General features: G+C 40.2%; 1 protein-coding gene and 1 long non-coding RNA gene across 12 annotated transcripts; one reads left to right on the top strand and one right to left on the bottom strand.

Moving 5' to 3' along the window:
* Positions 1-29,766: 29,766 nt before the first annotated feature.
* Positions 29,767-246,961, bottom strand: ARID5B (AT-rich interaction domain 5B). Of its 11 annotated transcripts, none has more exons than XR_006209362.1 (13): positions 246,562-246,961; positions 245,868-246,122; positions 215,302-215,527; positions 158,404-158,634; positions 110,783-110,895; positions 104,519-104,723; positions 102,536-102,588; positions 92,531-92,628; positions 76,422-76,620; positions 71,170-73,006; positions 37,815-41,094; positions 32,374-32,495; positions 29,767-30,047 (listed from the first exon to the last, which is right to left on the bottom strand). XR_006209362.1 is itself a non-coding variant. In XM_042961048.1 (11 exons), exons 1-11 carry the CDS (start codon positions 246,580-246,582, stop codon positions 59,747-59,749), a joined length of 3,267 nt encoding a protein of 1,088 aa, XP_042816982.1. In that variant the 5' UTR covers positions 246,583-246,961; the 3' UTR covers positions 58,354-59,746. The 11 variants fall into 11 exon arrangements, 5 of the variants coding, with proteins under 5 accessions (XP_042816982.1, XP_007095849.2, XP_042816981.1 ...); XR_006209364.1 differs by lacking the exon at positions 29,767-30,047 and adding an exon at positions 30,653-30,836; XR_006209363.1 differs by lacking the exon at positions 29,767-30,047 and having other exon boundaries at positions 30,654-32,495; positions 37,815-38,088; positions 40,940-41,094.
* Positions 199,084-201,337, top strand: LOC122232040. Its single transcript, XR_006209368.1, has 2 exons — positions 199,084-200,874; positions 201,064-201,337. It is a non-coding gene; the product is annotated as an uncharacterized LOC122232040 (long non-coding RNA).
* Positions 246,962-261,302: the final 14,341 nt, after the last annotated feature.

Here is a 261,302-nt window from a genome sequence, read left to right as displayed (position 1 = left end):
GTTGCCAGAGGGAAGGGGGCTGGGGGCATGGACAGAATGGGTGAAGGGGAGCAGAAGACACAGGCTTCCAGTTATGGGATGAGTAAGTCACGGGAGTGAAAGGCATGGCCTAGAGAGGACAGTCAGTGATACTGTCATAGCCATGCATGGGGACAGGTGGTGGCTACACCTGTGGTGAGCACAGCATAGCGTATAGGCGTGTCGCATCACTGTGTTGTATACCTGAAACTGACTAACGCCGTGTGTCAGCTATACTCAAAAACATTTTTAATAGATTTTTTGTTGTTGAAAATGGGTACTTTCCTGAGTGTTATATTTTTACGTTTGTTAACTCAAAACAAATTTTCTCTCTGTGTGTGGATATATTTTTGTTGAATTTAGCCATCTTAATAAATGCTTCTTAATTCGTTGTTGGCAATTTTAGTTTTATATTAAAGAGGAGAGAGTGTTAAGAGTTATCCATCCTCTTAGTTCGAGCATTAAAACATGTTCGTTTGTATAAAATGTAAAACTATAGATACATACATATACTGTTAAGTCTTCAATCCAGATATTTTCAATTAGTTTTTGAAGATGCTTTTAAAAGTATGTCCAGTGCTGGCAGAATGGAAGTCCAGACCTCTCCACAGCCGACAGAAAGCGTCCCAGTCTCACTCCAACCTCCCCCACCCTGCTCGGCCCATTCCTCTGCTGCTCTCAGCATGTGGACTTGCCTCAACAAGTTTCTGCTTGCTCATCATTTTCTTGTGCTAGCCCCTCTGCCTAGAATATCTTTCCTCCCTGTCTTCTCCATGAAGTCTTCCCTCAACCCACAGCCAGCAAGTTTCATTCATTCTTCAAAATGGTAGCACCTCTAAATTCCCCAAGACTTCAGGCTTCTTCAGTCTCTCCACCTAGGTAGGTCCACTCCGTTTGTGCTTTATATCTATGTCTGCGGCCTAAGCCCTTGTTCATAGTGTTGTGTCCCCCTGCATAACAAAGTACCATGAACTTATCAATTTAAAACAACATCCATTCATTATCTCACTTTTCCTTAGATCAGAGGTCTAAATGGGCTCCACTGGTTTCTCTGCTTGGGATCCCACAAGGCCGACATCAAGGTGTCCACTGGGCTGGGCTCTAATCTGAAGCGTCTGGGGAAGATCTGCTTCTAGCCTTATTATTCCTGCTGACACCAGAATTGTGTATTGGTCAGGGGTCACTCTCAGCAACTGGAGATCACTCTTCAGTTTTTGCATCTGGCCCCCTCAATCTAACTTCAGCTCATTAAATTTGCTCACAGAGGAGTTGAATCCATTGGATTCAAGTCTGTCTTACTTTTCCATCCACTACCAGCTGGGGAGAACTGCTCTTTACAGGCTTATGTGAGTATATGCAGCCCACCAGGATAATTTCCCTTTTGATAATTCACGGCCCACTGATTAGTAACCTTAAGTACATCTGGAAAAATCTCTTTTGCATTTAATATCGCATAATCATGCGTATGCTATATTCATAGGGCAGGAAGTCTTGGAGTGCCATTTTAGAATTCTGCCTACCATAAATTAGATTTTTCAAGGACAGGAAGCATGTCTTATTGACCTTTTAACCCTGTCATGGTGAAATGATAAGGAAGGAATATTACTGGGTAATTATGTGTAGGGCATTGTGCTAAGTACATGAATTAACTTCCTAGCCCACTAAGCAAATGTCGAAGACTTGCCCTGGGTCACACTGCATGGTAGCTGAGAGTATAGACTCTGGAATTAGACACGGGTTAACTTGAGTCCACATGACCTCGTTGTATGATTTGGGGCTTTTTTTTTTTTTTTATTCAAAAACCTCATCTAAGGTTTTTTTGTTTGTTTGTTTGTTTGTTTTTTATCCTTTAATGTAAAAATAGTTTTTGCCTCATAGGATAGTCATGATTATTAAATTAGATAATACATGTAACACAAAGCCCAGGGCCTGGCATATAAATTCTTACCTTGTTTCTATAGTGTGCCATATAACATTGTAACATACATAAAGAAAGGAATGAGAAGATATAGCTGATATACACACATGCATTCATATATTCTACTTTTTGTTTTTAATGTTTATTTTTTTTTATTTTCGAGGGAGAGAGACAGTGTGAGCAGGGCAGGGGCAGAGAGAGAGGGAGACACAGAATCCAAAGCAGGCTCCAGGCTCTGAGCTGTCAGCACAGAGCCTGATGCGGAGCTTGAATTCACAAACTGTGAGATCATGACCTGAGCCGAAGTCGGATGCTCAACCAAATGAGCCACCCAGGTGCCCCTGCATTCATATATTCTTAAAAGAACTTTAACCCAGCCCCGTGTTTCACTTCATGTGAACATGCTGGACTTACAGTACCCAAAAATGTGTTCAGATACTTGTTGTCCCTGTATTAGAACCCTATGTAAGGCACTATTGGGACTTACAAAATTAAAAAGAATACTTATTCTAGAGAAGTTCATGTTCTAGTTTGTAGGAAAAACCATAAGGTGAATTACTGTTTGAACTTGCATTCCATATCTCTAACATTAATATGTCTGTAGAAAGACCTTTAAAACAATCCCTATCTATCATCAGTGAACTGGAGGAATTAGTTGAAAAGATGATTCATAAAACAAAAATAGGCGATAAAAAGAGAATTCAGTATAACACATCTAATTTTGTTATGAGAGATCAGAGAGGGGTATGAGAACTTCCACAAAGCAATTTTCAACAAGTGTAAAAGCCCTTGTATCTTTACCACTAAACTGAGGTAAGCAGTGCAAAATTATACTCTGAATATCATGGGGCAATGTGAGAGCAAGTCATAATGGGAAGATTGTTCAAATCTAGGAGAAATAAGGAAAATAGGAGTCAGTTTACCCAGTAGGTTCCCGGAGGAGTTCAATTTTACAGTACTCAAAGTTAAAGGGGAGTGTAGTCATGGAAGTTGTGGAAAGGAATGAATCGGGTAAGGCAGTGAGTCTATTTTTAAGGTAAAAATCCACAGAACATGATAAAGAGTAAAAATGGCAATAGGGGAAAGGTAGGATATGTTGGACCACAGGCCATGAACTTGAATGTCAGTTCAAGAAAACAAGACAAACGTAAGAACAGTTGACATCAGGAATAGAGTTGGCAGAGTTAGTGGAAAGAGAATGTGGTTTATAGGTTGGGAGAATTGGATTTTAGTCTTTGGTTTACCATTAACCAGCCATGTTGCCTGGGCAAGCTATTTACTAATCTGCTCAGCTTTCCTATCAGCAAAACCACTGAACTGACTGTTGGTATTTGTCTCATACGAATCTAGAGAGCCCCAGGCTCCTGAGTTGGTACCCCTAGAGGTAGCAACCAGAGAGGGTGATGCCAAGAGAGTGAGCCTCTGGTTCTCCCTTGTCTAATTCAGCTAGAGCAGCTCCAAGTTGATCTGTCTTCTGTTTTAACCCTTCAGGGTGGTATCATAAGAGTCACCATTTTACAAATGAGCAATTTAAGGCACAGAACAATTAAGTAACTTGCCTAAGGTCTTGTTGTGAGTGAGATAGGATTTGAACGTCACCATTCATGATCCAAAGTGAGTGTTCAATATCCTCATTGTACTATCAGCCTCTAACAAATGTGAAATACAAAAAAAAAAAAAAAAAAAGCATTAGGAAGTTTTGTTAGAGTGGCCTCCAAACTTTTTCCCTAGTGATGTGGTCACTTGGTATATCCCTTTGTGTTAAAGCCCCAAATGAAAATCCATTTCATTCACAATAAGATCTGGCCTGTACTATTCTGGACATGATGCTTGGCCCTGGGAGGCCTTCAGGAGGGACCTGGTTTAGGTACATGTGAACCTTGAATCTACTACTAAGCTGTGGAACTCATTTCAATGGACATATGAAGGGTAAGAAAAGATAAATTCCATCTAAGGAAATCAGGGAGAAGAAGTAGTATTTGAGCCAGGCCTTGAACAACAACAACAACAACAACAACAACAACAACAAACTGGGGCAATTTATTGAAAGGCCACTGGAATCTGGAGTGAAGGAAGCCTTAGAAAGATTGGGCAGAACAAGTCAGGGTCTTCAGCAGCATGAAGACTGAAAGAAGAAAGTCATGTTCTTCTAGATTGTTAGAATAGTCTTTTAGAGTAGTGACTACACCAGCATATTAAAACTGTTTAATATTGGGGTTACAGATAAATACAAATAAAAATTCCCCTCCCCTTGAATATGGACTTAGTGATTCACTCCTAACTAACAGAATATGATAGAAGATGATGTCATGTGACTTGTGAGGCTGGGTCATAATAAGGATAGCTTACACCTAAGCACTCTCTCTTGGATAACACACTCTGAGGGAAGCCAGCAGCCACACTCACACGGTCCTGGAAGAGACCCACGTGAAGAGGAACCAAGACTTCCTCCCAACAACAAGCACCACCTTTTGAGTGAGCCACCTCAGTAGCAGATCCTCAAGCCCAGGCATGACCACAGCCTCCTGAGAAATTCCAAGCCGGAACCAGCCAGCGACTCGCTTCCTAAATTCTTGACCCCACAAGCTTACAGTAAGATAATAAATGCTTCTTGTTTTAACCAGTAACTTTTTTTTGGGGGGGGGGGGTCATCTGTTTCCATAGCAATAGATGACCTTAAAAAACATGAAACTATAGGGTATGCCAAGGGCTGGCAATGGTTTAATTGCACATGGTTGGGGATTAGTGAGAAGGAGTCAGATGATCAATGGCCCTGAATGTCAGACAGACGTGCCTTCCATTTAGTTTCTGGAGAAATCTGCCATGTGGGCTTAATACATCCAGATCACATCTGACTTAGTCTCTGTTAGAGCAGTGAGGGCAGGAGTGGCTACAGTTGGTATTGGGGAGCATGCTCACCATGTCTCTAGAAGAAAAGGAACAGTAGCCAGTAGGTGCCTCCACTACATGTTAAGTCCATGGATAGCAGGGACTATTTTTTAGTCATGCTTTGTTAATACAAAGGTGGTGGCAGGATCAAGCATCCCCTGGCTTTACAAAAAAAAATTTTCCTTTGAGAAAAAAACTTCTACCATGTATCCAGGTCACTAATGTGACACCATTGACTTGATTCTTCTTACCTACCAGCCTCCTTTCGAGGAGAAGGTGATACTTTAAATTGCTTCCACCTGTGACATCTTAGCATGACTGAGTTTATCAAATTCTCTTTTCAGTAGGCAAGAGGGAAGGATAAACCTGAAGGGTGTGAAGAGTGACACAGAGAGGTGAACAGATTAAAGGGGGGAAACATTCAGGGGCCCAGGGCAAACCTCATTTACATGTGTCCACACCAAGGGTTCTGAATGGAATCCATGATTCCTACTCCTCTCAGTGGGAAATTCAACTGTACTTTTTTTTTTTTTTTTTGATTTGGGTGGTTTTCTTTTTTTCATGATTTGTATTACCAAAAGTGTTTTTCAAATAGTCAATTATGAGAGCAAAGCTGACATCATTCCCAAATGAGTCACTCAAAGTTTCTTCAGGAAATTATAATAGTGTGCCCAGTATCCTTCAACACCTTTGCTATATCATTCAGCAAGGCATCCCAAGATATTAAACTCAATAAAAATTCAGAGATATGATTTCACTTTAGATTGATTTCAACCCAAATCAATTACTAAAATAAAATGCTTAGAGTGGAGAGCCCAGAAAATGTTGGACTAAATGTACCACAAGCCTTATCAACATCAGTGAAAATACTGTTGTTTAATTTTCTGCCATGAACTTCCTGGGAAGTAGTGGATAGCTAGGACTATTAATGGAATTGGGAAAACACAACATGCATTCAGCCAACACTTTACTAGTCCCCATCCTATGTGGGACTCTGCCAGCTGCCTGGGCATGTGAAGACGAGGATGAAGGCTGTCCTCCCGGAGGATACAGACATTGATATCTGTCCTCCTGGAGATTATAGACTAGTTAGATTGATTCATGGGATTTTCATTGCAGTGTCAGAAAAAGACACAAGTAAGTTTCTGCTACGTAACCAGAATTAAAATGACAAGTATACAATACTATGCTTTTGTTTCAGCAGCAGAACCCCTTTTCCAAACCAAATCTCACATAGGCCTTTTAATACACATAACAGATCACAGCGCAAGTACTCTGGAGTGGAAAGGGAGTGAGGAGCATGTGGCCTCTGCAACCTGCTTCCTACCCATCCCCCTAGCAGTCCCAGAAGCTTCTCTGTAGGACCTGGGGATTTCCCACACCAGTTTGAAAACTGCTGGTCTAAGGCACTCCTGGAGTCCTAGGTGTTGCTAGATAGTCTAATTTAGAAGCTGATGAGCTTTAAATTTTTAAAAAATGTTTATTTTTGAGAGAAAGAGAGAACAAGCAGGAGAGGGGTAGAGAGAGAGGGAGACACAGAATCCAAAGCAGGCTCCAGGCTCTGAGCTGTCAGCACAGAGCCTGAAGTGGGGGTCGAACTCACAGACCATGAGATCATGACCTGAGCTGAAGTTGGACGCTTAACCGACTGAGCCACCCAGGTGCCCAAGTTGATGAGCTTTAGATTAACTCCTCTTTTTCCTTTTTTTCAATTAATTGGCCTTCTAGAAACTTATATTTTGACTGTTCAGTACTAGATTACTCAATAGACAACACTAAGCAAATCTCAGTCCAACAACACATACGAGAGAGAGAGAGAGAGAAAGGGAGAAAGAGAGAGAGTCCAGATTTTTCAATAAGAAAAAAAGAAACTATATTAATTCCAGCATGCATGTTAAGATTTATATTTGATGGGTTGGTATCATACTACCATTTTTAAATTATATAAGGTAGAGGGAAGAGGGCACCAAAATCTCCAGTATCTCCCAAAGGCTTAAATCCTCACCAATTAGCCCTGAACTGATTCCTGGGACTATGAATTGAGGAGAGAACATATCTTATTAACCCATGCATGTTTTTCTCTCACAGGGCTAACAGCCATGTCCCCTATGGTGCCAACTCCCCATTCCAGTTAAGAGACAGAAGAATGCCAACACGTTCACTGTGCTCTTTTCCTCCATGGTCACAAAGTCTCCACACTTGTCCCCTTTAAATCCAGAGAATGTTCCCTCATCAATTCTGTTTCTAGTAAATCGCTCACTTGACTCGTCCTTCTTTGGCAACACTTTACATAGATATGTAGAGAGGAAATCTTTTTGGAACCTCACAATATCTAAATGCATTAAGTAGAAGCTTTAGCTGAAATTTAGACTGTTCCCCTAAGTGAAACAAGACAAGTACAAAACACACACATGTTAAGAGTAGGTGAGAATGAGATCCCCGAGGAAGGGGAGTTAGGCACAGAGAAGAGAAAGGGGAAGGGGCAATGGCCTGGCTCCCTCCCTCAGTCAGTGTTATCTCACAGTCTCCATCCATGAACCTTGGGTTGACTCTCAGTGGTGCTGTCCTCACTGACTGGCCTGAGGCCAGTCAATATAACTCTGCTACGCCCCAGACCCATAGGACCTTCTTCAGAGGGTCATTACAAGGATTTGGTGAGAAACTTCCCATAAAGCTATCTGTAAGGTTCCAAGAAAATAGTAAGTGTCCAATAAGTATTAGGTACTAAGGCTATTATTATTGTCCCACCACCTGAAGTTGTTCTAATCACGAAAAACTTCTGGCGCACTATTTAGGAGAGAGCCCAAAATGGCGTGGCTGCAAGGTGAGGATCCAGTGGTCATATGCATCTGCAACATGAATTCTGATATTAGGTTAACCTGGACTCTTCCTAAAGGAACCAAACCAGGAGCTCCTCCTTTGAGGTCTCCCTGCCATTTGACAATGAGACAATGTCTTTGCCAGGAGCATTTTTTGAATCAGAGTCAGAGGAACTGATGCAATCAAATGCTCACTTGCTTAGTACGCAGCACCCAAGTGCCAGTCAACTTGGAGAGGCTGCCAATCAAAAATGTGAGTTTTTATTTTTACGATGAAGGTCTTATTTAAGAATAATTATAGATGCGAGGGATGGCAAGCTAAATTATAAGATGAAGCAAGAGTCATCTGAAGTTGGCACCAAAATCAGAATCGTGGGTGGAAAGTTAATTAGAACCAGGAGGCAAAAGCAAGAGGAAAGACATTAGCAAGATTTCTGGGAGAGTTGGGGATGCTGGTGGTGACGGATGGCCCTGGGCTGAGCGTTGACCAGTTAGTGGTGTACTGGTTAAATCTGACAGATGTTTGGCCTGTGAATTGTAAGATTGCCAATGAACTTAAGGCATATGAATACCTGGTCAAACCTATACTTTCATTTAACTCTCTTCAGTAATTAACAAAGCCTGTTTGTTTTCTTTAGCTCCATCTCTGGTTTGAGATCATTGTTAAATATAAAATATAAAAATAGAATATTAGCATCTTGGGTGTATTTGATTGTTGAGAAATCTTTCTCTAGAGAAAATATAACTTCACAATTGTACTTCAGGCTCTGAAGGAAGTTCAAAGGAACTCTGAACCACCTTCCAGGGGCAGGAAGGCTTTCACCACCTTCCAGGGACAGAAGGTGCTCCCTGAAGTCCATATCTATGGATATCTAGCCTCCATTTGACATAGGTTTTGTTTGGGTGTTTTAATAAAAAATTTACATTGTTTTTTAGAACCCTCAGTCTGATTTCTTGTAAGCTCTGGTTCTAAGAAAGGTCTTACATATAGAGATGGCTCATCTTTCCTGAGACTCGCAACTTTTTCCACTGACAGCACTTTGTGATTCTGCGTGGTGGTGATTTTCTGGGTTTCTCCTTACCTTTGTGGGACTAAAAGTGATTTTTTCAAAATAATAGTCATCAACTACGTAATTTCCAGAAACGGATATAACCAGTGAGTTCCAAATTCCTCTTCACATCTTCTCCAGCATCTCAGACACTTCATTAAAACAGTTACCCCAAACTTAAAATACAAGGTGGCATTTCTGTGGCAGAGTGTAAGCTTCATGAGGGAAAAGACATGTGTTTTCTTCTTGTATTAGTAGCACCTAATACAGTACCTGACACATAATAATGGCCTTAGAAGAATTCTTAAGAGGCATCGAATGAACGTTTGTTAGAGCTGTCATTGTTTATTATTTTTCATTCAGCGTGTACCAGTAACTTTCTTTTAAAGATGTCTGCTATTTAGACAATCACTTCATTGTTCATTAGTACATGACTTTGGTAAGTATATCTCCTGTGAAGAGAAATAATTTAACAAACTATTATGGCATTCAACACTGATATTTCAGTTACTCAACTAATCCACCCACTGATAGAGTGAACTTTGAATTAAATGCTTTGAAGAATAAAGTCAAGTAAATCTTGATAAAAATCAAAGGCTGCGGAAATCTTGTTTGACAGAAGGCATGAACAAAAATGCTAAAATGAATACTGTTTGGGGAGAAACACTCATTCTACGGCAGGCTAAATGAAGAGTAATAGTTCAAGAGTATCAAAATGCCTGTGTGATCAAAAGGCAGAAACAGCTTCTTTTTACTATGTCTTAATATTCCAAGACTCATAATATCCTGCCTACATGAGCACCTGTCTTTGTGGTAACTCAAAAGTATTTGAACACCTTATCTCATCCAACCTCATATTTCCTGTGAGGTAGGTAAGTGCTGAGAGCTCTTGGTGCTGTTTTCAAGATGAGGCAAGTGAATTAGAGAGGCTGTTTGCACACTCCAAATTTCACAGAGGCCTGAGGAGGAAGTGAAGGTAAGAATTAGCAGTTCATTCACAGTTACAGAAATCAGCATCAGAGCTTGAAAGGATATTGCCAAGACCCTGGTCCAACCAGGGCTTTTCTGATAAGTTCTATTTGTGATGACTTGGTTCATTTCACCAACCACTCAAATTTTATGTAGTTTTCTAGTTACAAAAGTAATATAGGATGTAGTAATACATACATACATATATATAAAACATGGTACCGAAGGGTATTAGATTTAAAAAGAAACAAAAGATGTGTATTACTCTCTCCTTTTATATCCCAGTGCCATTCTTGAAGATTCCCATCACCCTGAGGGAACCACTGTTAACAGTTTTTAATGTGTATTTCCAAAAATTTCCCATGTATCTAAAAGTGTGTGCATGTATACATGTACACACATGTACATGCAATTACAAGTCTCACTTATTAAATAGTTGCACTTGAAAGTTCACTTACCATTCCAAACTTAACATGACCTTCTACTCTTCTCTCCCAATCCTGGTCTTCTCAGTTCATCTGCTGAATGCTGGCTCCATCCTTCCAGTTGCTCAGGTCAAAAATCTTGACATCATCCTTGGCTTCTCTATCTCCTCCTCACTCTGTGTCCAATTCATCAGTGAATCTTGTTGGATTTGTGTTCAAAGTATGTCCAGAATGCAACCACTTACCACCCCTCCACTGCCTCCATCCTAATCCAAGCCACCATCATCTATTGCCTGGATTATTACAATAGACTCCTAACTGGTTTCCCTACTAGTATTTAGTTTCCTATTGTCTATCCTCAGTATAACAGATAGAGGGATCCCATGAAAAGACAATTTAAAATACAACGTGTGTTCTGTTGGTGGGAATGCAAACTGGTGCAGCCACTCTGGAGAACAATATGGAGGTTCCTCAGAAAGTTAAAGGTAGAACTATCTTATGACCCAGAAATTGTACTACCAGGTACTTATCTGAAGGATGCAAAAATGCTGATTCGAAGGGGCACATGTACCCCAATGTTTATAGCAGCACTATTGACAATAGCCAAAGTATGGAAAGAGTCCAAATGTCCATCAACTGATGAATGGATGGAGAAGATGTGGTATATATAATGGATTATTACTTGGTGACCAAAAAGAATGAAATCTTGCCATTTGCAACAACATGGATGGAACCAGAGTGTATTATGCTGAGCAAAATAAGTCAGAGAAAGACAAATACCATATGATTTCATTAATATGTGGAATTTAAGAAACACAACAGATGAACATAGGGGATGGGAAGGAAAAATAAGCTAAAAACAGAGAGGGAGACAAACCATAAGAGACTCTTAGCCACAGAGAACAAACTAAGGGTTGATGGAGGGGAGGTGGGTGGGTGGATGGGCTAAATGGGTGATAAGCATTAAGGAGGGCACTTTTTGGGATGAGCACTGGATGTTATGTGTAAGAGATGAATCACTAAATTCTATTCCTGAAGCCAATACTATACTATATGTTAACTAACTTGAATTTAAATAAAATCTTCAAAATAAAATAAAATAAAATAATAAAATAAAATTAAAATAAAATATGTATTTCTTTTATACTCAGAAACCACCCAAAGGCTTTCTATTTAATTCAGAGTAAAAGCCATTGTTCTTACAATGACCTACAAGACTCTAAAACATCTGCTAACCCTTTACCTCTCTGGTGTTATCTCCTACTATTCTTGAGAGCCTCATTCTCTCAGACATACCAGCCTTTTTGCTGTCTTGAATGTGCCAAGCATATTCCTGCCTTGGGGCCTTCGCACTTGCTGTTTCCTCTGCCTGGAATGTTCATGGCCCCAGTTAGCTCCATTTCCTTCAAGTTTTAATTTAAACGTAACTTTGTCAAGCAGTCTTTCTCTAGCCACTCTATGTAAAATTGCAACTCATACTACACCCTTCCCTACTTTAGTTCTCTTCTTAGGAGTCATTTTCACTGACTTATCTTCATTATCCCTCTCTCTGAGGTGGATTATTTCAAAGGGTGACTACAACATTAGCTGACATCCCTTTTGTTCTTTTCTGAGGTAATACTGCCACTCTCCCATCGAGAAATAGTCTATTTCCCTTCAATTGGATCTGGACTTCTGCCTTTGATCTTTGGAGGGCTTCCTCTTGGAAGCCAACAGACAAGTAAGAAAATCAACTACCCGGAGGCCACCAAGCTAGCCACGTGTTGAGAGGCCTCCTATGGGTAAGTGCCAAGGCTCCAGACATGTAAATAAAGCCTTCTTGAACTTCCTAGCCTGTCATAGCCATCAGCTGAATGGAGTCAAATGAAGGACCTGGCCAACACTGTGTGGAACAGAGCTTCCAAGCTGGCCCCTGGATACCTGACTGAGCATCGTGAAAAAATAAAAAGCTATTGTTTGAAGACACTGAGTTTTGGGATAGCTTATTAAGCAGCAATAGATATACAAAATATTCCTGTACTAGAATGTTAAATTCTGCGAGGACAAGGATTTTTATTGGTTTTGTTGACTGCTGTATCCCCATTGTCTACAGTAGTGCTTGGAACAAGGTAGGTGCTCAGTAAACATCTGTCGAGTGAACAAAGAAATAAATGAAAGGGACAGAGAGCATAATGAAGAGAAAATTACTAGTGGATATGTGTTTCCTTCTAATGCTATGAAAGAATCGGATATGGACCCTAACTAGCAGTGAGAAGAGGCCTTAGTGGCCACTAGCCTGCCTGCAGGGCCAGCCACCCAGGCTGGCCAGGGCACAGAGTGTACTCAGCATGACAAATCAGAAAAACCAGGTTTCAGTCATTGTCTTCAAATGTTTTATTTGAGATATCAAATCAGTCTCTTAATAAACCAAAAAGCCTTTTTAAGATGAAGCTTGTTTTTCTAAATATAAAAGTAACACAGACACGCAGGTCTCTGTTTTATCCCTCTGTTAACAGTTCCTTTCGTAGTTCATCTAGAAAATATCCAGGCACAAGTGGAGCCTTAAGATCCCCCTTATTTTGTTCCTTGCTTTCACTTTCCATGGTATGTTCAAGAGCGTTCCCAGAATGTATCTAAAGCATTTTTTTCCATTTACCGAATACTTACTTTAGCCATGGCCCATTTAATCCTTACAGTAACCTGGTGAGGTAGATATCATCATTATTCCCATTTTATACATGAGGAAACTGAGGCAACATAACTTGTCCAAGTCAAACACTTTGGAAATGGTAAATTCAAACTCTTAACTTCCTTCTGCTGCTGCCTCAGTCACAGATATCGAACTCTTTATCTTTAAGTGCTGCGTTCTTATACTCCATTGTGGTAATCAGGCTAGCAATTTTGAAACCATCTTCTATGCACTCTAGGCTTGAACAAGTGATAAATATACTGAGGATAATGGCATCCAGGCTTCTCACTGTTGGACTACAGGTATGAAAAGGGGAAGAGTAGAATATACCCTGTATTGTTGGATTGGAATTGGAAGTATCACTATTCACTCATTTTTATTACATATCTATATCCTACCTCTATCCACTGGGAAGGCCTTGTATACAATGACATACTGGTATCAGTGAGTATACCTAGTACCCAGATGTTGGTTCTAAACACTCTTCTCCACTCACGGAAACCAGAGTTCTTTGTAGAAATGGCTGATACAATTACTGGGATAGGGATAGCACAAGATGAGTCTGGGACACCTTCTTCCACCAGAAAGTATGGAAGCTGGAACCATGTGAGCAACCAAATAAAGTAGTATTAGATTATAACACAAAGTATAAAATAACCATTCATGAATCCATACCAATATAAATTAATGATTGGATAAATAAATAACAGGAGAAGAATTCCAATATACATTCATTTGTAATTTATGTAGATACTCCCTTCTCCAGTCCTTAGGCTGAGGCTGAACATGGCATGAACTTCCTTCCAAAGAGAACACTATGGAGAGGAGGGAAAAGAGAATAACTTCACAGTGGTGAAACTTGACCAACACTACTTCAGCCATGTGAGCGCTTTCACTTGGCCCTGTATTTCTTCGACATACTCCCAATTACTGTGTTTTTGTTTGAGCACTTCCTTACTTTGTAGTACCACAGAATTCGCCAGGCTCCTCTGTGCATTTCCCACCCCAGTCCTAGAATCAGCCATTTCTTCAAAGAACCCTGGCTTCTTTTATTGGTGATGGTGTTAGAAGCTAAGATCTTGACTCACTGTGCTCACGGTTACTAAGTGTCCGTGCTTCTGGATCTCTCTGTTGACAGAGCAGGAAAATAGGAAGGCATGAATGTATCCATACCTATAAATATTTCTGTGTGTAATCATATATTTATAGTAAGCTAAACATGAGTTTATGTATCTAGCTCGAAACCATTACCACAGAGATCAGTCTAGCCACTTCCCCTTGATAATTTGTAGCCTCCTAGGCAAATAGTGGGAAAGCTGGTTCCCACCTCCACCATCAATTTGCCTAATTGTTCAATTCCAGTGTACACATGTAGTGGTGGCCAGTCTTTTTCATTTTAATCATTTTAATGAGTAGGTAGTAGTATCTTAGTGAGGTTTCAGCTTCCATCTTCTTAATGATTAAAGATGTTGAACATCTTTTCATGTGCTCATTTGCCATCAGTGTATATTCTTTGGTGATGTATCTGTTCAAATCTTCTGCTCTTTTAAAAAAATGAATTGTTTTCTTCTTCTTATGTTTTTAAAGTTCTTTATATACTCTGTATACAAGCCCTTTATCAGATATTTGGTTTGTAAGTATTTTCTCCCAGTCTGTCGTTTATCTGTTCATTCTGTGCACAGTGATTTTAATGTTGATGCAGTTGATTTATCAGTTTTTTATTTCATGAATCGTATTTTTGGTGTCATATCTACAAAGTCTGCCTAACCCAAGATCACTGAAATTTTCTCCTATGTTTTCTTCTGAAAGTTTTACAGGGTGCAGTTTTCACATTTGGTCTGTCGTCCATTTATAGTTTATTTTGTGTATGGTGTGAACTATCAAAGTTCATTATTTCTCTATGTGTATCCAGCACCATTTATTGAAATGACTACTCTTTCTCCACTGAACTGCCTTTGCACATTTGTAGAAAATCAGTTGCCCGTGCATTTAGAAGTCATTTTGGACTTGAACACTCTATTTTGTTCCACTGATCTATTTTTCTGTCTTTACACCAATGCCACACTGTCTTGGTTACTCCAGCTTTGTAATAGTTCTTCAGATCAGATTGTTAGTCCTCCAACTTTTTTCTTTTTCTAAGTTGTTTTGCCTATTAGAGATCCTTTGCATTTCCATATGAATTTTAGAATCAGCTTGCTAATTTCTATAAAATTCCTGCTGGCATTTTGATTGAGATTCTAATGTATAGATTTATTGGAGGCCTCAAACAATGGGTTGGGAAGTATGACATCATTTTCAATTTTCTGGACGAACCTGTATAAAATTTGTATTATTTCTTCTTTCCATGTGTTGTAAAGTTCACCAAAAAAAAAAAAAAATGATCTGGGCTTGGATATTTTTTCTTTGAAAGTTTCTTTGAAAAATTTAATTCCTTTAATCGATACAGGGCTACTCAGGTTATCTATTTCTGCTTGAGAGAGCTTTCATTGTGTCCTTCAAAAAATTTGTGCATGTAATCTATGTTGTTAAATCTGTTGACATGATATTATTTATAATATTCCTTATCTTTTTAATATCTGCAGACTCTAGTGGTATCACCTCTCTCATTCCTAATATTGATTATTTTTTTCTTATTTTTTCCTGATCAGCCTAGTTAGAGATTTATTAATTTTATTGATCTAAAAAAACAGCTTTTATTTTATTGATATTCTTTATTTCTTTGTTTTCAAGACCATTGATTTCCACTTAGTTTTCTGTTATTTTCCCTCTGCTGATTTTGAGTTTCATTTGCCCTTCATTTTCTAGTTTCCTAAGGTGAGAACTGAGGTCACTAATTTGACACTACCCTTCTTTTCTATGATAAGCACTTAGTGCATGAATTCCCCTCGAAGCAATGCTCTTAGCAGCATCTTACAAATGTTGACCTGCTGTGTGTTTTTTTTTATTTCATTCAGTTCAAAATACTTCCTTCACTGATCATAAGTTACTGAAGAAAGTGTTATTTAATTTCTAAACATTTAGAGATTTTCTACAGATCTTTCTGGTGTTGATTTCTAATTAATACCATCATGTCAAGGAAAATACTTTGTATAGCTTGAATACTTTTAAATATATTGAGATTTGCTTTGTGGTCCAGAACGTTGTCACTCTTGATTATTGTTTCACATATGTATACTTGAAAGAACATCTATTCTGCTCTATACATGTCAATTAAGTCCAGTTGATTGATTGTGTTGTTCATGTCTTCTATATACCTGTTATCTACCTTTTATTTACCTGTTTTGTCAATTAGTGAGAGAGGGATATTGAAATCCCTAACAGTGGATTGAAATAATAACTGTGGATTTATTTATTTCTCTTTGTTATCAATTTTTACTCATATATTTTGAAATTCTGTTAATAGATTCACAAAAGTTTAGAATTTTCATATCCTTCTCATGAACTGATCCCTTTATCTTTGTGAAATGTCCTTTTCTCCCTGTTACTAGTTTTGCTCTAAAATCTGCTTCATTGATATTAACATAACCACTCTGACTTTCTATTTTTTGATTAATGTTACATGGCACATCTCTGTTTAGCCTTTTACACCCTTTTACATTTAACCTCATTTGTTCTTTATATTTAAAATGTGCTTTTTTAAAGACATCATATAGTTAAGGTCTTGCTTTTTAATCCAATCTTATAATCTCTGCTTTTTAATTGGGATGTTTATTTAGATACTTATGTTTAATGTGGTTATTGATATGATAAAGTTTAAGTGTATCATCTTTCTGTTTCTTTTCTATTTGTTCCATCAGTTCATTGTTCCCCTCTTCCTTCTTTTTTGACTTATTTTAGATTAACTGATTTTATTATGCTTTTTGATTTTTGAGCTGTAACTTGTGTTTTAATGGTTCTTTTATTTTATTATTATTATTTTTTAATATGAAATTTATTGTCAGATTGGTTTCCATACAACACCCAGTGCTCATCCCAACAGGTGATGTCCTCAATACCCACCCCCCACCCCCCATCAACCCTCAGATTATTGTCAGTTTTTAAGAGTCTCTTATGGTTTGTCTCCTTCCCTCTCTAACTTTTTTTTTCCTTCCCCTCCCCCATGGTCTTTTAGACTGTATAGTAAAGACCATCTTTTTAGATATGGGATTTCTCTGCTATATATTGCTTGCCTACGTCTTTTTTTTTTCTTTTTTAGACAGAGAGTACAAGTAGGGGAGAGGGGCAGAGGGAGACAGAGAGAGGAAGAGAGAGAGAGGGAGAATCTTAAGCAGTTTCATGCTCAGCACAGAGCCAAATGCTGGGCTCAATCCCATGACCCTGGGATCATGACCTGAGCCAAAATCAAGAGTAGGATGCTCAACCCACTGGCATCAATACAGGTGCTCCTATATTGGCTTTCTTAAAAGTTTTATGGAAATAACACTTTTGGATATGTACTATGTGCTATGTACTGTTCAGCACTTTAAATACATTAACTCATGTAATACAATAAAACTGTGAGGTATGGGCTATGTGTAAACAGTCCCATGAGGTTCAGTGACATTTGCTTAAAGTTACCAGCTGGTGAATTAAACCACTCTTTCCTTAGTCCTGAATCTCTGAATCTTAATAATTTCACAGTGGTGATTTCAAATCAATACTATATGTGGTAATGGCCTCATTTGAAAATTTATTTTGTTATGTTTTTATAGTTATCATTTTAACCCACAAACCTGTTTATGGTAGATTAAACATTAAAGATTTCTTCCTTGTGATTTTTAAAATGTTTATTATAATTAAATTGTTATAATGAGTTTTTTTATTTATACAGTGCTTTTATTATCTGTATTTTATTTTCATTACAGTATAGTTAATATACAGTGTTATGTTTGTTTCAGGTGTACAATATGCTGATTCAACAATTCTATATATTACTCAGTGTTCATCAAGATAAGTGTACTCTTAATCCCCTTTACCTATTTCACCCATCCCCCACCCAACTCCCCTCTGGTAACCATCTGTTTGTTCTCTGTAGTTAAAAGTCTGTTTTTTGCTTTATCTTTTCTTTTTACTTTGCTCATTTGTTTTGTTTCTTAAATCTCACATATGAGTGAAATCATATGGTATTTATCGTTCTCCAACTGACATATTTCATGTATTTCATTATACTCTCTAGATCTATTCATGTTGTTGCAAAAGGAAAGATTTCATTTTTTTTTATGGCTGAGTAATATGCCATTGTATATATTACCACTTCTTTATCCATTCATCTATTGGACGTTTGGGCTGCTTCCATAATTTAGCTGTTGTAAATAATGCTGCAATAAACATAGGGGTGCATATATCCTTTTGAATTAGTGTTTTTGTACTCTTTGGTAAATACTGAGTAGTGTGATTACTGAATCATATGGTAGTTCGTTTTTTAACTTTTTCAGGAAACTGCATACTCTTTTCCACAGTGGTTGCATTAGTTTGCACTCCCACCAACAATGCATAAGGGTTCCTTTTGCTCCATATTCTCACCAACACTTGTTTCTTGTGTTTTTTTATCTTAGCCATTCTGACAGGTGTGAAGTTTTAGCTCATTGTGGTTTTGATTTGCGTTTCCCTGATGGTAAGTGATATTGAGCATCTTTTCATGTGTCTGTTAGCCATCTGAATGTCTTCTTTGGAGAAATGTTTATTTATGTCTTCTGCTCATTTTTTGATTGAATTATTTGTTTTTTGGGTGTTTAGTTGTATAAGTTCTTTATATATTTATATATTTTGGATACAAACACTTTATCTGGTATGTCATTTTCTCCTATTCAGTAGATTGTCTTTTAGTTTTGTTGATTGTTTCCTTCCCTATGCAGAAGTCTTTTATTTTGATGAAGTCCCAACAGTTTATTTTTGCTTTTGTTTCCTTTGCTTCAGGAGACATCTCTGGAAAAATATTTCTATGGTCAATGTTAGAGAAATTAATTGTCTGTGCTCTGTTCTAGGACTTTTATGGTTTCAAAAAAGGACTCAAATTTAGGTCTTTAATCCATTTTGAGTTTATGTTTGTGTATGGTGTAATGAAGTGGTCCAGTTTCATTCTTTTCCATGTAACTGTCCAGTTTTCCCAACACCATTTGTTGAAGAGACTTTTTCCCATTGGATATTCTTGCCTCCTTTGTCAAAGATTAATTGACCATATAGTTGTGGGTTTATTTCTGGGCTTTCTATTCTGTTCCCTTGATCTATGTGTCTTTTTTGGTGCCAGTATCACACTCTTTTGATTACTACAGCTTTGTAGTATAACTTGAAATCTGGGGGCGCCTGGGTGGCTCAGTTGTTTAAGCGTCTGACTTTGACTCTCAGGTCATGATCTCTCGGTTCATGGGTTTGAGCCTTGCATCAGACTCTGTGCTGACAGCTCGGAGCCTGGAGCCTCCGGATTCTGTGTCTCCTTCTCTCTCTGCCCCTCGCCTGCTCTCTCTCTCTCTCTCTCTCAACAGTAAATAAACATTAAAAAATGTACCAAAAATGGGGAGTCTGGGTGGCTCAGTCGGTTGAGCGTCCGACTACAGCTCAGGTCATGATCTCATGGTTTGTGACTTTGAGCCCCACATTGGGCTCTGTGCTGACAGCTCAGAGTCTGGAGCCTGTTCCGGATTCTGTCTCCCTTTCTCTCTGCCCCTCCCCTGCTCACACTCTGTCCCTCTCTCTCAAAAACAAATAAACGTTAAGAAAATGTACTAAAAAAAATCTGGAATTGTGACACCTCCAGCTTTGTTCTTCTCTTTCAAGATTGATTTGGCTCTTCAGGGTCTTTTGCGGCTCTGTACAAATTTCAGGATTGTTCTAGTTCTGTGAAAAATGCTGTTGGCATTTTGATAGGGATTGCATTAAATGTATAGATTGCTTTGGATAATACGGACATTTTGACAATATTTGTTCTTCCAACCCATGAGCATGGAATATATTTCCACTTGTTTGTGTCATCTTCCATTTCTTTCATCAGTGTTTTATTGTTTTCAGAACACAGGTCTTTCACTTCCCTGCTTAAGTGTATTCCTAGATATAGTAAAATCTTGGTTTGCAAGCATAATTCATTCCAGAAACATGCTTGTAATTCAAAGCCCTTGTATATAAAAGCAAATTTCTCCATAAGAAATAATGGAAACTCAGATGATTCATTCTACAAACCAAAAATATTCATATAAGAATGATTACAATACTGTAATATAATACAAAATAATAAAGAAAACACAAAATATAAAGAAAAATAAGCAAATTAAGCTGCATTTACCTTTGAAAGCCTTCATGGCTGGTGTGACAAGACAAGAGAGAGTAGGGTTATTGTGTAGGAAGACATTCACTATCACTAATAAAATCACTGCTATCTACTGGCTCAATGGAAACTTTTCCTTTTCGTGCAACTTTAACAAAGAACTTATCCAATGACACTTGCTTTTACCTCCTTTTGAGGATTTTTCAGAACTGTGACATTGCATTGACAATTATCCACAATCCCTCAGTGAGAGAGAGAGAGAGAAGAACCATTGGCTAGTAGTGATCATGTGACATTCAGTGTCACTACTTGTACTGCAAGACATCACTCATTTATCAAGTGAAAATTTATTAGAAATGTTTGCTCATCTTGGAGAACACTTGCAGAATAAGTTATTCACAATCCAAGGTTTTGCTGTATTTTATTATTTTTGGTACAATTATGAATGGGATTGCTTTCTTAATTTCCTTTTCTTCTGTTTCACTATTGGTGTATGGATATGTAGTGGCTTTCTGTACGATGATTTTGTATCCTGCAACTTTGCTGAATTAATTTATTAGTTCTATTAGTTTTTTGGCAGAGTCTTTAGGAGTTTCTATATATAGTATCATGTCATCTGCAAGTAGTGGAAGTTCCACTTCTTCCTTGCCAATGTGGATGCCTTTTATTCCTTTTTCTTGTCTGATTGCTGTGGCTAGAACTTCCAAAACTTCCTTGAATTTTTAATTTTATATGATTTAGGAAATTGTCATATCACAAGGCTCTATGCAAGGCCTTCTCAGTTCCTGCAAAGTAATCCATCAAACCAAACTCACAACATTTGTTGTTTTAAAATTCTTCCACTGGATGTTACGTTGAACTCCATTATTTCTGGGGTTCTTAACCAACCTTATCAGTCTGTGTGTTAAAATTCTCCCCAGAACTGATTACTAAAAAGTTCAATTTGTTTATAATTGTTAAATGTTATGTTCTCCATGCAATATGGATGTCCATGTTCTTGCTTCCAAGAACATACTATACCAAAAGAAAAAGATTCCCTTGCTCAATGATTTCAACTGATTAATATAAGTATATTTAGCAGGTTGGTGTATAGCAGTGGTTATCTAAGTGTGATTCACAGATCCCTGGCTATGGAGGTACTGGGGGTATCTCTGAGACCCTTTCAGCAATATGAGAAAGCAAAATAATTTTCATAATAACACTAAAAAGATATAGGGAAGAATTTGTCTTCATTATATTCTTAGTAATCATTATATTCTTAACTGCCATGTGAAGGGAAAGAGAAGACAGTTTTGTTTAATGCCCTTGATGGATCAGTTAAAAATTATTACTTTTATTAAACATCAACCCTTGATTACACGTATTTTTTGAGTATTCTATCTGATGAAATAGGAAGTATGTAGAAAGCACTGTGTACCAAAGTATGATGGTTGCCTCCAGGAAAAGCATTTGTGTGGTTGCTTGAGTTGTGAGCTCGACTAGCCTCTCCCTCTTTCTCTTTTTAAAGTGGAACATTTTTACTTAAAAGAAAAACTGACAGACAAATTATGGTTATTTAGACTTGGTTATTTGGCAGACATTTTCTCAAAAATGAATGAAGTCAGCCTGTCACCACAGTCATGCAATTGACAGTATTTTTTGCCAATGCTAAAATTTAAGCTTTCAAGTGAAAAGTAGAATTTTAGAAAACTTGTATCTGTCACCATGAATGTGACAGTTTCTTAATACTTAAAACTCTTCTGATGAGATTGGTAGTGATACCTTTCAGCTCACACTGAGCCTGCCTCTCTGATAATTGCCCCTTCCTCTGTCCACGGGGTTTGATTACTTACCTAGGCTATGATCCTTCCCTTCCTTCCCGTCAGTGTACTGGGGGATAGAAGGGGTTGGGAAGTGGAGTGCTGAGTGGATACCTGACCTCAGCAGGCCTATCTTATTCTCTTACAATTCAAGTGGGGCCTAAAATGTGCTCGTGTCTCTCTAATGCCATTATACACGATGTCTGTTGCCATATAGGGTCCAACTTCCCACCGAGGGGGAGAATAGAGCAGGTATTGGTTTGCAGACTAAGAATAACATGAAGCCGATAAACAAAGAGAATAGAGATGAAAGGCAGAGAGAAAATATAAATTTCCAGGGTTTCCCACAGACCTCCTAGTCTTGGTTCCAGTTTATGCCTGAGCACAAGTGTGGGTTCCATGAAAGAGCCCAGTTTCAGAGTAATAAATAATATCTTTTCCTTTAGCTAGCTTGAGTGGGTGTCTCTTACTTGAAATCACATGAATCATTAATAGCTAATAAAGTAGGACATATGTGATCCGTTATCAAACTTTGTAAAGTTTATGATGTGCTCTACATTTTGGAGCATGATTAGGCTAGAAATACAAAGCCAAGGCTTCCTGGAAATGCAGAGATACTACTTCTGTATTGAAGTTAAAAAGAAGCATTACCATAGGCTACGTATGGATTAATTACTATCTTCAAAGAATTAGAACTCTATCAAACATCTTAACCACAAAATTATGCTGAACAAAATTTAATCTTTCTGTGACTGTTCAGAAGAATTTAGGATCTTTTAATGCTCCAGGGACATTACCATTTTATAAATTGCACACACACAAAAAAATTCTCATTATTTCAGCTTTCTGGTAGTTTGGATTCGGAATAAATGGGAGTTTACTGTAATACTCTGAATTATTAAGTTCTGGGGAGCTCAAAGTACTTCAAATATACATGAATTATATCACTTATCTTTCTCAACGGTAGAATGAAATTTACAAATGGAAACAGCAATGGGTGGATTCAGGATACAAAGTCCTGTTTCTTGATGTTCTAGTGAATAGTCCTTCTATTTGGCTATTCTGAACTGATACTGGCTTCCCTTTCTACTTAAAAGTATGATTTTTTTTTTTCAGCCAAAGACCAAATAGGACTAAGGCCAGCAGCAAGGAATGTGGGCTATAATTTTATTTTATTATTAAGTACATAGTGATTTGATTATAGGTTTCAGCTCATACATGTTCAGATGAACCTGGATCCTGCAGTTAATTTTCACAAAAGAGAAGCACTTAAACATAGTGGTAAAAAAAAATTCAAATGCATTTACATATAATCCTGGCATTTGTCAGAACTAAAAATATACTTAAAATGTATGAGGAAATAAATAAAATACTTAATTAAAAAATGTTTGTGCTCTAGTATTTAGACTAGACCTCAGTATATCATTGCTTGAGTTTCTATTTATGGGTTTTCTGTGACCAAATATATTTAAAATAAAAACTACCCTCAGGGCGCCTGGGTGGCTCAGTTGGTTAAGCAACTGACTTTGGCTCAGATCATGATCTCGCAGTCCGTGAGTTCGAGCCCTGTATCGGGCTTTGTGCTGACAGCTCAGAGCCTGGAGCCTGCTTCACATTCTGTGTCTCCTTCTCTTTCTAGCCCCTCCCCTGCTCACACTCTGCCTCTTTCTCTCAAAAATAAGTAAACATTAAAAAAAAAAACTACCCTCTTGCCATCAAACTCCCTTCTGAATATCTTCCTCCCTTAAAATGTAATTAGTTTCTTTCTGCTACTAAAAAATTTAATGCTCTCTGAAGCCAAAGCTTATTTCTGTATCACCTGCTGTTTTGGGGTATCTATACCTTCCCTCCTGCCAGTTAGCATGGATAATCAAAAGTGAACTGTAAGGAGAAATCTTCCATTTAGGAAACATCAATTTGTACTAAGTCTAATCTAAAAGATTAATATGGAGCATGTGGTACATTCAATAGGAAGATAGCATTTAAATATTAATACTAGATAAATACACTCTTGCTGCTATCTTTGATAATTTATAAGTCATACACTTCTAGAAGGAAGTAAATCACTTTTTTTCCTTTATGCTGTTGCTCAGTAACATTATACAGCAACATGTCAAACAAGGCACCATTTTCCTAGTCGGATCTGACAAGGGGAAGTGAAATATTGGGGTCCAATTTCAACCTCATTTCCTTACAGCCTACATTTGTGTCACATGCCCGATCCTAACTGGTGCTTTCCAAATTAAATGTATATTTCTCAAACCAATATCTTAAGTGGTAATGTTCCAACAGTCCAAATGTCGATTACCAAAACAAACATTTGTTTCTCTAGCAAGTGTTTTCACACAAAAGCATTTGATTCACGTACCGCAGCAAACAAACATTTGCTTTAGGCAGTTCAGGCAGCCAAAAGTTCTTGTAGAAATATTTCACAGGCTGGCTGGCATCCCTCCCCGGAGAGGGGCTTGCTGATGTCCGAGAGTGCTGGTGAAGCCAGTTGCTGACCAAGAGAATCCTTTGCAAGACATTGAAGCCGTGAGGAGGCGCGAGCATTTTCAAAACACATCTTTTGAGAAAATGTGCTTCGAATTATGGTGTTTCCATTAGAAAATGTCTTCATGTCTCTTCACAGAGCTTCATTTGTTCATGCAAATTCAGACTTTGATATAATTACAAAAGCAAATTTTTATGAAAGTTCACAAAGGCACTTTTCACATAAAAACATTTGTACAGTTCAGGAATCATTATTTATGCAACAGCCCATGAGAGTTCATTACATAAATAGTCCTATTACTACATTAAAGTCTATTTTCTCTCTGAACAAGATGTAGATTATATGTGTAAATATGTTTTCTTTAAGTGCATGTCTTCTTCACTGTGGAGATGCAGATTTCACATGAAAATCCTCTTGTTTTCTATATTATTTAAATGCTTTTGGAATGAATCAATATTTCTGAGGAAGTCATTTACTTAAATATAAGTTCTTTAAAGCATGGGGAAATTGATTCTTAACTTCTGCTCCAAAGACAGAGTTTCCTAGCAACCAGGCCAAGATTGATTCTTGGCTAGCTCTAAACTGAGAATAGTTACTAGCTCACTTAAAAGCAAACTAAGAGGAGTTCTTCTTGGATAATTGATTGATTGAATGAATGAATAAATGAATAAAAGCACATACACATATGCACACACACAAAGTGTCATTTACAGTGTATTTGATAGAACACATGACAATTTGGACGTCTACCTGATGAACTTGCTAGTGTTTGCTGACTACTTTCCATGGGTTTGATTCTATTTTGGCATCGATGGGAGGGGACAAGTATGCAGAGAGAAGGTAAGCAACCATGATCATCACAATAATTGATTTAGCATGTATTATGGGCTGGTGCATAAAGGTGAAATACCTTGAAACATAGGCAGAAAATAGCAGATCAAGGTCGAACTTAGGTCTGTCTGATATTAGAACACTGTAAACTGTACTGCCTTCACAAGGGAAGCCCAAAGTATTTCTTGCCTTCCAGAAACTTCCAACCTCACTGTAAAGAAAACATACCCAAAAGAATTAGGGTGTCACCTGAGAAAATAGATGCTTGAGGGTTAATAATATTAAAATAACAAAAGCTTGCATTTATTGAGTGTCAGGGGCTGTGCTAAGGACCTGACCTCATGTAGGAGATGGAGCTCAGACTTGGCCTTGAAACAAGTGGGGGTGGATGAAAGCAAGAAAGGAGGGTTCTTGTAGCATAAGCAAAGGCCCAGGGGAGGTGGTGTTATTGGGTACCTGTCAGGCTCTGGATGACAGTTTGGTGTGCGGGAGTGGCACTAAGTGGGTAGGTGGGCCTAGGTAATGGAGGGCCTTGCAAACCAGGCTGAGATGCAGAAACTTGACTCAGGGGGGAAACATGGATTCATTTAATGGATGACCTGATAATTATCCATTATAATAACTGTAATTACTAGAACACAGTGAATATGCATTTTCTGTTGAAATAGCTACTGCCAATATTCTTTCCAAAAGGCTTGCCATTCACACTACTGCCAATATGCCAACAGGGCCTTAGAGTTTTCTATCTGCCATATTTTCAAAACAGTTTAATATTTACTAATATTTTTCTTTAAAATAATATCCCTTTTAAAAGATGTTGTACATCTTTGGCTTCTGAGATGATTGTGCATCTCTTTATAGATTTACTGGCTATTTGCATTTATTTTTCTGTGAATTCATGTTTGTATTTTTCTTTTCTTATTCGTAAGTGTAATTTGAGGGTTTTTTTCTTTGTTGATTTAAAGAGGCTCTTTATATATTATGGTTTCTGTCTCTTTGTTTATCACATATTTATAGTATTTTCTCAGAATATTGTTTTTCTTCCAACTTAGATTATAGTGTGTTATTTTCCATATAGAAGTTTTTATTTACTGTGTATTTAGCTAAAGAATTTTTTTTAATGGATACTGTGCTCCATATGCCTAGAAGGAAATGCCAACATTATAAAAATATTCCAATGTTTTCTCCTAGAACTTAAAATTGCTGATACATTTACATTTCTATGCATTTGATACATTTGATCCATCTGGAATATAATTTGATTTAGATGTGAATTAGAAATTTTTTTTTATTTTTGCTACTGATTTGAGAGGCCTAATCATCATTTGTTAATTTTCTATATGTGGGTCTGTTTCTGATCTGTATTTCCTCATTCTATGATGAAACGGTACCATATTGGTTGAATTGCTATTGTTTTATTTAAAAAGTCCTGATATAGCATAGTAGAGTGGTTAAGAGCATAGATACAGTATAATAGATAAAAGCACAAACTCTGGAGCCAGTCGACACTTAATTGCTTACTAGCACTGAGGCAAGTTGCTTACTTAGTCTGTTTCTCAATTTCCCCCTTTTGGAAATGAGGATAATAACAGGATGATTGTGAGAATTTCATGAATTTCTATATATAAAATACTTGGAGCAGAGTCTGGCATATAGTTAGCATTTATAAAGGTGTTGGTTGTTATTATTTGTCATAACTTTTCCCCCAAATTTTCTTGCTTCCCTATGCATCCTCTGGATGGCTTTTATAACCAGTTCCTAAGAGGGCTAATGAAGAGACTCTCAAAAGACAATTCCCTTCCAGCAGGTAATTCTGAGGTCATTAAGATAATCCATTTTTCTACCTGGCACATAGTAAGCGCTCAATAAACAACAGTCATTATGATAGTTGTAGTTATTATTTTTGTGCAAAGTGAACACATTTTCCTTAGTTGTCTCATTCCCCTCCGCCTGGAGTGGAATCTATGTAGAGAAGGGAAAGAAAGAGAGCTCAGGGGGAGGGATATGGGGAGGCGGCTGTGGAAGGAGCAGTTCCTCTTAAGTTTCTTTGCGGGAATTTGTAAGTCAGTCCCTGTTGCCCATCAGAGCATTCTCCTCTGTGGCCCTGGCCTTTAAAGAGAGCCTTTGCGAGAATTAGAAAAAGCTACCCCTCCTCTGTATGTCAGCCCCTTCCTCCCTGGCAGATATGCCGTTAGTTCCTCAGAGATCTGGGGAGGATAATCCTCTCAGAAACCGCACTTGAGGATTAACACAGGCTTTAGCATAGAGTTGTTCTGCTGTTTGGCCAAAGCAGGAGTCACAGACTGAAATACCCGCCGGTGTCAGCAGGCAGCGCAGATCAGTGGTAGTCGTGAACCTGTCCCCAGATTTTTGGAAAACTGTACCACCTCATCAGAGTTTTAAGTGAACACCTAAAATTTGTAATTGTAGGCTTAATAGTTATTAAAAGGATGGGGTACCTGGGTGGCTCAGTTGGTTGAACATCTGACTCTTGATCTTGGCTCATGTCTTAATCTCAGGGTTGTGAGTTCAAGCCCTGTGTTGGGCTCCAGCCTACTTTAAAAAGAGTGGGGTGGGAGGTAATTAGTGATGTACTATAAATGGTAATAATTTAAAGTAAAAAAATTACATTATTCCAATACAATTTAGACCCCCCCAGCAATTTGATAACCACTATCAACCATAAAAAGAATACACAAACAAGTTCTTATTTGACAAACAGAAATTTTACTTCTTTTTTCTCCTTGAACTTGTATTTAAAATTATTTTTTATTTTTTTTAATTTTAGAGAGAGTGAGTGTGTGAGCAGGGGAGAGGGGCAGAGGGAGAGACAGAATCTTAAGCAGCCTCCAGGCTCACTTAGTGCAGAGCCCAACCTGGGGCTCAGTCCCACGACTCGGATCACTACCTGAGCCAAAATCAAGAATTGGTGCTCAACCGACTGAGCCACCCCAGGTGTTCTTCCTTGAACCTGTATTTTAATTACTCTTCCCCCACAAAATTTTACTCAACCATAATGTGTTTTATTCACCACACTCAACCATAAAGTGTTTTATTCATCACACTTCCCTACTTCTCTGCAACATAAGTAAAAATACAAATTGGAAGTTAATATCCTTTGACCATAAGGCCATAAGTGGAGAAGTATTTTTCTTCTGGAAAAATCGATTAAAATAACCTAAATATACTTGTAAATTTTTAATGAATAATTATTAAACATAAAATTAAAATTTTGTTTAAATCATACCTATATGAGATAGATCGGTTTTATTTTTTTCCAATAAAAATTTTCCAATTTTATTTTTCCAATTTCTCATGTATGCACAGATGAATATTACTGCTAGCATGAGACGGGGCTCAGCACCAAACCTTTTTCTAAGTTTGATGTTTATGGATGCAAATGCTGAGAAAACTGGTTTATATAAATAAGTAAATGGGGATAGGAACCTTTTATAGCAACATCAACATCAATATTTCGAACTGTCCGATTGTTACCCAGAGAGTCCTAACACCTGGAGGCAATTCATGGTAGGAAGACCTGAGATGGTAAAAGGTGTGCATTTTCTTCTACAATAACACGTTGGGTTCTCTGTCACATGCTGAGACACGATGTGGGGAGCGGGATGTTTATGAGGGATCAACACATGTGTAGAGAAGGAAGAGAAAGGAAGCCTGGTCGAGAGGAAATTGGTGAAGACTCCCAGCAGCCAGAGCTGAAGTGAACACTGCCCATTAGACTTGTGTTGGTGACAAGTACCCCACATGCTTCATTGTCAGATGTGGGGCTGTCCTGGAAAGGGTGTGACTTCAGTCAGGGTGGCCCCCTGCAGCTGAGGCCAACCTTGAAGGAGCTCCCCCCAGAGGGGAGTATATTAGTTTTCTAGGTCTGCCATAACCAATTACCACAAACGTGGTGGCTTGAAGTAACAAATTTATTCTCTCACAGTGCTGGAGGCCAGAAGTCCAAAATTAAGATGTCAGCAGGGCTGGTTCCTTTTGGATGCTCTGGGGGAGAATTTGTTCTTTCTGGAGGCTCAGGGGGAGAATTTGTTCCATGCCTCCTGTCTTGAAGCTTCTGCTGGCTCCTGGTGTTCCTTAGTGCCCCTTGGCTTGTAGCATCACTCTTATCTCTGCCTCTGTCTTCACATGGCCTTCCCCTCGGCATCTCTGTGGCTGTTTTCTACTTTTCAGCTTCTTATAAAGACATCTGCCATTGGATTTATAATCTACTGTAATACAGGATGATTTTGTCTCAAGATCTTTACCTTAATTACATCTACAAAAGCTTTTATTCCATATAAGTTAACATTCTGAGGTTCCAGATGGACATATCTTTTAGGGGTCACCATTCAGCCCACTATGGGAAGCAAGTCCTGTGTGGAAGCTATAGCTGGGCAGCATTATTTCCATATTGACCTCATTTTGTGAGGTGGGAGAAGGGTGATCCAAAAGGGGAGCTGAGAGAGAAAGGACAAATGTGACAGCTCAGGAGGCAAGCAGGTTGCAAGCAGATCAGCTATAGAAATGGGAACATATGGAAGTTGAGTGTCTGAAAATTGATACTCCTTGGAAAACCTTTGTGTCTCCCCAGGGTGACAAGTTTGAGGTGACCCAGTTTGATGATTTCGTTCAAGCTGATTAGTCTCTTGCAAGAATACAGGCCTCAGGTTGCTAGATCTCCAGTTACTTAAGAGAAAGAGAAAGTCACACTTTAAGTGATATCTCATGTTTAAATGTTGTCAACTAATTCAAAAGAAATAAACTATGTGGGCCCGAGAAAAAATGTTTGTGGGCTGAATATAGCCACTGAGGTAACGTGTGCTCTATGTTTCTATCCCTACTCTTACCGTAGTAAGTAGAAGAAATATCAGTGCATCTTCCTTTGATGGCCACAAATTGATTGTCTCACCTGGAGAGCTGTATCAGTGTTCCTCAGAGAAAAGAACCAGTAAAATAAACATGTATATATATATATGTGTGTGTGTGTGTGTGTGTGTGTGTGTGTATGCTAAGAGATTTATTTTAAGAAATTGGCTCAGATGATTGTGGGAGCTGGCAAGTCCAAAATCCACAGAACAGTCTGGAAAAACCTAAACTCAGGCAGGGATTAAAGCTGCAGTCTTGAGGCAGAACATTTCTTCTCCAAGAAACCTCAGTTTTGTTCTTAACTTCCAATGGATTGGAAAAGACCCACCCACATTATTGAGCATCATCTCCTTTACTTAAAGTCAACTGACTGTGGATGTCAACTACATCCACAAAATAATCTTCACAATGAAACCTGGATTTACATTTGATTAAATTATTGGGCACTATAGCCTCACCAAGTCTATGCACAGAACTAACCACAACATGGGGCACCTGGATGGCTCAGTTGGTTAAGTGTTCAACTCTTGATTTCAGCTCAGGTCATGATCTCATGTGAAATTGAGTCTTGCATCAGGCTCTGTTGACAGCACAAAGCCTGCTTGGGATTCATTCTCTGCCTCTCTCTCTGCCCTTAACCCTCCCTTCTCTCTCTCTTTGAAAATAAATAAAATTAAAACAAAAACAACCCCCCCCCAAAAAAACAAGTAACTACAACAGAAGCCATTGCTTACCATGTTGAACTGAAGGACCTGAGAAGAGGAATGTGACCTGGGTCACTAGCACCCCATGGTACAGAGGAAAAAAGTGAGGCACAGGAAGCTGAAGTGACTTCTCCAAGGTCACACAGCTGGCTGGGGAAACAACAGCTCAAAGCAATGTTCTGGCCTTCCAGTACAGTACTCTTTCCATTATTTTACCTTCCCAGAACTCAATGTCTCAAGATCAAGTTTGTGGCGTTTAAGAGCACAGAAAGTGCCTCAGAGGTTATACAGGCCATATTATAATGAGGTCCAGAAGCATGAAACCATAAGAATTTTGATTCCTAGTGGAGGGCATTTTCCACTACATTACATAGCCTTTCATACAAGGCAAAGATGATTGTGCTCAAAGTAAACTCATCTATGTTAATTTTTCTCTTTCAAAACATCCTTCCCAACAGGAGCTAGTTTTCTTATCATTGACTTCTCATGAGTGGATAATGGTCAACAAAACAGAACAAACAAAATCTGCACTTGTCCGATTAATTGAGAGTTGAATTTGTTGAATACCAATCAATATTTTTCTGGAAAATTTTGTGGGTATTCACTGGTTATGTTTCTAGAACAGCTACACCAAATATCCATCAGTTCCTTTACGGACAAACCTCTCTGTTGCAGCACTGACTCTCCCAGAAAACTACAAGAATGTCTCCATTCATTAGCTCATAATGAAGTGAATTCCAACTCTAATCAATTTATGTCACATTAAAACCATTGCTCTGCTCAATCAGGTATCAGAAGTCACAGTTCCGAATTACCTTTAAAGGGAATCAGAATATTGCCCCCCCCCCACGTCCCACCTAATATGCCACTTGGGAATAAGGATTATTTTAAGCTGAAGGCTATGGAGAGATGGCAGACACAAGGGGGGCTCTCTGCACTCCACTGATCTGCCTAAGAACAGAGCATAAATTTTTCTTCCTGATGGTTTTCTGCTTCCTGCTCCCATCCCAGGAAGGAGAGCACAGCCCTTATCACTGGAGACAGAGATGGCATTGAGATGCGTCTGCATAAATAAACCTTATTATATAACCTTATGTATCATTAGTTTCCCTTCTCTATATACCTTCCTGTGATTTACCACTCCTAGAAACCCAAACTCCTCTTCCCTAAAACCACAAAATCTCCTCTACCTTGCTGCCTTCTCCACACCCTTAATTTAAAAAAAAAAAAAAAGAAAAGGGAGAAAGAAGAATGAATATAATTTTACAGTAGCATGGAGTTCATTGTCCCTCTAGGAAGCAAGGGATAGAATAAAGTCCGTGGATACAACATGTTCTCTGAAATAACAGTGAAGAAAAAATAATTTAGCAAATTCTATTTATTTTCACAGCCAATTCTCTCCCCACAGAATCGAGGTCTAGAATCCTGATATCAAATTTAGCAATAGCAAAATTCTTTATTTTCCAGGATAAAGAGGTTTGGGAAAGGGCCAGTGGAATTTTCCAGTTCAGTGAGCTACAGGGGGGAGTGTACATTGTTACACAATTGCAATGAAATTTAGTAATGAGTATCACCATGGAAAATTAATAAAAGCTCAGTATAGCCCAGCCCACTCAAGTAATTGTCAATTAAGTCTACAATCAATACCGAGGTAATAGCTCATGAACAAGGATAGTTGGGTACTTACTTCATTAATGTCGCAAATCGATGTTCACCATTTGGGAGTAAGTACAGAGAAATGAGCTCATATATTGGAGGTAATCATATTTGGAGAATTTGCCAGCTAGAAGTTGTCTCAGGGATCAAAGTCTGCAAATAGACAAATGTCAAGGAATGGCCCAATCTGGTTAATAAAGTGTTCTGGTTACTAGAAGGTGGAAACTTCTTTGTACCAACCTTTGATGCTGAGATCCTTTGAAAGGAGCTTAGTCTTTTTCTTACACTTGATCAATTTCCTTTTCACCTTGAGACCACTACAGGTATTTTTGTTCTTCTTATGCTATTAAAAAAATGGCCATAGATATATTTCTTCCACAGTCTTTTGTAGCAACAGAAAACCCTCCCTAAGCTAGGTCTGTTTATTCAACATGCAGACCTTCAAGAGATGTCTGTCTAGAGAAAAAGCTCTTCAGGGCCCTCATTTGTTGGAACTGTGTCTTTGCCCTACACCACCATCTATCCCCCCGCCTCCGCCGACTACAATAGCACTTAAAACAAATACGTACATAATATGAAGTTAAAAATGTATTCGTAAGCCTGAAATACGCCTAATGAAAGAGCCTGATCACATAGGGTATCCCAAACAGTGAATGGTTTTTGACCTTCCTATCTAAGCTAAACTCAGTACAAATCCAGCACAATAATCATGCTGATAAATTCCACCACCCCCTTATTCTCACCCAAAGAATTTATTTTCTTGACCTTGTTGTCTGAGAATTTATGGATGTCTTTCTTGCCTCATATTCCTCACCAGAGTGTGCAGCCTGTGGCATCAGATAGGTCAGATGTGCACATTTCACAAAACCCTTGTAATGTTGTATGGAAAAGAGAGACACAGTGACAGGGCTGGGGTCACACAGTTAGCGACAGGATTGGGTTAGAGGGCCAGGAAGGGATTTTAATGGCAACCTTGTAGATTTGAGGCTTGACGGCCTTCCACACCCCTCACTGCTTTCTGAGGCATTTCATGAAGCACACGTGTTTAGAGCACTTGCACTTGGGACTCATGGAAAAGCAGATATATGAGCCAAGTGAAAATCATAGGTAAGACTTAGCCTTCAATCGAAGAGCATCTCTTTAATAGAAAAGTGGGGAAGAAAAATAGTAAGAGGTGGGGAAATGAATGTTTATTGGGCACCCACTACTAGCGTCAGGCACAGGGCCAGGTGACCCCATAACATCATCTCCTAGCTCTCACCTGAAAGCCAGGAGACAGGATTTAAGGGCCACCTTGTGTGGCCTTGGAGAAGTCCCTTAACCTTCACCAAGCTTCCATTTTCCCATCTACAAGCAATGTCAAGATCCAACAAGACAATATGCACTTGGGAAAAAGGTAAAACTCTCACCTCAAGGGCTTGATATCATCAGAGCGTAGCCCTGGTTATGTCTGCACACACAGATCTGGGTAGAAAATCCAGCCAATTTAAACCGTGTTTACAATCATTCAAGAATACCATTTTAAAAAGAGACATTATTTTCCTGTTTGATTTCGCCATGATTTTTCTTTTCCAAACCAAGTGTCCTCCCCCATGAAGAAACGACTGGGAGTTTATACTTAACCTAACAGCCGTGGAAGCATCCGCCCTTGCTAATTCCGGGGCAGCTGTAAATTGGGGCACACACACGCAGCCAAGGGAAACCATTTCCTTGTCTGTCACCTCGTATGTCAGCCATCAGTCAGGAGCATGTTTTTATGGCCCAGGAAATGGGGGACCCTGGTGGAGCCGCCAGCGGGCCCTGGCCGACCCCACCACAAACTGAACACATATTGTGAGCTTGTCTGCCGGGAGATGCTTTCTTCACAGAGTTGAAATATGAGGTGTTTACTATAACACTTCATGAAGATTCCCCCCTCATCACAAATCCCTCCTCTCTGGAGGCTTCTCTCCCCCTCATTTTGTTCTAGGAGGGTAGACGGTTGCTCCACGGAGGGCGTGAGGGGACAGTGTCCCCTGCATTCTGAGTTACTCTTTCCAGAGGTGTGCAGGATGTATGCACGTGCCCGTCTCCACCAAGCTCGAGCACTGTGGGGTCCCGCCCAGCTCTATGTTCCCTTGCTCCCCAACCTCCCCCATCCCTCTACTGTTCTAAAGTGTCCTCACCAGCACACCGTGGATCAAAATTCCTCCATGGCCCCGTCTCCTTGATGGAGTTTTGTTCAGATATGCCTAGATAATGTTCCTGGGGGGGCGGGGGGGGGGTGTTTCAAGAAACAGCTATTTGAAACTCACAACTGTGTTGTCTTAGGGGCGTGTTATCTACTATCTCACAGAAAACCGCTTTATGAAGATTCATTAAAAAATTTCTTTGCCCCAGTGCTAGAAAGAGCTGGGCCTTTCCTCAGGCCCTGGCTTCTTGTTATTGTTCTAATTCTGTTTCTGTGAAGCTACCAGCTGAACTTTGTGCACTTTTCATTGGCTGCCCAGAAGACTTTGTAATTCACCTCTATTCAAAGCTACTCAGGGGTGTTAACCATTTACTCTAACCCTTATTTTATTTTATTTTCCTTACCTTCACATTCTTTTCCTCTGACTTCCTCATTTTTTTCACGTTTTTTTTCTTAAGTTTCTTTATTTTGAGAGAGACAGAAAAAAGCAGGAGTTGGGGAGGGGCAGAGAGACGGAGACAGAGAATCCCAAGAAGGCTCCGTGCCATCAGTGCAGACAAAGCTTGACACGGGGCTCGAACTCACAAACTGTGAGATCATAACCTGAACTGAAATCAAGAGTCGGGTGCTTACCCTGGTGAGCCACCCGTGGGCACCTTATGTTTCAATAATATATGTAGCTCTGTACGAAATTCAAAACAGCTTTTTAATTGAGTGGAGTATAGACACCTAGAAAGCAGATCCTCAGTTCCAACATTTATTGAGCGCTTACTCGATGCCAGGTACTGTGCTTGGTCCTGAAGCATGTAAAGTAACCCACCGGGCTGCCCATGGGGAGTCCAAGGCCTGGGTTTAGTGTAGTGCCATGTGCTCCTCAGAGGCTGGAAGCTTCCACCAGGCAAACCACGCTTATGTGGAACCCTGAGGATGTGGGAGCCAGAAGCATGACAAAGAAGGTCCACCTCCTCTGGTTCTGTGGCTTCTGGGTCACCGGTTCCTTCCCACACTTCCTCCAATGTGTGGGAATTGGTTTTCGGAGTGCTGGCTATTTGTGTCTTTCTCCAGGATGCTCAATCTCCAGAGCAGTTTGTAGCCATGAACACGGGCCTAGAGAAGGATCTCAAGGAACGTTCACTGACCAGATGGATGGATGCAGGAATGCCGCTTTCCTGCTTAAATCCTCCAGTTTTTAACATCACGCTTAGCGTATACTCCAAACCCCTTGCATTGGCCTGTAATGAACTTCTTCGTCTGGCATCCATCTATGCCCTCCACCTTCTGACCTCCTTGCTCTGCTGACAACCCTCCTCCTGTTACTATTCCCAGTGCTCGGAAGGTTTGCCTCCAGGATATAGTAAGGCCAGATCCTTCTCTTCTTTCAAGTCTCAGCTCACATGTTACCATTTGAGAGGCTTTTTATTCCAATGAAAGTAGCACCACTGCCAGCCCCACCTCCATCACTATGGATTGAATGGCCCTGCTTTCTCTCCTTCATACCACTCATGTTGACTGCCGGTTCCTACACAGACCACTGAAATAGCCTGCTGATTGCACAAAGCCAAATTTATTGCTTAGTGCAGTAAGAGATACCGTTACTTTGATGGAATCATAGAAGCTTCTTGGAAGAGGTCAAGGGTGGAATATTGATAGGGTTTTGAGGGTCTAGTTTAAGGTGGGTCTTTAAATGTGGAGTCCTGATTGGAACTGTGCAAAACATGTGATATAATAGTCTAATAGTCTAGGACTGATCAACACAGTGAAGTGTGGGCTTTGGAGAGGACTTGAAGAATATTCAGCCTAGTTGGGTTGTTCAGAGAAGGGGACGACTACCCTGATGAGGGCTAGTGAAGAGTCTGCTGTTCAGATAAATGGATTTTCAGCAACTTCCTAACACACACAGGAACATTGTTTGCAGCCTCATCTTTTGGGGGTCGGCTTTTGCAGAATATTGCAGTCCTGTTAATGCTGAGTACCAAATCGTTTAATCACATTACCGTGAACATAAGCTGTGTGGTTATAATAGTTTTAGTTCTCATTCATCACTTTATGAAATTATTATGTTTATTTATTTACTCTTTTATTGTCTGTCTCCCCATCACCACCTACACACAAATACAATTTCACAGGAATGTAATTCTTTTATCACATTCATTTCTGTATCCACAGTACCTACAATGGTACCTACTAAAAGGACACTTGCTGTAAAATTTGAAGAAAAATGGGGACTTTGCCAGTGCTCGACACCAGAGACCAGAATGCTGAGTCCTGAGTTGTCGACTACTTGCTCTAAAGTTCAAGCACCTCCTTTTCCATTCAGCAGGAACCTGTGCAATGGCAATGTGGGTGTTGTGTTTGGGCTAGGGTGCTCCTGGGGTCGAAGGAGTTCATTTATTTATTCACTTAATCAGTAAGCATTTCTGGAATCCTTCCTATGGGTCTGGCATGGTTCAGACTGTTGCATATCAAGCATCTGATGGCTAACTACTGTTTGTAAAATAGAAGGGTCTGAGAAGCTCTGTTCTAAATTCTCTGTATAATGGGAATTAACATGAGCACTTTTCAGCCATTAAAAGGCCTGCTAATGGAGAATATTTAAAGACAGGAAAATATATAGTATATCTATATATCTATATATCTATCTATCTATCTATCTATCTATATAGATAGATAGATAGATATATCTAGTGATATTTGAAATAAAGTATTTTATATGCATACACACATATATACACATACATGTAATGTTATATGGAAAAAGCATAATAAAAACCTAATATTTGGATTTTGGTATAATCTAAATTTTATAAATATATGACTGACAATAAATCACACATACAGATGTACATATGGAATAGACCAAAATGTTAGCATGTTGTCATGGGTTAATAAATCTGGGTGGTAAAATTATGACTGGTTTTAATTTGATTTTTTGTATTTCTCTGCATTTTTTAACAGTGAGTGTATGCTTTTTAAAAATGGTGTTTGAAAATGTCACTTTTCTGTTTGAAGGTGGAAAGAATGGGAGAGTTGCCAAATACATGGTGCCCAGTTAGATTTGCATTTCAGACAAACACATTTTTTTTTTTTAGTAGAAGTATGAACCCAATATCACATAGGACACACATATGCTAAGAAGTATTCATTGTTTTTCTGAAAGTTCCATTTAACTGGGTGCCCTGCACTTCTGTTTGTTAAATCTGGCAACCTTAGGGGGCAACCTCCTTGGGAACTTTCACAAACTTGTTACCTGTCCTCCCTGCACACACTCACCCAGCCAGATTCTGATGCGTCTCCTTACCTACCTGTCAACATTCAGAATTTGAAATCTCCCAAGGTTGTCCCAGAAACCGGAGAATGAAAGTGGCATTGTAGAGGGGTGCTGTGACCTGACAAGGCTCTGAAGGTGTTTCAGTCACGTCTCTCCTGTTCTTTCTGGTAGAACTTACTGCATTGCCCACTATGAAGACAATACTTTTGGAAGATGCCTTTATGACTGTGTTCCGACTGGGCTGTTCTCATCACTTTCATGCTCATGAAGGCACTACTGGAGCCACTCTGCAGGAAAGGGTAGGAAGGCTGCAAAGGAAGTTGTTGAGGCTGCTTGAGGCTTCTGGCCCTACAGCTAGTCCCCTGAATCCCTGGATCTTCCAATGACACTGGCATGGGGACAGAAGGAGGGTTGCCCCCTCTTGCCTCCAGAGCACAACTGTCTCGGCAAAGCCACCCATTAAAGGCCAGGAAGCTGACTTAACTGTTCCTCTCCAGGTTTACCACCAAGGCCAAGGAAGAAGTGTCTTTCTTCCAGAGGACAAATGTATCCAGAGAGAACAGCCCTCTCTCAGGAATGAAGTATCTGGGTGCCATGGCTAGGGGTTCATGAATCAGCCTGGCACTTCTGGAGAGCTGTGAGGCATCCATAGCATTACTTTTTTGGGAAACCATTGCAAAAGACCTAAAATAACCCCATGAGGCAACACCTCACAAAATAATACTGGAGATGCAAACAACTAAACATTAGCCAGGATTTGTAAACACAGACTTCAAAAGGGTGATAATTAATAAGGTGTAGGGCAAAGAGCAATAGAAAAGAAACAGCAGGCTTTTAAACAAGGCCCTGAATGCTCCAGGCCTCAGTTTCATCACCTGCAAAATGGATGGGTTGAACAAAGTGATGGGAAAGTGCCTTCTAATTTTGATGTTCTGGAACATTAATTTTGGGAATTAATTGGGGTGGGCAGTTTCTGAACCAGGGAAGCAGAAAAATGACTCAGATAAACCCAACATCATTTACTGAAGCTTTAATTATAGAAGGATTGGAGGGATTAATATTTCTCTGGTATTTATTTGGTATTGACCACTGTACATGTTAGATTGATGCTTTATAACAGCTCGTGAGGGTCAGTATTATTATCTTCATTTTATATCCAGGGGAATGGAGCCATAGGGAGGTTGAGTGACTTTCTTAAGGTCACAGAGCAGGCAAGTGCAAAGCCAGGATCAGAGCCAGGTCTGTCTTCTCCTGAACCCAAGGGCTGCCCACCACACTGTATAGACTATCCCTGGCCACCAGTATGGCTGGGTTGGAGCCAAAGTTACCTGTTCCTGAGCTCTTACCAGCGCCAGGTGAGGTACAGAGATGGAGGCAGAGGGGAGTCCATCCAGTAAGAACTACTCATCTTTCTGCTGTGATTAACTTACAAACTCTAAGAAATTGCCTACAACCAACTTTCACTCACCAGGGACAGATGCAAGGAGGTACGTTCAAGGGCCTCATCCTCTAAATTTCTCCTCATACTTATTGTCTGGTCCCTGGAATATTTTGAATAATATCCAAAGCTTTTTAGTGTGCAAGGAAAGAGTATATTTTAAATACTCTGAATCTCCTCTCCCCAGCCTGTACTAAGAGAATAAAAGTAGCCTGTGAATTTCAGCCACAGACTGGTTTAATCATTTCTCATAAATAGGTTTTGACTGGGCAAGTGGGGGGAGATGTGGGTGGCATTTTTGCCTGAATGAAGTCACTAAAAGAGAAAAAGAGAAGCTGGAAATAGGAGGAGTCAGAAAGTCTAAACTGATTTCAGAGTAAATACTCAAGCAAACTTCTTTGAATATGGTGGTCAATCAAATGAATTATTTAGCTACTGTGGGCCCTGATCTTTGTGGGCCTCTAAGGGCTAGTCACAAGAAAAATATTAAGTAAAAAGATTGGAAACAAGCAATAGCAAATAATTTGGTTGGGCAGGAATAGAAAAGTTCCTTTATTTGTATGAGCAACTGCTATTTAAATATAGTGTCAGTTACTTCACTTGGAGGAAACAGATCATTTTGGAGTAGATCAACCCTTTTGGCTGTGAAAATTTAAGACCAAAAGGCATTCACCATCTTGAGCCCTTTGGATGATGTCTTAAGTTGAGTTCTCCAGGATCAGACTCCAAGATGAGAGCCATGAGGAAGTGGTTGATTAGGGAAATGCTTCCAAAGGGAATGGGTAAGGATGGGGAGGAAGCAGGACAAGGAAAGGAAGGAAATCAAGCAAGGATATGAATTAGCTTCACCCTCATCCCACGGAGGAAACTTGGAGTGTTAATTTCACTTCACCTCCAACCTGAGGTGACGGGCAGGGCAGAACCTTAGTGAAGGGCAATTGGGGGAGGAAGCTGGATATAAATTCCCAGACATTTCTAGCTCTAAGCAAATGCAAGCCACACAGTTCCACCCTCAGGATATTCCTCTGAAGATCTACAGGCGTCTTAACTATACCTCTTTCTATACCTCTTGGAGTACAGAACTAGTCTCTGGATAGCAAGTGGGTGAATCAGATGGATCTAGACCTGAACTCTTCCCTTTTAAAGATCTGATAAACTGAGACTCTATTTCAGCTTATCAGGTCTGAATGAGTCCTACTTAATAGGAAAGGAAGTTCAAGTGAGAGGGAATTCACCATGACAACAAGATAGTATAAGTTTGTAGATGCCCCTATTAAATTATCTACCCTGGTATAGTGGGTTCACTTTGGGACATTGGCTGAATGTGTAAGGGCGGCTGTTACAACCTCAGGAGTCCAAAAGTAGAGTACATGTACACATGCATAACATTGAGATAGACTAAGGTCACCCTCAAAAAAGTACTATAGTCTCAGCTGCAAGTAACATTATAGGATCTGTAGGCAGCATTCGGATGGGAGAGCCACATCTTTTCAATGGTAGCATAGTCATTGCAATGGCATGGGATAAAAAGGGAAATTTGCTAGTGGACTGGTCATATTCTGCAATTTCTCTCTGTAGAATATCTGAAAGGTCCACTAACTAGACTAAGTGCTGATATTCTTGGACCATCCACCCAGGAGTTTCCAAGATAAAGACATACTCTTCCTGCTGATATGAACATATGGTGGCTCAATATGTTAATTTAACTTTCAAAAACATACCTGGTGAACTTCTGATTTCTGGTCCAACAAGTAAAGAGCTTGAAGTCTTCACTCATGTCTTCATGACAAGAAAAAAGCTGAACCAAATGAAAATCAACAACTCTTCTTAGATCCAACAGAGAATTGGGTCATGGGGGAAACTGTTGCCCTGAAAACTGGAGAGACCGATAGGTGAATTCAGAGAACCAGAGCTTACATGGAGCAGAAACCCTTCACTACTGCCAGTATTGGTAGGAATTTTCTAAACTATAATTGGCAAGTTGCTGAAGGTTCAGTGTAATAAGCATGAGAGGTTGAAACTCTGAGAGGGTCCAGTTTTAGGGGGCCCCCTACATTTGTGAGTTTTGTCTCCATGAGTTCTACCAGGTTCTCACTGTGAAGACTGGAGAAAATCCCCTCATGCTTCCAGCAGGGGGAGGGGAAAATAACCATTTTGAAACACACCCAGAGTTCACTCTTCCCCTTAACAAGACCTGCCGCCAAAGGAAACTAACTTATAGTGTCTAATTTACTGTGGTTTTACTGACGACTAACCACCCTGGGGAAAGGGAAAATACCCAACTCAGGTTTACTAAAAACCTGAAATCTAATTATAGGACTATAGATAAGTTCCCCTCCCCCTACACCTTATTACCACATCAATCCAGCTCCTGTATAATAATAGAGGATTACAGCTGAAAGAACTGCAGGCCTCAGACACTATTTAAAATGTCTAGGAAAACCCAAAATAACAAGGGAGACAAAAACAAGGACACTAAAAGATATTTTGGTCTCTGACACCACAGCTACAGCAAACAATAAACACCACCTAACTCCTAGCCAGATAAACATAAAACTTCACACTAAAGGCCTATCTAATTGAGTTCTTTTTGCCCAATACATCATGTCTGGTTTTCAGCAAAAAATTACAAGGTGAGCTAAAAGGCAAAAGAAAAAAAAACCCCTCACAGTCGGAAGTAATAAAGTAAGCATCAGAACCAGACACAGACATGGCAGAGATTTGGGAATTAAAATAACTATGATTGATATGTTAAGGTCTTCAGTGGAAAAGTGGACAATATGCAAGAACAGATGGGCAACGTAAAGAGAGATACTGAAGTTTTAAGAAGCAAAGGGAAATTCTGGGAATCAAAAACTCTGTAAAATAAAGGAAAAATGCCTTTGATGGGGTTATCAGCAGACTGGACATAGCCAAGGAAAAAATCAGTGGGCTTGAAGATATGTCAATACAAACTTCAAAAACTGAAATGCAAGGAGAAAAAAATATATGGAACAGAATGTAACAACTATGGAACTTTTGAAAAAGGTATAACATGCATGTAATGGGAATATTAGAAGGATAAAAATGAGAGAAAAGGACAGAAGAACTATTTGAATGGTAATAATGGCTGAGAACATTCCAAATTAATGACAGTCACCAAACCACAGATCCAGAAAGCTCAGAGAACACTAAGTAGGGTAAATACCAAAAAATATTACACCAGTATATTATATTTAAACTGCAGAAAATCAAAGATCAAGAGAAAATCTTGAAAGGGCCTGAGAAGAAAAAGCAACTTACCAACAGAAGAATAAGGATAAGAATTACAACAGACTTCTTTTCAGAAACCATGCAAGTAAGAAGAGACTGGAGTAAAATATTTTAACTGTTAAAAAAAGAAAGAATCACCAGCCTAGCAATTATCAACCAGTGAAATTATTATTCAAAAGTGGAGAACAAAATAAAGACTTTCTCAGACAAAATTTGAGGAAATTTGTTGCCAGTAGAACTGCCTTGCAAGAAATGTTAAAAGTTCTTCAGAGAGAAGGAAAATGATATAGGTGAGAAAATCAGACCTTCATAAAGAAAAGAAGAACATTAGAAAAGGAATAAATGAAGGTAAGATAAAATATTTTTTCATATTCTTAATTTATCTCACAGATAACAGCTTGTTCAAAATGATAACCTTGTATTTGGAAATTATAGCTTATGGATAGCTGAAATAAATGATCACAATATTAAAAGGGACAGGAGGACATAACTTGGAATATGATGTTTTAAGGTACTTATTCTACCCATGAAACAGTATGGTGTTATTTGAAAGTGGACTTGTCTTCAGTGAAAATCTATACTTCTAACTGTAAGGCAACCACGAAAAAAAAATAGTTAAAAAGAAGTATAATCTATATGTTAGGACAGGAGAGAAAATGGAATCATATAAAATGCTAAATTAAAATCAGAGAAGGCAAGAAAAGAGTGGAAGACAAATAAATAAAGAGAAGGGCAATGAATAGAAAAGTTACAAGTACAGTAGATATTAACCTGACTGTATCGATAACCAGTTTGACTGTTAGTGGGTTTAACAACACCCAAAGAAAAAAACACCCTACTATATGTTGTCAACAGGTAACCCACAGGTACAGATAGATTAAAAATTAAGCAATAAAGATAGACTATGCTAACACGAATCAAAATAAACTTGTATTAGCTATATTTCAGACAAAGCCAACCTCAGAACAAGGATAAGAGGGAAATTGTGTAATTGCAAAGGAGCCAATTCTCTAAAAATATAAAGCAATCTTTAATGTGCATGTGCCTGCTATACACTCATGATGTTGACTACCCAGAGTTAGTGCAGACTTCACATATTAAAACCTCAGTTCTCCAGAAAACCTCCCTCACTTTAGACACCAGTGGCAAGGAACTGCACACCTTTCTAATCAATTGACTACAAATTCAAGGGTTCCCCCTCCCCCTAGGTTTGATATCTTTCTAGAATGACACACAACACTCAGCTAAGTGCTTTACTTTTTTTACTTTGATTATAAAGGATACAATTCAGGACCAGCCAAATGAAGAGGTACATTGGGTAAGGTGAGCTGGGAGGGTCTGACACATGAAGTTTCTTTGTCCTTAGGACACATCACCTACCTATCATATTGATGTATGATTGCCAACCAGGGAAGCTCACCCAAGCCTCAGTGTCTAGGGTTTTTATCAAAGTTTTATTATGTAGGCATGCAAGCTCCAATCATTGGTCACATGACTGAACTCAGATCTCTTACTCCTCTCACTGCCTGGAATATCACTATGAGGTTAGAGTAATTATGATAATAGGATAGTGGCTCAAGTATAGACAAATGAATTGGTAGAACAGAACAGAGAGGCCATAAATAGCCCTATTCCATATACAGTCATTTGATTTATGGAAAACATTCTTCTTTAATTCAGTTGAGAACAGCCTTTCAATAAGTGATACTGAAACCACATCTGTAAAAAAAAAAAGGACCTTAATTATTAGTCACACCATGTGTAAAAATTAATGCAAAGTGGATATAGACCTAAACTTGAAATTTTCAAGAAGAAAAAAATATGAGTGATGTGTGTTCCTGCTAATAATCTTGGTACAGATAAAAGTTTTTATAATAGGACCAAGAAGCACTAATTATAAAAAAGTTAGTAAGTTGGAATTGATTAAAATTAAGAATTTCTGTTTATGAAAAACTTCATCAGAGGCAGGGATTTGAATCCAAAATATATTAAAACTTCCTGCAAATAAATATTACAAAGGCCAACAATTGACAATTAAAACTTAGTAAAAGACTTCAACAAGCAATTCACAAAAGAGGATCCAAATGACTAATAAGCATATGAAAAAGTACGGCGCAGTATTATTCATCTTAAAAATGAAAACTAAAACTACAGTAAAATAGTAGAATGCACCCATTAGAATGACTAAAATTGTACAAACTGGAAATACCCAGTGTTGTTGAGGATATGGAGCAACTGTAACTTGTACACACTGCTTATGGGAATATAAATTATTGTTAACATTTTATAAAACAGTATAGTAGTAATTACTAAATATACACCTGCTCTGTGACCCAGAAATTCCATTCTTAGGTATATACCCAGAAGAACTGAATGAATATACCCACGAACTGTCATATACAAGAATGTAGTGCTTTTACTCATCAAAGCCCAAACTTAGAGACCACCAACTCCTATCCATCAACAGGGGAATGAATAAATCCAGTGTGGTATATTCACATGATGAAATACATCAGCAATGGGAAAAGAGCAACTATGGATACATGCAACAGCATGGATGTATATCAAAAAATTACGTGAATAAAAGAAGACAAATTAGTACATACCCTTTGAGTCTATGAAACTCGACAGCAGGCAAAACTAATCAATGACAGTAAGAGTCAGAATGGTGATTACCTCCAGGTGGGGGAAGATGACTGGCAAAGAACTTCAGGGAAATTTTAGGTGACAGAAACGTTCTACATCTCTTGGTTTGCATTGTGTTTCAAGTGCATAGACATGTAAAAATTCACCAGTCTGTACACTTACAATTGATTAAGTGTGCTATAAATTATACCTCAATTTTAACAAAGAAGAAAAAAATTGAAGCTGAGTATTGTACCTGTAGCTAGAGAAGCTGTTCATGCTAGTTATAAAGTCAAATGTCAGACAATGAATGAAACATTAAAAATAAACTACAATACATCATTGCTGTAGAACATTCTATGCTTTTAAAATTATTATTTAAGAGGGAGAGAGAGAGAGAGAGCACAGGAGAGGGGCAGAGGAAGAGAGAATCTTAAGCACACCCCACACTCAGTGTGGAGCCCAATGTGGGGCTTGATCCCACAACCCTGGGATCATGATCTGAGCAGAAATCAAGAGTCAGACACTCAACCAACTGAGCCACCCAGGTGCCTTGAACATTATTTTCTTTTTAAAAAGATCTTTGAAGAATTTTTAATGACATGGAGAAGAGCTCAGGATATTATATTGAAAGTCAAAAAGATTGGGATACACAACCAAACCAAAAGGTTTCCCCCAAACTTATTTTACTTTATTCTATCTTAATTGTGGTATAATTGACATAAACATTATATATTTTCAGGTGTACAACATAATAATTTGATATTTGTATATATTGCAAAATGATTGCCACAATATGTCTAGTTAATATTTATCACCATATGTAATAACACAATTTTTTTCTTGTGATGAGAATTTTTTTAAACGTGAGTTATATCTATATTTTTTACTTAAATTCAAATTAGTAAACATGTAGTGTAGTACTGGTTTCAGGAGTAGAACTCAGCAATTCATCACTTACATATAATACTCAGTGCTCATCCCAACAAATGCCCTCCTTAATGCCCATTTAGCCCATACCTCTACCCACCTCCCTCCAGCAACCCTTAGTTTGTTCTCTGTATTTAAGTTTCTTATGGTTTTTATCTCTGTTTTTATATTTTTCCTTCTCTTCCCCTATGTACATCTCTTGTGCTTCTTAAATTCAACATGAGTGAAATCATATATTTGTCTTTCTCTGACTTATTTCACTTAGCATAATACTCTCTAGTTCCATCCACATTGTTGTAAATGGCAAGATTTCATTCCTTTTGATCACTGAGTAATATTCCATTGCATACATATGCAATCTTCTTTATCCATTCATCAGTCAATGGACATTTGGGCTCTTTCCATACTTTGGCTATTGTTGATAGCACTGCTATAAACATTGGGGTGCATGTGCCCCTTTGAATCAGAATTTTTGTATCCTTTGGATAAATACTTAGTAGTGCAATTGCTGGGTCATAGGGTAGTACTATTTTTAATTTGATGAGAACTTTTAAGATCTACTCTCTTAGCAACTTTTAAATATGCAACACATTATTATTAACTATAGTATCCATAGTATATATTACATCCCCATGATTTATTTATTTTGTATTGTATCTTATGACCTCCTATATCCATTTTTCCCACCCCCACTCCCTGCCTCTGGAAACCACCAATCTGTTCTTTGTATATATGAGCTTAGGTTTTAGGAGGGTTTGTTTTGTTTTGTTTTTAGATCCACATATAAATGAGGTCATAGAGTATTTGTCTTTCTCTGTCTGACATTTCATTAGCATAATACCCTCAAGTTCCATCCACATTAATGCAAATGGTAAGATTTCGTTCTTTTTTATGGCTGAATGATATTCTAATGTATATTTACACTACATCCTTTTTATCCATTCATCCATCAATGGACGCTAGGGTTGTTTCCATATCTTGGCTATTGTAAATAATGCTGCAATGAACAGGGAGGTACATATATCTTTTTGAGTTAGTGTTTTTATTTTCTTCAGAGAAATACCCAGAAGTAGAACAGCTGGTAGTTCTATTTTTAATAGGGGAAACTTCATACTGTTTTTTCATAGTGGCTGCACCAATTTACATTCCCACCAACGGTGCACGAGGGTTCCCTTTTCTCCACATCCTTGCCACCATCCTTGCCAGTTATTTTGTTATTTCTTGTTCTTTTTTTTTTTTTTGATATTAGCCATTCTAACAGGTGTGAGGTGATATTTCACTGTGGTTTTGATTTGTATTTCCCTGATGGTTAGTTATGTTGAGCCTCTTTTCATGTGTCTGTTGGCCATACAGATATATTCTTTGAAAAAAAATGTCTATTCGGATCTTTTGTCCATTTTTAAAATCAGATTGTTTTTTGCTATTGCATTGTATGATTTCTTTATATATTTTGGATATTAACCCCTTATCAGATATATTTTATTTGCAAACATTTTCTCTCTTTCAGGAGGTTACAGTTTGCCTTTTTATTTTGTTGATGATTTCCTTGGCTGCACAGAAACTTTTTAATTTGATGTAGTGCCACCTGTTTATTTTTGCTTTTGGATTCAGATCCAAAAAAATCATCCTTAAGAGTGATGTCAAAGAGTTTATCACCTACCTATGTTTTTTTTCTAGGGGTTTTATGGTTTTGGGTCTTATGTTCAAATCTTTAATCCATTTTGAGTTAATTTTTGTGTACGGTGTAAAATAGTGGTCCAGTTTCATTCTTTTGCATGTGGCGGTCCAGGTTTTCCAAAATCATTCATTGAAGACCCTGTCTTTTCCTATTGTATATTGTATATTCTTAACTTCTTTGTCGTAAAGTAATTAACTATATATGAGTAGGTTTATTTCTGGGCTTTCTAGTCTCTTCCACTGACCTATGTGGCTGTTTTTATACCAATACCATATTTCTTTTTATTACCATAGCTTTATATATAGATTGAAATCAAGGAGTGTGATACCTCCAGCTTTGTTCCTTCTCAAGATTGCTTTGGCTATTTGGGGTCTTTTGTGATTCCATGCAAATTTTAGTATTGTTCTATTTTTGTGAATAAAACGCCAGTGGAGTTTTGATAATGATTGCATCGAATGTTTAGATTACTTTGAGTAGTAAGGACATTTTAACAGTATTAATTCTTCTCTCAATTTTATTTTATATGTTTGGGGATTTTTAAAAACTGGCAACAAATAAACCAAAATGTTAGTGGCACTTATATTTGGATGGTAGGATTAGAGACAGTGACAAGCTTAAAACATAGTTGCAAATTCTTTGACTTTCTTCATATCAAGAAGTCGTATCTGTGCCCCTTCTCCTTGAATTTGGGTGGGCTTAGAACTACTTTAGCCGAAGTGTATGGTGGAAATGACCCCATGTGACTTCTAATGCTGGTTCATAAAAGGGTTCCCACCATCTGCCTGGGTCTCTGGAACACTCTTGGAGCCCCGACCTGCTAGTTATGAAATCTAGCTACCCTGAGACTACCACGTTGCAAGAAAGACAAAGCCACATGAAGAAGCCATGTACAGGCTCTCCAGTCAACAGGCCCAGCCAAGCCTAACCACGGAGTCATCTCAGCCCAAGCACTATGCATGTGAATGAAGAAGCCTCCACTTGGAGATAATTCTAACTCCCAGACATTCAGTCGTTCTTACCTGAGGTCCCAGATGTTTGGGGACAGAAACAGCCATCCCCAGTGCCCTGCCTGAATTCCAGAGAGTTTGTGAGCATAATAAAAATGGCTGTTTAATGACATTAAAGTCATTAAATGGAGGTAGTTATTTGGCAATAAATAACTGGAATGGAGATGATTTTAATTGTCTTTTTGGACTAATTAATAAACAAAAAGTGAAAAAAAACTAAAACAAAACAAGACAAAAAAAGTATAGAATCTCAGCTGCTTCCCTCAGTAGATCTTTCATTAGATCAGGAAGGAAGAGATTGCTTGTCTTACCTTAAATGGTCTTTCATAGAAAATGTATCTGATACCTCTCACCTGCCATTATCTAAAAGATACCCAAAGATGAAGATTCTTGGGTAGAAAATGATTGTTGTGAAGGGGAACATGATTCCCTGCTCTCTCTTCTGCGGGCTAGCCCAGGATATGAAGAATTTTTCAGTTGGAGGCCTTCAGTTCGAAGGCCTATCAGTTTGTAGTTAACTTCACAATACAATTATTACATTCCACACTGCCCTGTATGGACATAGCTCCCTCTAACACAACCACAGTTAATCAGAATATTTGAAAAAGTTAGTTATACTTAATGAAAACTTATAATCCAGAGTTAAGCCAAAACTCTCTTGATGGAAATATTTCCAATATATTATGGGTTTAATTGTTAGGGGAATGGTAGCTGCTGCCACAAATAATCTAAAACTCTATAGTGGTTTGAATTTAATAGAAATATCAAGGATTCTTGCTCATGTAACAGTAATGGAAGGGTGATTGGGTTGGCAGGAGATCCAGAGACCCATTCGAACAGAGGCTGTGCCATTAACATGTGGCTTCCAAAGTCACCTTGGCAATTTTCTGCATTTCAGCCAATCAGAAGGGAGAAAGAACACACAAAAAAGGGGTTTGTGGCAGGTTTTATGGACAAAGACTAACAATGGAACACATTTTATTCCATTGACTAGCGCTCAGTCACATGGCATCTCTTAAGTGCAAGGAGGCTTGGTAAAGTAGTCTGTGAGCCTAGGAAGAAGAGGCAACACATGCTGGTAAGCATTTAGCTGTTTTGCCATAATCTCTATGTCCAAAGATAGATAAACAAAATGGAGTCTTCTTTAAAGAAAATCTGGCAGTGCCTCTGTGTTCATTCTGAACATTGATGGTCATTGTTCAAGAGCTAAGTGAACAAAGATTAATGTGATTCCATTCCAACTTTACAAGTTTTACCTTTATTCAGTATATTATTGTCATCCACATATTTTTAAATAAAATAAAGACCAAAGGCTTATTAACTAAATTGCATATAGCAAGAAACATTCATATATATCATTTTATTTCATCCTCATGACAATCCTGTGAGATATATGTTTTGATTCTCTCCTTCCCACATTTTGCATATGAAGAAATGAGCCTTAGCAAGTAGAGTGGCTTGTCCAAAGTGGTAAAGCTAAAACTCTAATTCAGGACCTTTTATTTCAGAACCCATGATCCATAGCCATCTGTAGTGAGTTCTGATTAATAGATATAAGCTGTCAGGGCCCTATCTGTATCTCCTTGGGACCTTCAATTTCCATGCAAGTTTGCTGCCCAGCTTCCAATTACAAGCCTCATTCTGCTTGAGGGCTTCCTCTCTTTTTGCAGAGGAGCTGACTTTTACCAAACTTTTCCTTTATTAAACTTGCCTTAACCAAACTTGAGACGGGGTCTTCTGAGGCCTCTTTCTGATGAGGCTTCATTTTGGGGTCTGTCTTTGTCCCATTTAGTCCAGTTTTAGCAAAGTCCTGCTGGATCAGTTTAGTAAATATCCCCCGTCCTCACAAAAAATGCAAAAACACGAATTCGAAGGGATACAGTTACCCCTATGCTTATTGCATTATTTACCGTAGCCAAACTATGGAAGCAACCCAGTGTCCATCGACTGGTGAATAGATAAAGGAGATGTGATGTGTGTGTGTGTACAATGTATATTGTATATATACAATGCATATATACACAATATACATATTCAATGGAATATTACTCAGCCATGAAAAAGAATAAAATCTTGCCATTTGCAACAACATGGATGGGTCTAGAAGGTATTATGGTAAGCAAAATAAGCCAAACTCAAATACCATATGATTTCAATCATATGTGGAATTTAAGAAACAAATGAGCAAAGGAAAAAGGGAGAGAGAGAGGCAAACTAAGAAACAGACTCATAACTATAGAGAACAAACTGATGGTTACCAGAGGGAGAGGATGAGGACATGGGGGAAATAGGGGATGGGGACTAAAGAGAACACTTATCATGATAAAAAAATAAAAATAATGAAATAGAAAAGCAAAGCATAACAAAGCAAAACCAATAAACACAAAATTTTCTTCTTTGACTCTGGCCTGCTTTTGGCAAAAATCCTATCAAAGTGGTTCAGCCAGAATTCTCCTTACCCCATGTTCCCTCCATCTGGTAATCCCCACTCTACTTGTTGGCTATAAATCTCCACTTGTCTATGTGGTACTCAGAGCTGAGCCTGATCTCACCCCGCCCCCCCCCCCCCACTGCTAAGTAGTCCCCCTTGAATACAGTCTGCCTCACCATCTCTAATAAGTGTCATGAATATATTTTTCTTTAACAGAGATTTAAACCTAGTTCTCCTTGACTTCATAGCCAATGTTATGGTCTCTAACCTTTTGACAGAAGATTTGTAAAAAATTCAAACTTGAACTTCCAGTAAAACTATATATAAATATGCTTAGAAACGAATACACAAATTTTATACATTTTTTATGCATTTGTTAAGAAAACTGACTGTGGGATTAGCCTGCTTGGCTCCAAGTCCTGCTCTGCCCCTCATGAGCTGGGAAAGTCACTTAACTCACTGTGCCTTTGCTTCTTCATCTATAAAATGGAAAGAATATCAATACGTACCTTATGGAGTTGTTATGAAGATTCAGTGAATTAATATATATACATAAGCACCTTGAACAATGTCTAAATACATAGAAAGCACTGTCAAATGTTTGCCATTATAATCACGATAATATATCTTTCTTTTTTTCTTCCTCCCTCCCTCTTCTCCCTCCTTCCTTCCTTCCTTCCTTCCTTCCTTTTTCTTTTCTTTTCTTCTTTCTTTCTTTCTTTCTCTCTCTCTCTTCTTTTTCTTTCTTTCTTTCTTTCTTTCTTTCTTTCTTTCTTTCTTTCTTTCAAGCTTCACACCCAACATGGAGCCCAATGTAGGGCTTGAACTCACGACTCTGAGATCGAGACCTAAGCTGAGATCATGAGTCAGACGCTCAACCAACTGAGTCACTCAGGCACCCCATCACAATAATATATCATATTCATTATGAAGAGTATCTCCCCAGAAAAACTGAAAAAGATGAGATAAAAAATAGATAATATAGAAGTGCAGTATTTTCTGTCTGCCTTCCTGAATTGGTTTGCACAGCCATTGGCCTTCTTATCCTCTCCTTCAGACATCACTAGGTTTGCCTCACTCACCTTGATGGTCACTATGGGCCATGAAGACTCACAGTCTGGGCCCGTTAGGATGCCATGATACACTTAAGGCATGCCATCTTGGAAACATGCTCTCAGTGAAGGCAAATGTGCATCCCCAGTCACAGAGCCAGGGTGTGCCTGACTCCTCACTTTGGCTAAACACAAGCTCATATCTCAGAGGGGCCTTCCTGAGCCCACCTCTTCAAGTAGCCCCCTCACTGTGATATTTTGTCCACAGCTCCTATTCCTTTCTGAAGTTATCTAATTTCTTCATTTGTCTGCTCCTTTATTGTCTACCCCCTTCACTAGGATATAGGATGTTGTCTATTTCATTCACCATATTTCCAGTGGTTAACCCATGCCTGGTACAGGGTAGGTGCTCAAAAGATATTTATGGAATAAATGAGTGATGGAATGAACCCTCTGATGCTCCAGGGACCATACAAAACCATAAATAGGAAAATGAACCTGAGATCTTCTCTAAGCAACTCCTCTCCTGTCTTCTTTCTCTTGTCCCAGTTGAAGCTCAGAGAGGTTAGGAGGAGGTCCAAGAACTCATGCAGAGCCAGACAGAAGGCTCCCGACTATTTGACACACAGTGACCACATCATGGTGCTTTGCTCCATTGGGAGGAAATGGAGGAAAGCAGAAATCTTCTTTGTGGTTCAATAGATTAGAAGGTTGAAAAACCAGCTCCATCATCTTCCCACTGTGCATCAGAACAAATCATGTCTGTTCTACATGGTTTTGAAATAGTTTTAACCCTGAAGCAGAGAGAAGAAGGAAGGAAGGAAGCATTCTCCTCAGCCACATCAATTCCATTTGCCCTAAGATTTCGAAGGGAGACTAGATTCCAGGTCCATTTCAAGGGGCAAGATGATTCGCCCACTGCACCATTCTGTTCACATTTCTTGAGGTTTTCCCTTATCTCCTTCTGGATTACATTCCACCTCATCTTGCTCTACTTGTGTTCTAGGTAAACCTCATCTTCTACATGTCCTTCCACATTCCCAACAAAAAAGGTCTCAGCTATTTATTGAGCTGGGACCTATTACATGCAGTGACTTTTGCCCCCTCTTTCTGTGAAGTCCTCAAATTTCTGAATAGCTGTATTAGCCGTATGTAATACTTATGGAGACAGAGACCCAGAAAAATTAAGGATTAATTTATCCCAGTAAACCACAATACTGGGGTTTGAAGCCAAATTCTTCAATTCCAAGGCACATTCCACTAAATCGGAGTTATTTCCTCTTACTACCAGGTATTTCAGTTAATATTGGACTTAACTGAAAATAACAGAATATCCAATTAGTAGCAGCTTAAACAAATGGGAAGCTTTTTTTCCCCAGAGAACAGAAAATCAGGAGGCCAGGAATCAGGGCTGGTGCAGTGGTCCAATGATGCCAGTGGAGACTCAGTTCTTTTTTTGTTACATCCTGCTCTCCTTAACATGTTGGCTTCACCTTCAAGCAGGTTGCCCTTGGTTGTAAGATCATTACTTCACCTACAGCCTCATGGGCACATCCCCAATTAAAGAAAAAGGGGTAAGGGACAAAAGGCCAAAAGAATAATGTTGCCTGGATTTGTCATTTTTACAAATTTTTTCTTTTTTCACTCCAAAGATTTTTGTTTATATCTCTTTGCCTGAAAGGTGTCACAGGGCTGACTTTTGCTGTATGAAGAGAAGATCAGCTGGAGGTTGGGTCAACCAACACATCTCCAACTCAAACTCCTGACTGAAATTCTGTCTTTAGATACCTCCTTTCACATGGCTGCCTAATTGATTTCTGAGGTTCCTCAGAAACATCCAGCGGTTTTTTGAGTGTATAGGCCTTGTTTTACCATCTCTTGCACCCTGCATGGTGCTGCACACAGAACTGATCTCAGTACAGATTGATTGGAAGGATGTGGGAGAAGAAGAGCCTCAGAAACAGGTGATGTAGAGAAGACACAGCGAAGGTCACAGGACACATTCCTGGGGTCCTGGAATCCAGCTGAAGCTTGCTGCATGTTTGGGTCATGGAAGCATGCAGGGCCCAGAAGAAGGTAGAGTGGGTGTGAGCCATCGTAGTCTGCGCAGCTAAGTGGAGGAAAAGAGAAGGCTTGAGTTGAACCTGTATCTGTTTTTGTCATCTAGCTCATTTTTATCTATAGAGAGGAAATGCTTGCACAAATAGTAACGACATTCTTTATAAGCCTGATTTCCTTTTAACTCTGTTAATGCCAAAGCCAAGTTCCCTGAAGGTTATATATGAGGGGGCCATCATTCTTTGAGGCGAGTGGGGAAGTCTGCGAGCTGTTAGAAATTCCCCTCCTCTGAAAATACCTCTTCTGCAGCTCTAGCAGCTGCACAGACCACCATTTGAGGTTCATTCTTTTGGGTCAAGACTTCACCTAGTATCATTTTCTTTAGTGCTGCCTCCCACCACTCAAACTTTGTTTTAAGACCATGGACATTCAAAGAAGAAAAAAAGTCCCTTATCACACTATCCAGGTAATCCATGTTCATATTTTAATAAATGAAAGTAATTAGTCTATATATTTGAAAACTTTCAATAGTAGAGCAAAGTAGAAATCAAACGGTAAAAGCCTGATCCCTCAAGCCTGTGTCTCTGTCCAAAGATAGCCAAGGATAAATTATTTCTGATTGCTTTCAGAAAATTTGTTTATGCCCATACCAGTGTGCATGCATATCTATCTACCTATCATTATCTATTTGTATATACCTCTTCCCATGTCACAAAAGGATGCTTCTGGACACATGGTCCTATAACAGGTTTTTTCCCTGTCTCTGTGCACACAGAACTAGTTCATTCTTTTCCACAGCTGCATAAGAATCCAAAACAAGGGAGTCCATAACCATTCAGTGATTCCTTCTCCCTGCAAGAGGTGTTTAAATAACTAGGAATATATTTCTTGGGTACTTGGGTGGCTCAGTTGGTTAAGTGTCTGGCTTTTGATCTCCACTCAGGTCATGATCTCACCATTTGTGAGTTCAAGCCTCATGTCAGGCTCTGTGCTGACAGCACAGAGCTTGCTTGGGATTCTCTCTCTCTCTCTCTCTGCCTTTCCCCTGCTTGCTCTCTCTCTCTCTCTGTCTCTCTCTCAAAATAAATAAACTTTTAAAAAAGGAACATATTTCTTACACATAGCTCTTGACCAACATCTGTAGGTATATTTCTACAGGTAAATTCCTAGCAGAGTAGTTGCTTAGTTAAATGATACATATATGTTTTAGTCCATTCAGGCTATTATCACACAATGCCATAGATTGGGGTGCTTATAAATAACAGAAATTTATTTCTTACAATTCTGGAAGCTGAGAAGTCCAAAGTTAAGGTGCCAACAGATTCAGCGTCTTGATGAGAACCCCTTCCAGGCTCCTAGAGAGCTGGCATTTCACTGTGTCCTCACATGGTGGGAGGGGTGAGGGAACTCTCTGGGGTCTCTTCTATAGGGGCACTAATCTCATTCATGAGCACTCCACCCTCATTACCTAATCATCCCCAAATCACCCTGCTTCCAAGTACCATCACATTAGGGATTAAGACTGAACATGTGAATGTGAGGAGGACACAAACATTCAGTCTATAGTAGTACCTTTTTTTTTTTAACGTTTATTTATTCATGAGAGGGAGAGTGTGTGTGTGTGTCCGTGTGTGTGCATGCATAACATCAGGGAAAGGGCACAGAAAGAGAGTCCCAAGCACTGTCAGCACAGAGCTGGATGTGGGGCTCGAACCCATGAATGATGAGATCTTGACTTGAGCCAAAATCAAGAGTTGGACACTTAACCAACAGAGCCACCCATGTGCCCATTTAAAATCAGATTGATTTTGTCAAGTTTCCTTCCAGAAATGTACCAGTGCACCACCCCTTGCTGCAGTTCAATGTCTGCCAGTTCTCAACTCTCCATAGCCTTCTCAGAAAAGGGTCTCCTCAGGGCACCTAGGTGGCTCAGTTGGTTAAGTGTCCAACTTCAGCTCAGGTCATGATCTTGGGATTCATGAGTTCGAGCCGTCATGTCAGGCTCTGTGCTGACAGCTCAGAGCCTGGAACTTGCCTCAGATTCTGTGTCTCCCTCTCTCTCTGCCCCTCCCCTGCTCATGCTCTGTCTCTCTCTGTCTCTCTCTCTTAAACAATAAATAAACATTAAAAAAAATAATAATGGTGTCTCCTCACTTTAGCTTCTCACAATCTTGAGTTTAAGAAAATCTCTTGTGGCTGTTTAATTTGCATGTCTTTCCTTATGAGTAATGTTGAGCATATTTTCATATTTACTGTCTACGTTTTATTTCACTTTTTGGTAGTTGACTGCTGATGGGTACTGCTTGTCATTTCTCTATTTTATTTGCATGAGCTTTCTAAAAATGAAAGAAATTAGCCCTTTTCCTATCACATGAGCTAAATATTTTCCCAACTTGTCATTTTTCTTTTCTCTCAGTTTATGGTATACTTTTACTCCAAAAAAATCCATTTTACATTTGAATCTTTGATCTATCTGGAATTGATATTAGTGTTATAAATGAGGAAGAGATATAGCTTTATTTTTCTTTCCAATCAGCCCATTTCTCCAACACCATTTACAGACTAATCACCTTCTTCTTAATATTTTGAAATGTTACCATTTCATACATCAAGATTCCATATGAATTTGGTTTCATTTGTGGACCCTTCATTCTTATTCATTGATCTATTTTTACCTAATAACTTAAAGCTACCTATTGTAGCTTTAAAATAATTTTGGCATCAGACAGAGGCAGTTTTTGTCTGATTTTTGAGAAGTTTTCTGATTGAACATTTGTTTCACACACAAAAAATTTAATATCATTTTGTTAACTTAAAAATTGATATTTTCTGGGGCACCTGGGTGGCTGAGTTGGTGAAGCATCCAACTCTTGATTTCGGCTCAGGTCATGATCTCACGGTTGTGAGATGAAGCCCCGCTTTGGGCTTTGTGCTGGGCCTGGAGCCTGCTTAAGATTCTCTCTCTCTCTCCCTCTCCTTCTGCCCCTCCCCCACTTGTGCACACTCTCTCTCTAAAAAAATAAATGCCATTTAAATTGGAATTCCATTCAATTTATGAATTAATTTAGGAAGAATTGGTATCTTCCCATCAAAGACAATAGTTTGTCTTTCAATGTCTTAAGCCATCTTCCGGTCTGTCAATAGATTATTAAAGTGTTTTTAAATAAAACCTTTGAAAATTACATGTTACATTCATGTCTAAGATTCTTTATGGCTGCTATTTTACATGAGATCTTTTCTTTTACCGCAATTTCTAACAAGTATGGTTTAAGAAATGCTATTGGTTTTATGTATCTACTTTGCAACTCATATCTGAATTCTCTTACTGTTTCGTGTTGTTTTCCAGTGGTTTTCTCAGGTTTTCTGGGCCTGGCATTGTCTTTTAGAATGTAAATTATCCCCGAAGGGGATATTGTCATTTGTTTGACTAATACCTGATGTTCTATCATATGAGAGGTTGTGCTATAGTTGCTGCACACTGAGTCAGTACTTTTTATACCTCCTTATTCAAGCAGGGACCTCAAAAGTCTTGCTTCCTCACCCCAACCACAGACCGTTCTGCTCTTTCTCAGTTCCTAGAACATTCCATGCTGTCTTGTTTGTGAAATTTCATTTATCTTATTTCCCTATTCATCTCTTCCCAGATCTCTGCTTAAAAGTCACTTCCTCCAAGAAACCTTCCCTTAATCCTAATTGAAATTACCATTCCCCTTAGCCTATGCTCTCACAGCTCTTTGTTGTCTCTTGTAATACTCAGCACACTTAGAAATACTGCTTTCACCTCTGTTTTCCTTGCTAAATTTCAAGCTCCAGAAGAAACAGAGAAGGGCTGCCTTAGGCAGTGCTCTAACTGGGAGTTCTTCACTATGCCTGACACATGGGGGCCATGTAGTGAGTGTTGGATTGCAGCTGAAAGCAGCCTGCTGCAAATTTGGTATTTTGGTTTTTTTTTTTTTTTAATGTTTATTTATTTTTGAGAGAGAGAGAGAGAGAGTGGGCAGGGGAGGGGCAGAGAGAGGGGGAGACAGAATCTGAAGCAGGCTCCAGGCTCTGAGCTGTCAGCACAGAGCCCGATGCGGGGCTCGAACTCACAGACTGTGAGATCATGATCTGAACTGAAGTTGGAAGCTTAACCAACTGAGCCACCCAGGTGCCACCAAATTTGGTATTTTTGATGTCTTTGGTTTTCATCTTAGCACTCAGAAGAATTCTACCTTTGATTACATAATATATCTATGTGATTTTCAGCATGAAAATAATGTTGCTTTTTAATGATGGAGTAAATTAGGACAATAAGAGAAGGCCATAATCTTTCCATGCCTTTGTGAACTGCAAGAGATTTAAACTCTCCATCTTTAACTTAAAAGAGTAATAATGATTTAGCTTCCCAATGATGTTATTTTATGGATGAACATTTTTTCTCCCAAAATATTTTCTGTGGGGATCAGCATATCTCAGTTTGAGATGGATGGAGGAACCCTATCCGTTACACCTTTCTGTGGGTTCCTCTATGTAACCCACAAGAGGCAGGACACAGAAGACCAGTTTCTGATGAAAGGTTACTGACGTGTCGGTGGACTACAGGCCAGCAGAGGAAATGGCCCAGTACAAACATGCTGCCGACTGTGTGTGTGACCACAGGCCCTGGATATATAATCAATCAATAAATGAATTTCCCAAACATGTGCTTCCCAAAGTTTGGGTGATAGATCTAAAGAAGTTGGGAAAGAGCAGTCTCCAAGAGACCATACGGAGAGAGCCCAAGGTGCCCGGACGCAGGCCTCACATTTACTCCCATCAAGAGCCTGGCAGCGAAAGTGGAAATCCTGAGGTGAGTTCCTACTGGGTCAGTTCAGGGCAGAGGCTGGGCGCTCAGACACGACAGCCATTCGTCGTGTTCATAGTCACAGTGCTCGCTGTAGGTGGATGACTATGGGCAAATTACTTACCCTTTCTGAGCTCCAGTTTCCTCATCTACAAGGAGTTTTAATGGAAAAATGAAACAAGGTGTATGAAGAACTCAGTGGCTTGTTTGCATTGCAACAAAGGATCAACAGACATTACTCTCACAAGGTCACTAACTCAGAGCATGCAAACAGTCCATTTTTCATTCACCAACATTGACATCCCCAGATCTAAGCTGCTTACTTAAGAAGGTGCTAAACCTGGTGAAGACCATTGCTCCTTGGTTCCCTTATATTCCCCAAATTAATGGAAGCTTGACTTACTTCCTGGATATGACTTGGCTTAAACACACGGATGGAGTGGCCATCTTTCAGGAATCAGACATGTCAAAAGTGAGGGAGCATGGTCGGGACCTCAAGGATTAAAGAAGTCAGTAGGATGTTTTCCTACTATACAGTGAAACATCTTCCCATTCGGGCCTCTATGAAATAGAAGGGATGATGGACTAAGACATGCTCTTAGAAGCCAGAAGGTCTGGGCTTGAATTGCAGCCTTGCCATAAATGCTCTAGATGAACTTAGGCAAGTTGTTTAACTTCTCTCAGCTTTAGTTTCCACATCTGTAAAGAAGAAATAACATAACCCCAGAGGGTTGTTATGAGAAGATTATGTATGTGGGAGCACTTAGCACAGTACCTGGGTTATACAAACACACACACACACACACACACTCACATACATGGAGGAGGAGAGGGGGAGGAAGAATTGTAAATGAATCCTCCTGGCTCATGGAAACTAGTCCCATTACTTTGCAGCCTCAGTTTCCCAGGACAAAGTGTGAACACCCCCACCCATGGGATCCTGACCCTCTTGCTCTGGGCAGGCCTGTTTGCTGTTCCACACAGAGCAGTGTCCCACCCGCACACAGATCAGAAGCCAAAGTTGGAAATCAGTCCCAACATGTTCTTGAAATCTGCAACAAATTTGGTGCTCTCATTCAACCCGCAGGCACCACTGTAATAAGTGCTTGCTGGCCCCACCTGGGTCTGAGGTGGAGGGCTGGCTGTAGGGACCCCAAGAGGAGGAGAAAGGAAGGGAAGGGCTTAGGGACAGAAATATGTGCTCTATGGAAGATCTGAGCTCTACTAAGGAGATTCCAGACCCTCATCCTTCTCTGTATTAGGCAACCAGTAAAAAATCCCACCTTGCCCTGAAGGTAGATGGGGTGGGTAGGAAGAGAGGAAGAAAGAGTGTTAACAACACAAGCGAGTGTCAGGAGGTATCTGTGCGAATACTGAACAGCGACAAGCCTGAGCTGGGAAGGAGCCACCCAGTGATGGAGAGCTCAGGTGCTGGAATGAGCTGGGCCTGGTTCAAACCTTGTGTCTACTACTCACTTCCCCAGGAGCCTTGGGTCACGCATTTAGCCTTTGTATGCCTGTGTCTGTCTCTCCAGGGTGTTATGGGGGTATGTGGGCTAAAAGCATTTGAGGCTCTGGGTGAGGGGCTGACGTGTGGAACCCATATAGAAGAGACTTGATACATCCTGTGAGAATGGACCTTGGAGTCGGATGCACAGCGATCCCACCCGTCAGCATCAGTAGTGATGTTAGCGGCACGGAGCTTCCCTGCTTGTGAAGTGTTTTCATATAGCGACAACACTGATGGGAGACCAGGCTGGACTTATTCATCCCCAGTTTACAGATGAGTTAACTGAGGCTTGGAGGCTGCAAACCCACATGTCTTTACTCCACGTGCAGTGTTATGTGTCAATTATTTTATAAAGTAGGAGTCATTTCAAATACACAAAATGTGTCATAGTACATCCCTACTTTGTTTCCACTTAAATTCAGTGAATGTTAACTTTTTGCCATCTTGCCCCAGATGTCAAAAGAACTAAATTTCACAGGCAGTAAAAGGCCTCCTCCTCCCCCATCAGATTCTCCTCCTGTAAATAATCTGATGTTGATGTGCTGCTGTTTATGTCTTTATACATTCATTAAATATATTCATTACAGTATTACCCTACTTATGTTTTTAATTCTTATACTATGAGAACTTTTTTGTAATTTTTTTTCACTCAACATTAAGTTTTTCATCAATTCTTTACATTGATGCATAGACAGTTAAAATATTCATCGTAGGGGTGCCTGGTTAGGCCTCCGACTTCAGCTCAGGTTATGATCTCATGGCTTGTGAGGTCAAGCCCCATGTTGGGCTCTGCACTGACATCTCAGAGCCTCGAGCCTGTCTCCCTCTCTCTCTGCCCCTTCCCCCCACTTGTGTGCGTGCATGCGCGCTCTCTCTCTCTCTCTCAAAAATAAACATTTAAAAAGTTAAAAAAAATTAATTGTAACTACCGTGTATTATTCCATATACTTATTTACCCTTTCTTCATTAATGGAATTTTATTCTGTTTTGTGTCTCTGTGTCCCTCTGTGTGTGAGGGAAATCAACGTTGCAACACGCCCCTTTTAATACAAGTTGTGAAGGTTCTCTGCATACATCTAGAAGTGTTCTTGCTGAGTTTGTAGTAAGCACATCTACACCTTTACTAGATTCTGCCAAATTGCTTTCCAAGTCATTTTGTTAAATTTACCGTTAGGTAACTTTTGGTTTTATTGCTACTCTGAAAGGAATTTTTTTTTGAGTATCATTTCCATTGTTGCTAGTAGATAAAAATGTTATGGACTGGGGTATTTTCATCTTACATCCAGCAAATGTACTGAGCTCTCTCATTCTTTATAAAAATTTATCTGTAAATTCTCTTGGATTTTTCTGGATAAATAATCATATTGTTATGAAAATTTTCAATTTTATTTCTTTCTCTCTAAACTTTACGCTTTTTTATTGCCTTTCCCTGTCATACCACAGTGCATAGGACCTAGAGTGCTATGTTAAATAAAAGCAATGACGTGATGGTAAATGTCTTTGTGTTCTGAATTTTTAAGAGGGTGAAAAGCAAGTAAAACAAATTTGATGATAGAAATTAGGACAGTGATTACCTCTTGGGTCAGAGTAGGTCAGTTGACTGGAAAGTGTCATGAGAAAACATTCTGCCAAAATAAAGGTATACTATATTTTGTTCTGGGTCATGTTCATATGGCTGTGCACATGCGTCAAAGTTCATTGAACTGTACCCTTAAGATTTGTAAATTTTACTGCCATTTGCCCATTTCCTTCCTGATTTCTAGGAGCTCTTTATATGTTACACAGATTAGCCCTTTTTGATGTGAATTGCAGTATTTATTGGCAATGTAAAATTTGCATTTTGAATTTGCTTATATTTTGCACATAGAAATTCAATTTTTACATAGGTAGTCCTCCTTTATAGTTTCTGAATTTGGAATCATAGTTAGAATGGCTTTCCCCACTCCAGGAGTATAGAACAATTCTCTCACATTTTCTTTGAAATTCATCTGTGTATTGTGTACTGTTCCAGGTTTCCACCACCTTAATCATTTTCCAGATAGCTTTCATATGTTATTGTAGTAATAGGAGTTTTAATGTTTCACCAACTTTATATCTCTAGGATGAACCCTTCTTCGGCACGGTAGAATACTGCTTTTAATACATTTCAAATGCGTACATCCTTTTAGTATATTGTGCATGCACATATGTGTAGAAGACATATTTATGTGTGTGAATACGGATGTACATTTATAAACAGAAATTTTTATATTTTTCTGATATTTTACTTAGGATTGCTGCATCTGGTTTAGAAGTGAGATTGATCTGTATTCTTTTTTTCTTTCACTGTCGCCCTTTCTTGAGTTTAGTTAATGAGGTCAAAATAAACCCACAAAAAGAACTGAGTAGTTTTCCTCTTTTTCAATTCTCTGACGCAGTTTTTAAAACCATCTTGGCCTGGTGCTTTTTTGTGGAGAACTATGCGACACCTGATCAAATCTTCAGTTGTTATTTGAGTTTTATATTTCTTGGGAAATTTTTGTTCATTTCTAGCTTTGTAGAAAATGGCTCCTTTCATCTAACTTTTCCAGTGTATAAGCTTAAAGTTAATGCTGTCCTCTAATAATTAAAAAAAATATGTCCTTTTTTTCCCCTTTCATAATACTATTTCTTGATGTCTTCTCTCTTTTTTGCCTCATTAATTGACAACTTTAGGGTGTTATGTGACATTTTTGGCTGATTGCTTGAATTTCTATGTCAGGGTGGCAGGAAACAGGAGAAGAGTTGCACACAGTAAGAAAAACCTGCCGTTTTGTTGTTTTTCTTAATGTTTTATTTATTTTTGAGAGAGAGAGACAGAGACAGAGCATGAGCAGGAGTGAGAAAGAAGGAGACACAGAATCCGAAGCAGGCTCCAGGCTCTGAGCTGTCAGCACAGAGCTTGGCATGGGGCTCGAACCCACGAACTGTGAGATCATGACCTGAGCTGAAGGATGCTTAACAGACTGAGCCAGCCACGTGCCCCAAAACCTGCCCGTTTTGATTGGTTATGAAAAAGCTCAGTGATGGCTTTATTTCCCTCAACTGAATAGGAATAAATACAGTATCTACCTCATGGGATCCTTGAAGATGGAATGAATGAATACCAAGCAACCAACCAGCCAACAAACAAAACAAAACATTTAAAGCATAAAACATATGGAGTTCTCACTGTACACCATTGGGTGTTTGTTGTTTTCATTATGTGTAAAGGAGAAATAAAGGGACATACCCAGGTCTGAGGTACAAAGACCAGGACACTGAAAATATTTTGTCATGGATTCCTCCACACTTGGTCCCTGGGCCCCTCTCTCTCTTCTTGATAATCTCCCTCATGCTGAATACTCTCCCGGTGTCCAGAGTTAATTTCCAATTCCCAAGGGGTGAAGCAGCATGGCTTGAACACGGCCACACAAACACTGCAGAGACTTTCTGGAAGTTGTGCTCTAGCCTTACACAATCAGATTTAACATAAAAAGCAGGACTGGATTACAAAATGCCGTAATTGCAGACTTCTTTCTTAATGCTCTCTCAATGATTTATTAGTTCATTCAGTTAAGTATTTAAATGCCTGTGATGTGTTAATCCTGAGTGAAAAATAGTGTCAAATCTATAGCCACCCCCAACTGATTAACGAAGTTTTGCCAAGAAGAGACTCAATGTTGACTGCTTTAGTGTTCATGTTAACGATTATATGCAGATATTGACCTATCTGTAACAGAGTCTATCTGTATGTGAACACTAACCAATTAGACCTTCTGGAGCTGTGCTGTTCAACGTAGGAAACACTAGCTACAGGGGGCTATTTAAATTTACATGAATAAAAATGAAATACAATTAAAGAGTCAGTTCCTTCATCACACTAGGCACCTTTCAAGGGCTCAGTAGCCACACTGGTGGGTAGCTACAGTATTGGAAAGCTTTGAATTATAAAATATTTCCATCATCCCAGGAAGTTCCACTGGACAGTTCTAGAAAGAGTTTCAACAATAATTAAAATAGTACTAGTTCTTGTATGGATGCCTCAGGGAACAGATCACCTTGTCCTTCCTCGGTTGGCTGAATGCCTAGGGTTATGGCTAGCATGATTAAAAATAGTTTGTTCTTTTAAGCAGGTTAAACAAATACTTTGGAATGTTTTTTATCCTAGGACTTAGCCTGGAGATTCCAAAATCCAGGAATTCTGAATTGGCAAAGCCTAAATTAACATGATTTACTATACTCCCTAGGCCAAGCTTGAAGACTATGCTTTCTTTCACATTATTCCTGGCCAGAGGTCACCCCTCACCCCACTCCTGCCTCCTGCCACTTATATACTTGTTGTTGTAAATGATCACCCATTTCCTGGTCACTATCAGCCCTCAAACATTTGTCAACTTTGGCCACTTTCCTAGAATAAATCATTGGGCATTTTCATTGCTTTTGCACTATGAGTGACATCTTTAGCAAAAGCACCCTCCTTCCCAACAGTATTTGCCAGCTAGGCCTGGTAAAAATAGATAACTTATCATGATGTTTCCTGTTGTGTATGATTCAAGTATCAGATCTATAAATGCTGAATGTGTCATAGATGGAAGAACATTTTTTTTTTTATGTACTCATAGCAGTTCACATGATATGGTGAAATGCACATGAATCAGAGTGAAGGCAAGGAGACCCTGAGGCTACGGGTCCTGTGTTTGGAGTGTTTGGATTAACAGAGGGATAATAGCAAGAAAAGGGAGTAGCCCAGAACATGTTGCTGTAATTCCTGCTGGTCTGAGAGGGTGAGCAGGGTCCTTTCCATGGCAAGAAAAAGGTTCTAGTGTCTTTTATAAAAATATATGTGTTTCCCCACCCCTAATCCCCCTCAGAGTTGTGGCCACATGCTTGCTAGCAGATTACTCTCTCCTGTCTATTCCAAGTCCATCCTGACCAGATGGTGGGGGTTGTAAAGCAAGACCCTCACCAAAGACTGTCCACCCTCTCCCCTGCCCTAATCTCCATTAAGAAGGGAGCGCATAGGGTACTTTGTGAATGCCTCATTTCAACTAATAAACTGAGCAAAACCAGGGGGAAGCCTGAAGGCAGAGGATTAAGGGGACAAAAGATCAGAAATCGTCCATCATCAGCATAAGTCAGAATACGCTGTTTGCCTAGCTTTTCACTCTTCCCTGAGTATCCATCAATTGTCCCATTTAATCCATTGCTGTCTCTTCACCCTTCTTTCTAACCATCTCTGAATGGTGTCCATGCCACCATCCCACCACCCCAACTGAAATGACTGCCATCTTGGTATTAGATTGCTCAGTCTGCCTTCACACAGCAGCCAGCGACACCAAAAGAAATCTGAACACATTACCTCCCTGCTTAAACCTCTTCTTGCTTAGGAAAAAGACCAAAATGCTCAGCCTGGTCTGTTATGTTCTACCTAACTGGCCCCTGCTATACTCTTTCACCTCACCTCAACCTCAACCTCATGCCCTGGACCTTGTCAATTATGCTTCTGTCACGCAGGCTTTTTTTTTTTTTTTTATACCTATGATAAACCAAATTTGTCCCTGCTGCCGGGCCTTTGCACATGCAGTGCCCTATGTTTGGACTCCTCTTTTCCCAATTCCCTCTCACCTGATCAACTCATGTTCCTTCTTCACATGCCAGTTGAATCACCACTTCCTCTTTATGTATCACTTTGTTACCATACTCCTCTCCCTGGGAACTAGGTCAGGTCAAGGTTTTGTATTTATATGACTACTTGATTAACTGTTTCTCATAAGATTTATAAGTTCCAGGGACAATATTTATCTTTTACTCACCATTGTATTTCCAGCTCCTAACACTAAGCCCGGCAGCTCAGGCATGAGTAAATCTTTGTTGACCAAGTAAATGGTGACTTTTGTTATCTGCCAGGAGAGGAGCGTGGCATACAAAGGAAGTCATAGACTTAAGAGCTCTGGGTTCAAATCCTAACTCAGTTTGTTAGGTGACCTGGGGCAAATTGACTGCCCTCTCTAAGCTTTAGTTTTCTCATCAGTAAAACAGGCGTACCTGTATTCACGTGCGGGTGTGTATGTCACTTGGGCACCCAGCAAATTCTCAACAAAGTAGACACCATCATCACCATTACCAATTATCATCATCATCACCGCTATTATCCAATTTGGCGACAACGGGGTGCAAAAAGTCCTGAGGCCACAGGACTCCTCAGGAAGAAGTAACAGATTGCTCACACCCAAAAGGAAACAGATAGTAACATTTTTTATTAAATATTACAGTGGATCAAAAAGTACAAAATATCTCTTGCCTGCTATGTGATTGGGAAACTATTGGCACGTAATACAGTATCAAAAGCAGTAATAAGTACAATTTGGAAAACATACAAAATTGAGTGTTTATAGTTTTGGCTCAGCATTCTTCTGGTAGTGTTTAAACTAATGCAAAGGTTACTCAATAACCTCTCCATTGGGAAACTATGTAATATCACTGGGCCATGTTGCTATATACAAATAATCACCTTACAGAGCATAGAGGTTACATAGCTGGAATCACCAAAAGTATACAATATTTACAACACAGGAAAGTTTAAAAAAGTATAAACAGCCAAGAGATTATGCTGCTATTTTCAGACATGTTTCAACCATGGGGAGACAAGCAGAATATCAAATACATCAACAGCCAACACTGGAATTTAAGTGCTCAAGATACTCATTGCAATGGTGTGGGTCTCACTGGGGCAAACTTGTTCCCATTTCTCTTTAAATCTGGGACAAGAGTAAAACTGGACCAGATGGGACTTGGCTGACCACCACCAAATGTGACTTTGTGGGACAACAAGTGAAGAGAAAGAAATGGTTCTCTTTGAAGGCACACTACATAAAATATTTTTGTGGGATCACCTCGAAATTTCCATCAGACACACCAACACAGTGAAATACAGTACTTGAGAATTCATGCACCAGGTCAGAAAGTTGTAAAGTCAACATTGAGTTTTAATAAACCCTTCTGTATATGCCCTGATAAACAAGTGAACTTAAGAGCTTCTAGCTAGTAAATAAATAAGTCAGTCCTGTGGCAAATATTACAAGTTCCAATCACTTACTAGAAGAATACTTAATTCTGAATCTCAGTTGGGCTGGGGTGTTGTTGTTGTTGTTGTTGTTTTGTTTTGTTTTGTTTTCTCTCTCTTTTTTTAAGTTGCCAAATGTTAAACCAGAAGTTGCATGGCAAGGTTTCTTTCTTTCTTTTTTTTTTTTTTTTTAATATTATTTAGAATCTCCAAGTGTCCAGTAAATCACGGACTTAGTGCTATTTTGAATTGCAACATTTCTTGGAAGCCACACTCAGTAAATAGATTTATGACTCCATTGCCAATTAGATTCCACAGTTTCCTTTACTAAACTACCAATAACAATGCTTTGATTGCACAAAGAAAGGCTTGGGCAATTCCATTCAATAATAAGGCCCCTTGAACTCAAACAATGCAAACAAAGCCCTATTTAAGACTTTTTAAAATGTAGTTCTCAGTCAATGAAGAATTCAATGGTTTTTTTGAAAGATTTCCAAGATCTCTGTTCGGAGTTTTAAAACAAATAACACACTGCTTCTGTTGGGAATGTATACCCCCATCTCTCTTTATTTGTCCTGATGTTTTGCCGAGGGTATGAGCTTCCTCAGACAGAAACAGTGAGTCTCCTCTCGGAAGAGATGAGGAAAACAAAAGCTGGACTATGTTAACATTGTTTGAAAATGGTGTGATCGAATTCCAACATGATGAAACCAGACTGAAATCATTGTAGCAGGGAGAACAAATGCCCCATATTCCAAACGGATAGGTGAGCTCCACCAGGGACAGACGGCCCCCACTCCTTTGAGAAGAACAGACTCCTAGAGACCATGTGCTAGGGTCTAGCCCATGTTCTGCTGCAGAAACACTGGAGTTTCCTTTTTCTTCCATGGCCTCTGATTCTGTGACCATTCAATCTAGTGCAACTTGCTTATATGTGTCCTGGCTAGCAATTTGCCAGCTGGAATTGAGATTTTTTTCCCCCTCCATCTTGTGCAATAGCAGGATAATCTGCACTCACACATTTATAATCTATATTCTACTAGTCTATCTATGGTATATATATATATATATATATATATGTAAAATTCCACAGGAAGGTAAATAATTAATTGAAGCAAATGGAACTCTTAACACTAGATCTCTACATTCTTTTGTTTCCACCTTTGGATATTAAGTATGTTACATTGAATATTTGGCTTCATGTCATGGAGACGCTTCAATACAAATGTATGGCATGCATGGCTTTAAGAGCCGCAGTGTCCTTGTTTACCAGTTGTGGTTATTTTGCAGTCAAGTTACCTATTTAGAAGTTGAAAATTGTCATCAAAATTTTCATAGAATTAAATATCTCAGAGGTAAAGGACTGGTTAACTGTGGTTCTAATGTCTACTGGTAGTGTTGGGGGAGGGAAAGGTTGGCTGGGGAGTTCACCCAAGCAGTCTTATCAGCAGGGATGGGACTTGGAAAGAAAATCCACTCTGTATTGACTGACTTTTAACACACTTAGAAAATGCATCCACCTCGATGTTACATCCCAGCAGCGCATGGAATAAAGTGGCGAGAATGACCATACACATTCTCCACATCTTTTGACTGCTTGAACAACTTGGCCATTTCTTCCAACAATAAAAGAAATCGTAAAGTGGACTGTCTTGCCAGGTGGTTAAAAACATGACACGACCCACCAGATGTGCGTGCATACTCACAAAACTAACGCCCCATAAACCCAAAGAAGAGGGCTTTCTTTTGAAATGGGTAATCCAGGATGCCAATTATCCCACAGAGATGTGGCCTGGGAGGCTCTTCTTGAGAACAAGAAACCAACTTGATGAAGGCCATGTGACTACCTATTATTACTCAAAAGACCGCGACCCAGGGAAGGTATCAGGTGCCTGGGCCTCCAGCTGCTCCTTTTCTTCCGGATAGTGGGGCTCCTTCTTCTTCCCCAACCCCCTTTCCCACACTGTTTAAAGGGATCGGTGCCAACACCAATGTAAATCATTTTGGCTTCTGTTCTAATTTCTGAAATTCCTAAAATATCTGCGCAGCCCACAAATATGTCCTCTAGACTCTTGTTGTTCAGCAGCTTGCTGCCAGTGAGGTTTTTGTTTTTATGATTCCTCTGGTATGTAGGACAGTTTCACAGCCTAGATAAGGTAAGGACAATGCTCGATATTTTCACATAACCCAATACTTCAAAGCAAAGCATTTGGCCGGGTAAGCAGTGTATAAGCTCTTTCGACTATGCCATTTATGAGGAACAAAATCCTTAAGTTGCGGATCTGCAAAGGAACATTCTTTGCACTATTGTGTGCTCAACTGTTTCTTTTTCATTTGTTCCACTAGAATCAGTTGCTTCAATTTGTAAACAATAACTTTACCACCCAAAGCTGCTCAAAATGGTAAGATGTGGAAAAATTACAAACACACATCAACAACTAGGACAGTCAGTCAGCCTTTAAAAAACAAAACAAAACAAAACAAAATAAAACAAAACAAAAGACCTGCAAACAAAAGCGATACTGTTAAAAAAAAAAAAAAAAAAAAAAAAAAAAGGACAAGAAGGAACCGGGAGAAAATGGAACTACCTGTATATAAATTAGGTGAGCAAACAGTGATACGGGTAGTTTTAAGAAGCAAATATATACAGTCATTTTAACAGTGTTTACTTCTCTGGATTGTTTAATAGTGTCAAAATGAAAGATCTACTGAAGTTTCACTATACATTGCATTGATTGAACCTTGGAGAGTTTTGTGGGAAGAGGGGCATCCCTTGGCAAATGTTTGCCAGTCTTCCTTGCCCCTTCCTTTGAAATGCCTGCCCCTTCCCCCTTTTTTCTTTTCTTTTTTTTGTTTTCTTTTTTTCTTTCTTTTTTTTTTTTTTCCCCCCAAATTGTTCCTGACCATCCTCAAGACGGGGTCCTCTAAATTCTTCCTGGATACACAAAAATCCCTTCACAAGACCCACATGCAAAGGGAACCATCTAGGCGCCAGGGCATCTGGGTTGGAAGGGGCTGGAGACCGACTAGCCAAGGCTGGAGTCGTCCCAGGAAAAATCAGGTATGTTCACCTCCCTTCTCGGCATGTTCAGCCCCTTTGGCTGGGACTGATCTTACCCCCGGATTAGAAGAAATACTGACTTCTAATTCTATAAGCCATCACCCCCAGGGTAAGGAGTGCAGCTCTGGGCTTACAGTTTTGTACTGGGGTGTACGGACGACAGCTGAGAAGACGGAAAGGCAGCTTGAGGATTTATAGCAGCTAGAGGGTAAATGCTGTTGTGCAAAAGGTCCCCGTACGAACTTCCTACAGGTGTGGCCGCAGCCAAGTGTCTGTAAAGCTGCTGAGAATTTGTCGGCGACGTGAAGATTCCTCTCTGCATCACAAGTGAGTGGAAAGCCAGGGGCTGCATGAGTGGAGAAAGCACGGTCTGGTTTTTCAAGTACTGCAGAGAATGGGAATAGCCGGCCGGGAGCCTGGAGTTGAGGCCCGAGCCACACAGGCTCCCGGAATACAAACCTGGGAAGATGGGGGACGAGAGCGGAAGCTTGTGGCCCTCCGATGGGCCCCCCGAGTGCGCGCTGTGTGCCGCCTTGCCGCCTTCGCTCTCCGGCTCGGACGCCTTCTCCTTCGCACAGGCCTCCTTGGATGGGTCCAGGGGCGACACCGCCCGCGCCTTCTTCCCGGCAATCACGAGGTCCAAGTCCTCTAGGCTGCGCTTTATGGGGCGCGCGGCGCCAATGTTCTGGGGGCTCGATTTCCGGTGCAGGACGGGGTGGACCATGCCCTCGATCTTCCTGAAGTTCTCCAATCTCACGTGGTGAGGTTTTCCCGACCTGGAGAGCGATTCGGGGTACTTTTTAGGGGCCGACATGGTCATGGGCGATACCCGGCAGGCTTTGGGGTGGCAGTCTCGCCCGTGGCTGTTGAGGACCTGGAAGTGGGGGGCGCCCTTGCTCTCCTGGGGCCCTGGGGCCGAGTGCGCCAGGCCCAGGACCTTGCCCGTGGGCTTGTGCAGGTTCTTGGGAAGGCTCAGGTCCGTCGGCTGATCATCCGTGGGCGCTTCGGCCGTGGCCGACTTTTTGTCTTGCAGATGTAGCGACGCGAGATAATTCCCGTGGAGCTTGTCTTGGTGTTTGTGGGAAGGGAAAGAGCTGTTTTCTGATTCCCTGTACATGTCCCTGCAAGGGTACTTGGCTGTCTGCTCGTTGTGAAGATGGTGTTCAGTGTGTCTGTAGAGGCTGTGGAGATGAGGAGAGGAGTAGAAGTCAGCCAGGAAGCTAGGCATGTGGGAGTGAGGGAGCGCCCTTTTCTCCAGAAGCTTCTCCTTGCCCTCCTGAATTTCTTGCTTCAGGACGTAGGAGTCAGCAAGGGGGCTAAGGTGATGCTTGGAGAGACTGCAGCGGTAGGGATCTGATCGACCCAGCTTGTCATGCTTAAAGATGTCACTGATGCTCTTTCTGTCCTCCGAGGGCTTGCTTCTGAAACTCTGCACGTGCTGAATCACTGACGGCCGGCTAACAGCCATGTGGTCGGTACTCTGGCCATGGTGGGCCTGGGACAAACCCGAACACAGGTCATCCCTGGCAATGAGTTTCTTTTTGCTGATCAAAGGGGGTGGGGAGCCATAGGGGTAGCTGCCGGAGAGGCTGGCCCCACTGACTTGGGACAAAAGTTTCTTCTTGGCCAGTGGGGACATGATGCCTGGGTTGCCCCTTGAGTAGAGCAGAGGGGTGTAATTGAGCCCGTGGTTCTCATTCATGGGCCCAGTCAGGTCTTTGTCTTTGAACATGTCAAATGACTGAACCACGAGGACCTTCGGGGTCTGCTTTAGAGCATTGTGGATGTCATCGCTGCCCAGCTGGTCCACCTTCACGGTGCAGTTGGCAATGTAATCCGCCATTGCGGGTAGCTTGTCATCCTCTATCTCATTCTGGTTTGCCAGGGGTGGCTGCGTGGTGGGGAAGCCAGGGAAGGGCGCTTCTTGGAGGTCATTTTCAGGGCTCTCTGTAAAACAGCAGGGCTGGGGTTCTTGTTTCGAGTCCACAAGAGCGCTGGGAGAGGTGAGTGGCTGTTTGCCGGCCCCGGGGACAGGGGCTGGACCCCTTTCGGGGGCCGGAGGGGCACTCGGGAGTGGAGGAGGAGGCCCCTTCTCTCCCACCTCTTCCACCACCTTCTCACTGTCAGCACCTTGATCTATGTCATTGTCCTTTTCTGGGTCTGCCCTAGACCCCAGGGGCCTCGCTGCAAAATCCTGGTACCCTTCCATTTTTTTCTTCACATCTGCTGCCGGGAGAGGCTCCGTGATGCTCTTCTGATTTAAAGTCTCTTGTTCCTTCTCTGGCTCTGATGAGACCTGATAAAATATTTCAAAAGACAGTCAGAAGGAAGCCAAATGCGTTGACACATTTTGCTATGAAACAAAATATTACACGCAGCAGTTTTTCTTGAAAACAGGTTTGTCAATCAGCTCAGGGAGTTTCTGTAAAGCTTTATTCTGCCCCCCACCCATCACAGCTCTAAACAAAGAAATCTAAATTACAGAAACATGAGGGTAGATAGGCGCTCTAGTCCCTTGTGAGACACCTATCAAATAGCAAAGTGTATACAATCTTATCATTCCTTGATTCTAATATATAGGTTAATTCTGAGGTGTTTTTTTTTGTCAGATCAGTCAATTATCCAAATGGGTTTTAAATTACATGCTGCGCTTTATGACACTTTGGAGAAAGATTTTTTTTTTTTTGAAAGCATCTCTCTTTCAAAAACCAACCAACCCCATATCAACAACAGGCAACAAACTTCCTAGAACCCCTTGCCTTTCTTTGAGACAGCAAATCTCATCCTAATGTGTTCAGTATGATGCCTAAAATTAGCAATGCTTAAGTGTTAATTTCTACTCGGTGCCATATGACATGCAGATAATGCTAAAATATTAAAAAATTATGCGGATGCAACACCAGCCTGTCTACCTGAGGGACAGAGGACTCAAAGTCCTTCTAGGCTGCAGCAAACTATATTTCTATTAAAGCTGAAAATGAAGTTATCAAAATTCAGGCAGTGAGCACCACCACAAATGCAGCTTTTCTGTTCACTGAAATACATTGTGGTCAATGAGATGGGTGTGCGCTTTATGTGTCCCTATTGACAGAAGTTGTGGGCACAATTTGACCCATTCATTGCATTATGTAGCTGTGCAAAGTTTGACCTTAGAAGGTCATTTTAACTTTCCATCTGTGACCCAGCTGGCTGACAAGCCCTTTCAAGACTGTCACTCTGCCCTGACGTGTCTAAGAGGAGAACAGTCACAAAACAGTTGTATTGAGCTGGTCTTTTTTCCAACCCCTGCCCACCCCCCCCCACCCCCCCCCCCCCATCATCTCATCCCTTGAATGTTGTTCCTCTTTGTTAAGAAAAGAAGTATCAACCACATTAACATCTTCGGGTAAGACTGAGGATGCTGGTGTAGGGGTGCACAGAAAAAATATTTTAAAGAAATCAAACCCTTTCAGAGGTATTTCTCCTTAAATCTACTTGAAGATAACTCTGTCTTTTAGGGACGTGTAAGACCTAATAGCTTTTGCTTCTCTTCTCTTTCTTTCTTTCTTTTTTTTTTTTTTTTGTACTAATAGTTGCCTTTTCCAGTACAAATATCATTACTTGTTCTACATTAACAATCATCATTGGTCCCCTGAGCTTATACATTACATGAAAATACAGAAAAATGAGTACAGCAAGGGAAAGAGGCAAATTGCATTTAAATGTCAGTTTCTGATGGGGCTGTGGTTTGAAGTAAAGCTACAGGGGATACTCAATCTCACTGAAGTTTCTGGGACCTAGGTCTTCGGTTACATGGAGTTTTATGGTTTTGTTTGTAAAACAGGTTTAGAGGGTCTCTGGAAGCTAGGCAGAAAAAAGTAAAGGACCGTTTTTCCTGGGATGGCATTTTATGATCTGCCTTGATGTGTTAAATGGTACCTTCCCACCATGCCATTTGCAATCCAATTACCTGAAGATAGTGGGTCTGACTGGAAGGGCTTTATAAGCCCTCCTGTCTCCATTGAGTTCACTGCTTCATATTGAAAACATCAAGAAAAACAACAATAAAATCCAAACTCCAAACACACAGTCACCGAGGAGAAATATACCTGGCCAAACACATGGGTCTGTGTTGGAGGTGGGCAGCAGTGCTTACTCTAAGGTCAGCCTCGGAGAGGGTATGAGAGTCCAGGTAGTTCAGATGACCTGACCATGATAACCTCTGATACTCCAACATTACAGTGCCTTGAGGCACTGGGGCCTAGGAGAAACAGGGAGCCTGAAGGCCTTAAGAATTTCTGTGATCTGGAGGGAGTCAGGCTCTATGCTTGGCAACAATCATTCCCCAAGCTGAGGGGCTTCAGGGCAGCGGGCTGAGGACTCCGCCCCCACCTCACAAAACAACCATTTCAAACTTCATCCCCAAAGTGGAGCCACTCAAAGGTCAGCTGGCCCCATGGCCTCAGTTTGTCCTCTGGTGCTTTGGCGATGCTGTACATATGGTATCTAATAGAACTCACTGATCCAAAACCCTATAATAAATCACCAGGCCAACGGGATAAAGGAAGAATGGAATGTCAGCCTTAACTTGGAATTTCCTTGCTTTTGGCCATTTATGTTGCAAGCTTGCAGATGTTTAGAAATCTCTGCATCATTCCCCCACCCCCCCCCCCCCATTTTTTTAATTACTAAAGCTTAGAATAATTACGAAACAAAAATAAAAAATAAATCTTTTCTTGGTATTAATAATCTCTTCTTACACAGGAGTCAGTTGGGTAGGTTAATTTCTAGTTAGGAGGTTGGTGTGGTGTGTGTGTGTGTGTGTGTGTTTGTGTGTTTTAAGCCAGTGTTTAATTAGGGAGTCTCTTATGTGTTCATTATAAACCTGATTTTTAGGGGGTGTTTAATATCAGCACCAAAATTCCCTTTGGGGTTGAATCCTAGAACATGCTGTCTCCAAATGTGGCTGCTAATTTTTTTTTTTTTATGGGCAGCAGGGTTTTTTATTATTCATGTTGAAACAGAGCCCAGATCAGCCTCCATGACTGGATGTATGCTGACAGTAATGGCTTCTACCAAAGGGCTGTTGGGGGCTGTGGGTAGCTGGGGCTTGTTTTAAAAGGTTCAGAAACTACCTGTTAACATGAGAGATAATAATGGTTTCAGAGGAACAATTTCAAAATTCTCCTACAAATAGTATATACTTAAGGTGTTTCTAAACTGGTTTCAACCCAAGGCTCATGCACAGAAGTCAATTATGGGAGGCAAACAAATCTCTGAGTTTTTAGGGAAGTCCTGTGGAGACATGGCATATATCATTTCTACATCCCAAATGTGCTAGAACCCACAAAGTGTGCTTTAGAGTCAGACCAACTCCTCAGACTGGCTGTGAAATGACAAAGAAGCCACATCACATAGGAGTCTCTTTGCTTCCCAGAGCTGAAGCCCTGACTCCTTCTATCTCAAAGTCAGCATTTGCTATCAGTTTTATACAGGATGTTCTCATCTTTCTAGATCCTGTTATTGGTCCATCCAGTTAATACCACGCACTGCCTTCCAGCTCCTGGGCAAACCAACAGATCCACTCTATGGGGACCCGTGGAGCTGAGATGATGTGAATTCTTAGTCTAGGGCTGTGGGTATTCAGGGACACGGCTCTGGATGCAGGGTTCCAGAAGACACAGGACAGGATGTGTCTCACAGAGGTATTTCTGTGGAGGACAGCAACTCACCTCTGATGATTCCTGGGGCTTTGGGGCATTCTCTTTTTCTTTCTTGCTCTTAGGGATTTCATGTTTGATGCGTTTGGTTCCTGATACTTTTGTTTTATTCTCATTTTCCTGTGAACTGTTCTCCTGTTTCCGAGGTTTGATTGGAGGCAGGGGTTTATCTTCCTCTCCTTTAATAAACCTTTCATATGGTAGGATTAATCTGGAAGGATATCAGAAGAGATGATCAATCTTGGGAGGCAATTCCAGGTAGCATTGATGCTACTGGGGTTTAGTTTCTTTTCTCAATACAAGCAATTTATTGAAGGACCTCATCTCCAATGACACCTGTGCATTTCTAGAAACTTACTCCACACTTCCGGGGTCTACTTCCTTGGTCAAAACCAGCACCTGGTAACTTACATACTTCCTTGCAAGACATCTTTCTGGTTTTATGAATCTATATACCAAAGATACCAATGGAAGCGTCCAAAGTTAACATCATTATCACAGCTCATGGAACCTGGCTAAGTGCCAAAAATATTATCACAGCAATGAAAGCAAGACTAATGACAGCTGGCATTCATTTATTGCTCTGCCAACTATTATTTATTGAGCACCTACTATGTGCGTAAGTGCTCAAAGCACTGAGATATAGCAGTGGACAAAGCATTCAAAGCCCCTGACTTCTTCATGAACATGATAGTCTAAGTATGCACTAGTATGTGTCAGGTAATGTCCTAAATGCATTATATAGATTATTTCATGTTATCTCCACAATATCTTCCTGGAGTGTTACTGTAATTGTTATTATTATGATATTACTGCTATTACTATGATATTACTACTATTACTAGTACTATGATTACTATTCCTTTTTGAGAGATGAGGCAAGCGAGGCCCCAGAAAGGTTAAATAATTTGCTTAAGCATTACACCATTTGTTAGAGATGGAATTTGCACCTAGTTCTGCCTGTCTCCAAAGTTTATATTTTCATTCATGTTAAAATATAGAGCAGACACTTAAGATAAAGAGGTTAATGGGAGGCAAGCTCAGTGTAGCTGAGAGACAGCTGTCTTCTCCCGAGTTCTGAGGTGGGTGGGTGACTCCCACCCGTTTTGGGGTGCCAAACAAAAGACAGCCCCAGTGAGGAAGGCGGACAGACCACTCAAGCCACAAAAATCAGAGGGCTGAAAAATTCAAGCATTTTAATTATATAACTTTTCAAACAAAGTACATAAAATTGTTCTAAAAAGAGAAACATCAAACAGCTCTAGTTTTAATCTGTTTTCCCTTTGCGACATAGCTCTTGATCTGAAAGGGAAAAATAGCTGATGTAATTAAAAGGGATGGATTGCATTACAATCTCAGTTTCAACTGCAGTGATTAAAGTTTTTATAATGCATTTGGTATGATTAATGACTCACTGTGGGATTAATACAAGACTCAGCCTTAAAAATATGAACTTTAATACGGCAAACATAATTTGTTTTAAATAAGACAAGTTGACTCAATGAAGAAAATGTACTTGGCTTATAAACAACATAAATCTGTTCAAATATTGGGAACTCTAATTATTTTTAAACTAAGACTTCCAGGCAAAAACTTCTTTGGTTTGGATATTTGTTAGCTATCCTACAATCGGCTTCTAACCAGGCAATTTGGATCTCAGCTACTTCAACACACACAACTGTTCAGGTTTGCGAGTACAGACGTGGGGGCTTTTGTGATAATAGTTCGATGTTTAATAAAATACCAAGGAAATTATGGGAAAATGAAATCCCTATTTACAGCATATTAGAAACAAAATTCATTTACTGAGCATGCTCAGACAAGGTATGTGCAAGGAGGCGTGAATAATAGTTTCGAGTCCTCTGTCTGGCAGTGGGCCAGCCATGAAGATCAACACAGCCCGTGGGGAATAGTTATCTTCAGATCCCATTACAAACTGAGTTTAAACATGTTACAGCTGCTAAAACTGGAAACTGTTCTCTCGATGTAGACTTACTAAAATAATATATGGTTGCCAAATACCTGACTCCCACTGTAATATTACAGTTAATGTTTATATAATAAAAAGCATAACTAAGCAGAAGAGAGAAAAAAGCAATCTTGTTCATACTTGAATTTATCCCGTCTCATCTGTAAAGTCCCCAACATTACCCCGATTCCTTTTATCTGCGTGATCCTGCCAGGGACTTGATCCCCCTTTAACATCGGCAGGTTGGGGATTTTTGTCTGGGGAGTGAAATGCATTGAATATTTTAAACGGGGGGAAAAACATTTTAAATAGACTTTAATGAAAACATATTTTTATTGTTGGGATGGATAGGTTTGTTTTACTTTTGTTTGGTTGCCATGGGAACCCAAGTAGCATTGAAGTCTGGGTATTCCAATGGTTGCTGTTTGTTGGGACCCCCTTGCCCTCAGCTTCATTCTGTAATCGCGACGGTGACACGTGGAGGAACCCTCTTCACCGGGAAGCATGACAGTGTTACCTCTGAGTGTAGGGAGAGGGTGACAGAAGGCAGAGAACTGGGTTGGAGGCACACCCAACGTGGACCCCTCCCCTCAGGCTCTCACAGGCCCGGGCCACCCAGGCCCTTTAGCTGGGTGCCTTTAGGAGACTTTAATTTCCTTAGACAATTCTGCAGATTCAAGAAGCAGGGCAACATTTCCATTTCATTTTTTGCTTTCATTTTTTTTTTTCCTTTTCTTTCTTTTTTTTTTTTTTTTTTTCTTCTTCACTCAACTCAGCAGCTGGCTGGCCGACAGCAGTAAAAAATACATTTCACTTTGCTGGTCAAAGGCCTAAAGCCAGAAGCAGGAAATCTGGAATTAAATGTTTCTTGTATCTGGAAAGAGGCATGACTAAGGTAAAACTGAATCCAAACACAAGCTTTGCTTGTTCAAGGCTTCCAGAGGGAGAGAATATGTGAGTGAGTGAGTGTGTGTGTGTGTGTGTGTGTGTGTAAAGGTCAATTGAGTGGTTTTTTTTTCCTTCTAAATCACTGAAAGATAATTATAGTGGCTCAGGGAAAAAAAGGTTCCCAAAATAAAACAAGAAAGGCAGCAGCTAAAAGGAAACAAGTAGAAATATGGCCAGCTAAGCCCCAAAGAACAGGGCACGATCTCACACAGCACACAAACAATCACTGTTCATATAGTGATTTCCGTTTGGTGCGATTTTCACTGAATGTTTTTTCAGTTATCCTGTCATGGTACAACACAATTACCCCACAGGATATGATCTTATCATCTGATTATTAGAAGTTTTTACAGTACAAAAAGACGAAAGCTATTATAGGCTTTGGAACATTTTAAACGTTTAGGGTAAATGCAATACCATTAAAAACAGGTTAGCCAATATTAAGGTCAACGTTACCCAATGCAGGAAGCTGAGTAGGCTTGTTGTGTATAAAGAATCTAGTATAATGCAACATGCCTGTGCCTTGCGGATGATTATTCCTCAAATATTTGTAGTACAACAAAGATTTAATCAGTCTCTAAACTATACAGCTAAAAGCAAAAATGCACCCCAGCCCCTGAGAACTCATTACACAGCCCATCTTCAATGGGCTGCAACTCTAAGAATGTGGGTTGGGTTTTAGGTGGGTGGAAGTAATGGGGAAGAGAAGCAATATATTCATTAGAAAATCCAGAGAGATTTTTACCCCTGATCTACATCTACTCTGGGAATTGAAAGCTTGGCAGATAAATGGGCCTTTATTATTATCCAGATTTCACATTTCAGATTAGCAAAATGCTTATTTACGATGCCATTAATGGATCTGAAATAGGTAAGCCATCATGTATTAAAAAATAACATCTTTCCATAGGCATAAGATTTGTAGCAGCATGAGATTTTATTTTTCCCTAGGAATAATACAAGAATAACATTTTCCACCCCACAGCAGAAACAGTAGGGGAGCCTTTTGCTATCACCAAGATTCTTATTAAATTCAGTCACTGTGAAAGCAAGATTTTTTTTCTCCTTCTCCTTCTTCATCTTTTTTTTTAAAATAAAGACGACTTAAAATCAACCCAAGTTAAAATTAACAAATCAATAGCGTTATAACCTTGATTTATTAGCATCTGAGCCACTAAATTATCATCATACAAGAAATTGCTGGTTTGAAAAGATTTCGGCTTTGTTAAATCTCAAGTTAAATAATGGTGCTCAGTATACTAGGTTTTTAGATCTGCCTCATCTGATATTATGAAAAATTCAATACATTTCCCTACAGCAGAAGTCAGGGGTCAGCAAATCTATTACTGTAATGTAAGTAATCTGGCAACCTGCCAGCTCTTTCTCTCTTTTATTATTTTTTTAAACACCAAGGCAGATAATTTTATATTTACAAATTCTAAAATCCTCCAGGGTCCTGCCTCTCTTTCTTAACAAAAACCAGCAGCCTCACATTCAAGAAATGTATATCGCCACATGTCCGCATCATTTGCATTTCATACAAAAGAAGAAAAGACTTCATCTTTATTAGGCAGCGCTGTCCCCCTCCCTTCCCCATACTCAGACGGAAAATAATGTCAAATCTCTTTTGAACGAGTAACCACTAATAATCTTCTGTATTGATTAATGCTTGCGTGGAATGACTGAACTTTGGGGCCAAAAACATTGAGCAAACAGTGCTTAAGAGGAAAAATGAGAATCCATCTATTTATAGAGCTCTGCAAAATGATAGTATAATACTGTCTAGAACTGACTCAATTTGGAGTGGGGGAAAGAAGTAGGTAATTTATAGGGTTGTAATTGATCCTCAAACTCACCCTCGTCACTTTATAGACACTGTTATGGCATCAAACCTGTGAAAAACTCTAGGCCCAAAGATCTGCTGGTGCCCCTGGAACAGAATACCTTAGGGTCAGAGGGAAATAAAGCTGGTGTGCATGTAAGGGCCAAAATGCTCCTACTATACTTGCAGTATTAGGCTTTTACATGGCGGTAGAAAAGAAATGACATATTGGTTCCGCTGGGGCTTCGGATCTGATCTGATCCCAAATGAAGTCATTATACCTCTAAGTTGATTCCAGGGTTGATAAATTCTAAGGCTTGGCCAGACATTTCCCTTCTCAGCCAGAAATTGAAAATATAACTTCACTGTGAAGTGTGGGAAGCAATCTTTCACCAAATATGGAGCCAATAGAAGGTATATTTTTCTTTTTTGAAGATGATGTATGCACCCTTGTTAAGGTTCCAAGAAGACTAGAAAGTTTCTAATCTCACATACTGTCCACCTCTCAGGGTTCCAGACCACAACCATAAAAATGGCAGAAGGGCGTTTGGGTGATTGGTACCAAAACAAAAGTCAAAGACACAAATGTGCTATGTCAGCGTACACAGAAGTGGGATGTTTCCTCAGTGGGCACAACACTCACTGAGTACAACAGAAACTTTGTTCCTGTTCTCTTAAAAACCAAGCTCCATCTGAGAAAGATGTGGGCCCTGGGTAAAAATCTCCTCTATTTTATGGTGTGTTTCTGGAAAGCAGAAAAAATAGCGTGCCGAGTGTGAGGAGCAAAATGTCAGTAACCAAGAGAGCTGAGAAAGAGGTCTCCAGCACCCTCCTAAAACAGATGAGGAGGTGAACTAAAGGCTTTGAGCATTGAACCATGGAGACAGAGGCCATGCTGACCTGTAGGCCATGGAGAATGGTGAATGGCAGGACTCATGTGAGCTAAGAAAACCACGGGAGAATGCAGCATGGGTTCTATATGGAAGACTTAGCTTGACCGTGAGGTCACCAAGGGTAAACTGAATGGAGTGCTTTAATAAGGAAGTGGGTATAAATAGCATCATTTGTATTCTATGTAAGATACCCAAAAGCCATGTGGCCCATTATATCAACAACAATATATGGCCACTTGTCATCAGAAAAGGTCTTTCTTGGGAAAATTACCTGCCTAACAGGGCTTCATTGCCTACTCTAGAGACAACAGAAGATGAACAAGAAACTTTTTTGAAGGCATTAATACCGTCCATTTGCCCCTGGAAGTGGTGGGAGAGTTGTTTCCTAGGCCCATTAATGACTCTGACACCTTCTTCTGTGGTCCTGGAGTGCCTGTAACCCTAACTAAGTAAAAAAAGAAAAGCAAGGTACATGAAGCCTGGGCCAAGCAAGATGGTGGCTTGACTCCTATAAAGGATTGTCAATGTGAGAGAGGTTGCTCAGGGATGACAGGCCCGCTGAACTGCAGTTACATTGGTCTGTGGGGGCCTGAGGTGGGAGGATGGGGAGAGAAACTTCTGGTTATTCTTATATATTGATTAGGCATTCCAATATTAATAACAGGGACCATGTATTAAATGCCTATTAATAGGAGGTATTTGTATACCTTAAGTTCAACTATTACAAAAAGAAGTATATATAGGTACATTATTTTACCCTCATTTTTATGGATGAGGAAATGGAGGTTCAGAGTGAAATTATTAAATGACTAGTCAAAGGCATGCAGCTATTAAGTGCTAAAATTTGAGTTCAAACACAGATCTGTTTGCCTCTCTGAGCTGCCTTCATATCAGCAGGGTAACTGCACTATTATACCTTGTCTGAGAAGCACTGACACTCAGGAGATACCGAACTGATCACCCCTGGGTTAGGAGAATTCTAAGCACTTAAGGTACTAAAAAAATCAGGGTGACCATTCTCTTTTTCTCAGACGCAACAGACCTATAAAATACACCCATGGCCATTCCACAAGGAGTCAACCCATTAGAACAGCCCTATGGCTTGGGCACTGGGCACAATGCTCCTTTTTCTAAAATACCATGACTCTTGAAAAGGTGGTGACCCTACGTGGATGAGGCCCAGCTTGATGTTGGATGGTAAGAGAAACTCAGGAATCGTATCCCTTCATGAATTCCAGCCTGGGGCACTTAATCTTACCATGTTTGAGGTTCTCATGGCCTCCCCAGTTAGAATGAAAGCTCCTCAGGGGCTTTGCTTCTATGATGCCTCCTTGCCTCTTCTAAGAGGGTCTAGACTGATGTTATCCCCATGTCTTTCACACTAAAGAAAGTTGGAATGGACTTAAGGCTGACTTTATGCCCTGGGATTAAAGTACATTCTCACAACAGAGGGCATAGACCATAAATAGCACCCAGCCCTCCACAATGTCAGCCAGCAAAGATGGAGGCAATCATTCTTCTCAATGAAAAAACAATGACTAACTCAGAATCAAGTTGCATGGATCCATTTCAAGGGCAGATGAACATTATTTCAAGAGTAACAGACAAATATAACTACAGTGTTTTCAACATAATGAGCACCCCACAAATGAAGGCAGACAGTGTCCATTATGTGAAGACAGGCAAACAACTACTGCATTTAGGTCTCATCTACGTGAGACACCATGGGTTCCAGAGCTTCTGAAATGTTCAACAATTCCCCCAAACATTTATAATTTTGATCAAACTTCGTAATAAGTTGTATAAAAACAAAATGTTCTGAGAGGTTTTCAGTGGAAGAGTTAAGGATATATTTTAATGGTAAACAATTACATTCTTCTGTCATCTGATTCTTTTTTTCTTTCTTTTTTGGAAACATGGCTCTCTGAATTTTCAATAGTTCCTTTGTGAAGGCATCTGTTACTCACGTAATTGAAAAGATGTTTGTGCAGTGGCATGCTTGAGAGTACAGTTATTTAATCTTAATGATAAAGCCCCGAGGACAGAAAATCATAAGTAGAAACCTCTTGTTATTTATCAAAAAGAAAAGGGGCTAAGACACCTAATCTATTCTCAAATTTAAATTCATGCTTGATGAAAACTATCAATAAAACATAGGACCTGAAAAGTTTCTTAAATACTGTACCCAGGTTCAAAGGAGTGAGAAAGGGGGGAGGTAGGGTGAAAACAAAAATGAGACAATAAAGGAGACTGACAAAGAAAAACTGCTGTTTGGCAAGCTTTTTTTGGGTCAAACAAAGAACTTGCTGTAGTTTACAGCATGACATACACACTTGATTAGTTTGTGCCTGAGGGTGTTTTTACACTCGATAGTGTAAACTCCAACTTCTATTAATTACAACTCGCATTTAGAGGCAAATTTAAGAATTTTTAAATAGAGATTTTTCAAAGGCTGTTGTTTATTTTTTTTTAAAGCAGAAACCAGTTTTTCTACTCCAGGGCCTGGCGAGAGTTTTGTTTTCCTTTTTAAAAGTTTCTTGAAATATCCAGGCATTGGAAAGTTATCAGAGCATTTTAGGCATGCTGAGTGATACAGAGGAAGGCTCTTGCTTAGGAAATTATCTGACTGTCCTTTGGGGAGGAATTCTATAGGTCCCCCAGAACAAGCTTGGTGGAGTGTAGATGGAAGAGTGGCAGAAATGCCTCAGACTGCCTGAATCTCAGCACCTTAGATTTCCCAGGCTCCTGGCTGTTGATAAGAGCCAGGAGGACTTCTGTGTATTTGAGGAAAAAGGGAGTTGAGAAAGCCTGCGTGGCAGTGTTGGAGAGGTATTAATACCTGTGCCCACTGGCCAGAGCCCACATTACCAACACAGTATTTAGAAAGGAGCTGCAAGTCCAGACATTGGTCAACCCCACCATGGTCACCCATGGGTGAGGATGGGAGTGGTCCAGCCACTGGACCTCAGGGCAAGAGAGTTAACAGACACTGAGAAGATAAACTGCAAGACCTGCCTGTGGTGGATCTGATTTGAAATTGAGCCTTAGTACTCCCCTGACAGCCTCTTCCACCACCTCGTTCCCTACCTCTTTATGCCCATTTTGTAGAAGAAACTGTCCTTTTTGTTTGGATTGAAATCAATTCATTCAACTCCTAATTCCTGAGTTCCCAGATATGTTCATGATGCTGCACTGAGTGCATTGGGGAGACTCAAGGAAAGCAATACCACATGATCCTTGCTCCCAAAAATAGTATCTTTACTGTTCTTGAATTCTTCAGCTGAATATTTTAGCTGTATGTTGATCTCTGTATGTGTGATGTATGATGATCTCTCAAGTTCTAACCTAACTCTTTTAAGATCCAGTTCAAATTCTAGATCCTCCTGGAAGACTTTGGTCATTCCAGCTGAAAATTCTCTCTTCTTTCTTTCATCCCTGTTGAACGTCTTATTTGTATCTATTACTTACTTACCTAAGGTTTTTATAGCCTTAAATATTCAACTCTCTTTCATGTATGTATGAACTAAGAGTCAGATCGTATGATAAGTTAGATAAGCCAAGGATCATAGTACCTCCCAGTTCTATTGAGTTGGTAGCACTGGCCTGGGGGTGCCATACTGAGGAGAATTCTGAAGCTGAGCTTGGCCTCATGGAAAGTAGCATCATGTTCCCTTAGCGATCTCTTCCATAAATGTGGTAGGGTGAGCACCTCCTCATTGTTTGTCAACCCTACTCCAAACTCATTGGTTCATCCATTTTCATTATCCCAGAGAATGCTTTGTACATCATAGGTATTCAAAAAACACCCAATGGCTCTTGAGGACAGCAGCAAAGGAAAAAGGCAGTCAGTCAGTCACTCAAATGGCAAATCACTCCTATCCCAGAAAAAGAAAGTGGCCACTGGGAGGGGGCTTCTTATCAATTTCAAATGTAATCTCAGGCTATGTTGAAAGGCTGATACTGCTACATCCCAAGAAGTACTATATACCACATCTGGAATCGCTTTGGGTATTCTGAGTGACACAAATTGGAGGCATCTACGTAAGAGCAGGCCAACCTCGTGAAAACCCATACATCGTGCTCTGAGGCTTGGTTGAATGGAATAGGAGGCCTTGGAGTGGGAGAGAAGCTTTGCCAAGCATGTGGCGGCCCATCACCAAGGAAATGGCACACAGAGAAAGAGTCAGACCCAGAAGGTGAGGGAGGGCCAGTGGGAAGCCACAGATGGTATCTTGTTCAGCATGTGGAAGAGTGTTTAGATGAAGAGCACCTCCAACGGTGGCCCGCTTCTTTCTTGTTCCCCAACTGCAAGGCGTTGGAGCAGAGACTGGATTAGCCCAGTGCCAAAGGTAGTTCAGTCCCCACAGAACTTGGCAGCTTATAGGGTACATTTTGCCCAGGGGTATGTTTAGTTTAACTGATGTAAAATATTTTCAGAAATATTGGATCCAATATTTGCAAGTCAGGTGACTTCATGTAAAAGTTATCATGAAACCATTCAAGGTCTGACAGTACTGAGGCTGTATCTGTCCAAGACAGTGGTGTTGGCTGATCCTGCTGGGCCTCTCTGGCCTGTCTGTGTGTGCCAGCTTCCTACTTTCCTACCTGGCCACTGCACTCACCTATGCTACCTCCCCCACAAACATCTGAGTCTGTGCCCAGGGGTGTGGAGTAGTGCTTCTTCAGTGGCCTGACATGAAGGACCAGTTTTCTGAGTTTCCTGTCTGTTGCTGACTGACACTGGTGTAAAATTCATAACTCATAAAAATGAATTAGTAGAAAATGAAATTTAAGAAAGGCACATAAAACACAAGGCCCGATTTTTTATTTGTTTCAACAGACATAAAATGATTCTGGCAAATTGCTACGTACGTGTAACAATGCTTATTCATAATTATTCTGTTCACAGAACACAGACAGGCCAGAAAGCCTCACTTGAGAAGCACTGGTCTAGAGGACGACTAAGGGACCTCTCAAATCTAAAATACTCTGTGATCTTGCCTGTGTCTTTCTGAATTGTGTACTGATTAACTTCAAGGGTATCAAAATGACCAAAAACATAGCAAATCATGTCCAGGACATAAACAGAACTGGAACTCACCTTACTTTACTTTCCCTTGGCTTTTTCCTCACAACACGATTAGCTGAGTTCCTTAGGACTTGATATATTTTTGGTCTTTATCTTAAAGCACATATTTATCTTACTCAAAACATGAACCTCTCTTTCTTCAGAGAGGAAAGGCTGAGGTCCAGCCGTCACTAGGGTTCTGCTCAGATGCGTCTGCTTGGGTACCACTGACCACAGGTCACTGCAAAGGAGGCCGCCCCAGCCCTGCAGCAGGACAGTCTTGCCAGGGGAATACTTCCAGGTAAGGCAAAAGGTTAGAATTTGAAATTGGGCACTAGGTATGTAAGAAGATGATGCATAATTGCTCATTTCCTGCATATAAGCACATTTGTTTATGATTTTGATTTTCTTTTTTTAAACATTTTTTAATGTTTATTCATTTTTGAGAGACAGAGAGAGACAGAGCATTAGCAGGGGAGGGGCAGAGAGAGAGGGAGACAGAATCTGAAGCAGGCTCCAGGGTCTGAGCTGTCAGCACACAGCTTGATGTGGGGCTCGAACTCATGAACCATGAGATCATGACCTGAGCTGTAGTCGGTTGCCCAACCAACTGAGCCACCCAGGCACCCCTGATTTTGATTTTCTAAATACTCAGAAAAGCACATCATAAAGCCCTTTTGCCTCAATGCTCCTTTTTCCAACCCTAATAACAACTTCACGTGCTCCTCAGACACAGACCATGCAATGTATTCAAGAAAATTCAAACCAGTGATGTGGTATTCTATGTGAAGATTTTTTTTCTCTCTTGTATGTGCTTAAAAAAAAAAACACAACATTTTTCTAAAAAAGAAAACAAATCTGCATGTGAAAGCAAAGTCTTTAAAGTGAATTACTATTCCAGAAAACTAAGCTAAGAGAATGCCATAAAAAGAACCATTTCCCTTTTTTGCTCCTGTCCTGATAACGGTAACTCAGCACATCTTCAACAGAGAGAGTCAGATCAGGAGGAAAATGTTCTACTTAGTAGGGTCCTGACCAGGAGGAGCTGGGCATTTTTCTTTGCATTATAACTGATAGGAACTTTATCTATAAATCCTGGGCAAGGAATGTCCAGAATAACCACACTTCATGAGCTTTGCTGAGTTTGAGACGTCTACATAGCAACAGTCTCGCGATGGGGAACATTAATGCTTTTTATATTGGTGATCAGCTGTAACATGAGCAATTAAGTACAGTACTAATGGACTATGGCCAGGAGCCTGGTACTAATATTAAAAACTGACAGAGATGAATAGGTTTGGAAGTAAAACCAGGCTGACAAAGACATTTTTATGAAGTGCTTGGACCTATTTGATTTAAACCAATCAGAGGCAAGTTTGGACGAGTCAGGCCTTCAGCAACAATGATGCATTCACAGGCATTGTACCATTTCTGCTGTGCCTTAAATAAAAACACTCATTGATTCTTTTCAACAACCCACACTTTCATTATTACACTCATTAATAAACCAAGAGTGCCCGAGTAACATACAAGTAATATTCACTGAGGAACTGGCTACTTTTTTCTTTTTGGAAAATGAAAACATTTACTGGAAACATGAACCACACCACACGAAAAATAAATCAGTGGATAATGCCTACTAGATCACTCATTTCTTCATCTTCTAGGAAAGCAAAGCTGGTGGTAAGCAAATAGGAAAAAGACTGAGTCTCTATACCGGAGTGAAAAGAGTGAAAAGAGTGTGACTGAATGCACAGGGGGAACTTGATCATTCTGATCTGACGGGGAAGGTTTGACAGATTTCCACGGGCATCTCCGGACTAGATGTTTGCCCACAAGACCCTGATCTTTTTCAACTTCTTGAACCTTCTTGAAAACGGTGGCCTTTCCCCAATCTAGACCTCTCTGTTCTGTGTTAGCATGCCTGTAATTAGCAAGAAGGAATGAAATCTGCCAAGTCCCTAAGCACAGTTGTGGCTGAGAGCTTCAGGCTCTTCTCTGACCCAAGCAGAACTGTTTCTAGTCACTGGACAGATCTCAGTGTCCTCTGCCTTTCTCCCGTAGAACCATTAAAGAGAATAAAGATGTAAGACATCTGGAGCAGTTGCCCCACACCTTTCTGCCCACCACAACACACAGGAGCATGGGTGATTCCTTTCAGGATCATGAAAGTGGAGCCTCTTTTTTTTTTTTTTTTTTCCCAGAAAAAGTCAGTTATCTGAAAATTTTAGTGCTTCACTATTATTAATTACTAATCACTCAAGACACCCTTTTTGTATCTGATCATGACAATGTGAAAGGGGCCTAGATAGTGAAAGGATATCCAAGGAAGGATGCTAACCACCCTGGGATAAGGTTTCAGGCTCTGTGCAGAGATTTCCATGTTGGGGGTCCCACTTGGCAGCTGACTATTGATTGTCTCAGCTCCAAACCTACTCTTCTGTGTTCTGGGACCGGAGTCCCGCCCATTACATGTCTCTTTTGTCAGTTGTCTTCCTTTTGGGGTTCTGCAAATGGGGCCATAGCAGGCCAGGGGAGGGGTGGAAGTCCCTCCTTCTTTCTAATTTGTTCGCTGCTCATTTCAGGGCCAACCCAACAGTGATGTAGCAGCAGCAGTTGGTTCCAGCCTCTAGCTTCTTTCGACAGTCTCAGAACTATCACCCTCCATTTGCTCTGGGGCCCAGCACCAGCTAGGGAGCACTCCCTCCTCAGGTCTGAGCCTAGCTCCGCGATGCTCCACCTCTGAGCTCAACCACCAGCACTGGTTGGGAGCCTCCCCGGGAAGGAGGGATATTAACCCCAGCTCTGTGAGGCATACTCTCTAAACTTGTGGGTGGCAACAGCCTCTCCCCTAGGCCCCAGGGAACCTGTGGTTATTACCTCCATGTTAACATACAGCTTCACAAAAACAGTGGTTTAAGCAAGTCTCTACATCAGTTCTCTTTGTTGAATACCTAGTGTGGTTTTTATTGTCCTTACTAGATCCTGACTGATAAGCACTGACCAAACAAATTCTCGATTTAGAAGAGTGAGTGACCTAGCATCTCAAAAGTATTTAATCCATTGGGACACCAAACCTTCATGAAACATCCCCTTTACTCCCAAGAATGAGGAGGGAAGAGAACTTTTTAAGAATGTTAAATAATGTTGTATAGTTGCTAAAGTGTAAAGTATCTCTCCTAGAATTTTCCAATTTGACTGACTGAAGGCATTTGGGATTTTACTACTGCGGATGAGGTATGTCATGCAACTAAGTACAGATCTTGGTATCTCATTTAAGATTGAGGCTATTTTTATCTACACCAGTACTTGAGTTAATTACACACACACACTCACTGTATTATCAGATCCAATCTTTTTTCCATCAAACCCAATCTGTTTTTTGATCATGTGATGCTTTGTAATACGTTTAATTTTCATCCTTAAAGTGAGTGAAACAGCTGAGATACACTCTTTTTGCCAATTTTAACTGCTGTCTGGTCCTTTACGTTTGATGGTTCAGGTGTTGGGAACATTTGCACATGGAGATATGGGAGGTTCACTATCAGAATAGAAGCCCTTTGAAAATACAGACGGTGTTTCTAATGAAAATGTTCTGATTAAAGCCTTGAATCATAAGTCAAAAATAAGTTGAATATGTTACCTTAAGTGCTCTTAACACAACACTCACCTGAGATATCTATGCTATTTTGTATTAGGGTTTCAGTGGTGTACCTGTTATGTACAGTGAGAATGTAGGCTGTTGTAGTAAATACTGAGAGAAGTAACACTCACACTTAAAAAACTGATGTAGCATACTAAAAAAAAAGGCTAGGAAGAGTAATAATTTGAATTCCTGTTACCATTTTAAAAAATCCTTGTGGACTGTAACAGCACGTAAGGCAATCCCTTAGGAATACTTCATGGGGATTTTTCCATGGGCTACTAAACCCAACCTAGTTTACTAGGTTATACCGACCAAAACATTCTAGGCTTCGTGGAATGGCTATACTAAAAGAGACTCTACGCTGAATGCAACACAGATAAAAATTTAATTGAACTAAAAAAAATATGACTAAGAGTTGACGCTCCAGATGACATTATATGAGGATGCATTTGTATGATCCGAAGGCAGGTGTTGGGCATCTGGGATGAAATTGGAATGGTAACTCACATGTAAAAGGCAACCATCACATTAGGCAGTTATGTTTTACCTTTCAAACTAGCAAGCTAACTGGCCTGTTTGTTCAGCTGTGTCTTGACTTCATTCCAACCATGACTGTTATTAAAACATATGCATTAAAACACACACACACACACACACACACACACCCCTCTACTTGGATCTGAATTTGAAACCAGGTTGCTGAGTCAGTCAACATTTCAGCAGGGAAATGCCAGAGATAGAGAAGTTGGTGTGACTTTAACACATTAAGTATGGACTAGAAGCGCAGAACAAGGATAATGCATGAATTCACTAACAGATCTGCAATGCTGTGGACAACAACAGTCCTAATGCAAAGAGGAAACACTCTTGTGGATACAACCTTCATAGTAGGCTTATTTGGCATTACTTCTTGTTTGCATGATCATCACCTCCTGAGAGAAGCTAAAAGTGTTAGAAAACTGAGCCATGCACGGCTTGGCAAGAAAGGATTTTCTTGGTGAAAAGCATAGCTGTAGAAGAAAAATACCAAGATGGGAAAAAAACAATGGATCTTATCTGGGACCAATTTTCTTATTAAAGAAATGCTTACTTTTCAATATTAACACATTCAACGTTAATACATTTCAATGTTAACACATTTACATGGCAACCTCATAGTAACACTGCAGACTTAGGATTTCCAGAAGTGGAAGGTTCTCACAGTAAATAAACCTACAGAAAACATACTGAGTAGTCTAGGCTTGTGTTGGGGGTGGTGGGGAAGGCATTGTCAAATAGGTGGTCACAGGATAAAACCAAACTAAAAGAACATCTAATTTTAGCCCTGGTAACCAGAGAGAGCCATGTCCCTTAAAAAACCCCAAGGCGGTATGCAAGGTAAATGCCAGGGGATATTTTCTATTTCCAAAAAGTCCTTTAGACTTCTCCTTATCCTTCACCAGAAGCTGCTTCCAATTAACACACTTTTAATTAAGCAAGGGCTTTCTAAGAAAGGGCTTTTTTTTAAGAGTAAAATTCATGGTATGTGAATTATATCTCAACTTTTATTTTTTTAATGTTTATTTTTGAGAGAGAGAGAAAGAGAGAGAGAGCATGCACGAGCGGGGAAGGGCAGAGAGGGAAACACAGAATCCGAAGCAGCTCCAGGCTCCGAGCTGTCAGCGCAGAGCCCGACGCGGGGCTCGAACTCTCAAAGTGCGAGATCATGACCTGAGCCAAAGTCGGGCGCTCAACCGACTGAGCCACCCAGACGCCCCCGAGAAGGGGCTTCTTACCTTTCATAATGTCTGCGGGTGCAAGTGGCAGCGCTGGTGCTGCCAGGATTACCGCCTAATTCATCATAAATATGTTTCCATTGACGCCGGGCTGTTATCTGAAAAAATGGCAATGGGAAATTCAATCTTCATCATAAGAGATTCACAGTTCCAGGATTCAATACATATGCAACAGGCAGAAGAGAACAGCCTGTTCTGGAAACCCAGAAACAGAGAAGTCCACATGAGTATATGGGGAGACTCGGGTTTTACAGTGAGATCTCTCCTTTAGCACTTTTCTTTATAATAAAAACGGAATTCTGCTTTGGGCTCTGTTTTGTCACCCTAAGGCATCTCCCTGGACATTTATGAAGCTAGTTCCCCCCGGGGTCCCAAACTCATACTCTGTTCCTTTATGTCAGTGTGAGGAAGCATACAAATAAAATGAGATTTCAGCTAAAATATCAGTTTAAGAGAACCAGAATTAACACCGGTTGCTTAAGGAGCAGGGAAACGGGTGCCCAAGGACGTAGGAGAAGAGGGAGAGTTTTCACTAAACGTGCTTTTGTATCTTCTGATTTCTGAACTGTGTGATGCGTAGAATACTTCAAAAACTAAATAAAATTACTATGTAAATTAATTAAATTGACCCAATTGGTTGTGGGATTTGCAGTCATCTCAGGCTAAATGGTTATGCCAGCTCCTCCCACCACCCAAACAAAACCCAGATCTCCAACTGTGTATGTTGCGAGCTGTTTGTTTTTACTCACTTAGTTCAGGAAAATGGGATATCCATCAAGTCCTACGAAAACGAGCAAATTCCAAAGCTAAAACGCAAGCTCAGTCTACTGTTGAGTTGGGTGAATAAAACCAAACAGCTTGCAATATACTGATGGCATGCTATGGCCCTATTTCCTTTTTTTCTTTAATTTTATTTTTGTACATAAATTAAGACTTTACAAAATAGCAGATGCATGATCTGGCAAATGATTAATTTGGGGAAACCACGTCATTTACTAACATCCAAGCAAGTCTAGTATTTCCTTGAAACCAGGAGACAGAATGCATTCTGAGGTCCTTGTGGATGTTTCCAAACAGAGTTACAGGAAAACGCTGTTATTGGAACGTGCAGGGGGCAGGGCGCTGCACAGGTGCCAGTGGCACTGGATACAATCAGAGTAGGAGGCTTCTTTTGGAAAATAACCGCAAAGCTGCCAGCGGAGTTCAGTTAGGGGCTGAAGGCAGCAATCCGGGGAAAAAAAAAATCTCAGCTCGCAAACAGGGGCTCGTAATTGTAATGGAAGGAGGAGGGGTGGTTAAATATTATAGGGTAAATGGCACCTTTTCCATCTCAAGTAAAGACCCCTTTATTTCCATAAACCCTGCTTGACAGGCCCGGGTAGGACCTCGAGACCATGGGAGCTTTGCATTGTTCAGCTTCCCACGAAGCATGCTTGAACCAAGTTGTGTCCATAGTCCTCTGTAGACAGAACCACCCTTTACATCTACTAGCAGGTATGGCTAAAAATAAAATCTTCCTTTATTTATAGCTTGCTTTAGATTATAATAAATGGCTTCAAGCCCCTTTCAAAACACTCAGAATATGTGTTTTAGTAATCATTTTACATTTAATTACAATCTCCCCCAATCTTTTTAATAATACCATCTCAGGCTGGTCTGTTTGAGACCTGTTGAGACCTCCCCTCCCATGTGTCCATGTTATTCCTCCAAGCCCTTAAGATACTGAGGCCCCTTGAAACACACCTCCGTATTCCCCCCACCCCCGCCTCAGATGGGGTGGGGAGCCCAGCAAGGCCAGAAGACAGCCTATGTAAGTCCCTGCAATCACTTCAGAGGAAACCATCGCTCTTGTCATCCTTTATCTCTTCTATGCACTCTATTTCATATATTTTTTGAAAATGTATTTATTTATTTTGAGAGAGTGCGTGAGTGCAAGTGGGGGAGGGGCAGAGAGAGGAAGAGAGAAAATCTGATGCAGACTCTGCACTGTCAGCACAGAGACCAACATAGGGCTTGGTCCCACAAACCACGAGATCATGACCTCATGAGCCCAAATCAAGAGTCAGATGCCCAACTAACTTGGGTCACTCAGGCTCCCCTCTACTTCATATTTTATAAAGAGTTTTCACATGCTTGATTATCACTTCATCCTCCCATCAGCCTGTGAGGTAGATTAGAGGAATCTCATCACAGATGAAGGAAGCAAGACACAGAGAGGTTGCATGACTTGGCCAAGGACACACAGCAGTAGAATGGCAATGCCAGAACTCATAGCTTAGGATCCCAAGAGCAGACTTCTTTCTTTTTAAAAATTTTTTTTTCAACATTTTTAATTTATTTTTGGGACAGAGAGAGACAGAGCATGAACGGGGGAGGGGCAGAGAGAGAGGGAGACACAGAATCGGAAACAGGCTCCAGGCTCCGAGCCATCAGCCCAGAGCCTGACGCGGGGCTCGAACTCACGGACCGCGAGATCGTGACCTGGCTGAAGTCGGACGCTTAACCGACTGCGCCACCCAGGCACCCCGAGCAGACTCCTTTCATGACATCAAAACAGTGTCCACATCAGATTGAGCTGGTGAATAGCCCATGTGTGTAGCAAGGTGATAATACAGAACTCTGGGGACCTTTTGCTTCAAGTGAGGCAGAGGACTGTGGAAATCATAGCTTCTGCTACAAGTTGTCAACTATAAGCTGTGGGTCTCTTACTAGGGGGGAGATAGTGCAGCAAAGAGGTCAGCAGGGATCTAAGGGGATGGGTTAGGTTAACAGTGCTCTGAGATTTTACTCTCAGTAAGTAAAACTATGGTTCCTCTGACCCTGCTCACGTGTGTCTCTAGTTAGAACAGAGGTTCTATATGTCCACCACTGAATCACAGATAACTCTCAATTATATTGGAATCCTTCTACTTACTCCCCCAGGCACCAGACATTTCTTGGACATCTCCCATTGGTTGAGTACTGTGCTAGCAGCTGGGACAAAACAATGAAAACCAGACCCAACACCCAACATGACCATATCCTAGTGTCTGTGTGTGTGTGTGGGGGGTGGGGGTGGGGAGGCATAAAAAAAATAAAGAAGGGACGTAATAGATAAGCAAAATAATACAGGTTGTGAAAAATGTAATGAACAGGAGACCACTGGTGATGGGATATTTAATGTGTGGAAAGTGACCATGCCTCCCTCCCACAACCTATCATCTAGACTAGGGAGTAGTACCCTGTTCAACCCTTGCCTATCACAGAAATGACTGACTTCTTTAAGAATAAATAATGAATTATCAAAAGGAAAAAACAATCTTCCTCATACTAGGATTGAAACCGGCAGCAGGAGGCCAGCATCAGGTCCCATTTGGCATTATAAGTATGTGTGGCTGGCCAGGGGTCTGTGTTAGCCCCTGCTGTAGCAGGTGCTGGTGTTTAAATACAGTTTTTACAAGTGAAAGTTCATCTGGAGCAAAGACAAGGGCTGGGCCTTCCAGGAAGTGGTCCCTGTTTACCAAGCTTCCACAGGCCGGCCTGGATGAATCAGACCATTTTGAGATATTTTCTTTCCACAGGAAAGTCATAAAATGTGCTCTTTCCAACTGCTAAATGATTTTATGCTTTTAAGTGCACAGTGCTCCTGGGTACACATCTCCATTTTTTGTGTCCAGATGCGCTTTTAATTCAAATGCTGCCCATGGGCTTTAAAGCAAGAAATGTCTAAACCTTCCCATTGTCTAAACCCACAGTGGGTCCCAACGCCCTATAAGGAGAGAGGAAAGGACACGAGAGCCCCGCCTGGCCCAGCCACCGGGCATCAGGCTCCCACCTGTACAAACCTGCCTCCCGTGAGAGTCTGTGTTCATCATGCCGAAGTGTGCATTCGCTTAGGGTTGTTATTCTGTTGTCCAGAATGTGTGTTAGCTTTAAAACCCCATTTGGGCAAAACCAGTGTCTGCCTAGTAGTCCCCAGCCCCACTCAGCTGGGAAGTTTGATACCGCCATGGGGTGAGCTTGACTAACGCTTTCATTAAGCCGAGGCCTCCTGGTTATGTACACGTTTCAAACTGACCTCATATTATTTTAGGTTTTTAAGGATGCAAAGGACTTCTGGCTCTTTGTTTCCTCAAGAAAATGGTCAAATTTTCTCAAGCAATGATTTCTCTTAGCTTGTGCTTCTCCTGTGATCTCCTTCAAGATCCTCATTTAAATGTTAGGGATTCATGACATCAACCCATCATCTACTGCTTGTCATTTTAGGGCCCTGTGCCAGGTACAGAAAAGCATAGAGGTAGAAGGTAGAAGGTGGAGGGTGGAGGGTGGGGAGATACCATGAAAATAAAGAGAAGTTGCTGCTATCAAGGGTTCATGATTTAGCAGGAAGCATAACCCCATACAATTAACCATAAAGCAAGATGAAAAACCGAACAGACCACACCCAAGTAAAACAAACCAATGTAGGTATCCGAGAGACTTAATCTCACTTTGAAGACACTTGACAGTTACTTCTTTCCCCAGTGTGGGGAAGACCCAAGAAACTATGAAAAGCTCTATACCTATTATGTTCATTAAGTTTCATTGCTTCTAAATATAGTCGTTTTCAAACTGTTCTTTAGAAGCCAAACTATGTTAGAGGTGGCTTGAAACCAGCTTTCTAAATGCTCACCTCTGCCAAGAAAACAGGTCCAGAGAGTGGGAAAGGAATCTTCCCCTTCTCTACTTTCCTGGATGGACATAGGAAAATATCCTGTCACTTCAAAACAAAACAAAACAAAACAACAAAAAAAACGGGGAAACTATTTTAACCCAAGGCACAGTCCTGGGGCTTTGGTTTCTCTAACCTTTGAGGTTGCAGGGATGAAATCATCTTGGAGTTTTTGTGGCTTGGTTAGGAAACAGCAATCAGAAATCTTGCAGGACTCGAGTGTGTCCAGGGCTTAAGAACGTAGGAGATGTGAACTCAAGAGGCACACTGGCCTGCGTGCAGTGTTACCCAGGCAGCTCTGAGAAACAGCCTCTTTCTCGGGACACCTTGAGGGCGGACTGAATTCAAGGAAGATGACTTTTTTTTCCTGGTAGTACTCCAGGAACTGGAGCCTTTCAAAACTACATGACATCATCTTTGGCCTTGAGAATTTTGAATTAAGCAAGAGGCTTTGTCCGTCCAGAGTACTAGGGTTAGATTCAGAGGGTGTCTTGAAATGATGTCAAAGCCGGAATCTGGTGTCAAAGCCTAATCCTTCCAGCAAGAAGACACGTGGCTTCTTCTTCCAGATGAGAAATAATGGTCCTGTCTCACCCGTGGGGAGAGGCGGAGCTGCTGACATTCTTAGAAGGCACCCCTTGCATGGTCTTTTGCATCTAGAATAAGATTTTGTCAAGACCCATTTCCCTACTCTACCTTCTCTCCAAATATTGCCTCTGGTTCACCTTCAAGTGGTTAGCCAAATGAAAATCACTTTAGCAAACTACCCTCAACACACCGCATCCTGGTAATACCCCAAGCTACTCTTCAAGCTTTAATTGCTTCACCAGACACTGAAGTGAAGACCTCTTTAGTTTAGCTCATCAGTGTGGCTCTATTCCGTTCTGCCTCCTCAACTGTAGGTGACCCATATTCTAAAATGTATGGAAGGATGCATGATTGTAAAGGAAAGGATCCTCATTGCCAACCGATCAAAATGCCAGGATATTGTTTTTTAGGGAATCAAATTCATTCATTACATTTATGATCTCGACCTAAGGAGGCACAGACACAAAATCCATTTCCAGCAAAGACAGAGGAGGCCAAGAGAACTGAATATAGCCATTAGTCGAATGCTTATAAAGGCTTAAAATAAAACCTTTGCTCCTCTTTTTTTTTTTTAATTCAATTTGAGGGTTATGAAGGACTGAAATGAAATAATCCATAATCCGCAATTCAAACCAGAAGGTTTGGAATAGTTTATAACCACAAACAAAAACAAGCCAATTAAGATGGCCTCTTTTTATAACCAGAAGGAATTCCAGAGAGATGTCTTTATCCAATCACAAGTTAACAGCAGGAGAGATACATCCACAAGTTTTAAACTTGCAGTTTTTTTACTGTTACCGAATGTTTACATCATGCAGACTTCTTGACCCATCTCCTAAGTTCACACATTTTTCTCAAGACGCAGATAAAATCTCAGCTAATAGTGTGTCCGGTTAGGCTCAGGTTAGTTACAAAGAACTCACTGTAAGATGCTACCAGTGAAGGTAGGTTATTAGATGCTTTTCCCAAAATATCACTGGAAATATGGAGAAAGCATTGTACACATACCTAAGAGACTGCTGAGGATGGAAGATATAAACACTGGTCATTTATATATGAAGGATGGTCTTTCCTTTCAGTGTTGCTATGGAGCTTGAGGCAATTGTGCACAAAATTCTCAGCAAGTCAGAATTTGAAGAAATCCATAATGACCCCATGCAACTCATTTCACCTCTCTGTGCCTCAGTTTCCTCATTTATAAAACGAGGGTGTGGGCTGGAGCAGGGCAAGTATCTTTCTCTGCACAAAGGCCTATTTGCAAAAAATAAAAATGTTCTGACACTAGGCTTTCCTGCATTCAAAATGAAAATGGCTTATCAAGTCCCAATGTAGCTAGATTACCACTTTACCAAATGGAAAAACCTTCGCTGGAAAGTTTGTGCTGCTTGGGAGCCAAAGGGATGTTAATACTCCAGCTTGCTTCTTTAGTAATGGTGTGAAGACAACTTTCTAATCTTTGATACTTGACTTAGATGGGGCCACATTTTGAAGCTGGGAGTCATGAGGGCTATTAGGCTAAGTGGGAATAATCTGTTACCATTAGCTTTGAATTAACATCCCCTGGACAGCTTATAAAAAAGGCTTCTTGGGTTCTTAGGCCCAGGGCCCACCACAGAGTTAATATCTCAGTGTGGAGGTCTAGACAGCTACGTATGCTTTAAAGTTCCCTTTGAAAATTTGAGCCCCAGTCCTTGAATAGCCTTTGGGAACCACAGATCTAGAAGATTCCAAGATCTCCTTTGAGCTCTAATGACAAGTCTACACTTGCATCTGATATCAGATAATCTCACAGATAAATGTCTTTCAGTAACACAGTGATGACAATTTAAGTCCTCAGACTGGATCTTACTCATACGTCTGCTGGACTGATGTCAAAACTGAATCCTCACTGAACATCTCATTTTGTTTATTGGCCCAATTCTACCAATAGAAAAGTGTATTCTGTACTTAGGTTCAAAAGCTTCAATGGAGCAAGGGAGTTGCAAACTTCAGTGCCTACAGGCACAACAAGGTAGCATAAGGCATTAAAAAAATAAAAAGGAAAGGAAGGAAATAAGGAAGGAAGGAGGGAAGGGAGGAAGGACAAATCCTACCAAATTGGCTTCATCCAGTTGATGACCCTGGATGTAGATTTTAGAGTAAGAGGGCTAAGTAGATTCACCGTCTCAGATGTGATGTTAGAGCTGGGGGTGAAGAATGGCAAGGGCCCAACGAACAATGAGAGAGTTGATGGGTAAATAGGGAAGGAGGAAGGGAGCGATTCCAGAAGTTGCCAGTTCCCTCTGTGGCTTGGTGGAAGAGGCTCGAAGCTCATGACCACATGAAAAGCAGATGCCGATCTGGTCTCCCATGTGCTCCCACCCCAGCCTTTCTCTCCTGCACTCCACCTACATAGAGTGAAGGCACAGCACATGGCAAAAGGGAATGCTTAGCTTGTTATAAATCTTCTGTGCATTGCCTTCCATCCCTCCCCTCGCCCCCAGCCTACAGAATCATCCCAGGGCCTACCATCCCAAAGCCTTTTCTCACTGGGCTGCATCCTCTCTGGACTCCCCTTCAGGGTCACTTGTCCCAGCCACCTGGTCACTCTAAGTTATTCAGACTCTCCATGTCCAACATTATTCCACCTCCACACTTTCTTCCCCCGTTTGGCTTTCTCTTCCTGCAAGACCATGATCATTCACGTCTGAATTCTATCTATTCTCCAAAATTCTGCTCGAATGACATGAGAGTCACAAGCCTTCCTTCCCTCATTTCTAAATGAAATAGTACTTTACTTGAACAGGGAATGGACCTTTTTCCACTTGTCTTTTCATTATAATTACTGCCTCTCCTGGATGGTAAACAACTAGAAACACTGGGGTAGATATTTTTGCATCTTCTAGAGTGTGTAGCACAATGCCTCCAATATGTACGACTTAATAAGTATGTGCTCTGGTGATGTGCTGATTGCGTGGCCATTCATTATTTCCCTCATTCAACAAAAGAGAAGATACTGTGTGTTCGATATACTGCAAATGCCCTGAAACTAATCAGAAGTTTCTTTTGTGTATTCTATACCAACTTGCCGTTGCATGGCAAAAAATAGATCCTTGTGAAGATACAGAAGATACAAAAGCAGGAAAAACTGATTCTGTGAAATTTGTTGGCACTCTCCCTATCAGCAGGCAACAACAAATTTCTGGGTTTAAAAAGACATTTCATAATATTGTGCAGTATCATGTAACTTATCTACAGTTCATAAAAATGTGTATTCCTATTCTTAACATCAAGAGTTAGGCTTAAAAATCTAAGCTATGGGGCTGACTCCTGAATTCATGAGACTAAGTTATTTTTTTTTTTCACATGGACAAAAGCTATAATTAGCTTAAGATTTTGCAAAACTGTGAGCCACAGTGGCAAGGAGTCAACCTCTTTGTCCTATCAACAGACCCAACCAAGTGAAAAATTTCATTATTTATTTTGTACAGTGGGTGCTTGATAAAACAAATATTGTAAGGAAATTCATGTCTATGAAATGCACATCTTATATGTGCTTCATATGAGCATTTTCTTTCTTTATAAACTTTATTTCTTTATAAACTGGTACTAGTACCTCCCATGTATTAATATTTTTACACACACACTGACTCACATCTTAAGAGTTTTTAGTCAGAATTCACAGCAGGGATTTCTACAGTAAATACCAGATTATCCGAATCACATCATGCCTGCCATCTTTTCCCGTTCCAACCCCATGACATCAAACCATTATATTAGTTTGTGGAGTAATATGCTCTATCTGGCAAGACACACTAGTTATTATGGTGGGGCTAAAATGAATTTCATTTTCTTGACTTTGTGTCTCTTATTGTCATTTTACTAAGATACAGAGGTATCCCAGGTTACCTCGTGAGGAGAGAAAAAAAAAATAATTTCTTATTCGATTGCAGAAGAAACTGCACAACTTAATCTGATCATTGTGTGGAGGAGACAATATTTCCAATGACGACATCTTCCTATGTCAATTGATTTTATTACAGATATCATCTCTGCGTGCTCTGTTAATACAGCTCTTTCTTCTTTCAAGATTTTAATCTTAGTTTGTTGCTCTCACATTTTATTGGTTCAAAATACAGGCTGTAAAATCCGTGGCCATCAAATTTTCCTGTGGGCTAAAAATAACTCGTTCCTGTCAGTTAGAATTAGCTGATAAAGAGTGTCAGAGCCTGTTCTGAATAAGTTTGATAACTTCCTGTTTATGCGGCACTGACCCTTGTCTAATAAAGCTTCTTTGCCCTAGAATAAGAGGAGATTCTGCTGTCTTCTATTCCTTAATGGCCAATACTGATTACTTTTGAAAGCCTTTAATACATTTCCCATATTAGACATGAACAGATGTCAGGTATGTTGCCAAGGGAAATTTCTTTTATGCAATCTTGGCTTGTTGTACAATAATAGCCCTTTCTCAACATGGGAAAAAATTACAGACCCAACTAATTTCCCTGACAGGGGGAGAGTTACATATGTTTTCCACTTGTAGTTTTTACGACAAGTTTACAATTTTGCCAAACCTGGAACTAATTGGGATCGTTTCCAAAAGCGGCCCAATAAACCCCCAAAAGTGTGGAGCCATTTGAAAAGGCAGTCAATGACGGTTTACTCTTGCATTTTCTCCATTTTGGTCAAAGGAGGGGTGGGGGAGTTAGGTTGCAAAATTATTTCATTTAAGTTGCTTAAACACTTACTGTTTCATATCCTCCCAGTTTTTGAGCAGCTTGAAACATAGTCCAAAGGTTAACTGTTAGAGGGACAATAAGTATTTAGATAAGCATTGCATTAACATATTTCCAAGAAACGTCAATTAAAACATTTTGTTTTGTTCTGATTTCAATGAGAAAGAGAAAAAAAAATACGAGTACCCCAGAGAGCTAAGTTCTTAGGCATCAATTTGCCAAAGGGCATTCAACACCAGGATATATTATTACCACTTAAAATATTTCTTAAGAAACAGTCGCAAATATGGAAACGGTTCTACTTTGAGGATAAAGGACAACACAGTTTTAGTCCTGTGGCCATCAGCCGACCAAGGGAAGCTAGGTTATGGTGTCCTTGGGAAAAGTGTGGCATTTCAAAATTAGGGTTGGTCTCATTCAACCCTTAGAAAGAAGCCATTGATTAAATGGTAATATATAATGCTTCCTTCAGACAAGACCTTTGCATAATGAAGAAATAACAGCCACTTTCATACATGATTATGTTTTCAATAGAATGTCTGAAGGCAGCACTCCATTAAGAACTCATACAGTATTTCACTAATGCGTGGTGCCTTGTAACGAGTAGGAAAACAAATATTTCACCCTAGAAGTAGCAGTGATAGAACACATCCAAGGGAAGGAAGATCCTCATTCACAGAAGAATGGAGTCCTTAGTTCTAGTCCCCTAACTTGTCTGTGTGATGTTACAAATACATACTTTGTTAAAACAGATTTCTCTTTGCAGGTTTGCATACGTTTACGCTGTTAAACGACTGTGCCCAACTGCTGGCAATCCTGTTTGTTTGTCCCAGACACCATGGAATGGGACTGCTATGGATTTGACTCTTTTACAAGAGGGGAAAATTGAATTTCAAGTAATTCCTTGGTAAGGGAAATGGAGAATAAAATTAAAATTAAAAAAAGAAAAGGCTCTTTGACACAACACGTTGGAAAAGCCTCACTGAACCTTGTACTATTTCAAAGCTATCGAGAGCCCTGCTTCGGCCTTGATTTAATCTGAACCAATGCATAATGCAACAAAGCTGTTCATAGTACATTAATTTTACTTCTATTTCAAGCAACCAGTTTTCAGACAAACATTGTAATCATTCGTAGTTATATAAGTTTATAATGGCTGCGAGTGCTCTCTTGCAATCAGTGCCAACTGCTATTAGGTATGTAAATTGTTATGTAAAACATACAGGTTTGACATTCTTCATCAAAATGACACATGGTTTTAATCTAGGAAGATACGTTTGGAGAAAATACGATTTCAAGCCAGGGGCTCATTGCTTTGTGTGCCACAAAATCCAGACAGAGGCAAAATATATATTCAGTTGTGAAATCAGGACCGGATCTGGGTTCCTTCTCTTTTTCTATGGAATTCTGCTCAGCTATGAGTTTCCTTTTCTACTTAAAAATTTATTACGATGCTTAAAATGTGCATGTCAAAGTAGTTCAAAATCGGGCTTTCAGTTCAAATCTGTGTCTTTCATGTTTCCTCTGAAGTCAGGTTTTTGTTATCCCTTAACAAATTTGGGGCTTAGGAAATATGTTTTCTCTTTCTGGTTGTTTTGTCCACCTTTAAATGTCCTCCTCTTAAAAGCTGTCTTTTCACAGGCAACATCTGTGCCCGATAAAGCGACGTCATATTATTATCTCAGAAGAAAGGCGTGACAGACACTCAAGATTGACAAAACAGAAAATGAGAAACTTTCAACATGTCTATTTCCAGTCATAATCAGTGGATTCAAGCCTATAAATATCTCACTGCAACTGCCCCAGAAGGGAACAATGTAGCGGAAAGAGGCAGGGAGAAACATTCCTGGCCTGGATGATTTGTAGATTTAGTATAAACACAGAGAGCATCATCCCCAGATTAGGATTTCGACATAATCCTGAGTCAAAACTGTTTTCCAGTTTAAAGCATACGAGTAGTGTTGATATTTCAGAGATGAAAACAAGCATACTTACTCTGTTTAAAACCTAAATAGGGTATTCGCTCTATTGGCGTCTTCCTTTCTTTCATGTATTTATAAAGTGCCACCAGGAAAGCCTGTTCATCTGCCCTGCACTCTTCACCAATGGCAACCTTTGGTTTTTCTTCATTTGAGACTTTTTTACAGTTATTATGGTTATTCTTCGGCTTGGACAAGGCTGACCTGGCCTCACATTTCACCTGGAAAAGGGGGGGAAAATATGCCACATCAAATCAAGTACAGCCTCGGGATGCTTACAAAGACACAGCTTGCACTGTGTGGGAAGGGTGAACCAGTAAATTATCCTTGTCCTGAAGTAGCTTTTTAAAGGCAACACTGCATATGAATGGTCTCACACCACGGGGTAGTAAATTTCTGTAAAGGGCCAGGTAGTAAATAGTGCAGGCTTTTGGGCCAGAGAGTCTCTGTTGGAACTACTCAACTCTAGCACAAAAACAGTCACGGACATATAAACTAATGGGTATGGCTGTGTTCCAATAAAACTTTATTTATAGAAACATGTGGTAAGGGGGCCGTGGTCTGCCCAACTGTGCCAACCTCTGTTAGAGTCCTTACAAGTATGTTGATACGATTCCAGAAACAGTGTTTGCATCTGGCTGGACCATTCTTTTGCCTCCTTATACACTTTATTTTCTCAAGGGGCATCAGCTGTTAATGTCATTGAACAAAACGTGTCTTTTTAATATATAGTCCCGTATTTTGCACTTTGTATCAACGTGAAGTGTATTACTTCTTCATAGTAAACTTATCTTGTTGCTACTGTTTCCAGCAACCTGAAAAAAACACGTCACCACCAGCGGATGTAGCATCAGGAACACCAGCAAAGTCTCTACTGTCTGTCACCTGAGGGTGATGCCTTACTGATGCACCCTCAGTAGGTAACAAAAGGTCCCACTCTTTAATGAGGGCTTCTTGTTTTTCAGTCAGCTCTGAGAATGCTGAAGATGCTAACTTGGCAAAGGCAAGAGTAGAGGTCAGCTAAAAACCAAAGAAGAGTAAGTGGAAAGAGCCATGATTAGAAAATAAATGGCAGTAAATGTGCCAGATGTTCTTGCTTCCACACTCTAGGGCAAATATGGAACTCGGCAACCTGAGTGGCTAACCTAAGGTCCCCTCCCCACCGCCATGTTCTACAAGAGGCCTCTGATGGGTGTTAAATATAACGCTAAGTTGCTGAGCTATTTTAATTGTAAAAAGGGGAAGTACAAAGGGTCAGACTTTGAGTTCAAATGTGCCCATGGGGAATGTGTACAGTTCGATATTCTTCACATCTCCAGATCTCACATCGGAGAGAAGAGGGCTGGGGAATTGTTATGAACAAAAATGTCCCACATATTTGACATTGTTTTCCATTTCAGATTTTTGAGCCTTCTTTTTCTTCCCCTTCAGAGTCTCCTTCCCAGGCATTAAGAATATAAAAGCCTATGCTCATCTATAAAAGGGGATGGCGTCCTCCTGTGCACAGGGGTTTTCTTCACGTTGTTCTCTTAAGGGAATATGCGAGGTTAATATCTTCAGACTGGTTCTGGAAAAAATAAAACTTCCTGTACAACTCATTCGACTGGGCCCCTAGATAAGATTATAATTTTTAAGGGGCTGGTGGAAATGGGATTAAAATATTTTTCCACGTAGAATTTTTACCGACAGTATTTTCAAACCTTAGTACTTTGCCACATTATATTATGGCGAGCATCCTGTGAAAATTTATGTTGTCATCAGTTTTCACTGCCAAATTTTCGATGCAGTCTACAGTTCTGATGAAATCTATAATTTAATGGCTTTTTGAAATCATAAAATCATTCCAGTTTTTATCTGGATTGCCCCGGGCCTTTTGCGAGTGGGTACTATGTAGCCAGGCTCCATTCTAAGCCCTTTTTAGGTATTATTTCATTTTATGCCCATAATTCTAATGAGGCACGTTGTTATTCTCCTTTTAGAGATGAGGGGACTGAGGTACAGAGGTGATGAGTAACAGGTACAAGATCATGTCCAAGTTAGTAAGTGGTGAGTTTGGGATTGAGCTCTAGGGCCTGTGGTATCAAACACTATGATTTACTGACACTCATAAAAAAAATTAAATCGATAGTCAAAACGCACTTGCAATTAAAAGCATATCTTAATAGTGGGTGTTACAAAACATACAGCTTAGAAATATGATCTAGCAAATGAGGAACAAAAGATGAAACTAGATGGTTTCCAAAGTATGAAACCAAAGGGCTCCGTTCCTTCTATTGTATATCAAGCAAAGGGAAGGAAACTAGTATCCACTGAGCCCTGGCAGTGAGCTGGATACAGTGCTGTGGTCTCACACAGTCTCCTGAATGTTCGTTCGTAACAATCAGAAATAACAATCATAGATTGGCTCCATTTTACAGTTGAGGAAAATGAAGCTCGGTGAGGTTATGTATTTTGTTACTGGGCGCATGGGGGGCAGAACTCTGGGTATGGACTCAGGTCTGCTTCACTCCAAATCCCAGTTTTGCCCAAACAGGAGTAGATACAAGATTTGCATATAAAACAGGCTGAGTCTTAACTGTGAAGCAATAATGGGCCATATATATATATATATATATATATATATATATATATATATATATGTAATTAGATCAGAAGCACCACTATTAAGGGAGTATGAGGTTTCCCTCTGTGTCTAGATGGCCACCACCTAACCTTGTGCCTCAACTGTGCAGAAACACCCAGAAACAGAAGGAAAGCATGGCGGAGGTGCACAACCCAGGCCCAGAGTCATTCAGACTCCCTGCTTTGTAGAAAAGGCTCCTGGGAAAGCCAGGCTGCCACCTCCTGAACTCCATCCTGAACCTCAGTGGGCATCCCAGCAGGTCTCTCCTTGCAGGGGTGGGGGGAGGGGCACACATAGGCTTTGTAAGAAGTGAACAGTGGTTTCCTTTCTCAGACTCGCTCCATACATTTCTTGAGTTAACATAAGAGCCCCTTAGACTATTATCGCATTTCTGGGTAGGACCTGGCCAAGTTACTTTCCACATTTTTCTCACATTTACCCCAAATATTCTCATTTTAACTTAACATTTTAATCTATTGCAGTTCCAATAGGAACTAGTCTTCATGTTGACCTTGAGAATGCCCAATCTTTTGATGGTGACAGTTAATTACTCGATCTGTTTTTCCAACCTGAACACCTTATACTTGTTGAGTTCACTAAGAGCTTTGGGGTTTCTAAAGTGATTGAGGAAGTGCTAATTAAAGAATCCACATTTAATGTTTTCAGTGAACCACCACCTATTTGATATTAACCACATCCTTTCACTGGCCTGAGTTATAACTGATCCAGCCTTCAACTGGGGCAGCAAGATGTGATGAACCAGCAAGAAAGAAGAGCCACAGTCTCATTTGGATTTGTCACTGACTTGGTAGGAGACCCTCATGTTCTTCCTCAGTGACGCAGGAAGGATAATCCCTGGGGGTCCCTGGGGGTTTGAGGACCAAACTGGATGAAAAATATTGAAGATAATGAAAGTATCACCTTTGTGAACTATCAGGATGTTCCTGATTTAAATGTAAGAACATATGGCACACCATGGCTTCCCTTCTTTTGTTCCTTTTAGAGTCTAACCACCTGTTATATACTTCTGGCCTTTCGAAGGGGCTTACAGAATGTGAAGAGTTATTTGCCTCTTATTGGTGGAGGCCTTCCACTAGAGGCCTGGACTGAGAGGGATTTTCTTGCACAGATCACCGTATGAACGGGCTTGGGCCCCCCTCTGCTGCCATAATATGATCCTAGGGAAACAGCAGGATTTGGTTGGACATTTTCAAGACATCCTCAGAGAACCGGTAGCCTCTTCCCGTGTGTCTTTTGCTGTCTTTGGAAAGCCATGAAATTCTCCGTCCCTTAGAAAACAGTCTTGCAAAGCTGGTTTTTATGTTCTCATTGAGAGAGTGCAAATTTTTGATGGCGACAGGCAAATGGCTGCCATTGTTCTTCCAGCCATGCACACAACAGATCCAGGAGGTTCTCCCTCTAGAGAGCTTAGTGGGGTGTAGCTGCACGAAGCTGGGATTTATCCATAGTTAGAAATGGTCTGTTTGAGACATTTTTGTAAAACTCAGTCACATAGGTCTTGGTCATAAAGCCAAACTGTCACTTGAAACACTGCTTCCAGTCCAGCAAGTGATCAGATGGTCACAGGCTGTGGTCTCCATTCCAGTGTTTCATGAGGAAAGACTCCTTGAAGACATAAATGCCTCTCTAGTGGTTGTTCTGGGCCCAGACGTGGCTTGTTCATTCTGTAGAGACTTTACATCTCTCTGTTGGTGCCAAGAGACAAGCCCACCATACTTCATACCTATTCATCTCTTTCTTCTAGTAGAACTGATCTTGCCAGGCCCGTTGAAAGCAGCCAAGGCAAAACTGTAATCCAAGAGTCTGAGGAGAGCTGGGTGTTTAGACCAGTCCACCAGTGGGAGAGTGACCCACCTCCTTGTAAAGATACTGAATGGAAACACTGGTGGGAGGGGGTGGAAAGGGTCACTTAGAAAACCCAGGTTTGACCACTATCCCTCCTAGGAAGTCAGTGAACATCGCATACAGAGCAGGTTTGTGTTCTCTTCGGTTTTGTGGATCCTAGTGTGAGTCTTGAGCTGCTTTCCATGGTGAGAAATATTGGAGGTGCTGTTCTTTCAGATCAGTTTGTAGGAGTTTTGTAAAATTCCCAGGGGCATACTTCTTTAGTAGCTCCAAATGACATGGGAAGGAGCTTCATCCTGCTGGGCTCAGGTACAGAACATACTGGGGTAAACACATGATGTCACCTTGGAGGTATGAGGCAGGGTGCCAACATGAGACACTGGCAGTGCAATGCAAAGATCCTAAAACCTTCTCGCTCCATTCTATGGTATCTTGCAAACCACATCACAGGGAATAAACTGTTCCTGCTGACATTCTTCAAGACTACGGAAGCTGATAGGCAGTTCTAGGGCTGAGATGTCCAAATTACTAGAGAGTGTCATTCTTGGTACCCACATGCACTCATTTGCAGAAGGTTAAATAAGCAGAACAAAAATAACTTTAGGGAAAGACAGATCTGTTTTTAGACAGAAAATACACATTTCTACTGGCTGATCTCTTTTTAACCCTTTGCATTCTTGGAAGCATGAAGAAACCCTAACAGAAAGGTCATCAGAACTTCCTGATATAACAATCACCTGCTAAAAATAAGATTTATAAACTGTGAATGTCTCAGATTTGCTTCCATTACACTGGGAAGAGGCTTGGCACATGTGGCAGAAAAATAGTAGACTGTCAAACCCAGAGCCGAATTCATATTTTTCTACAGCAGCATCTTCCAAATTCACCACTAGCCAAAATGGTCCATTTTCATACACTTAGTCCTTGAATCTGGAAACATAATATCAGTTGAAATCTGGTCTTCAATTCGAGTCCTAAAGGGGTTAATGCTGTCTTTGGCACAGAATCAACACCTAAGTATGAACACCCAGTAAACAGAACCGTGCAAATCTGACCAACCACCCCCACAAAAGTCAAAAGAGTGAGTCTAAAAATATGAAGTGACACTTCACCCCTCATCGTGCTCAGTCCCTCAGGTGTGCACTTTCCAGACTCCACGGAACTCTTTGGCAAAATGGGCCTGCGCCCGGAAAAAGAGTTTAGCATTTGTATTTTCCTTCTGCGTTACTGGAGATCTTTACAAAGACATAAATGTATATATGGCTGCATGTGTATGTGTAACTCTTTTGCTATGTAGGTAAATATCTTCAGTTTTAATCTAAGGTAAATTAGAGGTGACTTTGGAAAAAAAATCACTAAAAAGCTTAATTCTAGACATTTCTAATTTCATCCTCTGTTAATCTCTGAAACATATTTAGATGAACACGTTCAGAAAGAGGATGGTTCAGCTTGGTCTATTTTTGACACAAGCAGAGTAAACTATGTCATTGTGTCACCTACTATGAAATCTCAGCTTCAATGACGTGGGCGCTTAATCATCTGTCCTTTACCCAACCGGCCAGCCTGGGAGGTGGGAAGCCTTTCTGTTGACTAATCAAAATGCCTCCACTCCCCCTTCCCCCAGCCACACAGGGGAGAGGAGGTGGCGGGAACAGACACAGAGGGCTGTGAATACCAAAGTCAGATTCTCCACTAAAAACTGCCATCAAGACACAAGAGCAGAGAGATAAAGAGAAAGAGGAAAAATAAAAAGATGCAGCCAAATGGATACCAGGGAGCAAATGACCCTACCTTGGCAACAGCTTTGCCGTCGGAATTGTTGTTAGAATCTTTAACACCACTGAACGAATCTCTTCTCTGTGGGCATGGCTTCTTTTTGCGTGGTCTGCCTTTAAGGTTTGGCGCTGAAAACAAACGAAGAACAAATTGATGTACATTTTCATGGGCGTGGGCTTCCTTACGAAAGACCATGAGTGCTACTACAGCGGTGCCCTCTAAACTGTTCAGAGAAACGTACGTATCTCATTTTATGCTCCTCTCTCTGACGGGCCGCACCTTGGTAGACTCCACAGTTCTGTACATGCTTCCCCAAGTGAATCTACTGCACTTTAACATGTCTAATCAGTGTAAATAAAATGAAGCTCTCAGCTCTCAAGGACAATGGTAAGGAAAAGGCACTTCCCTACTGTTAGAAAATAAACATGTTGAGCTGAAAGTCCACCCGAAGCCAGGCTCGGAGATTAGTCTTTGTTTTGTTTTGTATCTGTTTTTCAGAAACCTAGGTGAAATGCCAGCCCACTATGGTATCATAGTAATGTGGCGTTTGAAAACCTCTCTCTTCAAAAGTGGAGACATGAGCAGTTTCTTAAATTATGATACAAATAAGTTGATATGATACAAATGAGTAGAGAGAGAGAGCTATAGAAAGAACATTCATAGTTAACAATCCAAAAAATATTCTTACAAGTATTTACTAATAATATTGCGACCAGCATGTTTCAAATCTCAACAAATCTGGCTGATACATTTAAATCAGCATGCTCTCTTTTTCCTTCTCAATGTGGTAAGATATCGAGGGTTATTTAAAATTACTTCCAAAGATCACACTGGGGTTAGCCTGATTCTGTGAAGATTATACTTTTTGAAAGCCACAGACAAGGTGCAAAGCAGAGTTCTATTTCATCCTTGATGTTGAGCCTGAATCCCTTTAAGATCCATACAGAAAGCAGGGGAAAAAAAGGCTGCTGTTTACCTAGTGCTCGGACTGTCCGGCATCAGCTTTCATATTTAGCTTCATCAGTCACGCAAGTCAAGCAAAATTAAAACAAACCGTGAAACAAGCAGCCCTTGAACGGTTCCAAACTAGTGAATTGTATTGTATCCTGAGCAGTTTTTCCCAGCCCTGTCGAGGTACCCGCGCTTTTTTTTTATTGCTTAAAGATAGGATTACGACGGTGCCAATCTGAACCACTCGAACACTCTTAATTGTTGTTAATCTTACTTACATCACACATTTAACCAGTGGTTTTAGGACATTTTACACTCTGCTCCTCAACATGACTCCTGCGCCCTCGCTTTTCTACCGTGGATAACAGTTGTGCTGTTGGTAAAGCCCAGAAGAGCAGAGCTGCCTTTCTAGCCCGGCAAAAGTTTAAAAAGTGGCTGTGGGGCTCTGGCTCCCCCTCCCAAACCCGTTCCCCTCTCTTCTCCCCCCCCACCCCAGACGGGTGTCCAGAAGTCCACCCCCGAAAGCCAGCCTGGAATTATCACAGGTAAACACCCTCGCAGACAAAAATCAAGCAAAGAGAAAGTAGCGATTACCCATTCCAGTCGACAAACATCTGCCTGAGGATGTCTGTGCTCATGAAAGCTACAGCATGTGACTGCTTCCCGGCCACGTCCCTGGAAGTCTTGACTTGGTGTGGATGTCAGCTTCCCTCCCAACGCGAACGCAAGTGCAAGCTGCCAGGCTCAGCGCTGTGCTTACGACTCCCCTCCCCCGGCAGCTCCATTACTCATGTAAACACACAGCAGTGACTAGCACGGAGTGTGTGGGATGAGCTCTGAGGACTTTGCCGAGTTGCCAGACTGGCAGGGAGGGCTCTGCTCTCTCCCCCTCCCTGCACCGCCTTGGTGATTTCATCGGGCCTGTGTTGTGGATCCTGACCTCCTGCTCTCCTGTCACAGCCTAATGCCACCTTCCATGAACTGCCCCGGTCCTCAGCCTGGAGCCAGGGCGTGGACTATTTTGGTGTCGCGCAGAAGTGTTTCCACAACCGACTCAAGTGCTAAGACTTTAATGACCGCGAGGGAATGATGTACTTTCATGTCCCTTATCAAAATAATAGCCTAGCAGAAAGCTGACAGAGAGACAAACAGAACTTAGGGTAGGTCTGAGACATTTCATTAAAAGAAACAAAACAATATCGCCTCCGTTCTCAGATTTGTTAACTATGGTCTCTCCTTCCTAACATTTTGGCAAAAAAAGACCTCCAAAACATTTAAACCTAAAAGCATTTATTTCCAGAAGAGCTTTCAAATCCCAAAGGCCTTTTAGATAGAACTTGTACTGAACAGGCTGTTTTAAATAAAGGCAAAGGTTCCGGGAACCGACAATAAAGTCATCCTCAAATCGGGTCTATTTTCTCCATTCTTTGAGCTGTTTTCAGAACCCAGAAAAGCACATGTGCCCTTCCCCAACAGATTCTGAGAATTGTAAATTTAGAACAGGCTAGCACCTAATATTCTGGTCACACAAACTTAAACTCTCAATGGGATTTGATCAAGAGAAAAAGCCTTTTGTTCCTAATGAGGCAAGTCGCTGACATTTCAGGTAGGCTGGGCAAATCCCACCAATCACTCAAGCCTCAAACTCAAATATCTCTTCTCCTTTCCCCTCTGCCCTCCTTTTTCTAACTTTCTCTTATGGAAGGTATCACTGTATTCTTTGTACTTTAGTTGGGTTTTATGGCTTATTATTATCCTAAATTGGAGAGTCCTTAAGGGCAGGACCATGTCAGACTCATCTCTCACCTGCCCAGCACACACCCAGGAGGCGGCATTACATAATATAAATCTGTTGAATGAATAAGTGACTAATGGAAATAAAGATGCCCACATGTAACTCCTTCAAGCTTCGAGCCGGACCCACACACTTGGCCTTGTGCATACCTGTCATGTTGGGCACCTGTAAACCTCTGCTCGCCTTTACTATTTACACTTGAGCTCTGGGAACATAACCCAGTGACCAGGAAGTTTGCTCTGGGAATTGAGACTGAAAACCTAAGGCCTTTGGTTCCTGATGACTGTTAAGCCTTTGTGTCTGGCATCTTAGATGAGCTGTGATCTTGTACCCAGTGTAACCAGTGCCCTGATGAGCAGATGTTCAAAGTCCCAGGGAGAACAGAGCATGCAGAATTGGATGGGAGCCCCCATAACACAATTTGAAACCTTTTAGATCCGTAAGACCCTGGGCAAAGCTTTGGGACCGAGGAGCTGGCTTTTGGGGGCGGGGGGAGTAAAAATTCTGGTCCCTGGGCTACTTTTGTTTTTCTTACAGAGTCAAGAAAACAAATCATTTGCAAGGGAAGTGAGTGAAAACAAATGCTTTATGGTGTGGTGGTGTTCAGGAGTGCGGGAGGCCAGCAGTACACTTATTGATAGCATAACTGGGTCTAGTTAGATCCGCTACGGAACAAACTAGTGTGAAGCAATAAATGCTCGGTTACTTTTGCATGTGTATATAATCCACGCTCGTTCACAGAATTCAATGTTTTCAATATTACACATGAATAATAACAATAGCTGGTATTTATTGTGCACTTTCTCTGTGCCAGTCAGCACTTTGCATACAATACTCATTTAAAATTCACAGCAAACCAACGGGAAGGCGCCGTTATTATCCCCATTTTCCAGACCAGGAAACTGAGACAGCGATGGAATTAGTTGTTTTAGGTCATGCAACTGGTTACTGGTAACAGGATCCAACCCGGGCAACTGGACTTTATCCAACATCCCTGCTTTAAGTAACTTCTAACAGACACACACACTCAGTCTGTCTCATAATGAGATATTTATATTATTAACTTGGGCTGGCAGTCACCAGGGAGCTTTCCCTAAATGAAAACAGTCAAATACCACGACACGGTACAAGGGAACTAAAAGCCCATCTCAGGCAGCAAACAGCATCCTCCAGACTTGAGGCAGGGCAGGGTCCCCATCAATCCTGACTCAGCAGTAGGTGACAGACTTCCACTAAAGCCGCAGAGTTCCAATAAAACTTCGTGTGCCACGCACATCACCCCTTTGCAGGGGGCCACTGACTATTCTGCCCACTGCAGAAGAACAGTGAAAGATCTCTGTGGTTTAAAAAAAGAAAATCTTTCCTCTCTGACTGCGCATCTGTTCCTCTTACTCAGGGCCATGAAATTAACAAGTATTCACCTTTGTGAAGTCACTGCTATTTCTATAGGCATTAATCCCAGGAGAGTCGGCAACCGGCCACTTTGACATCTCATCCACGTGTTTTGTCTTCTCCTTTTGTAAAACTCATTCAAACATCAATACAATATAACTTTCTTAAAGACAATATAGCAAAACAAGGTTTTTGTTCGTTTGTTTTCTTAAAGCATCTAAAGTTCAGAGTTTCCAGGCATTCATTTATATATTCACTTCTCTATGGGTTTTGCCAAAGTTATGTGTCAGGACAGCACAGGTGTGGGAAACTTTCAGCTCAATCCCAACCCTTGAAATAATAATAATAAAACAAAGGAAATGTAACCAGTTACTGGCAAAGTAAATTGCTTTTGGCTTAAACGTTCCTGTTTTTTTTCTACTGTGTTCTTCCTGTCATGACCGTCTCTCTTTTTTTATAACATTTATGCTCTTGGAAATACCACGAAGATAAACTGCTATAAAAGCTGGATTGACTCATCAGTTAAAAACTCTTTCTTCTCATTTTGCAGAGAGGATTTTGTTGCCAGCGCAGCTCCATATTCTCTCGAGAAATTCTTTGTGAGCTTCCACTTAGAGATAGGACTTGCTTGTTGGTGGGGGGCTGCAATTAGGAGGATGGAAAACCAGGCATCATTTTCTTAAGAGTCTGACCCCCTAGGGTCAATATCTAGAGGAAGTTGGCAGAGCGTTAACTCACTTGATTTGCAAGTTGTGCGTGCGTGTCCGCACTCGGGTGTGTGTGTGTGTGTGTGTGTGTGTGTGTGTGTGTGTGTGTGTGTTTTAAACACCAAACACAAGCCAGAAAACTAAAGTCCACTGACTGATGCATTAGGGACTGAGAAACATTGGTCCATGTATAATGCACATTGCTGATAATACTTTGCATTTCTGTAATGCCTTTCCTCTGAGGATCTCAATTCTCTGCTACATTTTCTTTGTAGACAATAATCTTAAAATACTCTGGCAAGTTTCAGCATGGAGCTTTGCTCTTGCTGGAAAAAAAAATACCCTAATTTAGTTATCATTTACTGTGTTCTATTTTCAATGTTTCCCTTTTGACTATTTAGAAACTTCCTCTTTCACTACAACAAAAATAGGATGAGTGTTTTTAAAGTTATTAATGTATGACTAAAAGATTTAGAAACCAAGAATGGCAGAAAGCTTGATCAGAGCCACTCCTGAAATTTATGGGTGTAATAAAGGAGAGCCATTTCACAGATAATCTCTTATAGAATTTCAGTTTTCAAATACTTGGAAAAAAAGAAAAGAAAAACAGAAGCTCTCAGCCCTCGTTTTGGCTTTAACTTACAGCCAACATTTTTATTTTAAAAATTCATAAATGATACCCTTAAATGTTTGTTTCAAATCCACAGCATTTCCATATACTCACTACCCCGCACCTAATAGAGCGGTGCCAGGAATCTGTGGTTGCTAGTACTTAACGTCTGTTAATTAGCTGAATCTTTCTGTGAATTCACAGGGCGTTAATTACATATAGATTTAAAAATTTTCAAGTTTACTTTTATTCTGTTTTCCTATAAACAATCTTCTAGGCCCAACAGGAATGTTGGAGAAGCAACTGTGTTATAAAAGAAACGAGCACCCGGGACCACAGACCAGCAAAACTCTATCTTGTGTGGTGTTCTAACCCTAAATGATGACTTCAAAGCAATAGGAAGGTAAAACAAAAAAACAAACAAACCAAAACACTGCAAGAATGTCATCACTTTCTGTAACTGTTCTGACAGTTCCCTTTTCAAGAGTAATTTTTTTTTCTTAAATAAAGCCATGAAAAATAATAATTTAGAGTCATGAACTGAGACTAGACCTGGCCGCAGATGCTCTCACTCTCAAATGTCCCCGAGACCACACAGCCCTGAACAGCGAAGGCTGCACCTGCCCCAGAGGGATGATCACACTGCCACTCTGGATGTCATGGCCGCCTTGAGTTTCCAAGTGTGCTTTAGACCTGGTGTGGTTTGGACCACAGTGTCCATAACAACAATTTAGCATTTCCAATGCACTACACTCTCTCAGAACCCAGATCCACTTCTACCTCCTGTGAAGGGTGAGCAGTGACGTTGTTAGAAAGGGGGTGGGGGTGGGGGGAAGACATGAAGCAGACTTTACATGAGGTCCAACCACTTTGGCTCTTGGTCAAAATCACTGAGATCCCCACGAGTCACTAATGAGAGTGGAATGTATTAGTGCGTTTGTCATACCTGGACTGCTTTGGCGGCTTAAGTCCAAAATGGCCATGGACTTCATTGACTGCTCAACAAACCATGTACATAAACACTCTTGTAATCCCTTCCAAAACATGCCCGTCTTACTCACTCTTTGTTTCATACTTGTGAATGCTGCAGCAATTGTTAATGCCCCTGATCAAAGTTTTAGTAATTTCATAGGCATGTGATTTGCATAGCTATTTCCTGATCCGCCTTCTCTCTGCCCTGGAGGTCTTCATTTCTCAGAAACATTTAAAAACACAGATTATTTGACTTATCCCCTTCCCCCACCCTATAAACGGAACTCGATTTGCTAGCTCATCTGTATTGCTAATTGGTTTGAAAGCATGTGACTCCACGCATTCTTGCCATTAAAACACAAGCAAACCTCTTTTTAGTCAGGTTTTACCAGCAGTGACAGGCAGATTTCTATCTTTATTTCCCTCTGTGTCTTGAGGAGGAGAGAAATTTAAATGCCCAAATGTTATCTCTATATTATTCTGAAACAATGTAGTGAGTTCCAAAGGAATGCAGAAATGTTCTAGAAGTATAGAATAGGCTTGTCTACAAGAGCCTTGGGAAAGAAGAAAGGGATTACAGACACTTTTCACTACCACTTGCAGAATGAGAGGAAAATCTGGGAATGAAATCAAGGTGCGGAGTGAAGAGAGATTCTGGGTTTTCAGAAGACGGACTTTCTAAGGAGAGAATTCTGGAAATAGGGATGAAAATGGAAATCCATGCTTGACCTTTCAAACGCTCACCTTCCCTTTGGTTTGTTCTGGCTAGGCCCAGTATCCTTCATGGAAACCATTCTCAGTGAAAGGTCCCCTTCAGGACCTGCTGAAGGGGCAGAGGGGGTGGCTCCCAGGTGTCCCACAAATGTTTGTCTCTGAGGGTATGAGATCTATGTACCATGGCATCAGGAGCCAATGGAAGACTCTTTCGCCTTCAAAGTACGAAATTTACAATTCTGTAAAGAAACATCAGAGCAGGGCTGCCTTGGTGGCTCAGTCAGGTAAGTGTCCAACTCTTGATTTTGGCTCAGGTCATGATCTTGTGGTTTTGTGGGTTTGAGCCCCACATTGAGCTCTGTGCCAACAGCACGGAGCCTGCTTGGGATTCTCTCTCCCCTTTCCTCTGCCCCTGCCCCACTCGTGCTGTGTGTGTCTCTCTCCAGATGAATAAACTTAAAAAAAGAAAAAGGAAAAGAAACATCAGGGCAGAGTGGATGCCTGAGGACTTAGCTTGGTACATGGAGTACAGGTGGTGGTGTGGTCCAGGTGTTACTACTGAGCACAAAAGGTCTGATTTCTTGCCCCCAGCTGCAAGATCTTGTCATGAAGTCAGGTCTCGTCATGAAGTGGCAAACCCAGCAAAACCAAAAAGGGCCTCTAAAAATGCCACAGGGTCTCAAACTTCTACTTTCACATCTACCCAGCAACTCATTTCTCCTGCTATATTCTTCTCCCTGGATGCCTGGTGCCCATGGTCCCTTTTTCAGGCCCTGGGTCCCAGCCTCCTCTCTTAATGGAGAAGACCATGTTGGGTGTTGAGGAAAAACCTGCATGAAAGCTGTTAATAATTAGATGAAGTGCATTGTTTCAATGCTTACTATGTACTTTTTCTTAAGATTTTGAAATAACTTATGTTTCCATTTTTTGAAAACTATTCCATGAACAGATTTAGTTGTTCTTTGTATGATTGTCTGTAAGAATAGAATATTAATTTAAGATACTTGTTTTTTTTTAAGTTTTAGGCTATTTTAAAGATCCAGTCTGAAAATACTTCTTAAGGACATTTTGATTTCTATAATTTATGAAATGTATAAAGATAGGACCTCTTAAACATAGAGACTTTTTGTCTCTCTCTCTCTTTTTTCTTTTTGTTACAACCAATAGACCCACTCATTCTAGTACATGATTGATATGTTCTGTGGTGTTACTATTGAGCATGACAGCACAGAAGTGAAAGTTACATGTTTTGTGTTGAACAGCCTTGCAAGGGGCAGCAAATATCAGAGCAGTTTTTAAACTCTCTATAAACAGAACATTCTTGGTCAGCCATTTCTCCAGGTTTGGAAATGAGATATTCCATTTTCAACATTGAGGATAATTGATTTGCTACATCTCTCAAGAAAACATTCCCTACTTGGAAATAAGTAAAAGAGACATTGTGTGTGTGTGTGTGTGTGTGTGTGTGTGTGTGAGTGCATGTGTGGTTTAGCATGGAGGTATTTAACTTTGGCAGACTTAGACTAATATGTTATGAGAGACATTTCAGGTTTTCAAACACATACACATAAGAAAAAGTAAAAGGTCATCAAGTAATAGGCTTCCAATCCCTTTTTTAAAAGATCCCAAAAGGAATTTGTACTTAAAAGGGATTTTTCACTTTCTTTATGCTTTTCTATCTTTCAGAAAGAATAATTGAAAAAGGATAGTCTCTTACTTAAAAAATAAAAAAAGATGACTACTGTAGTTTGTCTGAGACTTACACATTTTTCTTTCTCACGTTAAGCCTTCCCATCCCTTTTTCCCTTTCCGAGCTACCAGTGGCATCTCTGAGCTTGATTTGTTTGTGGGTACATACAAGCCCCAATACCAGAAAACGACTTCAATCGCTCTCCTGCGATACCAAGGAACTCCTAGACCCACGGCAGAGAACAGTGTGTGTGTTGGAGCAGAGTGGAGTGAGGGTCCAGAATGAGGACAGCAAGGGTCTGGGCTGTGCGTGTAGAGTCAGGGCAAGCTAGAGTGCTCCGTCAGTGGGAGTGGGTGTGTGTCACCTTCTGGAGAAACACGGACAGATAACTACATCAGAAATCCTAATGTACATCTTACGATGAACAAGAAGAATACGCAGAAGAGGTTAGAACTGCTTCTCATTTTTTTTCAGTGTAAGAAAAAAATGTTTCTATAACTGTTTAGAGCTGCTCTATGTAACACAGTCACCTCTAGCCACGTGGGGCTACTGAGCACTGGAAATATGTCCAGTACAAAGCTAAGATTTTCCACGAGCATAAAATACACACTGGATTTCCAGGACAATATATAAAATGTAAAATATCTCATTAATGACATTTTATAGATTACATATCAAAATGATATGTTGAAGATACTGGATTAAATAAAACACATTATTAAAATAATTCTACCTGTTTCTTTGTACCTTTTGAAATGAGGTTACTAGAAAATGTTAAGTTACATGTGGCTTGCATTATCTTTCTTTTGGGGGATGCTGGTTCAGTCAGTTCAATGTCATGATTATAGATACGTCCTTGGAAATGTGTTAAAGAGTAGACAGAACAAGATTAACATCTGAAGCGGGAATAATCAGCAAGAGCGTTGATTCAAAGTTTCAGTGAAATTTAGGGTTTTATTTGCTGTTATATGCAGGAGAGTCATACACAGATGTTAGTATCTGAGAATTTTGCTGAACCTGAGGTGTTTCCTTAGTAAAATTCAAATCTGGTAATCATTGACTCAAGGTTACTCAATGGCCCCAGTGAAGATATTATTTCATTAACTTCCTTAACTAATATGTCAAAGCAAATGTTAAGCCTTGACAGGACACTTGGGGAGAAGAGGGAAGAGACAGAGAAAAAGAGAAGCTGTCTAATTATTAATTTTACTAACTGTTCTCTCCAGCTACCAGTGTGGGTTGGGTGTAATGTAAGCCATTTGCAAACTGAGTAAGAGAAAATAGATCATCAGTGATTTCAGCTAGTTGTTAGGTAGAATCTTCTTAACCACAAATTGTTGAATAAATTCATGGTCTGGCTGTGTTTTTCTTTTTGGAGATTGCATTTGCAAGTAAGAAAAGCGATCAGATATAGTCAGTCCTCAAGTCACCCAAGGGCACGGCCTTCTTGGCTTTCCCAAGATGCTTCAACTCCCATGGTTTTTTTATACAAGAAAAAGTGAGATTATTCATTGAAGACAAGCACTCCAATAAACCCAGAAAAGCTGACAGAACAAAAAGGTCTGAACTCTAGGGGGCAGAGGAGGAGACACATTCTTTCCCCATTCATTTTTAGCACCAGGAGCCTCTGGGGTGTCACTCTAAGAAGACAGCAGCTGCCCAGTGGCCACCTGGCTCCATGTCCCAGCCTCTCAAATAACTGGTCACAGTAGCTGAAATCAAAGCCTATTCACTCCACCCCTCACCTTTGGATTCCTGTTGCAGCAACAACACAGAAACAGAACTAGCAGTTAACAGCTCTCCAAATACAACAGGCCAATCAAAGGGCTACACATCCACCTGTATTCTTTTATGGAACCTTACCCCCCCCCCCTTTAGGGTTCCCATTGTAAAAATAAAAGAACAGCAATGGCAGCAATGGAAATAAGCTTAGGAAATATTTTCTTTTCTTAGAAGGCAAGAGTTGCTATAGCTCTTAAGGCAGTAACATGCAGAGAGATTAAGACCAAATCCCTGCAAAAGCAACAAATTGTGCAGTGAATATCATACATTCTCCTGTGTGGTACCTATAACATTTTTAAAACGAAGTTATCTGGCAGATTCCACCTTCATCCAGTGAAGCAGTCTGCACACCTCTGGTATGTTTCTAATATCTAACTTTAGCAGTATTTGTCTTTGTCCTCCAAACTTTTTTATAGCACATGGTATGCATATTTCAGCATCCAACATTATTAACTCATGACCAACTGTCAGTTGATGGTTATCTAACACATGGGGTCTCCAAAAAAGGATCCTTATTTGGGCAAAAGCTCTTGTCTGCACCAGTCTGTCTATATTTCCCCTCAGAAGAACTTTATTTGGATTATTATTCGTTGTTCGTGGAAACTCAGAGGCTGCATGTGTGGCAATCGGAAGGCGGGGAAATAAATCCTTAGCAAGTTAAAAACACTTAGCTGATATTAAAACCATTTCTAGCTTTGTTAGCTTGAAAGTAAACTCTTGGTTGCCCTCTTGTGGTGAATCTATGTGATGTGGTGGGAAGACCATAAAAACCCAGAAACTAACAGAGTTTAATCAAATACAGGTAAGAACATTCATCCTTGACAGAAACACTCACAAATCACAACCTTATGTTGCTGTATATGTTTTAGAATGTACATTTAGCAGCCCTCCCATGCAGAGGGGATGGAGGTGGGGGACGGGGGTTGGGAGGGGGTGACTCATAATATGGAAATTAGAACTGTCATCCTAGTATACAATGACTTCACTATGTTTACTACCATAACTCTTATATATGTGGCAAATTGATCTTTATGAGATTTAGAAACGTCAAAAAAATCATACCCACATTTTAAAAGTTCCTTCATAACCAAAAATAGACTGATGTTCCAACTGGTTTGGAATTATAGGAACCAAGGAAAGAAGTCTGAATAATTCCCTAATATGGAAGAAAATCACTTTAAAAAAATAAGGAAAAGTTTATTTGTTTTTGACAATAGGCAACATATGGAAACTTGGAATTTACAGAACCAAGTATAGGTACACAGTTCATTCGTATCCTCTAAAGATAAAATTTTATAAAAGTCTGAACTCCAAATTTAATAAATGGTTGGTTACTCAATTTGGTATTTAATTTTAATTTTTAAAAACAGCATTTAAAATTTCTGCTGTATGCTTTTTCGACAATTTCCTGCCTAACAGGCCCATCCCCACAAAGCAAACAAATCTGGTATTAAAACAGACTGAGCAGCTTAAGAAAAAGCTGGGGGCAAAGTACATAAGAACATAAACTATTTTTCATCATATTACTAGCAAATGTACCATTTCCCTTTTTATGTGTCTTCTCTTCAGATAACAGCCGCTCCTCTAACCTGCATTAACAAAAATGCTCTGTATTTCTAATATGAGTTTAGTACGAGTTTAGGGGCAGATTAATCTAACTTGGCTTTTCCACTCACACGTGGAAATTCAGTTTTGCAACAACAGTTGTTTGGGTCTGTCTTTGAATTAGCAAAGTTCTTAAAGTAATTTTACTATAAAATTAAACAGCTGTGAGTTCTTTAGCAAACATGATGATTCTTGTTCTTCTTTGTACTATTGTGCAAGCTCGAATACCCTTTCTTTCATGTCTTTTTATACCAAAATGAATTCCCTAGTTAGCCTTGTTTAGCTTAAAAAAAATAATATTAAAGAAGGGGGAGGGATTTGCTGACCTCTGAAATCCATCAGAATTTAAGCAGAGGGCGTTTACACAAGGTGCACACTCAAAAGGGCTTTTGTTTCATTCCTATTATGGAATGGAAAATTATATTCTGTTCCGATATAAAGCTAATCTGTGTGCACAACGAAGCTGTTTGCCAATATTCCTGTGGAGCAAGGCATCTTATGCCTATTTTGCAGATGAGAAAATCGAAACCTCGAGAAATGGTAAGGAGGCAAGAAATGAAGACATTCATAGAGGCTGGAATTAAATTTAGAATTTGACTCCTAGCCCAGGACTCTAACCACGTGAGGGCTCTGACTCTTTGGAATCAACAGAAGAGCAATTTTAAAACATTCTTTTGACATTATTAACCACAGCCTCAGGGCTCAGGGAAGTGGGGGTGGGGGCGGAGCCTGGAAACAATGCAGAGCTGCTAGGTGACAGCCTCTTGCAACATGACTAATAAAATGGGTTACTTGATCCATACTGCTATATATTCTAGGAATGTTCAGAGGCTTAATGATTCCCTTTGTATCTTGAAAAATTAAAATCTAGATTTGAGGGCTAGTGTAGATGATCTCCTAAAATGCAGAGGCAGAGAATCATTACAAGATATTAATTAAGTATAGGGGCATCTGGGTGGCTCAGTAGGTTGAGCTTCCGACTCTTGATTTCGGCTCAGGTCATGATTTCATGGTTCACGGGATCGAACCCCACATCAGGCTCTGAGCTGATAGTGTGGAGCCTGCTTGAGATTCTCTCTCCGTTTCTCTGCCCCTGCCCTGCTTGCACACACTCTCTCTCTCTCTGTCTCAAAATAAATAAACTTAAAAAAAAAAAAGACATGAAGTATAGAAAGGGGTTCTTGGCTTTTCATATGAAGTTGGAGCCAAAGATCATTGCTAGGAGTTGGTGAATCCACAGATGTTACGACTGCAGAATTCTTCATTCAAGAAACTTATAAAGTGTTGGAATTCCCAAGTTTAAGAAAAACCTCAGCTACCACTAGTCCAAAGTCTTATTTTACACATCAGAAAAGGGAGGCCCAGAGAGTCTGCAATTTTGTCTGAAGTCACACAGCTAGTGGCGGAGCTGTGATAGACAATGGTGTCTGTTGGCTGCGTGGGATCAGCAGCAGTGACTTACCAGCAGATGGCTTTTCAATGGGCCCTGATTACCTCCTCTTGGGTCTCTGCAGGGCGAGCTCTGTCATCCCAGAGCACATTACTAAAACACACTTCCCAAGGAATTGCAATTAATAAAGTCAAATGGGAGCTGACAAGGACATTCCCACTGTGTTCAAATGCCAAAACATACAACTGAGATAGCTCACTTGGAGTGCACAGCCTGTGGGTCCTCCTGGCGAAACTTCTGTGTACCACATAGAAAGTGTGTTCAGACCCAAATGGGAGGGACTAAGAGGCAAGCACGTGGGAAGCCATCGGGGCAATACTCCAGCATTTGGCATCAGTGCCTGCCACCTGCTTGCTTTCGTTGGGCTGTGCTGAAGAACGAAGGGGGCCTCCTTGGTTGAGGAAAGGCCTGGGGAATTCAGGACTTTCAGGGGTCAGGAGAATGGACCACAGCAGACCTTGCTTTGGAGTGACCTCGCCCTATCTTCCAACAATTAACAAATGCCTTAGAGGTTGCAAGCACCTCTCATGGCTTCACCCCTGCGTACCCATGCTCACGGGCTTCCCTCTGATGATACCCTTCCTTCTTCACCCTTGTCCTTCTTGCTCCAACTCTTACTTTTTCTCCTAGACCAGCACTGGGCATCACACCCACTAAAAAGTGTCCTTATTCTCCTCACCTCCAGCTGGAGGAGGAACCATTCGTCAGTAGCTTCGACATCAAGCATGCTTCTACCCTAGCCCCTATCATCCCATATTCAACTTGTAGGTCTCTCTCCCTCACCAGACTCTGTCTTGGTCACTGTAATATCGCTACAGTAGGTGCTCAATAGATGTTCACTGAACAAGTAACTCTCTCTGTACTGTATTCTGAAAGCCCTGTCTGGTACTTGGTAAGAGTCTAATACATGTTTATGAAACTGAACTAACTCCTGATCCCACTGGAGAAAATAAACAACCTCTGAAGAGGGCAAGATGGCTGGGTTATCCCTGGTGGCTCACCTTCCTGTATGTAGCACCTTCCACTGGTCACAATTACAATTAATAAAGAGAAAGCGTGTATGCCCACATTATGTAACTCTGAGACCCAGCTTTGTCAATCACTTAAATGCTTAACAGGCCCTATCTGTGAATCTATAGATCTGACCTGGTTTGCCAAACTCTCCAACCCACAGAGATGCTGGCTCTCCCGGAGAACCCTCAACAGGGAAGAAATCAGTGATACCTAAGAGAAGTTAAGCTCCCTGGGGAAGATAAGATGGCAGCCTGCCTAGTGAGAATTACTTTTTAAGGAACCCCATCCCTGCAAAGCTGCCTAAAAAAATGTGCCTTCAGACAAAAGTCGGGGCAAATCTATAATGTAGAGATTAAATTTAAATTCCTATAAAGATTTTTAACAAAGGGATCAATAGAATAGGAGATTGATCTTCAGTTAAAAGTTCCCAGTAATGGGATAGTCCAGAAATTTCATAAATAATGCTTTTATCTTGATTGCAAAATAATCCCCTGCCACAAAAACAAGGCGAATCAAGGTAGGAAATTGTTCAGCGGGAATTAAAATGTCACACTTTACACAGAATAAAGCATTGCAATCACCAGGAAAACACACATTGCAAATGTGTTAACACAAAATTACATACATCACTTAATTATATAAGCGCATAGCTCCGAGTAACCCATTAGCTAAACATGTCGGGCTGCGGTTGAATATATACATGCAATATTTTTAGCACAGAGGGGATGTAACTATGTCAGGCCTGGCACCATAAAGCCTGAGATGGCAAGTGCTATTAAACTGAGATGCAATCATGTTGAAAAGGAAACATGAACAAACAGCAGACAATTGAGAAGAAAATACAGTGAGCTTGTGTTCTACTACATGTGCTTTCCAAAACCTTATATAACTATTCATTGTCTATTTCGTCTGGCTTGCATCCCGGGGTTGTTCTATGCTATACTAATTTTATAATAATAAACTGCTACACCAGTCTTATGAAATCACGCACGCAGAGAGGTTGCAGATGACATTACATCTGATTATCTTCGCCAGCAAAGGACACTGTTCTGAAATTAAACACAGTCTCATGCAAAATAATCTACTTTGTTTAAAATGTCCCCTAGAGTTTGCTTCTGAAAAAGCGATACAGCGTCTCTCCTTTCATCTCCAAAACACTGGCGAAGTTGGTGAAATTGCTGCTGGACCCAGAAGTTTCACAAGGAGGTAAAGAGGGCCCTTGGAAAGCAGGTAGCTGTGCATTTACTTCACAGACCAGGCAATCATATGACCCTAGGCAAATCATCAGCTCTCTCTGGGGTTGAATACGCTCATTTATCAAAATGGGACTCTATCTTGCAAGGTTAGGAATTGCAGACAAAGACTATAAATGAGATAAAATGAAACAACATGTCTGGCACATTATTCAGGACCTAGAAGACACTAAGAAGTGGTGGATGCCGTTATTATTACTATTACTGCATACATACTATGATGCAGTAATATATGCACAGTATATATGTGCAGTAATGATATGCACAGACACAAGGAAATCGTGCATCACTTCAAGCTTTTGAGAGGCCAGTGGTTCTCCAGTGGGAGAGTTATTGATACTCTGGATACACCTGAACCTTCAGCACAGAGATAAGCACCTTACAGAACCCAAGAATAAGGAATAAATACAATGAAAGCTAGAAGATCATTTGACACAAGCCCTGGGTATACCTCAATGGAGGCTGACTCCTGTCTACTCCGGCAGAGCCTTTCATCATAGAGGCAATAAGTAGGTTGTTAAAAGAGGAGAACATGTTTTGGTAATAATGGATTCTAGGTTTTAGACCACTTTAGATCTCCAAAGAAAAAGTCAAGTCAGGAAATTACCACACAGTAAAGTGTTGCCTAAGTAGAATCAAAAAAACATTGAGATGAAAATAAAAAGGAGACTATGCTAAGTACCTTCATTCTCTGAAATTGTTGAACATTTCTGAGGCCCCCAGGCTCAGCAGGATCCTCTATATCTTGGAATCACCATACAGAGGACTCTGCACATTGTAGGAGCTCGAGAAATAGACACAAAATTGAATGGAATTGAATATGGCAGGCCAAGAAGAAAAGCAATCTATTGTTTATGGCTGTCCCAGTACACACGAATCTATGGAAAGGTTTAAACCCAGGCAAGGTGCAAGGTTTTTCCTCTGGAGTTTCTATAAGAACATTTCCCTGAATCAAATCTTGGTTTAAACAAGGCCATTATGTGGCTAAAGGGAAGAGTAGATTCCATCCATATGAAAGTCATGGAAAGCCACTTAGGGGGAAACAAGAGTCACTTAAGAAGAAGCAGTTGAGGTCCTGATTTCTTACTGACCGAACCAAGTCCTGGTTTTGCTTCTAACATCTACTATTTGTTGACTCAATAAATATTTGTTGCATTGCCAGCATATGCCTGACCTTGTGCTAGTCCAGCTGGGGATAAAACAGAGAAGGTCACACAGTTCTTGGCTTTAAGGAGTTTACATTTTCATTGAATTTGCATAAGTATACTCACTCACCAGGCCTGGTTCCTCATCTATAACACTAGGGGTTTATTAGACAAGACTGGTGCGTGGGCCAAATCTGCCTGGTACCATAATTTACATAGCTTGCACAGTTTTTTGTTTGTTTGTTTCTTTCTTTTTAATCATTGTCATCAATCTAAAGTCATGAGATTTTCACATAGAAATCAGCATGTCTAACTGTTCTTAGAAAGTTGAGAGATCTGACAACACTGGCCTCCTTTCTACAGAGTAGGGATCCACTGCTTCTGATTTCTTACAGACCTCACCTGCCCTTCTTCCTCTGCGCTCCCTGCTGACACCTCTGGAACCTGAGTTTGTGCCCTCTGATCTGGAAGCTCACTTAGATTTTCATTTCAAATAAGGTATGATTGTGAGAGCCAGCCAATGATAGAAATCTAGCCTGCAAAGAAGAGGCAGCTCTTGATTAACCTATGTTCTTTACCTAGTGGTCTCAGGCCAAAGGTTACAGATCCAAAAGTGGGGTTACTAGAGGAGGTATTATTATCCTTCCTCTTAAGAGTTTTCCAAAACTTCATTACCTCCACATGCATTTGGAATTAGGTAGAAAGCAGTCCTGCCTGAAGGCAGAAAAGCGTAGCAAACCTCACTTAAAGGTTTCTCTTATATTTTACATATTCCCCCTTGCATGTGTCCAAGATGAATAGGACATTGCAGTGAGTCTCCAAGGATGCCAGACCAGTTCTCATTACTCTTAAATGAGTATCTGCTGTATTTTCTCTTCATTCATTTTTAGACCCTTTGCGCTCCAAAAATGCTTCTTGATGGTTGCTAGGCAACTATTGTTGAATACATGGAAGAGGCATTAATTGTGTGAACACTTTCAAAAAACAGGGGGAAAATTGTTTAAAACTGAGGATGCTGCCTTACCTAAAATAAAGCATTTCCTCCTTAGTCCTGGCTTCTGTCTGTCAGGGGGTAAGATGATTCACCATAAATTACTCCCCTACTCTCTGTCTCTTCCATCATCCCTCTTCAGCCCCCCACTCAAATATGTAAATCGCCTTCTCTTCAAGTCTCACTCCCAGGATAACCAGGACTTATCTTATTAAATATTCTCTGCTTTCCTGTTGTGTGGTTCTGCACTGACCACATTTTCCCTGACATGTGTATTTCATATTTGAATATCCTCAGGGCAGGACAGCTTGTGGCTCGTCACTTATTACATCTAGCTTTAGAACCCACTAAACTTATCATATAGTGATCGTCTCTTTCTCTGACCCAAATGGAAACAGCAAGAACTCTTCTATTTTCCACATCAAAGACTAAGCTTTCTGCTGATGCCAAATGCTCTGTGCTTCATACCAGTAAACGCAGACTTCATTTTATAGTGTTTTGCCTGCACTTTTTTTTTGACATTCCAAAGTCATGATCAAGCTACAAAGACATAGACTTCCATAAATTGAGTCAAATGTCTAAACTAAACAAAGGTAGAACTTGTGGCAATATGATCTCCCTCTTTCGTTGGATATTAAGTGAAGAAAAATAATTTTCCATCAGAGTCCTAAGGGCAAACTAGGCTAACTGCATACTCTTTCCACTACATGGTTCACACAGGTAACTTAGTGTCATCATCTGTAAAATGGAGAAAATGATTCAGGGCTCAGAATAATGCCTGGCACAGAGTGAATGGCACATAAGCAGCATCAAAATCAGTACCACTACCACCACTATTATGATGATAATTATTTCTGGGTCTTAGATTTGTCTTCCCACCGTTTCTTGGCCCTATATTCTCATCGTGGTTAATTCTAATCAAAGATTGTGTCTTTCCAGGGTGCCTGAGTGGCTCAGTGGGTTGAGCGTCCAACTCCTGGATTTCTCTGGATTTTTGGCTCATGTCATGATCTCACAGTTCATGAGATCGAGTCCCATGTCAGGGTCTGGGCTGGGTCAGCTTGGGATTCTCTCTTTCCCTCTCTCTCTTCCCCTCTCTCTCTTCCCCTCCTCGGCTGGTGCATGCATGGGTGTGCACTCACTCTCTCTCAAAATAAATAAATAAACTTAAAAAAAGATTACATCTTTCCTATGAAATCAATTTTGAAATATATTGAGGATAATAGACTTAAACACAAAGAAAAAAACTGAGGTTGTTATCAGAGATAAAATTATATTAAAGTAAAAAATATGATAGTAAACCTTCAAGTTGACTTTTGGAAAGCCATGAAGAGAGGGCATGGTGAACTGAGAGCAGTCTACACAGTATGTGCGAGCGTTAGGGTGGTGGGAGGGCTGAAGGAGAAAGAAAATAGATGCAAGAACATCATGATTCTGGAATATTCTGGACAGATCAATCCTAGGCCTCTCTGTGTCCCTATTGCCAACTCAGACTGTCCCACAAGCAATTCTGGACAGCAGATCTCCCTTGACTTAGGTGACTCGTGGTACACACTGTCAATCTCTAAGAAGTGTTTCCTGCTCGGCACCGTGCTAAAAGCTTTACTTGCAGCATTTCACTTAATCCTCGTATGATATCCCCTTGAGGCGGTTAATATCATTAACACCAACTGAAGAATTAGATGAGAAAACTGAAGCACAGACAGGTAAAGGAATTGGCCAGGAGCACAAGGGAGGTAGGTAACAGTGAGTGGGGACTGAGACCCAGACCCAGGTGTTGTCAGAATTCAACCTCCTGGCGCCTGTGCTACCTGCCTCTGTACAGCAGCCTGTTCAAAGTGGCCTCTTAGGGAACAGACTCTGGTCTCTTCTACAGGAGGCCCAGGCGCAGAAGCCTCTAAAGCAACTGCAGTGGTGACTGGCGCTCACTTTCCACACGCTTGCTCCCTTAGTACTATAACCTGGCCTTTTTGTGCTTATGTAACTCCTTCAAACTAAGAAAAAACAAGCCCAAGCTCGTTCATTCTCCTCCCTGTCCCACACATCATTAAAGGAAACTCCTCTCATTCCTAGCTAAGGTAAATATAAGACCACAATTAAGAATTGTTTTCAACAAATATTTCTTGAACACCAGTTGGCCTCATGAGGGTCACCAAAGAAACATGAGACCGGATTCTCACTTTCTAGGGAAGTTAGAACTGAGTTTGTTTGCTGGGAGTCATAACTGGCTTATTCCTTCAACATTCACTGATCACCTAGGATATGCAGGATATGTCCTGGGGACATGGGGGTTTCCAAGACTTCCCTTGGCCTTCATCTCACAAAACTGAGGTTGTGGGAAAGTGGATGGGTAGGTGCTCTCAAAAAGCAAAAGTAGGAGTTCTGGGAAAATCAAGGGGTGCTGAACTCCTGGAAACACCAGGGAAGACCTCTCTGAGAAGTGATGCTTAAACTGAGGTCAGCAGGATGGAAGAAGCTAGCCAGTGTGAGGGATGTGAGATGATGATGATGATGATGATGATGATGATGATGGTGGTGTTTCTTTTCTAGGAAAGACATATACTGGGATAGACATATTCCAGGGAGAGGAAAGCAAGTTCAAGGAACTGAGAAAATCCCAGGCTGCTGGCTACAGAGCACAAGGTGGGGACTGCTACCCTCTGACCAGACACGATTGGAAACATGCATAGCTGATAAGGACCTTCTATGCCACAGGCTCTGGGGAGACACACAGAGGGATTCAAGGAGGTGGGTGCAGGACGTGTGGCAGGATGGCCTGATGGATAGGCAGGATTAGGAGAATCGGAGGGGGGACGAGACGAAATACACTCCATTTTGTTCCCTGCTCTTTCATTCTGTATCAGGAACACAGGGGAGACTAACCTGGCTGTCTGCCCTGCCAAGAGCCTTCTCACCCCAGCACCCTGTCTCCATGACACGGCTCTGCATTTGTACATGTCATGCTTGATGATAAAGGACTCACAATTACCCCTTTCACCACCCCCCCCCCAAGTAGCCTGCCTGTGTTCAGCACCTTCTGTAGGCTGAGGATGACTGTTTTAATATGTGATTCTTAATTTATTCATTTTCAGCTAGCAAACAATTTTTAATTAGCCTGCTCTTTATTAAGGACATGGAGTAGATTATTAACTAGGTGCATCTTTGGGTCTTTAAAAAAAGTGCAAAAGGCATAATCAATCTGTGTGTGATGTTTAGGGGTTTAATTGGTATTAGTCAACATCTTTAGAGCAAATCTCATCAAGTTCCATTTTTAAGCCCTGACTCAGCTGACAATCCCACAAGGCGACAGGGTAGAGTGGGATTAATATATTAGTCACTTGTAAAACTTGCCAGTCCCTCAATTACATTAGTTCCAGTAAAATATTCAAGGGAATAATCAAAATTAAAAAAAATAAGTATCTTCTTCTCTGTCTACTGAATCTGAGAAGAATTCACTTAGCTCCGTTACGGTACTTAAATATTGTTTAAATACTTAAATACAGTATGTAAATACTAAGTGTCTGTTTAATTCAAGAGTGCCCCCACTAGCATGTGAGTGCCTCAGAGGTTAGCTCTGTTGTGTCTTAATTGTATTAACCCTGTATCCTCACACAGGGCAACACACAATTACATAGCTGGATGTCAAAGCATGTTGGTTGGACACACAAATTAATGAACAAACTGTTTACACCCCAAGTATCTGCTAGCAAGTAATGTAGGGAAGTGGGGATCAAAACAACCACATGTGCTCCCTGAGAGATGGAAGAGAAGGCCTTTCAGATCCTCCCATTTGGCAGTCCTGCACTGGCCAGTTGTTCTGTATGGTTCGGTTTCTTGCAGCAAAGATTGGGTGTAGTTACTCAGCATGAGAATGACTTCGCTTAGGGAAAAGCCATTTGGGCTCTGAAAGGAGTGAGAAAGAGGTACATGAGTGGCATCACCACCACATTAGAAAGCCAGGCCTTTAGGAGTTACTCAGCAATTTTTTATTACCCATTCTGAGGCACAGGTCACAATGTGCATGACCAGGGGCTTTGGGGTTACTTCCCCAGATGCAAATGTCTCTTGAGCATCCACTGACTGAAACTCATCTTAGACTATACTTATCACAATTTTTTTAGAAGTCTTTACAATTTGCCAAAGTTAAGAACACGAATGTGCTTTTCCTTTGCTTCTAGAAGTTCCACTGGCCCTGGGTTAGCCTGCTTGGAATGACCTGCTTGATTATACACACAGAACCTGAAGGACTGATATTCATATAGGCAGCACGATTTGGTACCAGGTTATTATCCTTATACTTCTCAACACGCAGTGACTTGATCAGGAGGATTTGCATTTCGCATGCTTTTCTAATTATCCCTCTGTTGTCCTGCCTGGAAGCTCTTGCAGAAGCTCTTACAAACACAGGTCATCTAGCTAATTTCAAGGCGACAGATGCCGGTTGTGGATTCAGGAGCAAGACCACCAGCACAAATGCCCACACTTGCTTCAGGGAAATATATAACCAGTAAAGGCAGACAGGCAAATCCAGGTCACCCTTCCCAAAAGCCATTAGAAAATGACTCCCAACCTTCCCCGTACTCCCAAACGGTCTTTAAAGATACCCATGTATGTCTGCTCAAAATAATGTCACTAGATTCTATGACCAAGATAAAGAGGTTCCTTTACTGTGAGCTCCGTTGCAGCAAAAAGTAAGGCACAAATGAATCACAAAGATGTACGATAAGAACTGTGTGGAAAACACTGTGATAGATGACACATCTCATTAAATATAATTTTATGTGATCGGTTACTGTATTGCCCTGTTTAATTGATTTATATACACTTTAGGAAGCTTTTTACTGTTCAGAATGTAATTATATACTTTATAATTGAGTACATAGTTGATTAATTACAATGTTTATGGTCATTTCAATTAGAAGCTGGATATCAGGCCCACAGTCAGAAACCTACCCTCCCCACCTTTAAAACGTTGCTTCTACAAATAATGTTCTATGAAAATGAATTATACTGAACCTATAAGACTTTTGCTCACATCTCTGTCTCTAGGAGGGCATTTATATATAGCAATCAAGGGGATATCTTTTCTTGGGAATAACTGTCTACTCCTAAGTATCTGTGGTACAGGATCATTCTCAATATTTTGAAAGTTCTTTCCAATTTCAGAACCAGGAAAGACTATCAATGCAGACGATAATTTGCATTCAGTGGGAATGCAGTCAGTATCTACCCAAGAAAACTTCTCTAGATTCTCTTCAATTCAACAGTTTGGTAGCTTTTGTACTCTTTTAGAAGAACAATGAGAAGTTAATCTCTCTTCTTAAAGAAAAAAAATCAGAAAACATAATTTTGTCAAATCTCTTTAAAAGGAATTTCTTTTCTAGCTTCTTATCTGTTCAAAGCTGCTTAAGATATGGTAGTCAATATCAATCAGGAAACATTTGACCCAAAGAGATAAAGTCCGGAGGTATGATCGTTTGATGAATGGTCTGTCCTTATCAGCTTGTAATTGCTATTATAAACTCAACAGAAAGGTTCCCGTCCACTCTTCTTTCCAAAATAAGCCTCAAAAAAAAAAAAAAAAGGACTGGTGGTGTCACCATTCAATCTCAGGCACTGAGCATGTGCAGTAGCCACCGGCTGCCACAAAGACAGCAGGTGTTACATTAGTCAAAACTAAAAGTCTCTGAAGGTCTACATTTTATAGCCTATGACGCATTTTTACATACAGTATTTCATTGAACCAAGGCAGCAATCTTTTTAGGTTTGTTGCTCTTATCATGGCCTGTAATTCTGTGTGTGTGCTTGTGTGTGTGTGTATTGTGTATATATATATATATATATATATATATATATATATATATAATAATTTCCTTGCTTGTTATCCCTAGACTCCAGACTTCACCAGGCACTTACATCTCTTTCATTCACTAACGTTGACTCAGGGCCTAATGCAATGTCTGGTACATGATAAGTTCTCCCTAAACATATTTATTGAATAGATGAATGGTGGCCTCAACAGAAAGAATAGCCAGGTGGATGAATAAGGAGCTCTGTGTTAAGGGGATTGTCTTGCTCATTTATTTTATTTATTATTATTTTTTAAAGCTTATTTATTTTTTAGAGAGAGTGAGAATGTGTGCGTGAAGGAGCAGGGGAGCAGCAGAGAAAGAGGGAGACAGGATCTGAAGTGGGCTCTGTGCTGACAGCAGAGAGCCTGACATGGGGCTTGAACTCATGAACCATGAGATGATGACCTCAACTGAAGTCAGATGCTTAACCAACTGAGCTACTCAGGTGCCGCAAAGCTAAGAAGACTGAGGCTTGAATGTGAAGCTGCTTATGACACAAGCACCTAAATCAATGTCCACCATATATTTGGGTGGATGTTGCTATGGATGCTGTCTCTTACCTTTATGGAAGACACAAAATGGGTGAAGCAGCAGAAGGAACCACCAGCTCGATCTCTCTGTGACTTTGATCATAACTACTATTGTTATTGTTTTAAGACTAGCACAGCAGGACCACCGTGCTAAACATTTCTCATATATGATCTTGGCCCATAATTATGGGAACCATGGGAAATGGGCATTGTCATTCTTCTATATGAGATGAGAAAGCTCAGTAAAGTTAACTCAACAATGAAATTACAACAACAGAACAAACAAGAAAGCAGACCAAGCATTATGAAAATTGGGGGGTACACTTCCTAAATACTTATTATCTATTATCCAGAGGTGAGTAGATAATAGTGATGTTGAAGCAATGGCTCCACTTCTCAGGGCCACGGGGAGCCTCTAGCCAGCATCCTATCACTGGAACACGAGAGTATCAACAGTGGCTGAGCTAAGTTTATTCCAGACCCTTCCAGCAACACATTTATGCCATGAGTCCCAATAACACTGTCTCTTCATCTGTGATAAGGGGCTCATATCATTTTCCTCCATCCACTCAAAGGACTCTTGGAGGAAGAATCACATTTATCAGCTAAATGTTACCGTGATGATTTGGAAGGGGGACACTGGTGTGAAAAATTACCCATAAAACCTCCATAATCTCCAACCAAAGGCTGCATCTCCATGGATTATGGCTTTGTGTTCTGTAGGCTCTTTCACCCACAACTTCATCCAACCCAGTAGGTTGCAAAACGAGCTGCTCTGAATGCTATCCTTTAGAGGTGGGACATAAACTCTCATCAGGTTCAAACAGCACAAGTGTGTCAAATACTGTGGACCTTGTCTCAGTTAAAGACCGTTCAGGAAGCTGTTCTGACCACTCTGGCCATCATTGTTAACTTTTTTCAACTGCATATAGTCTTCCTAACACAGCTAGCATCTTATTCTTCTATTCACAATTTGTTTTATGGATCAGTTCAAGAATATCTACTAACTCTCCTAAACAGACTGTGCTCTCCAATGTGCCTAGGGCATTCAAGTTAAAGGCAGAACAGCTACCACTCAAAGATTTGTGGCTTGACTGGCATATCAGAAATATCCCTATTGACTTTGTCCAAAAAACCATTCTTATTAACTTTATAGTCTTCCCTTCACTTGATTACTGTGACATCTCACTATCTGTCTCTATTTATAGAGTCACAGCTATCTTATCCTTCTTATCCTCTCCCTCCCCCCACTTTCTGAATAAGAGTCTGTTGTTTCTGACTTGATTGTCTAGCTTCTACCCCTACAGCAAACTTAAACTGACCAATCCCTTCAGCACTTCAGTATTTCATTCTTTTGGTATAAGAATATGCCTCAAAATGTGGCAATGACCTGCCCAGATGTGTATAAATAAGCCATCTGGTCAAGTCGGTATGAGTAGACTGGAAAGGACTGTCTGTTATGTATACATGGAACTCTGAAGGCAGCAATACTCATTTCAGGGCGGTCAACTGTATAATGTGAATGATGGTGAAGGAGGCACTGGGGGAAGAGGTCCCTCACTGAAATTTAAGGAGCGAACCCATAAACAGTCTGAACTGATGAATATTCTAATAAGTATCTTGTTACTTTCAAACATTTGACCATCTACTAGCAAAGCATGTCCAATGAACAAAGTGTGTTCACTTTAATGAACAGATAAGTGTTATCCACAGCAAGGGACTAAAATCTTCAAAAGTCTTCTCTGAATCATCCAAGACCACATGGTTCTGCCACACCTACTAGGTGCTGGGGAAGGACTTGGTGACTTGCCCCAGTGTATTGAAAGTCCAGGCAGAAGAAAGAGGTAAACACAGAGGCATGTCTTTCTGGCTTATTCCCAGGATTTCCTTGATCTAGAGACCTCATCTAAACTCTTAAGAGAATAGATGGTTTGTTCTTGACAGTGGCTCAATGAGTTTTCCTGCTCTGGTCAATGAACAAATTTAACCTTGTACTCCAGTTACAGGAGATCTCTGTGGATTGTTCACACTGAGGGGTTTTGTTTGTTTATTTTTAGTTTAAATTTTTAGTCAATTTCCTTGCCAGAAAGTGCGCTCCCAGTTCCTTTCTGTCATTTTAGTTCTTTAGAAGACCCAGGGAATTGTTGTCCTGGGAAAACACACTGATTTTAATATTCCTTTGATGATGGCCCTCAAATCTTCTCAAGTCCAGAGCCAAAGCCACAAATGAGGGATTGTATTAGCTGACAGGCACAGGGAAAACAGGGAGGTTTTCGAAGGACCTCAGGCCCTCATGGGTTAAAATAAAGTGAGAGTGCCCCTTAGCTGGAGACCCCTATGCTGCCTAGAGAATCTCATCCACAGAATGGGTTTTAGAAACCCAGGAAAGTGGTGTTTGGAGGAGGTTGGGGCTCATCTAGTGCAGTCCACTGGACAATACCAACAAAATTATATAAGTTCTGCTCATATCACAAAGAATGAATTCCATTTCAGGAAAAAAAAAAAAAAAAAAAAAGAGGAGGATTAAAGAGCCCGGGGCAGAGGGAATTGCCCTGGGGCTTCAGAGCTACCAGAATGGTTACAGAATGTGAACTTTACAAGAATTGAACAGAGCTCTGCGATATTGGGTCTAATTTCTACTTTTCCCAAAAGGAGAAAATTACAAATCATTAATAACTTCCCTTCCTGATTCCTCCCTATGTTGTGTCATCTTCCAATTACTGTGATTGTGCTGATGGTGCCAGTTTCTTAAAGGCCCAGCCATAAAATATATGGACTAATTGTCGAACAAAACCAGGGAGCTATTAACACCCCAGCGGTGCAGCCCTTCTGGTCGGACTCTATTACATCTACACCACTGGGTCTGTGAAGCTCCAACGCGGGCCTTGAAGTGCTGAAATAAATTAACTCCTTTATTTAGACATAAACATCACATCACACCCCAGAAGGAGCCAGAATGGACATTTCTGGTTCACACATTAGTCCAGGGCAAAGAGAGCTACTTCCCTGTAAATATCGCTAACCATAATCTGAATTTTCTAATTTCAGAAACCCATTCCTCCAACAGAGTAATATTTATAGAAAATGAAATTTGGGTTTTCAGTTATGCCAACTTTCTCTTTCATATTCAAATGCTACATATATTCCAGAACATGTTTACAGAATTCTCCCATATTTCTAAATAAATACACAAAAGAAGTTCTGAAATATACACATTTTAAAGATGACTTTGCACACAGCAGCTTATTCCCAGATGTTTTACATTCTGAATTTCTCAATAAATGAATAACATGCTAGGAAAGCAAACACGGGCTGACAGTATTTAGTCTAAGTTTTTTAAATGGGATAACATATGTAGCTAAAAACAATTTTCAATAACGATATTTCACCATGAAATGGTTATTAAAGAATTCAAAATGAGCATTTGTAGGGTTCAGCACTGGAGTTCTGATAAAGGCAGTTTCGAGGATGATTTTAATTGTTTTGAGTTTCTCACAACCACACGGCAGCAACAATTCTTGTCTTCTATCTTCTGAGTTATATATATGTGTGTATATATATTCATGTGACAAGCCCATGATCCCAGTTCACTGCCACAAGTGCTCATTAACAAGCCTCACAGCCCACAGTCAGTTCTGCGAGCTTTGAACCAGTTCCAGAACGAGGGCTACAGCAAATGGCAGCCTGGCCCTTTCACTTCTTCCATTTTTTGTATTTAAAAAAAAAAAAAAACAACGCAGAAAACTCCCAATAACTGCTCCTTTCACACCTTTTATCTCCTTTATAAATTTATAATATTCACTCATTAAATCTCAAACTTTGCTACATTCTTATGTAATGCTTAATTCCCTTCTTCTCTGGGGTTGGCTGGTGAAATGTCTTTAATTAAAAAAGCTAAAAGCACTCTAAATCTGGATGGCAGACTCATTTCCAGGGCATTCAGGCATGTTGTCTAATTTTAAAACTCTGACAGGATACATGTAAATTTATGCAAGTTTCATAAAAGTCACAATTTCCTCCTTGAATTCAAGCTAAAGAAAATGCCCCCGAGCTCTTTTCAAAGCTGTTTGTTTTACTGGAAAGCTCATTTTGCCCATTGTGTTGGAGGTGATTATTCTAAAGAATATCCAAATGTCAGAATCCCATCAATCCCTAAGAATTAAGGAGTTAAGTTTCCCTACTATTGATCAAACAGGCTCTTTGATCACTATTTTATGGCTCTTTAAACACAGATGGGGGTGGGGAGGGGAAAATATTATCATGCAAATTATTTTGTTTGACAGTAATTAAGAAATTATATGTTAAGAAAATCAGTAATTGTTCACATGAGTCACTAATGTGTTTTCATTCTTTGTAAAACTTTCTGGCACGCCCTTCCTTTCTTGCTTTAAATAAGCAAGGACTGGAAAATATGCACAGTATTTGGAACCCAGGGGAGTGACATACTAATTCAAAGTTTGCTTGGAAGTGTAGCTTTGTGGAAACTCAACCCTGTTCCCATCCTTTTTGCTTCTACCAGACTTTACCCAAGACTTATTTCCAGAATGTTGGGGTAGCCCCTTTGCACGTGTGAGGTAGGGCCTCCTATGGGCTGGGACTCTCCCCTTTTCTTCAGAAGGCCATAGCTAGATGACCCAGTGCTTATGAAATCTATAAGAATAACCACAAAACAGGGGAATCAAAACCAGCTCAGCCATGGGCAATTAACTAGTCCTTGCTAATTCTGTTGCTCCCCAGAAGCAAATCTTCACTCCGAATTAAACATTTGCCAAAGTTTGTTTTGGACAGGCCTTAAATCCACAGGAAAGCGACTAACAGGGTAGGATGGAAGGCTGAGACAGGCCCCCTCCCGAATGGTTGGGACACCTTCAAATGAACTCAGGTTAGCTTACAAATCACTGATCCCTAAAAGAGCACAAACTAAAATTACATTTGTTTTTATTGAAAGACAGTCTCAAGTGCTGACATGTAGTGTAAGACATGTGATACATAATAATACTCTTAAACCAGTTCTGACATAATATCTCCGGCGGCCTAATAACCACAAATGATTGCTTTAGTTAAGAACTAGCCAGAAGCAAAATAGATCCATGTAAAAGTAGCTTGAACCATAAATACCTCAACAATATTTTATGTCACTTTGTAAAAGTTAAAGGAGTCCTATAATAATTAACAACAAAAACGCCATGTTCTTTACTATTGTGTGTTGGTTGTGAAAGGTTATTTCATAGTCCCCCAGGCTGCCAGTGCTGTAAATTATGCAGGCACCAAGAAGCATTAAGGAGAAATAATAGCAATTTAAACGAAGGCTGACGTAATTCATGATAAACAGTCATTGGAAAATATTACAATGTTGTCTTTTTTGAGTGGGTTTAATCAGAAGAATGTGACCATATTCTAACATAAACCACTTCTCTTTTCCATTGTGCTAGCACTTGGAATGTTGGCACTCACCCTGGCTGCAAGGTTCTTATTCACAATAATTGCTGGATCCAGGGCTCTAACACCTCTGGGGAACCTAACAATGTAAATTTGGTATTCTGATTGATGGAAGGAGCTTCCAAGACAAAGCTCAAAAGCTCTGGGCTGCATGGTGGTCCAAAAGAGCGACTGAAATTTGAGATGCACGTAGCCAGGATAACTTAAAGAATATATATCAAAAAGATGGCTAAGTAATGCAAACGTTGAAGAATTGCTTTATTGTCACGTCTAATAGAACCTTGAGATGTGGTATAAATCTGGCAGCTGTTATGCTAAAAGCAAACCTTTGTCACACATTGTTCTGGGTGAACTGTAAATACAGCAACACATTAAGAGGCAAATATGATGAGAAACACCAAACCCGCCAACTTTCATTAATGCAAAGTATCGCCAGGTCAGTATCATGGACAGGATCACAGGATATGGCGGCCAAGCAGATGCGTATATCTGAACACACACAAATAATTGTTTAGATTTAATACGGGGACAGGGGAAGCAGAATTCTGTGCATAAAAACTGACTGGGAGAAGGTGGGGTTTTGTTTTTATTTTTGTTTTGTTTTGTTTTTTACCAAAAAAAGAAGAAAAACAAAGGCAGCAAGCTCAGAAACATGCCAACATGCAGACTGGGCAATATTTACCTCTCTGGAATTCACCCAGTCTTTGGGAGCGTAAAGGGAATAATATTGCTATTATAACTGCAAAGCCTTCCAAGGTACAGTTCATTTAAAAGTCTTTAAGCCAACTATTGATTATTCGTGTCAACGAAGGAAGGCAAGGATAAAAGAAAACACTGAAAATCCAATAGCTTATTTTTCCCACTAGTTTCTATTTCATTCATGATCCATTCTTTCCAAAGGCCATTAAGAGCAGAACAAGTGATTTCATTTTTTCTTCTTCCCCTTTTCTCTGCCAGCCTTCGGGTGGAGGTGCTAATGAGCTGGAATAAACTCAAATGAAGGCAGAGGAGGCAGAGGAGGCCTGCCCAGGGAGTCGGGGGGCTTGGATCATCTACATAGTGGGGCCCCTGTCCCTGATAATCAAAAGTTAATTGCCACCTTCCAAAGATCACTTATAATATCCATTATATAGCAAAACAGACTATTTTTGACTCAGGATCTCTTTTTCCAACTGAATCTATTTAAATAGTCCCAGAGGTCAAATATCTGGCCACTCCTTTAAAAATATTCTTTCAAAATATGATAAATGGCTTTCTTTGGCATTTATACTAATAAAAGCGTATTTTATCTCCTCTTACCACACAAACCTTACTCTCTCTAAATAGCCCATTGCGAACATTATCAGTGAATTTTGCTCAGTGTACAAATATTTTATGTATTACAATGAGTAGCAGAACGCAAAACTTGCAAATATTTATTTTTAGACATATGGGAAAAAAAGCAATTAGAGCTAAAAATGTGAAGAATGAAGAGCTCACTTAGAAGCAATTACATTGGACATGCAAACTGTTCTGCCATCAAACTTTTATTCAGATGCCATAGAGCATGTTAAGAAATATCACTTGCACACAAAAAAAGAAAATATTACTTCACAACTGAAAATATCCAATCACTATAAACAACATCTGGGGGTCATTAATAACTTACTCCGCAGTTGAAATTAGCCAAAGAATAAGTGGCCTGACTCAGAATTCCTAAATTTCTATTTTTGAAGGAAAAACAAAACATAAAACCATGACTTACATTTGCAAATATGGATGCTCTCTGGTCAGTTTACACGAATACGCAAATGTGTGTAACACACAATGATCAGTTTGTGTACACACAGCGGGCACGTACTGTTAATGCATTAATCGCCATCTCACCTTAAGTGGTGTCTTGTTTTTGCTTTGAAGAAGTTTAAAATTGTAATATTGAGTTCACTCTTCGCTCAGAGCCCTGTATGTAATTAGCATATTTTTCAGACTGGTAAGAATCTGACCATAAGCAGCATCTAAGAAGCTTCCCATTCCAAACTACTACAAAGCCTTTTGTACGCAGCCTAACACATTTTAAGAGCAAGCATACTGTTCAAATATTCCAGCCCTAAGATAAAAGAACTAACAATTTTACTGCCACACAAGCCACTGTGCTGCAACACCCTAAATATTTATACTAACAGGAGTTGAAAATAGTATCAGAGAACAATGCCAAAATATTTCTTCTACTCATTAATAGCAACAGTCTTTGGCAAGACAGATGCCAAAAAGCCAGCACTTTTCTAATTCACTGGGTCCCATCACATGGTCTGTTATTATAGGTTTCACAGGGAGTCAACACGTGGTTGATTTAATGGGAAAGGGAAAATAGTCTTTATGACAATCCATATTTACATTTTTAAAAAATGTCTCTAAAATATCTCTCTGAAAAGTACCAAATTTCAAGTGTAAGGCACACAGTTCTTATCACATTTCAATGTCTCCAGAATCGGTGGCCTCCCAAATGGACAGCATCTTACAGTGATAATGCTTTTTATTTCTTGGCAGTATGTATGAAAATGATGTGTATTACAAATGATGTTTAGATTGGATGAAATATAGTACCTAGTTGTTTGGTCTGTATCAGGGATCGGCAAATTTTTCTGTAAAGGGTAGGAGTGTAAATATTTTCAGCCTTGTAGGGCATACTCTACTCGACTTGTCTGTTGTAGCACAAAAACAGTCATGGACGAGACAGAGACACATGAGTGTGGTGTGGCAGCGCTCAGCAAAACATTCTATAAGACATCAGGCACCTGGGTGGCTCTGTTGGTTAAGCATCTGACTCTTGGTTTTGGCTCAGGTCATGATCTCAAGAGTTCATGAGATCAAGCCCCGCATTGGGCTCTGTGTTGACTGTGCAGAGTCTACTTGGGATTCTCTCTCTCCCTCTCTCTCTGCCTCTCCCCCATTTGTGCTCGCTCTCTTTCTCTCTCTCTCTTAAAAAAATTAAACAAACAAGCAACTCTGTAAGACAGCAATGGGCCAGATAGGGCCCATGGGCCATAAATCTGCCCTATTTAGCACACTGTGAGAATGGAGCCAGTGTTGCACGCTGAGGGAACACTGGGCCTGATGCAGTGCCCCTGATGGCACACACCGGATGTCTCACTCCCCGGTCTTGCCAGTGTAACACCTCGCCTTCAGCAGGTGCCCAGTATATGTCAGGTGAGGCTAAGGCGAGCTATCGTGCTTAGGCTCACATGCCTCATTAAATGGATATTGCTGGGGGTTGGAAACAAAGACTGTGCAACTGAATGTGAAGAACTTCTGTGGGGACATTTTAGCATCCCTTCTGTCAAAAATTTTGAGCACACTTTGGATTCTTGCAATCATTCTTCACGCGAATCAGAGTAGTTACCCGTTTACCATGGACAGCAATGCAGCACACCCCACAGGAGCACTAGCTGGAGAGTACCAAGCTGGGTTTGAATCCCAGCTCCACCACTTGCTGGTGGATGGCTTCCTCTTAAATAGCTCTGAACCTCAATTTTTTCATCTGCAAAACAGGACACTACCTACCTCAAAGTATTGTGAGAATTTAAGGAGGTGATGTATATATTAAGTGCTCAATACACATTGAACCTTAAACCTTCACTAAACCTTCCACTAAAGTGATTAATCATATAAAATATATGTGATCCATTAAATAGATATCATTTTGGGACACAGACTCTATTTAGACACCTAATACAGTGCCTGACACATAGTACACTCTCAATAAAAGGTATGAGTTATTGTTATTTTTTTAATTACCCAGAATTCTCAGGAAATGAGCTGCCCTAGGTAGTGAAATGTAACATTGACAGAGAATCGTTACAAATCATGATCTGTTTCACAGATAGAATGCAAGTATGTGAGGACAGAAAGAGATCTGGAAGATCACCTGGTCTAGGGGTTCATAACCTAAGGTTTCACATAAGTGGACAAATCCTGAAAAATATATGCAGATTTCCTATATTTGCTTGATAGGTTAATTTTTGCTAACATTGTTCAAAACCATGATGGTAATGATGATGATGATGTTTGCACGCACACTTTCATGAGAAGAAGACTCATAGCTTCCTTCAGATCCTCCAATGGGGCGGAAATCCAAAAAAGCTCAAAAATCCAGTCCAACCCTCCATTTCAGAGGTAAGACTGGAAATCTGGAATTAACTGAGTTGGTGAAGCTCCATATTTGGTGAGAGGGCCAGATTCTAAACTCAGTTCTCTTGACTCCCAGTCAAGGGCCCTTTCTGGTACATTGCACTTTTTCCTATTTCTGGGTAATTCATAGCACTAGAGTGTATCCCTCCAAAATCATGCACTTTTCCTTAAGGAAAGCCCTTTACGGGAGCCCGTGACTGCCCGGGGAACATACCCTACCTTCTGCTGCCATTTGTCATCTCAGTCTAGCACGTCAGTGCAATTGCAGCTCAAGGGTTCTGCCATCACACCTGGATGGAAGCAATTAAGGAAGGAAGAGCTGGCAGTAATCATTACCCTGTCGACTTCCACTCGTCAGCATCATGGCCACCACTACAACTTTGGGCATTCCTGCAACACTGAGTCTCAGTCTTAAGTGTGCATAAAGTAAGATTAAAATGTTGGTGACAGGACATTGCCCATTCAAATTCAGGAGGTCTGAGACTAAAAATCACAATTTTAGTGAGTTCTTCGGGAGACCAAAGATCTTTGTCCGAGCTCACTTTCTTGCCTAAGTCCCCCAGTATTCACTGAAGAAATTTTTTCCTCTTGTGCCTTAGAGTCACACAGAAACTGTGGATCTTCATTCTGAACACTGGGTTCTCAGTGTTGTCAACCATAGCCATAGAAGGTTCAGTAGATAGGGCTGATTGTAACCAAGCACGGGGCTGGCTCTGATTATCTGATATCTCTGCTATTGCTGAGAAGGAAAATAATTTTGGCAATAAGAGATTCTTGGAATTTATCTGAAAGAAACCATCAAAATGCTGATGCTTTTATAAACAAAGATGTTCATTACAGTGTTAATTATACATTACCCATTGAAGCAACAAAGCTAAACAAAACCCTGGAAGAAACAAAGCAACTTCTAATAGAAAGGGATTATGTAAACTCTGATAAAGTCATTTGATTCAGTATTATGCAACCATTAAAATGGTGCTAGTGAAACTGTTCATAAGGATATGAGGAAATGTTTATAAGTGCTAAAATTTTAAGGTAAAAAACTGCATGTATAAAATGTTCTCAAGTAAATAAAAATGCTATGGAAAAAGTCTGGAAGGAAATAGATAAACCCTGATGAGATTACCAATGATATTTAGGGAGGCAATATCAAAGAGTGGAGGAGCATACCAGCTTTGAAGCTAGACAGACCTGAACTGGAATCCAGCCTGACCACTTACTAGCCGTGTGACTTTGGGCTGATGTGACCCTTCTTAGCTTCTGCTTCCTCCCATGTGAAGTGATGGCTAATATGGGATTCCTTACAGGGGCCTCTAAAGAGTGAGATTATGTATGTAAAGGAGTTAGCATAAGGCCTGACATATGGTGCATGCTCACAGAAGAGTGGCAATTATTATTATTATTATCCTTGTCCTTTCCATAATGGAAATAATTTCATAATGAGAAAAATATTTTGAAAAACATATGAGCTGTGTTTTACTATTTTTTTCCCCCTCCTTAAAATATTGTACAAAGGGTATTCGGGATGGGGAGCATCTGGTTGACTCAAGATCCTGGTTGACTAGAGTTTGCTGCATAGGATCTCGTGGTGGTGATGCCATGCCCTTCAGGACTGGGCCCCATTTGGGGGGGGGACAGCCCCCAGAAGCGCAGATCGAGAAGCTGATGCCCACATCCCATTGAGGTCTTACCACTACTACACTCATGTTTAACTCCTGAATTTCCCGATCAGTTCTTCAGCTGCCCAAAGGGGTCATGGACACGGGTCCTTGAGGTTATACAAGGTTGTTCAGAGGCAAGATCTTGAAGATGGGGTGAAGGCCACTTGAAAAGTACGATCAACACTCCTCTGTGTGTGAAGGACATTCTTCTCCTGGGTTGTGGATGCCAGTGTGAGGGCGGGATGAGCCTCTGCCCCAGTTGGAAGAGGCCAGGCTATGGTCTCTCTGCTCTCTGAGGCTACCTCCTCACCTCAGCTCCGGCAAGGTCAGCAAGACACTTTAATAGGGCTCCCTGTGGCCCCTTTTGTTCTAGTTCTGACATATTTCAACTCCCTTTCTTGAAGAACAAAGGGACAGAATGCATTCTCTATAGCATAGGGCCTGTCATCTGGACTATGATAAAGAAAAGGAGCAAAAGAATCCACTTTTACCAACATCCTTTCTCTTTCTGAAGGTGTCTGTGCTTGGAATGGGGCAGCGGTCAGCACCCTGACAGAGTATAGTTTCTGGCACTGTGCATGGTCATCTTTGTTAAAATATTTGATCTCCTATTTTATTATTTTAATTATTTATTTTTTGAGTTTATTTATTTGAGACAGAGTGAGTGAGTGGGGGTGGGACAGAGAGAGAAGAGAGAGAATCCCAAGCAGACTCTTCACTGACAGCGCAGAGCCTGATGTGGGGCTCGAACCCACGAACCACGAGATCATGATCTGACTGAAACCAAGAGTTGTACACTTCAGTGACTGAGCCACCCACGTGCCCCTATCTCCTATTTTAAAGACCTAATTTTCGGGGTGCCTGGGTGGCTCAGTTGGTTAGGTGTCCGGCTTCAGTTCAGGTCATGATCTCACGCTTCATGGGTTCAAGCCCCGCGTCCGCCTCTGTGCTGACAGCTCAGAGCCTGGAGCCTGCTTCAGATTCTGTGTCTCCCTCTCTCTCTGCCCCTCCCCTGCTTGTGCTCTGAATCTTTCTCTCTCTCTCTCTCAAAAATAAATAAACATTTAAAAAATTAAAAAGAAAATAAATAAAGACCTAATATTCACGTCTGGAACTGTGAGGAAGAAAGTGTGGCCTGTTAAACCCTGTGTGTTGTGAACTTGCCTCATCCAAAGATGGAGCTCTCCTCACTGAAGCTCTCCTGAGAGATAGAAGGTCTCATCCTCATCCATAAAGAACACGACGCAAGTCAACAATCCACAAAGTATGCTCAGGGTGTAAGTGCCATCCACCAAGTAATCTTCCTAGTAATGAATGTTCAACTGGCTAAGCTTTTTCTTTTCCAACACTTTCTGATCTGATCCCAGTGTGAACTGTGATCTATATTATGTTTCAGATCCAGATAGCCCACATTTAATTGGAACTTGTCAATGTCCTAGATGCTAATGACCCTGCCAGTGTTCCTTGATTTTCACACCGAATTCTGAGATCTGTGGGTTAGAGGCTGGAAAGATCAGTGTGGTGACTTATGGGTACAGGCTACTATTTGCTTTAATTTATGGATGCTCCTTGACTTCCTCAGAGAACACCCTTCTAGGTTGTGCAGACTCCGGGATCTATTAAACATCATAACCAATGAAAACTCGTCAACCAAAGATCTTGACCGATTTATGAAGAACATTCCTCTGGTTTGAAGAGGTGAGTAAATGTTGAGCAAAAAAAACATGTCCTTTGAGCTAGATACTTTCCCTTGAGAATTCAATCAATTGGCAATGAGCTAAAGATTGAGGTTAAGAAATACTTGACTTTAAGGAAGGAGATAAAATGATAATTTGAAGCCTTCTGACATTTGGTAGGATTTTTACTCACTTACACAAACATGTGTTGATACAGAGGTGAGTAACGCATGATTCTTACTCCCCCTAGGAGCTTAGAATCTAGGGAAGAGAAATGCAATAGAATCCATTAACTTTAATACCAAACAGAAGAAAAAAGCAACTTTGAGAAAGTACTGAGGAACACAGAAGGACACGGAGTGAAGTGTTCTAGAAGATTGTTCTGAATCTACAGTTTCAACCTAGAAGCAGCCCCTAAACGTCCAGGAAACCAAGCAGGCACCTCAGTCCTTTACCCCCTGCTGCAAAGTTGATGCATCTCTCCTTCTCCTTCTTATAGGCCCAAGGGGAAATTTCCAATTTAATAAGAGACAAGTTGATTTTTCCTCCAAGAGGCTTCCCCTGGGTCCTAACCACAATGGGGTCTCTGAGAGAAGGACTCAGAAGCACTGGCTCCCTCAGGGGAAGGTGACATCTTCTAGGAAGAAAAAAAGTTTTGCTTGCAGAGGCTGGTATTTTATTTGTTTTGTGTGTGTGTGTGTGTGTGTGTGTGTGTGTGTGTGTGTGTGTGTTTTAACGTCTATGCTGAAAGCTAAAAATGGCAGAGGAAACAATCTCTTTCTTTGAGCTTCAAAGTCTGGAGTATTTTCCATCTCCTCACCTGAAATAACTTCCTTTTTTTTTTTTTTTTTGAATCCCTCAAGGTCCAGTTGAAGATCCACTTCCTTTCAGAGCCTTCTCCTGACATCTGGGCCCTCTTTTACATCTTTTAATTCCAGGGGCACCTACAATTTGGCCTCCTCTGGTTAGCCCTTAGTGGACTGCCTTGCAGTGCCGATTATATGGCAGAGCTTTCCCATTTACAAAGCTTGACAGATATCATCTCCTCTGAACATCAAAATAAGTCCTGAATCTTAGCCCCATGCTTCTGTCACTTTAGGGTGGAAACGTGTACCCCCTGGGGTCAGCAGACTGGGGTGGGGTGCTAACTCCCACTTTGGCAACGTGCTAGATCTGTGACCCCGAAATAACTATGTTATAAGGCTGCTCGTGGTAAGATGAGGAATTTTTAAGATCACAATAATATCTATAGTGGTCCATCACTCTATGTCTTATCTCTGCCAACTCAAGTTTTAAGTGTCTTAGAGCAGAGACCCATGTCCCAACAATGCCTGGACCTCCGCCTTCAACAGAGCCGGTGTTCAATGCATGAATGGAAGCACCCAGAAGTATTAGAACGTACCAGTCTTTTTCTGCCCAAATCCCATCTGTTCTTCAGTCTTCCATGATGGCAACTGGAGAGCCAAAAAGGCCGTTCAGAGAAGAGACTCTCAGGGAGAGAGTTTCTAGGCAACTTCCAGAGGGAGCATAAAGCCCAGATGATGGAGTCGAGGCCCACGCCAGCCAGCGATGAGAAGATTTCCTGAGCAGGCAGTGCCGCCTGCACCTGTGCCAAGAGCTTGGCTAGTCTGCCTCCTTTGAAAACCCATTACCAGATCATGGCAAGCAAAATTTAATTTTAAGAAGGGAAATGATTTATGTGCTACAGGAATAAAGAAGTGACAGAAGCAGGAAAGCTTGCATACATTTCATTTTTTGAAATTAGACCTATAATTTTTTCATTAAGGGAGGATGCCAAGTTGGGAAAGCCAATGCGTTCCTAAGCAGAAAATTACAGAGAGGTGTATAATCAAAGTCCTGTCAGCATCACAACCCCGTGCCTTAAAAAGAGTCCATGGGAACACAGGGCAGTTTACTATCTGCCCCTTTCAACCTCCAGCTCTCACAGGGCTCTCTATTTATACCTGCTTGTGTGATGAGATGGGGAGCACCACTCTGGCTGGTGTGCAGAAGAGACCGCAGGCCAGCGAAGGCTGAATCAGGGAGGCTGGTAGAATACAGACAAGTGAGGACGGTGGCTGGCATCAACGTTTCCTGATCAGATTTTGAATTGTCATGATCATTCCTCTCCTAACCTCTCCAACACACACCAGTCTCTGTAAAGCCTACAGAACCCACTGTATATTCATTATCTAGAGAGCTGGTGACCAGTTATCTGTTTCCAGGCAGCCGGATCTTAGGAAGCTGGAAAGATCTTTCTGAGCCAGGTCCAAGCTGAAAGGCAGTCTAGTGTCATTGTTCAGAGCATGGACGCTGAGCCAGAGTGTCTAGGTTCAAACCCTGGTTCTGCCACTTGATAGGTAACTTTACTGTGCATAAGTGTTCTTACTTCAAAAAATGGGGGAGAGCAATGATATTGACACAGAGTATTTATGCATCCACTCACTCATTTAACCCAATATTTATTACACACCTACTGTGTGTCTAGTATTGTTCTGGTCCCTGGGTGGGTACAGGGTTGTGAACCCGTTTTAAAGTTTACTTATTTATTGAGAGAGAGAGAGAGCGAGCGTGGGAGGGGCAGACAGAGAGAATCCCAAGCAGGGAGGCAGGGCTCGAACTCTCAAACTGTAAGATCATGACCTGAGCCAAAATCAAGAGTCAGACACTTAACTGACTGAGTCACCCAGGTGCCCCACGTGAACCCTCTGTTAAAGAGCTTACATTATAACACAGGTGGGGATGGGGGAGACAGACGATAAACATATAACAAAACAAATATGATAGTTAATCTCAGATAGAGATAAGTTATAGGACGGTAAGTATATGTTGGGTGACGGGGTACAGCGGAACATGTGAAAAGGGGCAAGTCAGAGAAGACTTGTCTGGGGAGCAGACATCTGAGCTGAGGATGCAATGATGAGAAGAAGCCAGACCCATGATATCTGGGGAAACACATTCCATGCAGAAGGACAAACAAGTATTTCTGGAATGAGTGGTTGTTGAATGATCTTTACTAGCAAATGATACCTCATTTCCCCAGTAGTCTGTATAGGTATGAAATAATTCTATAAATGTTTTTTTGAGGAACCACTATGGACTTGGTAGGTGGGTAAGGTTGTGTGGCGTGGTGCAAGAGGTACAAGAAGACTTAGTTAATGATGAGTACTTAAGTGGTACTTGCCATGGACCATCTAAGTGTCCTAATCCTCACAGCTCTTGAGGTATGGTTAATACCCATGGCATGCCTATCCCATATTTTCCCAATCTTCTCCCCACATACCACACTGTAAGATCATTAGGAGTATAAATTGTTTTGTCTTATTTACAACTGTGTGCACAGGGACAAGAACAATACCTGGCACATGGTAGGTGTGTAATAGATATTGGTGCAATGCATAAATGGACAAGAAGGTACTGAGTGTCAGGCACTGTGGTGGGCTCCCAGCATCCCCAGACAGCCTCGCTACAGTCCAAGGAACTTTAATCAATACAATTTCCTTGAGCAGATAGAATGAAGGGGTTTAGGGGGTATCTTTCGCTATCAAGAGGATTTTACAAATCAAGCGAATACAGACTTATTCTGATCCTCATTCTACCATCCCTACCCTAAGTAGCACTTTTGCCTGTGATTTTTCAATGACCTGGTTCTTTCCTGTTGTGTGTGTGTGTGTGTGTGTGTGTGTGTGTGTGTGTTAACTGATAAAAATATCTATTTCACCCTAGAGAGGAATATGTTGATCTTGCTAATGTAATGGGATATAACTTTCTTGCTTTTCTAAATGAAATGCTAGGTGAAATATTAGCCAATATAGACACAAATCCTTTCTTCTGGAGTGAACAAGAGTTTGTTGTACCCGTGAGTCCAAATAGTTTTTAATAATCCATTGAGTCCCCTCGGCTACAAAAGGAGTCCACAGTTATTTTAAAATATCCCTTCAAGTTCCAAAAATAGAAAAGAAATCCATGAATCCTACCCATTCCATATAGCATGACTCTGAAAGTTAACTTGCAGTAACAACATAAAAATTCTGTTTGTTAACCCTCCACAGAGATGGTACCCTAGCTTCCAATGCTCTGCCCCAGGAGGTCTGCTCTCCAGCCCTCTTTGTGTCTTAGCGTCCTGGAAGCCAAGGCCATATGTTAATCATTACATGTACTATTGAGCACATCCGATATACCACTACATTTACTACGTTGTATGATGAACTTAAACATTCCTCTGCCCCTACTTGGGCAGCACATGCAATAAACAGAAAGTACCAAGCATGGTCCTGGGTAGGCCACTATCTAATGGCAAACAGAATCTCTAGAAAATTTCCAAGACAAAACAGTCCTCCAAGAGAGATCTCTGAAGGTTAAGGTCTTCTGCATAAATAGCAATATACAAGAAGCACGGCTCCTTTTCCACTCTGCTTCAATTAAAGAGAAACATCTGCCTTGTTATCATTTGGGAGATCAGTGGGCACTGCAGGCAGGCAGCAAAATCCTGAATGTGGACAGGGGCCAGGAGCAAGGCCATTTGATCATCGAAATCCACTGTGACCATGAAACCTACTTTGGCAAGGAAAAAAAAATGTTTACTCACTTACAAATTCCCATGATCCTTAACAAAACAACTGCCTTTCCTTTCATTTCCAGCAAAACATGTGATGTTTAGAGGGAAGAGGCACAGTCCAGCTCGTCCTCTGCTTCAAAATAATTTTATGCATCCTGAATTTTCTTTCATAAGAAGTCAAAGTTTCATTCCCTCTTCTGTTTTCCTCCCTCCCTTGGCTTTTTCTTCTTTTGTCTAGAATGTCATTATTTCACCCAACAGGAAAACAGAAATGGAAAGTTCAGTGCAGAGTCAGAAAAGATTCTTTAAAACATACTGTAAAAAGTAGGAAAGTTTTCTTTTCCATTATGGTTCTAGAAAGAGTCCCAGGGCCTTAGAGGAACAGTTCCTTTATTATTTACAGAGCAAGATCAGTGTAGATGATTCTAAGTTGTCTAAGTCCTAAGTTCTAATAGAAACAGTAGAGAATCTTCATTCACCACGAGGACTTTTTTTTGGTCAAGCGGATACAGATTTAGTCTGAGTCTGGCGATGAGCTATTACTACCCGGTTTTAAAGATGGGACAAGTGAGGGGACTTACATCTTTTGCCCAGAGGAATAGCAAATCAGACAGGCGAACCTTGATTAATACTGTACCTGTTTGTAAGCCTGGCACTTCTTTCTCCTAAATGGTGCCATGCTCCTTGCGCTTCAGCAAAGGATATGTTTTAATGCTGATGTAGCCACCTTCTCCCTGAGGGTAGGACCTCATGGTTTCCTGCACGTGGACCAAATGCCAAGACGGCAGCCCATCTCATCTCTGCTCTTTTCAGGTGAATTACCACATCCTTCCTTTAACTCCATCCCATTCCTTGGTCAAGGAACACACACACACACAAACACACACACACACCCCGACTCCAAAGAACTTAGGAGAATGTCTTATGTTTCTTTGTAATTCAAAACTCAGACTAAAATAAACCGTATCTTTTGTTATATTTTTAATTAACCATATCTTAATCCATTTAGTTCCACCCATACTTACGGACTGATTTCATCTCATTTATATATACTGGGTCCACCTTACATCTGATAAAGCTGGTACCTTAAAGTTGTCCATGTACCTACTGTACTGTGCACACCTCTGTTTGGAGTTGGCTGTCAAACACTTCACACATGTGAAATCAATCGTGTGATAGTCATGTAAACAGCACACATGACAAACTGGTAGGCATTTTATTGTTCTAACAGGGAAAATAGGCAAAATGGGTGCACGTGTATGTTTTTCCTACCGTCCAGACAATAGCATGATATAAATGATGGTATGCGTTTTACAAAAGAGGAATCAAATTATAAAAAGAGGTAAAAGCAAGGTAGGGGGATGGTTGAAGAATGCCTCGTGCTAGGAGAGTCTAACAGGACAGTGGGGGCAAGAATTATGCACAGGGGAGAGATTTTTATGAGAAAAATTGTCATTCGTAATGTCACTTTCCCTTCATTATTATTATAATCTCATTTCCTAATTGCATGTGCAATACAATCAGTTTTCGCAATGCTTTAATGGGGAGTCCATTGCTTTAGTTTTAAAAATAGTCCATTTTCTTGTGCTGAGAAAACAGCACATTGCCTTTAAGAGCATTGTAACTGACAAGACGGAAGGATTCAGGCAGGATGTCGAGGCTCAAGCTTTTCAATCACCTGCCATTAATATGATTCGATTTATGCTTATGTCATAGGTTTAGATATCGCACAGCGCTGTAAGCAGGGAAGGGACTTGAATAAAATACAGGGACGAAAGCAGATGGTATGCTATCAAAACCCTTCAAGCCTAAAATAACCTTTCCCAAGTAAGGAGGATAGTTAATTAAAACCAGGATATATTTACTCTATTCTGAATATCTCAATGTAAATAAAAATCAAAATGACACCACTGTAATGTGGGACTAAATGATGAAATTTCATCTATTCTATTTTTCTTTAATAGTTTCTAATCAAACTTTTCATTAAACAGCTTCATAAAATTCCACGGAGAATTTATTTATAGGGATTCATTGTAGATTTAAAAGCCTTACTTTTATTGTTCAATTAAACCTGTTATTCAGTGGACAACATTGAAACAGTGGGGAGGGGTGATGATGTCTGAGCAGTTGGAAGAGGCTGTCACACGCACAGAGGATGTGGGTCATCTCTGCCCAAGAAAGCCTAGTTTAGGCTCTAAAGCCACTGCCTGGGTTCGTCCCAGCCCTGGTCCACAGACTCATATTCCTGTCCCCCTGGTAAAGAGAAGGCACCAGTCCATTTATTGGGGGCAAACCAAGTAAGGGAAGGCCAACGGTTCACCCAGGGTGAAGGCAGCCATTCTTAACATGGAGAGTCAGGACATGAATTGTCAGTGATCTAGGTATTTCCAAAACTTTTCTATTAGCCTTTCTCCCTATCCTTTTTTTTTTCTCTTAAGTTTTTATTATTTATTTACTTTTGAGAGAGAAAGCACGAGTGGGAGAGGAGCAGAGAGAGTGGGAGAGACAGAATCCCAAGCAGGCTCTGTGCTGTTGGCGTGGAACCCAATGCGGGGCTCGAACCCACAAGCTGTGAGATCATGACCTGAGTGGAAGTCAGATGCTTAACTGACTGAGCCACCCAGGCGCCCCTCTCCCTGTCCTTTAAAACCAGACCCAGTCTTGCCTTTTTCATGAGGCTTTCCCTGACCCCCCTCCAAGGATCACCCCCCTCCCTGCCCCGGCCAGCCCAGTGCTAAATTCCTCCTGTGCTTGCTTTCTGCAACACTCACCAAATACTTAATCATTGACTTTCTTGTAACATTAGTTAACCTTTCAGGTGTGTCAATCCTGTCTTCCCCAATTAGATTTTTAAATCCTCCAAGCAAGCAAGAACCGTGTTTTATTTATCTTCTGAATGCCCTCTCTCACCCCCACTCCATAATCCCATTTAAGAGGAGAAAGCAGAAAATATATTAGTTAATAAAACAAACATTATTTAATCATAGGAAAGCAGACACTGTCCTTTTGAGAAGGGCCTTGCAGGTACGTTATGGCAATTTATGAATTCCATGTGTCAAAGGTGTAGCTGATAAATGCTATAAACCCTTTGCCATCAGCTCCACCATTCACCCACCTGGTGATATGGCTAATAAAATTTGATTTTTACAGCCTAGGCATACTGTTACCTAAATTACATTTGACCAATTACTGAAGTCACCAAACGTGTGGTACAGAATATATACTGTGTAGAAAATTCATCTGTGGGCCCCCTGGCACTCGCGGTAATCTGACAGAAGTGCTTCAGTCATCTGGCAGTGTTTAATATTAGGAACATTTGTTTAATGCTAATGAAATTTATGTTCTCCTACCAACTGTTAGTTGGTTGGAGAAACCCAACCCCACATTTTAACAAACTCTTTAACCCATGTTGCTTTCAAATACAACCAATTGGAGGTTTAAAAGGGTGTTTTCTGGAAATTTAGATGTGTGACCCAACGTGGAAGGTGGGGGAGGGATGTTGGCGAAGGTATGCAAATCAGGTCAAAATAAGCTCTTTTGCAGGGGGAAAGGGTGTCCACTTAGGAGAATGAAATACTATACGAAGTACAAACTCAACTAATATTAAAGATTAAAGAAAAATCTAATATTCTAATGATTAGGCTAGCCATCTAAAAGCTCTTTAAAGGTACCTTTATTCCAAAAGAAAGCTTCCACTTTAAGAGGCTGGAGAAGAAAAACAGCATTAAAATTAGCTTTACCAGAAGAAAGTTCAGGAAAACATTCAAAAGTCAGATGCTTGTGTTTGTGAGAACATTTAAAACTAATTTAGGAACTCTTAACAACCATTGTGATCACTGTTAAATTGGAACTTCTTTCTATTACCAATTCCAGACACAACAGCTTTCAAGCTCAATGACTAATAACTCTTAAATTAGCCAAAAAGGTTAAAACATTTTTCATCATGTTACATTGTGATGCTCTTTGAATACTCTTAAGTGAGGGAAAGCATTCTTTCAGTTTTATTTTGTGTCAGAAATTTACAGACCTCATCAGTGGCAAGCAGGACAGAGGGGTTTGGACGTCAGGGATATGGGGAAAAAAAACAACCCTCAAAACAGAAGTGTTAAAAAGGGAAGATTTGTAGAGGTTGATCTGAAAAGAGAAGGTATTAAAAAATGTATTGGATACATTCATCTACTTGAATACAAAAGGTTATTCGAGTATTAAACAATTCTTCTTGGAAAAAGGAGAAAATAACTTATAGAAACACTACTATTCTCTTATAGAATGGCAGTCGTTCAGTAAGCCAGAGCTGTGAAAGGCATCCGACAAAAAAGTTTGTAAGGAAAAAAGAAAAAGCCAGGTCCGATGAACCTAGGTGCCCTACTTCTTTCCTCCCTTCCTTGTTGGATTATACATCATCCCCTCATCCTCACCCCTACGTACAACACCCCCCTGAAACAGGTGGAAGGCTGCCTAGGTCATGAATACAGTGGATTTCTCAAACCATGCTGAGGCCTGCAATTGTTTAGCAGAATAATCTGAATCTGAATAACCCACAAACTAGGGATCCTTGGGAAAACATTAGCCGATGGAATCAAGGAGTGTTCCAACTCAAGGGGACCCCATTAGTGCTCCCTCTGGGCCAGTGGTCTCAGACTCTTCTTCACCCCAGGACCCATGAGAGATTCAGCATGGGTCGGTCATCATACTGGTCGCTCCATGGTGGCAATTCCCAAAGAAGGGGTAGGTGGGGGAGTTTCATGCCTCTGTAAGTACAGGAATTTCCAGGGAACATTTATAGCTTGATAAAGCACCCCCAGGGCATTCTGATATCCCTGCCCAGCCTGTTGAGAACCACGATATGAGCCAGTCTCTTCAACAAACAGATGAGAAAATGAAGATGTGAGAGATGTGACCCTGGCTTGCCTCCAGTCATTCACTGCATCATGCAAGGTCTCCCAAATGTATATCTCTTCTCCTCCTTCACTTCTATCTATAGAGACACATGACTGATCAGCTAGGCAGAGATGCAGATAAAGATATGTGTGCATATATCCATCTTTGGTGGGCATGGTGTACAAAAAATATATATAGATATCTGAATATAGATATATAAATAAGTATAAAAATATACACAGATATCTGAATATAGATATATAAATAAATCTCTCTATATTTTTTATACACTGTGCCCACCAAAGATGGATATATATGTGCATACATACATATATATGAAAAAAATTAAGAGGCATGGGGATCTATCATCAGTCTATCCGTTCACCTTTATAGTACTGAAGTAGTCACAACTGGTGCATTTTTATAGTTCCTTATAACACGGAAAAGGGTGTGATCAATTAAAAACAAAAATCAGTATCCAAATAGCCAAAGCCTTCAAAGAAAGAACTAACACGGAAGCTTCTTGTCTGAAAGTCCAATTTCAAGGTCAACCAAGCAACTTTGGACCCTATACTGAACAACAAATTCTAAATAATAACCTTTTACCCTGGTAAACAGAGGCTGCCGAAGAGGCAATGACACTTCATGCCACAATAATTTTGGGGGGAGGGGAGGGGAGGGGTGGCACACAGAGATTGTGAAAATAAGCCTTGTTCCCCATCACCACTCTTTACAAGAACCGAAAACAACTAAACACACACGCGCAAGTTTCAGGTAGGAAAAAAAAAAAAAAAGACTCACCAAACTCATCGCATATACTCTCATTTTCAATGAGAGTTGGGTGGTCAAACGTGTCTCGACAGTACAGGATCTGAGGGTTCTTGCTGACCACCGCAATGCCCCCCAGGGCTAACGCAAACTGGTCCGTTAGAATGGAAGACGGCTTATCCTGGATGCGTTTCAGCATCGATCGGTACCGGCAGTACTGAGGGTAGCTGAGAACGATCACGTTGGTTTCTTCATCGTCCTCCCCTAGACAAACGAGAAAAAGCTCCCATTACTTTCTTCCCTCCAACAAAGAATTGTCCAGGCTATGGCATGATTTCAGTGATCACTCTGGTTTTGTATTAAAATGTGTCTTCAGTGAGACTCTTCTACCAGGTCATGTTTGTCTCTGTCTGGCTGACGTGGGCATTCTCCCAGCCCCACCTCACCAACCCAATTCCACTAAAAAGCCTCGGGTTACTGACAGGGAAAAGAAAAAGTGGGGAAAAGAAAGAGATGGGGTGATCTCATAGACAGATTAAGCAATGTTTGGGTCACCAGAAAGCAGCAGAACCAAAAAACTGTTTTGAAAGAGTCTGATATATATTTTAAGCATTAAAGTCACTCATCATAGGAAAAATCAGCATTTTGTGGAGCTTCTTTATACATATTTCCAGAGTCTGGTATTGCTACATTTTTGGATTATATATTCTTTCAGTGCTGGAAGTCTCTGTAAAGGTCATCTGGCCCCAGAGAGATGTCCATAAGTTCAAATAGCATCATCATCAAATCTGGTGGTGGGTAGTGCCATTCAACAAATATTTCTGGTTCTCTTTATGGTAGTGTGGAAAGACCGTGCTTCCTGGCCCACTGGAGTCAAGTGACCATGTGACTTGTTTTGGCCAATAAAATGTGACAGAAGTGAGTGGCTACTTTAGGGGCCAGTGTTTGACTGACAACACTCTCTTTCCCTTTGTCCTGGGCATCTGTAATGATTCAGATAGTGGCTACTCTGCAAGTCAGGGTCTTGGAGTAAGAATCACATGGAGCAGAGACCCCTCCTTGATCCTAAATGGACACAGAACACAAGCACAAAAGGAACCTTTGTTGTTGTAAGTGAGGCTGTGATTTGGGGGGTTATTTGTTTTTGCAGCATGATCTATCCCAACTTGATTGATACCTCCACCTTCTTTGCCCTCCCCCCTTCTCCTACCCCCTGCCTTCTAATGTTCCTCCAATCCATCTGGTAACTTGGCACATCTCAGAGAACCATGCTGAGAGGACTCCCCAAGCATCCTTGTGACAGCTCCATCAGAACCAACTTAGCTCAGAACATTTCAGCCACTTTAATGAAACTCTCTTTTACAATGATCTTAATGTTTATCTGCACCTCTCTATATTAAGTGATTATTTATAAAAACCAGATTCTGCATGGAGGAATCCTGCCTTCATCTTAAGCCTGAGAAATGGCAAAAACTCCCCTTTGGTAGCCTGCCACCTGCACAATGTCAAGCTGAATTTGGGCTCCATGACCCAGTCTGCCATCACTCTTTATAACCACTCCGTCAGGGCGTTTGTAAGCAATTCCCAGATATGTCACTGGCTTATCCAAAGGGAAAACACTCAATATTTTGAGTCCTTACCATGCTGCAGGGAATTGCACAAGACAGTTGTTAAGGATACCAACATTATCGTGGCCATCTGGTAACCAGTGGGAGACAAATGAGTCAGGACAGAACAAATGATAGAATATAACCAGTACCAGTGGAAGGTGTGCATGTGACCTTTTCAGATAGGAGGCCAATACCCAGATGTATTTCTAATTATGTTCACTTAGTTCCTCAGGCTGGAGGCTTCTTCGAGAATGGAGATGTTTAGCTGCTTTCAAGATGACATCTTTTAACAGTTTACATTTCTTAGACTCCTGCCTGGTTGTGGGTAGTCACTTTGTCAGCTGCCATACTGAATTAAAAGGAAATATGTTTACATTGAAGGCAAGTCCCCAAATGAAGTACAGTTTTTAAGATGCTGAAATATGCCCCAAGGCATTTAAATTTGAGATTTTTATGGCAGACCCAGACCCTAGTTCACACATTGGGTTCAAATCTGTGCTTTCTATAGAGTTCAAGCACAAAGAATTTTATAGGAACTATCCACCAAACATCATCAGAACTCCAGAGCACTGAAGCGGCCCCCAACATGTCAACTGTATTATTATGCTGTATTTGTCCAAGACGTTGTGGATGAGAGAGGGTATAACCACGGACTCTGAGGACTTATTTCAGCATGCTCGTCACCTAATACCATGTCTGTAAAGAGTAAATACTGTGCAAATCTATACACAGCTTCCAAAATTCTATCTTGGTTGTGCTGTTGGCTTTCTGTACAGGGGCAATGGTTGCACTAGTTTCTCCAAGTGGTCTTGAAATGAAATGGAGGGCATCCTGCTTTTCAGGTGGAATGATGGCAGAAGAATGGATGCTTCAGGGTTAGTTTTATAGCAGAAGATGTCACCTGCGTTCTTGGGACCATTTCACTTCCTTCTTATCCCTTCATTCTCTTTCTGTTTTTCTCTGATCATTTTTCATGATAATGCCATCTCTAACCTCTCCCTAATTCTCTGGAATCTGCTCCCTGGCTATCTTTCGTGCTTAGAAATGACCTGGTTTTTGTTGTTGTTGTTGTTTGTTTGTTTGTTTTTGTTTTTTTCTCTTCACCTCATCCTAGCTCCAAACATTTATCCCTCTTTCTTCATGCAGTTCCCAAAACACAAGCCAAGCCATGAATCCTCTTTCTGTTGGAAGAAAAGCTAGCAATTTCCCTCTGGTCCAAGTCATGGAAATATGTCCTATGATATCCATTCATTTTGGAGATATTACTTCTAAGAGTGCTCCCAGGACTGCCCGCATCAGAATCGCATAGAGTAACTGTAAAAAGGCAGGCCCTAGGGGCCTATCGAGAACCACTAACTCAGAATCTTGAAGGTTGGGGCCCAGGAATTTACATTTTTAACAAACTCCCAAGTAGTTCATGCACATTAAACTTTGAAACCACTACCTCAGAGTCTGAATTTAGCTTTTGCACAGATGTGTAATAATTTATTCAGTTTGGGTTTTGATTTCTGTTTCTGTATGTATGTGTAAACACACACACACACACACACACACACACACACACTCCACTTTCAATGGGAATATGTCTCGACAACCCATTATAAGTTGAAAATACCCTAAATTGAAAAGACATTGAATACACCCAATCTACCAAACGCCGTAGCTTAGCCTCACCTACCTTAAATGTGCTCAGAACACTGAGATTGGGCAAAATCATCTAACACAAAGCCTATGTTATAATAAAGTATTGAATATCTCATGTTATTTATTGAGTACTTTACTGAAAGTGAGAAACAGAATAGTTGCGTGGGTACAGAATGGTACCAGTGTGTCAGTTGTTGACCCTCGTGACCGTGTGGTTGACTGGGAGTTGTGGCTGGGGGCTGATGGCAGGCACCAAACAGTATTGTGCCCATATCGCCAGCCTGGGAAAAGATTCACATTCAAACTCAAAGTACAGTTTCTATTGAATGCGTATCGCTTTTACATAATTGTAAAGTCAAAAAATTGTTAAGTTGAAACATCTTAAGTTGGGGTTCCCAAGAATATATATATTTATAACTTGTTTTTAGGTATATGCTTCTATCAAAACCCCCACTGTATCCAGAAAAGAATATAGGACAGAATTCCCTTCTTCTTGCCACTTTCCCAGGATTGTTGTAGGTGTCACAGAAGACCCCAAATGAAAACAAGCGCTCTTAGCCAAAAATACAAGGGACAGAGGGACTATTTGTTTAGAAATACTATGATTTCTAGTACTGATAATAGAACACAAAAATTTACAAGGGTCTTTCACAAAACACATCTCTTCTGTTCCTCACAACAACCCTATTAGTAGGATTTACTGCTTCTGAACATCCCCCAATTCAGAGGTGGGGTAACAAGTTCAGACACCCAAGTGACTAGTTCGGGATCTCAAGGAAGCAAAGTGACAGAGGTGAGATTGCCACCTGGTCTTTTAATTCCAAGTTTGACGGGCTTTTCATTATGACAAAATGTCACAAATACTAATAATAGCAAAATTATTATCATTAAGGTAACACTTTGATTTCTTTTCCTATGTGGCTGTGGTTGAAAGAAAATCTTTGTTTATTTGACATATTATTATTAGAAATTTAAGCAACTTACAATATTAGGGAGGAGGATGATGGCTTTTGGTCATGTAAAATACGAAACCTCTGTTTCATCAAGAACTGTAGAATCCAGCCAGCTACAAGCCAGGTTCTACTCCGGTTCAGTTAGCTTGCTGTTATTTGGGAACATTGCAAGTCACATTGTAATGATCTAGCAGCACTGACACATCTTTCATGTACAGTGGTCTCGCTTTTTGCGGTTTCGCTTTCTGCGGTTTGTGGTCAACGGCGGTCTGGAAGCAGATGATCCGCCTTCTGACATATCATCAGAAGGTCAGTGGTAGCCTAACACCACGTCACAATGCCTACATCATCCACCTCACTTGTTCTCCTCACTCGGGCATCCAATCATCTCACATCATCACAGAACAAGGGTGAGTACAGTATAAGGTGTTTTGAGAGAGACTACTTTCACATAACTTTTCTTACAGTATATCGTTATTAGTGTTCAATTTTATTATTAGTTATTATTATTCATCTCTTACTGTGCCCAGCTGATAAATTCAACTTTTTCACAGGTGTGTATGAATAGGAAAAAACAGCATATATAGGGTTTGGTGCTATCTGCAGTTTCAGGCATCCACCCGGGGTCTTGGAATGTATCCTCCATGGATAAGTGGAGGATTGTGTATATCAGCTTCCTACTTTCTACCCATATAATAGGAACTAAAGCCAACTTCAGGTTGTGCAAGCCCAGAACCCCTGTGCCTCATTAACCTCTTCCATACTAAGAATCTAGAGGTCCAGCTGGGACCTGGTTTAATGTGGCAATGCTACTTACTACTACCAAACCAAAAAATTATGATACTTTTGCTCTTTATGAAAAGAATCATCCATTTGGACCAGAACTTTGGCATTGTTTGGAAAGAGGTAAATTTCCAACCTTACAATTAGACATCATGAAAGGAATTGTCCTTAATAAAAAAAAAAAAAAAAAAAAAAACAAAAACAAAACAAAAAAACAACAGCAACAACAAAAACAGGCAAAGCCATGAGACCCTCAGGACTTCCATGAAAGTTAAGAAAACATTCTGGGTGAGAGTGAAGAGAAGATCCATAGTGAAGGTGTGATCTGAAAGAACCAACCATTCATCTAGGGTAAAATTTCTCCGAGTGAAGATACCTCAGAGAAACTTTACCCTAGAAGAATTTGGTAGACATGCTTAGTCAACTGGAGAAGAATTTTATTCTCCCAAGTACAGTCACCTTCACAGGAAAGTATGTAAAGCAGAGAATAAAATTATGAGTTTGGAAGAGTTTTCCAGATCTAAACTCATGATCCTATAACTTCCCCCTAAGCCTTTGCGTTAAATTAACATCTTCCTCATACAGCTACAAAACTATTAAATTGTTCAACAGCTGTCACATTTTATTTTGCCCTAGTATACTAAGAAACAAATAAAGCCAAACAACCCCTTTCAAGAACTCTTATTTAAATTCCTCAGCTACTACTTTCCTCCTTTTGCATTTCATGTACATATAAACAAACACTCCTATGCAGTTACCCATGAAACGGAGGCTGCCAATAAATGCTGCATAGGATATTTTTCCCTTTCCAATTCATAATAGGTCTAGCAGATAAATCTAAGAATGAATAAAGAATGGATAAATTGCACATTTGTTTAGCGAAAGATAAACAGAGTGTTCCTGGAACAAAGATTTTCTTTCAACCACACCCACATAGGAAAAGAAATCAAAGTATTACCCCAAGGAATCTTATTCTAACACACTCTAGTCAGCTATAGTTGGTTGGATTATGTATGCATTACTTGATTTCTGTTAACAGAAAATGATCAGCAATAAATTGTTGGTACCAAAGACTGAAATTTTAAGCCATATTATGATATTCTATTAAAATGTCATCCCATTTCTCAATTCCCCTCCCCACCAAAAAAGAAAGTGAAATATTTTTAAATGAAATATTCAAAGAGAATAAGAGACCCAAAATTACTAAACCTCATTTCAACTTCAGTGAAAAGAATTTTGCCTATTAAAAGTTAATACCTAAAGTACACTGCTTGTAATGCTCAACCAAAATTACTCTAATCCTGTGCTTATATCATAATTACACGTTTTGTTAACCTCTCTCAATGTCAATTTTTCACTTATTTATATATTTTCAAAGTCCAAAACAGAATTCCACAGAGAAACTGTAATTATAACGTGAGACTCCACCCAAGCTTTTCAAACAGTAACTGTATACCATTGCTTTAATCCTCAGAGTTGGGCTGGGAATGGGGAAGGGGTGGGGGGGGGGGAGAGGGTAAGAGCAGGCATTCATTCTGAATAGCACGTTGCTCAAGTTGTCTTTATACAAAGAGAGATGCATGAAATAGCAAACACAATGAATTAATGGAGCATTGACTTTCAAATATCCATAATGCTATTTTTTTTTTTTTAACAGATAATGGTGGCCAAATGCACAGAAGGCTGAAAACATAAATTCCGGAGGAGAAATTTGCTTTTATCTGTTACACAACATTTAGAAATGTAACTTTCTTTTTCATTCTGGGGGAAGAAGGGGAAGGCTTGTTTCGGAAACATCACACTATTATGCTTACTGAAAACCACTATAATCTACTTCTAACATCAGTAAGCTTAAAAAGAAAAATCTTAAAAAAAAAAAAAATCTTTGCACCAGGATTTTATAGAGCCTGGTGGAAAAAGTATGCATGTTCCTTCCTGCACCTAATTACCTCAACTGAAAAATCTGCCAAGTATTTTGCCCTTTAGTTCTCTAATCGCATTAGGGCAAATGCATTTGGATGCCAATAGAAACAAACATTTAAAGATTTTCACTTAAAAGATTCCAAATATGTATGAAGGCTACGTTTGAGACACAAAGTCCCCAGTCCTTCAAAGACAACATACAGTGTTCTTTTTTTCCCCCCAAGCAAATATGAATTTGCTCCTGTTATAAAACTTGATGTCTAGTTTTGAGACAATTTAAGTAAAATAATGTCAATATGAGAGGCTCTTACAATGATTTATGCTTCTTTCTGTTACTTTATTACATTAGACATTCCTTTCTCAAAGCTTTATACTTTTCACTGTGCTCCTAGCAACCAACCCACGGCAAAGCATCAACTTTATATACCTGGCACTGTTCCAATTCTTACTGCTATTGACAATTATATTGAAGTTTCCATTTAATTGCTGCTCTGCTGTGACACTGAATATTTGTCATAATTAGGCATTTCCTATTTTCTGTCCATTCATTTCTGATTATTACTGAAAATGATTTTTTTTTTTTACTTCAGAAAACCTAAGCATGAAAATTCTACAGATAAGAGTAGCTACAGCTGTTACTATCATTACCAACATTGTAACATGCAGGAAAAAAAAAAAGGAGAGAGAGAATATAATTTCTCGGAAGGTAATTTTCCTTCCAGTCTAAGTGCTCTTATTCATCTTACAGTTACTCAATGATTTCCTGTTCTAATTACAGGACATTATACAGAAAGACATTCGTAAAAGCAAAAGACAGCAGAGCAGGAGACTAAATAGCCTGACTTGGTTGAAAGTGTTTAAAATTCCAAAGTTGTACGTCAACTTTATCAATTCCTGGTTACAACGCCGTGTAAATGTGTAACGTGTCCCACCATATTTCTCAAGCTCTCTCAAGGCAGTAAACTCAGTACCCAGAGTAAGTACACATCAAAGGGGAAAATACATTTGCAGTTAAACTGATGTTGGGGAGGAGCTGGGGTCGGGGGAGGATCGGTTGTTGGTTGCTTTTTTTTTTTTCCCCTCATCAAAGCTGTTAAATTGGAGGCATGCCAAGACAAGGAGTGGAAAATATTAATAATAAAAATAAATTAAATGCCTGATTAGAAGGGAGAGAGAACAAGATTCCATCCGGAATAGAAATGAAAATGCCACAAACTATTTCATAAAAACATACTGTGACGTAAATTACACATCAGTATTGCACTGTTGTGGTTATTTTGAGAAATGGTTTGTACTGTAAGTCAGCTGGTGCTGCCCCACCCTTGATGATTTTGTAATTCTCTACACAGTAAGCAAGTGGGGCAGCCCTGAGGTTGCTAAGACAGAAAACAGACCTAGCCATAGAGAACCGGCAATAAAAAAGATAATGTACTTTTAACATAACAGAACAAGGAGATTGGCTTTATTAACTAAAAAAACTACTTTAAATGGTCCCCAGCTTGCCATTTGTTTTGATAAATGGAAAGACAGATCTTCCCAGGATAGGCCACGAAAACATCACTGGGGAACTTATAAAGAAGAAAATGTGGGAAAATATCTCAGGGCATGGTTGTAAACAGAACAAAGAATATTTCAAATGCAAAATCCAGGGTTTTTAACTAGCTGTTTCCCAAAGCAAGCCCCTTCCAATACATGGGCACACAAATATAAAGCCATGTATTAATACAGTAATATTGGCTTTTGCCCTGACAGTTGCTTCCTCGCTCCAAAAAGAAAACAATACGAGGCTCAACTAAAACCAAACGCTGCCATGACTCTGAGTAACGAACGAACCCCCTGGGAAGCACGCCAGCCCCACCTCCAAGGTTTTCCCAAATGGTGCCTGAATTCTAAGCCACATCCAGGAGCCACTCTAGATTTCACTGTGAGAATTCCGCACCTTCTTTCCACACGGCTCATCTCAGCCGAGTGGCAGTGTCACACATGACCGTGGTTAGGCAATAAGTGCATGTACTGTTGAGACCACGTGGCCAGACTGACACGTAGGTGAAGTGGTGACCGCATTTGGAGTGTGGTTCTAAGGGCCCTGGCCTACCTTCACTTGCCTCCCTTTCACAAACTGTTTAACTATAGTTAGTCATTCTCTTTTAGTATAAACGAATTTCACTATCTGAAGAAGAAAGTATGAAGAACCCATGAGGGCACCAGGGAGCCAGGGCTTAGACACAATTTCTCCTGCTCTAAAAATTGTGCCCAAAGTTTTCTCAGAGATGAACTCACACATTTGTTTATTTACTAGCAGCCCAGGTGAGGCGATTATATTGGCTTTGAACCTAGTTAAACTCAACGTTTTTTTGGTTTACAAGGAACTACACCAAAGATCCAGCCTCTACGGGTACTATGACAAAGTTGTTACAAGAGAAGGAAACCTGACCTCATTAGCCCAACTGGCTTCAAAAATTATAATTATAATTACTTCTGCCATCTTTCCCCTTATAAATCTATATGGCTTTTTATTTCCAAGTTGTGTCTTACACTTGCCAACATTTCAAGAACCACAATGCCATTACTGCAGCAGCTGTATAAACCCTTCACATTTGAGAGACCCTCCTGAACCCCCACACTCATGAATAAACCTAATTAAGGTGTCATCCAGGACAGATCAATAGCAAAATAATTAACTTCCACACATCAGTCTTCTCAGCATGTAAGATCCAAATGTGTGTCTTAACAAAATGACTAATCACTATTTGTCATGACTTTCAAGGACATGATTATTTCACAACTAATCAACACTGATCAGGCTAAATCTCATAAGTCCCAACATTGTTTATATTAGGGGAAAAAACCCATCATGTGTATGGAGAATTAAACACCAACAGTGTAGGATTGACTTATATTGACACGTGTGTGTGTGTGTGTGTGTTTGTGTGTGTGCGTGTGTGTGTGTGTATGTAATGAATGCTATATCTATTTTCATTAAAACTGTGTGTCTATTAAAAGTAACAAAATTAAAAAACTTTCAGGTCATGCAAAGATTCCGTTACATTAAGTAAAAAAAAAAAAAAAGGTATGAAACAATATATTCAAACCTATGTCTCTTGTTTAATAGCATTACTGAGATATGGGCTGCATATCAGACAATTCTCTCATTTAAAGTATACAACCTTTTAGTATATTCTCCGGGTTGTGCATCCATCACTACAATCAAATGTGCAACATTTCCATTCTCCCAAAAGAAACTCTGAACCCTCCTGCACCCACATCTCCCTTCCCCTGGCCAGCCGTAGGCAACTGTTTAATCTACTTTCTGTCTCTACAGATTTGCTTATTCTCAGCATTTAATATAAACAGAACCATACAGTATGTAGTTCTTTGTCACCGGCTTCTTTCACTTGGTAAAATGTTCATTGTAGAGTATATCAGTACCTCTTTTCTTTTTATTACTGAATAATGTTCCATTGTACAGATATGCCACATTTTATTTATCTATTCCATAAATGAGACATTATTGTTGTTTATACTTTTTGGCTATTATGAATAATACTGTTATCACCATTTGTGTAAAAGTTTCTATGTGGACATATATATCTCTTGTGCATTATCTCTTGTGCATATACCCAGTAATGGAATTGCTGGGTCATATGGTAACTCTATGTTTATCCTTTTTGGGAACTGCCAGACTGTTTTCACAAGTGGCTGTGCCATTTTACATTTTCTCCAACAGCGTGTGAGCGTTCTTGTGTCTCCACATCTCCATCATTTGCTATGATTTGTCTTTTGACAGCCATCCTAGAGGATGTGAAGTGGTATCCCATGCTGTTTTGTAAACAAATGCTTAAAACTTGTTAATAATAGATGCTTCTAGGTTGTGAGATTATCTGTGATTATTTTCTCCTTTGTTTGCCTGCATTTTAATTGTGTAATTTTTTAAAAGATGAGAACATCTGGAAAATGTATATGAAATTTCAAGGGATCACAAACAGTCAAAACAATCTTGAAAAAAAAAAGGCGAAGTTGGAGGGCTCACATTTCCTTATTTAAAAACTGCTACAAAGCAATAGTAATCAAAACAGTGTGGTATTGGCATATGGATAAAACGTGATTGAAGAGAATAAAGAAACCAGAAATAAACTTGCAAATATATGGCCAACTGATTTTTGACAAGGGAGCCAAGACCCTTCAATGGAGAAAGGACAGTCTTTCCAACAAATGATGTGCAGAAACTAGATATTCATAGGGAAAGAATGAGCTGGACCTTTATCTCACACCATATGCAAAAATTAACTTAAAATGAATCCTTTTAAAGACTCAAGGCTATGAAACATAGTGGAAAATCTTTATGACTTTGGATTTCACAATGGTACCAAAAACACAGGCAATAAGATTTAAAAAATAGGTAAACTAAATAACATCAAAATTAAAAATTTTTGTGCATCAAAAGACACTGTCAAAAAAGTCAAAAGACAATCCACAGAATGTGAGAAAACATTTCCAAATCATATATCTGATAAGGGATCAAATCCCGAATATATAAAGAGCACCTACAACAAGAGGACAAACAATCCAATTTTAAAATGGGGAAAGGATGTCAACAGATATTTCTCCAAGGAAGTTACACAAATGACACATGGAAAAAAGCCTCAACATTTTTAACCATTAGGGGAATGCAAATCAAAACTACAATGAGATAACTACGTCGCACACACTAGGATGGCTATTACTTAAAAAACAAATGCAAAACCAAAAACTCCCAAGTGTTGGTGAGGATGTGGGGAAATTCAAACATTCATTCATTGCTGATAAGCATGTAAAGTGGGGCAGCTGTCTGTGGCGGAAAACAGTCTGGAAGTTATTTCAATGTTATATATAGAATTACTACATGACCCAATAATTCCACTTTTAGGTATATAGCCCAAAGAATCGAAAACAAGGACTCAAACCGATACTTGCACACCAATGTTGACAGCAGTATTATTCATAATAGTCAGAAAGTGGGAACAACCCAATAGATGAACAGATTAACAAAACGTGGTATGTTCAAATAACAGAATATTATTCAGCCATAAAAAGGAATGTTCTGGGGTGCCTGGGTAGCTCAGTTGGTTAAGCGTCTGACTTCAGCTCAGGTCATGATCTCAGTCCATGAGTTTGAGCCCCGCGTCAGGCTCTGTGCTGACAGGTCAGAGCCTGGAGCCTGCTTCCGATTCTGTGTCTCCCTCTCTCTCTGCTCTTCCCCTGCTCATATTCTGTCTCTGTCTCAAAAATAAATAAAAACATTAATTTTTTTTTAAAAAAGGAATGTTCTGACACACGGCTATAACATGGGTCAACTTTGAAACCATTATGCTAGGTGAAATAAGCCAGACCCCAAAGGACAAATACTGTATGATTCTATTCCTATGCCTTCCAGAACAGGCAAATTCTTACAGAGTAGAATAGAGAGGTTGCCAGGAGCTGGTCGTGGGGGGACAGGACAGGGAATGGGGAGTTGTTGCTTAACCAGTGCAGAGTTTCTGTCTGGGATGATGAAAAAGTTCAGGAAATAGATAGGATGGTTACGTAATATTGTGAGTGTAATTAATGCCCCTGCACATTAAAAAATAATTGAATGATGGGGCGCCTGGGTGTCTCAGTCGGTTGGGCAGCCAACTACAGTTCAGGTCATGATCTTGCGGTTTGTGAGTTCGAGCCCCGCATCGGGCTCTGTGCTGAGAGCTCAGAGCCTGGAGCCTGCTTCTGATTCTGTGTCTCCCTCTCTCTCTGCCCCTTCCCTGCTTGCTCTCTGTCTCTTTCTCTCAAAAATAATAAACATCAAAAAAATTTTAAATAATTGAATGATAAACGTTATGTCTATTTTACATAGTAAAACAAGAGGAGAATGTGGGGCAGGGGTTATATTTTCTGAAGGTGCTCTGAGTTGCTCTTGGGAGGAGAAGAGGCATCTCTCCAGCCAGCAACTATCTATGAACTCCTGGAGGCACAGAACTGGTGTCCTCATTTCTGGTTACCCCCCACCCCAGACCCCGGCAGGTGCGCTCACAAGTGTAGTTGCCTGCAGACGGTGCTGCACTAAGCACCTGAACCTTCCGTCCAGGAGTGAGAGCAGTTGGGCCATTAGTTCACCCAAAGCTCTCACCTGAGGCTCTGGGCCAGCAACTCTTCTGAAAAGGTTGAAAGAATCTAGAGAAAGTTGTTGAGCAAAGTGTGGCAGTCACTGGCTGGCAGGCCTTTTTGGATGAAGGGTCATGAGTTTAGGCGGACATCTCATTTTGGGGACTTATTTTCGGAAAGATCTCACCACTTGAGGAGTGTGTGGACCACCCTAAAAGTGCTGGACCACCTCCAAATTCCTGCACTGACCTCCGAGAGCTCACATTTTGAGGTAAGAAGAGTTGTATAGATTGCATTGTTATCTTTCTTCTTATCATAGGCCTTCTGGAGTGGCTTAACAAGGAAAAGAGGACAAAGGCTTCTATCTTGTATCAGTGGCTCATCTTAAATCAGTAATCTTCAAAGAGGTAAACCCCACCCAATGGGAATAAGAGAACTTTCCTAGGGCAACCTACCTATGTAGCAATGGGACAGATCCTCAAATCTGCATCACTCACTCTTCTATCCATGAGACCGCATTCAATACAGCCAATGTCCTTCTTTACCCATCACCCATCCCTGCTGTTAGGACCACGAAAGAGACCGCTCAAAATACTGGTTCCGAAGAAACTTCCTTTATTGCTGTGTCAAGGCTTTTTAAACCATAGGTTTCTGATCTTTCCCTTCTTCCACATATTTCTGTTAAAGGAGACGCTTGGCAGTAGAAATAGAGTACTTTGGCCTGTGTTAGGATGTTCTGAATTCAGAAAAGCCAGAGCAATAAAGGTTAATGATGCTGATCCCTTTAAAGATAGGTGGAATGCTCTACATGGCTACCAGATCTTTTGAAGTAAATTAGATAAAACCTAAGGATAAACATTTCACGTGATTTATTCAGAACTGTTATACTTTAATAAACTCAGATTTTAAAACTTAAGATTTTATCAAATCATATACGCTCATTTAAATTATAGCCAAGTACCATATACATCATGTTTAACATTTTCTACCTCCTATTAACAAAAAAACTTCAGTCAAACCAATGATAAAATTTAGACGTCCACTGAAAACCGGGTAAAGGCCCAAATACAGTGTTTCAGAAATCGAAAGCAGCGCTATTCATGGAACCATAATGGGAGCCAAATATGTAAATAAAATCTAAAAAGGAAAAAAAAAACCATGAAATAACTTTAATAGCCCATTTATCTATTTTAGCTCTAATTTTTATTATTAAAAGCAAAATTCAATTTTGTCTTGATCCCTCCAGTTCTACTGAAATATAACTGACATATAATACTGTATTAATTTAAGGTACACAACACAATGATTTGATACATATATATAAACTAAGAAAATATTTTGTACTATTTCATACGATAAGTACAGTGTTTCTCTAGGGTATACCCTTTAAAAAAACTATTTTATCTAACCCAATATACCCACAATATTATTATAACACATATGCAATGTAAAAAATTACTAGTGAGATATTTCACATTATTTTCTCTATATTGAGTTTTTGAAATCTGGTACGTGTTTTACATTTACAGCATCTCTTGATTTGGACAGGCCATATTTCAAGGGCTTAATAGCCACATATGGCTGGTGGCTACCATATTGGACGGCACGTTTTTAGGAAATCCACCAGAAAAGAAACTTGAAGACTACTGTGTTGGATAGCCTGGACCTGAAGAGGCAGCCAGGAGGGAGGGGCAGTTCTGAGTATTTGGCATAGTTCCCCTGATGCCTTTCTATCCTGAACTCCAAGACCCTACAATCTTAAGAGGGGTTCAGAAACACAACTGGAAAAAGGGAACAAAACTGGAGGAAAAGCCTTAAGTGGCTATTATTTCACTGTTCTGATAACCAAAACCCCAAGCAAGGATAAAAGGTAGCAAGCCACCCTGTGCCATTATCTCAGCAGAGATCCTTGCTTGCCATCTTGGTTTCTGATGAATGATAAAACAAATAAATTAACTGATTTATTAAACTAAAAAAAAAGCTTCAACTATAAAACCTGGTAAGAGCCCTCTCTCTAGGTTCTATCTACTATCCTGCACTAACTAACTACAAGTTCACCTGGTGCATTCCCACAAACCATCTGCTCTGTTTTCTATCACAATGCCAAGGAGAACATCAGTTGTTTGGAATGAGTATTTTTCTTTCTTTTTTTTTTTTTCTAGTGTGTGCAATATGAAAATTAGTTTAACATCTGAAGGAAAGAGATACTTATAAAACCTACTGGAAACTGAAACCACTATTCAATCTCACGGCAATGCAGTCATATAAAAACTCCAGCACCTTCTAATGTGCTCTCACAGTGCACCGTGGAAGAATATCATTGAAAGCTGATGATACGGATATGCTCTGTCTTACTTCCTTTTGTACAGCGTTAGTAGTGAGTAAGCTGATGCAACATAGGAGGAGGAAGAATCTGGTTTATTCACATTTCCCATAATACCTATCATCTGCTAAAAATCATTTCCACTGCAAAATTCCTCCTTTCCCCAATCTCTAATATCCGCACCTACTTCCCTTTTCTCATGAAAGACACAATAAACAAATTGCTGGTGACTAATATATTAATTCCAGTTACAATTCTGCGGTTTCATATCACGAGTTACCAGTGCTACAGATCCCCATTCTAGATATTTCTGTGAGATGGTTTATGTTAAGCAAGGGTTGGCAAACTCTGGGCCAAATCCAGCCTGAAGCCTGTTTTTATAAAGTTTTATCGCAACACAGCCATGCCCATTCATTGACACTGCTACAGCAGCAGACTCGCACAGTTCCAGAGTTGTGTTGTTGTGACAGAGGCTTTATGGACAGTAAATCTGATCTATTTGGTCCCTGTAGGATGATCCTTGTTCTGGAGAACAGATTATTGCTTCCAGAAATGTTATTTTGGATCGCTGAGATCAATTTAACTCCTAAAATGCAGTTACTCTGTGGTATTTTACTGAATTTACTTGTTCATGTTCAGTCCCCCTTTCTAGACTGTGGGTTCTTTGAAAGCGGGAGCAGGGTCTCTAGCATTCTGAATCTCCAACAGTGTAGATACAAGTGAAGCACATGGTAGACTTTCAACTGATGTTAATTTCAATTAATTTTCAATTAATATTTCAAATTAATATTTTCTGGTTGTTCACTATTTGGTGTCCTCTACTCATTATCTAGCCTGTCTACCTTGCTGTGTGACCCCTGAGGGTTGTATTACTGGGCTTCCTCACACTCTGGCCTTTTCTTAGTTCAGCAAATGGAAGACACCAAGAGGAGATCAGATGGTGGAGAGAAGCTGGGGTATTTCTTCGTTGCTCCCTCTCAGCTTTGGTTCCATAGTTCTGCCTGTGGCTGCACCCCTACACCACTGCCCTTCCTCCAGGGCTCCAGCTTTCACCAGCTAGCAATATTTCCTCCCCTTGCTTCCTGCTATTACTAGACCCTGGGTGCCTCAACCATCCTCTGGATTCTCTTTACCGTAACCACACCTCTATAAGTCTTCCTTCTGTTCACATCTCTTCGGTTGAACCCTCTGAGTGGAAGTCTGTTTTTGCCTCAACTTTGACTGATACTCTGCCAAGGTTCTCATTTGGCAAGTGCTAGCTCGGTAGGATGTCCTCACACTCAGAGCTTAAATGAAAATCAAGAGAGGACATATGTTCTGTGGACCAGTCATAGCAGAACTGCTGAGGGGCTTGTTTAAATAGAGATTCCTGGACCACCTTGCTGCTAGGTTAAATGAGAATGTCTGAGCTGGGTCTCTGGATTAATGCTTGGTAACAAGTATCCCAGGTGTTAAAGCACCTATTGAAACAGATGGTGAAATTCAGGCTTGGGGACAGGATGAAAATAAGAAACAGAAAACCAGTTTGAAGCACTGCATAGTGTTCGAAAGATCCTAGAATGAAAAGGGGGTCAGAGCTCGCTAACAGAAGACCACAGGTGGCGTTGTAGCTAAAAACGGAAATTACTACTCTTTTCTCTTAGTAACACCAATAAACTCTTTAAAGTAGGCTACGCATTTAAAAATCACATACTCCACAATGTTGGCCGCACTAGTCTACCTATTGTCAGCACCAGTATATGGTGAGCATTAAGATCAATTGCTTTGAGAGTTTGGGAGGCATGAGTTCAATCGTTTGCAGGATTCAACAAGGTAGCTTGTATCAAAGAGCAGCAGGGCACGCAACTGGCCAACTGCTAACCATGTGACCCGGGGAATGACAACCTCAGAGCATCAGGATCCTCATCTCTAAAATGGACATAAAAAACAGTGCCTTCCTGGAAGCATCCATGAGTTAAAAGATGAAAAGTACTGAGGTTTGTATCAGGCACAGGCAACAGTAAATAGATAGTCACTATTATTCCTGCTTTGTAGACTGTTTTCCAAAGTATTCCTGTAGGTTGTTTCCCAAAGTATTCCAAGGAAACCAGTTCCTGGGGAGAGAAGGGAGCATATACCCAAGAGTTATGAGGGAAAGGGTACCACAGTACAGAATACACTGCATTTAGCAAAGTTATACAGACAATCTCCCTGCCCTGGAGACTTCAACCTGCTAGCCGGCATTTCAAATCTACAGGAGGGAATAGGCTGCGTTTCCTGAATTTATTTTACCATGGAATCCTCTCTTCCCCTCTTTCCTCTCCCCACTTTTTTTTTTTTTTTTGGTCATTCACAGCTCACCTTAAGAGGTTGTGTTTTCTCATCACATTTTGGGGACTGCTCACCCAAATGTTGATTACAGGACTCCCCAGCTCTCTGCAATTACCCTTTCTGCCTACATACCCTGCTTAACACTGTAAGATTACAAATAAGTTATTATGCATAGTATAATCACTCATCTGTATAACACTTCACAATTTATAAAGCCCTTTCTCATACTTAGATCCATGTAATCTTCCCAGAACCGCCTTTCAAGTCTATTATGAATATCCCCATTTTACACAAGAGGACATAAAAAGCTCAGCAAGGTGAATGACCTACTCAGCGTCACCTAGCTAATGACAGGGACTGGTCATCTGGCACGAAATATCATACTATCCCCATTACACCCTAGCTGCCTTGTGTTTGGCCCCAAACTTCTGAGAGGGGCTCTGGCAGATTCATGAGAATTTGAGAGACTCTCGGAGCCTCCCCAGTGGGCCGGTGGCCTTGAAAATCCTCGTGATTTTATGAACTAAAGAGAAGCAAACTTCTTGTTTCAGGTTGTGCTATTAAAGTATCCCTTCCAATCTCATGTTCAAAACAATCCTTAAAGTGAAACTTGATTTTGCCTTATTTGGAAGACAATCTCAGAAAGAGACTGCCATTGTATAAAACATCCCTCATCCACACACTTCTCCACGTTTAACCCCTCGGGAAGCAAATTTTAGGCTCAGTGAAGCCCATAGTGTTATTTCTCTCTATAACTTCCCCCTCTTTGGATCTCAGGGCAAAGATCCGCAAACCATCCAATTTTCATCAACACGCAGAGTTTACACAATTATACCCTCTGCATCATGAGAAAGATAGCATTTGATGTCAAAATTACCGTCCATTGACTGGTCAAACACCGGTGTCAGGAAGACAAAGATCAAAGAGCCAGTGTCCCCCTCTTCAGGGATGTACAGCCTGGGAGAAGTGGTAGGCATGTACGTGAACAAGTAAATAAGTGTCCTCACAAGAGTCACAGCAGAGGCAGGTCCCCAGTACCAAAACAGCACCAAGAAAGTCTTCAGGAAGACAAAACTTGAGCTGAGTTTCAAAGTATACACAGACACCCCCAAAGCCGATAAAAACACTATCTCTCCCTGAGCCCCTTGTGTGTGTCAATCATGAACACGTCTCTCTTCTTCTCTATAGGGAGTTATTATTCCCATTTTCCAGATGAGGAAACTGACAAATAAAAAAGATTAAGTGACTTGCCACAGTCATGCTGCCAAAGAGGCTTGAAGAATGGACCTGAGCTGCCGTCTCAGAAGGAAAGAGGCACATGTTCAGTCCCTCGGACTCTAACAGGTTTGGACCGATGGAGATGATGGGATTAAAGTGCCTTGGCTGGAGTGCAGGCTTGGTGCTCTGTGAGGAGGCAGAGAACCTCGAGCCATGTGACAGGGTTCAGATTAAATCCTGAAGGCACCGGAAATACTTTCAAGCATGTTACCCCATTCATTCATTCCAGAGCTGAAGATGCGTTCCAGGAGACCAGATCTGAACCCTGCCTTTCATTTTCCTCCTTTCATCACAGGTGACTGAGGGAAATCCCCCATTTGCTCCCATAGCTAGAGCATAGCTCCACTGACCCTGGCTCAGAGGAGACAACATTCAGGTGTCCCAATTGAGTCTCTTTAAAGGAGAAAGAGGCCGTGGTGGCCAGCGTTCAAAGCCAAGATACCAGGAGGGGTATCATATATTTGATCAACCAGACATTCAAGAATAATGCCTTGTGCTTTAGTCATTCATTCAACAAGTGCCTATTTCGTTCCTACTCACAGCCAGACACTGCTCATCAGTTTTCACTTGTGAACATGATAGGCTCACCCCTGGAGCTCCTCGTCTTGTGCTCTGGTGGAGACACCAGGAGGGAGAACCCAGGTGAAGGACGGATGGTGGCTCCAAACAGAACTTCAGAGCCCCAGGGACGAAGAAGTGAAATGCACGCCATAGAGCTCCACACTTTAGGGGTGTTTATGCCCCAGCTCTGGAAGTGATGTTTCTTATGTCACCATGTTCAAGTTTGAAATTTTAAAAGCGGTGGTTGGTGAAATAATTTGAACAAAAGGGGGTTTAAAACATGCAATTCGGATTGTGACCAGGTTCCTGCAGAAGAAAAACGAATATATCAACTACGTCGCCTATAATTTAAATACTTCCTTTTTAATTTTTATTTCTGGCACTTGGCTTACAAATAGCCCACACCTTCAACAGGGCAAGCACTTCACATTCCGTGCAAGTAAGCGGTCGAGATCTCTTTTGTTAATGAAAGATATTATTAATATATTTTGCCTCAACTGAAATTCAAACCCAATTCGATTTTTTTCCTCAGGTGGGATGTGGACAGAGAACATCTAGATAATAGGTGTTATCATTCACAAGGCCAAGACAGAACCAATACTTTGTAGCTAAATGTAATTCAAGAAGCACAATTTAACAGCTCCTTTTAGTGACTCTTCACAATCAAGATGATTTCGAGTCTCTGAATACCAGCCAAGATGCCACCAAAGTACACTTAAATACCAGCAATCATTACATGTTATAAGAACCCCATGTTTGTCTCCTTCGCTGACTTGAGAAAATCACCTCTCTCTCTCATCCTACCTTAAGACAAAGCCATTGCACCTCTTCAGTTCTTAATGGAAGGAGGAGGGGAAGGGCTTGCATGGGGAAACAGTCTGCTCTTGCCTGAAATTAGCATTCATCTTCCACCCACGCTCTTTTTATTGGCTGTTAAGCTTTCAGGTCCTTCAAGTCGAGCGGGACACCCCAAACACCCTTTTCGTGCTCCAGCAACAAATCTTGAAGCTTAGAGGACTTCCAGCACCAGTTATTCTAAGGATTTAGTCAGAGGCACATATGAACAGCATCTGAAGGAGGTCTTAGGCAGCCAAGAGAGACTCCCTAAGACCCATCAGATCCCTCCACCTTCCCCAGCTTTCAAATCAAGCCAATTACTTAAAGTCATCTCTATTCTTTTCATTTAGGATGCCTATTTCTAAATTAAAAAGCAACACAATTTACCACCTCAGGTGGTACTTCTTGTTATAAGTTTGCTCATACTTTGAAATCTAGAATGAGAATTTCATCTTCACATGCACAATAAGGAGAACCAAAGCAAGGGGTTTCCAGCACCACCATTTTCTTTCTGGCTGAATCTCCTCTTACGTTTTGCTAACAGAGCTGGGCTTCAGAGCTGGGACAAATGTTCTTGTGCACAGACTAGTGGAAGAGATTCTTCCAATAAAGTTTCCCATCACATCGTATCTTGAGTTAAAGTGCTCTTCGTAAGTGTCAATCAATGAGTTGCTCCTTCACAGGTAACCATGAGGAGACCGAGAATTTCTTCAGCCAGAAGAAAAGAGATAATTCTTTTATCTTTGCTCATGCATTCTTATTGAGAGAGAGGGGGCGGGGGTAGGGGCAGAGAGAGAAGGAGAGAGAATTCCAAGCAGGCTCCACAGGGACACAATGCAGAACCCAACACGAGGCTCAAACTCACAGACTGTGAGATCAAGAGTCAGATGCTTATCCCAGGCACCCTCAATAAATATATATTTGGGGAGGGGGTGCCTGGGTGGCTCAGTTGGTTAAGCGTCCACCTTTGGCTCAGGTCATGATTTCATGGTTCGTGAGTGGGAGCCCTGCATCGAGCTCTGTGCTGACAGCTCAGAGCCTGGGGCCTGCTTTGGATTCTCTGTCTCCTTCTCTCTCTGCCCCTCCCTCACCTGTGCTCTGTCTCTCTCTGTCTCTCAAAAATAAATAAATGTAAAACTTTCTGAGGGTTTAAAAAAATATTTTTCTTAAATTTCAGAACTAATATATAAATATATTCTTGTAAAAGATAAAGTGAAGACTCTTTTGATTTCACAAACCCTCAAACTTTAAGACCTTATACGTCCATTTCAATAGAGCCTTCTGGAAAACTGGAGAACTGGTCTTCTCAAGATATGAAGGGGGCCTGGAAGAGAAAGGGAAAGGTCTGGCCCAGAGATTCTGCTTGGGTCTGAGGTTTCCCACTCTTTCAAAAATCACAGTGAAATACTAGCCCTCTTAATTCTTCCAGAGTACAATTCACTTAATATAGACACACGCAAAATCCTACTTATATGATACACCGTGATGACTTAGAGCACATGGCATGAACACTAGCCTGTGTCAACACAACCAGCTCAGCCCAACTCTGTAGCTGTGACACTGCTTCTTCCAACCCCTGAGAAGTGAGAATGATTACATTTTGTTCAAAGTGTCTCATTACATTGATTTAAATAAGATTTCTAGACCTGCAAAAAGAAAAAAAAAACATTTAAAAATGCCATGCCATGTGTGTCAAAGAAGAGTCTATACAGACAGTGAAACCCTTCAGACACTCCATTGGCGGTGACTGAAGTCGTCTCTTCTGCCATGCACATCTGACAGGAGGTAATGGAGTTTAGTTACACCCAAGTTGGGTGCTTCTTTCCTGCTGAACACATCCTCCGATGGCCAGCACAAGGTAACAGAAAGGTGTGAAGAGATCTGCGTTGAGAAATATACATCACAGGCTTTAAAAAGATCTTAAACCTGACGAGCTGGCTTCATCTCCGGCACCATTCAAGTACAACTAACTTGGAACCATTTTCTGCAAACATCTCACACACCTGGACAGGTAAGATACAGTCCAGTTTGCAAAATGCCAAGCACGCTTTCTGATGTTTATTCATACTGCTGTCATCACAAAGCTGGATGCTAAACAAAAGAAAAACACAAATAAAAACCTCCGGGCTACCTGTCAGAATGTTCAGTTATCCAACACTGTCCTGCTTGCATACGGCTGCCTTTTATCGAACGTACACTATTGACAGGCAAGCGCTAAGCCCTTAATGTGTATTTAATCACCTCAGCAATCCTGAGGGATATGTTTACTGCTTCCATTTTATAGATGAGGAAATTGAGGCTTAGAAAGATTAAGCATCTTGGTCAAGGTCACTGTGGAACCAAGGTCTGTCTGATTCTGCAGTCCCCAGTCACAACCACCACTCAGGACTTCTGAGAGACGCCTATGCCCAGATAAAGCTATGACACAGCGCTGAGAACAGAGCCGTGAGCCATGTGCCAGGCAAGGGAGATGCCCAGAGGAGTGGACTATTAGCTGAGTGATGATATTTGGGATCCAGGCAGCATATAATCCAGAGGACAGGAGACAGTCCCGGGAAGCCACCATCCTCCCCTTTCCTGTTCATGGTCAGCACAGAACCTGCCACCTCGGAGGAGGCAGGAGGGACCCATTCTGGTTTTGCAATTACAATTCCTTCACTGCCCGCTAAGTGGAGGCAGGTATTTACTGAGTGTGAGACACTTATTATTTTAAGAGAGGCCTTTGGAACCAGGAAGCTCGATGAATTTATGAGATCAGCAGCTATTTTCCTAAGATGGTTATAATACAATTCATTTCATTTGCAGCTGCTTTAACGTGAAACGTGGTTTAAGAGAGACAAACAATTCACATTCGCTGGGCTTCTCTCCTCCCCACCCTCCCAGTTAGTCCACAGGAAATTTTTTTATTGATTAAAGTACAATTACATTACCGTTGGCAAAAACCAGTCCCAGAATGAATAGTTTTAAGAAGAAATCTCCTTGATGTCCTATAAAGAAGCAGCTCCAGAAGGGAGCGGTGCACCGGGCCCTGGCTTTGGATCTTGGGCAAGTCCTGCCCTTCCCTGGGCTTCAAGTGCCTTCCCTGTATGATGATGGGGCCACGCCTTCTAAAGAAGGTAGGACGGGGAGAAGGTAGCACTGCATTATGACTTCCAAAGGCCCCTGGGCACATTTACCTCCTTGGGCCTCTTCCGACATAGGAAAGTATTACTAATTATATTGTAGACATGCATTGGCATAAAGATGAATATAGAAATATTATACATTAAAACGTTTTCCGTGGGGCGCCTGGATGGGTCTGTCGATTGAGCGTCTGACTTTGGCTCCTGTCATGATCTCACAGCTAGTGAGCTGAGACCCGCATAGGGCTCTGTGCTGACATCTCAGAGCCTGGAGCCTGCTTCGGATTCTGTGTCTCCCTCTCTCTTTGCCCCTAACCCACTGGTATTCTGTCTCTGTCTCTCTCAAAAATAAATAAACATTAAAAAAATTTTAAAAAAAGAACAAAAAACATTTTCATTGACCAAAAAGTTGTATTCTCCTCTGGAGACATTTTTGTGGGTGACTAAAAAGGTGCTGTGGGCCTCGGGCGCTGTGCCCCCTGGGCCGACTGGACAAAGGGCAAGCCCCTGTTTTCTGAGGTCCTGGAGACGGGAAAGCAAGTTTGGGGCCGTGGGGTTCAGGCAGTGTCACTCAGTGAAAAACGGTTGAGGTGGGAGAAGGGTGGAGAAGAGACCTCCCATCAGGGGCAGGCAGCTGAGGCAGGGGGAGAGGAGCTGGGTCAGGTGGGAAAGGACGCTGGAGCTGTGACTGGGTGCGGGATATAAGCCAAGCCCTCTGCCACTCCGCCATCCACCCTATGCCATCCTTGGTAAGATCGCCACTGCTCAACCAGGAACACTGAATTCAAAAAATAAAAGCAAAATCAGATTGGATTTCATGATGTCAAAAGTCTCTCTGTTCCCACTCTATTTTTAAAATTCTATCTATCTATCTATCTATCTATCTATCTATCTATCTAAGAGAGCCCGAGTCGGGGAGAGAGGCAAAGGGAAAGAGAGAATCTCAAGCAGCCTCTACACTCAGCACAGAGCCCGCGGTAGGACTCAATCCCACCATCCTGGGATCACGACCTGAACTGAAATCAAGAGTCGGATGCTCAACTGACTGAGCCATCCAGGCACCCCTGTTCCCACTCTAATATTAGCCTTTTCACCACAAGTATTTACATACTGCTTCACAATGCCAAAAGCTGCTTCCTCTCCCAGAGGAAACTCACTAATGTAGGAACCAAGAAAGGACTTTGAGGAACCCAGACCACTTGCAAAGAAGCATTGTGGTCCAGTGCTGCAGAGGTCTGGATGCAGCAACCCCCCATGAGTGGGCCCTGCACACTCTGACTGCACAGGGAGTTCCCCCAGCAATTTTGTGTGTTCCTATCTTCGATGGCTGCATTTCAAACCAATACCTTTGGATATTTCTGTTCCATAGATAAGAATGAATTTTGATAACTCGAAATGAAGATGTGAAGTGCTGTATTTTCTCTGCGGGGCAGGGAGTTCTTTACTTTGTAGTTCAATGTTCATAAATCCTATACTTACGACTGGTGGGTATGGATGCCCCCAAATTGCCTTTACTCACCAGGACAGCCAGACAATCCCCTCTACTTGGCTTGGCTGGGGCTTCTTCCCAGCCAGCACCCTGCTTCAACACCACTCCCACAAAGCTGCTCAGGTTTAGGCCCTGTTTGAGTATTTTGTTCATTCTCCCTGTCTATACATACCGATTCCTATTGCGACAACACACACACTAAAAAGCAGTTCATCCATTTTGTCCAGTGGCATTACCCAAATGCCAACGTTTTGAGTTTTGGCATTGTGTCTCATTAAAAAGAGGAGAAACATGGGTGTTTTTTTGTCTCCAGGTGCTTCCAGAATATTTAGGTTTACTTTCCAAGCTGGCAGTTATACTAACAAACCTTTATTCTGGAGCTGGGCTGTCCAATACAATAACTCCTAGCCACAGTTGGCTAAAGTTGGATGAATTAAAATCAAATAAAATTTAAAATGTTTAATGTCAGTTTTTCAGTCACACTGGTCATATTTCAAGTGGTCACCAGCCACATGTCACTGGCGGTCCCTTATTAGAAGGCACAGATACAGAACAGGTCCCTCAACACAAAAAGTTCAACTGGAAAGTGCTCCCTGAGGCTTGAAGACTTGCAAAGGTAAAGAGTATCTTCGTTTCACCTCTGTGTCCCTGATGCCTACCACAGGCTCTTCCTGACATGGAGTAAAAGCTCTAAGGAACCAGGATTCTTCATCTCTAAACACGGGAACCAAATGTGGTCCCCAAGAAATGTTGGGTTGGAGGAAGAAGTAAAAAAGTACAAGGAAAGGACTATATTGGGAAAATTGTTTCCATAAACAAAAACTCGAATTCCAGTGTTAGCACAAAACTACTATTCCTAGACCTCTCCTTTATGGAAGCAAACAACGAACGAGACTGTTGCTTAAAATTTGTATGCATGAGCCATTCACAACATTAATAGACAGGCAAAGTTACCAAAGCCAACATAATAATAATACGATAGTGATAAAAATAATGATGATGTCGGTGATGACGATACTCGTGAAATACAAGGCATTCTATATTTATAACGCCCTTTCAGAGCTTGCCTCATTTGCATCTTATGACGATTTTGTGAGGTTGAAATTCTTACACCCATTTTACTGGTGGGGAAAAAAGAGGATTGGAGACTCACTGTCTTGCCTAATGACTCCGTTGGTCTATCAGGGTAAGAGAGCTGATTATCAGAAGGCTCAGGCTTTCTAACTCCAGGGCTCTCTGCCTATCCCAGCTGCTATATTTTGCCCAGAAATTACCCACTGGGCTATTCCTGCCTTCTATCTAAGCCATGAAGTGAATTGAGATCCCTTAACAAAGGCAGACCTATATTTCCAGTGCTCCAGAAGGCCAACTAATCGATTGTCCTCCTTAATAATAATTTTTGGCTTCTGCAATATCGAAGGGCTAATCTTTGGTAACCATAGGCTCCAGAAAACATTATTAATTTATCACCCAAGAAACCATTTGTTCTGTGGATTATCAATCTCAAACAGTGGTTCTGAAGCACAAGTATGATATACTGTGCTCTGGGTTACACAGCTGCTTTGCATTTTGAATTCTTTATTTATAGAACAAGTCAAATTAATAACTCAAAAATGTTGTTTCAGGCAAAGTAATGGACACACAATAAAACTATTCATTTCCTAAAAGGTCACTCCAGGAGATGCATACATTGTTTAAAAGCCTACCAACAATGCTATTATTCCTTCGAAATCTGAAAATGTATAATAAGCAGTTAGAGCACATATCTGCCCCCAAGACCCCAGGCTAATTTAAAGTACAATCACAAGGCAATCAATCATACTCCAAAATTACTTCATTTTCCAAACTGTTTACACTTTTTAAGTTACAAATCCACTTTCTGCTATTTCAACTCACGATTTACAACTACAGATTTAGACCGCTTGGCAAGCAGCCAAGCGCTAGTCATGAGGGAACTAATGATATGAACAGATCAGTGTTTTATAAAGGAGAAAAGCGCATGTAAATTTCCAGTGTGTCTGCAAGTAATCAAGGCACTGCTGACTATAAATGAGACCGTCTCAAATTTATTTTAGGAGAAATATCTTAAAGCTGCACTTTTTATCCAGGCCAAAAAAAGCCTTTAGGAGGAACTCTGAGATTACTCAAATTATTGTAAATAAATGGTTATATGAACAATATGGAAAGAATAGTGCAATAAGCGACTTATTTTAACATTCCTGTTCCCTATGCCCTTATCATGATTTCTGGAATGCTAGAGTTAAAGGAAAGAAAGGAAAAGATGTGCCTCTCTCTCTCTTCTCTCTCTCTCTCTCTCTCTCTCTCTCTCTCCCCTCTCCCCCTCTTTTGCTTCCCCCTCCCTTTCTCTCTCTCCCCCTCCCTCCCTGTCTCCTTTAAAATTGCTGTTGTTAACCATAGCAGCAAATCGTGTTTGTTTTAGTAGCCAAAAATGCTCTGGATAAAAAAGAAGACCCTGGGGGATACTGTTTTAAATTAAATATGATCTTTATTGTTTCATTACAACAGCACAGCCAAATAATCACTTTGTGTTATTTGTACAAATAACGTAGGATGCTCATTTTCTTGCGGAAATAATTACTCTAGTCTATCATATTCTGCTCGTCATCAAAACTCCCCCTTTGCTGTCACCAACCATGTGCATTAGACTCAGGAAGCTAAATGTAGCCAAAGTTTCATGTGTTCTTACATGTTAAAGAGTAAAGCCAAGTAAGCATATTCAGATGTGAGGGCGCCTTGAAGAGAGAAGCTCAAAATAGCCTCGCAGTATACACATTGGAAAAGTCCATGCACTGTGATTGATATTTTAGTTAGAGAATCATTACATGACTAAACTCAATTTTATAATTGGATAAAGCCAGATACAATAAACTGGCACTGCATTGTTAAAGCATCTTACATCTTAAAACTATCTGTAATCATAAATCAACCTAATTATTTGAAATACTGTCAAGAAGTGGAAAAGAAAAACAGAAAAGAAAAGAAACTAGCTGCCTGAATATCTCATTTTATTTTCTAAGGACCAAAGCTTTTTATTGGCCCTAAAGCCCAGTCCCACAATAGCTGGTAAACCATACTCTTTAGATAAAACTGTACACACAGAAAATCAATAACAAAGATTAAAAGCTTCCCACCCTCCCCTTTTTACACTGGCATCTGGTGTGTGTGTGTGTGTGTGTGTGTGTGTGTGTGTGTGTGTGTGAGAAAGAGAGTTTTATGCGTGTGTGCCTGTGTGTTAATTTAACTGTACTCAAAATAATGCTTTTCATTAATCTGGAACAACACATATAGCCCTATTTTATTAAAACTTCAATTTATCCTGTTTTTTGTCACACTCAGAAAAGCTAAGAGTGGAATGAATGTTTACAGTTCTGAGTAATTTCATAATAAACTCCCCGGAGCCTCTGATATCACCATTGTGACATCATCAGGATGAATGCTCATTGGCTGTAACAGTCTTTCAAGTTAACCCTTTCACAGATGTCCCAGCCTATCACTGGCTAGTTCATTAACGTGAGCCCCCTAAATACCCCTGTGAATAGGACAGCACAGAGAGAACACTTCCTCAGGAAGAACACTTACTCCCTAAACACACACACACACACACACACACACACACACACACACACACAACATGGAGCTAGAATATTGTAAAAAGCAGGGGGTATGTCTCTTCCACTAGAAAGCTTATTGTAACTATAAGCTCCCAAAGGGACCTTGTAAGAAGTTCTGGTAGGTGGAGAAGGGAATGGTTAAAAACACTCTTATTAGAGTTGGGGTAGTTTTCCTAATCACAGCATGAGAACTAGAGATAGAATTTGGGGTATAGAAACATGTTCTACACATAAAGTACAAATCTGCCCAAGATTGGCTATATCTAAATTTGCCCAACTTCTCTTGAAACCTGGTAACATATTTTTCATTTTACATTGTCTTCAGCAATGCCAAGCACTGAGGGATTTTCAGTATACATGATATCCTAATTCTACTGAAGATGTTCTATTTATAGTTTAACTAATACCTGGCAAAAGTCTCCAAATAATGCTTTGAACTTTGACCTCATAAGCTCCACTTCTAGGAATTTATGCTAAGGAAATAAGAATACAAAGAATGATAAAAATTCAAGGATGTTCCTAAGAGCACTGTTTATAATAGTGAAAAGCTAGGAAAAAACCCCAAAGTCCAACAATAGGAGAATAGACAGATAAATTATGGTACTTCTGTATAATGGAATACAGTGGAGTCAGTTACTAAAAATGATACTGCGGATGAACATTGTTTGTGTATAAAAGATCACATTAAATAAGAAAAGAGATATGAAACTGAAGATACAGTATAAATTAAAAAAAATTAAAACCCACATATAGACAGGGGAAAAAAGATTCAAATGATAGACAACAGATATCCCCAGTAGTTATTTCTGCATGGTGTCATTATGGGTAATTACATTTTTTCTTTCTATTTCTTTATATCATCTTCAGATGATAAGCATACAGTACTTTTATTATAAGAAAGTAAGAACAACTAAAAGAGATGAGGAAAATAAATGTGGGCCTAGAGAGAGATGGTGGCCCCGCATAAACTCTCCAATGTTGGGTGGTCCAAACATTTGCTCAAACCTTTTGGAAATAATATATCCAACTTATGTGTTTGTAACTCTGATAATTTCCCCTTAACATACTTCCCCCTCTTACTAAGGGGGAAGAATAGGATTTTGGTTGGCATACTACTTACATACCACCCCCCTTTTTTTTTGCTGCTAGTATCTTTATGCAAAACATTTTTAAAACATCTTGCATTAGTGTGGTGTATTTGTTAAAACTCATGAACCAATATTGACACATTATCATTAATCACATCCATAGTTTACATTAGGATTCATTCTGTGTATTGTACAAGAGTTTGGCCAAATGCATAATGCCATGACAGTACCACCATGTATCCACCATGACAGTATCATATAGAATATGTTCACTGGCTATCTTTCCTTTTTAAATGAGATTGAAAATTTCCTTCTAATAACATATACTGACTTCGTATTATTAGATAGATGCAAACATGTCAACAACCCTCAGCACAGTCCAAGGTACAAAGACAGCTACACAGTCCCAGTGAAATTAATCATTTTTGGTGCCAGTTTTAAGGGTGGCTGTGAAAAGAGATAAAACTTTGGGATCAGCTAGTCCTTTTCTCTGAAATGGAAGGAGGAGGAGGGGCAGGGGGAGGGGATGAGGGAGGAGGAGGAGGACCCACTTAAATTTTCTTCTTCTCCAGCTCTAAATTCAGAATTACTATTCAATTACAAGACAGAATGTCAAGATATAATAAACTGAACTGAAAAAGGGAAAAGAAAACATGCTCTTTTTTTCTACAAATGAGGTTCAGAGCTTTTGCCCATTAAAGTAAACCAAATATGTTTCTCTCAAAAATTCCAGCCAAAAGGCAGGATGCCAAACACACTTAACAGATAAATCACTGTTCCAGGGTCTCTTTTTTACTCTTTCCCCCTTTCTTCTTTTGTTTTTCTTCTCTCTTTTGCTACACACACACAAACACACACACACACACACACACACACACACACACACACACACAGTTTAAAAGCAAACTGAATACCCCTCCCCCCTTCTCAATCTATTTACAGAAAAATAAACCAAGGGAAACAATTACTTTTGTTGAAGAATGCATTGTTTAGGGGAAAGTCACATTAAAATAAGTTCTACCTTCTTCATCAGAGATGAGCATTTCATATTTTGGGATCAAGCCATTGTCCTGCACACTATGTATAACTTATTGTAGTTAATTTATCACTTAGGTCATTGTAAACTAGGAGGGAATTTGTAAACAAAAATGAATCACAGGTTTCATTCTTGTATCCTTTTCAAACTGGAAGACCTAACTGTTTCCTGTTCCAACATACAAAATAGTATTGCTTCTATCAACCTCCTGAACGCTCTTGCCAGCGGTTTCCATTTAATTAAACTGACAGAAAAACAGGGCCTTTCGCTAATGGGATCCAGACCATTTTTCCTTCAATGTAAATTCTCAGGCATGAAATTACATCTGAAACAGACACAATAATCCCTCTATATCTTCGACATACATTTAATCTATAATAACAATTCCTTTGTCTATATTACAGTGTGTTTTAAATTTCAGTCAACTTGTTTGAACTGGAATTCTCCAGCATTATCCAATTTGCATTTACCTTAGCATTCTTCCAGTGCCCTGGCTATATCTAGCCATAGATTATAGTTAAAGACCAGATGCCAAAGGCTAATGTCCACAGCAGAAAGGAACAATTATAAAATGAATGAATTATGTTTCTCTTTGTATCCTTGTTCTTAAAGTCAATTTATTTAAGTAAGAGCTTTTTCATCAACTGTTGACTCTAAGTAAATAAAAGCTATCACCATTTATAAGTATGTCTGAATTTCATATTACAATTCAGGGTTTCAAGTATTTCAATATGGCTAATCAAGGCAGAATATATTGATGAAGTGCAGCTTGGAGACCTGTTTATATCTATTAACATAATTAGCGGGCTGGCTAACTATTTTTCTTTACTTGGATGTTAGTCACTTTTCTGGTAATGGCATAGGCTTGCCATTACCAGAAAGTGGTAATGGCATTACTAACATATGCTTTAAACTTGACTTTATCCAGTTCTTTAAGTGTAATTGTGAAAAACTCCCCATATTAAATGTATCAGTCAGATAATTTAGCATGGAAATCAAGAACTTTAGGGCAAAAGAAAAAATCTAAAAGAATAGCCTCATGGGCTATTTCTAAACAAAATTGAAGCACTTAGTAAACTGAATATGTCAATCGATTCTGATGTGAGCAAATAGAACATGATGATTCTAGAGTCAAAACCGGTTGGGTCAAGTGTCATTACAAAACTGAGCCTCTTTCACACTCAGGGCAGGTCTAGATATCAGCAATCTAGAGTGTATAAGAATATAAATAACTCGAAAATGCTAAGCCTGAAGGTCAGGAAAGCTGATTGATAAGCTCAACTCAGTCCTTTTGGACAGCCTGATAAAATGGCAGATCCCTTGATATGGTTTGTCCAGCTATCAAGAAAAGGCCTGCCAATGTTAACAAAGGAAAAGGGTTTTGCTGTAGATACTTATTGCCTTGACTCTTCCCCCTCCTAAAGGGATAGTGGTTTGCACACAGATACTACTTTAAGGTTCAGTTCTTGCTCTATATCCAGAGGGCTACTGTCCTGTTTGACCATCCCATAAAACTGGCAACTCTTGGCAGTTAGTGAATCAAAAAAGAGAATCTTATCAGCAACTTCATGAAACAACAAAAAAAACCTGGCAGAAAATAAGCATTTTAGGACCTGCTAAAAATCGTATCTTCCAATATATGAAATAATGCCATTGTTCTCTTAAAAATCCAAAGCAAAGCACTTTATTTGGCTGGGGGGGGGGGGCATGCAGGAAGGGGGGCAGGGGGTGCCTTGCAGAGTAGCAAAGGAACTGTCTTCAGAATATCCTGACAGTCTCTTTGAAAATGAAACATTTCATTTATACAGCAGAAGACAGTTGTGGCAAGATTAGAAATCATTTCAAATCTCCCAGGCAATCAAAATACAGTCTTTTCATGACTATGGAAGGTCTCTTGTTTTACAGAAAATGCTAAATAAACAATTCTATGGACAGAAATGTGAAAGCAATTTATTATTGTTCTATTCACTTTGGTTAAAACTTTAGAAACCACATGAAACCTATAAATAGAAGCTTTTCTTTGTCTTTGGGATGTTGAAAGCAGTTTCTCTTAGGTCCAAGGCAAAGAATCAGGAAATTATTGCTTTTTCCCCACCAAGGAGTCACACACCAATTCAGACAATGCCTAAAAGGTAGATTCTCTAAACACACTGTATATGTGAAGAAGAGTGAACCTACCCATACATTTTGAAAAATCAAGGGCATTGTGTTATAAAAGACTATATGTGGGATTTTCTTTTTATTTTAGACATGGAAAGCTTAATTATTTATGTTACTATTGTATATTAGATTACCAGTAAGAACATAGAACTATGCTAGTAATGATGCCCTAGAAGTTGGATACATTGGAAGCGTTCATTTCTAGACTTTGGAAAGGAAAACACAAGTTCTGTAGGGATGGTTATAGGGTTGGGAGAACCTGAATAATAGTTGGCCAAATTCAGGTCCATGAGCAGGTCAGTTCAGAAATAGTGTCTTAACCAGAAATCAGATGTCGTGGAAAATGATTACCTCTGGGTCAGTGTTATTTAAACTGAGGCTTGCAGCCCATTAGTAGGATTACAAAACCTAGTATGTGGGCTGCAACCATCATTTAAAAAAATGAAATAGAATCTAACACGCAAGAAAATGCTAAAGTGCATCATTCACAATAGTGTTAGGTAGGGTACGGTGAAAATATAGGTTTGAACACGTATACATGTATATACACACACATATACATTTATATAATATAAGTATAATATAACCATTTGTGTGTGTACTGACTTACCATGTTAAATTTATTATTGATATTAGTATTATCAAATATTATTAAATTAGGTATATTTGTATCCATACAAATTCTAACGTAAGTAATTTTTATCAAACCATTCATTCCCAATACTGCCATACAATAAGAAAATTAATATTTTTGAGAATCTTTCCAAAAGACTAAAGTCTAATAGAGCCTGAACACAATAGGCCCTTAAGTGTTTAATGAATAAGTCAATATAAGAATGTACAAACAGATGCTTATCTACATGATTACAACAAGCGTATCCAAACCAGAAGCCTACTCGAACTACTCCATGGGACCGGGATGCTCCCTTTACTACATCAAGCCATACTTCCAACACTTTGTCAAAATACAATGCCAGCATCACTCTTCTGTTGTAAATGGCACCTATATTATTAACAGAGGCATTAACATTCACAGGCCAGAAAGTAGCTGTGGAAGCTGTGTCTACATTCTAGCAAAACATCTGCTTGGAAAAAGAAAAACTTGAGTTAAGTGTTCGGGCAGTTTGTCTACACACACTATAAATCATCTAGCTGAAAGATGAGCCTTAATCTATCAACCAGCTCTGTTTATCATTCTGTAAGAAAACGTATGGATGAAAAAAATGACTCTTTTGTGTGAGGATACATGACACTGTATGAAACATCTCCACCCAGGTCCACCGTATGGCCTCACACCACTTAATTTCCCTTTTGTTCACATGCAAAGAATTGTGGTGGTGGCTGATGGTAAGGTGAGGCAGACACATTGAACAGGCAACAGATTCATCAAAAGTTTATTCTGAACTAGGAGCTATGGAAGATCCAAATATTGACCAGTAAGACAAGTTTCTTCCTGTAAGACATCGGAGTCACGTTAGGAAGATATAACTCAGAAAGAAATTCAGGTAGGAATATGGCCACATCTCAATAATAAGAATGGCTTATGTTTACTTGCAGATGATGCAGTGGGGAGATATGATCCAAATATATGAGACCCAAGGATATGATCCAAATACATATTCAGTTCTTAAAGGGCTGAAAATTGGCTGAAATCAAATAATGCTGAATGTAATAAGGGAGAATGCAATCTTACACTCGGTTTTAAAAAAGAAAAAAAATTACTGTGTAAGAACAGGATGGTGGTGGCCCATCTTAACAACATTTCATATGAAAAAGACCTAATTTTCTTAGCTAAACATAATTTCTGTATGAGTCAAAAGGAAATAGTGCTAGGAAGAAACAATAAAACATGGGCAGAATTCATGGAAATATAGGTCCAGAATAAAGAATGTAATGGTCTTATTATATGCCACATTGGTTAGAAAACATATAGTCTGCAGACACTATTTTTAAATACACACTGATTAACTGAAGCATATCAATAGAAAAGGAGAATAAAAAATTATTCTGGGTTGAAAGGGATGTTCAGCTTAGAAATTAGAAGACCTCAGAAGAACCAGTAGAACTTTAGGAGCTCTTGAAAGCAACGAGACAGCTGCCTTTAAAGTATCTAAAGGACTTTTAGGTAGGAAAATAATTTATACCCTTCTCTTGTGGGGTTTCTTAAGGAAACCAGTCCTAATGGAAAAAATGTGGTGGGACATACCATTTGGTCCAATATAAAAAGAAAGCATTTTCTAATATTCAGAGCATGTTAAAAAAAAAAAAAACACTATGGTTGTATAAGGGAAGTAAAGTCAGTATGACTGGAAGAACAAGGAAGGATTACTGTGTTGGATGTAAAATGAGATTAGATCGAATTGTTGAGGTTCTTTACAATTCTAAGAGTTTCAGACCAGGGTAGGATTCACTGTGATCTGGGAACCCTGGGAGTAATACAACTTCTTGGGGAAAGGAGGGCCAGAGCTGGCCCTTTTATGATCAATTCTAAAATGTACTCCCTGGCCCCCTTCACAAATTACTAATTTTCTGATATCAGTATGTATCTAAAAACTGGAATGAAATTGCTTCTTGTTTCCCAAAAGCTGTCATGAAATCAATGACGCATCTTTACAACCGGTGGCATCTTAGGATCAAGAAATATAGTAAATTGGAATTAAACTGTTAACAGTGGTAGTACCCTCTGGGGAGTGGGACTATGAATGATTTTTATTTTTTCTTCTTGAATATCTTCACTTTCTGCAATAAAAAACATATTACATTTGTAAGAGGGAAAAACATTTTAAAAGGATGATTTAGAATTAGATTAGATTTTTATCTAGAAAAGTCCCACTGGTGAAAAATGAAAGTGGTGCTTAAGTTATGACATTTCAATGTTTCCCAGAGAAAAGACTATACACAGTTTTCATTCAGCCAGAGCACTTACTTTCGTAGACCGTGAAGAACGACCCGTGGCCTCAAATCTAATTTCAACATCAATGACTGAAAAGTTGCCTTTATGTTACTACTCTCCAAATACCCACATGTTAACATTTTAGTGGGCAATATTCTACCGACATTCTTTTATTTACTAAAGTAGTTAATCTGAGTTGTAAAACTAGAGCCCCCAGGGACTCCAAAAAAAGCCATTTTTGTTTTAAATAAGGGAAAAAAAATGCAACCTGTTAACATTTTTATTTCTCTGAACTGGCCTATGTACACAAAAGCTCTTCACGCGGGGCAGGGATAGATCATGATTATACTGCAGCGATCATGGACTAACTCTACCTAACAGAGCCATCTTCCTGCCCTCACTTAATTGTCAGGACCGGTGAAGACTTATTATTATATCCCACTCTGAGGGTTCACAAACTGAATTTTGAAAAGAACTATCGGTTGCTTTTCTTTAATATAATGTTAAAACTAGTGTACATTTAAAATCCTCCTCCCTCTACACCCTACAAATGAATGCAGAGAATAGGTGGTATGATCTTTAAGGAGATGTTCAAAGGAAGTGTCAGTTTGAAATATATAAATCTGAATATACACTGTTCTTTCAATAAAGGCTGGGCAAGGGTCATAAAACTATAAAAAAAAAAATACCCTGCCCCTTTGGACTATAACAGCTAATCATTAGCCATCCATTCGTAATGTTTACTTTTAGTGTGTTATTTTCACATTTTTCTTCATGGGGACTAACCATTAGTATCCCCCTAAGACTAACAAAAGTACATTCATTGCCTGCTGGCAAATGATTTCCGGCCCCAGAGCATTTGCTGGTAGAAAAAGTTAAAGTATATCTAGGCTTATATTTCTATTATTGTTGGGCATTAGCAGCAGCATAAATTTTTCTTCCCAAGACCTTCATTCTGGCTGGTTCACAGATGACAGTAAAGGAGGCACCCCAAATTTACACATATTCTTTACATGCTTGTGAATCAAATTTAGGAAAATACAAAAATGTAAACCTAGTAGATGTCTCAGAATTTTTTACAAAATGGGCAGATTTTTAAATTCATTCTCCAGTCAGCCTTCTCCCCTCACCCCAGAAAGGCTGCCCCGACGTACCATCGCTCCCAAATTAATATTCTTCTGCATTTTAAAAAGGGAGCTTGTTTGCATTTAAACATGGCTATGTAAACAAGGTGTTTGACTGGGATAGATTTTCTTCTCAGAGTATTCAAGAGCTGGAGTGAAGCTATTTAAAGAATGGAGTATTCAATTCCTTAGGCCAGATGCTAGTATAAATATGAAACTATGTTCACACTGCAGATGAAACTATTTTTAGTCGGTGAATTTTGAAGAGCACTATTCAGTTAAGCATTGTAGGGTGGGCTTTCAGCAAGCTACAAACAGAACCTACACGGATTCTTGCCCCCATGTTAACACACTGACACCAGGACCATAGGGAGGGCTGTCCCTCAGTTGGGCTGCACCACTGTGGCCTCACCAGTTCATGAGGCCCGAGGACTTTCTTGCAGGCTAGTAAACAGCCAGTGCCCCCAGCCCCTGTCTCCTCCCCCACATCCCTAGATCCTCCCTTAGGAGATTCAAGACATCCCCCTCAGTCCAGCCACTGTGGATTAACCTTGGCCACACCAGGGGCCCCCGGTTGCAGACTGGTGCCCGCACATGCCCTCTAGTTGTTTATGTGCCAATTTTCACCGGTGACTCTGACTATCCAGTAAGCTGGACTCTGGATTTGATTCCAGACTTCAAAATCAAGAAAGGTGCAAATCTTTTATTTTAGAGAGGGGTGGGGGAGTGGCAGAGGGAGAGAGAGAAAATTCCAAGCAGGCTCCATGCTGAAGAGGCGGACGAGGGGCTCAATTCTACCACCCTGAGACCATGACCTGAGCCAAAACCAAGAGAGTGGGACGTTCAACCACCTGAGCCACACAGGCACCTAAATCTGAAAGGGATTTGAGGACCACAGACATGTGCAAAAATGAAATGCCTCCGGGGCAGATCCAGGCACACCTGTCCCTGGCACACCAGGCATATCTGTCCCTGCATGTAAGCTCCGTTAAGCAAGTATTGCTAATGACACCAACGTAGGTGTGTTGGCTGCACAGGTCATTTCTTTCTCAGTGCCTTGCACGTGCTAGATACAGTTATAGTGAGTGCACACAGGAGGAGCTCAAGAGATGCATAGCCAGGGATGACTGGAATCTCCTGAAATGGGCCAGAGGCACAGAAATGCAGCTATCATGGGGCAAGCAATGGTCTACACCCCCCAGAACTCGGCCTGCACCACTTTCCATGGAGCTTCCTGTGGGACTAATGGACTTTACAAAGAATGGTCTTGCTCCCTTACTCAAAAGATGCTCTGCTGGGCTGGTCCTGCAGGGCAGCAACCCTGGCCTGTAGATCAGATGTTGGGCTGAATCTTACACCAGGCCACTGCGCTCAGGTCACCAGACTTTGTTTCTGGACGTGGCCTAGCTCTCGCCCTCCCACCGACAGGCTGCCTTTCTGCACTATGAGTGAAGCCAGGAAGGCAGGTGTGGGTCGGCACCCCTGTCAGTGTCTCCAGCATTAGCAGGCCGGCAGGGAAAAAGGTAGGGGAACAAAGTCCAGAGCCAGAATGACGAATGCTTTACTTCTTACAATCTGAAATGGGGGATAAACCAGCCAAACTGGGGACGAGGAGCTGAGAGGCCCGGAACTTTCCATTGTTGTCTTTTTTCATTTATATAAAACTCATTCTAAGGAAAGCGTTCTGAAGTGAGGGAAGCAGGAGGGGAATAATTTTATTTTTCTTTAAGTATATATTGTTTATTAAAAACTTCATGCAGAGGCACCTCGGTGGCTCAGTTGGTTGAGCGTGTGACTTCGACTTAGGTCATGATCTCACGGTCCGTGAGTTCGAGCCCCGCGTCGGGCTCTGCGCTGACAGCTCAGCCTGGAGCCTGCTTCAGATTCTGTGTCTCCCCCTCTCTCTCTGCCCCTCCCCTGCTCATGCTTTGTCTCTGTCTCAAAAATAAATAAACATTAAAAATTTTTTTAAAAAATTCATGCATTATTCAAACCAAGGGCCTCTCCTCCACCCAACAGTCTGTACACTCCCACTGCCTCTGATGGAAAAGAAGTGCGCATTTTTGGATCAAACCCCACACTCCCCATAAAAAACCTAACTGTGGCGCTGAGAACATGGATCTAAATATTTCTCAAGGTTCTACTAACATTAGAAACCACTCTAGCTTCTCTCGTGGTTTATTATGATATCACCAAATCCCTGCAATGTATTTATAGCTTGTGAGTCCTAATTACCAGTCATTTACTCTAAGACTATAAATGTTCTTTGGTGACTTAAATGGACAACTAATATTTTGGTTGATGAATTAAGGTACTGCTCATGGATGGTAGAATTTATTCTAGTCCAAACTTCAGGAGTCCATTTGTCAGATATTTTATGCTACCCTTCTTTTAATGATTCATTTACCGTTAGTAATATTTGTATTCAGAACTGTGGTGGTTCTAGCCAACGGCGCTATGCTCGGCTGAATTATCTTTTTCTTTCACAGCATAACAGAGTAGAGCACAGTCAAATTGAGGATGGTCCTCAGTACACTGTTGGAATCAAATTGTCTGGCAAACACATCCAGACCCATTTCTCAAACCACATGCAATGTTTCGACTACCAACGTGCCTGCGGAGTCATTAACAAGCATCCTAAAACGTGCTGTCCATATTTAAATGATTAGGAGGGGTATACAGGCGATGAGCCTGTGGGTCTTCAGCTTTTATCAATTATGCAACACAACACAGATGTGAGCCTTCACCTTTGTTTTTTGTGGGCCACTAAGTACACTCCCTTTTAGAACAGGGTTTATTTTCTTCTGCTTAGCTTGAACCCAACACTTGGGCAAGGGAATTGTTTTAATCTTGACAAGTTGAAGGATTCAGTCTCAGCAAATCACCTTTGTCTAGGCAAATTTCTAAAGAAACTAATTTTACCCAGGATTGTTTTAAAGGTTTCACAATCACTGTTTGAGGCCAGTTGAGGGTAACAACGATTACCCTTTTCCTTATCCACTGGGATCTGTGTTCAGAAACTGCCCAGAGTTGAAATTCTTAAGTTTGCAACCCCAATCAGGGGCTGAGTATTAAACCATTCACAAGAGTCCAGGCATCTCAAAGGAAAGATGCATGTCCTTACTCTACTGTTGCTACAGCATCTGATCTATTGGTGCTCGATTAACGCTGTAACGGACACACGAAAAAGGCAGGTGCGTGGTGGGTTATTTTCAGACTTCACATCTGTGTGGCAGTTACACTTCTGAGCCTATAGATGAATTCAGTGTAACTGGTCCCAACCCCTCCTGGCCTGCTGTTGACATGAGGCTTGCCACAGCCTGAGCAGGTCTCTTTGCTATCAATAAGTGAGGCTGGGCTGTTGCCCAAGAGAAAAGCCTCAAAGGAAATGACTTAAGTGTGGTATACACTAGTGGTACCCAAGTCAATTTTAGGTGGTATGTGGATAAACAATTTTTTTTTATTTTTAAGAATTATGTATTTATCTTCACTGTTATTTATAGCAAGTGATACAGGTTTTCCATTTATAGTAGTGAAATAAAATTTTCTATTAAATCAAGTTAGGTTAAAAAAAAGCAGTTAATTTAAAGAAAAATATTAAGTAAATAATAAAATAGGGAATTTCAAAATGACAAAATTGTGATGTTGTTTATAAACAACTAAAGTCTATGATATCTTAATTGAAAGCCTAAGACTTTAATAATGCTACCATTTAAATTGTCTTAAATATTACTTATTGTTGAGAGAGAGAGAGACACACACACACACACACAGAATCTGAAGCAGGCTCCAAGCTTGGTCAGCACAGACCCCAATGCGAAGCTCAAATCCATGAACCATGAGATCATGACCCGAGCCAAGTTGGATGCTCAACTGACTGAGCCACCCAGGTGCCCCAATAATGCTACCATTTACCAAACACTTTATTGTGCCAGACATTGTCTTAAAAACCTAAAATGGAGTGTATTACTAAATCCTACAATATCCTTATGAGGTAGGAATTATTATAGATTTTTTTTATTGGGGATCCAGGGTTCATGTCCAGCTCTGTAAGACTTCTACCATTACATCATGCTGTCTCCAGATATAAGATCTAAAGCCTGGTCATGCAACCATTTATCCAATATACATTTTGAACACCTACTGCATGCCAGACAATATCTTACATTAAAAGTAGGGTTGGGGGAATGAGGGACCCTCATTCCCTTCCTTATACGTAGTTTAGTCTAGTAAATGGCAGTTAAGGGTTTTGATCAGAGTTAAAAAAAAAAAAAAAAGTTTCTCATTTTGGGCTTCAACTCATATTCCCAGGAAACAGACTAAAATTAGGCTCATAAACAATATTCAGAGCTCCCTAAGTAAAAGACAAAAGTCATTATTTTACAAATATTAAGAATATTGAACATGAGATGGATTCACATAATAAATAAGTTGCTGTTAGAAGTGGCCACTGGGTCGATTTGACAAAAAGCCTTTCAAAAGACTCCTTAGGCCTAATTTTATGAAAATCTGATATATAAAAATTAAGCCATAGGAATTGTATTTACATCACAAAAGGGCGCTCTACTTCATCAAAAGGAGTCTGCAGAGGGTTTCCCAGTGTTGCAAGCTTTTTACAGCACCCTATGGAGGAAGTAACTAATAAAGATATAATGTCCACACAGCATATCCAGATTATCCAGACAGTAGAAAATAAGAATTGCCTATGGTCTATTCTTGCTGTCAAATTTCTAGTTTGAAAATATAGAAGAAAAATATATGAGATGAGAGAGCCACACGTGTGAAAACCGGAAATCCTCATATCTGAAAGTGGATTCTCACCAACATTGTGGGTGGACACACATCATCCTTGTTTTTCTTCCTCATAGGATGACGATTTTGTACTCTTTGAAGGGAATCAACCAGCAGTCTTGATCCAAGAGTTCAAAAAGCAAATTTCAGGACAGAGTCCATGAATGTGCTCAAATGTCATTCCAGTTTTGTGGATGTCAATGTCTTCTGGGTAAGGAGTCCACAGTGTTCTTTAGATTCTCAAAGTCATCTATGGCACCCCCACAAAAGTTAAGCACCATCAGAATAGGAGAATCCAACTACCTTTCCTTCCAGTCACATATGTATGGACTAGCAGGAAAATGCAGTACATAAAATTTGGCCAAAATGCCTGAGTGGTGTTTTTTGGAGAGAGGCATTACTGATAATCAGATATTAAAAAAGTATTTCATAAATTTTTATCATCACAGACTCCTTTCAGAATCAGATTAATGCTCTGAATGGTTTCCAAGAAAATGTGTATTTACATACAGAATTCTGCAGGAAGATTTGGCATTGGTTGTGGGGGCGGTTAGGAATCCTCACAAAATTTTTTCCATTGTTCCTTAATTAAGAACCCATGACTCAGATGATTCTTCAATAGAACATTCAGGCACTTGACTTAAAACCTACCCTAAGTTACAGAGGTTTTTTTTTTGGGGGGGGGGCGCGGGTAGGAGAGAACTGATGATTATCAGTACACTGCCTACCAAACCCTGAACCTGTTATCTGTAGTATAGATCTATACCATGCCTATCTTCACTCCTAGAACGGATTCGACAGAAGTTTTATTCAGTCAGAAAGCTCTGCCCAAGGTAAATTCTTTGATTTTGTGAGATCCACCACTAACACTGCCTTCCGGAGAAACTGTTTTATGTGAATTGATTTGATTAACCACACTAGCCCCATTTGCAACTATGAATAATGTAACCAGACAGAAAGTTGACATTTTCATGGAAAAGTTCTATCATTTGCAAATCTAAAATTGCCAACTTTTTTCTTAGCTTCTAGGTAATACAAGCAGAGAATATGATATGAAAATATTGCTTTGATGAATCAAGGACACTCAATGAGAGGATAAAGACAACATTCTGAGTTTCAACTGATAATCCTTTTATCATCAGAGAATGCATTAGTAGGCATAAAAAGTCTTCGTAGTTATGAGACAAATGGAACTCTATAAACTCAAATAAACCAAGAAGGAGACTTCAGTTTAATTATCTTCCCTTCAACATCTCAGAACATTTTCTGGGTAGAAGTGCTAAAGCTTTGACAAAATATTAGGAATTTCAATGAGGAATATATAATATATATATTTCTTCTGCTAACTAGACAAGCTTGGTATGAACCACAATGTGTTTAACAGAGACAATGAAAGGTCGGCATTTAACATCAAACACACGAATTCTATCTGGAAGGCCAAATTTGAACAAAGTCCAAATTCCCAGTGAGAGGAGTAGGCCGTTCAGAAAGAAGATCTACACCAGAGATGATCGATCATGAGATTCTTCACTTCTAGTAATATCCTGGTAGGACAGAGAAATCACATGGGATGGGAATCTCCTCATTTATTCAACAATCATAATCCCTGCCCTTTAAGCATTTATAAGTTTGCTCACATTGCGAGACATGTAGTGAGGAAACTTCTTCCATGTTTCCAGTGCACTTTGCTTACACTTTTATCCACGCCCTGGCAAACTCTGTCACAACCTAGCCGTGTCTGTCTGCCCCACTACACTATGAGTTCCTGACATTGGGTCACTCTCGTCTTCATCTTCCTTCCACATCAAATCTAGTGTCCTAGCCTTCTTAAGCACTCAGTGCATACAACAGCGATCCTACTTCAAAATAAAAACTTTGGCTAACCATCACAGCTATTCAAATCTCGCTGGATCGACACCGTCCAGTATAAATATAACGTGAGCCACATATATAATTTTAAATTTTCTAGTAGCCATATTAAAAAAAGTTTAAAGGAAAAGGTAAAATCAATTGCAATAATATATTTTATTCAACCTAACACATCAAAAATATTATTTCAACATGTGACTGATATAAAAAATTATTGATGAGATATACTTTTTATGCTAAGTTTTTGAAACCTGGTGAGTATTTTACTTACAGTACATGTAATTTGCATGCTCAGTGTGTAGCAAAGTGATAAGTAGCCTTATCAAAACAATAAAGTTATTTTATGCTTAACCAAAAATATTTTAATTGCTTCAATTTTTAATTTTAAACTGGAATTCATTAAAAATAATTAAAATGACAAACTCCATTTCTCTGTCACAGGAGCCATGTTTCAAGTGTCCCATAGCTGTGCGCAGTTAGTGTCTACTATACTGGACTGCACAGTTGTAGGCTATTTAAGTAGCTGATAAGAGCAAGTTGTCAGACAGTGAGTGTCCACAGTAAGATCTTATTTTTAAAGCAAAACAATTTACACGCTCACACACACAAGATAACTGAAGCAGGAACCACCAAGAGTTAGTCACATGTAAATGTTAAGAGAAGGAGTAAAACTGGAAAGGAGGGGAAGAAGGACTCTTACTTTTGAATTTTTACACGTATTGTATAAATAGTACAATTATGGGGAAAAACGGTTTAAATTTTTACATGTATTATACACAAACAATTAAGGGGTTGCAGTCCCATCTTTTCTTTAAGTAGCGACAAATATAGTTACACTCTGAGAGTGGCAGGGACAGCTGAGACTCCTCTAGATGAGGACTACTAGCGAAGGGAAAGAATTAGAAGCCATGCTACATAAGGAATGTGGGATTGCGGCTGTTGGTGTTGGACCAGTAGAATGAAAAACTGGGGGCAGGGGCAGCTCTTTTCAAATATTGGAAACACTATCAAGGAAAAAGAAAATTTGATTTGTTGTCTGTTTTTACAAGAATACAATTAATAACCACAGTATACCGTTAATATAATAGTGTGTACTATAAGCCATATATTTCAAGCTTAAGTCATCAAAAGTAATAATTTCTAACACAGAGATGATCAAAGATGGACTGGAATTGCCTCATAAGGTCATGAGTTCCCAACCGCTGAAAACAGTAAAAGGTCAACTAATCAAAATCTCAACAGAAGACATTTAAAAACTAGTAAGTTCAGGAAAGATGTCATAAGCAGAATCTTGTAACTAAATTATCAACTCTAAGATTTTATTATTCTCTGAAATTGATCATTATCCCAAGGGCAGGTGTTCTATTACACATGTTTACCCGACATCCAATTTTCCTTTCCTTCCAAGAATGCTGGAGGATTATATATCCTAACCTCCTTAAAGTAAGACATGACCATGAAATTAATCTGAATGAGTAGTGAATTGTGAGTGGAAGTGATGTGTGTTACTTCATGTTACTACTGAGTGTAAACATTTAAACTCTAGCACATAGCTCTCCACCCCTCTGTTCCCCTTCCTATAAGCATGAAGCACCACTGTGGAGCCATCACAAGAGAGAAAATTTGTTTTGTAGAGTCCTGTACACCACAATGAACTGTGTGCTTAAACAAGAAATAAACATTTGTCGCGTTGAGCCACCAAGACTTGGGAGATGTTTGTTACTGTAGCACAACGCAGGCTGTCCTGATGAATACCGAAAATTCTTGCTCATGACCTTCAAGAGGAAACACACACAAAACCACGGCCTTCACAGTGTGGTTTGGTTTCTTTTGGAATAATTAGGTACCTCAAGGACAAACAGATTTCCAGTGTGGACCAGTCCACAAGCACACAAGCATCATACATTTATCTATACAAACCCAATATACCACAAGAACAGCCAGTTCACAGCCAGAGAAGCAGCAGATGAGGCCAGTAACTCACATGTTTCACGTGTGAGATCCCAAAGTACATTTGAATTCCTGGCATCTAATTTTCTAACCAACTAGAATCAGCTGCTCATTATGATCTAAGCGTGATCAGAGGAAATAAAAGCAGATGGTTTGCAGGGCAATACACAGGTAAACACTAACCAAAAGAATTAAATTTCAAAACATCACCTTAAAAGCACTTCGAAATAATCCTCCAGGTTGTTTTGGACCCCTAGGAAACTGGGATCATGACTTACTTAACCCTGAGTCAACTTCTGGGCCTTATAATAGATACTCCAATGTTTAGGAGTCAACCTGAATGAAGTCACATACTACTGTTATCTATTATCTAGGTATTCTTTTATGTTGCAATTGTCTACTTTACTTTCTGGGGGAGAAAACAGCATTTTGTAAGGTTTACTCTTCTAAAGGAAAGAGGAAACTAAACCAGCATTCTTGACCAAATGCTCCCACTGTATGCTTGGTGATTCCTCATATGTGATCTACTCTAATCTTCCCCAGTCCCGTGAGACAAGTATTGTTAACTGTTTCACAGATAAGCAATCAAAGCAGAAGTACAACTTTTAAGGTCATACAGCTTATGGAGCAAAAATTTGAATGTGAATCCAGATCTGTCTTATTTTAAAGTCTGCTCTACAATGGTTTAGTACAGTGGTGAAAAAGAAGCCAACCTAAAGTGGCAGCTTCTGTTTGCTCATTCTAAATCTTGGATTGAAAATATTAATACAAAACAATGTCAACTAAAAAAGCATTCTCAATTTAAAAAAAAAAAAGGAAAGAAAGAAAAAAAAGACACCCATACAGAGGCTGCAAATGTGAGAAGCCTATATTTACACACAACCATCACGTGATGGGTAATTAGCCAGGTAACTATAGGTTTTTCTCTGCTCGAAAAGTATATGTTTCATCATGCTTTGAAATCTGCCTTATTATCAGCACTGCTATGAAAACAATGTTTTATTTCTTATCGAGTGAATAGGCCAGGCATGAAGCATTGTTTTTGTAGGGCCTAATAGAATACTTTCTTTGTGAACCAAAGAAGTCGAATGGGTAGCTGGAAGGTGGAGAATATCCTCCATCATGATTAGCAAGTAACCATTTTAAGGTAGGTGAGGATTAAAACAGTGCAATTGCCCAGAATACAAAATATTAGATGCCATGCTAAAACCATCTCCTTAATAACCTGTCACCTAAAAAAAGACAGATTATGAACAAGCCGATAACAAAAAAAAGATAAGGCAGAGCAAGTCCAGTCTGGATTTGTTTATTTCCCCACACATTTTTGTGACTGCTATAATCCTGAAACATGTAAAATATTCCCTTGAGGAAGAGACGAATTAATAAATGCCAGCATTAATACAAAAAATGTCTACACACAACAAATCCCTACAACCCCACCAAAAATCCTCAGGCCAGCAGCTAGCTTCGAGCATGGTCAAAAGCTCTCTTAATAAGTTTCCTACAATAAGTCTACACATGGCTGACTACAAATTAAGCCAAAATAGTTAAAAGCGATATACCCTTCCCTAGCATATTGCTTCTCCTCCCAGGTACCAATGAGACAGCCCCTCTTCTAGAGGGTGTCATCCTAGGAAGTGCTGGAAAAGAAGTCAACCACTGTATGCACACAGGGATCCCAATTCGACTCGGAACAGAGAACGCCAGAGATTTCAGAGGTTGATCATAAAAGTCGCATGTTTACTCAACCTAGGAGGTATAGCTTTGAAGTTAGAGTGCCTACACGATAGACCTAAGACTGTTACGGGGAAGATAAGAAAAAGATACTGCATTCTATTGCTAGTTACAGAGTAAGGAGCTTAGTAGGTGGTAGAGACACTAAGTGTGATACGAGCTCTGTAAGCAGGGAAAATACTAAGAGCTGAATGGCGTACAAGGGCTTTCGGGGCTTAAACTGAGTCCTAAAGAAGAGAATTTCTATAGGTAGAGAGTCCTGGAAGGGGTATTTCAAGAATGAGTGAAGGCATGAGCCAATCAAAGTGTACTGCAGAGATTGGGGGGCGGGAGGGTAGGTCCATGTTGTTAAAGAGAAAGAAGACCAAGCAGTTAGACAAGTTAGACTGAAGCAGGAGGTTTACATAAAGGAATAGGAGATAAGGGAGAGAGATAGGCTGTCTTAACATTCCAAGTGCACTTTGAGCTGGCAATTCCACCTCTACAAATATATAAGGAGATAGTCATGGGTATGTGCAGAGCAACAAGAATTTCACAGTTTTGGGAAAACAGAAGTAACCAAAATGTCCAACCATAGAAACACCTCTGTGATAAAACATTATGCAGGCAGGAAGAAACAGTGTGGACCCTTTTAGGACATGAAGGCACTGTCGCAACACATCTGTATGAATTTAAATCAGTGAGGCAAACGTTAGATTTTGTTTTTATGGGGAAAAGGTATATGCATATGAATGGTCTCTGCATATATGATATCCACTGGCATATAGATATATCAAAGTGCTAACAGCAGTTAGTTCTGGGTGGGAGGGAAGCAGCTTACATTTTTCTGCTTTTTGTTTGCAATGCCTGCATTTTCAATATGGATAGCATGGGTAATAATAAAAACAACAACAGTGAAAGTTATTTAATAAGAAAGAAAAGCACTGGATGCTTGCCGACAACATTGTACTTTATCCAGCAGGCATGAAGTTTTTGAAGAAAGGAGGGCTACAGGCTGAAAGCCAGTATTTTAAAAGGGTCAGAAGTATAAAAATGTTAAAAATTACTGAAAATTTAGAAAGCAAGTGGAGAGGTCCAAAGGAAGAAAGTTCGCGGCAAGGCATGGCTCTGGGATTTCAGGAAAGAAAGAAGGAAGGCTATTTCATCCCAACATACTAACTGGAAACACACAAGGTGAGGCAATCAGGAAACCCTGAAATGGCAGCACTGTTTGCTCAGCCCCTACTGTGCATGAAGCACTTCGTAAAGGCTTTGAAAACCCATCATTATTCCAGTCTGTCCTAAATAAATATATTTATTAAAACGGGGTAAAAGTCCAAACCTCAGCTTTTCTCTGCAGTGACCTGCACAAACTACAGACTTAAACACATAATGCTGGAGGAGAGAAGGGGAGCGCATCTTTGACATTTAGGAAAATTAATGTTTTGCAATAAAACCTCACATTTCAAGTACTCTAAAAGATAAACGAGCTGTTTGGAAGAATCAGCGTCAACACTAAAGAGAATTAAGTCTAAATGCCCCAATCAAATATCTGCTCACAAAACCCCCTAGAAAAGTCACATCAATTCACATGTAGGATGTATGTGCTTTGTGCTCCAAGGTGAGGCCATCGTGGTAGCAGCTATAATAACAGCCTGCAGTCAGTAACCATGCAGAGGCTCAATAGATGAGAGGTGGAAAGCAAACAGAAACATTTTAGGGTTACAAGAATAGGAGGAAAGCATTATGTATCTCCAGTTGGAAGGGGAACTGTTGAATCTAACCTCATTTTTAAAGCACATTAGAGGCACAGAGTCAATGTTGCACTCCTGTCACCAAATGCAAAAAGATTTATTGCTTCAAGTTCATCAATTCATCTATGATACCAGAAATTAACGAGTTTGCAAGAAGCTAAGGCTCCCTATAAGACTTTCTCCAGTAGCCCCAGATATGTAACCAGCCTAAAGGTGATACATAAATACACACACTCTCTCTCTCTCTCTCTCTATGTGTGTGTATATATATATATATATATATATATATATATATATATATATGGCAAAGGACTCTGTGTCTCTGTGTGTGACCACACCTAAATTTCTTTTATCTTTGGTTATCTATCCTCAGATGGTGACCATCACAGATAGTTCATTGTGAAATTAACATTTCTTATTACTGAAATAATAAATAATGAAATCAATGAAATAATAAAACAAAATTATGGGTTGATTGCTTTCCCCATCATGGTCTTTTTATCACAGACATGACCACAGAGTATCTGATTAAAGACCAAATGCCAGAAGAACAGAAAATGAAAACAAATGAAAAAGCAAAAACAGCTGGAGTCCGGGAGAATGATAATGCATTCAACTAACACATATGATAATTTAGGGAATACTTCTTGGTCTTTATCTTATTTGATTGGAGCAGGTTAAACTAGCTGGACACCAAGCTGGTATTCAACTGTGGACCTTTATTGAGGCAAAACTCAACTGGGGCAAGTGCTACCTTAAATGCTATAGTACACAACTACAGGAACAACAGAAGCTAGAAACGCACAGCACTGGTTTTGAGCCACAGAGACTCCTGCCATCTTAGTTGACAATGATGTTCATTAGATAATAGTCTACACTTAATACTACTACAAAACCAAACTAAACCAAACCAAAACAAACCAACAACAAAAAAAACCCAGGTGACTAAAATTCAGGAATAGTGGCTAAATAACATATTTTCCCTCCTTGCTCTGAGAAGTAGAAGTCCAGACGATACAGCTGGTATTAGAGTCTCATATGTTAGTCAGTGCAGCCTACCAAGCCTGAAGGATGTGTATCAATCTCTGTTCCACTGGAAGCCGCCTCTCATTTTGGTCTAGGTTTCTCAGCACAGATGAGCTCATAAAACATAAATGGGTAAGCAGGTGTAAAAGGACATCCAAAGTGGATCCTAAGATGAGTAACCAGGATGGTGAGAGATTTTAAAACCACGTCTTGGGGAAAAACTGAAAAAAATTGGGATTGTTCAGCCAAATAAACACTAATATTAGAGCATATATATAATAATAATATAATAATAGGGATTGAGAACTATTTCAAGGAAAGGTGAGAAGAAACATCAACGACACCAATGTCCAGCCTAACGACTCTCTGAAGAGCTAGAAAAAAGCATGAGTTTCTTACCTTGTTCATGCATTGTAGCCAAGAGGTGAATACTGGTAACCTGAATACTAAAAATAGCACTGAAATTTCCAATTTCATGTTTTTCCCCCTACTTTTGCCCCAAGATCTCCAATTTTAAAAGAATAAACTCTTAAATTCTACAAATTTCTATTGACTATCCATCTTCAGCCCATTATCAAGAGAAGATAGGAATCTGGAATTCTAAAAAGCATTCATAATTCTAGAAAACACTAGAAGATGCACAAGTCAACAGAAATTCTAAATGAAAGGGTCTTAACTTGGAATGAGCCTTCATGAATGATGGCAACACGAATATCTAGACAGCAATATCCATGACTAGCTGCTGACTGGCTCGCACATGGTTAGATTTTGCAGACTTCCTTTCCAGCAGGAACAGCCAAGATGGCTAAGTGCAGACAAAATACATGACTGTCATTTTTTCAAGACACTTCTTACACACACATTCTACCATTATTGCAGGACAACGTTCAACTATTTGATTACGTAGGCAAGCTGAATTTTAACGTTGAAATGAAATGAAGTAATCTCCCTGATGTCTTCCTAGATCCGTAGAAAATATCCCATCATGAAGTTGTTCTAAAGCTTTGAACATCTTGGATACAGATTCTTGGAAGTATGAACTCACTCCTGTCAAAGGTCCTTTGGGCTGTCACTTTACAGTGGCATGAAGTAACCTTGAGGACACAGCCATGTTGGCCCTTTGACAGCATACTTCTCTAGTGTTAACTGTGCCATGATGAGTTTCTTTAAAGAATGCGTGGTTCACACAACAATACTGTCAGAAGGCCTTGTGAGAAAATCCTTTAGAAAGTACCTTTACAAATTTCTGATAGGCACCATATGTAATTGATTTCTGTTTTGAACTCAAGACTACTATAAAGGCCAGATCTGTTTCAGTGAAGGGGTCCTTCCGTAGGGATTCCTTATGATATTCATGAATAGAATAATTCAACAATATACCATCTAAGAAACTTCACAAGTTTCTATCTTAGGGAAAATAGTACAGCTAACCCAGCAATGGAAGTTAAAACGTAAACAGCAAATACGTACATAAGACTGTTTAATAAATATACGAAGTTTACATCTAGGAACGAAGGAAGGAGGAAGGAAGGAAAGGACTGTCTTAATAATTAGCATGTCTTCAATCCTAGCAAGTTCCTTAGATGTATCAGGTGAAAATTCCTCATTACGGTAAACCATCAGCACCTTACCATGCTTCATAATGCAGACATTTAAACTGTTTTCTTCAATGCAGAATAAGAATCATGACCCAATCCACCCCCTTGGAAGCAGCTTGACACATCAAACTCAAAAGTGATCTGAAATAACCATTTGAAACACAAGGCTTCCAAGATTTCCAAGCAGTATAGTTAATTTCTAACTAAAAGTACTAGAGAAGTCATTTATACTACTGGGCACTTAACGGCCCAGTTTATTTTGACAAAATTTTCAAAAGGAAAAAAGTTATACAACATAAAAAAATCTATATGTAAAGAAACTTACAAATACATACATATATTTTATATTTAATATACACATAATTTATATGTACATATATACATATGTACATGTATACATAATGTATATACATAGTATATATTTATAATATATATATACTTAATATATATTATATATTCAACATATAATATATATACATTATATATACACACATAATTTATATACATTTATACATATACACATAATATATATTTAACATATAATATGTAATATATTTAATATGTAATATATGTGCATATTATATATACACAATATATACACATTATATATAATATATAAATAAATACATATATAATATATATTATATATAATATATTAAAGCAAAGACCAGAAGGATTTTAATAACCGTCTTCTATTGAGGCAGACAGTAATGAGAATAAATCCTGCCCTAAACACTAGACCACATGATTCAGGAAGTTCAAAAGGGACAAATAAACTAATATCATACTACATAGCTCCCTATCATATAGAACCTCCTTCTCACAGTAACATGGTGAAAATACTAGGACTTCAGTACCACAAATGCTGCCATCGACACTAATTATTCCCCAGTTGATCTTCTCAAAAATCCAGGGAGATAAAGCAAGGTACACACTATTACACTGATTTCACATCCAAGGAACCTGAAGGCACAAACACCTGCTGACTGTTCCAGGGAGTGACAGATCTACAGGACAAGTAGAGCCAAGAGTCTCCTGACCTCCTATCCACTGCTCTTTCAACCACCATGCTGTTTATTCCCCAGAGTACAGTAAAATCCAAGGACCAGAAGGGACAGGGGAAGCCACACTTTCTCAATCTAATGGGCCTTTAGAAACAGAAATTGAACCGAGGGAACCCCCATCATTAAATTCAGCTGTACCCACACCCACATCCTTTGGTCTCTCTTCTCAATTTCAGCTCAGATGCTTCTCTTTTCTTTCTTTTTCTAGAGACACATTTGGAGATGAAACCATTTATAACTGCCCATCCACAGACAGTTTGTGGCAGCATAATTGACAATGAGTCTGCTGCAAAAAAATAAAAATGCTGTTTTAATAACCTTGGCCTAAAATACATTCTGTTGTATGCCTCAAAGGGTTTCAATAAAAAGTCAACCTGTAGAGACATATTTTCTTGGCTTAAACAACAATCCAAAGCATATAAATGTAGTCCAACTATAATGACATATTTATAGGCCAATAAAGCTTACTCTGCAGCTTTCATACTTCACTTAAAGGAACTCTGTAAGAAGCAGTGTTATATAAAATAATTTGATTTTTTTTCAAACTATAGCCCAAGGAATAAAAAATGCAAGTTTGCTATGTTTAACTGATAGTGTTTATATTCCTTAGTTGCTAAAAATTTCGTAAAATGAAATAATTCTTCATTTGACTACTTCCAACTGCCATACCAAATATGGGTATCAAGTCCACTTTATTACAAAAGCTAAGTACTGTAATTCTAAAGACAAAAATAAATAACTAGAAGCTTGTGTAGTGAATGATTTAATCAACCCGATTCTTCTGGAAAAACAGGTTCCTGTGTTCGTTATGCTTATGAATAATACATTCCTTAACCCTTCTATTTTAACACAGTTCTTTCTTCTTTTTTTTCTTTTTCTATAAACTTCAGTATGAAACTGACAGAAGGTAAAACATCTCACTGAGTAAAGTCATAATTTGAATTGGTTTCATACTGAACTTTCTTTCTTTGAAAAGGACAAAGAGGAGGGAAGGGGACAAAGGCGCTGCAACACATCTCAGGAGTGTTTTTGAAGATTGTTGTCTTTCCCACTACCTAGATGTGTCATGTTATCACCAGCCATTTAGAATCTTAAACGAAAACTGCAGAGATTTTGTAAAAAGCAAACATGATATCCGCAAATATTGTCCTTAAAGGGGAAGGGGATAAAAAAAAAATAAGAGCTGTGGTTTGAATCAGAGCAGTTATTGGAAGCTGCCATTTGGGGCAGAGTTTCTCTTTGTGGAGTATTAATTTGTTGGCAGACACACATTTGTGAGAACATTCTTGTTTTTTTTACTATTCAGAGAGGGACAGGAAGTGACACAAACTGGGATTAAAGGGAGCTTATTCTACCTAAACGTTGAGCAAGAAGAGTTCCTTAATTAGCTTTTAGATGGTAGAATCCCTTCTTTAAGAGTCAACCTAATTAGTATGTTGTTATTGATGTTTTAACGTGATGAAATACTTCAGTTAAAAAAATAACGTACTGGAGTTTTATTTTAGCCACAGAAAGGTGAGATCTTTCCATTCTTTGCTTACTTCCACCAGAAAAAAAAAGGGGGGGGGGTCTTAAGTAATCTCAGAGTTCATCTTCTTTCTTTGGTAAGAACAATGAGGAGTTGGAAGTGTTCTACAGAAGGAAAAACCTAATAAGTGTGTGAACTTCCATTAACAATGTGGTATTGGAAGTGGTTTCAGTGTGGCCAAGAGAAAGAGAGATAAGAAAACCACTGTGCAGAAAGAAAAGTACAGACAACAAATATTTTGATGTTGCAGACAGAGAAAGGAAGAGGTTGAAGAGAAAGTTGCTGGGACAGGAATGCGTACAGCAAATGACACCCCCTATCTCCCCAATATAAATCCTAACAATGTAGACTTGTAAACCTTAGATCAGGCAGATAATGGAAACTCATTACATTAAGGAAAGTTTTTGTTTCTCTTTCCACATTATTACAACACAGTGTGCATTCCAATTACAAAAGCTATTTGTCTCAAATTCCCCACAGTTCATACCAACTGAGTAGAATTTCAAGGCCCCAAATTCTATCCTTAAAGGGGTATTTTACATTAAAAAACAAAGTAAGGAAAAGTACATGGTGTTTCTTGTTCACCAGAGGAGAGCCTCCCAATCAAATCTCCTGTTGATTATTTTCCCTTCTTCAGCACTAATTGTAGTGCTGTTCCCAAATGAGACCAAAAAAAAAAAAAAAAAAAAAAAATTAGAATCACCTAGAAAGTCTTTTATCAGTACACATTCCTTGGCCTTGTCTCAATCTCACTGAATGAAGAATTTGGGGAAGCTGGACTTAGCAATCAGTATTATTTTCAAAATTCCCCTGGTGAGTCTAATGAACAGCTAGAGTTAAAAAAACACTAAGTAATTTGAATATTCACCATAAATCAATTTCTTCTGAAATCAGTTATTAAAAAAATAGGTCATGGACATTTTTTAGAATTCACTAAGATCAAACCCTCTAAATCTTTTGTTAGAATTAAGAGATTGAGTTTCTTTTCATATTCATTAATAAACTATCAATTTTAAACAGAAAGCAGTTCCACTATAAATACTCTTGTTTATATGTGCAACAAGAAGCTTAACCATCTACACATCCTTTTGTCCCCTGTGGGTTTCCTGTTTAGTTTTTTATTAGTAACAGTATATTCCATAACTAAAAAAAAAAAAAAAATCAAACGAACAAAAGAAACATTTTAATGTTAAGGAAAACATAAGACAATAGCAATGCAACTTAGATCATACATTAGGAAAAGAATACAACAGATGTATTATTATTCAGCATTAGCATAGGTTAGAAGACTGGTCATTTGTGTGTTCATAAAATTGGGACGTGTAACAGAATATATAGGAAGTTTAAGTAAGAAATCAATTTATTGGCTTTAAAATAAAACCACCAGATTAAATAATTTTCTCTAAATGTACACATGACAGGCCGCCATGTCCAAAATATTACCGCCTGACATCTACCAAAAGATGACAGGAAACTGTTGGTCATTGACTCAAACTGCAAGAAAATATTAATATGAGTCCCAAAGCACAGTACAGCTCATCACAAATCAGAATCCCATGAAAGACAGTTACTGTTGTTATGTAGTCTCTTTATGCCAATTAAATAAATCGTCTAGGTTTGTCCTAATAGTTAAATCCTAGGTTAAAAAAAAAAAAAAAACAGGAAGTTGTCACATTAAGGCATAAAATAGGGCTATGAAAATCAGTATTGTGCCAGAATGAAAGAAAAAGATGCCTTAATATGTTAAAAGTGAAGTTCCTCTTTGCCTAAAGAGGAAATAACGAGTCTAAATCAGAGGTCAACAACTTTGGTCTTGAGCAATGTTAGAAGAGTAAGTCACTGAATGCCAGAGGGACGTACAAACAAGAGGGAAACAAAACAAAACAAAACAAAACAAAACACAAGAAAAGGGCACAAAAAGGCACTGGAGAAGAAACTGTTCAGAAAAAGCAATAGAATTAATTATGGAGCCCCTCCTATATACCAGTCATCACGGTGTGAAACCCTTCGTATCTTACATCTCAGTGACCCTATAAAGTTCTCATATTTTTCACATAGGGAAACGGAGGCTAGGAGGTTAAACAAATTGCCCAGAAAACACGGCTAATAAGCAGGAGAGTCAGGATTCGAACACTAATTAGAATAACTACTCCAAATCTCAAGTTCTCCTTTAAACTCATAGTGGAATAAGGGAGGGAAGGAAAGAAAAAAATACGTTCATGGTGATCTCCGAATGCTAAAAGCCCAGGGAAACCTACGCCATGAATCGCCAACCAGTGGCTTCCCCGCATTGACACTGCTCTCCTTCTCCACATGAAGTCACTCGCCTCTCTTCCTCACTTCGTTTTCCACCCAACACGAAAACATGAAATTCTAACATGGTATTAATAGATGTCATACTATCTACTTAGAACAAATATTTAAACTCTTCACTAGTTCTATTTCAGGTGTCCTAGTTAAGTCTCACGCCTTGGCACCACGTGGAAGCTGCCTGAGGTCATGTGTGCTATCCCCCAGGTTCTAGCACAGGGCTCCACGCCAAGAAGGCCCTGCGATCCGGCAGGTAACACCCACCCCTTACACACCCGGACTACGTGCCCATAAGGTGTTCCGAGGACCCTTTGAGGTTAAAGAAATTTTATATGTAAAATTATATATATGGCAGGATTTCCAGAAAAGCCTATGACCAGAAAAAAAAAAAAAAGTAGGTTACTGTATCCGCCCACACGTTAGATTTGGAAGTACAAATTCTATTTACCAAGGTCAGCCTTTTCCTTGAGAACGTCTTTGAAGTTGAGCCCACTGTTGAGGGTTGACTGCCTGTACTTGAGCAGGGCTTCTTTCTGTCCATTCCTTCCCAAGGCCTCGGTTTTCACCGACCCAGCCTGGAGGCCACACCTCCACTTGGAGAAATCGGAATGTACCCACTTGACCAGGTCTTCAAGCTTCACGATTACCTTTTCGGAAACAGCAATGACTTCATCCTACAAGAGGTGGTCAGGGGAGAACAAAACTATTATTGGTGGTTGAGAGGCAAATGATAAATTTTCAACAAAGTCCATCTGAAATACCGTTTGAGTAGTTTAGCCCTACACGAGCAAACAATGTGTTTTTTGGTGACAGAGTATCTTTAATAGCTCGCTTCATTTCAATGGGTTTTCACTGCTAGCTGTCTAGTTGAAAAATAATTTATAAGATATATTTGTTATATGATTAGAGCAGTAATTCTGATAGCTATTTTTAATGCTAGCTGCCAAAGCCCATGCTGCCTATCTGACCACTCAGGTGAAAGCTAATTTTTAGGTGCAGTTAATTGCAAAAGTAAAAAGCGAGAACTAGGTGACTAATGGTTAGCCTGTCTCTATATAAATGGTCTAAGTAAATCTGGGATTCTTGGAACTCTGACTCACCCCCAAATTCCTATGTTTATGGTACATTTTCCCTTGGCTTATACACAAATATTGAATTTAACTTTTGTCCTAAAAATTAAATAAAACTGTGATGTAATCCCAAAAGAAATACTTCATAAATGTTATGTGCTTCCCACTGAAAGAAACTTACACATTCTCATGTTTCTTAAAAACTTTGTAAGTTGAGAAATGAACTGATTTTTTTTCTTTTCATACATATGGGGTAAGAAGAGAGAGGGTGAGTGAGGAGAAAGCCTTTGAATCTAAGAAAAGTAGTTGAAACTTAAGTTTCTCCTATGGATCATAAATTTGAATTTTAAGCATCCCTAATTGCTTCCAGGAAACAACCAACTTTTCTGACTCAGAATTAATCTAGCAAGATATTTAATAGAGATCCATCCATGGAGCAAAGGAAGGCCTCTCCTACCCAAAGATTCCTTGGAAAAAGCTTAAGAAGATCATCTCACTGGGTTTTAAGTTAAATTATTTGAAGCATTTGACATTTCAACTTGAACTGACTTCTTTCATTTCTTTTACTTCACATTTCTGAAGAAAAGCTTAGCTGTGAAAACCCCTAAGCTTACAAAATCTTAGAAATATTTTTGACAAACAACAACAGGAAGATGTCTCTAAGCTATTAAACAAAAGGAATTCACAAGTGATTTTGGCTAATTTTGCTGTTAAACATGACTCTTTCCTCCTTCCCGCCCCCCACCTCCACACACACACACACACACACACACACACACACACACAGAGTACTGCACACGTTACTCCAAAGCAAACAAAAAAGGGTTTATTAAGATAAGCTTCACACAATGAGAAGCCCTGGATTTCATTTTTAAAAATGTTTTAAGGTAGGGTCTAAAATTTCACCTTTCCTCATCCAGTTCCAAGCTGCTTCTGAGAACAAAGTTTGTTAGGCAGCAGCAAAATAAATACTCTATCAAAAATGAAAAGTAAAACTTTCGTAATGGAGTCCTTTCTCTTATCATGATTAAATATGAACTTCCCCTGAATGGGACCCAAAGTGGAAACTGTTTTTATCCTTTGCTCCTGAAAAAAAAAATTCAGTACTTTATAAACAATGGGGCATATTACAAAGTACCATTTCAATAGATGATTTCACTCAGATTCACTACACCATCCTCTTGAAATAAAAGATCTGTAGTTGTCACGCATTTTATAGCTATTACATGGTGATTATTAAATGTCAGAATGAAAATTCAGGCTGGATATTGTTTCAAAGCATATGGGAACAGCTTCTGGACAGGGCACACCAGAAATCAAGTTTAGAATATACTGAAAATAATTAAGTATCATGGTATAGAAGACTCAACATTGGCAAAGATGGAATTTGGCAACAATGTTACCAAATATGGTTCCTTAGAAGAGACAAGTTTGGAGATGAGTGTTATTTTCAAATAGCGCTATGATCAAATGATTATCATGTCAATTACCAGTTGCTTCAGATCTTTTCCAAGAAATGGCATGACTAGCGCTGGCTGGCTTACAACGCCCGCCAAACAAACAGTTTATTAACCAAGAGAAAATACAATCCTTATGATGTCATTGATGAATAAACCCATCTTTCAAGATTCAGTCTATAGATTTTATTCTCCCTCCTTTTCTCTCTCTCAGAAACAGACTTTATGAATATACACACATATATAAAAACAAATGCAGGAATTCACATAAACACACATAAGCCATAAACCCAAGTTTGGATTAATTGTGAAACCACCAGTATGTTTTACTGTGGATTCACAGAGAAACTGGCCCTGCAACATTGTCAAATGCCAGGATTTAGAAGGAAATCTGATAAGCGGAGGAGGGGGAAGCAGCAGACCAGCCCAAAAAACAAAACAGCTAACATATATATAGAAAATGTCTCAGGAAACATTGCTTTGTACACACAATGGCATAAATCACATGTTCGTATTTACTATTCTGAGCAAGCTTTGACTAAAGTTCTTAATACACGCCGTTCTCGGGCAAGCCTCTATGTCTAAGAAAAGAATTTCAATAAGCTCATCTCATGATTACATTAGCTCTTTGCAAACCGAGAATTAGCACTGGATAAATATTGCTGATTTACTCTAATACAACACAAAAGAAACACAAAGAAATACACTTTGTTATTCTATTAATGTACCTTGGCTTTTCAATTAACCCAGTTCCCGATCAATATTTATGTAGGCTGTGTTGAGACGCTATCGGAGCCCATATCCCCTTTCATCATTGTTTTAAACGGCTTGTTTCTGTAATTTGGATTTTGTGTCTACGACTGTATAAAAAACAGCTTTTTGAATCACAGAATCCTCTATGTCAGAGGAAAGGATCTAGTCATGAATTAGCCTGCCTGTGCATTGCCGGCCTCTGCACATCGGAAAACTTTGCACAAGGTATCCAGACGTCCATCTTTTCATAAAATGAAATGAAATAGTAAAATAAAATGATATCTCTGCCAAAACAAACAAACAAAAACGTTCCCCCAAACAGTTGGAAGTGGTTGCTTTCTTTAGATAAGATTCGAGATCTCGAGTTGACCAGTGACCCCGTCACTCCCTGTTGCCTTACCTGCCTGGCCGCCCGGACAGCCAATCAACATTTAAACTTGCACACCCTGATTTATTCCACCTCCTTCATTTTATGACATATCCTCATACCAACTTCCAATAGAACTTAGACAAAAACCCAGGTTTCCTATCTGCCCACAGAGTATTCATCCTGGACTCAGGAGCCTTCGGCCTGGGTTTAAATCCCAGGTCTGCAATTTATTCACCATGGAACACTGAGAAACTTCTTTAACCTCCCCGTGCTTCAAGATTTTGTATGTATGTAGAAAAAAAGGATAATAATACTATTTACCTCTTATGGTAATTTTGAGGATTAAATGGGCTAACATAAATGAGTGGTACGTCAGTATTAACTCCCATTTTCATTGTCCTGAGTCCTTGCAGAGATGAGTTTAGATGGCTCACAGGTAAACTTTACATATACATATATATATACATATACATATATATATACATATACATATATATATACATATATATATACGTATATATATACATATATATATACGTATATATATACACATATATATATATATATACACACACATATATATATATATGTTACTCATTGCTTATTTATTTTTGTGGTTACTTTTCATTTATGGGAAAGTGGTACTGGTTTTCCATTTACAGGAGATTTAGAATGTTTCCTCTTTAAATAAATTTAAGTTAAAAAATAGGTCAATTTGAACAAAACCATTAAGTAAACACAGGACATGTGGGTACAGCCAAAAAAAAAAAAAGTCAAGATGCATGAAAATTACTGAAATTTGGGACAGTGTATTGTGTCAGTGGTTTTCAAACTGTAGTCCAGGAACCCTGGGTAATCCCCCAGACTATTTCAGGTAGTCCATAGAATCAAAACAAAGATCATAATAATACTAAGACATTACTTGCTTTTTGCAGTCTTATTCTCTTTGAAGTGTATAGTGGGGTTTTCCAGAGACTATATGACATACGGTAAGGCAAGAGAGTAAATACAGAAGCAGATATGAGAATCCAGCTGTCTCCGTTAAGCTAGACAGTAAAGAGCTTATAAAAATGTAAAACAATGCCACTGTTTTTTTTTGTTTTTGAAAATATGGTTAATGTCCATAAAAATGTGGCAAATACATATAATGGGTTTATATTGCTGTTCTTATTTTTTAAATTAGCTTACAGTAAAATTTCCTGTTTTGATGTATAGTTCTATGACTTTTACCACATGGCAACCACTGATCTTTCTCGCTATCTTTTTTCTCTTTTCCAAATGTCATATAAATTGAATCATACCATCTGAAATCTTTTGAGATTACTTCTTTCACTCAGGATAATTCCTCTGAGATCCATCCATGTTGCTGTATGTATCAATAGCTTGTTCCTTTTCACTGCTGAGTAGTATCTCATGATATGGATGTGTCCCAAAATTATTCATCCATTCGCCCATTGAGGGACACTGGGTTGTTTTCAACTTTGTAAATTACAAATAGAGCTGCTATAACCAGATGGTTTTGTGTGTGTGTGTGTGTGTGTGTGTGTGTGTGTGTGTGTGAACATGCATTTTCAATTCTCTAGAATAAATACTTGGGAGAGGAACTGCTGGGTAAGTGTATATCTAATTTTGTACAAACCATTTTCCAGAGTGGCTTTACCATTTTGCATTCCCACCAGCAATGGATGAGATTTCCAGTTGCTTCTCATCCTTGCCAGCCCTTGATACTGGGTTTGTTAATTAACTTATTATTGCTATCATAATATAAGTGCAGTGGCTTCTCATCATGTTTTAAATTTTCATTTCCCTAATGACTAATGATGTTGAACATCTTTTCAGGTGTTAATTTTTCATCCGTATATCCTTTTTGGTGAAGTGTGGGTTGAAGTCTTCAGGCTCATTTCTCAAATTGGGCTGTTTATTTTCTGACCATTGAGTTTTGAGAATTCTTGTATCTACTGAATACAGGTCTTTTGTCTGATATGTGTTTTGAAAACATTTTCTCCCATTCTGTAGCTGTCTTTCCATTCTTAGTGTATTCAACAAAAGTTTTAAATTTTGGCTAAGTCCAATCGATCAGCTGTTTTATTTGAATCGTGGCTTTGCTGTTGCACCTATGAACTCTTTGCCTAATCCTGGGTCACAAAGAGCTTCTATGTTTTCTCCCCAAAGTTGTATAGAAGTATGATTCATTTTGACTTAATCTTGAATAAAGTTTGAGATTCAGCTTAACATTCAGGGTTGTTGTTTTTTGGGGGTTTTTTTACATATGGGTGTCATTTTATTTTTAGTTTTCAATAAGTTACCAAGAATTTTTAAGTTATTTCTAGTTTTGACTTACAATGCAGTAAATATCAATAGATATAACCCACATAAACAAAAGCTCTTCGGTGTCCTCAGTAATTTGAGTGCAAAAGGTCTTGAGTCCAAAAACTTTGGGAACCATTGTGTTGTATCGTGAAACCAAGACCTTTTCTTATTCTTTGGTTTCTTTGACCTCTTAGTGGCATTTGATAATGAACAACCCTACCTTTGATGAAACTCATCCTCTTATTAAGAACTGTGAAGAGTCTAAGATTTTACTCTACTTTCAATCTTACAAATTGTCCTGCCACAGTTCCATAGATGCTGGCAGAGGACACAAGGCTCCTGGTCGGAGACAAAGAATGGTTTATTGCTTACAGCAATAGCTGCAGTGAAAGGATCATGTTTGTGTTGCTTCTTCAATACCTAATTCCCAAAATGAGATGCCAAGAGAGCTAGATGATACCTGCACAGGCAGTGGGGTGCATTATAGGAGTAGGACCCTGAGCGGAGGGAACCCAAATCTTTAATACTGGGCAGTGATTATGCCTGCCCTCTGTTCTGGAGAAAGACACTAGCTCTGTCTTCCAAGGCTGTTCATTACATGAGCATCCTTGAAAGGACAGTCCAGAACAGTCAGTGGCTCTGCTCACGAGATGTACAAAAACTCAGTGGATCCAGGAAGAACACCTACCCAGCACCTACCACCTATACATTTCTTTGCTTTGTTCAATTTTTCTTCTTCCTTTTTCCATCTCCCTACTGGGAAAATGTAGGAAACATATATCCTTAGATGCAGTCTGGGTCTAGATCTTTCTCTGCATATTCTCCATGGGAATTCCAATATTTACCTTTAAGCCTATGACTACTTTCCAGTTTGGTTCCAAAAATTCATCTAGATTCCAGCCCCATGTTGTCAATTTAGATGTCTCAGAATGAGCTCAAGCTCAGTGGAACTCCACAGCCCATTTGACTTATTGTAAGAAAAGATCTTAGCTGACTCAAGGGAAATTTAACATCCCCCAACTGTGGCTAGCTTTCCCCCAATATCTATTCCTCCTTCATTCTTTTGTAATGAACTGCTAAATTGCTGGGCACAGAATAAACACATCATTTTCCTGCTTCCCTTATAGCCAGGTGCAGCCATATGACCAAGTTCTGACCAAAAAAAAAAAAAAAATGAGTATTAGTGGTGTGTGCAACTTCCAAGTCATGCCCTTAAAGGGAAACGGATATGCCTTTGGACCATACACATGAGGACAAATCTCTCAGGGGAAAAAGACAGAAAGGAGTTGCCCAGAGTTGGGTCTCTGGACCACCTCATGGAGCACAACCACCACACTAGCCCTGAACCATTTACCTGTAGGCTGTGACATGAGAGAGATTTGAACTCCCAACTTATCTAAGCCACTTATCTAATTCTACGTCTCTCTCACACACAGAGAAACCTCTATCTTTATGAATATATCATTCCTCAGAAGAGAGAAAATGAATGCAACCTTCCCTATAACACCATGAAGTAACCAATAACCAATCACTGCTTAGGAGAACAATATTCAGCTATGTTAATAAAGCTTAAAGGATTATGAACACATAAGTGTAATATAGAGGGGTTGGCAGGGGGAGGATGGAATGAGAACAAGAAAGCACAGCATATTCAACTCAATCTTCCCCAAACATCCTAGATTTTTAAAATATTCATTGTAGCAATTGAAATGCGATAAACGGGAATGCAAGCATACCAACAGGTGATGTTAGCTAAATAAATCGTGAAACCAAAATAATAGTCCAACTGGTTCCCCAAGAGTGGGATATTTTCAACTAGATAGAAGCTAAAAATGAAGAAAAACTGTTAAATGTTAACATTTAGAAAGACCAGTGCAAGCACATCAGCTTGTGCCCTAACCATTGTGCTAGGCCTGTGTGCCCATGGTGTGCAAGGGGCAGAAGGTGCCACCACTGGGCCTGGCTGGGTTGGCCACTCTCATGCTTTCAAGCCCCGCTCAGATAACTGTCATTCTAGGCACCTACTCGTCTGGCCGATCACTCTCCCAGTTAGGCATTAATGTGCTCCATGAACAGGACACCTACAGGGTGAGTAAAAAGGTTTCACTCTACAGGCACGTGGTTGCCAGTCAGAGGTCCGAGAAAGTCAGGCAGGACAGAATGGTACTGTGGGTCGACAAGATGAAGTTTTCACTGGCCAGCCATGAAATGAGAAAAATGAAGACCATGCAGCCAGCGTTTCATGAAGCTCAATTTGCTAGATTTCAAGGACTATCTCTGTACCAGTTAGGGTCCCAGTGGGAAATAGATAGAATACTTGTGTAATGATGATCCAAGGAAGATTTTAGGAAGGGACTAATGACAAAGGTGTTGGTGGGATGTAAAGGAACCTTGAGAGAGATCGTACAGGAACTTGGGCTTAGGGCAGGTCAATTATCATCACGTCTCGGCCAAAGGGTCAAAGTGGGAGTGAATGATTACCAAAATCAGAGCAGATCCTTCTCCTGGTGGCAGTGACTCTTGTTAGAAGGACACCTACAGCCTGGAGGAAGCTCACAGGATAAGAACAGGGAGTAAATACATGTCTCCCCCCCACGCCTGTCCCTGTCCTGGCAGGGAACCTCTAAGGCCGAACCCCAATGGAAGCCACAGGGCCCAGGAGCCCTATTACTGGAGTCACACCAGGAAAAGACACAGGGCAGACAGCAGAGAAAAGGAAGCAGGGGTGATCTAGAGGGGCCCCTGCACACTCTTTCCACTTAATACTATATCCCTCCTCCTTTCATCTGGTGTTAGAATATCCATTTTTCCTCAGAAATGAGGATGACAATAGATGGTAGCAGTTGTTTTTTAATGTCCTGAGTAGACAAAATAAAATGATATCAACACTCAGTTGGTCCCTGAACTGGGAATTACTGTTCTTATTACCTCTGACATAATGTTAAATCTTTATTAGGCACCAGTATTTGATGCTGAATCATGGAATTCTATTCTCTACAGTCAATGCCTGCATCGCAGAAACTTTTTAGTGGCAGGTACCTTTGCTTAATTTCTACTTCTCTTGTACTTCCCAAGGAACCAAGGACTGTGCTGTGCCTAAAGCAGACAAAAAATACGGATTTTAATGGAAACCATCTCTGGATGTTCCATGTTGGGAGAAACTAAGGGATACTTAGAAAGCACAGCCTTCTGAGTCTGGCTGACCCAGATTCAAACGCAGCTGTACTAGGTTGAATGTCCACATTAAGCTTGAGACATGACATCATCTTGCCAAGGTCTCATCTGAAAAACTGGGCGGGGCTCCTGGTTGGCTCAGTCAGTGGAGCATGTGACCCTTGATCTCAGAGTCACGAATTCGAGTCCCACGTTGGTTATACAGATTACATTAAAAACAAAAACAAAAACAAAAAAAAACCTAAAAAGTGGGGGAAAATAAGATTAAAAAAAAAAACCCTCCCCTCACTGGGTCATAAGGATGTTGAAGTTATCACAGTACAATGGTCAACACAGAGTAGGCATTCAAGAAATAATGGCTATTACTATTATTACATCGTGTCACTGTGACTGAAAATGAGGGCGTGAGAGCGAGCAGTATTAAGATGTCACCTGTGTATTCCTCACTCCTCTTAATTCTTTGGGAACAATGATACCCCTGTGGCTACGGCTGGCTACCTCCAAGGGGTAGTTAGGGTAAAAAGCAGTTACTAGTGTCTGGGATTCTAAGTCATTCTCCTCAGTCCTTGAGGAATAGAACACTCTAAAATGCTTTACTTTGTCCAGACACTAATCCATGAATTTAGCAGACATACTCTCTTCTAATCTCTGCAAAGACTATCTGAGGTAGGTGTTCCCAGGCCCATTTTAGAGATGAGAAAACTGATGTGGAACCAGAAACCAGATTTGGCAGCTCCCTTGTCTCCCTGGCAAATTGGTCCCCATAGCCCTTTCAGTAGTAATACTCCATCCATGCTACTCCCACCTGGGACAAGGGCACTCACCCCTAACAGTGTCCTGGGAGGTCAAGGGGGTGGGATTTAAAGTCATTTTGCAACAAAAGGGATTTTAATTTTTGATTTGTATTGTGTTCTTGTCCCCAAAGTAAGATGGCAGAAATTACCATTCATGTGCTATTTAAAAATGCAAAGAATTTTCTGTTGTCTGAGTGATGAAGATATCTTCTCAAGTATGTGCTAAGGTTTCGTTTGACTCCCTGAACATGATGAAATGGATTTGCCATGGAGGCTCATTAGTGTATTGGGTTCCAATTTCCCAAGCCAGCCCCTTCTCTTCCAACCTCCCCCTCCTTCCCACCAGACATTTGGGTGAAGCTTGTGGCTCAGTGAACTTTGGAAAGCCATCCTGGCACAATTAGAGGGAGTAAGCAAACAGAAGACTGCTCTGAGGTGTGATTTGTCAGATGTAATGCGACCATCCTTCATGGTATAGCCAAAGGCATTTGCGTATCAAACAAGTAATTCAAAAATCCTAAATATTTTATGTTCCTAAATACATTTTTAATACACACTAATCTAAAACTTGTTAGGCTGCAGCCTGCTCCCTGACCAGAAGCCCATCTCTAAAGAAAGCACCAGAAACATCATCTCATTAATTCTCAGTTTCACTTCTTTCCTTTTGGATTTACCACATATGTGCTTTTTTTTTTCCTCCCTAAGATTAAAAACCATTTACACGAAAAGCAAGAAGATGCATCCCAGTGTCCTAGATATTTCATCTCTAAACAAGCAAGTATCTGATATCCACTGAAGATGTGTGAAGTCAGGGGTTGAGCCTGCCACCTTTCCTTTGGCCAAATAGATAGGGTGTTTACTCCACAGTCTATTTTTTTAACTACTTTCAGGTTGCCATAATAAAAACTAGCTTGGCACTCATGTTCTTAGCTCTGGCCATTAAAACACAAGCAAAAGGAGATAAATGAGCCCAATTCCAGTGTTAAAGTTCAGGTAAGTTACCTAGAAGAACATTCTATAAAAGCAAAACTAATAGCAATAAACCCAAACCCAACTACCACCCAACACAGGTGATCTAATATGCCAAATGACTCCAGACCATTCCTTTGACATCTCCTGATCTTTTTCCACCTAGTTTTACGGGCACATTGTCTCCTGCCCAGGTACACAGTTCAACAGAGCCTATACTTCAGAAAGACCCTGATAGGAGGAAGAGAAAAAACCCTTTGCCCCTGTTGGTATATGCAAACCACGGTGGAAGCTGTCTGAATTCTTCAGGGTTTTGGTGATCTGGCATTGAGTCTTGATATACTGCTGTCATTAATGAGAAGAGCAGTCTTCACAGAGAAGCACCAAGAGCCTTATGCCTATTTAGAATGCTTTAATGTAGAAACCAAGTAAATCTTCCTGTTTTGTGTAGCCTCTATTTAAACATAAACATATGATTTAGACATGTTCCCTCTTGTTAAACATTTTTTTTGCTCTGTTCACTTAGCACAGTTCACATTATTATCCTTACATGTCCAATGGCAGTGGAATAATTTGAGACCCACAGCTTTATTTAATAATGTAATTATCTTATATTGGATTACTTAAAGGGGCTTTGTATTTTTAAGTTCTAGTTTTTCCTATACTGGTGATATGCTCTGCCGTGGTAAATGATTCAGGCTTCAATCAAAAGCTCTAAACTCAGTTTGGAAAAATATTGAGTGTTTTTGAATAAGCCAGGATTAATGCAAGAGCCAATTTGCAACCACAGTGGGTGACCTTTCTCCTCCTGTTCAAAGCCGGTGGTGTGGAGGCCGGCACAGAGGACAGAGCCAAGCAACTATAACAGCCTGATTCCAACTACTTTGCCACCTCAGGCAGGTTGTATAAACCGGAGAATGAAGCCCGAGTTTTCTTCAAGGTAAGCTTTCTGAAACCTGCATAGTCTTCCATGACTTCTGGTACCCAGCACACTCCTGAGTGCAATGAGGAAGTGAATGAATGCATGAATAAATGAATGAATGAATGAATGAATGAATGAATGAATGAATGCTTTGAGCATTCTGACAAAACAGTTGCAGAAGGGAATACAGAAGGAACCATCCTTGCCGCCTTCACGGGAGTATTCACAAGCTGAGCACACTGGGTTATGGTCAGGAGAAATTTTGTTAGAGCTTTTCCCTAACTCAACTCAATCTGATCCAATTAACCTGTGTTGACTCTGCTCTGTGCCAAGCACTGGGCTGAGTACCAGCCACGGAAAGATGAGGAGGAAGAAGACACTGGTGCTGCCCTTCAGAAACCCACAGTGCCCAGGGCCTCCTGTTCTCACCTAAGAAGTGAAGGTTCTTCCCTTTTTAGTCCTTTGCCAGAGAATCCATGCATTCTTCCATTGTCAGTGTTCTGCGCATCTACGCTGAGCTGTGCTGGGTACTAGAACAGCTGGGGAAGAAGCCCCTGACTCATGGATGCCAGTTTTGGGGGTGGGTAGACAGTAAACAATAGCCCTCAGCTAAACGTGATTTACTTGAGAAACTGTCATAAGTTATTTCATTCATTTTCATTCATTCAACAAATATTTAATGAGCACCAACTATGTGTCAGGCATTGGGGTTATAGTCAGAAATAACACAGAGAAAACCCTACTTTCCTGGAGCCTACAGTGATTAAGTATGGTGTGTAGTGTATGGTGTGTATGGGGTGTGTGTGTGTGTGTGTGTGTGTGTGTGTGTGTGCACGCGCATGCGTGTGTGTGTGTGAGAGAGAGAGGGGTGGGGCAGAAGAGCTAGATAATAAACAAAATAGGAAGTAAAAAACCTAGAAGAGGCAATAATGAAAGACAAGGTGTGGAACCGGGGATGATTTCAAATTGAGTGGTTGGGGAGTTCTCTCTGCTGAGACCCTAAGGAATAGAAGGAGCTAGCAAGGTTAGGAGGTGAGAGGAGGAGGGAGAAGAACCAGGACATTGCATGCAGAAAAAACAGAGGACACACAGGCACTGGGGGGAACATGGTGAAATGTCAAACTAAAGGTTACACACACACACACACACACACACACACACACACACACACAACACAGTTGCATGCTTCTAAATTTGAATCCAGATTCCTTTTCTCCAAGTTTCCAGTAGGTTTAGCATGGAAGCTGCATTATAAATCAATTTCCATTGTTAAAAATTGACCAAAATTTTCTTTATGCCACCTTTTCCTCAAAACTTTAATGCCTACATATGTATGGGTTTTCTTGTTTTTAAAAAATGTTTACTTATTTTCAGAGACAGAGAGTGGGGGAAAGGGCAGAGAGAGAGAGAGAGAGAGAGAGAGAATCCCAAGCAGGCTCTGTGCTGTCAGTGCAGAGCCCAATGTAGGGCTCAATCTCATGCACCGTATGATCATGACTTGAGCAGAAATCAAGAGTCTGATGCTCAACTGACTGAGCCACCCAGGTGTCCCTGTTTTTTTGTTTTTATTTTTGTTTTTTGTTTTTGTTTTTGTTTTTTTTAAGTAGGCTTCACACCCAGTGCAGAGCCCAACACGGGGCTTGAGCTCAGGACCTTGAGATCAAGACCTGAGCTGAGATCAAGAGTTTGATGCTTAACAGACTGAGTCACCCAGGAGCCCCTACATTTGTATGTTTTGAACACTGTGTTGAAAACAAAGTTGCATCCTCCATGAAAGTTTTCCCATGAAATAGCTGATTTCCACAGAATTTACAAGATGCAAGTCTCTGACATATGCACAGGGTTGAAGGGTAGCTAGAACATGTTCATCTCCTGTAGACACACGTTAGAGACACAAACTGGGACAACAATCCCTCTCATTTGGGTGTTTACATGGACATATACCAACCTAATTTAATGCCCCTCCTCAACCACTGTGCATGAAACATACCTATTTTCTTAGGCAGTAAGGAGCCTGTTTAATTATACCAGCTATAGGGGCCTCCTTCCCCTTCCCTCTGCAGACTTATCATCACACCAGACACAATGCCCTTTCCAGCAAAATTCTCCAAATTCACTGATCAAGATGTTAGGTTTAAGAAAGACCCAATATGGCTTGTTGACATGCTCTAAGACTAACAAATCTTTAAAAGATTAAAGCAATCTGCTGTCTACCATGTATGCCTTCTATAATTAAATGCCCAGAAGAGCGAGGAGGTGTTTGGAAGGAGCCACCCGGGAAGAATACGTAATAAGAGCTAGACAGGGTAAGAAGAATATCCTTCAACCCTCATTGACTAGCCTCATGCTAAAATGACTGGTTCCATCGTTGATGGCTAATCTGGCTCCCAATGATGCCCACCTCCCAGATTTATGCCCTTGAGTAATCCTCTTCCCAAGAGTGTGGGCTGCACATCAGCTGACAAACAGAATTAGGCAAAGGTGATGCATATCATTTCTGTGATTAGGTTACAAAAGGACTGTGGCCTCTGTTCCACTTGCCCACTGAGAGGAAAGTCAGCTGCCATGTTGGGAACTGGTCCATGGAGAAGCCCATGTGGCACAGCAAGAACCTGAGGGGGGCCCAGCCAACTGCCAGCAAGGAATGAGGCCCTCAGGCCAACAGCCCTCAAGGCCCTGAGGCCTCAACATGCAAGTGAGTGAGCTCAGAAGTAGGTCTTACCTCAGTGAGCTCTGAGATGAGTATAGCCCAGGCGGGATCTGCAACAGCTTTGAGAACCACCCCCCAAGCCCACCCTCTCCCTCCGCCCCCCACCCCCAGCCAGAGGCACCCAACTGAGCCTCGCCCAGACTCCTGATCTACAGAAATGCTAAATAATAAATATAATAAATGATGTTCGAAGACACAAAATTTGGGGTAACTTATTATACAACAATGGATAACTGGCACACTAATCTTTAATATGGGATACATTCACGCATTTTTGTGTGATCATGAAATACAGTCAGTGAAACAAACTGCTTAAATACCAATTTTCACTATGCCTGAAAATTAAACTAATTTCTGCCAAGAAGTAGTAAAAGGCTTCATGCAACTGCCTAAATCTTGACACAACTGCCCATACGAGAGATCTTTTCTTTTTGGGGGGTACCCACAGAAATTTCTAAGAAAACTACTTAACAATATGAGCATACCTTTCTGGATGGAAGGGGCAAAGCAAAAGATAATCTTACTAAGTAAGTTGCTAACTTTGTTTTATCTCCTCTAAGCAAGTAGAGGGAGAAGGGCCGATATTACTCGTCTTGTTAGCACCCCCACAGAACTGTGGGTATAATAATAAATACTGGGTGAATTGAATCGAATAAAAATTTGCAGTCAAAAGGCCTCTGTTTAAAAATAGAACTGTTTTTCAAGAGCAGTATTGTATTACATCCTTAGCTACCAGAGAAGCCCAAGCCTTGTCTCTCTTTTCCTTCTCCCACCTTTTCTAGATTCATCTTTTAAAGGCCCTTGACACAGCTGACCAGTTAGAATTCTGTCACCTATAAGCACAATCTGCAGGTCCTGTAGACGTACAATCCTCCAATCCTCATGGCCAAGATGTGGCTTCTCTTTGCTTAAAAAGAGAAACAAACAAACAAACAAAAAGGGCAGAAAAAAATTAAGGCCAAAAAAATATTAAGGCAACTGAGAATCTCAATATTCTGACATGCTGAGAATGTTTTCGCTCTGCTGCTTAGAGGGGTCATTTAAGGAATTCGGGGGGTCAGGAATGATTTGAACACCTGCTTGGCTGTCTATTGAATTACTGATCTATAACATCAAAAATGTGGAGTGAGAAACAGGACCTATAACTGTAAAGACAAAAACCCAGAGCCTGTTGATAATTTTAAAAGACACTACCATTTATGTGACTCATACAATTTGCATTAGGAAAAACATCTTCAGCCTTTTTACTCAATCTTTTTTGCCTGCCCAGATAGTTGGGGATGCGTATTTTACAACCCAATGCATTGTTGCTGAACACACATTCAGCTCCCAGGAGCACAAAACACAATTAGACTATTATGGAGAATATTCACAAGAAACAGAATGGAACAGATTATTTCACTTAAGACACACCGAATTCAATTATTTTCTGTATTTATAACCCATGTACACTCGATTTTGGAATAATTTGGTGAGGAGACGGAGTACTACATCAGGGTTTCCATCTGAATTCTAGTAATCTGATATACACTGTGGGATTAACCCAAAGCAAAAGGATTTAATGGCCCAGCAGGCAGTCTCTATTTTGAAGATCCTTCGTCTGAGATCCCCCAGCCATTTTGGCTGGGACCCCCTTCCCTTCCCTTCGCATCCTTTTGCTGATGTGTTTTTGCTTTTTAACAGAACCTTGCCTTGCACATTTTAAAGATGTGTGTGAGAATACACTTGCTATCACCACCACCACAGGAGGAGGAGGGAGAGGAGGCATCTAGGAGGTGAAACACATTTTTAAATTGGGAGGGAGGTGGTTAAGAATGGGAAATAGGAGAGGCTTTTTGTTTTTTTAATGAAGGGAAAGTGAGAGTACTTAAAATAAATTCAAAGTTGTGCACATTCAGTAGATCAACACTAGTCTTCTGGAGGTGGCATTGTGGAGGGGGAGGAACCTGAGAAGCAGCAGGTTTGAACTTCCGTTGGCGTACCAGTATGGAACATCTAGAATGCAGATTTTGTCTCTTGACACCATCACTCTCCCGCCTCATCCTATTTTGTTGTGGCTGATGGAATAGATGTCCCCTCAAGGTCCTTTAAGACCTAAATGGTACAGAACAGAATGGAGATCTGACTGGAAACCTCAAACATGGATCAAAAACTCTGCACCGAAACAGAAAAGTCTCAGGATAGATGGGAATCCAGGAAGTTTAACTCTATGCAAATTGACAGTTTTTTCAATTATCATTTTCATACAATAGTTAGTCATCCAACGGCTCAACCAATAAGTTACCTATTAATAAGCTATTAACAATCTAGCACCATGACAGTCTTCACTGAGACAATAATGTTAGGATTTGGCCCTTGGCCAGCAAGGGTGGGGTCGATAGCTAGCATCTGCAAAAGGCCTAGGAGAAGCCAGGCCATGGTTTGGTGCTCTGTGCCCACATAAATTTCATTTGAGATTCACAGTCCAGCAAGTTGAACCCATTTTACAGATAAAGAAACAGAGACCCAGAGAGATTAACTAAGCGGATGACACCCAGCGCCTAACTGGCAAAGTAAGTATTCACATTTGGTTCTCTCACGCTTCCAGACTATGAGTTTATATTCTAACCAGAAAAATCAAATGCACATGTGAAATTATTAATCAGAACTGCCTTCAGATTCCAGTCAAGTCTGATCTGCTAGACCCCCTGAAGTCTGGCCTCAGTCTACCTTATTTTCCACTAAACCCCTGCCCTCTTGCCCAGCTCAGACCATATCTGATATTGTTATGTCCTCCCTTCCTACCTGCCTACAGCTTTTTCTACCAAGGATGTCCCCTTCTGTCCCCCTCACTCCTCAAAAATCTCTTTCTGTGAAAGCCTTCGTTATTTTCAAGGGCCTGCTCACAAGCTTCCCTTCTCTGGGGTACTTTCAGCATGGCTACTGGTGGCCATGCTCCCAGTCACACACACTTCTTTTCACAGCCAGTGCCTGCACCCTTAGGACTTACTATGGGCGCCAACACAGAGCCCTGGTGTCCTGGCACAACCAGTCCTTCCGTCCCTCCAGACCCTGGAACTCTGGCTAGAGAGATTGGTGAGGACTTGGTCTACTGGCTTTCCCCTCGTCTTTCCTTTGCTGCCCCTTTAGGACCAGTAGGTTCCTTTTGCTTTATTTACAGAAAATGGACCAAATACAAGAAAAGTTTAAAAACTGTAACAATCCAAAGCTTTGCTCTAGAGAGTGCAAGGTGGCAGTCTGGGAAACGGGGGACACGTCTAGACTGAAGACATGTTTTGTTTGGCCCACAGTGTTTTTGAAAGTTGGACCAAACCGCCAACTAAACTTACATGAAAATCTGGATTTCTGACACTTCTCTTGAAAAATGGAGAGATCTGGCAATATGAAATGACATTCCTGCCCAGCAGTGATCGGCAGGATGAGAGAGGCACGATTCAAAGGAGCCACGTGCTCCCTGCTTCCCTCAAGCACGATATTTTCTCCCAGACCTGGCTCATTCCACCTCATCTTACCTGCCTGGCCTGGTGGGCACTTACACAGGTGCATGAGCTCTAGGTCCCTTTCTCCTCTACACAGTGGAAGACATCATGGAGGAGGTAGCTTTTGAACAGGGCCTTGAAAGATGGACTTTTACTTCACTGGGGGATGCCTCAATGAATTCTACACCCTTTTTCTAAGACTGCCTGTGTTACTAGTTTCTAATACAGTTCCTCCACTTGTCAGCAGGATGCCATGCCGTTTTTGCCATCTGTGTTTTGGAATCAAGACACCTCAAGTTCCCATTCTGGGAACTTACCTGATGAAGGAATTTAGAAACCTCCACAAGTCACCTAACCTCTCAGTTTGCCCTTCTGGAAAATGGAGATGACATTACATTCTACCTCATAGCATTATCATCGTAAGAAGTAAATAAAAGGTCACATATGAAACCATAACCATACAGTTTACTATTACCTTTACTAATATCATTTTAGGGGCACTTGAGTGGCCCTGTCAGTTGAGCCTCTGACTTAGGCTCAGGTCATCATCTCGCGGTCGTGAGTTCGAGCCCTATATTGGGTTCGCTGCTGTCAGCACAGAACCTGCTTCAGATCCTCTGTCTCCCTCTCTCCTGTCAGGCAAACATTTTCTGCAAAAGGGCCAGATAGTAAGTATGTTCGGCTCTGTGCATCACATGGTCTCTATCACAACTGCTGAATTCTGTCACTACAATATGAAAGCTGCCAGAGACGATTTGCAAACAACTGGGTGTGGCTGTGTGCCAATAAAACTTTATTCACAAAACAGGGAGCTGACCAGATTGACCTTAGTTTGTTGACCCCTGTTTTCGATACCCCCACAGCCAGCCAGTGTAAATCAGCTCTGAATATGCTAGGTAGGTGTCTCACTGATATCTAGAATAGAAAAATAGGTGCCTCCAGTGGGCATCAGTGGCCATCTCTAATCTGTTTACTGGATTCACCAAGATTAGGCTCAGCCCAGAAATCATCCTGCAGGGACTCTACACATCGTGGCAAGAAACCTCTTCCCAATCTTCATCAGAATCTCTCTAGACCTGAGTTCAAATGTTATTTTTTCCAAAATGCCTTCATACAGCTTCCCAACGAGATCAGCACCCCTGTCACAGGTCCATATATTTTCACTTCATCACACTGACCTTGCCACACAATCACCCATGACTTGTGATTATTTGATTGATTACGTACTCCCCACCTGACAGGAAGCTCTGCGAAGGCAGGATCTGCCTGGTTTCTTTCCCACCTCTGTCCCGCCAGGACCTGTGCTGGCCTGCACGCAGAAGGTACTCTGGAGGGACGGAGCCTGAGTCTCCTCTCCTGTGAAATGTGCAAGAGGCACCACATGCCTGCCTTGGGGGGCATGGGATTTAAGGAGCCCTTTTAAACATTTTATTCCTCGAGTGCACAGTATTATTATGAGTCATCTGTGTATCAGTCAACTGCCAATTTGCACGTTCCTAGAGAGCAGGATAGAAGCTTTCAAGAGTTTTATACTGAACAAATAAATGAAGGACTAAAATAAACAATGTTCATGAAGGCCTAATTGGAGAGTAGGTCAGTATATGATGAAAGTCCCAATATTAGTCCCTCAATATATTCTAAAGTGATAGGGGACACGAAGGTCAGAGTCCTGGTAGAATCGAGGACATCCAGGTTTCAATCCTGGCTCTGAGTCTTAACTGTATGTGACCCTAGGCAAGTCACTTAACCTCCCTGGCCTCAGTTGCCTCATCTATAAAGTATGAAATGCTACAATACAACCAACCTTAGAGAATTTCTTTGAGAATTAAATGAGCATTTAATTTACATACCAAGATATATGCAATGCCTGACACTAATAGCTAGTTGATAAACAGAAAATGTAACTTCATTGAAAACACCATGGGTAAAATTTTTGCAGATGGTTTTGAAAAACAGTAAGTTGGGGCATTTTCTCTGGAATGTGCAGAAGAGAAATATTTAGGAGAAAATGTATGAATAGAGTTTTAAGATGATGGAGATGGGTTTCCTCCATTTCAGAAACCTCAATCAAGTTGCTTTTCCCTCCTTACTATGAAAGAATGAGTAAACTCTATGAGAACAGAAATCTATTTCTCTGGAATGTGCAGAAGAGAAACCTTTATGAGAAAATGTATGAATAGGGTTCTAAGATGATGGAGATGGGTTTCCTCCATTTTGGAAAACTCAGGTTGTTTTCCCCTCCTTACTATGAGAGAATGAGTAAGGTCTATGAGAACAGAAATCTATATCTGTGTATTAGTCAACTCTCATATCCCCATTGTAGAGACACGACACATAGTAGGCATGCAATAAACATTTCTGAATGAAAGAAACCATCCATGAATATCAGATGTAGCAGGAATGCCAATTCCATTTATCACCAAGAGTGCCATCTTGGCAAAGCTTTTCTTAAGCCAGTATAAATGTTACCATCAGAGGGCCCTCCTAAATTCAGGAAAGAATGAGGAAATGAAGGTAAGGTCTAGAGGGCAGTGTGAATATCCAGCCTAGTTTCTGTGTCATCACTGACCCTTGGGTAAGTATCTTGGCGTTAAAGTCCATACTGTCATTAGTGATTTTATGAGTGATATACCACAGAGGCATCATCTCCTGGTATAAGACAGGCCGCTCGAATGACCTGCCCTGAATACACCCATGGGAAACTCTTGCCTACTTTCCTCAGAGTACAACCTTAAGAGAGCAGTCCTTCCTCAAAGCAGGAGACCTGCTGTGCCTGAGGGCGCAGGCTTCTAGTTCTGCTTGTCACTCACGAACTCTGAGCATGTGGCCAAGATTTTCCTGGGCCTTTCTGTGTCCATTGAATAAAGGGGGCTAGACTTGCTCTCTTGAACGTTCTGCAAGTCGATAAGATGTCCATGACAAATCAGACATGAGCCTTTTTCTTAGATGACCATGGAAAGTCTTCCTGATCCTCTTTATCAACAAAGACAAGGGACGTCCAGCCAGTCACGCCTAAAACCAAACATGTCTGTGCAGATGGCAGATCCAGAGAGACCAGCCGCACCTATGGATCTGCCAACGTTCCAGCCAGAAGGACTCTTGAGAATCTGAGAATGTTCTTAGCAACCTTCTCCACCTCTGAACCCTTCACCCCATGTCAGAGGTCTTCATTCTACAATGCAAATTTCCAACCAGAATGTCCCCAAAGCTGGGTGGTCATGGAGGAAAAACATCTAAACCTGAGTCTGTTATTGGGGAAAGTCACCTGGGTCTGTTGTTGGGGAAAGTCAGAGAAGAAGGCAATGAGGAAGAACACTTTTATTCGCTGGCATACTATCTGGATAGTTTGTTTTTGTCCAGTGGTACTCTAAGCTGAGCTCGAACCAGATGATGGTGAGCAAAGCTTGGACTAAAGGGAAAACAGCATTCTGTCAAAATGATTTCCAACTCCATGTTCCACAGGGGGCTTGGGGCAGGCCCAGGGACAAGGAACTGGTGATAACTTGGCCTGTTATCTCTGTAGCATGGAAGACTTCCCATGTGGGGGTAAAAACAAAACAAAAACCACACATCCATATCCGTATGTACATACACACTTCAATGAATATGTATATGTACATGTACATATTTTTAAAACATATTCCTCCCTTAAGAAGAATACACAGAATTAGCAAATTCAAATTATTTGCACTTAGTTCTTTGTCTCCAGTTATACTGTGTTCTTTTGTGCTGGTAAAACAACATGGGCTTTAATTAGCAAATATCTGTAAATAATTTACTTGCTTTTCAAATACAGCAGAACAATGGGGTCAATTTTCACATACATTTACCCAGCATGCATCTTGGGTCTTAAGCCAGACTCTCCCATTGTTCAATAACTATATCAAGCTGTCCAACTCCTGCTGCCTCCCTGGTGGCGGGTGGGGGTAGGGGGCCAGACACCCAAGTTCCAGTAGCAACATCCCATTTTCCAAGACCCCAGAAGGCAAGCACAGAGCGTTGCCCAGCCCAAGCTACAACACACACCTACGATCTCTAACCCTGGGGCCTGCTGCAAGGAACGTGGAGGTGTGCCAAGAGCAAGGGGCATTTCATGGCGGCAGGATGCGGGTGCTCCACAGCCCCGCTGCCTCCGACCCCTGACAGCGTGAGCCCCAAAACGTAAGGCGCAACATCTGAAGCCTATGAATCACAGCCTCGTGTAGGCTCTGCAGGGTTAAAGCTGGGCACCACACATGCAGTGCAAAGAAAGATGTTAAATCAAATGAGAATGACTGCTCCAAGACTGGAGGCACTATTATTTTGAATAAGATTGAAAAGGCCAGAAAAAGCAATTCAAAAACATTTCAATTATGTATTTCCCAGAACTACATCTTTGAGCAACTAATGCAAATGTTACCACCACAATAAAACTTCTTCCCACATAAAAGCATATAAAACAGGTTGAACAGCATATACTTTATATATCATATGCATATTTTTGACTATTAATAAAAAATTCAAAATCTATGTATGCTTTACTCTCCTAAGCAATACAGTAATTATGATTAAGGGACAGGCAGCACAAAAAGAACCAATTTATCTTCTCGTGCTCAGGAATACTATTGTGTAACTAAGCAACTAAAGACAAAATATGGTCTAATTAATTCACTCCTATGCTTATTTAAAAGACACAATTAGAACATTTTTATTTTCCAGCCTGCACAGTAGCTCAACATGCTTGAGGGTGTAGAAAGCAAAGCCTATTATTCTCAAAGACAAGAGTTTAATGTTTAGTGCCACTGATCAGGCTTGGAACTCAATGCTGGGGAGGAGGGGGGGTGTTCCACAGCCTGGGTGTGCTCCGAGTCACGAAAAAGGAAAGGTAAGGTGGGGGGAAAGATGTCCGTGGGGCCACTAGCTTGACTAGTAACACATGGCCTCTCCTCCATTTTCCTCACCCCGTGGGCCAAGAATGGAGACAGGGCTGTGAACTTGATGGTCACGTGGGTAAGGACATACACTACCGTGCACCTATTTATACAGCCACAGAGATTCTATAGAAAATTCATGTAATTAAACCACACGTCCTCGTCTGTGTGATAAATGTCAAATATCCATCTTTGACGCTGCTAACAGTGCATCTGATTTTAAAAGCAGAATTAATTTAGGCATGTGTGCTACAGATTGATGCCATTAGCATGATTCTAAAGCACCCTTTCAGTAATAATCATCATCTGCATGCTTGAAATGTGTTGTGGATACGGATGCTCACAGGCCAGGATGTGATCCGCGCTTCTGAAGGCCAAGGTCCGGGTTCTAATCTCCAGCGGGCCGGCAAAGATCACGGTGTGGCTGGAAAAAGCCATCCGTGCCTGTGCAAGGGCATGGGAGCAAATTTTTCGAGAAATGCAGGAAACCCACAACCACCTCTCTGAGAAGCCAATGAATCCTTCATCCAACAACCGATAAATTTGTTTGAAATTTCTTTAAAAGCCAAACCAAAGGGTAATCACAGGCTACAATATTATTCTGAGTGGAAGATGGCAAACATCCAACTACCCTGGCTATAATAAATGACACGCAAATACATTTGATTTGAGCAATTATATTCTGGATATCGGTTAAAACCAGACTTTGATAAATGGGCTTGCATCATGTATCACTAGATGCCGCTACGAACAATGGTATGCTTGATTCATAATTAATAACCAAGTATTTACATGTATGGACTCGTGTACTTCATAAAAATAACATTTCCTTAGTATGTGCCTGACACTCTAAATGTCAAGGGAGGTTTTAATTGCTTACAATTTTGACTCACCATCAAACACTGGCCTAGTTAAGACCATCAGTCTGAAAAACATGCTGGCTGGAAGTAGCTGCAACCACACTCAGGTGAGGAGGGACTGTTCCCCTCAAGTCCACTCTTTGCTCAGAGTGCCGCCCCACAGCCCTGACTTTTTATGGGCTGAGGGCCGAAGGTTGGAAAAGTATTCAAATGGATAGAGATGCTGGCTCTTAGCCTCATCATCCAGTCCCAAATAGGCACCGATTTCTTTGGTGAGTACGCCTCAAGAAAATCCTGTACGCTGTTTCACATCCTCGGTGCAAGACAACCGTGGATTTTAGAAGAGAAATAAAAAGTGTGAGATGGGGTGCTGCAGCTGGCCTACATGTGAATGGCCGACAGTGGGTCCTCTGCCAGAAGACGCTGGGCCAAGCTTAAAGAAAGCAGGTGGTGGGAAAGGACATTTTAAATGACTTATATCATTCAGTTATTCAATAAATACTTAGTGAATAGCGCTGAATAAGGTGTGGGGACCCAGAGGTGAGTAAGGCCCAACCCTCAGTTCCTGAGAACCACCCTGGGGTGGGGAGGGGGGCGGGAGTGAGAGGCAAAGGGAAAGAACACAGATAAGCATCACAGAACATACACGTGCAAAGTACAGGGGAGGCTCAAACCTACCAAGGCCCCGTAAGAACCCTGAGGGCAGGGATTCTCGCCTATCTTGTTCACGGCTGTATCCCCAAGGGCCTAGAACAGGCTCTGGCACAAAGTAGGTGCTCTATAAATAAGCACTGAGTGAATGAGACTTTGAAGATAAAGACAATACTTTCTAGTTTCCAGAAAGATCATGAAAGGCTCTAAATACTGACTTTAGTTAATCTCCACTTTAACTAAGAAGCACAGAAAGAGTCTCACAGCTTTTCTGTGACCCATGTCTGTCCAAGAGGGTAAACTATGAGCTCTTTCAGGGCTGAGGCCATTCTGCTTCATCTCTGTATCCCGTTGTTCAGCACATAGTAAACTTTCAATCAGCATCTGAGGAACTGAATAAATTCTTGTTCCAAAATCATGCAGATAGCGAGCCTTCCCTTGACCACATGTTGCATTTACTGTCAACACAATTCTCCGGGTTATAGAACGTCTTTTGCTGTTTTTACCTTTTTAAAAACGTGTTGATCTCATCTCTCTACCAAGATTGATAAGCTTCTTGAGAAACAGGGTCACACCACGAACTGTTTGCAACCATCTCTGCACCTAGCAGAGCTCTAAGTACATGGTCAGCATTCAACAAGTAGTTTTTGATTAACTCAAGACCGATGATACCAACATTTGCTGGAGTTAGGATCTTAACCATACGAAATATAACTCAGTATACATTCTACTGATTCTCAACTTTTAACATCATTAGACTCAATGCTAAAACAGAGATTTGTTTATGTAAATATTTTTGACATATTAATGTTAAATTATTTCTTAATATTTACTGGATCTTGCTCCAACCCAAGTAAGAAGGAGAAAAAAGTACACAATCACATTCCCTATTTCAGATCAACTCCACAGGCCAGGGGTCAGCAGACATTTTTGTAAAGGGCCAAATAGTAAATAATTTCCACTGTGCGGGCCATATGGTCACTGTCACAATTACTCGACTCTGCCACTGGAACCTGAGAGCAGCTATAAACAATGCGTAAACAAATGAGTTTGACTATGTTCCAATAAAACTTTATTTACAAAAACAGACAGTGGTTCAGACTTGGCCCTCCAGCCTTAGTTCGCTGATACTTGTCACAGTCCAATAAATTCTTTCCATATAATTCATTAGTTCTCACCCTAGTTCTAAAGGGCCAGCCAGTTAAGTTACTCCTTCTCATAGTTTACAATCATTTCTAAAAATAATAATAACTAATATAACTGCATCTATCCTTTGCTGAGCTCTTGTGTATTAAGTACTATGTTAGTTAGCAGGCCTTTCTCATTATTATTTCTAATTCTCTTGGCAAAGTAGAGATCATTAAGTCCATTTTACAGATGGAGAAACTAAAGCTCGGAAAAGTTAAAGAAATTGTCCAAGGCCAGTGAGGTCACTGAAGAGGTGTCAGAAATTTTTAAAAGCCAGCTCATGGGTACAGACCTGAGACTGAGTAGCCATCCAGCCCCTCCTGGACTTCAGAATGTGTCTGACCAACCTGAGATATGATACAATCAGGCAATCTTTGAAACAAATCCTGCTGATCCAGATGACAGACAGCATACCTCAATACTAACATGTAAATCTTCAAGGAGCTTTTTATCTTGGTGACATAGCTAAACCCATCACATGGATGAAAGCCAACCTGATTTGGGGAGACCTGTATTGGCTATCTGTACTAGTAAACTAACCTACGTGCCGTCTTCTCAGAGAGAAAACCTTTCTTTAGGAAGGTCTATGGTAGTCGTCTCAAACTTCAAGGAGAACAGTAATACGAATGTTAATGATAATAATAATGAGTCACCCATTACTGAAGATTCCATGTGCCAACTGTAAACACTTTATATGTATTAACTCATTTAATCTCTAAAATAATCCTCAGAAATAGGCACTATGTTTCCATTTTATAGATGACAAAATTGAGGAACAGAGAGTTTAAAACTTGCCCAAGATCACACAGCTAAATTTAGCAAGACTGTTCAAAATGCAGGATCCTTGACCCCAATTCCAGAGATTCTAATTGAGTTAATTTCAACAGGCATTTTGGAATATGAAATTTTGACAAGTTTTAATGAGGTAAGCACTTTTAGAAATCCTGACTACATGCTAGCCTCTGTAATGCCCAGATGTGCTAGATCCTGACTTCCTGACAGAATTGGCTTACTCATCCACACTCACAGTTGCAGGTGACCAGTAAAGCTTCTTGTAGAATCTAGCCCATGGTCAGGCTGGAATACAAGCTTGCACATCCACCTATTTTAAGGGGGTATATTGCCAATAGATTAAGCGCTTGGCACTTTGAAAATGAATGTAATCAGAAGTTACCCAGTAACAGAACCAATTACCCGCCTACTTTGCCATTTTCCTCCTCTGAAGAGATACTGGCTGAATGGCAATTGTGGGTAATTACTAAAGACACTTAACTCCTTGTATATGGCCCTGCTATTCACTTTCATGGTAATTTAAGACAGTATCATGATTAGGCCTGGGAACCTCCACACAGACATAAAAGTTATTCTGCTTATCATTTATAAATTAAGAATATCTAGCATAAAGTCCACCATAATCATTACTCTTTTCTATTTATGTAAGGACTACACAGTTAATGAAGTACTTTTGTCCATACATATTCACAACAAGCCATAGACAGTCAGCCTTATTATTGTTCCCATTTCACTGCTAAAGAAACTAAGGCTCAGAGTGTTTATGACGGTTCAAGGTCAAACAAATAATAAGCTGCAGAATCAAGACACAACTCTGGGGTGCCCGGGTGGCTCAGTCGGTTAAGCATCCGACTTCGGCTCAGGTCACGATCTCACGGTTTGTGGGTTCGAGCCCCTTGTTGGGCTCTGTGCTGGCGGCTGAGAGCCTGGAGCCTGCTTCGGATTCTTTGTCTCCCTCTCTCTCTGCTCCTCCCCCACTCATGCTCTTTCTCTCAAAAATAAATAAACATTAAAAAAAAAAAAAAAAGACATGACTCTGGACTGCTCTTCCTCAACACCAGAGGCCAGCTCTGGAAGTATGGGAAGGCAGCAGTGCATGTAAGTATGCAAGTCATTATCATAATCAGTACAACTAACAATAAATTGTCAATGGTGATGAATCATGGTACTAAAATGCAACTATTCTTGTTAGCTACCACTAGCTAGAATTAGCTGAACTTTATAAAATAAGAATGGTTCTTCTACCTAAAATCTAGGGACCTTTGGCAAAACTGATTGACTAGTCATGATTCTAAAATGAACAAGCACCTGCCCACAGTAGTACATACTTCTAGAATATAATATGATGCATTAAGCGGGGTGGGATTCAGTGGGAAGATAAACCAACCCTAAAATTTAGGAAGACCTAGGTCCTACTCTGGTGACCTTTGACAAACCACATAATCTCCCTAAGCCTCTGTCTCCATCTGTAAAATGGCATACAAAGTCCTGCCTTATCCAGCCTCTTCCAGTTATTGCAAGGATCAATAAAATATTCCCCAAAAAGGCCCTCTGCAGATCACAGCAAACCACACAGGGACGCTATTTCTAATCTCGCACAATGATAATTTTCCTGCTTTTAGAACTGACGTCTTTACATTTCAAGAAATCATAAATAGACAGAATGGTTCTCTTAAACCAAAAAAGCATACTGAGTCCTGGCTGTCCTTTTGAAATGGATGCTGATGTCAGCGCAATCAAGAAATTATTAACCTCCATTTGGTTACTTAAAATAAACTGTACTGGCTGATTAAATGTGCTGAACATTTTCTCCAAGTAACCGTGCACATCACCAAGAAACCTTTCTCGTTCGGTCACACTTTACAAATGGCAAATGCATCATTCAACACTATTTAAAATCAATAACAAAAATCATCTCACTGTATATAAACAAGTTAATGGAGTAAGTGAAAACAAAGCAAATTTCTTAATGAGAAGACCCTGTTGCCCCCTCTAGGTGCCTGCAGTAAATGCTGGTTTCTGTAGGCTCTCCTCCAGAGGAGACGGCTGCTGCTATTCAGCTAATGAATGACTAACTTAGGCCAGGGGGGAAATGACATCACCAGGGTGGAAAACCGATCTGCATTGGGAAACTTTCTACCTGCTTTACATTTGTCATAATTATTTTGCACAATGCAGCCTGCATTTGCATAATTTTGAGGCGTGTCATTATCTCAATTGAAAATTGTTTTAATATGGCTGAATAATTCACAATGACATCAGCCAAAGTCCTAATGAAATATACAAGTATAATCATACAGCTAATTACCAGCCGTGTTAGCATTAAAAAACAAATCATGCATAATATTAGACGATGTATATGCAGCTGAGGATTATAAATAGAGCCATCTCCCTCCCCAAACCCCCTAGAGTTTACTTTTAAATGGCAAGATTAATTTTCTTAGGTATGGCTCATATAGCAGTGACGAAATGTACAGATCATTACAACGGCTCACTTTCATTTCCCCTTAATGAACAATTTTTTAAAAATCGTGTGTTTAAAAGTACTGTATATCTATCCATTACCAGCAGTTCTAACAGATGCAAACTTGGGCTGTTATTGTTTTTATTCTTAAATCAGAATTCACCATTTAATTACACCAACAGAAATTAAAACTGGACCAAGTGGGGTCAACTTGGGGTCTTTAAAAGTATTTCAATTTCAATTAAAAAAAGAGAGAGAGAGTGTGTGACCACAAAATATCTCATAAAACACTGAATAATTTCCTTCTGGGTTTAGTCAGAAGTCTATTAGGCACCAGCTCTTTTCTGGATATTTAATCCTTCCCTTTTCCAGATCACAGGCCATGTTGAAGTAATAAATTTGAAAAGCAAATAATAAGAAATCAGGAGGGGGAGGGGAGGAAGACAGCTGCGCAGGAAAGTTGGGTCGGGGGAGGGGGCCGAGCTAGACCTCGGGAGGGGGAAGAGCTCAACCTGTTGGTAGGTTGCAGGATTTTTCACAGTATTTCCAAACAACACCTTTGTAAAATTGCAGGCAGACGTCGGGAAGTAAGAACGTTTAAAACCCAAAGCTGGCGGTGGAAGGCGGAGTGGGGGGGGGGGGGGGGGGGGGGGGGGAGGCGGCATTCGGGGAGGGGGGCGGGGCTTATTTCCGAAGAGGCAGATCCGAGGGCGAAGGTTTTGACGAACTCAGTAATTAACCGGCATAGACCACTGATGGGCAATTCGAGCCTGGGAGAGGGAGTGAACTGGCGATGCCAAAAGTAAAATCAACTCCATCAGACCAAGGGATTCTGGAAGGACTGGCAGGCAGTTCTACGCTCCGGGATGAGTTAAACGCGGAACCATTCATTTAACAAAAAGATCCTACACCTACCTCGAAAGCTCGAGGGCCTGGCACAGAGCTAGCTGCCCTCAAAAGTCTCAGTTTGAGCACCCTGCTCTCGCTTGGGAAACACAAAGCCTTGCCAGGCGGCCGCGCGCCCTCCCTCCCCACCGCACCGAGGGCACTGCCTCCCCAAAATAGTTCCCCCGGTGGGTATCGCGGCGCTGAGGTCGGTCAGCTGACGAGGGGAGCCCGCAGAACTGCGGTCACACATGAAATGACAGAGCCGAAGGGAGGCGGCCGCCCCGGCGCCCGGTGACAGCAGCTCACCTCGGGCGTCCTCCCGGGAGCGCGGCTAGCGCCCCCGCGGCCGCCCAGAAACGTGCCGGCGAAGCTCGGTCCCTCCCCACCCTTCCCGGGAGCGCCGTCTGGGCACGGAGGCCGCGGGACCCGCGGGGCCAGTGGGCGAGCACACACCCCTCTGCCCTTCCCTCCCCCGTCCCGGTCCCACACATCCCAGAAGATCGCGCTGGAAGACGTCCACTTTGCGTGGAGTAATTGAAAACTAGAACATCAAATGGCTTGTCCGAGGGGGAGGGGGGTGGGGGCGAGAGATAGTTGTTAATGCTTAACGTGTTTGTGCCGGTTACACGACCGCTTTGAAATCCGCCCGGGCAGATCTGCAAGTTATTTGAATGTATTATTCCAGTACCTGTCATTTATCACTTTATTCAACACGTCTTTGCCAACTCAATAGCTTTTGATCTCACTCTGCCTCCATTTCGTAATTTCCGCCCTCTTAAACATATCAAATACTTACTTTAAAAAAAAAAAAGTGAACAATATCTAAACCCACCGAAAGAAATCCACCCAGCCCCGACCGAGCCAGACGCGAAGGTAAAATTTTCAAAAGGCAAAAAATATAAAAAAGCATGTGATGTTCAAGCGGCAGTAGCAAGAGAGAGAACGATCACACACACACACACACACACACACACACACACACACACACATCCTTGAACAAAACCCTTCTCGAACAAGTTATTTGATCTTGACTAAAATCAGCAGTTGGATCCTCTTTGTAAAGCTGACAGCCAAACTCTGACAATGGCAAAATACTCGAGCCCCAGCTAGTGGCGCTACCCCTTTAAAAAAGGAGTCGATCCTGCTCGCCTGCAGAAGTGAATACAGTATTTTCAAGCTTGCCCTGTAATAAGCATTACTAGGGGAGGGGGGGGATAATAAAGAAAGAAGAGAGGGAGATATAAGTTTACCACCTCGCCATGGTCGCTATTTCTGCCCTGGGGAGTGTCTTCTGGGAGGAAATAAAGTTTAGAGCTGGATAAAAGTTGCCGGCTGGTCCTCTCTTCCCACAACAGCTGGAGCTCCGCTATGCAAATCGGATCCTTTGGCGTACATCTTACAAAGAAAAAGTCGCCAAGGGACAAAATTCTTGGTTTGCCTTCAAGGTGGAATTGAAAAGCCTTGTAGAAAATGTAAGGTCCGTGCAAGCCACACGGTGAGCCGACCCACTGCAGGGGAAAAAAAGCACCAAATAAATAACGTAGCCATCAGAGCACAAACATCTATTCCCAGACACATTTACACACAGACATCCACACTCTTAATACAGAAGAGCCAACAGATATAAAGCTGGGTGGAAAAATAATAGAGCCCACAAATTTTCTGCCTCCCTTAAAAATAAAAAAAATAAATAAAATAAAAAACTCCGGGCACCCCCACCGCCACCTCTCCCTACTTCTCCATCTGAGGCGGTAAAATTACATTATGTATGTATGATCAGTGCAGGGATTTTTTTAAACAATAAAAATGATTTGGGGGGATGCAGAGGGTAAAAGTTTGGTGAAAAGTTTGTGGGGGGTGTGGGTGGGTGCAGAGGTGTGGGTGAGTTGGGGGGCTGGGGGGTGCCGGGGGGTGCCGGGATCGGAGGAGCGGAGGAGAGCGAAATACCTGGAGTGAGTTGGGCTCCATCTCGACGTTCTGAATTGATTGAACTCAACATTCTCTCCAAACTTGTTGGCTTGAATGGATTGCATCAGGTCCTGGCAGGGAAAAACATTCTCTGCCTTAAGCTGGCGTAATGTCTCAATATAAAACTGAGCTCTTGCCTCCCCTTCGGCACCAAAATGATTGAAAATATGTCCTAATATTTCTCTGACGACTCAATTTTCAGCTCCTGTCAAAACTGTGTAGGTTTCCTTCCAAATGTGGGATGATCAAATTCATAATCGGAAGTAAGGTTCTGTCCGATCTCGGCGGGAAGCGGATGGATCAAGGCAAAAAACATATAGGAAGGTTTGTAAAAATAAAATCCACCCTAAAACTGTGTGAAGATGAGATCTCCCTCTTCCCAATCTCCCTTGTCTAGGGGTGTCGTCTAGTGAGATTTTTGGAGGAGACGAGAGCTCGCGAGCTCCGCTTTGCATCTGACAGGACCTGCTTGTATATGTCTAATATAAAGAACATTTCCTGCAGAGATTCCGGGGCGCTGCTCCTCTTTCTAATGCTCCTTAGCAGATTTGCTGTTATTAGACATGTAGATTTGTTTGATAGTTAAATTACGCTTCCTCACTGCCATGTTTTCGAGAACTAATCTGTTAAATTATCTTTTGATGCCTATTTACATGGAAGGGAAAAGTGGGTTATCGATTATATAAACATATAAATATTAATGCATTTGTTCGCTTCGCAAAAAAAAAAAAAAATACTCAGCGGAAAAAAAAAACCCAGAAAGACAAGTGAGCAATGCACAAACATCTCAGGATTTTGCAAACAATATTGAACGGACAGCGACTGCATTTAGGGACTGGAACAATAAACGATGCATGATAAATCAATAAATGCGAGCAGCGAGTCTGCTCGGAATATGAATTCAGGCTCCCGGTTCTGCGTGTGCATTCTTTAATTTTGAAGTATATACACTAGTACGTGTTTACAATGCTGATGGACGCCAAGGGCGCTCTCAAATGATAATGTGTTTATATAACCCAGCGCTACAGGAATAATATACCGACTCCTACCCCACCCCCATCCCCTCCCCCGCCAAAAAAGGGAGGGGAGCTTCCTCAATAATAGTTTGAAACTGAAAAAATCCATTTGCAAACTAGTTAAATACAACCAGAAATTAAGCTGTTGAAAACCGGGGGCATGAACCGTAAGACAATAAAGGTTTTAAATGTGTATATTTATTGTTCTGGAGCCCTGGAGCATTGCGAGGTTTGCATGCACGGCTATTATGCAAACACAGAGAAACTTAAGAGCGACAGAACAAGGAACAGGCAGAGACTGCAAAGCCCTCGCTCGCTCCGACCCAGCTGCCCGTCCTCCGCCAGGCTAGATTGCATTTTCGCAGTGTTGATGTAAAATGGTGTACTCGCTTCCCCCACGCTCCCCACCCCCTTCCCCGCTCTCCTCCCACTCCTTCCAGTGCCTCCCGCCCCCCCTTCCCCGATTTTATTATATTGGCACCAATCTTTCTAAAGTGGGTCTGGCATGCTAAAAAAGTAAACATGTACTATATGGGGAATAAGGTCTGTATAGTATGACAGTTGAAACTTGATCTGTGATAAAATTACAGGATGTTGAAATTACTAGTAAGCTATTTTTAACGCTTTCGCAACGTTTCACCTCTAGTCACAGCATCTAGTTGAAACAGGATTACTTTAATGAAAATTATATTCACATGGCTGAAGTTAATACACCCGGCAGAACACAAATGCCTCATATTCAGTGACTTGAGGTGGAAAGACCCTCTGTGTGTATTTTTATGCCTTTTCATAACGTCTGCGTCCGCTGCAGTAAGAATTAGGGCACTTAACATTATCTAAACCACATTTTTGATTCAGAACATGGGGAAGTAATAAAAGGCAAGATCTATCTCGTTTCTATACACACAGAGATAAACGAAAGAAAATGGCAGATCCTCCAATTACAATAAGTAATAAAAGCCCATGCCAGAGAGCCGGTATTCTTAAAGATGAAAACTATTTTAATAATTTAAAGTAATATCACAACTCTGCACCATGAAGGAGGACAATGTAACAATTCGCAGTCTCCCATCTTTGCATTAGCCAGATTATGACTTGCACATCACTCTTTAATTATCTTCCTTGAAATTTCATCTGATCTTTCTATTTTATAAACATGGGTTACAAAGAGAAATTACAGCTCTCTAGCGTTTTCTCTCTCTTTTTAACTTTATGATGCATACTGCAGACGTTTGATTAGAATAACCCATTTTGTTCATTTTTTTACATATGAATGGACTTGACTGAAGGGTATTTTACGTATCTTTTTTTTTTTAAATACAGGAGAGATGCCTAAGGCTTCAGTTAGTCGCTGTGCTGTTAGCGTGAATATATACATCCAGTTCAAGACATCCTATATTTAAAAACTTGAATTGCAGTATTTTGACAAGATCATGTTTGAGATCGACTCTGAGTCAGTTTCCTGTATGACCAATGCAGCAGCATTTATGCAGGAAACCTTAACAGAATGCCTGAGGGTATCCCTGGATTGTATATTAAATCTCTCTCTTAAAAAATACACAACTCTTTAGAGCATCTAAGCAACTTCTGCTGGTTTTGGTGCTGTAAGTCTTTAAGTGTCTGTAAGGGACTTCATCTAATTAGAAACGCTGTTTCTATGTCTCTTCAAGGTAGAAGCTGAACTAGGGCTGCATGCTGAGTAATCTCTCTTCTCGTAAACTCCCGATAAGGTTTTTCAGATGTTAACAATTGCAGGGATCTAGGTCTGAATATTTTTGAATATCTGCAGTCTCGTAATCAGATGAATGCTAAATTTCAAAACTGGATCCCAGGGGTATCTTCCCTCTCTTTTTACAGCACCACCCACTACCACCCCCATGAAAATAATAAAATCTAATAAATCAAGCCTCTGGTCCAATCCTGTAAATGGCTTTTAAAATCACAGATCACAGTGGTGTGTGTTTACAAAAAAAAAAAAAAAAAAAAAAAAAAAAGAAAAGAAAAGAAAAAAAAGAAACCAAAACCAAAAAACATCCTCTATTTTACCTCTTTAACATGATGCTGATAGGCACCTGTAAATTATCTGTGTAGCAAATATCCATACAAAGAAAGTTTCAATTAAGATAAGGAGATTGTATTGAAACAGTTCTTTGAAGTAATGTAGTTAATAGCCTGTTTGATTTCTGCTTGTGAGAGAGTAATAACGTGGATTCAAGGCTCCATCAATCACAGAGCAGATGTAAGACTTGAGACACCGACACCCAGGGGAATAGAGGCAAACTCCTGCAGTGCAGGGTCCTTGGGCTAATGTAAAGTAAATACTCATAAACAGATTGAATGTTGTAAGAAGACAATCCATTCAGGACAGTTATAATCATGAAAGCAACTGCTTTATTTATCTATAAAAAGCTTGTAGCTGGGACTCAATGTGTATAAAAGAGGAGTGGGAAAGAAAGCAGTGTATGTTTATATGACCCACTATTTCTGGGCTCTTTCTTACACTGAAACACAGGAACCTGTACCTACACATCTATATTCCTGCTGCTTTGCTAGCCCAAAAATCCAACCCTCTGTTTTATTTGGTTTATTTGAAGGGTAAAAAATAAAAAATCATTCTCACCCCTCAAGGAGGGGGGAGTAAGTAGCCACATTTTTTTTTCAGTGTCTGTGAATCGTTTCATAAAGGATCAGGAGGATTAAGTTAGTTGCAAAAACCAGCAGTGACATAATTAGGCAGCTTGGGCTATAATAAACAGGATCATAAAAAAAAAAAGTACAGTTTGAAGAAACAAGGCAACCATTTCGAAAATTCAAATCTCTCTGCGCACCTCTGGGCCTCCCCCTCCCCCAAATTGTAAAAGACAACTGAAGCATTTTTGACCTTGGCTACAATAATACTTCATGTTTTAGCACTTTAGTCAGCATTTTATCTACTAATTGCTACACACTACCGCATGTGGCTCGAATCTGCCACTGCAGCTTGCTTTCACTGGTGAGCGAATTGCTTGATAAAGACTGGGAATTCAACCTGGCTGTTTCCTTTCTTGCTCCCCCTCGCCTCCCCCCTCTTTTTTTCTTTCCTCTTCCAGCTAGAAGCCGCTAATTTTTGCAGAAAATACCGCATGGATCAGAACAGGGACGGTGAATGGTTCCCTAATCTTCTTCCACAGGCTAAACTCCGGCCACTTTGACGATCGGGAGGCAAAGGGAGGAGATGAAGGGGGGCGGGGAGGAAGGAGTGGGGCGAAGCCGGGGGAGGGTGGATCCTGGCCTGTTGGTGGACCTGATGCTAGGTGATTCTGCACACTGGTCCGCTGGCTAGTCCATCGCTGATTGGAAGTCCGTGGGACTCCGTGCTGCCACCTGGGGACCTCGAGTTAGGGGCTCTCTCCCGTCTTGCTTGGTTAGGAAGTGGGGTTCGAGGGGGTAGCCCCGGAGTCCTCAGACTGATTCGTGGACTGAAAAACTAGCAGTGCTTGAGGGTCAGTCACCGCCTAGTCCCCTCCCCCTCCCAAGCCTGGCGCCGTAGTCAGCGGTGGGGGTGGGTGGCGTTATTAATAAGGCGGCCTCCAGCAGAGCAGGCTCGCCAAGTCTTAGTGCAACAAGTCTATTGGTTTGAAGGAAGATAAACCGGGTTATACGGGTCATTGCTTTCCAGGAGACCTCTAGTGGTCAAAGGTTGAGCTACATCTTAAATATGGGGCTCGTGTTCGTCGCCTGTCTTCTGGGCTGGGTCGCCAGCTCCTGTCAGGCAATAAGGTCGGTAGCTTGGTTCAGATTTGTCGTGCACTTGAGGCCAAAGCCGAGAGAGAAGCAGGGAACTGTGAGAAGATCCCCCAGGGAGGGGTCATGTGGTGCCCTTTGTGGACACAGAGGCCCCAAGTTCCTCTGCCCTTAGTACAGATGGCGACTTCCTATCTTATCTTGATTTTCCTTCCAGGTCTGAGATTGATCAGGTATTCTCAGGGAAGTTGGAATAAATTTGCCCAAGACATTTACAGTTATAGTAACAATATTGAGTCTATTTTTTAACATTTGTTTATAAATGAAAGCCAAGTCCCACTCCTTTCCCCTGATCACAAATATACCCAAACCTCCTTCATTTGAACAATTCGTTTCCTTCAAATGCCTCCATATTTATGCATTATTCAGTTTAGAAGCAAATAAGCTTCATTTCTTCTTCTTTTTAAGGTTGCACACACTGCAGTGGTGCCCATATGACATTTGACTAAATTGTTACCTTGTTCCTCTGTTGGGATGACAGACCATTTCATCTCAAGTGTTGAAGTGCTGGGGGGATGGGTGGTGGTAACATACAGGCTCTTTATTTTTCACACTCATTTGTGATCCACATATTAATAAAGAATTTGATCACATTGCCCCTCAACATGGTATTGCTGGGGACAGCTATCTTAGCTCATTCTAAAAACAGAGGTCCCAGCCATTTGAGGTTATTAAAACATCTTGCCGTAACTGATTCTTTTTAAAAGAAGGCGGGAAAATGGACAGACATGGAGCCTTTGCTCTACTGGGGGACTCATATACTGCCTACTAAAAATTTCTCTGGGCCATTTCAAATGAACGTTAATGATGCCTTGTATTTGGTGATTTATGACTTAAAATTACTTGACAGGCATTAAGTAACTCATTACTTAGAAGCAGAGTGGGTATGGTAGGTAAATCACTACACTGAAAGTCAAGGGGACCATTCTTCACTGATTTTCTGTCTCCCTGTCCATGGCTATAATTATCTGTAGGACTCAAACCCTAATTCTGGCTTTGTCAGGATTTCTCAGATAATTGTGGCAGAATTATCCAGACTGGTCATCTGTGTAGTCGCAGCCCCCTGTGCTAGGCCATCAACCAAACCCATGGAAGCGCCAGCAAGTCCCTTGGCTGCCTCCACCTACATTTTGCCATGCCACAGACTGATAATTTTATGACTTGTTATTACAGGTTGAAATATGTAAATGTAGTAATTCACTAAGGGTGTAAAGAGATCTGAGTACTTCAGAGGAAAAATAATACCAAGAAGAGTAGTGAGATTGTTCCTGTTTTTCTCTTCAGTAAGCTTTGGCCGAAATGAAGTTGCTCAGTCTTTTCACAGAGAAGGTAGGGGCCAGATGAACCTTACTTAGGACGTACACAATTCCATTCTCAAGGTGTGCTAGAACCAACAATTATGGGCTCTCTAGATCTGATTGTTACGTTTTCAGGAATTTTGCAAGCTGGCTATTAAACATATCTATTATTAAACATTAAATTATATAAACTTATAATTAAATATTGTATTAAAAACAAAGGTAGTACATACTCAAAACTCATTGCTTTCTAATTATTTTCCTAGATTTTACTATTATCTATACTCTTCAGGCTATTTTTACCTTTTGTGTTTTTATGGTTGCATAAAACCGTAAGATGGTGTGCTAGTGAGCATCTCTTCTCAGTCCATGGCCATTGGTATGTTGGTAGCTTGAAATTGGTTGTGTTGGGAGTATTTAAACCATGGAAGTCAGCAAACGTTACAAATCAGGACTTGATTTATTGTTTTGTTGATTGTTTAGACTTACGAAAATGATAGAGAAAATGTTAATATTGAAGATTGTGATAGTTCTATTTAGATATCATTCTGGGTCATGGGGTGCTCAGATATCTGCTCAAATGTTATTCCAGATATGTCTGTGAGGATTTTTTGGATGAGATTATCATTTGAACCCGTGGACTAAGTAAAGTGGATTGCCCCCGTCCCACAGTGTGGATGGGCTTCATCCAATAAGTTGAAGGCCTGAATAAAACAAAAAGTCTGAGTAAGAGAAGACTCTTGCCTGGCTTCTGGAGATGGGACATAGTTCTTTTCCAGTCTTTAAACTCCGACTGAAACATTGGCTCTGTGAATCTCAAGCCTGCTGACTTCTGGACTGGAACTTTCATCATTGGCTCTCCTGAGTCTCACATCAGCCCTCCTGGTTCTCCAGCTTGCCAGTTGCAGATCTTGAGACTTCCAAGCCTCCATAAATCATGTGAGTCAATATACATACAGACATCCTATTGGTTCTGCTTCGTTAGAGAACCCTGACTGATACACAAATTAGAAGTGTGTCAAGTCTATACCAATTATATTGTGAATAGTGCAAAAAACAATGAGAAAATACTTGGAAGTTACTATGTGATTCAGCAAAGAAGTTGCTCATGTCATTAATGAAAGAGTGAAGTTCTGAGATACTCTTTGTTTTTTCATTTCTGTCTTACTCCTTAATATAAATGAAAAGATCAACTGACATTCATGTTGGAACTATACTCATTTGTTAATGCAATCATAGGTAAGCAAAATAGTTATACAAGAGTTCAGCAAATAGTTAACAAAATCATTCTATGCAAATAAGTTGGCTATATGGAATTGACAGTGAAAAGTGTTGTATATTTTATTATTATTTGTGTATTTGTGCTACACTTCCTGTATATCAGCAAAATGTATAATGGATTTATATACCCACATATTTGTATATATCCAAATCTAGATATATACATATGTACATATCTAGATCTAGATATAAACAGGCAAACACATACTTTTTTTTTTTTAAGGATGGGAAGCTAGTTAAATATTTAGAAGCACATCTCTGTCTAAAGGTAGCCTTGAGCCTGACATGCAACCCAAACTTCTAGAGCAAGGATTGGCAAATTATAGCCTACCACCTGTTTTGTACATGAGCAAAGAATGTGTTTTACATTTTTAAATGGTTGAAAAAAAATCACTAGAAGAATAATATTTTGTGACATATAAAAATTATATGAAATTCAAATTTCAGCACCCATAAATATATTTTACTGGAACTCAGCCATGCTCATTCATTTATGTATTGTCTATGGCTTTTACCACGCTAAAATAGCAGAGTTGAGTAGTTGTGACAGGGACCGTATGGCCCTTAAAACCTAAAATATTTACTATTGTGCCCTTTGTAGCAGAATTTTGTAGTAGAAGTTGTCCGTTCTAGAATACGTAGGTACATTCCTTGGCTGGGAGTAGTAGACACAACCAAATGACCTTCTGGAGTCTTTCCTTGCCATTGGTCCCGGAAATCCTTCCTCAGTCAACAGAGAAAATGAAACACCCAGCGTTGTGAGAGATTCAAATCATTGACTCAAGGAGAGAGCCAATGCCATCGCAAAAGTAGGACTGAAGTGTGAGATTTCCCACTCCTTGGCTTGTGTTCCAACCACTGGATGACAGTGCCTTTCTTCCTTACTGCTTGTCCTAAAGCACTGTATAATTTTGTTGGGCGCTGTTAAATATTTATTGAATTTTCTCATCCAATGTGGCTCGGTTACTGTGTGTCTGTGTGTGTGATGGGACCCTTCAGGATTAAAGGTGCTATATAAATAGAGGATTATTTTATGACTCGTTATTGCAGGTTGAAATATGTAAATGTGGTAATTCACTAATGCTATATCAGTGCATATATCTGGGAAACAAGAATGCATTATCCTTCCATTTGAGTCTAACATCATTTACATCCTTTTAAAAAAAAATACCCAATCAATTTTTTTAAATGAGGGAACGCAGTGGAGGAAAAAAAAATTCCTTTAATGCAATACTTCAGCTGAAAGTTTAATGACACAAAAGGCAGGCAATTCAAAGTTACAGTTCCCACAGCAACTGTAACTCTGCTATATAGCACATTTAGGCATAGATTTCACAGCATGTACTGCAATACAAAATACTCCACACTGGGCATGCAAGGGGGCAGAGTTATGGTTGCTATGGGTACCATGACTTTGAATTTCCAGATTTTTTGAGAGTTTAAATTCTCAACCAGAACATCACATTAATAGTTCATTTTTTTTTTGCATTGAAAATAATAAAGATTGTATCACTGTTTCCACTGCCAAACCTATCTCCAGCTCAGTCCACCACTTAGTATAAATACCTACCCAAACATATTCACCCTGCTTGCTAAAATTAAACACATGACCTCAGCCCAAGGAGTATTTTAGTTTGCAAATTTATATGCGATGACTTTCACTGGATTAACTAAATCTGCTCCCCCCTCCTTTCCAAAAATCACAATAAATTCAGGTTAACTCTTTCAGCATTCTGGTGTATTTTATCTGTTATTCATGGGCTGAGAGGATATGATAATCAGATTCATTGTGTATGAATGTGTGATGTATATATTTATAATTTATACTCTGTCTACTTCCAAAAAGAACTGGAGGCAGCTAACTGCATGTATTCATTTATTCATTTATTCCTTAGACAGACCATGAAATTTTATGCCCTTATGCTAGTGGTCTCAGGACCCTTTTCACTTTTAAAAATTGTTGAGGACCTCGAAAAGTTTTTGTTTATGGTAGATATATTAAATATAAATATATATATCTTGATATTTATCATATAAATTATAATTGAAATATTAAAAAATTAAATATTAATTTTAAAATAACAATAATAAACTCATTACATACTGGCATGACATGTTTTTTTTTATAAATAATAACTATATTTTCCAAAACAAAGAAGCTTAGTGAAAAGAGAAGCATTGTTTTACATTTACAAATCTCTTTAATGGAAGACAGCTGGATTCTCATAGTTGTTTCCACATTCAATCTGTTGACTATCTCAAGTCATGTAGCTTCTGGAAAATGCCACTATACTTTTTTGAAAGAATGTAAGTGAAAAAAAGCGAATAATATCTTAGCATTATTATGATCATTATTTTAACCCTGTGGATGATCCAGAATGGTCTGCAGGTGTCCCATGGTACTTTGAGAATCAGTGCTCTGTATATTTTCTTATGCTATCTTTCCAAGCATATGCCTCTTCTTTGTCTATAGGAAAACTCCTATTCGTGCTTCAAGGCCCTAGGAAAAATTGTTCCCTTAGCTATAGTCTCATAGCATTTTATACATGTGCCAATCTGAACATCTATTATGTGTCCTTATGTTTGTTTAAGTGTTTGGAGTTTGTTGTTGTTGTTGTTGTTACACTATGTTAGACTATGTTAGACTATGAGTCTACTTGTTAGTCTATGTAGTCCATATGTATGGGATGTAAGAGTTCAACTCAACAAACAAATAATAAAATCATTCCATTCATTGAATCCACAATATATTTTAGGAACTATGTCTCAAATTTAATCCTCATAAAAATGCTATGCAGTTGGTACTATTATTATCAATATTTTTGAGTGAGGAAACTGAGGCTTGTCCAAAACTGAACAGCCATGTGTCACCATGCCAAGAAATGTGGAGGGTAGTAAAAAGCAAGAAACAGTCTCTGCCTTGAAGGCATTTACAATCTACTTTGGGAGACAAGACATAATGCACAAATGAAAGACAAATAACAATATACAAGTAAGCTAAAAACAGGCCTCGAAAACTATAATTAAAGAAAGGCCCACTTACTAGAAATGGCTACTTACCCAATGAATTATTTAGATTCAAACGTTTAGAGGACACACTTCTATCAGGAAGCCTTTGTTTTGGAATGCACACCAGATAAAAGTGTATTTGTTTATAAATTGTATATTTGCCATTACCCTATATGTTACAAATGTAATAAAATATACTAATATAGTCAAAGATTTAAATTATAAAGAAATTTAAAAGAATTAGATAAAATACATATAAAAAGACATTCTAAAATTCCGTTCAGTGTGCTAATGAATTACGCACCTCACTTTGGAGTCAGTTCATCTAGACTAGCAGCAGTCAACTTTGGCTGCACACTAGGGTCATCTGGAGAGTTTACAAGATAAGATGCTGGTGTCTCACCCCCATGTCCATTAAATCAGAGTCTCTGAGGGTAGGTACACAAATCATAGGGATTTTTTACCCTCCTCCCCCAAGCAGGGAATTTTAATGTACAACCAGAGGTGTGAATCCCAGACTGTGATACTAGACAAAAATCAGGGACTGCAGCTTGGGAAAACACCATGGAGAAGATGATATTAAAAGCAGCTTTTGAAATTTTTACTTGGAAGTATTGAAAAGTCCTATTTGTGAAGTTGAGTAAGATGATCTTTAAAATGTCTTCTTTCTTAAGGTTTTTTTTTGGGGGGGGGAGGGGGAGCAATACCCATTTTGAGTGTACTGGCTTGTCATGGTCTAGAATTGAGGAGTCCTGAATTTTATCCTATGCCTGGCTATTAATTTATGCTTACCCCTTGGGCTATTTTTCAATAATAGTAATTTTGAGGGTGGGGATTTTCTGTTGTTATGAAGTATTGTATCTTGGGATAGTCTATTCTTTGAGCTATTATACTGGCCTGTAAATGGAATCATGAAATGTTTGTTATGGAAGGCATTTTAAAACTGAACCCTTGTTTTACATATGAGGGAAACTGAGACCCAGAGATGTTAAGTGGTGTTGGATGACTTCTGTAAGGCAAAACTCTGAAAAGGAAGGTTTAGCACATTGCACAAATAGTTCTCAAATATGTGCTGTTGAATTCCATCTTCATAAAATACCTCAAGCCATTCTGGGATGGGATGTACAAGCAGAAAAGGTATAAGGTAATTGTGGCTCTTCCATGTTTAGCTGATCCTGTTAACATTGGGGTTGGGTTAAAACTTTTTTTTTTTTTTTTTTTGAGGAGGAAGGGAGAACATGCATGGGGGAGAGGCAGAGGAAAAGGGAGAGAGAGAATCTTAAGCAGGCTCCACACCCAGCATGGAGCCCAACACGGGGCTCTATCTTAAGACCCTGGGATCATGACCCAAGCCAAAATCAAGAGTCTGACTATTAACTAACTGAGCCACTGAAGAGCTGGGTTTAAACATTTTTAGACATACATACATACATACATACATAAAATAAAATAAAATAAAAATATACTCTGTGAATCTGTGAATGTAAAAAACCCCAACCCCCCCAAAAAAACCCCAAAAAACCATTTTTAGACAAATTACATAGAACACCCCTAAACTCCAAAAGTTAGAAAGCTGAGCTCTCTGCTCTCCCATTCTTAGGTCTGTTGTGACTATAGGGGTCTAGAACCTTCACTATGAAGGAAAAGGTTGAACCACATGAAGTCTGAAGTTTCTTTTGACCCTTCATGAAATTTTGGTACTGAATTTTTAGGTAGTGTTACCCAAACATGATGACAATATTAGAACACAAAGTTGGGTTCTATGCATCCCCCTTTGTGCTGCACAACAAGGACAAGAGAGATATTCCTGTATAACTTCCATTCTGATATCCAGAGCCTGGGGCCCGTAGAATTCTAAAACAAGAGTAGTCATACTTCACCGCACCTGCTCAACAAGGGTCATTACAGGTAAAAGACAGCACAGAGCTGCTAGACCCAGGAGGACAGTGTCCTCCAAGGAAATTTCATGTTGATGAGCTGTCAAGATTTTTTTTCCATTTGGTTTAAATTGGATTTCATGAAGTAAAAAACAATGCATGAAACCATGTTTGTTTTTCATTCTTTAAATCACATGAAAATATTGGAAAGGTTCAAATGTAGAGCTAGCATGACACTTCATGTTCTTTTATGCGTTGTTTATGCCGTTACTTGTTTGGGATATCCTTCACCTTCTTCAACAGTCCACTGAAAGAAGTCCAACACACCAATGAAAAACAGGCAAACAATGTCCTAACTGCCTGCATGTACTCGGTAAGTACTAGTTGTCTCCACATTTTCTTTTTTTTAAGTTTATTTATTTATTTTTGAGAAAGAGAGCAAACACAAGTGGGGAAGGGGCAGAGAGAGAGAGAGAGAGAGAGAGAGAGAGGGAGAGAGGGAGAGTCACCGAGTCTGAAGCAGGCTCCAGGCTCTGAGCTGTCAGCATGGAGTTGGATGCAGGGATTGAACCCACAAACTGTGAGATCATGACCTGAGCCCAAGTCAGATGTTCAACTGACTGAGCCATCCAGGCACCCCAGTATTATTCACATTTTAGATGAAGGCACTGACATGACTGATAAGGATAAGTAACTTGCCTCAGATCACACAGCTAGAAAGACATAGAGCATGGATTCAAACTCAGGTAATCAGTCTAGAGTTTGCACTCTTAATACACATTCTACCACCTCTCTGATGACACTGTCAGGGATGACACAGAAGAAAAAATTCAAATATTTGATGAATGTATTAAACAGTTGTCTTCATTGCTTTTGATTAAAAAAACTAAATTAAAAAATGAAATTAGATTTACAACCTATCAACCTGGCAAAGATTTTAAAGAGTAGCCAATGTTCAGTTGGAAGTAAGAGAACAGAATTTGCTTTACAGAGGAGAGTGCCAATTTGTATAGTCCTTCTGAAAGACAACGGGGCAGTATATAATACATCCTTTAGATACAGCCTACCCTCAAACTCAGAAATTCTCCATCTATGAATTTATGCTAAGGAAAAGTTTGGACAAGTCCACAAAAAATAATATAAAATTTACACCAGAACATTGTTTAAAGTAACAAAAATTTGGAAGCAGCATGAGTAACTGAAATAGTGGATTGACTATAAAAATGATGGCACAATCCCAGGAAGGAAAAATATGCACACATTAAGAATGTAATAGAAACATGTTTATTGACATGGGAAGATATTAAAAATAGTGTTGTTTTGATAAGGAAATCTCTTTAACTTAAAACATACAAGTTTATGTCAATAGGAGATTTAAGACAATTATGTTTCTTTGTATTTTTTTGGTAGTTTCAAAATTTCTACAATGTAATGTATATGTATTTATATATGTATTTTTATATATCTCACATATATACACTAGAAAGTGCTCAACCTTCCTTGCCACTTGAAAACCTTGTGCAGCTGTGCAAAACAGGCAGTGACTGTAACCAGAGAAGGTTCAAAGTGAAATGAACAGCTAACATTTATTGACCACTCATTATGGGCTAGGAGCTCCACTAAATACTTTGAATGAATTATTTCTTTTAATCTTTACAAATTGTATGACATGAAGCTCTCTCAGCAGTCCTTTTTAGCAGTTGAAGCATGGAGAGATTAAATAACTTGCTCAAATTCACTAAGGAGGAAGCTTCTAAGGGAGATGTGAATAATTTGTAGGATTCAAAAATAAAAAAAATAATAAAGTTGACCCTTGGCGTTAAGGAATCATCTCCTGGGGAATGGAACATTAGCTGGTTAACCCCCAAAAGAGGATAAGTTTATCTGGTTAAAAATTAAACCATCCATTATTAGAAATTGAGACCTGAGGGAATCCAGGATGGGTAAGTAACTGTATTGTGTGATTTTTTTGGTGGGACAGTTAACTTTTCTACCACATAGAAAGTGGTTTACTGGTAGATTTTTTTTTTAATTGGATGTGATACAAAGGGTATCTGATCTGAGGAGGAGCCTAGAGCAAGTCAATTCAATTCATTTTGGTAATTTGGGGATTTTGCTTGGCTTGGCACCTATTTCTCCCTTCCCAGTCCCTCTGTATGAACATTTGTTGTTCTCCTCTACCTCCTGAAGAGTCTCCTCCTTTGATATCTTGCTGTTTCTCTTACCTAACTACCAGCTGGGAAATACAGAAGTACTAAATGTTATAGTAACTTTAGAACTTCTAAATAGGAGGGCCCTAAGGGTGGCAGTACTGTTGGAAGGAGGTGACCTGGAACTCTTTCAGGTTGTGTTTGCATAGCACTTCGCATGAGAATGAGACAACGTTAATTGTGTACATCAAAGAATGGGCCACTGGTAAGTGATTTAGTCCTAAGGACAAGTACTGAATCAATGAC

This window comes from Panthera tigris, chromosome D2 (genome assembly GCF_018350195.1).
Source record: "Panthera tigris isolate Pti1 chromosome D2, P.tigris_Pti1_mat1.1, whole genome shotgun sequence".
Taxonomy (NCBI): domain Eukaryota; kingdom Metazoa; phylum Chordata; class Mammalia; order Carnivora; family Felidae; genus Panthera; species Panthera tigris.
This window is presented reverse-complemented; position numbering and strand designations above follow the sequence as displayed.

Excerpts from the sequence above, each read along its gene's own strand:
- ARID5B (XM_007095787.3), bottom strand. The coding sequence starts at position 246,582 with ATGGAGCCCAACTCACTCCAG. Across the intron at positions 110,896-158,403 it reads GAGTATATGCGATGAGTTTG|CGCCAAACCTTAAAGGCAGA; the intron begins GTGAGTCTTTTT and ends GTTTGTTTTCAG. Across the intron at positions 76,621-92,530 it reads ACCCGCAGACATTATGAAAG|ATTAATCCTACCATATGAAA; the intron begins GTAAGAAGCCCC and ends ATATCCTTCCAG.